This window comes from Rhinolophus sinicus, chromosome 3 (assembly GCF_057876585.1).
Source record: "Rhinolophus sinicus isolate RSI-liver-muscle chromosome 3, RSI-T2T, whole genome shotgun sequence".
NCBI lineage: Eukaryota > Metazoa > Chordata > Mammalia > Chiroptera > Rhinolophidae > Rhinolophus > Rhinolophus sinicus.
In genome coordinates, this window is record NC_142503.1 from 79394341 (window position 1) to 79682698 (window position 288358).

The window sequence follows — 288358 nt, forward strand, 5'->3', positions numbered from 1 at the left end:
TTCTTTTTCTTCCCAAACTACAAACATTTTCTGTTGTCTAATGAGCAGGTGCTACCAGCTAATGAAGCAAGAGTACTAATTTCTTATTTGATTTATAATAATCTTAAATAATTATAGCAGAATATTTCTGAATTTAGTTTTCAGTTTATATATGTTTTAGAGTATTAACATTCCTTTCTTTTCATTTTTAAATTCATATTCTTCACTGTTTTTCTTTTTAATAATTTGTACCTTGATTACAGGTCATTATGCCTGTTTAAAAAACAAGTCTATAATTGCACTTTAAGATGTATCTTTCAATTTATATTGATTCAAATTAATTTGATTCTTCATCCTTAGAAACATTTAGGATAAGGTATAAAAGAGCTAATTTAAACAGACTCACATGTAGTTTTTGGAATTGAAGTGTATGTAACCTTTATTTATCCCTGACCTGAAAATGTTAGGTTTGAAGTGAATTTTGGTGACACGAATGTTATTCTATACACAAAATCTTTATCTTATAAGCATTCTGTATAATGTTTATAAGCTAAACCTGTTTTTAACACAAGTAAATTTGTCCATACATCTAGAATTATTTCTTTGCTTATTTAATGTGAAGGGTATTTCATGAACTATTTTTTTTTCCTATTGTGGACATTTTGGCATTTTTGTCTTTCATTTCAACATTTGCGATAAGTTACGGGTCCAACTAATCTGCATAGACCAATGTAGAGCAACATCCTTCATGAGTAGTGAGATTTCTCACTCTGTAGATACTATCACCTCTGGCACTTGAAACCAAGGTTTCTAGTGACACGTGTTGAAGGTCAGGGTTTGATTTCAGGTTTCCCTTGGTCTGTTTCATCTCCATTTGCTGACCCTGGATTATGCAGATAATATACTGCTTTTAGTAATCTGGCCCCCTGTGCCAGTCCTTGGCTGTCATACAGCATTATAACCGATGGTTCAAATTCTTATTTTACATAAGGACTGTTTTCTTCCCACTGATCCCTCTAAGATATTCCTGGCTAACTAAAAATACTGCTGAATCCTGTTCTCAAGCAGAGTTTCAAGGTTAACATGAAAACTGTTATCACTTGTTTATGCTGCATAAAAATCCATTTTATCTTTGTAACAATCCTTGTATTTAAAAATGCATTGCAATTCCTGTGTTACACCAGTGTTTTCTGACTATGGCTTGCTGGCAAGAAAACAAGTTATAATTGTTTGTGTGCTAGTATGCATTTGTTTCCATCTAGAGTCATAAGCAATTAATTTATGATAATCAATTGTGAAACCAAAAAGAATTTCTACCCCACCAGCTTATATTTCTAACAACCAGAGAAACACAAGTAATTTTGATAATGCCTTGTGTGTCCAGTGAAGTAATTTCCTTATTACTGGCTTTTAGAAAGAATTTATAATTAAATCTGAGAGAAAAATCGCTGACAGCCAACATTGTGTCACATTTATTGTAAGTGTAATGTCAAAATTTTCATGGATGGTTATTTAGGAATTGAAAAAGCACCAAGATTAGCCTGCAGAAATGAGGCCATGGGGGTTTATGTGCCTTTTCCTGCTTTCCCAAAGTAAGGAGGGTAAATATAAGTAAGACTATTGGCTTAACAAGGCACATGAGTTTCTTTGTAAACCAACAATGGATAAGATGGAAACATATCCTCAAAATTTTCAAATAAAGTAATTCTCTTAGATATATTTTTTGAAAAGTTGCACATACACACACACGCACACTTTTTCAAAAAATAGACCTAAGAGAATTACTTTATATGTATTTTATATATAAGCATAGATATGCAAATATATTTATATATAATACATGTCACTCATTAAGGATTTGAAAAAATACAGAGGGTGCCAAAAAAATGTATACACATCTTAAGAAACAACAAAAACTCTTAAAATTGTAATATTCAATATATACTGGTAACAAAAGATGAATACAAGACATGTGTATTCAGTTTTTCGGCACCCCAGTATTTATCCCACTCCTTTTCCATGTCTACATATGTACTTTTTTAAAAAGGCTACCAACAGAAAGGAAAAACATTAATAGCGGAGCAAGATTAAAACTGTTTTATGGTAAACCGTGTAAAACTTTAGGAAACCATCTTTAAAGGCTGCAAAGGAATGCCTGCTTTTCGCTTACAGCAGTGGTGCTGTACCATCGCCTAGAAATGTGGAGACACTCTATAGAGCATGTGTACTAGTGTGCTTGCCTGTCCTCATTATAACGTGGCCTGGGGCTTGGAGCTAAACATTTTTCTAGACCATAATGAGCTGTGTACTGTAATGAAGGTGTTTGAAACGGATTTGACTGTTATTTAGTATTAAAAAGTCCCGTATCAAAGGCTCTGGAAAGCCCACAGACACATAGGCATCCACAGACAAAGGATGTTGTGTGATGGTCGAGAGGCAAGTGGAGAGGTGTGGTCGCTTAAGCCGAGCCAAGGAATCTCTCAAGCAGTTATCTGATCATTTTTATTTCTGGTCACCAGACACCGCTCACAAACTGCCCTATGGCACTAGAAGATTTTGAGGATTATTATGAAGAATATGACAAAACCCGATTTAATTTCCCTCTTGTTTCCTACTCTTTTGCATTGCTCCTTCGTCATACTCGTGGACACCCTCCCAAGCTAATTTGTAAAATAAATTATACTGAATGCCATTTAATCTTATTGCCATAGTTACAAACCAAGAAATCGAAGATTGCTAGGCTGAGCTGAAAATAGCTGACTTGATATAAGGAAGGGGACTAATTCTTATGCAAAGCTCTGTACTCACATACAATCTCTGATTCAAAGAACAATGGAAAGTTTGATCCTTGAAAACCTGACCTTCTGATGCCTTTTCACTCTCCAACACAGACAACCCTAGGTTTGAATGAAATGTGTGGAAAGTAATGATGACGTTCTGCTTTTCATCCCGCCGTTTTAGCTTCTATGTTATTGGCGCGGTGAATTCACAGCATATTTGCCTTGATATTTTCACAGACAGTACTGGAGATTTTATAACCACTTGCAAATTATAAAGCTGGTGCCCATGTAATATTTGAAATTTAACAAAAGCTAAAATGATCTCTGATCATTACCATTTCCAACTGACAAATCTATATGTCTGTCTATCTATCTATCTATCTATCTATCTATCTATCTATCTATCTATCTATCTTCTATCTATCTATCTATCTATCTATCTATCTATCTATCTATCTATCTATCTATCTATCATCTATCATCATCTATCTATCTGCCTCTCTCTCTCTCTTTCTTTCGTCTCTCATCATCATAAAGCAAACCGGTGACCGGGGTCAGCACGCATACTCTATGGGGGAGGCTTAGGATCAGTTATATGAAAAGAAGTTGAGGTGCTAAACACCAAAACCCTACCAAGCTTATACATTTCCCTAAACATATATAGAATATGAAGAGATAAAAGGTTATCAGTGTAATTAGAGCAAATATGTTTGAAGGGAAGTTGTTTGTTGATAAGCAGTTTTTAAGATTTTTCTCAACACCAAATGTTCTTTCATCTAATATTCAATATACTAAAAACCCATTTTATGTGCTAATGATTTATCCATGTTTAGTGTACATTATTCTTGGTCCTTAAAAACAATCAAGTGAATTTCTTTTGACATTTATTTCATTTCATTTCTTGAGCCTCCATTCTCTCACCTGTAAAATGAGGAGATTAGAGCTCTAGGAGCTTTATTAGGCAGAAAATTCTGATTTCATTTTTCTTTAATTTCCATGAATTCAACCTGTAATTTATCCAATTTAATTTAGGTTGCTAAGGCTTTGGGGTATTTGAATATAATTTTATGGTATTTGATCAACAATTCAAAAACAAACAGTTACTGAAAGATTCTGAGTAAATAGGAAACGCTGCATGTATTTAGGTAGTTGACACTCTGAGGCCCACATACTTGCCAGGGCAGGAAGCCAATAGGCCAGGGGATGTATAGTCACTGCTGCACACTGCTCACTGGCTGCTGTGGGCTTCTGTACACTCCCTTTTATATGCAAAATCTCCAAAGGACTTTGAGAATCCTGGGGAAATGCTCATAGTGTGGGAAGGAGAGAGGATACCAAGGTACTACTCTCTTTCTCCAACCACCCTACTGTGAAGAGGCTGTGTGCAGACTGACCACACACATCTAGGATAAGGAGATTCTAAGTGAGGGTTTTGCAGTGCACTTTCTAAGGGACCTTCTGGTATTTTTGAAAGTGTATTTTTGGAAATGCTGGGTACATCAAAGAAGCAGGTTTCCTTATTGCAGGACTTCTCTAGGCCTTTAAAATACCCGTCCACAAAAATGTCAGTCCCTAAAAGTGGAGTGGAGGATGCAACACTGTTTATTTTTCTTGATCATAAGATCTTTTCTTCTTTGACCCACTTGTATTTTGTGGAGTGATGTGTCATTAAATGTAATTTGGCAGAGTGGCAAATAAGTTTGATCCTGAGTGCCACATTTGATCAGTTCTAAGAGATGACCTGCAGTTATTTTTAGGACTTTGAGTGCTGGCTTCGGTTAGAAGGGAAGAGAAGGGTCGTGTTGATTGGTACTGCATGGATTTCCCCTCACTGCTTTTGTTCTCAGCCATTTCTGAGCCTTCCAAACATCACTCATAAATACTTCCATATCGAACCCATTTGGAAATCCTGGAGATTCCAATAAAGTTGCAATTTGACCGAGTCTAAGGTACTTTAGATTTCACATAAACTAGAAGTTAAAAAGCTGCCGCGGAAGCTCTCTAGTTGGCTACAGGCATAGTAGCTGGTCCCTGCTCAATGAAGGTGTTTCTTTAAGGTCAAGGACTACCTAGAATCAAAATACAAGAGCCTGAAAATGACCAGAGTACACACTTTCTAGGTTTAACACTTAATTCACACAAGTACAGTCAGTGAACCACTATGCACATGTAAGGGCGAGTTTGTGTATTTATTATGAGGGAGGAATTATGTTTTGGGCTACCTTTTTCTGAAAAATCTATTGAATAAAATCTTATAAGTTATTTTCTTGCAGCAAAAAAAATTATTATGTACTATGTGAACTATAGAACATGTATTAAACTTTGCTGAAAATGCAGTTACCACTACCTGCATTCTTGCGACTATACATCATCACATTATATTCAGACCAATTTGGCCACAAGAAAAAATAACCCAATGAGGCTCTGACCATGTTCAGATTACACATAGTGAGTTATTGTTTATACCATCTTCTATAATACAATTCAGCATTAAGAATGTGGTAGACATGGCTTGTTAAAGACAATATAGACAAATTTTAAATGTAAATGACCTGTGGTTAATGTCAAATCATAAAATGTTAGGGTTAAATTAATCACCAAAATGTCTATGAGAAAAACAGAACATGATAAGAGCAAACAGTTTGAACCAGACACAAAGAGCAAATGACTTTGAAATAGCTGACTTGTGTGGGACCCCAGGGTTGCAAACAACAGACCATGTTCCTCCTTCATCTAATAGGGGGAAAGATGCGAACACAGCAATGGCTGAGTACAGCTATGGAGAGAAACAAGATGCTAGTTCTTCCTTAGGAGTTCCCCCCACCCCTAGAACTATTTCCTGGGTTTACGGAAATCACCTATCAAAATATTGTTACTTCAATTTCAGTTTTTTGACCAATCCGCATTGTTGGAAGAGTTGGGTAGTGTAAAAATTGTAATAATCTGAGAAGACCAATGTATTAATAACTAATGGCATCTGTATTACTTATGTTTGGAATACACCCACAGTTCAACTTCGTGCATTAGGTAGTTGCTTCTTATAAACAAAAACAACAAATTATTTATTTCTGTCTTTATAATCATCTATCTATCATCTATCTATCTATCTATCTATCTATCTATCTATCTATCTATCTATCTATCTATCTATCTATCATCTATGTATCTATCCACCTACCTACCTATCATTGTCATCTATTTATCTGTTTTTCAAAATAGTGTAGCTGATCTACTTCCTGTGGGAAGATGAAAGAAAATACTATGCATGCTACACTCAAAGTAAAAATAAAATATTTTTGAAGGAGAAAAATGCATCTTATTAAACAAGGTTACCAATGTTTAAAAGAGTGAATATCGAAAGTCCATCAAAATCAAAGTGGTGAACGAATGTAGCTGAACCAAGCCCTCTCTTTCCGGCCATTCCTTTCTTTTCTTTTCTTTTCTTTTTGGTCTCCTTGACAGACATTAGGGCAGAGATCGGACTCACATACATGGTTTTGAGATTTAACATCCAACTGTTTTTGATAAGATTTACATGCATCCCCCCAGGCTTAGCCCATGGTAATTATTAAAGAGTTTTTGAGCAGTGAATGAATAAAAGATAGATGGGAGAGAGACATATCAAGGATCTTTACAGGCTTTTCTGAAGTGTTGACTTCGGGGGAATTTAAATCTCAGCTCTGAGCACTTATTAGGTATGTGATAGATCCCAGTGTATTTTAGAAAGGTGAACTTCATAATGAGGTAAAAGATGATTTTAATTAATTCAGTTATTTAATCTTTATCAAAGCCTTTATTATTGCATTTTTTTCTTTTTTTTTTTAGAGCTAATCTTGAAAAGGCACAATTTTACAAACAACTTATTATATGATGTTATGGTCTGGAATTTCCTAAAACATTTCCTGTTAAGGAATGTTGAAAGAATTATTTCTCATAAAAACAATATACATATATGGAACTTTTTTTTTAAAAAAAAAGATGACTAATGAGCAAAACCCAATCTTTACGTCTTAGTAAGTAATATAAAATGTTAAAAATACATAGTGTGTTAACCAAATGCTGGATCCAGACATGTCCTAAATTGACACTTTGGCATATTTTGACATAAGACAAAATGACTAGGGAAAAATTTTAAATGTCTCTAAATGGTTCAAGCTAATGAACAAGCAATTTAAAGCGAGGCCAGGATAAATCACGCCCCAGGAGGAAGATGAGAGTGGAAAAAAAGTGATCTCTGATTTTTGTCTCTTAAAATGAAGCCAGATGAGCGCTGCAAAACTCTTGGAGCCAGGCACAGGGAAAAGGCAACAAACTGTCCCTGTGAAACATTACCGAGCTTCCTTCTGAGCACGCCGTCATCTTATCACCCGACTTTCTTATGTCTATATATCCTTCATGGTCTGGATTCATTTAATCAGAGTCTTTCATTTAACAAACAGTTTTTGAATATTACCTACAGTAAAGCCCTTTTTACCTGAAGTGATGGAGACTGGCAGGGGGTCAGTTAATTAAGTCAAAGCAGCAAATCACACAAAAAATCTTTTTTAACTTAAATATTGTATTTTAATGTGACATATAACAACATACATTCATTTTTCTAATCCATGGTTTTGGCCCATGGACTGCTCATTGGAGTTTTCTGTAGTGTTTTTCATCTAAATTATACTATAATGCATTCTCATGGATTTCCATTATCAGAGTTTGTTTAAAATGGAACAAGAACTCAAATATCCATGCAAAGTTATTTGAATGCAGAAATCTGTATGTTTCCCTGATCATTTATGTTTCTCTGACCCACAACTAACTTAACAGCATTTTTTCCTTAGTGACTCACCTTTCTCAAGGTTTCACAAAGCATGCATTTGATTTTCACAAGAAAATAATTTGTATTGCTTGCCTTTTATTTATTTACTAATTACAATAAAATGTGCAATTGGGACAAACAAGGGAAAATTATACAGCATGCAGCATGCAGTCGAGCATGCAGTTTGCCCTGGCGTGAGTCACTCAGTTAAAAGAGCAACAACTATGAGTATGACAGGTCTTAGGAGTTAAGCATACAAAGGGGAATAAGATACTTTTATGGTATAGTGCAAAAGGCCAATTAAATATAAACTCTGTGTGTGTGTGTGTGTGTGTGTGTATTTTAAAGACATGAAAAGCAGTACAAGAGAAAAAAGTACTAATTTTGTCTTTTCCAAGAAGCTTTCCCAGTAAACTTTCTCTTCTCATATATTGTTATTTAAAATACAGAGGGTGCCAAAAAAATGTATACACATTTTAAGGAACGAAAAACTATATTAAAATTACACTGATAGTAACCACTTTGAGCACCTCTTGTAATTGCAGAAATCAAACATGACTTGTATTCATCTTTTGTTATCAGTATATATTGAATATTACAACTTTAATACAGTTTTCCTTTCTTAAAATGTGTGCGTTTTGGCACCCTCTGTATATACGAGTATATTCAATATATTTGAATATATATGAATATATGTATGAATATATATATATATATAAGTATATATGAATATATGTATGTTCCATATGAATGCTAAAGAAATGAGTACAAAGAAAAAGGAGAAATGCACTTCCATCAACTTAGGTTTATTAGAAAACTTTGTAAGTTAGAATTAATTGTCTGTTGCAAACAGTATGTATCATTGAAATGCGATTTTTTGGTGGTGCTGTGTCTGTGGGGACATGTCTGTGAGTCGGGTCTAAAGGGGTGGAGTGAGGGCAGAGGTGTCTTGTGCAGACTAAGATCGAACTGGGAATGTTTTTACAAAGCTTTGACAGAATGACTGCAACACTTTGATATTTCCAACTATACTAAATTTCGCTAGGCTAAACTTAGCTCCAGAATATCTACTCTGTCAATGGTCTGCATGGTCTGCTTGAGTTGATGATTTTGTTTTTGATGACATTTCTAGGCCATAATAATGACTAATCACACAGGCAATCAATGGAATGTGCGTAGTGCAGTTGATCCGGTAGGATGAGAGTAACTGCATAATGTGACAGGGTGTTTGTGACACTTAAAACATTTAATTAAACATGTGGCGGTTCCATCTACTGGCTACTTTTATGATTCAACACCTGTACTGACAAGGTAAAAATAGATTTGATTCACAAACACTAGCCATCACTTTTGAGAAGTAAATCGTGTTAATAGAAACGTTTTAAATCAATAAGGTAAAAAATTTAAGGTATTTTTTTGAGGTTGGATTTGTTCACTGGAGAACAAAAGAGGGTAAGAAAAATATGAATCTTCTTGGAATTTTTATAATAATTAAGACCTTATGTATAAAGTTTTTTGGTGACTGTTATCCTTATAGTAAAATTTTCTTTGGCTAAGGTTACTGTGCAAGTTAAATATCTGACAACAGGCCCTTCGATAATGAGAAATGAGACAGAATTCAAATACTGAAAATATTAACACTTAGGAAAATGAGATTAAATACAACTTTTAAATTATATCAGTGGCAGGAAAAATAATCACCACAATACATGGTTTTTTATTATTTAAAAAGATATGTGATAAAAACTTTAAGATCATTGTCTGTCCCTCTGGTCATCTGAAGGAACCTGTGTCTTTGGTAGGACACAGCAGGTGATAATAAGCAACAATAAATTTCTCAGGATATTTTTTACCTGTAAGCTTATGAATTGAAACTTGAACAAATCATTGTTGGGGTTTCAGGAGGGTTGTTGTACCTTGGAACAATATAACGCAGATCTGCTAGAAGCCAGAGAATTAACCTTTTCTATTTGTTTTGGAGGCAGACTCTTATTTTGTACTTAGAAATAATTCCTTCTACTTTTCATACAGATACCCTATTGTTGCCAGTTTTAAAATGTTTATTTCCTTGTTTTGATTGCTAGATGTTATGAGGAATATGCCCAGATGGGAAGAAGTTTCAGTAAGGCATTCGTCCATAAGACGGGGTCTTCTGGACCTGGGCTTGCCAGGCTGGGAGGTAACTAATTCTTAGGGAAGGTCCATTTTTTCCAGATATCTGTTAATAGCATTTCTGTTATGGATTATTTTATCTAAAGGTTTATTTGAATGTAAAAAAGGATTGGTTAAAAAATGACTGACCTTCTCTTTGGAAATAATAGTGGATAACATTTGTTGAGTGCTTAATGCATGCTAAGTTTTATAAACACTACTTCATTGTGGTTGCAACTCTTTGATATTTCCAACTATCCTAAATTTTCAACTTAGCCCTCTGAGATAGGTCATGTTCTTATTTCTGTAAAAATAGCTTTCAAAAAAGGTAAAAATCATGACTATCATACAGATATAAAAAAGAACATGTATTCAAAATTGTATTCTACTCCTTAGTCAGTGAGAGAACCAGGCAGATGTTACAACTGATGCAAAAGAGAATCCAAACAACAATCACATTTGTAGATCAGAACTATTGAAGTGAAGGGACAAATTGGAGGCAGAATTTTTTTCCACAGTGGGGTAAAAGAAATCAATTGAATTTACACTTAACTGGACAGAATTTGCATGTCTATAAACAAGAAATATTTTGCATTATTGTCAGTTATTTATGACTTACAGAGTTGTAAAATAGTTTACTGGTGGGATAGCTTCCAGATAACATATAGTTTATCACTTAAGCACAAATTTTTCTTTATGTCCCTGTTTTGTAGATGGTGAAATCAAGATTCAGAGAGGACAGGTTTTTGAATGGGTGATATTCATTAGTAGAGAAAGTTACTGTATTATGCGAAGGAGGAGATATCCGAGTTAGTTAGTGGAAGCAAAACATGTGAAATGAATGAAGTCACTGAAAGACGTCTGCACCTCCAGAACCGTGTGGAGAAACTAACAAAATAAGGAATGGAAGAGGACTGCGGAATGTTTATGTTTGGCCCTTGCGAGGTTTGGGCAAATGAGGCAAAGGATCCAAAAGAAGTGATTGTTCATGGCCTGTAATGGATTCCCAACAACGGAACCCCCTCTCCAAACATATGACATTTTAATGAAAGAAAAATTGCACAAACTATACAGATGATACTTATAGCCACATTCATTTTTTCCCTTAGTTTCACCTATTGTGAAAGCTAGGAAGAGAGTTTGGGAGGGTTTTGTGATGCAAATAAAGAATGAGGTATAGAAGGGTTATTTTGATCCTGCAGGCAATAGAGCTTCTGGCTGTGGCACAAGTCACCACTTGTTCCTCTGACTCTAATACAAGTGAAGATAGATAACAGACTGTGTAGTTGCATGCTGTTATGTCATCACTGCCTGGAAGAAACCTAGGTAAGACAGGGATATGACGGAGGCTTATTTTCCCGATGCTCTGGTAGGTTATCTCATGGCTGGAGCAGTTGCTTAGATGGCTCACATCCTGCCACTTGCCAGAATCTAGGAGGGTTGAGCCAACTCAGAGGAAGTAGTGAGAATAAATCAATGCTAACGGACCCAAAACTAATAAGTGACAACACCTACCATTCAAATACTAATTTGTCTAACTCCAGGTTGTGTTCCTAACTCCTCCACTACACTGTTTACCATGTTTCCTTTAAAAAACTGCATGGCAGAGGTTCACAGTGACTTCTGATTGCTTCCTGTAATGAGTTGCATATCAGTCTCCAGTGTGTTTTCATTGGATCAGCATTGACTGGTGGGAGCAGCATTGACTATTGCTTGGTGATAGTCTCTGCTCTGAGCTATGACTATGGGACAGGGAGATTTCATACACCTTTAATTGCAAAGTGACTTCATGTAGAGTATAAACTGAAAGTATATTTCCACTGTGTGTGGCCAGGAAACATCCAGGATGGCATCATCAAATACCATCCTCAGTGTCTTGGGTCTTACCACTTAATCACCTTTAGCGTCATGTAGGAAGTGCATGGGCTCAAACGAAAAGCAGTGAGCAATGAGTTGGAAGTCTTGGATATTGTCCCAGGCCTTGAGCATCATTAGCTTATCAGTGTCTCCATTTTTTTCCTCATTAATAAAACAAGTATAATAGCATTTGATATATATAGCTTCTGTGCAGCTATTTCCACGAGCGAATGGAAAATGGAAAAAATGTTTCAAGTATAAGAAGTGATGCTGTTGCCAACCACAGAAATGCAGGTCTGACAATGTCTATAATAAACAGAGTAAAGCTAAGGTAAACCTTGATGTCCAAGATGCTAGATAATTCAGAATGATCTCTCAAAAATATCTGTTGTCCAAGTGGGGTTCTTTCCATTGAAAGTGACCAAAAACCTAATTCAAATGGTCTCCAGCAAAAAAAGGACTCTTTGGTGGTGGTGGTGATGGTGGTGGTGGTGGTGGTGGGGGGGGGGAGTTGGGATATCTGAAAACTCCAAGGGTAGATGTGGCTTCAAGTGTGACTTGGCCTAATGGTTTAAATGCCACTATCAGAACCTGGTTCTCTTTTTTCCTGCTCCGCCTCTTTCCCTCTCCAGTTCTATACTTCGCTTTCCTTGGCACTGATTTCATGTTCAAGCAGGTTTTTCAGACCAACGAGCAAAATGGCCACTAGTCATTTTGGGCTTACACTGGAGAGAGAGTTCCTGTCTTATCGTACCTGTAAACATTCTCGGGTTGTAACAATTGTCTCTACTTGGCTCCTCAGGACAGTTTTTGGTTTTAAGCCTACCCTTAGGGCCGGGATTGGTGTAACCTCATAGGTGCCATGTGGATTGAGAAAAATGAGTAGATCCCCAAAGAAAATACTCCTAACAGAAACAACAACAAATGTTGGTAAGGCAGAAATGGAAATAGTTTGGAAGTATTTGTGATGTAAATTAGCTTGAATTATCTGAATTGACTAGCTATGGCAATCAACACTGCAAAATATGAAAATTACATCAATTGAAAACATCATTCTTATTTTCCTATGGAGATGTTAGAGAGATTGAGGTCTAGAGAAAAAATTACTTGAAATTAGAATCACAGTTCTATCAGAAATACTTCTTGAAGGGATTCTGGAATGAATATTTAGTTTGCTTTTAAACATTTATTTGTCTAATAGAATAATGGGGAGTTCTAGAGGTAATGATATAATCTTGCCATTTACCGGTCTATCCTTGATATTCTGAAATATGGAACTAAGGTTAAATACAATATGGATTCAATTTATCTTTTTTATTTTTTTGAGATAGATTTTCATGCTGTTGGTTGTTTTATTAATTCATTCAATAATTATTTATGGAGATCTACATACAAGGCACTATATATCCCAGAAAAAATAACTCAGTCCTGGTCTTTCTGTATTTTAGTAGGTGTTTTCCCGATTTAAAGAAAAAAATGATATTAGTGATATAAATAGTCAATTCACAAAAGATGAAATTTATCGGGCATGTAGAAAGTTGCTTAACCTTATTAGTAAATAGAGAAATAAAAATTTAAATAAAATTATTTTTTGGCTCATCAAATTGTCACAAAAAAAAAACCCAAAAAATCTTTGCTAATATTGGGGAGGCAGTAGTGAATAAGAATTGTACAGTCACCATAGAGGGAAATTTTGCAATCTGTTAAAATAAAGAGCTCATGAATAAGAATGCTCATTGTGATCTTGTTGATAATAGGAAAAAAAATTGTAAATAAACTAAGATTCTACCAAGGGAAGAATGGTCAAAATGGTCAGATAGGTTGCAATATACTCATACTTAGGAAAAGTTACACAGCCATGAAAAAGAATTATATGCACATCCTCAGAGAATGAAAGGAATAGATTTGGCTGATGGGGTAGGACTAGGCGGGCTTGATGTTTATCTGCATTGTTTGAAGAGTTTACAAGAATGTTCTCATTTACTACTTGTTTAATTAAAATATAATTAAAATTTAAATTAGACAGATTCATATAGCTACGAGCATAATACATACTGAGTTTCTACTGGAATCAATTTATTATTGACTAGCTATAAAAAGAACTTTATGTTTTCACACAATTTTATTCTTTTCATAAATGTATTGAATTAAATATATTATTTTATATCATTGTAAGACCTATGTCAAATACGTTTGAAAAAGCTGTGCTTTTCAATACAATAGCCACATGCAACTATTTAAATTTAAATTTACATTAATTAAAATGATACAGAATTAAACTTTTTTTTTTTTCTCAGTTGCACTGGCCACACTTTCGTGCTCAGCAGCCACATGTGATTAGGTGCTACCATATTGGACAACACAGATACAGAACATTTCCATCACCACAGAAAATTCTATTGGACAGTGCTGGTCTAAACTATTTGCCAGGTTGTCTCCCATTTTTGAAACCATGGGTTCCTTTTGAAAACATAAAATATATTAACTCGGACCAAGGAAAGGGAAAAACCCATATATTTACATCTGTCATCATCTAGCATTTCTAAAGTTAACTGGTGCCAAAGTAAATTTTTTCCTAAACCCTTGAAGAATTTAGTGTTTGGAGATGGTCAGACTTTTAATGTTTGAATCGAACCTTTTTTAAAAAGTTGCACCAGACTCCCATAAGAGAGAACTCTGAAGTCGCACCATGTGAGAGATGAGGTGTAGCATTAGAGTCCATTTTGTGCCAGGACAGAGTTAGTCAACTTTCCTGGAACTTTATAAATACGGAAAGCAACCAGCTCCCTGTGGGAGAGCTTTACTACATTTGCTTCTGTGGCCCATGATAGAAAACATGTGAATTTTCAATGAGTTGATTCACATGTACTCTCCCACTGAAATTTTGGGTTTTGTGAATTTCAATTGTGCATTTTCTAGGAGAGTTTGTCTTTGCTGGGTTGTAACTCTCATGGGTGCAGGGTGCAAATTCTTGGGTTAATATCTTTTGCTCCAAGAGAGTCTGCAGGATAATAGGGGTAACCATGACTAATACGGCCATGTCAAGAAAAGAGTGGCCACTTCAGATTCAGGGGGAAGAGATTTAATATAGAATAAGACTTTACACAACCATTGCAGAGGCAGGAATAGGGTAGGCTATAGTTTAGGAAAGTTCCTTTCAGAAAATCTCAGGAAAGCCATCACCAGAGATCTTAGATGTCTTCAGCTCCTGGAAGTTGCTGGTAAACCCCAGAATCACCTGTATACCCGTGTCCACACTCTTGCAGGAACTGCTGCTGGAGAAATGTGGCTTCTTTGTCTGTTTCTCATCCCTCCAAATTGTGCATAACTGCCTGACACCGATGAAGTCTAATTGGAGCCCGACTGGTTTGGAAGTCTGGGAACTGTAGTTCCCAAGCTTTCTGCTCCTGAGGAATAGGTGAGGGTTGTGGAAGCAGGAAAGACACAGAATGCCACAATCACCATCCCACCTGTATCCAAAAGCACTACCACTGTGTGTGTGGTAGTGGGAGCTGGGCAGTCCTTTCTTCCAACCTCTGCATTGGAACATGTTGGATCATTTCTATCACCTGTTCAGTAACTGCATATAATTAAGATGAGACTTTAGGGAATCAGAGGATTTCAAAGGCTTTCAAGGGACACATAGTTCAGTTGATCCCCAAACTTACAGCCTTCAGTGCCCCTAAATGTTCTAAAAATCCAGATCCTTGAGTCTTACGTCAGAACTACTGAAATGGGATTTTCTTGGTGGGGTTAGCAGTGAGGGTAGGAAGGGGGGTTCTGGGATCACTAGGAATGGGTGGTTCTGATTGGGCACCAGTTCTCAGACCAGCATTTGGGAGACTGATTAATCCTTTTTCCCCCCATTTCTGGAAGAACATGCAAATTTGTCTTAGTATATTGAGAATCTATCTTCTGCTACAAGTATAAATTCTGGTTTTAGAATGGAAAAGAGCAATCCAATGCTGGTATGTAGTCATATCCTTGGGGATCCCCATGGTTGCTAATCGTGAGGACAAGTCATTGATCTGAGCATGGTCCCTGATGACATGAAGACGCCCGAAGATGTGAAATGTTGATAAAACTTTAAGTGTTGGTAATGTTTCATTTTCCAGGGAGAAGAAAAGGGACATGGAGTATTCTGAAACTGCTTATATCAGTAATAAATGTTTTCTCCATTGTTAAAAGGCTATCTGTGGGGGCCGGCCCGGTGGCTCAGGCGGTTAGAGCTCCATGCTCCTAACTCCACAAGGTTGCCAGTTCAATTCCTTGAGTCCCGCAAGGGATGGTGGGCTGCGTCCCCTGCAACTAGCAATGGCAACTGGACCTGAAGCTGAGCTGCACCCTCCACAACTAAGATTGAAAGGACAACGACTTGACTTGGAAAAAAGGCTTGGAAGTACACACTGTTTCCCAATAAAGTCCTGTACCCCTTCCCCAATAAAATTAAAAAAAAAAAAAAAAAAGGCTGTCTGTGAATAAGTATTACCGCTGTCATTGCAAATAAGACACACAGAACACATACTGGGCTGATGACACTATTTTTTATTATAAATATAAATATAAAATATATAAATATAAATAGATGATAGATAGATAGATAGATACATAGATACATAGATAGATAGATACATAGATAGATAGATACATAGATAGATAGACTAAAGTCAATTCTAAGACACAACTGTTTCTGTAAAGGGTACTCAGGAAACCTAGGAGTGAGCAAGTGTTTGTTGCAATGATATGGCAGACACATTAAAAATCCTTTTGTGTGATTAATTAGATATTCTCTGGGAGTGTAAAATATGAACTGATTTCTAGCTTTTGTAAGAACTCTGGTTAATTTGTGAGGTGGCTAGAATATGTAATTTGCAGTATTTTATTATAACTAAAAGGAGTGTGTGTATGACTTGGTAAAGAAAGCAAGGGATAGGTCCCTGTCATATCCTGTTTCACAGCCTAAATAAATTTGCAGAATAAATGTGTGCTGGTTGGGGTATTTATCAATCTCATCTTTTTCTCCTAGCTTTTTTTTTCCTTTTTAAAACAGCTTTATTGAGATATAATTGATATACCAAGAACTACACATATTTAATGTATACAATTTCTTGCACCCTCATCTTGTGTGAAAGTTTTATAATTACAAATGAATTTTTTGCCAGAAGAATGAAACCATGTAAAAGTCATTCAGCCAGGTAAATTCTGAAATCAGACTTGCTGGAACAATAAACTTGATAAATGATGCTATTTACAATCGATGAAATTTCCTTTTATGAATCTGTATTAAGAATGGAAAATCTGTGAACTTTAAATATACATGGAAATTGGCTGGCTTTGTAGCATGGGCTTTGAGCCATTGGACTTTGAGGGTTTAAAACATATTCATTTCCTCCAGTGTGAAATAAAAGAAAATTCTAGACAGTGACGTAAACATGGGTACATGAAGGGAAGGAGTTTGAACTCTTTACACCAGGAAGAAATTGTAGCCATGAATGGACACTAGAACTACATGTATGAGGGAGCAAAGTGTTGGAAAATTAGTCAAAGTGGCAAAATTATCTGATTTCAGGTTCATATTTCCATATCTGATCTGCCAAATATCAAAGTTTGCTTTTTCAGATGTTGCTGGAGGAAGAGGAAATTTTTGGCTAACCGGTCAGAGAAAACAATTGGACTAACCAAGATATTCTTCATTACTATAGTTGCAAAAATGCAACATGACTTTTTAAACCCTTAGTGTGAACCTTAAAAAATGATTCTGCTGCTGCTGTTGTTGTTGTTGTTTAGCTTTTATTTCATAATCATACTTAACTCTGCAACCCAGCTGGACTTGGAGGGGGACAAGGAAAATATGGAACCCAATGAACTGCAGCAAGAGCACAGTTCTTTTTATAGGATGCTCCAAGCAGAAGGGGTGAGGGGTGTTCTCCTGAGCTCTAGAAGGAATGGTCTGGTGGTTAAGATAAAACAAATCAAATTTGTTAGAATTATGCACAGTCATCAATGGTGATCTTCTTTCTCATCTTGCCATTCCTGGACCCACAGCTCTCCATGGCCGCCACAATAATTCATGCCCTCTTTCACCTTGCAGCAGACCACATGCTTGCCATCCAACCACTCAGTCTTGGCAGTGCAGATGAAAAACTGGGAAATGTTTGTGTCAGGTCCAGCATTTGCCATGGACAAGATGCCAGGACCCTAAGCTTCAGGATGACATTTTCATCATGAAACCTCTCCATCGATGGAATTGCCGCCCATGCCATTATGGCGAGTGAAGTCACCAGCCTGGCACATAAATCGTGGAATAATTCTGTGAAAGCAGGAACCATTTCTCCCCAGTGCTCAGAGCACGAAAGTTTTCTGCTGTCTTTGGAACTTTCCAAACAGCCGATAGGAGACACAGCCCAAGGGCTCCCCCACAGTCAGCGACTCAAAGAACCTGGTGCAGTTGACTGTGGTGGGTGCGGGTGTCTCCAGGGCAGCAGCGACTGGAAGGCCTAAAAAATGGTTCTTAATTTGGGGGAGAGTCAATCTGATAAATCCTATGAACATTTTATTCATAAAAATAAACATACGTTATCTATAAAATTTCCCATGTGATTCAGGAAGTTCGCAGAAGTTCCCTGTTGTAAATGATTAGAAAAGAAACAATCTTATTTGTTAAAATGAAATTTAATGTTTGACATTGTTCAGTCCAAAAGTGGGACTTTCCCATCTTTGAACATGACAAAAAATGCTCTCAAAATTAGGTGGGAATAAAATATTTGTGTTATAAATTCATGCACTTCTTCTATTTTTAAAATCAGAGTCTTCATCCCTATTCAAGATAAAAACGTTATTAAAGGAATCAGAGTTTTGACTTTGGGCTTCGGAAAAGACTGACGTTGAATCTTGGCACCACTGCGTCCACTTATGTCAATCCTCAAGTGGTGGTTCTTAAGTGCTAGTGTGCCTGAGAACCAGCTGAGGAGATTATTTCAATGACACATTTCTGGGTCCAGGCCCTCAGAGTCTGACTCCGTGGGTTTTGGGTGATTTCTACAATCTGTGTTTTAACAAAGGCTCCAGGCAATTTTCACGCTTCTTGACCACATTCTGAGTAACACCAATTTGAAGCTCAGGAAGCTCTTGGTTCACTTTTCTCCCCCTACACTCTATCTTTTAATTTGCCTGTAGCACTCTATCTCTGTTTATCTGTTTTCTATTTTAATGTCTTTAAATATCTTTGAGAGTATAATTTTTCTCTTGTACTTTATTCTGTGTTTGTATTAAGCCTCTTCCATTGTGTTATTTTCTCTGACTCCCCCTTTTCCCCCTCTTTTCTCTGATTCTATCTTAACAGAACGATTCTATAGAATTCATTATAAGTTATACTTATTAAATATATGCCAGTTTAATGGTTTTTTCTTAATTTAAAACATGGGTAAAACATTTTACGTTTTTCTTTCTTTAAAAGTGACAAAGACTCAATTAGGTTGCTTTATAACTAATGCGTTCATGTATTTGTTGTCTTCCTAATCTCTTCTACTAATTTATTTATCCCTAATTAAGGGGTTCCCGAAGAAAAAAACCAGGTAAGTAAGATGCCTCTGCACCATGATGAAGGCTGGGTTATACAGTCCTTTATAATTTGTTCCAGAGGAAGCTGGGAACATCTGCTGACAATTGAGACTTTACTCCCTTTTCTTATCAGAGACAAAGAAAAAGAAAGTAGATTTGTTTCCTTTGAAACAAGTTTTTTCCCTAGGAAATCAGATCATTATCTTGTAAAAAAAATCAGTTGACTCTAGTCTGTCTACAAAGCATTAGAATATAAATTACTTAGTTTAATATTTGGTACATAACAGGCTGCAGTAAATATTGGATAAAAAACTTCTGGCAAAATGTTATTTCTAGTGTTTAGACAATTAAGTTCATGAACTCATCCTAGAAAAAGTGCTACAAACCTCATTGCTGAACATCACTATGGTCACCTTCGAAGTACTCCCCTTGGGAAGCTATGCACTGACACCAGCGCCTAGTCCACCCTTTAAAGCAATTTTGGGAACTCTTTTTCTGGAATTACCATCAGACATGATGTCCTGCATGTCATCAAAATGTCTTCCTTTCCACCTGAAACTAATAAAATAAAAAAAAATAAATGTCTTCCTTTCAATATTTATTTTATCTTTAGGTAAAGAAAGAAGTTATTGGGGGCCAGATCAGGTGAGTAGGAAGAGTGTTTCAATACAGTTATTTGCTTACTAGCTCAAAACTTCCTCCCAGACAGTGCCATGTGAGCTGGTACATTGTTGTGATGCAAGAGCCATGAGTTGTTGGTGAAAAGTTCAGGTCGTCTAACTTTTTCATGCAACCTTTTCAGCACTTCCAAATAGTAAACTTGGTTAACTGTTTGTCTAATTGGTACAAATGCATAATGAATAATCCCTTTGATATCGAAAAAGGTTAGCCAAGATTGTTGCAACAAGTTCGCAAACTGAATTGTGTGCCAAATATTAGATATAGATTTAATACATGCTCATATATGACATATTTGCATATATGACATATGAGGGAATCAGATATAAAAGAAAGTAAACTTTGAAATATATCTGTATTATTTCAGATATAGTGGTCTTTCACGTGTGCTTAGATTTCATCCTCATGCACTTATTAGCCCAAGGTTGGGAAGCTGCAAAGCTTAGTGCTCAAGAGCTATGGAGTCAACTGGACTTGAGTTCAACTGGACTTGAGTTCAGTCAGGTCTGTTACTGTGTAATATGAGACCTGAGCAAGTTAGTGGGCCTTTCTCTGCCTCACATTTCTCCACCTGGGTAATGGAGATAATAAAAGTAGCTACACTATTGGGCTTTTTTTGAAGATTCAATGAGATGTGCAAGTAAAGCATTTAGTATTCTGCCTGACATGTAGTAGTGTTAGGTAAGTGGAGCTATTATTATTTTTCCTGAACACAGAACATTTGTTAGTTCCCAGAAAGTCTATGCTAAGGAAAAGAAACTGTAAATTATGAGTCATCAGCTTTTACAATAATACTCATTAAAAATTAATTATCATTTAAAAAAATTAAACAAAATATTATTTTAAATGACTAAAATATCCAAACAAAACCATCAAATAACTATATTATTTTAAAATCTTTGCTTTATTAACCAAAATATATAGCAGATACAACCATACTGTGTAACTTCCACCAGGGATGCATATCTTTCAGGGGATAGTATATGGGCTCTAAAACTGCCACTTGCCATGTAGCCTTGGATAAGTCACTCAAACTCTCTGAGCATCATTTATTTTTTCAAAATCGGGATAAAATCCCGTGGCGTGAGGTTGTCACAAAGGTTTAGACGACAGGTGAAAAGGCCTACCATCTAGAAGTTGGAACAGCTACCTTTTAGTACCTTCTGCAAAAGTAGCTATAACTCACAAACCTTGGGGAAGGATGGGCCTCAACCTCCCAGTCACAACCATGGGACCCTTTCCCTCCCTAGGTGACTCAACCATAGGTGGGTAGCTGATCCAAGCTAAACCAATCAGACTCCCTTCTGAACATTTGGAATTGAGACAGAAATTTCAGTTAGTTGGTCTTGGGCTCTGGACATGAGAAATCAGTGGTCAGCCAGAGAAGTGCTAGCCATTTTTTACCATTGGGGCTACTTTTCACTAGTGCAAAGAAAACCCTTGGTAGAGAGAAGAAAACACAAGGAATATTCAGAAAGAAATAGCAACAAGAGTCTGTGTGAGCTGTAGAATCTGATGAGAGTCATACTGGCTCTGGAATGCCCACTTCTTGGACCTAGTGCCTTATCAGGCCCTATTCTAATACCTACCTTGGAATACTACTGATGCCTTCCAAAAAGTTTCTTTTTTGATAAGCTAGTTTAGGTATGTTTCTCTTTGTTGCAACCACATGATTAACTTAAAAAACTTTTTTTTAAATTAAAATATAGCTAACATACTATATTATACTGCTTTCAGGAGTACACCTTGGTTATTCAACATTTATATACCTAAAGAAGTGATCACCATAAGTCCAGCAACCATCTTACATCACACTATGCTGTCACAATATTATTGACTATATTCCCTATGCCGTACATTACATTCCCATGACTTATTTGTTTTATACCTTGAAATTTGAAACTCTTATTCCCTTTCAGCTTCTTTCCCCCTTTTTAATTTTTAAATTACATTTGGCATTCAATATTATTTTGTATTAATTTCAGGTATACAGCATAGTGATTAGACATTTATATAATTTAAGAAGTGATCCCCTGAACTAGTCTATAATGTACCTGACATCATACATAGTTATTATCGTATTATCAATTATTTCCCCTGTGCTTTACTTTACATCCCCGTGACTATTTTGTAACTACCAATGTATACTTCTTAATGCCTTCACCTTTTCCACCTTGCACCCTCCCTTCTATTACCCCAATAAATCTAGTACCCATCTGGCATCATACATAGCTGTTACAATATTATTGACTATATTCCTTGTGCTATGCCCTACATCACATGACTACTTTGTAACAACTAATTAATATTTCTTAATCCCTTCCCCTTTTTCACCCATTCCCAACCACCTCCTGTCTGTTTTTTTTCTGTTTTGTTTGTTTGTTTATTTGTTCTTTAGATTTCACATATAAGTGAAATCATACTGCATCTGATTTTTGCTGTCTGATGCACTTCACTCAGCACAGCACCCTCCAGGTCCATCCATGTCGACCCAGATGGCAAGAACCCACTTCATTCCCCAGCTGAGCAATATTCCACTGTATATATGTACCACCTACTCTTTATCCATTCATCCATCAACAGACACCCAGATGGCCTCCACATCTTGGCCTTTGTAAACAATGCTGTAATGAACATATAAACATGTCCCCTCAAAGTAGCATTTTGGATTTCTTCAGATAAATACCCAGAAATGTAATTACTGGGTCCTTCTTTGTCACTTGTTCTAGCCTTTGTTTTAAAGCCTATTATATCTGGTATCAGTATCAGTATCCCAGCTTTTGTATGTGTGTGTGTGTGTGTGTGTGTGTGTGTGTGTGTGTGTTTCCACTTTTATGAAATATCTTTTTCCATCCCTTTACTTTCAGTCTATGTCTTTTGATCTAAAATGAGTTCCTTGTAGGCAGCATATGTAAGGGTCATATTTTCCTATCCATTCAGTCACCCTATATCTTTTGATTGGAACATTTAATCCATTACATTTAAAATAATTGTGGATAGTTATGTAGTTATTGCATATATATATATATATATATATATATACACACATACACACATATATATATGCAATATTGCATATATATATATATATATATATATATATATATATATATACACATATATATGTATATATGTATATATATGTCTTAAAACAGTCCCTCTAAGATTCCTTGTAATCTTGTAATACTGGTTTGGTGGTGATAAACTCCTTTAGCTTTTTCTTGTCTGGGAAGCTCTTTATCTTTGATTCTAAATGATAGCTTTCCTCGGTAGAGTAATCTTGGTTGGAGGTCCTTACTTTTCATCACTTTGAATATTCTGTGCCTATCCCTTCTGGCCTGCGAAGTTTCTGTTGAGAAGTCAGCTGATAATCTTATGAGAGCTCCCTTGTAGGTAACTAATTGCTTTTCTCTTTCTGCTTTTCAGATTCTCTCTTTGTTTTTAACCTTTGGGATTTGACTTATGATGTGTTTTGGTGTGGGCCTCTTGGGTTCATCTTGTTTGGGACGTTCTCTGCTTCCTGGGCTTGTAGATCTATTTCCTTCACCAGGTTAGGAAAGTTTTCCATCATTATTTCTTCAAGTAGGTTTTCAATTCCTTGTTCTCTCTCTTTTCCTTCTGGTACCCCTCTGATGCAAATGTTGGTAAGCTTGATGTTGTCCCAGAGGCCCCTTAAACTCTCCTCATTTTTTATTATTTTTTTTTTTTTGATTCTTTTTCTTTTTGCTGTTCTGATTGGGTGTTTTCTGCTACCTTACCTTCTAAAGCACTGATTCGATCATATGCTTCATCTAATCTATTGTTGATTCTCTGTAATGTATTCTTCATTTCCGTTACTGTAGTCTTTACTTCTGAGTGGTTCTTTTTTTAAATGTTTTCTATCTCCATTTTTATTTTTCCAGCTCTTCGTTGAAATTCTCCCTGAGCTCATTGAGCCTCCTTATAACCAGTGTTTGGAATTCCGAATCTGGTAGATTGCTCATCTCCATTTTGTTTAGTTCTTTTTCTGGAGCTTTGTCCTGTTCTTTTATTTGGGAAATGTTTGTCTCACCATTTTGGCTGCCTCTCTGTGTTTATTTCTATGTAGAGCTGCTATGCCTCCGGTCTTAGTAGGGAGGACTTATGTAGTAGGTGTGCTGTGGGGCCCAGTGGTACAGTCGTTCCAGTTACCAGAGCCGGTGCTCCAAGTGTGTCTCTTGTATGGGTTGTGTGTACTCTCCTGTTGTAGTTGAGACTTGATTGCTATTTGCACGTCAGTGTAAGTGATTGACCCTCAGGCTGAGTTGTTGTGAGGACTGGCTGTGGCTTACTCGCTGGTGTAAGCAATGGTGTAAGGGCTGACCTTACAGAACAGGGTTTGCTTTAGCAGGGGTCTGGTGCCTTCCCAGTCTGCCCTTTGGGTGTGTCACCCTTGGAGGTAGCTTGGTGATGCTCTGGCCCAGTATGCAGCTGGCCATTGGGTCTGTCAACCCCGAGGCCTCCTGTGAGGGGAACTACTGCTGGCCAGGTTCAGCTGCTGCAGCCTGTGCCCTGACTTGGGCCATCTGGCATGGGTGACAAAGCAATCCAGAGGTGGCCGCCACCTGCACTGTGCTTGGAGGTGCCTTGAGAGTTCAAGGCATGAACCGAGGCTGGCTGTCGCTAGTGCCAGGCTTAGGGCTGCTCAGCAAGAGCTACAGGACACACTGAAGGCAGATGTTGATTATTTGGGTTTTGTGAACCTTTGAAAGATTTTAGGAAAATCCACTGCATGAGCCAAGGCGTTCTGTTTACAGGGTAAAGCCACTGGAAGTGGCTTGAGTTTGCCTGAAAATTGAGTGCGGCAGGGTCTCAGTGAATAACTTGGGGGTGGGGGGCAGATGAAAGGTGATAGACAGTTGGATGGAGACTCAGATATGGCAGCCACTTTCGTCTACACACAGGGAAGAAGAGGGCTCAACATAGAAACAATGGCTTCTGCCAGCTGCCCCCTGCAGCCTAAAGCTTTCCCTTCAGACCTTACTCTGAAGCTAGACAATTCAGTTCATCCTTGTATGTCCCTGGCATCTTTCAAGCTGCTGCCCCAGTGCTGGACTGGAGCTCAGAGTGAGTGAGTCTGTCAGCGAGTAAGCCTGTGCAAGGTCCCTTTAAGTGAAGCACCTGGGACCCTATCCATCCTCCATCTCACTCAGTCACAGTCTCTGTTGGTTTTCACAGCCAGAAGGTATGGGAACTTCTCTCCCCAGTACTGAAACCCTGGCCCGGGGAGGGGCTGGGACTCCCTCACTTCTCAGAGGGTGACCTCCGCAGCTGAGATATCCTTCCAGATTTTTAATGGTCACATGCAGGTGTGGGACCAGCCCATTCTGCATCTCTACTCCTTCTACGAGTCTTGAGGTGGCTTTTTCTGTAAATCTGTAGTTGTCGGGCTTTGGTTCAGCTGGACGTCAGGCGATTGTCAGTGGTGGTTATTTTGTAATTTAGTTGTAATTGATGTGGTCCTGAGAGGAGGTGAGCACAGCTTTTACCTACTACGCCATCTTGACCAGCTCTGTACCACATGAATTACTTTCGAAAGCAAGCACTCACCAAATGCTAGTTTCCTTCATTTACTTGAAGAGTTTCATGACATTATAGCAGGGCTTAAAAAGCATTAGTAATGTTATAGCACCCTTATTATCAGGATATGGAAACTGAGGCAAAGAAATTCATTTGAATGGCATGCTTACTATTATATGAGAGCTAGTAGATAGGTCGTCAATCTTAAATCCAAGTACCCCACCTACCAAACTGCATGACACAAATAATAAGTGTGCGTGTGTAAAGGTAAGGGGTGTGGGGACAGAGCCCCAGAGAGCAGTTTCCAGGCTCTCGGCTTCATATAGAAAGGTGCTGGCTCGGGTAGTAAATGGCCATCAACTGTAATTGGATGGCCATCAGCTGTAGCTAGTTGGCCGTCAGCTGTAACCAGTGAGCCATTGGCCACTAATATAACTGCCGTGGCTATGCTAGCAGAAAATGGGGGCTAGCAAGAAGATGGTGGCTGGCAAGCGTGGATTGCAGTTAGCACGGCAGAGTGCGGGTTGCAGATTGCAGAGAAGTGGACAGAAGGTTGCAGACAGTGTGGCTCCTGCTTCCTGTGTCTCCAACCCAGCCACCAGTGAGACTACAGTGGTATAACTCCCTATGGCTCCTTGGGTGTTCCTTTTTGGCCTCACCATATCCTGCTTTCTTATGTGGAGAGCGGGACCAGAGACCCCGCAGGGCACCCCACATGACATCCTGCATGACAGGGGAGAGAAGAACAATGTCTTAAGTATTTTAACCTATCTGAATTTTTTTATAAATATATAACCTGCCAAGGTGCATTTCAGCGTTTTGTACTAGAGATGGAATTCTTCATTTGGGATCAGTTGCCTCAGTTATTCTTGGTGAGTTTGGCCAATGGTTAGTTGAGTTTATTATCTGACATGAAAATACTTTATGGAGATATATTCAGGTTCTTTTGAATGTAAATGGAATTAATTATGAGCTTTAGCATTTCTGGTGAATCAATAAAGATGGCCCCTTACATTCAGTAATTTCAATAATGAGAATCAGAATCACTGAGAAGTCTCTTTTCTATTTCACGGTTTCCAACCATCGGAGAAAAATTCTGTAAGAGATAGTCCTGTTTACCAGGAAACCCAAGAACATAAAAGGTTGAGAAGTGTGCATTCTTCAGATTTAAACATGATCAGCTTTCTTGCATTTAGAGAACTAGACCTGAAAAGATTCCTGGCTATATAGAATTTTTTCTTCCTTCATTTGTTTTATTTCTTTACTCTCTATAATAAGATTGAGAGACAACAGTGATATCTTGATGATATGGCGTGGTGGGTCTGCTTGGGGAAGTCTGGGAACTAATGCTATGCACAGAAAGGATAGGTGGTGTATGGGAAATGAGTTCTGAGTGTCCTGAGTCCCCTCAGGTAATGTCCGGCCCACTTTGGAAGTGATTCCTCCGGTGATGTCACAACCTTCTTTGACATTTCAAATTTAATTTTTTTTGTTGAATTAAAAAATTTATTGAAAATCTATTCTATTGAAAAGGATAGTGTTGATAAGGACTGGGGGTTGGGTAATGTTCTGTAGCAATGAACAATACACATTCTCTACCTTTAAGGAATGTATAACCTAGAAGTTTACTTAATGATGTTTTTTATCCAGATTTTTTTATGAACAATGCTCCTCAATCTTGAATGCACATGAGCCACCTGCGGAACTTTAAAAACCCCCAATGCCCCAAGCTGTGCCCCAGACAAATTAAATCATCATCTCTGGGGGGTGATATCCAAGCATCAGTAGTGTTTAATGCTCTCCATATGATTTCAATGGGTAGCCAATCAGTATTTCTTGAATGATTACAGGTGTGTTCAAATGCTGATCTTGTTAACTTTTGGAGCAGTTGGGCAATATCTGGAGTATACGGAGCCCCAGCCTGTCACCTCTGGCCACAGTAAGCTGTTTATATAACATTTTCTATGTACTGCGAGATGAAGAAGGTTGGGGAACGCAGAAATATCTTATTTAAACCTTATAATCCTATAAGGTAACCATTTGTTTTTCCACTTTTATAAATGAAGCATTTAAAGCTTTGAAAACTGAAAATTGGCTTTACTAAAATCACAGAGCTAATATTTTTACATTGTAGCTTCTTAAATGTATTGAAGTGTAGACTGTGAAAAGTACTATGGAGTGATGCAAATAGTATGGGAACCCAGAGAACTAGACACTGATTCTGGTCTAGTGTGATCAGGGAAAGCTTCCTGTAGAATTTGTGTTTTGAGCTGAACCTTCAAGAATCTGTAGCTTTCAAAACAGAAAAAAAAAAGAATATGTGGCTTTCTGGGGATAAAAATGTGATGTTACCTTAGGTTTATATAATAAATAGTGACCTTATTTGGCTATAAAATAAAACTTTAGGATCTTATCCTGGATCCATAGTAGAATCATTTGGGAAGCTTTCAAAATGTATTGATGCCAGATGACCACTGTAAATCAGAGTACTGGGATAGGACCCACTGGGATAGTGTAGAAAGAAGCAGCAGGAAATAAAACTGGTTTGGGGTTAGATTTCAGAGAATATACAATGTGAAACTTATTTGATTTATTACTTAGATAATAGCAGGCCAGGGAAGGCTTTTTAGTGGGATGATGATAAAGCAATCAACTTATAAACTCTGTCCAGCGCCCTGCTATCTTCTGTTGTTATCTACTTAGAAAATATCAAAAATTCCCAGTGGAAAGGATTTTAAATTCAGGAGTATCTCAGAATTCCCTGGGAAGGATTTTCAATTACACCATCTTTCTCTGGTTCTGGGACTATGCCAGTGTCTTGAGGCAGACTGGGTATTTTCACAAATGATACTCAAAGACACTTTCTCTGGCCTCCCCCAATTTTAATATATCCGATTAGGGGACACAGAATGTGAAGTTAAGGAATAGTGTACAAGGCCACCCTTACTTCGGACACCAGTTTCAAGTGTAGAGATTCCTAAAGACCACACTTCATTCTGATAATTCACAAGAAGGATTCACAGAACTCAACTGAAGTCTGTCCTACTCACAGTTCTGTTTCATTGCAGTAAAAGATCAACCTCAGTTGAAGGGGGAGATACGTGAGGCCTAATTGAGAAGAGCTCCAAAGGAACTCTGAGGGAGGAGAACCTCCCTCTTTTGGCCTCAGAAGGGTGGGACAAATACCTATTGATCTTAACTTCTCTTTTTATCGGGACATTGCCTTGCTCATTCATTTACATCTTGTTTATGGCTGTAGTTGTCATAGAGATTGTGTGGCCAATGAAACCTTAAATATTTACTCTCTGACCTTTATTGAAAAAAAAATTGCCAACAATTGTTTTAGGATATTCCTTAGATAGCTTGCTTATTTTAGTTTTAGTTAATTAGAACCCTAAGTAGATTAAGATTTGTTGAAGCTTTGTTTCCATGAATAACTTTGGATTGTTTTTCTTGAAAACTATTTTTTCTTATATAAACAAGTTTACCTTTTAAAAAAAAATCAATACTATTTCAGATATTGTCCTTTTGTTTCCCCTTCAAGATTTCAGATCTGATATTTGATCAAGGAAAGAAAGTTAAAAGTGACACCCTCAGTGACGCCAAAATATAGGGACTCCTTTATCATTTTTATTATCTATGGGTTGCTTATGGAGTCTCTATTTCAGGGGTTAATTGTAGCAGCTCATTTCTGGGTGATGATAGGTTGTGAAACCAGAAGTTATCAGAGATAAACACTGAAGAGTCTGATTTACTTGTTCATGAGCATACCATAAAATCCTCAGTTAAATCACATTTTATGACTATGGTCTCCAAGTTTTTTAATATAGCCTTTGATTACTTCATAGTTGTGAAGGCTGACTTTTTTTCCTATGTGGCAGTGAGTAATTTATAACGTCTTTTAGGTGAACAATATTTACCAAGTGCTATCAAACAAGATGAAGATATATTTCACTGTCTTTATAGCAGTGTAGATTGGTAGAGAAAATATATTCACTATTTGTAATTTCACTATGTGACATTAGAGTCCTGTGAAGTGCAAATCTGAAACAATTTTTCTCCTGTCCTACCTCAATTTGTCCTTCTCTTTCTGTGTTTTCTAAGGCCATGTTGGATGTCTTCTTTGAAAGGAAAAAAAAAATTGCCTCAAAATGTGGTTTTCTTTTGATGCAGCTTAAACTGTATCCCACATGTTGAGGAATTTATCTGCCAATCGCACGTGATAAATTGAATCTTGCCATAACTTGTGTTCCCAATATAAAAGACTATATAATATAATAACTTGAATAGTAACTTGTATATTCATGGTGATTTCATAATTAAATGAAATAATGGATGCTGCACGTATTACAACAATGTAAATTATAATTTATTGTCTCCCAAACATGTTGGTATACATTATCTCGGTAGATTATAGTAGCGCAGTATGAAATATACAAGGCAGGTATAATCATCTTTATCCTACAAAGGAGGAAAACAAGGCTCCCAGAGGCTGAGCAACTTCCCAATGACACAGTTTGTGAGTGGTGGATTGAGCATTAGAACAAAGATCTACTAATTCCCAGTCCGGAGATTGTTCTGCCACACTGTGCTTGTTACCTTATTCCTTATTAAGAAAAAGACTCCTTTGTCTTATAAATGGTACTTTTTTTTCTAAGCCAAGGAAAGACTTCTATATATTAAAAGTCAGAAGTGCGATTATTTTGTGTAAGTGTTGCTGTTCCCTTCACCCCTATCTGCCTAGATCTCTAGATCTCAGCTAAATAATAGGGTTGATTTATATATAATTTCCTGTCTGAATGTGGTAGAGAAAATATTAAATGAAAGTGATCTGTGGGGAGTGGAAACATGTAACCTCCATTGTGGAATTAGAATAAATTGCTTTGAGGGTTTATGTTCATGAGTTGTGGTTATGACTCTTTCTATACTGATCCTTTTCAGCAGCAATGAACCTCACACAGTACGAATACCACTAAAGTTTTGCTTAACACCTGAGGCAGGATAGGTTTTTATAACTGACTCTATTTTTAAAATTATTTTAATTTTTTAAATTAAATTTATTGGGGTGATATTGGTTAATAAAATTATATAGGTTTCAAATGTACACTTCTCTAATATATCATCTATATATTGCATTGTGTGTTTACCATCCAAAGTCAAATCTCCTTCCATCACCATATATTTGACCCCCTTTACCATTTTCTACCTCTTGTCTGCCCCCTTTCCCCTGGTAACCACTAAACTGTTGTGTTTCTATGAGGTTTTGCCGTGTTCCTTTGTTGCTTTCAGTTTTATATCCCACATATCAGTGAAGTCATACGGTTCTTGACTTTTTCTGTGTGACTTATTTCGCTTAATATAATAATCTCAAGATCCGTCTATATTGTTGCAAATGGCAGTATTTCATCTTTTCTTAGGGCTGAGTAGTATTCCATTGTATATATAGATAAATATTCCATTGTGTGTGTGTGTATACATCTATACATCTATACATCTATACATCTATACATCTATACATCTATACATCTATACATCTATACATCTATACATCTATACATCTATACATCTATACATCTATACATCTATACATCTATACATCTATACATCTATACATCTATACATCTATACATCTATACATCTATACATCTATACATCTATACATCTATACATCTATACATCTATACATCTATACATCTATACATCTATACATCTATACATCTATACATCTATACATCTTTATCCAATCATCTACGGAAGGACACTTCAGTTGTTTCCATGTTTTGGCCACTGTGAATAGTGCTGCAATAACTCATGTAATTAAACATATAGAATGTATTGGTGGCAAATAATAATTTCTCAGCCAACAATCTGCAAATAATTCATGAATGGGGCAGCATCTATTACTTTGGATCTATATTATATTCACAGTTGATTTTAAAACACACCAATTGAGCAGTTGGTGCATAAAACCAACCACTCTCTCCCTCTACTATTTCTTTGAGGTCAAATTTCTTATCCTGGGTATATTAGTCAGTACCTACGGCTATGGATCACTCTGGTTAAGGTATGTGTGTTGGCGAGAATTCTTATTCTCAAATTTCCTCAAAATGGTGCTTTTCCAATTCTCTTTCTGTTGACTTCTGTATTTATGCTTTTTCTCGTTCTTCTGTGATCTACCTTTCTTTGCTTTATGGGACCCTGACGCTTCAGTGTACATACCCCTTTTTAATCTAACCGATTATATGCTATTTGCACTACTGGTACACATAGGCCCTACTGGTTTCACAAAAGGAAAGAGAACTGACTGTTGAAATTCACCCTCTCTTTGTCTCCCATTCTCAATATGTCTAATTTCAACTGTGAACTTCCCCACACTATTCTCGTTTTTTAAATTAAAAAAATGTATATATTTAAGATGTACAACATGATTTAATATACATATACATATACATATACATATACATATACATATACATAATGAAAGGATTATAGTCAAGCTAATTAACATATCTCGTGACATAGTTACCATTTTTTTTGATGATGAATGCACCTGAAATCTACTCTCTTAGCATATTTCCACTGTTCAATACAGTATTATTAATTATAGTCATCATGTGTGTACATTAAATCTCTAGATGTATTCATCCTACATAACTACAACTTTGTGGTTTCTGACCAACATTTTCCCATTTCCCTACATCCACAGCCCCTGGTAACCACTGTTCTGTTCTCTGCTTCTCTGAGTTCAACATTTTTGTTGTTGTTGTTAAGATTCCACATATGAGTGGGATCATACAGCATTTGCCTTTCTCTGTCTGACTTATTTCACTTTAGTAATGTTCTCCAGGTTCATTCATGTTATTGCAAATGGCAGGATTTTCTTCTTTCTCATGGCTGAATAATATTCCATTGTACAGTTAGTAAACAGCATCTTCTTTATCCATTGGTGAGCACTTAGTTCGTTTCTATATCTTGCTATTATGAATAATGCTACAATGAACATGGGAGTGCAGATAGCTCTTTGAGATATTGATTTCATTTCTTTTAGATAAATACCCAGAAGTTAGCTGGATCATATGATAATTCTAGTCTTAATTTTTGGAGGATTCTTCATACTATTTTCCATAATGGTTGACCATTTTATATTTCTACCAGTAGTGTACAAGGGTTCTCTTTTCTCCACATCTTCACCAACAGTTATCTTTTGTTTTTTTGACAATAGCCATTCTAACAAGTGTGAAGATATCTCATTGTGGTTTTGTTTTGAATTTCCCTGATGAGTAGCCATGTTGAGCATCTTTTCATGTTTTTCGGCCATTTATATGTTTTCTTTTGAGAAATGTCTATTCAGATCTTTTGCCCATTTTATTTATTTATTTATATGAGTATCAGGTGTACAAAACCACAGTGATTAGACATTTATATATCTCACAAAATGATAAACCCAATACGTCTATTACCCATTTGACACTGTACAGTTATTACAATATCATTCCCTATTTTCCCTATGCTGTACTTTTATATCCCCATGACTATTTCTTAACTACCAATTTGTACTTGTTAATCCTTTCACCTTTCTAACCCAGTTCCCCAATACCCCTCCATCTAGTAACCATCAGTTTGTTCTCTGTATCTATGAATCTGTTCCTGTTTTGTTTGTTCATTTATTTTGTTCTTTAGATTCCACATATAAGTGAGATTATATGGTATTTGTCTTTCTCAATCTTAGACCCTCCTGGTCCATCTGTGTTGTTGCAAGTTGTAAGATTTTGTTCTTTTTTATTTTTTGCCCATTTTTAAATTGGGTTACTTGTTTTCTTTCTATTGAGGCTTAAACATTTTGGATTATTAACCCCTTGTCAGATGTATGGTTTGCCAGTATTTTCTCTCATTCTTGTCTCCACACTCTGTTGATTGTTTTCTTTGCAGAAGCTTTTTAGTTTGATAAAATCTTTTGTCTATTTTGCTTTTTTCCCCTGTGCTTCTGGGTCATATCTAAAAAATTATTGCCCAGACCACTGTTTTCTTCTAATAGTTTTACAGTTTTGGGTCTTACATTTAAGTCTTTAATTTATTTTGAGTTGATTTTTGTATACGGAGTGAGATAATGGTCCAATTGCATTCTTCTGCACGTGGAGAAACAATTTTCTCAATAGCATTTATTGAAGAGACTATCCTGTCTCTGTTGTATGTTTTGGTACCTTTGTCAAGGATCAATTGACCATAAATGTGTGGGTTTATTTCTGGGCTCTCTCTTTGGTTCCATTTGTTGACATGTATGTTTTTATGCCATTATTATGCTGTTTTGGTTACTATAGGTTTGTGGTATATTTAGAAATTTCTTCTATATCTAAGTCTGGTTCTGATGCTATCGCTGACTCTTCAGACTATGTTTTTTGCCTTTTAGCATGGCTTGTAATTTTTTGTTGAAAGGCAGACATAATTTGATTAGGAGTTAGGCTGTGTTTATTGTTTGCTATAGCTGTGGTGTCAGAGGCTAAAATTTCCCTTAATGTCCTTGGTTTCGTCTTCTCTGTTTTGTTTGGGTATCCTTAGAGATACGTTAAATAGAATCTGGGCCTTAGAGTTCTTTTAGGTGTAATTCCATGTTATGATAAAGAAGCCCTATTGATGTGGTAGAAAGATGTGGGTGAGGGAAAGCATCCATAGTCCCATGATTCTCAGGCTTTTAGTGAGCCTGAATTGGGTATTTCCCTTCCCCCAGGTCAGTTAGGTTGTGGTACAGTAGTTTCCCTTGAAGGCAGGCCTTGTTAACAAAGATGAGGGAGGAGAAAGAAAATAACTGAAAGGGACAGCCATATCAGAGGAGAACTTGTGTACAGGTTGAGGAGAATGCCACATGTTCCCTGATCACCTGAGTTTGTAGAATGAAATTGCTTATCTCACTTAAAGATAACTCCACTTTTCAAGTTGCTTTAGCAAAAACAAACAAACAAACAAACAAACAAACAGAGTTTCATGACTCCTTTCTATCTCTCACATCCCACATTCCATCCACTAGGAAATCCAGATTGTTCTATCTTTGAAATGTTTCTAGAATTCAACTGCCTCTTACCAGCTCTGCCCCTGCTGTGACAGAGCAAGTCTCCATCCTCATTTACCTCCATTATTGCTAGGGCCTGCTGACTGCAGGCCCTCTCATAATAGCCTACAAAGTCATACACAATATGGCCCTACCCCATCTTTCTTTCTCATTTACCTCCTTCCGTAATCTTCCTCCCTCTGTCTTCTCTAGCCAGCCCCACTAGCTTTCTTCCTATTTCCTAACCTATGCCACATATGCTTCTAGCTCAGAGCCTTTTCACTTACCTCTCCTTTTTTTCTGAAATGTTTTTCATCTATATATATTCATGACCATTTTTCTCCCTTTATTCACTTCTCTGCTCAAATATGACCTTATTGAAGAGGACTTCCTAACCACACTTAAAAAAAAAAAATCAATCTCTCAGCTCTGTTTCTCTTCCTACTTTGCGTTATTTTTCTTCTTACTACTTAACACTACTTGGCATAATGTATATGTGTTTATTTATTGTTGATCTTCTCTTATGAGAATATATGTTTGACAAAAGCACTCTCTTTACTGTATTGTCAGTGACAAAAAATATACTTTGTTTATGGATGAAATCTTCTTAGCCATAGCAAGCTCAGTAATACAGATGCTTTTAGGTTGATAAACTAAAGATAAGCACTCAAACAATATGGAAGGAAGATGCTATCTCTGCACAAAAAACCCCCACAAAGATCCATAATAATGGATATTTGAGGTTTCAATGTCCAGATTTTTGCTTTTCACTTTTGGTTTAGAAGTAAAACTAATCATAATCAAACCTTTTCTATGTCTTATCTTTTACTTAGATTAAAAAGAGAAAGTAACTTTACTAAAAACGAACCAGAAAAGGAATGCTGAATATAGCCTGAACCAATTCTAGAAGATCTGAACTTGAAATTAACTTAAAATTCCACGACAGTATTAATATTTAGTATCTATGTAGCACTACCTTGCCCAGAGCTTCATAATCATCTGAGTTATGCCCTTTCGTCACTTTCAAAATTCCATTTATTCATTGTCAAGGCCCAAGAATCTTGTTTAGTAACTGATGTTTCATTTTACCGACAGTATTCTGATACTGCAGAGAAAAAAATCTCAGCCTCTTGAACTATTTCTCAATAGAAGCATGGTCTCTACTCCTCCAGGTTAAGAAGCTATATTTTTATGTCCATGCCACAGCTGTGCTAAGGCTTAAAATAAGAATTTGGCAACATGCTTACTCACCAAATAGATTTCACAGTAGACTCTGACTTGTAAGAACTATGCACTCTGGTAAAATTAAATACTAAACGGATGCTTAGCATTCTCAGTGCTCCTGCCATAGGGCCTTGCACTTCGTTCTGTATTAAGGGCAGAGAGGGTTGGAAATTATTTGAGGCCCTGAGCAGTTCTGTGAAGATGAAATACATCATCACTAACATTATTCATGAAAAACTAGGAAAGGTCATCTATCTCTTTTAAGGCTCATTTGGTGCACTTTTAATGAGTGATGGATGAACTGCAAAGGGTTTGCTGCAGAGGGGCTGTGTCCTGGGAAAGTTTGGATGACTGCCGCATCTCTGAAACGTATCCAAACATTTTCCAGTCTTTCCCCATCATGGATTTTCCCTCTGATGGTCTTCAGACCCTCTCATTTCCTCTTTTTCTTGACATTTAGGAAATTTTTATTTATCTCAAGCTTCTCTTTGCGATGTCTTTTATTTTTACACTTTTTTGTTTTTGTTTGTTTGAGGTAAATGATGGCTTCCCAGGATTAAATAAATCCAGTGACTATTCCTTAGGTCAAAATTTGTTCATGTCCCCTTTTATGTAACCTACTTTGGTCTCTAACCTTTTAACTGGTTTAGCTGATGACTCTCTCCTATATTTCAGTCTTTCTTTCTTTCATTCCTGTCTTCTCCTCTCTAACACCTGTACTCTGTTCTACTTAAGGTTACCTCATTTGACCCTACTTCATTTCCTTTACATTTCCAATATTTTAAAACAATAAGTTTTAAAACTTATTTTTTTCAGAACGTTTCCAAATAATCTTGATTTGCCTTCCTTCTCCAATTTATTCTGTTTACTTGCAGAGGAACAGATATGGGCATGATAAAATTTTATCTGTCTTGTAGTAGTCAAGAATTCTGTAACGTCAAGGCATTATAGAGAGAGGAGAATCTAAAGACAGAGAAACTTACTTGGAATGGCACAGTGCTTTTGGCTGATGGACCAAAAGTGTAAGTTGGAACAGCATATGTGGGTGAGAGTGGGCAAAAACAAAGTTAGTGAAAGGCATCAAATTGTTGCGAATGAAAGAAGTTGGGAATGGGATGCTCATTCAAAGTAAATGCCATTTAAGAAAGAAGCTGGTTCATACTAAGCTGCAATTGAGATTAGGCTTGAGAGCCAAGTAGTCTCATGGATACAATGTCGGCATAGAGATCTGGCTTTCAGTCACTTGGGGTTCTCCAGAGGGCTACTTAATCCAGGCATACCGCTAGTTGCTGGATGAGAATGGCTCACCTGCTCGTGGGCAGCATATACCAGCTCTAATTAGGTGTCTGTAAAGCAGATGGGGCCAGGTCTCAGAGACTCTGGTTTCCCTACCTTGGCTCAAACTCTTCCCAGGGTGGGGGGATGCCAATACAATTAGACCAAAGTAAATAGAGCTCAGATGTTAGTATTTGGCAGTTTTTACCATCTAGAAACCAAATCCAGAGGCTGTATAACAAGCTGAAGGAAATCAAACTTACCAAGAGAAAGAAAACATGGAAATAATTGAGATTAGATGTTTCTGGAAGTGATTTCGAGCTCGACTTTTTATTATTATTATTATTTTATTATTATTATTATTATTATTATTATTATTATTATTATTGACTGTGTGTATTCTGTTATTGTTTATAAGAAAAAGAGCTAACTGATTGCACACATAGCTACCCTTGTTCAATGCATTACTGTAAATATATACACGCATATGTGTGCATTCCGGTAAGTGCACTCATTTTTGTGTGGGCAGGCTCAGGCATCATATGTGCCGGGCTGTGCATTTCACAGTAGCAGAACAGCTGCTTTTTAAGGCTTCTTTTTTTTGTTCAGTCACAATGGTGACAGATTTCTGTGACCCTCCTTAGGGAGACATTTTACCTTGCCTCCCTGCCCTGCCAGAGTGCCTCCACTGTGATAGCTTTTCTTGTTGCCAGTCCAGGCTTGCCTTGGAGCACCTTAGTGTTTAGGTCCTCATCTTCTGGTGTCAAAGTCAAAGCGAGTGCATGGCAGAGCAGGGCGCAACTAGGGCAGGACTACCCTAAACAGAACAAAACCACAGCATGGGACACGCTTGCCTTTTGTGGTGCTGTCCTACATCTGCACTCCTTACTTTGTCTTCAGTCTTCCTGCTCCTCACCAGTATTCCCTCCCCTCCCCTCCCCTCCCCTCCCTCCCTCCCTCCCTCTTTCTCCCTCTCTCTGTTTCCGTCTCTGTCTCTCTGTCTCTCTGTCTCTCTGTCTCTCTGTCTCTCTGTCTCTCTGTCTCTCTGTCTCTCTGTCTCTCTGTCTCTCTCTGTCTCTGTCTGTCTCTGTCTGTCTCTGTCTGTCTCTGTCTGTCTCTGTCTGTCTCTGTCTGTCTCTGTCTGTCTGTCTGTCTCTCTCTCTCTCTCTCTCTCACTCTCTCTCTCTCTCTCACACACACACACACACACACACCCCTCCCAGTTTAGTGCTCTCAGGGGTTTGATGTCTGTTAGTAGTCCTAGGTCACTCTGTAGGTTAGGTATTCACCACCTCGTCAAAGTGTGGATAGATACAAACAGATTGATAGGTCCTCACAGATTAAACATTTCCCTTTCCAGGTAACATATTTACATAACTTCAGACACAATGCCTTAACCAAAGACTGGTTCAAAGATGGACATGTTAAAAAAATCTGGCGCTGCAGTGTATTGGGGTTTAAGAGAGCAGATGTTTGAGGCAGACAGACTTTCCAGGGCTTCTGATACCTCACCACAAGACTCAGCTGTCCATGATTGAAGTTAGCCCAGCAGAGACATGCCTGATCAAAAAGAAGATTACACTGCTTTTGAACTATACAGGACCGATTGCCCTGGCTGGGTGAATCAGCACTGATGCTTAGAAACCTGTCAGGATATCTCTTTGCAGTATAAATCGATAAAGGAAGATCACGGAATTAAACCATGTACAGCAAAGAGTTCAACTTTCTTTTATGGGAGAGCTGTTCTAGGTTGTGATCATAATGGGGTATTAACTTGCTTTATGGTGTATGCCAGGATATTTTTCATTCGCCTTGCCAGAGCAGGCAGCTGTCTTTACCAATAAATCTTGCAAAGTTTGCCACTTTTGAGGAGTCATCTGGTTCAAAGCAGAACTCTTCTTATAACCTAAGGAAAAAAAAAATCAAAATCTCTGTTCTCTTGAACATCCTCAGAGCAAGATATGTTAAAAATAGTGTTTATTATTCCATGCCTCACATTCTTGCAGTAAAAAAGTCCCTCCTAAGAGCTAACTCAAATCTTTTGGCCACAAGGTAAGCCAATTTTTTGAGTACGGATAAAGTGAGAGTTCAGAACCTAAAATCTTTTCTACAGCTTGAGGAGACTTTATAGGATCGTGTCTTTGAACCTTTCTGGTTCTGCCACCTACCCATTTGGATCGCTTTTCCTTGTCATCCTTTGGTATTCTGGGTTTCCCCATCAATGACTTCTGAAGAAGGGACATGCAGAGAGTAACGATGCTCAGTATCCCTTTTGACTTTTCTGGCCACTGTAGAATTGGGGACATATTTTATAAGAGAGGACAACAAAGATATTTCTCAGATAATCCTGGTGGGACAGCTGTGACAGGACAGGACTGGGAGTAATTCTCCACTGCAGAAGAAAAGAGCTGTGTTAAATGACTGACAGATGAGGTTCACTCAGCTCTGCCACTGTCTGTGGGTCCCCAGCCTTGTCCTGACCTCAGCTTTAAGCTCAGGGCTGCTTTTTCTGCTAATGCTTCCTCTCCCAGGTTCCCAGTCAGCACTGTATCTGGGCAGCTCAATGCAGGAGTTGTGCGGAGGAGGGAGCCTGCCTCTGGGAGCTGTGGCAGCGACCCCAGAAGAGCTGATTAGCTTTTAAGAGCAGACCTCCACCAGACAGGCAGGAGTCTAAAGAGTAAATAGAGGCGCTGGCCCTGGAATTTTTTTTAAAGGCCCCGGAGGGGTTTGTTCACCGGTGTTTGAATTTCTATAGAAAGAGCTCTATGGAACTCTAAATTAAACCAAGCTGACCCCTTTCACAGCATGAGTTATTTACAGTTCACAGGTCTTTGGAGAGTTCTAGTTTGCATGCAGTTGAAAATAGGTCCCTGGTTGGCAAAGGTAGCCTACTGTGCAGCTATTTGCATCACACTACCTTGCTTTCCTTTGGTATGGGAGAAAGCTCAGAAATGGAAGCCAAAATATGTGGTCTCCTTGTAAACAGGCCTTTGTTTTTCAGCAAAGGAAAGGCACCAGTAGGAATAACCAAAAAAGAGCCAGCTACTACTAGAAAGCAAATAACCGAGTTCTCTCTATAATGAAATGCATTCCTCAGAATAACAACTAAGTTAGCAGGAAGGAAACCAAGTAACACCGCTCCCCCCACCATAACTGATTTCTTTTGCAGCTTTAACAATCAGATCAGTCAGGAAGACTGGCACTGATTACAGCGCTCAGTTTCCCATTTTGCTTCATACGGGAAGAGTAATTAAGTTAAATAGCTTTTAGTGCCTGAGACCTGGTTTGTATCAGACGGAAATAAACTGCTAGTTCAGGTTTGTTGATTAGCACCTTGAACTTACCCCTGGCCCGCACGAGCACATGCATAAAACCATGGCAAGGATTGTGCCTTGGCAAGTTATTGGAAGGGGTGATCCTGAAACCCCACACAGACCTCATTTCCTGTCATTGAGAATGTGTCTCTCTTTTCCAAGACTGGAAAACTTGTCTTGGCCGATATTTCGGAGAAACTTTTTGTGATTTATCAAATAAAGGAGAATAGCTGCCAAGAGATAAGCCTGAACCTAATCACAATTACTGAAAACTGGATTTCGTGGTAAAAGTACAACAAAAGCTGTACTGTAGAAACAGGGAAAGTGAGAGTAGAAGGACTTGGTATTTCCTATTTAGACAAAAGAGGAGGCGATCTTATCGTTCACTCCTTTTTCTCCTTTATCTGCAACTCAGTGTAAAACACATCATGCTCCCTGGTCTGTGTAGGCAGGACAGTATACTTACTGGGTGTGGCTATTAGTGGTGACGGTGCTGGGGGTGTGTGCAAGGAGTGATTGGAGTAGGAAGGACGGTCAGCAAGTAAGATGACTGCAGAAGAGACAGGAGCTTTCAATCAGGTCTTTAAGTTATTTACACCTTACTTGGAACATATCACAAACAGGTGAAAACATACATGCAGAAGAATGTGTCATCAGTACTGGACAACACGGTTGGTACAGCATTCGAGAAGTGAAAGAAAGAGTAGGCAGAAGAAAAGATGGATGAATGGCTAGGAAGCCAAGTACTTCAGGCGAAGAGATTGTCATCACTGAAGCATTCTGCTGGAAATGGAATTAATTGTCCATCTCCTGCTGGGATGAAAACCACGAGCCATATTTCTTAGTAGAATGGCTACATTTGAACAAATTTAAATGTAATGTGAATAGATAGTGGATGATGACTAAGCCTCTTTATTCCTTTGCATTAAAATTATACTTATTTAAGCTCCAGGCAAAAATAATTTGTTGAATGTGATACAGAAATTAAATTAGAAAATGTGGAAATCTTGGAGTGCCAGTTTTATGTAGTCTAAATTCAGGCATACACAAGGAGAACAAGGTGACTTGGCAACAAAGAAAGTAGTAACCAAGAGTTTGGGAACCAAGCCCTAAAGATGGGAGGAAAAAAACATAAGTCTATGTTATACGTCCAACATTTAGACTGGGGATATCCATATGGGAATCAACAGATTTCTAGGCCTGTGTGGCAGCCCCGTCCAACCTCTGAAGATGCAAGTCAGATGTTCTCTCTGGGAAGCCTTCCTGACTGTGTAGCTGTTCCTTTCTCTGCAATTCCCCAGAGCTTCATACTGCATTGCAATTATTCGCCTCCGTTTGCAGCAAGAATCTAGCACATGTTAAACAGTCGAAAGTGTTTGTTCATTGTGAGGCCAGGAACGGTGCTAGTTTCCTTCAAATAAATCATCTTATGTAATACTTGCAACAACCCTTTAATTCTCATCATACCCATGAGGACCTCGGGCTAAGAGGGAGCGTGATATGTGTGGTAAGACGTAAAGACAGGCTTCAAACCAGAGCGTTCCAGACCATAGATTCTCTGCTGCTTGCTCCATGCAACTTCATTCTTTGGAGCAATGTTTTACAATGCTATCGTAATGTGCTCCATATGTGAAATTTGAAAATGTTTAAGTAGCTGCATTAAAAAAGAAACAGGTGAAATTAAATTTTTGTAATAACGTTTTAATTTTAGAATAGCTTGAGGTTTTATAGAAAAGTTGTGAATATAGTACAGAGATTCCTGTATAACCTGTACCCAATTTCCCCTACCACTAACATCTTACATTAGTATGATATATTTGTCACAAATAATAAATTTATCCTGATATTTTATTGTTAACTACCATCCATGTATTATTCAGCTTTCCTTCGTTTTTACCTGCTGCCCCTTTTCTGTTCCAGAATCCCATCCAGGAAGCTAGCTAGCTATCATATCTTCTTAGCTACCTTTTTGACTGTGGCAGTTTCTCAGACTTTCTTTGCTTTGATGATTTTGACAGTTTTAGAGATACTGGTCAGGTATTTTGTAGAAGGTCCCTGAATGGGAGTTTGTCTGATGTTTTTCTCATGATTATACAGGGGTTGTAAAATTGTGATTTAGAGTAAGAAATTGTATTTGGTCCTCGTCCCTGTTTCTGCCACAAGACTCCTAAAACCCTTGTAATTTCCTAAGTGATGAAGGTAATAAAGGGGTCTTGATATTCATAACAGACCCCTTTCAACCACATCTGAGGTTATGATAATGAGATGAGTTTTGGAAAGCACCTAAGGATTGGGGGCTGGTTGCCAATGGAACCAACCATGTGACTGGCGGTTGGGACTTTCAGTCTTATTTCAACATTTGAGGAGGGGAAAAGGGCTGGAGGTTGAATTGTCTGCCAGTGGATGACGATTTATTCACTCATGCTTATGAAATGTGCCTCCAAAAAATACCCACAAGGAGGCAGGTCAGTGAGCTTCCAGACCCAGAAGGCCTCTACGTGCAGGCCCCCAAACTCCAAGGAGAAAGACTCATCTGACTGTTGATTCCTAGCCTTTAAGTTTATACTTTGTAATAAACTGGTAATCTAGTAAGTAAAATGTTTCTCTGAGTTCTATGAATAGCTCTAGCAAACTAGTCAAACCCAGAAAGGCAGTTATTATAACCTCTGATCAATAGCTGGTGGCTCAGAAACACAAGTGACAATCAGGACTTGTGACTGGTGTCTCAAGTGGGGAAGACTGATGTGTCTTGTAGGACGGGACCCTTAACCTGTGTGATCTGATGCTATCTCCAGGTAGATAGTATTAGAATTGAATTAATTGCTTGGTGGTAGTGTTAAAATACATATATCATAGGGATTATGGGAGTTTGGGAGAAAGACCACCGAAGTACACTGCCATTCTCATCACATCATATCAAAGGTACCTGCTATCACTATAACTTACCACAGAGGATGTTAACTTTGATAGCAGCTGGCTAGGGTAGCGTTTGTGAGTTTTCTTCCTTGTAAGTTACTGCCCCAGCCCTTTCCATACTGTACTGTTTGGAAGAAAGACTTAAGGGCTGGGAATTATGCTCTGCTTCCTTCAGGGGGAAGTATCTAATAATCATTTGGGATTCTGTGTGGGAGATTTAGCTATTCTCCTTCATTGATTTAGTGAAAATAAATAAAAGCATCATTTATTTATATCAGTATAGATTCATGACTATTTAACCCCATAGATAAAAATATCATTCCAATTCACAATCAACATAAAACATTTATGAGATATTTTTCACTTTGTTTTCATAAAAAGTCTTCAAAATCTGGCGTGTAATTTACACTTATCCCACTTTGGATATTAATTTTCATCAGAAATAATTGGTCTATACCTGGATTTTATAAAATTTGCAGTTGGAAAAGTAGATTCAGGGACTCAAGTAACTCTAAACATACCCCCAACTTTTCCAATAATTGAAACAGTTAGCAAAAAGTCATTTTCCTTTAATGTTTGCATCCATTTGACAAAAATCTGTTTATCTTTTCCAGAATTGATTTGACATAGTTTCAAAACTATGTCCAAGTTAAGTAAATTCACTAACTCTTGTGTCAACTCAGTATTATTACCATCAAATTCAAAGTGGTATTGCCTAAATTGAAAATCATCTTTATATTTAGCACAATTAACCAAGCATTATTCAAGTTTTTCTTTTAGTTTGGCAGTAATTCACATAATACTGTTGGTTATAATTAAAAATATTTGAAATAGTGATTCATATTAGAAATAATTGCAAAATATTATTGAATTTTATTATGAAAAGTTTCTATTTCAACATAAATTCCTATACAATATTGTTAGGTCATAAATGAGTTTTTACTTTCCCTTTCAGGGCACCAAATTTAGTTCATTTATATGCACTGTCATATCGGTGAGAAAACATAAATCACACTGTTATTTTTTATGGCATGAATCACAGTGTCATTTTTTTTGTTTTTGATTAGTTTATATTTGGCAAGCATTTCTTTTGTTTCAAGAATATCTCAAATTAGAGTTAACATAGTAAATCTGTAAAACTCTTCTGCAACTCAACTGGCAAGCATTTGCAAAGAATACAAGATCACTAAATTGTCTTCTATTTCTTTTAAAGGTTTTACAAATGGATGAGTTTTCATAGCATTTGCTATTTACAGTGTGATTTTAAGAACTCTATCATGGAGTCTGCCCCAGAAAACTGATCACAGATATTTTTAATATGTTTTATACATTGATATAAAACAATAGAGGAAACAACAGTCTTCTGTTTTAAAATTCCAATAAATCCAAATTTTGTTGACTTAATATAGCTAGAGCAATGTTTCCATAATAGGAGCTAATATTTTTTATATCTCACTAAACTTCTTTGATATTTTAAAAATATTCAAAAATACCAATGCTGTGAACTTGATTTTTTTTTTTAGACAGAATTGACAACGTTTTTTTGTAATTTTGGAAGTCCTTTGAGACAAAATATAACCAAAGCATTAATCAGGAGGTGACTTATACCATACAACTCAAATAAGACTAATGAAAAACACTTGTAATTTTTCAAATTTTGAATCAACCTGTAATATTGTTAGTAAGATCTTGAATTCTATGTGCAATCATTTGGTGGCTTAACTAAAGATGCTTTCTGTAAAACATCTTTTAAAATTTTTCCTCATCATTTTCTAAAAAAAATTCAATAATTGAAATAATAATTAGTTTTACCGTGTGTCCATCTAAAAATGGTGTTCTGTTTCAGGTAAGGATCCAAACCGGATTTACAAACTTAGATCCCATTGAAAAATCATTTATTGTTTTATTGGTCATTAAATCTAATTTTCATAAACTAATTTTGCTGAATACTTTTTGACTGATCAAATGTCTTATCAAATTCACAATGTATTTGCTGAAAAAATGTATCTTAACTTTGCCTACTTCATTTTGTATATATATATGTTTTACATAACAAGGTAGCAGCTTTTTCATTTTGCTCTGCTGCAGGAAATTGCAATTATCATTCTTTTTGAAAACACTGACAACTTCTTCCAGTCTCTCTTTTTTAATTCATTACTGTTGTGGTCATAATACTAGCTTCTAATTTCCGCCTGAATCTGCATGAGTAGCATGCCTTCATTTTAAATTTAAAATTTTGTCCATGCTTATTTTTTGTACCGGAAATAATTGAATTCTACTGTGTTTAAAACAAGTATTTCAATTTAATTATCAACTATGACTTTCATAGGTATCGCTATATCTTGTTGTCTATATAAAATATACAAATAAACATATTATAGTGTTATATCTGTGCATAGAAAAAACATCATTCAAAATGAATCAAGCCACTGACACTTATTAGATTGGTCATGCATTTATGTGTATATTGGAAATGACACATGGGCCAGAAACACAAATTATAATGCAACAAATATATCTTCTATAATGCACTGGTTAAAGTGAAATGCAATCCACTAAAACAACAAAGTAGTGTTTAATGGAACATAGTTTATGCTGCTTTAATTTTTACATTTAAATTAATTGAAGTTATATTTAAAAATTGAGTTCTTCAATTACACTGACTATTGTAAATTTTTAATGGCCAAGTGTGGCTACTGACTACCATATTAATAGACATATTACTACCATATTAAAAGACAAAGACTAAATGGTCTGACTTTAATTCTAAGGTTAAGGCTTAAAGAGAAGAAAGCCCTTCTTCTAACTAGGGGCTGAAAAATGACCAGATATAATTTATAAGAGCTTTCCATCTCAATGTGTTTTGTACAGTTTTGTTACATGGGAAAAGTAAGAGGGAAAAAGGAAAAAGAAAAAAAGACACGTAGAAGTAAAGTAATGGTAGTCAATAGCTAATTCAGCTTGTTAGAAGTAAATGTTCCTGTCTTTTATGGCAGAACTCATCCTAAGGAGGAGGTATATGATAGCAGACATGCATCACTGGGTTTTAGGTTGTAAAAGAGAAATTTGACTTCTCCTATGAATGGATGACAGCACAGGGGAGAAAGATGTTGACCATTTCAGAAGGACCATATAAAGATCAGAGCCAGCTAATGATAGGATCTACTTACTGCCTTAATTGGGCTCAGTGTTCCTATCACTGGTAACGTGCAGCTAGAGATTGCATATAGAATTTAGGGCATTCCAGCATCAGCTAGGGCATTAGACCTGAATGACCCATAAAACCCTCTGTAACCTTTAGATTTTGTGAGTCAAAATAGGAAAGGCATAACTGGCTTTCTTTTTTTTTAGATTAGGAGGTTACCAGGTATTATAACATTTTTTGGTCTATGAAGTAGGTGATGTTTTTGTACTTCATCCCAAAAATCTAAGCAGCAGAACTGTTCTGGCCACATAGATAAGCATAATCCTTTGACAATTCTCCTATTGACTAATACATGACTCACTTTGACTCTATTTATGGATTTATAGCCTTCTCACTCCCAGAGAAGATTTGAAGCAGCTCATAGTAGAAACAATATACTTAGGCACTTTAGAAAAGCAGGGCCAAACAAAGGATTGTATTAGTGTAGAATAGTTGTTATTTCCAAAGAGAGAAGAATTCAACTCCCCTGTGTCTTTTTTAGAAGATGGATTGGTGACTTCAGCCCAAGGTGTTTAAGCTTAAATCAATAGTATGTTAATGGCACAAATGAGATTATTTTACTTTCAAAACATAGTTGCAGATTAAATTATCTGAACACTGCAAGAACTCACCATCCTTGAAGCACTATTTCTAAAAGTAAATGAATAGCGAAAGTCAAAACAGAGGAAAGCAACATGACAAACTTCAAATTAATGTTTCCCAAATGCACAGCGTTTTCACATATTTGATGGATTTAATGCATAGCCGCTCTAAGCAAAAATCTGCTTTACTAGAAAACCACATCAAATCTGACCTAATATAATTAAAATTGTTTACTGCTACCATGTGAGTAATGTAAGATGCGTTTAATTCATTGATTTACTCTAAGGGTCTCAAGCTATTATTTAAAAAATAACATTTCAAAATGGTATTTTACATGTAGAATTTACTCCTTCCATAATCAATAAAATGAGAGTCTTGGGCTAGATAGCCTCTGATGCAGTGCTCTTCATAATTTATACTTTCCAGTTACTTCTATCCATGTCTCGTTCACAGAGGAATCTGCCTTGCTTTCTGCCCTGCTGTGGTTCCCCACCCCAGTATCAGGCAGCTACATGAGGCACTGCCAGTCTCCTGCCTTCACCTGTAATTCATTGCTGACCATTCTTTGTAGTGACCACCACACACGTAGCTTACCCAGAGAGACACATGCATCTCTACAGAACGAGGCAGAGATAGTGAGAAACTGTAGACATACACACAGAGAAAGGACAATGTGTAGCTACAGAATGATTGAGTCCCCAGAGGAAGATGAGATGCAGAATCGATGAATAGGTAATACTGACAAAGTAATGAAAACGTAGACTCTTGCCCATTGTTTCCTGCAATTGTTCCAGCGAGCACTCAGTGTCTGTCCAGGAATTCTCTTTCATTTTAGCACTTGAGCCCATGTGATTCTTCCTAACACCCAGATCCTTCTTTTGCTCTTCACCTCTCCTCAGGCAGGCCCTAACTACCCAACCAAGACTTCTTTCCATTCAAGAATTTCTGCCTTTGCTCACATTTCTTACAACCTTTAATGTCCTGTCCCATCCTAATGTTCTAGTTCAACTTTTATTCTTAAACCAAAAGAGGCATGTGGCCTCCTCCCGTGTTTCCCCGAAAATAAGACTAGGTCTTATATTAAGGTTTGCTCCAAAAGACACATGAGGGCTTATGTTCAGAGGATGTCATCCTGAAAAATCGTGCTAAGGCTTATTTTCCGGTTAGGTCTTATTTTCGGGGAAACACGGTAGTCTCACTCACCTATTCAGATTTCTCACTCTCCCTATTTTTACTTGCTTCTATGGCACACGACCCTTCGCAACTTGTAACATTTTAGTGGTTTCTTCTTAGGGTTCCTGTGTGAATTTATCGGATTTATAGGCCATCTTGAAAGTTGATAAATTTGAGGGCCAGGTCCCAAGAATTTAGTGAAATACATTTTCTTAGTGTGGGCTGAGAGGTTCAAACTGATCAGATCAGAGTGATTTAATTGGATAGAGAAAGAAACAATGCAATATTGAGGTGAGATATAGTCAATAGAGAAAACAAATCTTAAATTAGGTTGGGGTACCCTGGAGTAAATTGGTAGGACAGTGTCTACATATTTGTGGAGTGTTAGGCATTGAGCTGAGGCAGAGAAGGGAGATTTAGGTGACCTCTCTAAGAATCCACTAATTTTCATTTGGGTCAGTACTGCACTGGATAAAACCACAGTGCATATGACAGACACAGCCTAGTGCTATGAAGCTTTCTGCTTGGTATGGAAGACAGACATGAAAAAAAAAAAAAAAAAAAAAAAAAAAAAAAAAATATATATATATATATATATATATATATATATATACACACACATATATATATTTATATATATTATATACATTTTACATATATATATATTTTATATATTTATATATAATATATACGTACATATATATTATATATATAAATTTACATATTTACATTTAAAATTATTTTGTTAACAATTTTATTTCTTGGAAAATATAGTAGTAGTTTGGGGAAAATTGGAATCAGGTGGCCCTGTTATATATAAATCTTAACTGAACCTAGCTGTGTTGCCTTAAGCATGTTGTTTAATCTTTTTGAATCTGCTCACCAAATTGATAATGGAAACAACCTACCTCACAATATTGTTGTAAATACTCAATGAAATCACTTATGAATAGTGTCCAGTAGAAAAGTGGCATATACTATAATGAATGAATTTTTGACAAAACAATCACCATGCTTAGATGCATAACCAAATTTTTCATTTAGCAAAAACACTGACAAGTATACCTGTCTAAAATTTTGGGCCTCAAATTGATTGACAGGGAAGAGAAAAATGTCAAATGGTGAGACTTTAAGAAAACTGATATTTGCTGGTTGTACTGATATTTGCACCAAAGAATTCTTAATAAAGCCAAGTCAACAGAATTTTAAGTGGTTACTATCGATGTGTTGAAGATGGATAACAAGTTGTTTCAGACCCAAGAAGCTTAAAATTTATTGGGGGTGGTGTAACATGCTCAAAATAACAATTTTTGATATCTCCTTTAGGTGACCTGCAATTTCTCTCCCTTCAGCTTCTTTCCTCCAATGACCTCAGAGAACGGGGCGGTGACATATGTGTAGTATGTCAGTTAGCTATTACTGCCTAACAAACTACCCCCAAACTCAGTGATGTAACATTTATAACAATTATTTCTTTCCACTCATGTGTCTGCTGCCCAAATGTGGGTCTGCTGATGTAGATTGAGCCCAGCTAGGAAGCTCTGCTTCAAGCTGAGGGTTCAGCTGGATTTGACTTTTTAATATGGGTTGTGTTTAGTTTTGTTGCATGTATATTTATATTCATTTAAGGCATCAGCTAATCAGTGAGAGATCCTTTTCATGTGATTGCAGAGGCATGAGAGTGTGGGCCGAGATACATGATGCTCTTAAAACCTCAGCCTGGCGAGGCACATTGTCACTTCTACTCACAGCCCATTGGCCAAAACAAATCACATAACCAGATCCAGAGCCAGGAGTCAAGGAAATATACTCTGCATTTAGAAAGTAAGACACTGCATTCTCACCCGACAAAGGTTAGGGATTCTGTCCTAAAGTAGGATGGCTGTTATGTGCAAGACAAGAACACTCAGGTCTAATTTGTAAGATTTTTCACTACATAGGTCAATAGGAAAAAAAGAAGAAAATGGTAAGAGAGTATTATGGAGTCATGAATTTCTCCATGAGGCATTTATTCTAATATACCTTTCAGAGTTTTGAAAGATTTCCTTGCTTAGCTGTTAAGCACCACTGGATAGTATTTTAAACATTTCAAAATAAACTGTTTTGGTGAAGCTGAAATGTACTAATTTTGAATACTTAGCCATCTGGAGCATTAGATGTTTAATTACAGCTAAAAACTCATGAATGAACAGTATGAGGCAGTTTTTCTTTCCAGTGGATCCCAATTGTCTTTGTCTTTATTCTCAGGAGATAGAAAAATGAATATGCCAGTGGTCATATTGTGCTATTTCTTGGGCTTTGTGCTTTTCTTTTTATATAAGCTCATCTTAAAAACATTTTCAAACCATGCCAAGATCCCTGTCTCTTTTTAATAAAACATCAATTATAAATGCAAATCTGTTATGTAAAATAACAACAGTCATAGAAAAGTACTTTCTTTTATTATGTCATCTGCATTTAAGGTCAGTTTCCTCAAAGCCTACAATTTTTATACTTCTTTTGGCACATATTCCTTCCTGTTTAATCTATTTAACACTCTAAATATCCACAATCATAAAAAAATAAAAGAAATGATGGATATATTTTCAGTATGAGACACAAAATTAATTTATAATAATTAAGCGAAAAATTTAAGGTTTCTAAAACATTCATCAGATGTGATACTATATTTAAAATTTTATAACATTCATAAAATCGCAGGTTTTCAGAACCGCATTTCCCCATTCTCTCATGAACCCATGAAAGGTCAGTAAAAGCCAACTAAGTAGACACTTTAATGAACCTAAGGTATCTTCAGTCCTGGCCAAGTAGGTCTGGTTTAAGACCCTTCACTGTCATCGAAGATCTTGTGGTCTGGTTGAGAAGCTGAGACACCGGTATGAAATAGTCAGCTGCAAACCTAGCAGTGTACTTATGATATGCTACATCTCGCTGTACTCCAGGGAGCCTCCCTTTCTCCACCCTATTTTAATGAGGTCTATCCTCACTGTCTGTTATTATCTTTCACCACACCTTGCTTGTATCCTTCAGAGCACCTATCACAGCTCTGATTCTATTTCTGTACATACGCTTGTTTACTGCCTGCTATCCCTATCAGATTGTAGGCTCTAATGGCAGGTGCCTTGTCCGATTTATCCACTGATGTATACTTGGTGCTTAGCATGGGGGGTCAGCATCAATACATACTTTGGAATGGATGACTGACTGAATGAATGAATGGATAAATATCACTGCTTGAGTAAAATTAGAAGATTTTAGTTTGACTTGTCATGTTACATGGAAGGCACGTAACGTAGGGGTTGTTGTGGTTGTGTAGACGTAGTATGTTAGATGGAAGAACAAAGGGCAGTCAGGAAAGCAGATGTGAAAAAAATGTGTGGAATCACCTCCTTCTCTACTACCCAGAGCGTCTAGGTTCTGGGTCAGCTCCAGAGGTACAAGTTCACACTTCAAGGAGCAGAGAGTGAGACTGTGTCCACCCTGGTCTCTGGCTTCTTGTTCTCAAAGGTAGCTCATGAGGAGTTGAATGTGTAATAATAAGAGCACCTGATTACTGAGAATGCAATCTTAATAGCAGGTGCTATCTACACAGCATCTGTGGTGAAGTGCTTCTGCAGTATAATCTCTTATTTCTGAACAACAGCCCTGAGAACTAGGTATTATTACTAAACCTATTTTACGTTGAAAAGACTAAGGATCAGGAGAGGCTAAATAGCACTGAAGTGTCTCTGCTGAGATTTGAACCCAGTGCTGTCTGTAGAAGTGCATGCCTCTCTCAAGGAAAGAGAAAGAAAAGAAAACCAGGGCCTAGTTCTCTTTCTGGTAGATTAATTTTATTCCCCTTTTCACGTGTGCATGAAACAACTTTGGGACAGGCATTCATTCATTTAATAAATCAATAGTAGTTGAACTTCAAGGCCCTTTGGGATACAAAAATCCACTCACTCACCTAGTCAACAAATACTTCCTGAACACCCATTATGTGCCAGGCACAGTTCTAGGGTCTTATCATTTATCAGTAACAGTCAAAGATCCCCATACTCTCATGAAATTTACATTCTAGATAGGGAGATAAGCCATAAATAACTACCATGTTTCCTTGAAAATAAGACCTACCCTGACAATCAGCTCTAATGTGTCTTTTGGAGCAAAAATTAATATAAAACCTAGTATTATATTATATTATATTATTATATTATAGACCTGTTTTATAGTAAAATGAGACCAAATCTTATATTAATTTTTACTCCAAAAGACGCATTAGAGCTGATTGTCCGGCTAGGTTTTACTTTTGGGGAAACACGGTAATCAATAAATTATGTTGTTTAGAAGGTATTAACTGAACAGGAAAAACAAAAGATTAAGGAATCTGGCTCAGGGGCTCAAGGGAGGAGGAAGGTCAGGTTGCACATTTAAATAAGGAGTTCAGATAAGGCCTCAGCAAGAAGCTGACATTTGAGCAAAGATGTGAAGGAAGTACCATATTTTCCCGGTCTAAAATAAGACAGTCTTTTATTAAGTTTTGCTCCAAAAGACGCATTAGAGCTTATGTTCAGGGGATGTCAACCTGAAACATCATGCTAGGGCTTATTTTCCAGTTAGGTCTTATTTTCAGGGAAACATGGTAGAGAGGAAGCCATGTCTGTCTCTGGGGGAAGAGTACTCCAGGTCAAAGGAATGGTTGGTGCAAAGGCCTTAAGATAGAGTAAGGACACTGAAATAAGATGAAGCCACTGTTTTCCAGGAGTTTACATACCTGGCATGAAAAAGCTAAGCAAACAAACAAAATAATTATAAATAATTGTAGTTGAGGGTAGCAAGTAGTGAGGAGAAGGTCTGTACCTAGTGTGATGAGAGCATAGAAGCAAAGGAACTGAGGACCCAGAGGCATTTGGAAGTGCCTTACTGAGAAGGTGATATTTTCATTTCTTTTGTTAAACAGAGGCAGTTTTTCTGATTGACTGGGGAGGACTGACAGAAAGCAGGGAAGCTCCGAGGAGCATTTCATATTCAGGCAGCCAGTGAGAAGTGCTTTGCCTGGTGCCTCAGGGGACAGGGGGGGTGACGGGTTGGAAAGGTGGATTGGGGTCAAATTGGAAAGAGTCTTGCTCACTAGAACATTTCACTTCTTGAAGATGATGTGGAAGCTCTGAAGGATTAAAACAAGGCGAAGGGGTATTTTTATAGATAAGAAAAGGGAACCCTTAGGAGGTTAAACTATTTCCAAGGCCACAGAGCAGTGGTGCAGACAAGATATAAGCCCAAACCTGTCAGACCACTGAACCCAGGATGACACCAGTATTCCCCCTACATATGTAAGAGTGTGATTTTTGTTAGTTACTGCAGAACTGTTTGCTTTTGTGAAATGGGGTGATGCTTTGGGGTAGGTGAGACTGGTCAGTGGTCAGTGGTAGGGGAGACCCATCTCTGGGAGTTGTACAATCCACTCTGCCTAGAACTCTACTTTTTCAAGAAACCCAGAATTCATGCCACCAGTTATTTTACTAATGTTTATATCACAGATGTAAGTGGCTACGGATATTTCTCCCTTTTAATAACAGCTAAGCACATGGTGTGATAAATATACTAAGTGACTTTACTGAATTAACCCAGAAAATAATTTCTCAGACTTGAATGAGAGAACATGGCTAAACAATCTCAAATAAAAATACAACATGAATATATTCAGTGTCATGCGGGGCAGCCTGCGGGGTCTCTAGTCCCGCTCCCCACATAAGAACGCAAGATATGGTGAGGTCAAAAAGGGACACCCACAGAGCCATAGATAGAGTCATACCACTATAGTCTCAATGGAGACACTATAGTCTCACTGGAGGCTGGAGTCACACAACCTGCAACCTGCCGTCTTCTTTTCTGCCTGCCAACCAACTGACTGACCAACCAGCGCAGCCATGGCGGTTATATCAGTGGCTAATTGGCTAACTGGTTAGAGCTGACGGCCAACTAGCCACAGCTGACGGCCATCTACTACCTGAGTCAGCACCTTTCCAAGTGAGGCCTAGAGCCTGGAAAATGCTTTCTGGGACTCTGTCCCCGTATCCAGTCAGCAGGAATATGTTAGGTCCTATTTTCAGGAGTTAGAACTCGATGCAAAAACAATTATGCTGAACAAACTTAAGTCTGGTGATTTAAATTGAAGGTGCACTAAAATTAGATAAATAAATATTACATCAATTGTGCAGGATAATCATAGCTGGTTTGCATTTTCTGAAAAGGTAAACGTAGAAGCTACTGACATAACACTGTTCTTTGCGAGGGTGTTTTTTACATCATGATTGTTAAAAAAAAGTAACCTATTAATCTGAATTTGGTGTCTTGTTTTGTTAGTGTAAGTGTGAATATACATAAATAAGTTTAAAGTTAGGCCTGCAATATTTATGTGTTCCCTACTGTCTTTCTATTTCTTTTTCTTTGCTTGTGTGTGTGTGAGTGTGTGTGTGTGTGTGTTCTAGGAAAAGATAATGAAAGTATCAAAATTTAAGAATATACTTTTTAAATTTAAGACCATGACCATGTTTGTTATTAGTTGTGGAGAAAATACACGACAGCTAAGGTTGTGAACTTGTTGCAATGCTGTTGCTAACCTTTTTTGATATCAGAGGGATTATTCATTATGAATTTGTACCAATTGGAGAAACAGTTTGTGGGGGCAGAGCCCCAGAAAGTAGTTTCCAGGCTCTCGGCCTCACGTGGAGGAGTGCTGGCTCGGGTAGTAGATGGCCGTCAGCTGTGGCTGATTGGCCGTCAGCTGTAGCCAGTTAGCCAATTAGCCGCCAATATAACTGCTGTGGCTACAGAGGAGAGAGAGAAAGAATGGGGGCTAGCAAGAAGATGGCGGCTGGGCTGGCAAGCGTGGATGGCAGTTTGCGGACAGTGTGGATCCAGCCTCCAGTGAGAGTATAGTGCCGCCAGAGAGAATATAGTGGTATGACTCCCCTACCTATGGCTCCGTGGGTGTTCCTTTTCAGCCTCACCATATCCTGCGTTCTTGTATGGGGAGAGGGAGCAGAGACCCCGCAGGCTTCCTCGCACGACAGAGTTTTTAGCCAGTAAACAAATCACTGTATTGGAACACCCTCCCTACTCACCTGATCTGGCCCCCAATGACTTCTTTCTATACTCGAAGATCAAGGAAATATTGAAAGGAAGACATTTGCTGACTGTGGGGACAGAGCCCCAGAGAGCAGTTTCCAGGCTCTCGGCCTCACGTGGAGGGGTGCTGGCTCGGGTAGTAGATGGCCGTCAGCTGTGGCTAGTTGGCCGTCAGCTGTAACCATTGAACCATTGGCCACTAATATAACTGCCCGGCTACGTTGGGGAGTCGAGGAGAGTCGAGGGAAGTCAGAGAGTCGGTCGGTTGGCAGAAAAGCGGACAGCAGGTCGCACATCGTGTGAATCCAGCCTCCAGTGAGACTATAGTGGTGTGACTCCCTTACCTATGGCTCCTTGGGTGTTCCTTTTTGGCCTAGCCACATCCTGTGTTCTTGTGTGGGGAGTGGGAGCTGAGACCCCACATGACACCCCACGTGACACTGACATTCAGGACATCAAGGGTAATACGACAGCTCTGATGGCCATTCCGGAAAAAGATTTCCAAAATTGCTTTGAAGCATGGACTAGAAGCTGGCGTCAGTACATAGCTTCCCAAGGGGAGTACTTCAAAGGTGACTGTAGTGATATTTAGTAATGAGGTATGTAGCACTTTTTATAGGAGGAGTTCGTGAACTTAATTGTCGGACCTCGTACATCAAGGACCTGAGCACTCTAGTATATTATTTAAGGCACACTGAGGTTAAAAGATAGATCTCTATAATTCAGACACTTGAAGAACAAAAAGTTGATCTCTGTCTCATACAAGGTTCAGGCTGGGAAGTCAGGTCTAGGGAAGTTCTCCTCTGCTTTGATTCAGAAATCAAGATTGCTGGCTGCTTTGACATCTGTAATGTGTGTCATCCTGAGTGTAGCCATCACAGTCAACCTGAACGGGGAAAGAACGCGGGGGAGCACATTTGGCTACTGTTCATGGGCCAGATCTGGGAGTGGTACATATCATTCTGGTAATATGCCTGGGAGCGAGCTTGGTCATACATCCCAGCTAACTGCAAGAGAGTCTGGGAAATGCAGTTGTGTGCTCGAATGCGGGGAGAATGCATTTTGATGGACAGCTCTAGATCTCTGCCTTAACTGGTGATACCTTTTTATTGTTTTCTTATATGCTGATGGAAGATGATTCCAGAAGCAAAAACTCATCCTTCTGTGTACTAATAATCATACTCATGAAACCTCAAGTCTCACAACTCAGTACCAGCTCGCTTGACACATTTGTCACTTTATTAGCTTTTCCTTGATTTACATCAATTGACTATTTTTCATTGACATTCTGGGTGATACCAATTTGTAATTATTAACGAGTGACTCAAACTTTAGCAGGTTAAAATCAGAACTTTGAAACTTTGATTCAGAATCACACCTGGAGGACTTCTTGTTAATACATCAATTTCTAGCCCTCACTCCGTGAGTTTCTGATTTAGTAGGTCTGGAGTGGGACCTGATAATTTGCATTCCGAACAAGTTTCAGGTGATATCGAATCTGCGCTCTGAGTCCACACACTTTAGAAACCACTGCCCTAGATGCCTGGTTTTTTTTCTGCTTGCTCTCTTTTCCACATTCTTACATCAAAAGCAGTCTTTCATGAACTCAAAAGGACTTGAAGATTTCTGCTCACCTTCTTGGAGCTGGTAAGTGTTTTTGGTAAAATGTTTTAGTCTAGAATTGTGCTCTCTGACAACATTTAAGTGGAGGGGTAACTGTGATTTGATTTATTGCTGATCTGAGGGTAACTGTACCTTTCCACTCCACGACCCCGGATTTTTTTTTTTCCTTTGGTTTTGTTGTCACCCTGTCCAAATTCAGGTGTTGCTTGAACTCTGGCTGACATATGATATTTAAACAGTCTTACTCAAAGGCTGCGGTGTGTTCCTTTCACCTCTCTTAGAAAGGTGAAATACAAGTGCTCATTACTCGGGAAGTTGTGCTTGTATCAAATGCCTAGCTGGTCTGGGACTTTTAAGAAATGCTTTAAAGTTAGCAACCTAATAATCTTTGGGACAAGTAAAAGAATGATATGCGTACAACTGTTTTTTATGGCTTGACATCTTGGCTTTCATTCGTTATTTGAAATAATATGCTTACTGCTGGTTACTGCAGGTTGCCTATATAACCCAACATAAATCACACATTGAAAATGTGGTTCTTTTGTTGCTACTCAAATAGTTATCTCAGGGAACTAGGAGTCAACATGAACCACAATCATATCCTTTGACTCAATTTGTCTGCCGACTTCTTCTGGTGGTTCACTGTAAAACTCAACAGGTACTAAATCTGCCGGGGGCAGGAAAGGGCAAAACAGACTTGAGACAACAGTTTTAAGACTTACAGGTAATTAACGCCTCATGATTTAGCTGGATTTGCACCAAGTGTTTGCCCATGCTGAGAAAAATACTTTGTCCCTTTCATCAGTGGATCTCAAAATGCTCCACAAACACTAATTAATACGTATCACACATCCTATCATCCCCGTTTCCAGATGAGGAAACTGAGCAATAAGAGCCAGCAGTCATCGTCCTGCTGCCCTGAGGCTGGGTGTAGTGAAGTTTGGAGCAAAATACTCATTTTGGTCTCTTGACTTTGGGGTCATGCTTCTTCCTGTTGATGGAACAGTTGGCATCACATCTTAAACTTTGGCAATCTGGTCTCGCCCTTGAGCCAACACAACAAAAGTGGAGATTTAGGAAAAATATGTGGTTCTGTTTTATATAGATAAACCTGAAAGGAGTGTGTGTAAGCACATGTATGTTTGCTTCTGAACATGTATCTCACTTTGAGATAGTTATTTCTTACCCTAGATAGGGTTCTATAAGAGTTAATCTACTGGACTTTGCCCTGAGAGCAGAGTGATCAACTGACTGAGGAATGATCTAGGGTAGGAATGAATGGTCACCTCACTCCATGTGTCAGGTCATGAGTTAGCTGGGAACAGCAGCTCGCCCCATCCCTCAGGGAGGGGCGACAACTCAACTCAGCTTTTCACAGGACAAGTGCTTTTCCTCCCCTCATGGAAGGGGCTGCAGCTAAATGCAGCTTTACACCAAGTATTCACCAAGGGCTCGCAGCCACCGTTCTCAAATGCCTCCCTGCAGAGCATGTTCCTGGCCTGGGCTGCTTGCCCACCACCTGCAAGTCTGCTATCACACGTGTCTTATAGAAAGAGAGAGTAACGGGTGGGTAGATTTTCCTGGAGCATGCCCCAAGCGTGGCCCACTGAGGGCCCAGCTGTCCTGAGCCAGTCACACCTCTCTGCAGGGAGACACGTGCACCTGCTGACCCGTCTCTTTTGGGTTCCAGCCTGCTCCCTGTGATATCGCTGGTGTTTGCCTGAGCCCTTTGCACAACGTGCCCATCGTAGGCAGTGGAGTCTTCATTCTGAGTTAGGTCCTCAGTACTAACGATCGTGGGAACATTTTTGTTTGCTTTAGTTGAGAACTTTTGCAAGATGACAAAGGAATTATTAAGCAGGACGAAACTCTGAATTGTGCGTTTTACAGGGCACCCGCATTAGCATAGCGTACATTCAGTTAACATTTCAGTCAGACACATGCACACACACATATTCACTGGTGGGTATTGACCACCTTTAGGTCCTTCTTACAAAAGGTGCTTCCTGTAACCTATACCACTTTCCTTGTGGCCTCCGATCCGGGTTTCCTCTTCTGTGGCTCAGATCTCTGTTGCTCCATGCTGTGTAGGATTTTTATTACTGCCTCCCTATTAGTTTGGTAGAAATCACGGGATAGTGTTTATTGGCATTACCTAGAGTCTTGGTTAAAAAAATTCCAGCTTCCTGGCCTCACCCTCAGAGTTGCAGACTTAAAAGATCTGGGATGGGGACCAAAATATTGCTTTTAACAAAGATGCCTAGATCATTTAGTGCCAGTAGCCCATGAAACACACTTTGAGAAACATTAGTTGCTTTAGTTTTTGCATTTGAAAACATGCTTAAGTTTATTTTGAGTTCTGTCTGCCAAAGCTTTACTTCATAAACTGCTGATTGTTTATGTTGTTAGATAAACCCCAGGAATAGCTTTTGCTTCTTACCTGGTCTCAAAGCTTCCTCTTTTATCAGCGTGTCCTGTCCTGCCTATGATCTCTTTATCTTCTTGTGTTCTCTCCTGTACACTGGGGTAAAGGAAAGAACATGTATTCTGCAGGAAACATAACTTTCAGGTAGCAGTCCTAATTAAAAAGAAATCTCCCTACTACACATGGTTATGCATAATACCATTAGGCACCCCTCAGGTAGCAATTACTGATTTTTATTATTTAAATGACTAGAATGGTATGCTTGTGGGTGTCTCAGTTCTTAGGAAACGTAATTATCTACCAATCGAAAAGATGCCTTCTCTCTATATATGTGTATAATATATACGTTACATTATATATGTGTAATATAATGTATATATGTAATAGAAAATAAAGGACAACCTAAGTTTAGCAAGTTGGATTCCTGATGGGATTGTCGTCTTCTGAATCATCCAATCCTCATCAAGGCTTGTACTTTGTTGACACCTGCCAGCAATTTAATTCTAAGGATCTATCAGGTAGTTCACTAGCATTTTACATGGTAAAAAACAAACAAACAGTAAACAAGACTGACACTGATAAGCAGAATTGTGGCAGCTGCATTGGTCAGCTCAGGCTGCCATAACGAATACCGTAGACTGGCTGGCTTCAAAACAGGAATTTATTTCCCACAGTTCTGAGGCTGGGAAGTCTAATGTGAAGGCACCAGCAGATTCCTGGCTGTATCCTCACACAGCAGAGAGAGAAAAAAGCTCTTGTCTCTTCTTTTAAGGGCACAAATCCCGTCATAAGCACGTTGATGACCTAATTATTTTCCATGGGGCCGAACATCATCGCATTGGGTGTTAGGGCTTCAACGTATGACTCGGGGTGCAGGGTGGAAGGATACAATTCAGTCTACAGCAGCAGCTAATACCATGCATTGCTTTGGCAAACTATGACCTTTAGGCCAAGTAATGCCCACCACCTATGTCTGTAATTCAAGTTTTATCAAAACACAGCCACACTCATTTATTTATATATTATCTATGACTACTTTTATGTTACAAAGGCAGAGTAGTTGTAACAAAGACTGTATGGGCCACAAAGCCTGAAATACATATCATCTGGTCCTTTATATAGAAGAATTTGCCTGTATACTACAGGATGGGCCATTCCTGTGGACACTATCCACATGGAAAAAACAGCAAGCACGTCAATAAAATTGTCCCTGTGGGGCACTGCATCTCCTGTGATCTTTTCTGGAGTTGAGGCATCACTCACTGAGTATTTTAGTCTCTTCCCTCAGGGTGTAAGTATGGGGGAGCTACACTTAAAGTACATTTGCAATATGTTAGAAGAAGTTACCCTTGTGAATGCCTTGAAAGATGTTTTATACCAGGGTTTCTTAAACTATATTCTGAGAAATGCTAGTAACCTTTGGATATAACGTTTTTTATTTTAAAAAATATTTGGTTAATAAAAAAGTTATCTGTTTTATTCTGTAGAATCTCTCAAAGCTTTAATGTGCTCCATCTGTAACAAGCAAATATAGCATGGACTATTTTGCAAACGTATTTAACCAAAGAATAGTTTTTGAGAATCAGTGATTTTTTTTTGATTTTTTTTTTGGCGCTGGGAGTACGGATTGGGAAATGCTGGCTTAAGTCAAGCCCCTGCTTTTTTCCTGCAACATGATACTACATAAGCTTGATTTTTTTCTTTTTTTTTTTTGCACATTTGGGTTAGAAAATCCTATCCGATTAGTTGTAGCTCTGCTCACCTAGTTGAAACACTATTAATTTGTGGCTTCAAAGTCTATTTCACACCATTCCAATGACTAGAACTGTTCATTCTAATTGTTTTTAAAAACTGTTGCTATTAAAAACAGCCTTCAAAGACTGCCTCCAGAGGTTGCTCAATTATTTAAGATGTTGACGCAGAAAAGCAATATATCCTGAGGAAGACATGCCATTAATTAACATGTCTTCTGGTTTATCATCGTCCTTCTTCACATTTTATCCTGTTGCCAAGTTTGTTTAGTTTGTTAATGAAGAAGGAAATGTTTTGCTGCATTTAGAACCTGCAGTGTTCGTGGTCTTTTTAAGAAAAAGAGAGAGATGTTCATTATCTCATTCTATACAAGAAGCTTAATTTTTGTTTCCACCTTCCCTTGGGTATTGGGGTGGAGGTGGTGGTAAGATGCACATGTGAAGAGCTTTATATTCTGTGCAGTGTTTTGGCTTTATTAGGAGCTTTATCATGCAATTCACCAGAATTCATGATAAACATGCCTGAGTAAGATTCTTATACTGTGTGGTTTTGTTGTTTGTCTGTTTTGCTGGCTATGGGGACTTTATTATTATTATTCAAACTTTTCTTATTTTATTGGGGAATATTGGGGAACAGTGTGTTTCTCTAGGGCCCACCAGCTCCAAGTTGTTGTCCTTCAATCTAGTTGTGGAGCACACAGCTCAGCTCCAAGTCCAGTCACTGTTTTCAATCTTTAGTTGCAGGGGGCACAGCCCACCATCCCATGCGGGAATTGAACCGACAACCTTGTTGTTGAGATCTTGTGCTCTAACCAACAGAGCCATCCAGCCGCCCCTCTGGAAGCTCAGCGGCAGCTCGTTGTCTTCAATCTAGTTGTGGAGGGCGCAGCTCACAGGCCCATGTGGGAATCTAACTGGCAACCCTATTGTTCAGAGCTTGTGCTCCAACCAACTGAGCCACTCGGCTGCCCGGAACTTTTATTGTTGATCTGGTACCTTTTCCCCTAATCACAACCACTTATACACTTAAAGCTGCTATTGTACGGCCCAGACTGATCATCCCAAACCACTGATTGAATCGGTGGCTCTGGGATAAACTCGTTACCCTTCTGCTCTGAGCCAACATTTCCCCATTCAGGTTTGATAGATTCCAGAGACATTTATGAGATTTAAAATGAATACCTTCTCTGATAATTCAATCTATGCAGAAAATGTTACATGGGCATTTAATAATTTAATATATTTGGAAAATGTTGCATGGGCATTTCAACAGCTTTCTCCAAGCTCCTTCAGATGACAATTTGGAAGCCTCACCACCTGGAGCAGCGAACAAGCAGGTGTGGAATAGGCAGCCTGAATTCTCTGGCCTCTGGATAGACAGTCTAAAATTAACTTGTGAACCACAAGAGAGAAATTCAGTTGTGTCCTGAGATCTGAGCTGCCTCCACAGTGTTCCCATAAGTGAGTTTCTGCTTCTGAAAGCAGAGCTCTTAATTTGTATTGACTTTCTGTGACTTTCTGTGATGAATCTGGGGTGTCGGCCAGCAGGTGCTGATGTGGATCAGGATGGCAGTGACCCATAACAGTGGCTGTTCTTTCTTCCCCATGTCCTCTTTGTGAGGAAATCCTAGCATCTTAATCAGGAGTAGCATGTGCCTCTAGGAGTCTGATATTTTTCTCATTATAATTCACACCTGTGCAGACAGCCCAGCACCTCTGCCCCATGAAATAAACTCATGAAACACTACTCACCAGTGCCTTTCCCTCTCAACTCCCTGCCTTTGAATTTTTCCAATAGTGTGTTGGAGCTGGTTTGTACCGGCTCACAGGAGCCAACATGGTGCATATCTCTTCTCAACTCCATGTTCTGTGATGTCGGGTGGCTTGAAAAGAGCCCTGGTGGAGTGTTTACAAATCAGGGCTTTACCCCAAAGAGGACTGGTGGTTAAACATTGATTAGCACACCACTGGATCCTCACTCTGTGATCTGGTCTCCCAGGACTTACCCCTGACATGTAAATCTTCAGTGTCTGCATAACTTAATCTAAATTACTCTACTTCTTTGCATCTGATATCTTTGGCTCATTCATCAATTTATTCATATTTGAACACATACTATATGCTAGGCAGTGTGCTAGGTTCCAGAGATAAATTTTAATAATATGTGTGATGCTTTTAAAAGTGTATTGAGATAAAATTAATACAATTTGCCATTGTAGCCCTTATAAATATATAGTTCAGTGGCTTTTAAATTACAGTCATAATGTTGTGCAAACATCACTACTGTCTAACTTCAGAATATTTATGTCATCCCCAAAATAAATCCCAGCTCTCCCACTTCCCCAATCTCCTGTCAACCCCTAACCTATTCTATCTTTATGGATTTGCCTATTCTACTTACTGGACATTTCATATAAATGGAATCATACAATATATGGTCTTTTGTGTCTGTCTTCTTTTACTTGGCATAATGTTCTAAGCATTCGTCCATGTTGTAGCATGTGTCAGTATTTTATTCCTTTTTATGGCTGCACAACATTCTACTGAATGTATATACCACATGTTATTAAGCCATTCATCAATGATGAACATTTGTGTTATTTCTGAGGTTTGGCTGCTATAAATAATGCTACTGTGAACATTCATGTACACTTTTTGTATGAACATATATTTTTAAATTGTTCTGGAGATATATATATATATATATATATATATATATATATATATATATATACACAATTGCTGGGTGTTATGGTAACTTATTATGCTGGTTATTTATACTGATTTATTTTGTTTTTGAAGAAATGCCAAACTGTTTTTCACAGTGTCTGTACCAGTACACATTTCCACTTGCAATGTATTAAGTTTCATCCTTACTAGATCCTTGCCAACACATTTTATTTTCCAATTAAAAAAAAAATTACAGCCATCCTAGTGGATATGAAGTGGCATTTCATTGAGGTTTTGATTTTTATCTCCCTGATGCCTAATGATATTGAGCATTTTTCATGTGTCTATTGGCTATTTGTATATCATCTTTGGAGACATATTTGTTAAAATCCTTTGACCATTTTTCAGTTGTATTTCTTGTCTTTTTGTTAGAGGTTTTGTTTAAAAATATATTCTGGATTCTAGAATCTTATCGCGTATATAATTTGCACATATTTTTTCCCATTCAGTAGATTTCCCCCCCACACTTTCTTAACAATGTTCTTTGATGTAGAAAAGTTTAAATTCTGATGTCCAATATATCCTTTGTTTTTCTTTCTTTTGTTGCTTTTGCTGTTGGTGTCATATTTAAGAAACTGTAGCCTCATCCAAGTTTGTGAAGATTTACACTGATTTTTCCTTCTAGGTGTCTTATAGTTTTAGTTCTTACATTTAGGTCTTTCATTCTATTGAGTTATTTTAGTAGATAGCATGAGTTAGGGGTCCAACTTTATTCTTTTGCATATGGTTAGCCATTGTCCAAACATTATTTGTTGAGAAAAAGATTAGTCTTTCATCATGGACTGATCTTGGTATGCTTGTTGAAGATTAATTGACCATAAATGTGAAAGTACACTTTTGAATTCCCAATTCTGTTCCATCGGTTCTCATGTCTATCTTTATGCCAGTATCACATTGTCTTGACTATTGTAGTTTTATAGTAATTTTGAAATGGGGACGTGTGCTTCCTCCAACTTGTTACTGCTGTTTAGAGTCCCTTGAATTTCCATATGAATTTTAGGATCAAGTTGTCCATTTTTTGCAAAGAAGGGAATTGGTGTGTTGGATCTAGATCAGTTCGGGGAGTCTCAAGGTCTTAAAAATATTAAGTTCTTCAATCTATGAACACAAGATGTCTTTACATTTGTTTAGGTCTTTAATTTCATTTAGCAGTGTTTCATAGTTTTCAGTGCACCAAGTCTTGTGCTTTTTTTATTTGTTAAATATATTCCTAAATATTTTATCCTTTTGTCATGTTAGTCTAAGTGGAATTATTTCCTTAATTTCAATTTTAGGTTGTTCACTGCCCATGTATAAAAATACAACTGATTGTTGTATATTGATCTTATATCTGCACATTGCTGAACTTGTTTATTGGGTGAAGGGTACTGTGTGTGTGTGTTCTTAAGGGTTTTCTAAATATAATATATGCAAAACAGAGATAATTTTATGTCTTCCTTTCTAGTGTGGATACCTTTTATTTCTTTTTCTTGCCTAATTGCCCCAAAGCAGTTCAATGTTGAACAGAAGTGGAAAGAGAAAATTTCTTTGTCTTGCTCCTGATTTTAGGGTGAAAACTTTCAGTTTTTCATCATTAATATAATCTTATCTGTGAATTTTTTATAGGTGTCCTTTATCAAGTGAAGGAAATCCCTTTCTATTCCTCGTTTGAGTGCTTTTATCATGAAATGGTATTGGATTTTTTTCAAATTATTTTTCTGCATTCACTGAGATGATCATATGGATTTTCCCTTTATTAATATGGTTTATTATATTGATTTTTGTATGTTGAACTGAACGATCGATAGTGATGTCCCACTTTCATTCACGATTTTAATAATTTGAGCCTTCTCTCTTTTCTTGGTTAGTCTAAAATTTTGTCAATTTTAATCTTTTCTTAAACGAACTTTTGATTTTGTTAATTGTCTTTGTTTGTTATTTTCTCTTTCATTTATCTCTGCTCTCATTTTTATTTCCTTCCTTCTTGCTAGAATTTATTTTTTTAGTTTCTTAAGGTGGATGGTTAAGTTATTGATTTGATGGTTAAGTTACTGATTTGAAATTGATTTGAAACTGTTTAAAATGTATAAAGGGTCAGAGATTTTCCTTTACTCGCAAGCTAACGAGTTAGTCTGCCAGTTTCATGAATGCTAGTTAAAGACACTCCTGGATCAGAGGCAAAAGACAATTTATTATTCATAGCAGTAGCATTAGCCAGAATATAAGTATTTTTGCTCTAGTTCCCCACACTCATATTCCTACAGGGCAACATGAAAAAAGGTGACACCTACTATTCACACCATGGGCTGTTATAGGAGCAGAACCCTGAGTTTATGGAACCAGAGTCTTTTATAATAGGAAGTAAGGATGCCTGCACTTTGCTCCCGAGAGAGAGACAGTGAGAGACCATCTTTATTTTATAAGGCTTTTTGCTGTGCAGCTATCTTTAAACAGTTTGAAACAAAGTACAGTTAGTTCCTCACAATGTAAGATATGCAGAAATATGAGAATCCCATGCAGAATGTCTACCCCAAAGTCCGAAGGGTACACAGAAACCATGGCCTTAACAGAAGTGGCAAGAACTTTGGATTTTACTTTGTATAAAGGGATGTTATAAAGGTTTTGAGAAGTGGCACATGGTCATTTATGGTTTGAAAAAAATCATTCTGGTTTCTATGTGGACATTAGACTGTAGGGAGGAGAGGAAATAAAAACAGTTAGGAGGTTATTGCAATCTCCAGGACAGGGATAGTAATGATTCATTTAGTGGTGAAGGCAGGGGTAAGTGATTACAATGAATTTTTATGGCAGAATCCACTGGCGTTTCTGGTGGGTTGGATAAAGTTTGGGAGAGAAAGGGGAGTTAAACATGATTTTTACACTTTGCCCAGAACAGTTGAATGAATAGTGGTTCTATTTACTGGGATGGACAACACTGGAGGAAAAACAGTTTTGGGAAATATAATCAAGAGTACTGTTTGGAATTTGTTGAGTTTTAGATGTCCATTTGACATCCAAGGGAGATGCAAAAGACATAACTGGATAAAGGAGTCTGTGGCTTGAGAGAGATCAGAACTAGAGATACAAAATTTGAATGTCAATAGTATGTTTGTCATTTGAGGTCTTGAGACTTCATAAGATTACATTGGGACAGAATATAATAGTCAATGAAGTCAGGACACTGAACTCTAGCATCCCTCTGACATTTGGAGGTCAGAAAAAGAGGATTCAGCAAATGATACAGAAACCAGGAGATAACTGACCTTAGAGCTAGATAAATAAAAATGATGATAATAATAAGAATGGCTGTAACACTAGGAGGGGAGCTGTTTATAAAATACTCTTATTATTTTGGAATCTCTAAGGTGAATCCCTTAGTGTATAAATTAGGAACAATATAACTGCTAATCTGTTATTCATGAAAATTAAGCATGAATTTGGAAGGATGAGGAGAATTTTAGTGAGGGGGAGTGGCAGTAAGGGGAGAGTAGATGACTGAACAACATGGTAAGGTAGTTGGAGAAGTTTTAGATTTTAAGTTATTTTAGTAGCCCAGAAATAAATCTGTTTTCCCCAGCTTTCAGTAATATGTGCTACACAAAATGCTTTTAGTGGTGTGTGTTCATGTGAATGAGAATTAAGACAATTGTCTATATCTGATTCAGAACAGAAGCAAGCAGAAGTCTTGAGAGAGGAGTGTGATGTAGATTTATGTAGAAACAAGCTTGAAACTGGAGGGACATGAGGAGGGAAGTGACTAGGAATGCATAGAAATCTTGGGGTTAGAAGATGAAGCTCGCATATTGGTTACACTTTTGTGACCTAATAGCTGCCTGATTCTTCCATCATATTAGCTGCTGTGGACCAGGACCTCTTGCTACATAACTTTCAGTATTCATGCTGATTATCTTAATTGCTTAGACTCTCAGCCCTGGCTGCTGCTAGAAACGCCATACGGTGTCAACCTTGCTCTGGACTTGCCCTTTCCTTCTGAAACAGGCCAATTGAGATTAATGTGTATTTCATGCTTCTAACTAACTACAAATCATTAAATAGAATAAGGATGTGGCCTTCCTGGAAACAAGGAAGAATGCATCTTGATATGTTTTTAGATTCCAAGCTTTCAAAACACACCCTGTTGTATTTTTCCTCACTCTCGGGTTCTCCTTGTTTTCGTAGATGGTGGTAATTAAGTTCTTGTGTCATCACTTGAACAAATCAACTCCATATTAAAAAAAAAAAAAGTCTCTTTTGTTCTCCCTAAAAGGAAGCTTAGTTTTCCCAAACCTCTTCTACCTTTTAGACAATGGTTAATTTATTATATTTTTGATAGAATCTGAATACTGGTTTCACTATTTAAGACTAGACAGAGACCATAGAAATAAAAGTCTAATTGTACTCAAGTAACAGGAAAATACTAGATTTATAAATTTCCAAACTCCCCAAGAGATCTCCATAAATTGTTGGATTAGACACTGCTACTCCTGTGGTCTCCACCTAAACTTGTCCTTCTTCTCTACCCCTCTCTCATCTCTCCCTCCTTTCTTTTATTCTTAAATATACTCTATAAGCCCCAAAGCTAAAAATTTAGAACTACTGAACCACTGTGGAATGGAAAAAAGTTAAAAGTCCAGATCTCATCTAAGTTCAAATCTTAGCTTCAGTACTTTCTATCCTTGTGAATATCACAAGTTGTTTAGCCTGTCTGCCTTAGTTTCCTGACCTTTTAAAATGAGGATAATAATAAGACCTTATCACATAGGGCTTTTGGGAAAATTAAAATAGGTAATGCATATAAAGAGCTTAGAACAATGCCAAGCATAATAAACACTCAATAAATGGCAACCTTTCATCATTCTTCAGATAGACTGAGATTTAAACGAGAAACAAACTAGGGAAAAGAATGTTTTACAGTGATGTCCTTTTGTAGAGAAGAGCTGGAGTTGAGAGAAAGATTAATCGAATTTGAAAGAGAGACAAAGAAGGAGATCAAGATAAAGGCCTATCTTCTCTGAGTCACTCAGAAAAGGCTGGACCAGTTGGTTTGCTTTTTCTGTGGCTCCTCTTCTACGTGGCTCTGCCATTGAAAAAGAAAATGCTTTGATATCTGCAGGACTGCTATTGGCCTTGCCACTGATAAAAACAGTGACTTGGAGCAATTCATTTAACCTTTGGAGTCCTTATTTTTTTATATCTAAAATAGGAATAATAATGTAGAAAGAAGCAAAGGTACTATGGAAATGTACCATGAAAATATTACCAAGCCTGACTCTCGGTTGGAAGTGTTTTAAGGTTCTACTCTTGGTAAATGAGGGCTGGGTGTGATTTTACAAAGTTCATCTGGCCCTTGCAGAGTGACTTACCAACACACGTTCTATGCTGTTTCTCGGGAAATTACTTCAATGAATCCTTGAATTGCAGCCTTCTCCATTGGCACAGCAGCTAGCAACTGATCAGTACCCCAGAACAGGAGACAGAAGTCTTGGTTTGTGAAAAAGAGGACAAATGTTTTTGTTCAACTATAATCACAGGGGAGTTGAGCGGGTGGGTAGAAATTTTTCCAGAGGAGAATAATTTCCTCTCTTTTATTCAAAACAGAAAACACAAGCAGATTAACAGCTCCTACCCATGCAGTGACAATTCAGTCAGGGTCCCTGTCTAATGGCTGCTCATCCTTGGGGCCCAGGCACTCAGTGTCTGAATCACTAAGAGACTAGAATATAATGACCTTTTTGGAACAGTTATGGTCTGTGTTGTTGAGAGGCCTTTTGAAGACACGTTAATCCTTATATTAATAACACAATAGCCTGGAAATGGTTCTTTGGAAGTCATCGAAACCCCATGATTTAGCAGTCTCAACTCAGCTGATTAAAAACTCTTCTGATTTTGATAAAAATTATTTTAAGGTACAGACAGTAGTATAACACCTTGAAACTCTCTCTCTTTTTTTTTCCCTCACTGGAACTTGCAGAGTGCTATAAGTTTACATTAGAGACCTGTCTCCTGCAGGATTTTATTGGAAAAATCATGACTATTATAAATATTCTCTTCTAGCAGCTAAAATAATGAACCAGTTTTTGGACCTTCTAGTGCCTCTCAGAAATGGTCAACCTACTTTACATTAAATTCTTATAAAAACAATTTGCCCTTGGAAAGGTTCTTGGTTTTCTTTGTGATGTGTTTGTATAATTTTTCCATTAACAGATTCAAGCATTTGGGCAATTTCAGCGTTGAAGGGAGATTAATGGAAGTTTAATTCAATAAATTGCGTAGGATTAAACCCAGTACCCAAAGTGAGGTGATGTGAGATATTTTAGCTGAGGTCTTAGCTTTTCCTCTTTTCTCCCAAGCCCCAAATTGGCTTGTACTTCGACAAAATTATTTGTATATCTCTCAGAGTTATTTTCTTGATCATGCAGGATTTGTATCCAAGGTGGCCTATTGGATCCATCTGTGTTTCTGTTGAGCTTTGTGCCTGGCTGAATGACTTTCTGAAAAGCATTAAGAAATGTTCTTTGACTAACCACAGGAAACAATAGTGAGGAAGGCATTCCCTGTTCCAGCTGAAAGAACTGATTCTGTTTTGTAATTACAGAAAATTTTGGAAAAGAATTAGTGGAGTATGAGTGGAACTGAGTCACATGGTAGGCTCTAGGAAGTTAAAGAGAGACGACTTTCTGGAAAGGAAGTTAAATGTAGAAGAAAGAATTAATCATGTAGTTCAAAGAAATTGAACAAGAATAGCAAATTAAGCTTAGGAAAGCAGAAGGAAGGAATCAAGTATAAAAATGCAAGTTAATGAATTAGAAGAGGAAATAGCAGAATTATTAAATACATATACTATTTTTATAATAACAAACAATGATAACAAATAAGAATATTCAATTAAGTCATGAGCTCATATAACCAAGACAGAGAAAATACCCAAATACATGATTAGGAATGAGAAATATGGAAAACCTACAGTTAGAGAGGATATAAAAAATGTATATGAGGCTAATTCATGAGAAAATTTGGATGCAAAACTCCTTTTCTAAGAAAATATGAATTACCAAAATTCAAGAGAAGTTAAACCTGACTAGCCCAATAATAAAGAAAAAGATGAGAATATTAAGAAAATACCCATATGAAAGATTTGAACCCACATGATTTCATAGAGGAATTCTTTCAAACCTTTAAGCAACAAACAATTCCTATGTTATTTCTACTGTTCTTGTTTTGTTTTGTCTGATTCCTTCCCAATTTTTCCCCCTCTCCTCTCCTCCCCTCTCTGCCATATCCCACTAAGCCAGACTACCTTGATAAAATCAACACTCACCCACCCACTCACACATGAATATTGATTACCCTTACACATGATCATTGATAAAACAACTTTAAACTGGAAAATTTTAAATATAATTTAAGAAAAAAAATGTTAACCTTAATCAGGTAGGGTGTATTACAACTTTTGTGATTTCATGTACAAAACTCAACTGAGATCCTTCAAGATGCCATATTTGTTTATGGATTTAGCAGGTCCTGGCTTGAATGTGGCTTGAGACATAAAAGCATCCACAGTTTCAAACAATGTCATTATCTTTCACTTATCAGTAATGCTTCTCTTTATGTGTCGTGTTAAAATAACCAAACAAGGAGGGCATTTGACTGGGTTTAGCTCTAATGCCTTGGTAACCTATATAAACCAACCTAAGCCAGAATCAGTGTACTTGAACCTGAGAAAATGAAACTCAAGAAAAACCAATCACAAACAGCCAACTCGGCTTTCCCAAATAAGGCAATTGCTTAAGCTACAGCCAATCAGATAATGTCCTCGCTTTGTTTCTACATCTTCTCTGTAAGAAACCCTCCCTTAGCTCCTCTCAGTGAAGACCTCCTAACTACTTTCAGTTTGGTGCTTCCCAATTTGAATCGGTGTGTGCTTAAAGAAACTGAGGCACATTAAATTGTTCAAGAGTTTATATGTTAATAGTTGATTACACCTTCCTCTACGTGGAAAGGCAGATAACTGAAAGCAACTTGACGTTCATAGTCTCCAAGCTCAGCACTGTTAGTTGCAAAAGACCTTCTTTCTTCTGGCACTCTTATACATAGTTATCCCAGGAAAAATCCGACTTTTATTGTGTTGCATGCTTACCTCTGTCTGGTTCAACCCACTTTATTGTTTTCTAGGCTTTTTCTCTGTGCACTTCTATATTGCCAATGATTGAGCGTGCCACTAAAATAATGTGAAATGGAGGAAGCACTCCATTTTGGAACCAGCACTCCAAAGAAAGACATGCTGTCAAGTCAGTACAATATGTCCATTACCTAGGGTTCATTCTAGGAATGCAAGTTTTGTTCAATATTATGAGGTGTTTATTATGAGTTTACTATACTTACAGTACAGATGAGAACAAACATCACATCTGTTCTTTAGATGCCAAAAATGCCATTTTTAAATTTGAAAGTATGACTGACAAACTATGGTTATTTAGAACTGGGTATTTGGCAGGAATTTTATAAACAAGAAATGAAATAACCCTATCACTTCAAAGAAAATGACTGACAGTATTTGTTGCCAATGATAAACATTAAATTTTCAGGTAAAAATTCAAATTTTTGTAAGCTTGAATCTATCACTATGGGCTTGACAGTTTCCAAATACTTAAAGCCTTTACTATGAGATTTGTGGTAATACTCACAAGTGTGACTTTATTGATAAACGCATAATACAATGTGCCAACATCGGGAAGATCTGAATCTGAACTCAGGCATCCAGTATTTTCCAAATGGCCAATGCATTAGTTCCAGAATCTTTCAAGCATGTGTAAAAAGATCTATTCAAATTACAAGACGGACCAATGGATTTTCCTGTCATAGAGCATGAGAAATTCATTTCTGTGGTTTCAAATTTCCAAATTGCAACTTATCTTTAAAAAACTACCACTTGCCAGCTTTTAGGAGGTATCAAAAAGTAATATATTATACACAATAATTTGGAAAGGCTATTAGCATATCCTTTTTTCAACTGTAATTTTTGTAATAAGGTTGTATTTCCTCCATATACTTAAACCAAAACAACATATTGCAACAGTCTAAATTCAGAAGCAAATATGACAATATAGTAGAAGATAGTTATCTTGTATTCAGGCAGACATTGAAGAAATTTACCAAAAAAATGGGAACAGTAAAACAACGCCACACATTTCACTGTTTCTTTTTTTTGGAATACATAGTTATTTTTCATGAAAATATCTTATTTGTGATAGATAACACGCAAGGTTTATTATTACTTAGAATATATGAATAAAAACTTCAAAAATTAGTTTTAATTTCAAATATGGTAAATGCTGAGAGATATATGGTAAATATTTAGAGATGTAACCTACATAAAAATGCTCTTGGATGAGCCTCAATGGTTTTAAAAAGTATAAAGACATCCTGAGTCCAGGGAGTTTGAGAACTACTAGCATATGCTCATCCCTCAGTTTGAAATCCTCCCTCCCTGCTATGTCTCTGCCAGCTCTGACTTCATGATTCAATCTGAAATAAGGCCCCCGACCTCCCAGACAGGGTTACGCTGCCTGGCAGGGAGCTCCCACGAGCCCTAGAGTTTCTCCTCCATGTCACAGTGAAGTGGCACCTTTCAAGCTGCGTTCCTTCCTGCTGCCTTCTCACTAAGTCAAGGAGGTCCTTTCTTGGTCTTCCTACGTATTTAAAAGGACATTTGGATCTAGTTTTAAATATATGGAACAGAGGGCCATGTTTTGCCTGCTGTTAAATTTTGGATCCTTTCAGAATAGATGGCTTCAGTCTTGAAGTTTAATTCAAATACTAACTTGTGATGATTATAATTGGCATGATTTAGTTCGGTACATCTATTTCAGCCTCACCTTATTATCATTGATCACAAAGCCTTTCTCCCTTTCTCCGCCCTCAGCAGTATTCAGCCAGGTATTATAGAATATTATAATGCAAGAAAACAGAGAGGGTGAGACTCACTGTCAGTAAGTCACACCAATCTGTGTAAATCTCAGGGACTAGAGCAACCTGGTCTAGGTACTGGTAGTCTATGGAGAGAAGTGTAGAATTGGATAATTTAGTTCTCATTGCAAGATTATTGTGGGTTAGTGAGGATCTTACAAGGATTCTAGATCATCGATTTTCTTCCTAAGCTTCTTGCATTGTGGCGCAGAGGGCTCGCTCACTCTTAAGGTGCCCTGATAAATTCACTTGGGTAGATCACCGCTGTTGGTGGATGTACATATTCCCTCCAGGAATAAAAGTCTCACTTAAAAGATTGAAATGAAAACTAACCAAGAACAAAGGAATCGTTAATTTCAAGTGGAAAAAAGTAATTCACAAAGCTGAGTTCAGTCCCTTCTCATGGGTAAAGTATTTCCTTTTATATTCTTTGGTCACCTTGGCATACAATGGTATACAGGAACCAACAAGAATAATTTTATTTATACACTTAGATTTTCAACATCATTAGTCCCATGAGCTCAAAATGCTGCAAACTTCAAAGGGTATCCATAGGTATATTATTATTCCTCCAAACGACCCTTCCCCAGTAGCCCACAAACTTCCTACCCCCTGAGTAGGTGAGTAATAGTTACAGAAACCATATATAAGTTCTCACCCTCTTGGCTAGGTACTCCCTCCTAGGATTGAAGGAAGACGTATAAAACTATAAACGTATGAAAACAGTCCTGAAAATACATCAAACACTCAACAGTGTTTTTTCATGATCGGTGAGGAAATGAATCAGAACATATAGATTCAGTTTCCCCCAAAATTCAAATGACTTCAGTGAAATGAAAAAAATAGTATATGGCACAGATATAAGCTCCATGTAATTGCTCTTTCAAATAGCTTTTATGAAAGCTCACTATTGTCTATTTTACTCTGTCCCTAAGTATAAACTTAGAATATTTTAATTTTTAAAGTCAACCCGTAAAATTGTCTTTTTTTTGCCTACAAAGTCAGATCCATTAGTGTTTTAAGAAGATTCACTTAAACTCAGAGCCTTTTCTTTGTTCTCTTCTTATTCTTAACTGGCTTTTTCAAAGGGGAAGATTTAATTCATTGTTGAAAGTTTATTGAAAATTGATGTTAAAATCCATTCCATACAGAATATATATCAGTATATGTGAATATATGTGTGTAGATGTATATGTAAGATATAAATATGCACACACATATACATATATAGTATACATATGCATATATATTTTTTTCTCTCCCATGTTAATTTCAAGACTTGGTAAAACGTCCAATGCCAATTCTAAGCATGAGCTTCCACAAAATGGAATGCCATCATAACTCAGATTATATACTCCTGAGATTTACTGTAAAGTTGTCCTTCTAAGTATTTAAAAATAAAGCATTTCTTCAACCGTGTGTTCTATTTCCTGTATGATCCTTGCAAAGGCTGTGATTAAATGGAATGTAACACATAGGGAATCTGAATTCTTATTGCTTATTAATTTAAAGGCTTCAAGAGCTTGTTCTTTCATACAAGTCAAAATACCCAGCATGAAGGGTGATGATTGACAGGTTTTGGTCTTGTTGTAACTTAACTTACAAATAATCATCAGATTTTGAGATTGCATTGCAGAAATCAGGATTAATAACCCCTATTAATTATTGTTAATGTATAAGCAACACATTGGAGAAAGACTGAATGAATGTTTGAAATCCAGACTTCTCGTCATCACATTATGTACAGTGGGGGAAACTGAGGCTCTGAGGTTGACTTTTTTCCAGGATAGAAATAGAGTTCACACATCTCGATCCCCGTCATCTCTGTTTGAATTTCGATGGAGTTATATCTTTATAAACTGACTGAAAAGGAGAACAAAATACATGTGTTTTTCAGTTAAATATGTATTTTCGTTGCATCTACCTGATTCAAATTGTGAATACATTGCTTGATGTTTTAATCTCCTTAGATGTTGAGATGATGTCTGCCTCTCAGTAAGTATCAGAACATCCTTTTTACTTGGGACATTTATGTATTAAAAGGAACGCATCTAAGCTCAAAAATAGAAGTCACATGAGAGTTTTTCTGTGGCTACTGTGAGTAGCAGAGTTGAGTAAAGGGAGATCTTGGGACTGGAGAGTACAGTAGGAAAAAATGCAGTAGGAAAAATATAAATCAACTCAAGAAATGGGGAGTCGTGAGAGCAGTGGTTCTAGGTTATATTATAATAAACAGGGTTTGTTGGGTAGTAAATACAGTTAACAGTGATGAAGAGTTTGGCTTTCGGACTGTGTAAGTATTAATACCAAAATTTGTTTTAAAGGCATTAATTTAGCATTCTTAAAAAAATGAAGCAACAGCTCCCCTTTGGCTACGATGCTGTTCTTCAAAGACTATCGGCTACGTATTTCTTTAATGCTGTTTGGAGCTTGACTTATTTATGGCTAAAGACACTCTTAAAAGAACATTTATTTGTTTGAAATCTCTTATCCACCCCTTTTTTCTTCCTTGCATAGTTGACTCTCAGTTCAGGAAAAGGTATTCCCAACTGTGGCTGACAGCTCTCTGAGGCCTTAATGATGCTTTAGTGTCTCACTCAGGGCTTTGAGCCGTGAACTATGTGCAGGAAGGAAAATGCAGAAGATATATTAATGTGGGAGAAAAAAAGGATTATTTCAAAATCAGCATACCACTACTTTATTATAGCTACTTAAAGAGCCAGTTTTCTTCAGTGCCTAAAATACTCCCTTGAGTGAGTTAAGAAGCAGCATTAGTCTCTCAGCACTCAGCCACAATTTGGCATATAGGTCCAGTTTTGCATGTGTGGTTTCTTAGCCTGAAAAAGTTAAAGCTATTGAGGAAAAGAGGGTGCGTGGAAACCTGTGTTGTAATTTTTCCAAATGACTATGTAAATTAATAAAATAATGTCACACAGCAGCATGCCTGTCTGTCCCCTCGTACCTACCCCTAAAAAGAAAGAAGAGTCTGTGAGACTATTTCTTTCAGGGACATTGCTTCACCTTTATGCCATCTCCTTGTTTGGCCCCAAAGGATGGCTGGCTAGCCAAGGACGGGTAAGATTCCTCAAGAAAGGAGCAACCTAAGACAGACACAGTCATGTGGGGACCACCAGGAGAATTCACGGGGTTGATAGAGGTGGGCATAAACCCCCATCTTCCCCTGTCTAAGGAGAGCTTCTGCCTCTGTGGCTGTATTCCTTCCACAGTCTGCTTGGGAAGTGATAACATCAGTTCTCCATCTCCGTTTGTAAAGGTTTTGTCCCCTGGGGAGGTACAAACAATAATTATTTATACATCATGGGACTTTAGGTACCAGCCGCTTGCAGGCAAGGGTGATTGGTTTGAGCCAGTTTTCTGGTACGGTGTATGAGACTCACAGACCCTAACATAAACAATGCTGCTTCCTTGTATGTGCATCAATAAAAGCCACAAGGTGGCCCGATTCAGTCCTTTGAGGCTGTGAGACCCTCGGCCCCTGTTTCAAAACTTTCTTGATTTCTGTTTCTTTCTTTCTTAAAACTTAACCCAAAGCCGCGCCTTCTCGTTCCCTCACTGCCCTTGTTGCACAGGACGTGACAAAATAAAGTCTTCTTTCTACTTGACAACACAGACCTAGTCTGCTTTAACCCTCTCATGGTTTTAAAAGGTTCACAACTTATCTGATATCATGTATTATGAAACTGTAAACATTGTATTTCAAACCAAATACTTCATTGAACTGATATTTTGACTGTTAGTATATTCTCTGTGTGCTAAGCATATATGTATGTGGATTTCAACAACCTTCCTAACTTTATCCTGTTTTAGGTCATTTCTATCTTTTCAGATTTGATGCCTCTACCATGCTAATGACTGTTAAAAGCCAAGGAAGATTGTATTCTCTTGTGTTTCAGTATTTTATGTTAACTAAAGATTGAAGTATGGGCTAAGTAAGCCAGAGAAACTTGAAGCATTTATTGACAGTGTTTCTCAGAATGTCGGTTTCCCTCTGATTTTTGTCTATGTAAGTAGATCGTTCAGGATCCAGTGAACTGAGAATTGCTGTTCATTGCGCAGGGGTGTCTCAGACCAACCTCGTTGGCATAGAATGGAATGTCCCAAGATGGCAGCTGTGCTTGTCGCCTCTCTTGGTCTAAACAGTTTCTGCACATTTATCTGCTGATTTATTGCAAGCCCAGCTGCTTTGCTTATTTTTTTCAGTGCTTGAAATTAAAAAAGATTCATTTGTAATTGAAGCTCAGAGAGAAATAATATTAAATATGACTTTCCATCAGACAAGGGGCAGAGGTACAAGTTTGTCTCATGATTTAAAGCCGTCTGCAGACAGATGCATGGTTATTTAGAGCAGACCTCTGGATATTGGGTGGAATGCATTTTTAGCTGTAGGAGGTGCTTTCTCTTGGGACTGAAGCTTAAAAACAACTGTGTTTTTCTGATTAACATAACCAGCCCTGGTAATCCAGAAATAAAATGAGACTTTAAAACATATGTGCAGACATTCACTCCTACACACATTCATTGATGCTTTTACACACACACACACACACACACACACACAAACACAATATTGCTTGGATTCAGAACCAGAGTTAAAAAGAACCAAGTGGAAATATAGCTAATAGAGCTCAGTAAAAGAAACAGTTGAAGTTGAAAGAAAGGAGTCTAGTAAAGGCAGGAGAAAGCTCCGGAAGTTTCTGTTAGCAATGGCCTTGCAGCACTTTTTACAATTACTGTGTCTTTCAAAGTAGAGAATTAATGTCAGATTGAAAACTCTGTTCAGGCATTTAAAAAAAAGCAAACAAAAATAAAACTGTGTTCAGTTAATTCATTCATCTACAATCTACACTTATTTATATATTTATTCATTTATTCATTCATTCTGTCATTTTAACAGGTATTTAATGAGAGATTTGGGTGTCCCTTCCGCTTTGCAGGCTCTGTGGTAGTACCTGGGTGACTCAGAATTACTGAGGCCTAGTCCCTGCCTTGGGTGAATGTACAAGAGACAGACTTATAATACATATTTTTCTAGTGACCACATATAAATAGGAGAATAGACAAAAAACTACGGGGCCACAATAGAAAGAGTGGCCAGCAGCTTTACTAAAGAGAGCAGTTGGTGTGGTTCTTATTGATCCCTTTCATGCAGTCCTAGATTCTCTTTTCAGGGAATCCTAAATCCCAGGTGAGTCTCTTTTCTGTTTTCCTATGCCTACTCATTTTCCTTCTTCTGTTCCTTTACTAAAGAGAGCAGTTGGTGTGGTTCTTATTGATCCCTTTCATGCAGTCCTAGATTCTCTTTTCAGGGAATCCTAAATCCCAGGTGAGTCTCTTTTCTGTTTTCCTATGCCTACTCATTTTCCTTCTTCTGTTCCATTCTCTAGGTTTTCTTTTATTGTCTCATTCATTGGAGACTTAATTAACCATCCCCTTTTTATTGTTAAATTTGTGGAGGCCCTGATTATTAGTTTCCAATGTGGCTAACTTCTGACTCTAGCTCTACTTTAAAAAAATCCTTTCAAATATCTCGTCAGTTTTCAGGAGGGACAAACAGTAAATATTCCTTGCAGTATCAAGCAGCCCCATGTATGCATGATGCATCCCCAAAGGGGATGCAAAACATACCACCCTCCTAAGATCCAAAGCTACTTCCAAAGATAAGCAAAAGCTAGGAAGACTTAGACAATTCCCCCAAGAGCTGGCAACAGTCAGTAGGACCGTAGCCATAAATGAAATGCAACCCACATTTCTGTCTGGCCATATTTTGGGGGCCTCCAATTTGACGTGCCAACCCAACTTCTTAGGACACAGATTAAGACAAACAAGAAGGCAATGCATTTGTCCCTGTGAGAGAATGGATAGACAAATATGGGGTACCCAAAAGCAAATTCACAATTCGAAGATGTAATTCGTATAATTTTTCCCCCCTACAAATCTGAATTTGGAAAGAAAGGGACAAAATGAAATTTTACCTTTCACACTCCACCTAGCTCCACAGACAGAGAGATCTGAGAAAGCTGACTTTGATAAGAACTCACCTTTTGTTGGCTTTGCCAGTTTTCTGAGGATCCTGTATGTAGGCTTTTGTGTGAGTAAGGTGTCCCAGCGGGTGTTATTCTCGTCTCCAGAAATTGTGGAGAAGGAAAAATAATTTTCCCTTTGACCTTTATGATGAGTGCTTGGCTGAGACCCCTTTTTCTCTAGGGCACCTCCTAAGTGGATAAACTTATCTAGGTTAAAAGTTCTCCACTGAGGCCGCTGTAATCCAAGATTATTATTGGTAAGGTTAACCTATTGTTTAGCCTTGAAACAAAATTTTATTAACCCGAAGCTTCACAATGGAGTGAATTCAGCTTACATCAGGCTGGTCCTGGACCTGGGCAGGAAAAAGAAAAGCACAACGCCTGAAAGCTCATAATACAAAGCTGTGGCACTAGGGTCCAAGAGGGACTTACCCACCACCTCCAGAGGCAGTGAGAAAGCAGTCAACTCAAGGGGCTCAGCAGGTACCTTTGCCTGGTTTCTTGTTGCTCCTGGCGTCCATCTGCGGTCTCCTTCAGTTCCCTCTTCTGACACTGGAACTGTTAAAAGATAAACTGAAGCATACTAAAAATCTTCAGAGTTTATTTGAGCAAAAATTGATTTGAATCGGGCAGTATTCAATTGAGCAGATAGAAAGGAGTTTCTCAGGAGCTGTACAAAATGAAAGACTTTTATAGGCAGTACGGAGTGAGACCAAGGGAGTTATGCTAGGCAAAAATGTGCGATGGTTATCACAAGATTGCCACGGGGGTATGAAAGACAGTTTGGGGAGTATAATTAATAATGTTGCAAGGATTTTGTAAGGTATCCGATGGACACTGGTCTTATTAGGGAGACCACCTCAGGGATGATGTAGATGCCTGATCACTGCACTGTACACCTGAAACTGAAGCTGAATAATACTGAATGTCAAGTATAATTTAACATATATATAGTCACAGGATGTGAAGTACAGCATAGGGAATAGAGTCAGTGGAATTATAACAGCTATATATGATGTCAGAGGGGTAGTAGGTTGAGGGAGGGGGGTTATCACTTTGTGAGGGGTGTAAATGTCTATTACATTATTTTGTACACCTGAAACTAAAAAAAAAAAAAAAGTGACTTGGTTATTACAAGATTTCTTTAGGGGATGGCAGAGGACTATCAGGCAGATACCCTAACCAGTGATGATCAGGAGATTCCTCATTGACTGATTTAAGATTGTATTTCTGGGAGAAGTTAAGTCTCAGTTTGATGATGTGTAGCTTAGCACAAGTGACTCCATTTTGGGCCTGTTGTCTTGTTTTGAACAGTAAGTATTTTGGATATTAGCCTTTTATCAGATAGATGACTTATAAATGTTTAATCTGATTTCGTAAATTTCTTGTTCTTTTTTTTTTTTTTTTTTTTTGATTGTTTCTTTTGCTGTACAGGAACTTTCAGTTTGATGTTGTCCCACTTGTTTATGTTTGCTTTTGTTGCTTGTGCTTTTGGTGTCACATCCTGCAAATTACTGCCAGGACCAACGTCAAGGAGCTTTTCCCTTGTGTTTTCTTCTAGGAGTTTTATGATTTCAGGTCTTAAATGTAAGTCTAATTCATTTTGAGCTCGTGTTTTTGTGAGTCGTTTAAGATAGGCTTTCAATTTCATTTTTTCCTACATGTGGTTATATAGTTTTCCTAACACTATTTATTGAAGAGACTATCCTTTTCCCCATTGCATATTCTTGGCTTCCTTGTCAAATATTTGTTGACCTAAAAAAAAAAAAAAAGTTCTAGAAAGCCACCATCAAGACTGTGGTATAAGAAAACAAAGGAGCCAGTGTCTGTAATAAAAATAAGGAAAGAGCTAGCGATCAGAGGCTACTTTAAGGTCCATAGGGGACATCTATATTCCTACCTGCATACCACTTATTAGCTGGCTGCCTCCTGAAAATGAGAAATGTGTTTCTTGGACCTCAGTTTCCAAATTTCTTTATTTGGAATCTTGAGTAGATCAGACTTTTTAAACTTTTCTGTAGCAAATCCCAGGACATTGACTATGCCTAAAACTCTTTCTCTCCTATAAAAGAAATGTTAGCAGAAAGCAAGTTAAAGAGCCATTATTCTAGGATGGACTTGAATTCTCATTAATTTCTATAAGTGAATTTTGGTATTTTAACGATTACCGTGTTTCCCCGAAAATAAGACCTAGCTGGACAATCAGCTCTAATGTGTCTATTGGAACAAAAATTAATATCATACCAGGTCTTACATAATATATTATAAGACCGTGTATAGTATAATATAATATAATATAATATAATATAATATAATATAATATAATATAATGATATAATATTAATGTAATATTTTAAGTATAATATTAATATAACGTAATATAACATAATAATAATTATATTGATTTTTGCTCCAAAAGATGCATTAGAGCTAATTGTCCAGCTAGGTCTTATTTTCGGGAAACACGGTAGGACTAAGGTCTATGATTTCCTCACATTGTTATAGACAACTGCTGAAAAGGAGAACTCCTTGAAACTGAAAGCAACATTCTAAATTTTACTTTTAGTTCTGTGTGTGCTGAAAGAGCTTAACATAGCCAGGCCTGAGACTGTTATTCTTAGAAAGGTCTGTTTGTAAGGTTGGTCCTTGGCTGGCATCTGGGGACTTCACTGGTAAACAGTTCTCTACATTGGTATGAAGATTTTCCTAAATGAGGATGGCTCAGTGTATCTACACTGCGCGAACAATGTGGTTTATGCTGAACCTCTTTCTTTTTGGGAGTCTGAAATTCTGATGTGCCAGGTAGAGGGTGCCGTGTGGCCAGCCTCCCAACACAACCTCGGATGCAGAGACTCTATTGACTCTATTGCACTTACTTGGTAGATAACACTTGGCAGGTGGTATCATAATTTATTGCTGGAAGAATTAAACATGTCTCATGTGACTCTACTGGGAGAGAGCTCTTGGAAGCTTGCACCTGGTTTCCTCTAGACTTGACCCCATGTGCCTTTTCCCTTTGCCTATTTCACTTTGTATCTTTTCACTGATGTCTAGGTGCTGAGCTTTGTGAGTCCCTTTAGCAAATCACGGAATCCTGAGGCTGGTTTTGGGGAGCCCTGAAATTGTGCCACTCACTGATTTTGAAAAATCATTTGCTGAACAAATACTGCCTATGAAATACCTTTTGGGGTGAGCAGACAGAGTAATGGGGGAAGAACAAAGATGAATAACACATGGTCTTGCCCCAGTGTAGTGGATGGGATTGATTTATTCGAAGGCACAAATGCAGTGGGGAGTGATGAGTAGGTGGGGTGCTGAATGTGGGCTGAGTATCTTGGAAGCTAACCTGAGATTTAAAATGGACATATGAAGGCTGCAATATGTGCTTGTTTTAAATTCCACTGCAATGCACAGGTGCTTTATCATGCCTGATCTGAGTTTGGGGGCAGGAAATGTTAGAAAAGAGTAAGGCTATATTTGAGAAGGGCTGGTCAGAGACATGAAAGCAAAGGCTTATATGGTTAGCCTTCTCCTAACTAAGGGAAAAGGTATTATTAGCATTGAGTGAGTGACACTCTTGAAAGAGTCTTCAGGTTGAGGCCCCAGGAATTCCAAGTCTGCTGAATAGAATCTATATGCTTGAGTAGCAGTAAACATTGGTTTGACGATTGTGAAAATAATAACAACTTAACTTACTGAATGCTTGCCATGTGACAGACACTGTCCTAAGTTATATATGCATTGAAACTTTTAATCATCTCAACAACCTATGAAATAAGTACTTTTCTCATGATCCCTATTTTACAGATATAGAGTGGAGGACCAAAAAGTTACTTTCCCCCAGGTCTCAGAGCTGGTAGACCCATACTTTTAGCTTCTGTGCTCTACTGCTATGGAATTTTGTAGAGTTCATTTGTTGAAGGCATAACTTTTTTCCCATTAGCATATGCCTTTTCTAGGAATACTCTAAAGCCCATCCAAGAGCAAAGGAGCACTGGGGAAAAAGGACGAAGCCTCTCTGCCCACCTAACACCATGGTGACGGGACTGGGGGAAGCAGCCAGTTCAGTGGTTAAGTGCTTCACTTTGGAGCCAGAGGAACCTGCACTGGACCTACCCTGCTGCTTCTTGTCTGACTGAGTTGGAACAGGTTCTTAGATTTCTCTGTGCCTCAACTCCTTCATTTATAAATTGGGGGAAAGTGGTAATTAGCTATGTGGTTGGCTGTGAGGACTAAATGCCATAAGATGATGAGTCTGAATTCTTGGCCCTCTGCCCGGTATGCAGGAAGCACTCGAGAATAGTAGCTATTACGAATCAGGGGTCAGGTTATTCTCACACCAATTTCCATTTCGTGGTCACTTTTAATTTACTGCTAATTACATTTTGATGCCATTTGCATATAGTATTTGACTGAAAAATCCCATGAATTCTTCATAATGGAGTATACAAATTGTTAAGATATTATAAAGGAAGGCACACTTTTTTCCTTCTATAAACACCTATATCTTCTGAGGACGGCTGTATCTCAATGGTAACTCTGTTTTATCCAGATGGGGCCATTAGGCTCCCTGTGAGCAGGGGATGCAGGCGTTTTATAGCTTTACCCCTTTTTTGTTAGTGTTAGGGAGAGTGCTGTCCTCCCATTCCATCCTCTGTCCACCACCGCCATTACCATGCCAAGTGGCTACCTTCCCTGGGGTAAGTTTCTGACTCATGTCTATGCTCAATTGCCAGGATTGCTCTTAGGAGGAGAGTCTTAGCACTCGTGGTAGTTCTCAGCTCCCACACTCTGAACATTAATCAGTTGCTGGTTTTACACACATGGGGACATGGTGACAATGGCTGGGTCTTCTCCGGGATTGGTTTTCCACCATCTTCCCACAGTCTCTACCAATGTCCTGAATGGTGTCTTCAGCCATATGACACTGGCTCTCTTCTTTCTGCCTCCCGGCCTCCCATCTTGAAAATGGTGAGAAAAATTGATTGCAGGGCCACTCATGGATTTCTAGTTCTCCTTTCTCATCAATGGTCCTTGGTGGTCTAACATCCCTGTTCCCAACTTTGAATCCTTGCCATGGGCATCAGCATTTCCTTTTACACAGGGCAAAGGAGTCTGAAGTGAGCTGTGCACACATCCACATACAGGACAGTTAAACACCCACTCTTCCTCCACTCTTGCTGCTATTTTAGTTCACTGTGACCCTTCATGTCTTGTCCACTTATACTTCTTCATGGACTTTATGTTCTCCTCTTCTATTTGCATCATGGCTGTTTGTCCTTAGGTATTACTTTACACTTGTTCATACTGAAATTCATCGATTGTCATGACATTTGAAATATTTTCTGTCGTTCTAGAGTTCTAACTATATCAATGAATCAAATAGTATGGGAAACTTTTATGAGAAAATTCTCGATCTCTTTTGTGGAAAGCGTTGTTGTCTTTATTTTAGTCATTCATAGGCAACATCTTCAAAACTTTTTGCTAGATACACATGCCTTCTGTACTGTTCCTTACTTAATATATTTAAAGTCAGATGTCCCCTCGCAGGTGGCATTGCTGATATGGTTCACACACCTGGGAGCAACCCAGGCAGAGCTCTTTGCCTTGGTATTTACTCTTTTAGGTCAGTTAGTCATATCAACAAAATTGTAGTTGGGCTACCCTTGCCTATTTTGTGATAGAAAGGATCCTATGAGATATAAAATCAGGTTACACTTATTGTTTATGGAGGCCGTCATGCTGTCATAGAAGGAAACTAAACAGGTTTGCTAAGATTTATCCTTCTCTTGGTTGCTATGTAGTATCTAAATCAGGGTCTGTGATGTTCTTAGGACGGCTAAAGAAGATCTACGCTATCCCTCTCTTGAAGATTTATCATTAACAGCATGGGTGGCCAAGATGGCTGGAGGGGGGGTGCTGCTGACTGCCTGATAAGTCATTGGGGTTGGGGGTCGACAGCTCACAAATCAGATGCCACCACTGTCCTTACCTTGTCCCTGTGTTCCCCAGCTGTGCCTTTGACAAGGCTTATGCAAGAAGCATAATGCTGTTTCCCTTTCTCTGCTTATATACTTGTATAAGTCTAAGTAATTCTGAGTATTATAAGAAAAGAACATACTGCCCCATACAATTAAAAAATATATGTGTGTGTGTGTGTGTGTGTGTGTGTATATATATATATATATATATATATATATATATATATATATATATATATGTATATATGTATATATATATTATTATTATTTTTTTTTCCCCCTCAAGTCACAGTTGAAAGTAGGTTGGCAGGTCTTCTGAGGCATCTATTCTCATGTTTATCCTGGGATCTCAGTGCTTCTGCTTTGACTGAGTGGTTGGTTATAGCACTTTGGACCAGGAGATCATGAAAGATTTGCTTGGGATATTTTTAGGGTCAGGCCTGGAAGTGGCAAACTTCACTTTTCTTCATGTCTGTTGTTTAAAATTGGCTATCTAGATACAATGTAGATAGAAAACATAGTTTTCCTCTGTGTTCAGGAGGAATAAAAAGTTTTGAACACATAGCGCTGACACTACCCCACTACCAAAACCACTTGACCTCCATGTGAAGATCTGGTCTTGCCTCTGTATTTGGTTCTGATTCCTTTAAAAGCCAGGGGAGAATGGAGAAATGGTAGTCTGTGTTCATTGTGTTCAGCCTGAATTTCACCTCTGATCTGTTTCTCAGTTCTAGTTATTAGGCTTTTGCCATATAGCTGAGTCCAACTCCTCACCTTGTAGCAATCATAATGTCTTAGTATTTTATTGCTACTGTAACAAATTACCACAAATGTAGTGGCTTAAAACAACACAGATTCATTACGTTACAGTTCTGTAGATTAGAGGTCTAACATGATTTTCACTGGAATACTAAAACAGTGGGTCGGCAGGGCTGCATTCTTTTTTGGGGGTTCTAGAGCAGAAGCAGTTTCCTTGCCTTTTCCAGCTTCTAGAGACTACCCACATTCCTTGGCTTGTGGCTTCTTCAATCTTCAAATTCATCAGTGTTGCATCCCTCTGACCCCTCTTCCATTGTCACATCTCCCTTCCACCTTGACCTCAACTAGGAAAGTTCCTCTTTAAAACACATATAATTAGATAATCTAGGGTGATCGTCCCCTCTCAGGGGACTTAACCTTAATAACATCAATGTCCCCCTTTCCATGTAAGATCACATATTCACAGGTTCCAGAGATTAGGATGTAGATGTCTTTTTTTTTTTTGGTGGAGGCGGGGCTTTATTCTGCCTAGCACACACTGATACAGTGCTTACCACCTAGCAGGTTCTCTTTAATGCCTCTTCCATACATTTACTCACTTAATCCTCATAATCCTGTGAGATAGATCCCAGTATTATGTCCATGTTCAGATGAATTTTTAGATGAGGAAGCTATGATTTAGAGAGGTTAACTCATCCAAGTTCATGGAGCCGGGATGTGGCGGTGATGGGATTTAATCCTAGGCATCAGCCTCCAGTATCTAGGTTAAGTGTGACCTTCCACTATCTGTGTAGCATAGTGATGGATAGTGGACAACACATAGTAACACGTAGTGAATTTTCCTAGAGATCTGGAATGTATTCTAGTTTATCACTGGAGCCCTTTCTGTTTCCTATTTTGCTACTTGCTTTCCATTTTCTTGCAAACCAGGTCCCTCCCCTGTCCTTGACCCCTCCTTTTCCTCAGGCTTGGTGTCCTATTATTGACTTTAGGTGCATGAATCTTGTTACATCCTGACACACTTATTAATGCTAAATCTGGATTTTCCCAGGTCCTGATTAGGGATGACTACTGATGTCCATGGATGGGCATAGTCACTTTCAACTGTCTTTGAGTATTTCCATATACATCCAGTAGAAAGTCTGTGCCTAGTGCTTATGTCTTTCACACTCTCTAACACTTGCTAATCTGTTTTTCAAAAAGAGCAGACCTCAGGCTAAAGGCCTTCTGTGGAAAAACAGTACTGGTTAGCATTAAATAGTATTGTTTCAATGATTATTATTTCGGTTACCTTCCATTGATGGCAGGGGATCCTGTTTTTCCATTTACAAACACACTGATAAATTTGTTTTTAAAGAAAACTTTATTTAAATAATATTTACTCGAAATAGATTTCTTTTAAGTAGTTATGGTGGGAGAGTGGGTACATGGTTATGACCAGAATGGTGAAGGAGGCTTATGAGCCTGGGTCCTGGGCTGCTGTGTGTCGTGATGCCCATTGCCTAACGGGAATCTCTTCCACCATTTGGATCATTCCTTCTGGGTTCCCACCTGGACTCCCTGTAATGGCCTCCAGGGCTTCCCTGGTATCTCCCCCACTTCCACACTAAATCCTAGCCGCTCCCGGTTTCCATCACTCACTACCCCGTCCCCTTCCTGGTCCTCTGTGTGACGAGATACGGCAGCTGTTTGGAGTCAAACTGCTCCACTGGGATTATACACTGTGATCCCAGCTAATGAACTGTGACTTCCCGAAGTTATAAACCGAGGCATTACAATGAGAAGGAATGTTGGAAATTGCTTTCTCGTGTTAGATGAGATTTTGTGAGAGAATGAACTTTAAAAATGATAAGGTGTGAGAGAAATGTGAGGTTTTATTTTTAATAGTATACCTATTAGAGATGGAATGGGGACTAAAGTAAATAGTCTTTCTCTATCCGTCTCACTACAGCCTGGTTCCCCCAAAGATGAAAAGGTAAGAATAGTTTGTTTTCAATATGAGGTTTTCTAGCCAGATGTTTGCATATACTTAGTGTAAAAACACTAAAACAAATCCACAAGTGTTTGTGTGAAGATAACGCAAAAGAAATTATTGAATGAAAAACTTGCATTTCACTGAAAACTTAACATTTTTCACTGTCTTCTGTTAAGATTATTTTTTCTCCATTGAAAAGGGCAATATAATTTTTCTAGATCTCTTATATTCAGCAGACCAAGAAATATTGTCGGTTATATTTTATATCTTGGTTAGTTTGAGGAAAATTTGAATGCTGAGCACAATTGTGAAAGAGGCAAAATCTATTTTCTAGCCACCCCATTTTCCTGCTTGGAACTCTACTTTTAGATTCATGTTTTCCTCAGATGCAAATATTTTTTTAGCTCTCTTTGTGGGATGGGGATGCTGTAGATCAAAGTTAATGGGTTTTGTTCTTCGTCCTCCTTCAGTTGTTTGCACAGGGACTTTAAAGAGCAGGCTGCCAGCAATAAAGATGGTCGTGTTGAAGCGTGCTTATCTCTTGCCTATTGATTTTGCTTTCACTTCTATCTGAGGAAAAAAATTAATCCAATGAAAGTAATATACACTGAGTTATTAGGAGACAAATATATTGCTTCCTTTAGAAAAGTGGTTTTATGTCTTTTTAAAAACAACAGTGATTTTGTTTCTGATGTCAAACTATTTAGAAGAAAACGCAATTGCAACTGACAACTTTAATTTCATATATGTGAATTTTTGTGTATATATACACACACACACACACACACATGCATATGGAAATAAGATGGCTTAGAACACACCAGCCTATGGAAGTTAATAACAGAGCGGCAACCATCATAATACTAAAACTCTTTTTGTGGGGGGAGTCCCTTGGCTTGGTCAGTTTTGTTCTCTATGATTTGGGGTCTCCTCAAGTGAGTCTTTTCTGTCCATGAGTCCTCATGGCCATCAGGCCTGCTGCTCTTCAGGCTGTTGATGCCGTTCCTGGAACCAGTGAGGCTCTCTGAGGCCCAGTAGCCTTATCGTCTGTTGTTGGAGGTTTTCATATGTTACAACCTGAAGTCCCAAGCAACAACTCCTCTCCTTCCTCACTTTGGGAGTATCCATCCTGAGCCTTGGAATCGCGCTCATCAGGGAAACAGATGGTACGGTGAGTTGAATGGTGGCCCTTCCAAAAGACATGCCCCCTCCTGGAGCCTGTGAATGTGACCTGATTTTGGAAAAGAGTTGTGTTGATGAAAAGTTAAGGATCTTGAAGTGAGACTATTCTGAATTATCCAAATGGGCTTTATATCCAATGACAAGGGTTCTTAGAAAGGAGAAGACACCAACTAAGGAGAGGAAGGCATGCGAAGATAGAGGCAGTGGCTGGAATGTTTTGGGCACAAGTCAAGGGATATCTGGAGCTGTCAGAAATTAGGAGAGTCAGGGAAGGATTCTGCCTTAGAGCCTTTGGAGGGAGTGCCTCTCTGCTGACACCTTGATTTTAGCCTTCTGGCCTCCAGAACTGAGAGAATCAGTTTATATTGTTTTAAGCCACCGAGTTTATGGTAATTTGCTATGGCAGCCCTAGGAAAGAGATACAGACCGCTTTCCACACTTGCCTTATTTCCATCTCTTTGTTCTAAGATTCCATATCAGTTCCTGGGGATTGGGTTCAGGACCTTCTGTGTGACAGACACACAATCAGTCTTGGATCCGATGCTGACCCCTTGACCTGGAATCACACTATGTGCCTCATTATTCTCTTCCTTTAGGTTCAAGTGTTTTGTTGTTTGTTTTCCCCACAGGGATTTCCCTAGAACCTGTGATGGACTCTAGGTTTCTGTACAGGTAGTGGGTCCCTGGCAGCCATGTTCATTTACCCCTGCCATAGTAGGTAAGTAAATCACACTTAGCCATCAGTCTGAGGTGGTCGTATTTGGAGCTCAGAGCAGTGGGCAGATAGAGTGGTCAACATGCTAATTCAGAAGTGGGTCATGGCCACATTTCCCGGAGTGTACTGAGGAGCAAAGGAGTGTGTCTGCAGAGAGAGAGAAAAATAAAGTGGACCTGCACATGGGAGAATGAAAGCATGCCCCCAGGCTGTCCCCTTTCTGGTTCTGCCTGAGATCTGCATTTTGACTCTTTGTTCTGAATCTTGAATGTAACAACTTCCCATTTTTTTGCTTATGTGAGATTGAGTTGGTTGATGTTATTTGTCATGAAAGAGTCCTACGTGATAGCAGACCCAACACACAGGATCCCCAGTCAGGCCTACCGGGTCTCTGCTGTCTAACACTTTATAACCTGCAAACGCATTTTCACCGTATTATCTCATTCCAACCTGCATGAGAGAGTGACCTTTGGGACAGTCTGGCAAGAGCTCTGACACAAACTTGACATACGAAGACGCTGAACCTTAGAGAGAATGGCAGAAGCTCTGGATTCCCTGTGCACTCTGCCTAGCCCTATTCTGTTGTGTAAAACACCTAAAGCAAAACTAAATGACCCCCAGCAGGGTGTGAGTTATGGATGCTGCTTCAGTATAGAAGATTCTGAGCAGAAGGAATAGTGGGACAAGTGCATTATATGTGACTAAGTTCAGGCCAGACAGTGAGAAGGAGGGGGTTGGAGGAGGACAGAGAATGGCCCAGCCTGAGAGCTATTAAGAGTCCTCAGCCCTGGAAAGGATGACAGGGAGCACTTAAGAGGTAATTGGGACCCTGATGTGAGGAGTAGTAACAAATACCCTGACAAATCCATACATAAGCCTGAGGATCCAGCAAGGATTAAGCACCATTAGCTAACCTGTTGGCTTAGAAGTATTTGGCTTTTAGCAGATACTTTTACTCTAATGCATTGACCTCTACCGGTTAACTGTAAGTGGAAAGCGGGCTTTGCGGTTACATGTTTTAGGTTTCAACACTTATTTTAAAAATAAGAAGCACTGATGATGAATATCAGAGAAGGTTCCTGCAGTTTCTGTCATCTTCCTCATCTTCAAACCTAGCTCAAATTTGTTGAGATTTTACAGTATAACGACCAGTCACTGCCCTCTCTGCTACAGCCTCTTATTCCTCTTTAAGCTTTTGATTTCCAGCTGTTTTCTCCCCGAAGGAACATTTTTATAACCTGTGAGGCTAAATACAACTGAAAATCCTCCCAGTGGTTTGTTTATTCATTCAACCAATATTTTATTGAGCACCAACTATGTGCCAAGTGTTGTTCCAGGAGCTCAGGACACATCAGTGGAACTTATATTACAAAGCATGTTAAAAGGGCAAGTGCTATAAAGCAGGATAAGGGATGGGTCGCAGCTTTCAGTATGGTGGGCTATTAAAATTGTTCTACGCCTACTCTGCTGATCTTATGTAAGATTTCCTTTGATCTGCCCCTCTACAATCCTAACTAAATGTTTTAGAATGGTACCATCCTTCTAATTTTAGGATTCCTACCTTAGTCTATTAGAATTGAGGAAGTAACTTGCTAAGGGCTCAGGATTTTGGACATTTAACATATAAGTACTCAGCTATGATTTAATATTGTATCCATGGTAACCTACCAGCATCATTCTACCTACTCCAAAGCCTTGCCAAATGAAAGGACAGCCTTCTTTCTTCTTTATCATATCAGAATTTACATCGATACTGTTGTCTACTTGCCCTCCATTCACCTTACAAGGAAAATCATTTAAAGTGGAGGAAGAAAAGTCCATCTTACATAACCGAGCTGGCTGTTTCTGATGTTTTTAGCAGAAACAAAATAGCTCATTTAAAAAAAAATTTCAGAAGTGAAAAGAGAATTTTCCATTTATTCTCTGTCACGTTTGTCTTCACCTTTTGAAGAGCTAATACTAGCAGGGAAGTGCCTTTGAAGTCCAACAAATGAATCTTTTATTAAGACTTTAGGATCTGAAGTTTCTTAAACTGCATTATTGAGAAAGCCTTTCTATCTTCGTTGAGTTCTCATCTTGACCCGTAATACCAGTTATATAACATCCAGGGCCCAGTGCAAAATGAAGCTTTGGAGTCCGTGTTCAAAACTAGGAATTTAAAGATGGCCACAGCAGAGCATTAAACCAAATATAGGCCCCTGCTGGGCAGGCCATGAAGCTGGCCCTGTCTCTGCCTAGTATTTGAATCAGGTGCTCACTTGATTTAAAATTCACAGGAAAAATCCAGTACAATAAAAATACATGGTAGCACTTTTCAGCCTTGGTTTTATAAGAGAAACTTTGTAATTATACTTAAACTGAGAAAAAGAGCTAAGAAAGGATTTGCAGGGTGTATGAAACTGAGGAAACACAAGTTGTTTTTATATAACGTAAATATGTAATTAAAAGAAAAACATCCTTTAAAAAAATAGTTCATCTTAGAATCAATTGGTAAAGTATTACTTCAACAGTTTCTTATTAAATACAGTTATAGCTAAATTATAATCTGCTTGAACAAGCTTCCAAGGTCTGCATGTGATATTCAAATACCAGGAAGCATAATGAAATAGGAAAATAGAGATAGAATAAATCAGATTTTCAGATCTAGTTTTCAGGGGAAAAGGGCGATGAGGATAATACTTCTAATTTTGGAAAGCTGATATGGCAGTCATCTATTTAAGGAACATTTTCTGGTCTTCTGCCATGGTCTTCACCATCATCATTATTATCCATTTGTATTTAGGGCTCTGTCACTATTACATGATGTGTTATACGTCCATTGAAGTAAATACGTATTTTTGGTACCATCTAAGCCGAATCCTCAGGGAAATTAAATTCATGTTAGTAATTCTGGTTCTGGGAAAAGTGCAGAGATACATGATATAGGTCATTGTGTGTGTGAGCACATGTACACACACACACACACACATACACCCACATCCCAGTTACTGAAAATATAATATTTTAAAGTAAAAGTTGGCAAACGATGATCATTGGGTCAAGACTGGTTTACAGCCTTTTTCTTCTTTTTTTTTTTTTTAAATAAAATTTTATTCGAACATCATCGAACATCATTTTGTTTGCTTGTGACAGTGGTGACTGTCACTACAAAGGCAGAATTGAGTAGTTCCTGCAGATTCCTCACAACCAGCAAATCCTAGAATATTTACTATCTGGCTCTTTGCAGAAAAAGTTTGCTTATCACTGGCTTGGAATAACTTAACGGATGAAATATTTCTCTAGCAGATGATTAAGCCTACAAAATACATAACAAAAGAGACACTGTTTATTCATGTACACTGATTTTTATTTAGAAGTATGTATGACACAACGTTTTTTCCCAATTTTATTGGCATAAAAACAATATTGAAATAAGTCCTTTCCCTTTAACTAATTATAACTGAATGATTTTGCTTTGTATTCTTGACAGGATTAATTCCTGGCTTGTCATCTTTAACATACCAGGAGGCTAAGAGGTTAATTAAACAGTTGTATGTTTTCCATTTAAAATTTCCATAACTATTTTTTTTGGTGTATAAAAACTAAAAATTGTAGTAGCCTGTCTAGAGACCTTTGGGGAACAATTTTGCTTTGAGTATTCCAATTAGCCAGTCATAGTAAATCAGTTTTTGAATATATTTCCTTATTACAAATTTTAAAAAATGTTTCATAATTTGTGTGATTTCCTTGCCATTAACAGTGAATGAACTTAAAATTGTAGTTTTAAAAAACTAAATAAACTTGACAAGTATGCAACAGAATTTTTTCAACAGGTGTTTTTTACCTACCAAGATAAAAATCAATTTATTTGCACAGGCGAAATGTAAAGCATACGCACAGCAAGAAAGATGAGCATATTTTCTCAACCAAAACAAGATAAAGGAGGGTAGCAATATATGTATTTAAAATGTGAGTAGATTAATAAGGTCTCTGAGAGAGAATATTTGAGTTGGGGACTTTCAGAAAATCTTAGATGTGGAATCTCCATTAGGTATTTTTATATTTGTCCAAGTAAACTGATATCAGCTCTCCTTACTTTTTAAAAAGATTGTTTTCATAAGGCAGTGAAGAGTTACAAAGAATGTTTATTACAAAAATTAAGTATAAAGAATAATGATATCCACCATTCCATTGAAAACAAAGAACATTGTTATTATCTTTACATTTCCTGTGTTCCCCTCCCCGTCATAACCTGCCCTCCTTTCCCTGTCAGAAGCAATGGATATCCTAAATTTTGTCTTTCTCATTCCTTTTCTGCCCTTTCTCTATTGAGATATAATTGAGACACATTATATTAGGTGTATGATATAATTTGATATATGTACATATTGTGAAATTATCAACACATTAATTCTAGTTATCACCATACACAGTTACAATTTTTTTCTTGTGATGAGAACTTGTAAGATTTACTCTCTTAGCAAATTTCAAATGTATAATACAGTATTATTAACTATAGTCACCATTCTGTGCATTAGATTTCTGGAACTTATTCATACTATAACTGAAAGTTTGCATTCTATGACTTACATCTCCCCATTTTGTTCACCTTTCAAGGCTGGTAACCAATTTTCTACTCTCTCTTTTTATGAGTTCGGTGTTTTTAGATTCTACATGTAAGTGAGATCATATGGTATTTATTTTTCTCTGTATGACTTCTTTCACATAGCATAATGCCCTCAAAGTCCATCCATATGGTCACAAATGAAAGGATTTCCTTCTTTATCATGGATGAATAATATTCCATTGTACATATATACCACATTTTCTTTATCAGTTTATCCATCGATACATACTTAGGTTGTTTGTGTCTTGGCTACTGTAAATAATGCTGCAATGAACATGTGTGTGCATGTATCTTTTCAAGTTAGTATTTTTCTTTTCTTTGGATAAATACCCAGAAGTGGAATTGTTGGATCATAGATAGTTCTATTTTTAATTTTTTGAGGACCCTCCATACTATTTTTCATTGTGGCTGCTCCAATTTGCAATCCTTCCTTTTGTGACAATGCACGAGGGTTCCCCTTTCTCCACATCCTTGCCAACACTTGTTTGTTGATTTATTATTGATGATAGCCATTCTGGCAGGTGAGAGGTGATATCTCATTATGATTTTAATTTGCATTTCTGTGATGATTAGTGACATGGAGCATCTTTTCATATGTGTATTGGCCATCTGTATGTTCTCTTTGGAGAAATGTCTATTCAGTCCTCTGCCCATGTTTTAATTGTGTTGTTTGTTTTTTTTTTGTTGAGTTACATGAGTTCTTTATAAATTTTGGATATTAACTTCTTATCAGATCTATCATTGGTGAATATCTTCTCCCATTCAGTGGGTTGTCTTTTCATTTTATTGATAGTTTCCTTTTCTGTGAAAAAACATTTTAGTTTGCGGTAGTCCGATTTGTTTATTTTTATTCCTATATCCGAGGAGATAGAACAGAAAAAATATCACTAAGAACAATGTCCAAGAGCTCTCTGCTTATGTTTTCTTCTAGGAATTTTATGGTTTCTGGTCTTACATTTAAGTCTTTAATCCATTGTGCATTTATTTTTGTATATGGCAGAAGAAGGTGGTCCAGTTTAATTTTTTTTTTTGTATGAATCTGTCTAGTTTTCCCAGCACCATTTATTGAATAGACTGTCTTTACCCCGTTGTATATTCTTGCCTCTTTTTTCATAGATTAACTGACCATATAGGCATGGGTTTATTTCTGGCTCTCTAGTCTGTTCCGTTGATCTATATGTCTGTTTTTAGGCCAATACCATGCTGTTTTGATTACTACAGCCTTGTAATATAGTTTGATATCAGGTAGTGTGATATTTCCAACTTTGTTCTTCTTTCTCAAGATTGTTGTGGCTCTTTGGGTCTTTTATGGTTCCATATAAATTTTAGGATTATTTGTTCAAGTTTTGGGAAAAATACCATTGGTATTTTGATAGGGATTGCATTGAATATATAGATTACTTAGAGTAGTATGGACATTTTAATGATTTAATTCTTCCTAACCATGAGTACGGTATATGCTTCCATCTATTTACATCTTCTTTAATTTCCTGAGTACAGGTCTTTAAACTCCTTGGTTGAATTTGTTCCTGAGTATCTTTTTTTGATGCATTTGTAAATGGGACTGTGTTCTTAATTTCTCTTTCTGATTATTATTGGTGTATAAAAATGCAACTGATTTCCGAATATTAATTTTTGTATCCTGCTACTTTACATTTATCAGTTCTAACAATTTTTTGGTGGAGTTTTTTGGATTCCAACAATTGAGGATTCAACAATTGAGGAATTGAACATTATTGTTTAACCTTGCATAGCTCTTGGTTGTCTCTCAAACCTTTGTGATTGCACAAGCAGCCTTCTCTGTTCTTAGTTGCTCCCAGTAGTTGAGAGTTTGCCCAGTCCTGTCTGTGTTCCACAGGGGAGGATCTCAGTCATCACCTAGATTCAGGCTGATTGGATGCTGGACGCTCACTTGGCAATTTTTAAAGTATGCAAATATACCTCTTTCACGGGAAGACTGGGAGGTGGGTGTTTCTGGTTGCACCCTCTGCACTGAGCCCTAGGGTGATAGCCAGTTAAGAACTATTTCTTTGTTAGTTACCATCCCATCGAACCTGTGAACATAAGCCCTGCTGGTCACCAGAGCCAGACTCTCAAGGAAAGTGTTCTCTGGGTGACAGCCATAAAAGCCTGGGAGCCAGATGTGGTACAAATTCCTTTCTCAGAGATACCCATGATGTGGGGTGGGGCAGAGGAAGAGTGCAAAGATGGCACTTGCCAGTCTGTGTGGTTTTTTGAGAGTACTTCAGTAGGCCCCTAGATATATGTTAAATTAGACACCTGCCACTCAGGAGGAAGCTTTAAGATAAACAAATAGGCCTTTTTCAGAGAAAGAATGGATGCAGTTCAGTTGGCTGCCTTTGTGCTGGGCCTTGGAGGATAGTCAAGTGAGTCCTTGCAAGCCTGTTTCTCAGTACATGGTAGCCTTGTGGATCTCGTGAACGCAAGACCCATTGACTTTCAAAGCTAGGTTTTTTGGGGTAGCTAGTCTCTAAGCTGCAAGTCTTAAAATTGGGGTGCCAGATGTGGAGTTCAAATCCTTCTCTCCTCAGGGAGGAGCCCAGAGTTTTGAATTCCCTCCTGATTCAGTAGCTATGCTGAGGGTGGGAGTGGGGTTTATGGTAAGATTGTGTCTCAGCCCCTCCTTGCCTTTTCAATTTGTTTTTTCCTTGTTTACCTGATGTGTAGGAGTCACTCAGCTATTTTTGGGGTTTATTTCAGAAGAAATTGTTCCATATGTAGCTGTAGATTCAGTGTGTCCATAGGAGAAGGCGAATTTAGTATCCTCTTAGGTTGTCATCTTCTGACCTATTTATATATTGATTTGTTCTATGACATTTTTTTAACACATGTATACATTCATGTAATAATCACCACAATCCGAATACAGTGTTCTTCCACTGTGACCAATAAATTCCCTCATGTTTTCCTTAATAGCTGCACTAGGCCCACCTCGAACCTTGGGTAACCACTGATTTGAGTTTCATCACTATAATCCTGTCACTGTGAGAATGTTATATAAATGGGCTTATATGGTATGTATCCCTTGAGATTGGCTTTTTTTTTCTTTTTTTTTTCATTCAGCATAATGCTTTGGGGTCCACGCAAGTTGTTAAGTGTGTTGATAATTCCTTTTTATTGCTGAGTAGTTTTCCATTGTATGAATGTACTTTAGTTTGTTTATCAACTCACCCTTGAAGGACTTTTTTTCACTCACTTTTTTGTCTATTATAAATAAATCTGCTGTAAAAATTTACATGCACCCTTTTTGACGTGAACCTAAGTTTTCATTTCTCTAAGATAAATACCCGGGAGAGCAATTGCTATGTCACATATTAAGTGTATGTATAATTTCATAAGAAATTATTTTCCAGAGTAACTGTACCATTTTACATTTTCACCAGCAATGCACTAGAGGTCTGGTTGTTCTAAATCCTTGACAGCACTTGGTATTATCAGTATTCTTTAGCCATTCTAATAGGTGTGTAGTGGTATCTCATCTTAGGTTTAATTTCCATGTTCCTGATGGCTAATGATGTTGAAATTCTTTTCATGTGCTTATTTGCTATTCATATATTCTCCTTTGGAGAAATGTCCATTAAAATATTTGGAACATTTTCTAGTTGAATTTTATTTGTTGCTTTTAAATTTATACAGTACTTTATTCTGACACAAGTATTTTGTAAGATATGTGACATGCAAATTTTTCTCTGAGTCTATGGCTTGTCTTTCCATCCTTTTGACAGGGTCTTTCAAGGAGCAAAAGGTTTTAATTTTGATGAAGTCCAATTTATTTGTTCTTTCATAGAATGTGCTTTTGATGTCACATTGATATCACTTTTATTTAACTTTATTAAAAATATTTAAAACTAATTTATACTTATTTAACAACTTGTTCCTTTTAGTAAACTAAGTGTTTAATATGTTACTTAAAATTAATCAAGTTTAAAATTATTATTAACTACTAGGTCTGTTAAATGTGCATAGAGATCTGCTAAAGACATCTATAACAATTGTTTTTTCTTTCTATATCTCTCCTTTCTCTAACTTTGTTTTTTATTTTGAGCCTAAAATATTCAGAATATGAATTTTCATGGCTATTGTATGTTTTTTTAAATAAATTTTCATAAATGTATACACCTGTGTAACTACCACCTCAAACAAGATACAGGACATTTTAATCATCCTAGAGAGTTCCTTTATTCTCCCTTCCAGTTGAGCCTCATTTTCACAGTCAGCTATTTCTCCTATTTCTATCTCCATAAATTAGTTTTGAATTGTTTTAACTTCATATAAGTAGAATCATGCAGTAAGTATTTTTTTGTTATAGCTTCTTTTGCTGAGCATAATGTTTTAACTAATCATCCATATTGTGGTATATATAAGTAACTTACTTCTTTTTATTGCTGAGTGGTATTCTTTTATATAAATGTGCCACAAAGTGCTTATCCAATCTCCTATTGATAGACCTTTGGGTTATTTCCAGTTTTTTGCTATTACAAAAAAACAGCTGCTGTAAACATTCTTATACAAGTCTTTCTGTGGACATGAGTTTTCATTTCTCTTGGGTCAATACCTAGGAGTGGAATTATGAGTCACAGAAAAATGTTAAGTTTGTAAGAAACTGCTGAAGATTGTTTTGAAGTTGTTGCAGCAATTTAAAATCCCCTCCAGCAATGTATGAAGGTTACTCTACATGCTTGTAGATAAAAGACTAATAACCTTTGATTTTAGTTGCCCTCAGAAATATTTTTCTGAGTGTTCTTTGTATCAGATGGGGTTCTTTTGGTGCACTCAACAGAAATAGATTTTTTGCTAAATTAAGAAAGAGGGAACACATTCAATGCTGTAAGTGCAAAAGAGATTAAAAGGACCCACAATAACAAGCTGATGGAAGGAGCCATCATTGATGGCAGGGATAGAAGCCCCAACCCTCCTTGAAAGTGGAAATACCAGGCAAGAATATCTAATTTATCTTAATTGAGTCAGATAATTGTCTCTTGGCTATGGAACTACAGGGCTCCTAGATCTCTACTTAGAAAGGTACTAATTTCTCAAATATAAAGGGGAGCTGTTAGGAAAAGGAATAGATCTTTGAGTGTGGAACCCATCAAATATCCATTAGTGTCTGAGTTTTCAGGGTGATACTTCTCTCATTGTACTGATGTGTGTGTGTGTGTGTATATATATATATATATATATATATATATATATTTTTTTTTTTTTTTTTAAATGTATCATATTATTTTTGTGATGGTGGCAGCAGAACAGCAATCATGTGATACTATTTTTTTTTTTTTTTAACATTTTTATTGGGGAAGGGGAACAGGACTTTATTGGGGAACAGTGTGCACTTCCAGGACTTTTTCTCCAAGTCAAGTTGTTGTCCTTTCAATCTTAGTTGTGGAGGGCGCAGCTCAGCTCCAGGTCCAGTTGCCGTTGCTAGTTGCAGGGGGCACAGCCCACCATCCCTTGCGGGACTTGAGGAATTGAACTGGCAACCTTGTGGTTGAGAGCCCACTGGCCCATGTGGGAATCGAACTGGCAGCCTTTGGAGTTAGGAGTACAGAGCTCTAACCGCCTGAGCCACTGGGCCGGCCCCTGATGTATATTTTTATACATATCTTTTTGTTTTTGTTGTTTTCTTGCTTATTCATCCTGGAATGAGGGACAATCTCTGTAGACCCAGTATTTGACATCAGACATGGTAAAAAAACTTTCTTTCCTGTGTCAATCCCAGTCTGATCCAGCAGAGTGTGTGAAAATATATAATCTCTAGAATGTACTGCTTTGATTTTTTTAAAACCCCCTCCCTTTTCAATTATTTGACTAACGTACAGGAATTAAACCTACTCAGATAAAAGAGGACATGACGCCTTCCTCCCTTTGTTTCCTATTTTATTATGTTGTTGTTGAAACTGTCTGTTGACTATAAGAGGGATTTCTATTAGGATGTATTTCTCTGGTGACCTACTAGCAGTGGGACTGTGGCTAACCTTCTGACTGGTACAGAGATGGGTTATTGAGTTAGATTACAGGTGAAAGAATAGCCCAACCAAGGGTATCCCTAGCTTCTTTGAAGCTGTTGGGTCAGCTTGCTTTCTGCTAGCAAAGTGTGTGTCAGTTGCCAATAATTAATCCAAATCCACTCCATAGGTTTTGTAGCTCTTCTAATTTTTAAGTTTTTTCTTTGGTGTTACGAGTTTTACCTCTTTCATTGACTTAATAGGTGTTATAACAGAATATTGGAAGGGATTCAGTAACTGACAACCATTTTGAAGAGAATATGCATTTATCACAGATTCTTTTATATTAAAGTAACAAACATTAGTTATGTGGAAAAGTCTCTTGTTTATTTTCTGCATGAATTAGGTGCCTTCAGGATTGAAAGAAAGGGTGGAAACTAAAGGGTTTCTATATAAAACTCTTTTGAAGTTTACCTATTTCTTCCCTGAAGAGTACGTTCAATGGGTCATTCACCAGACACTTAGGCCTGTGACACTTAGGCCTCTTGGAGGCACGAATACCAACCATCTATAATAGGAGATTAAACTCCAATTTGGAAGAGGTAGTTATTTTTCAAGAATAAAGACTTATTTTTGGTACACTGATACAATTACCTCAATGAAATGGTGGGTTTGTGCCATTGTCTTCCTTGTAATGGTATTTAAATCTATTCTATTTGATAATAGAAGTGTGATGTGCTTTTTCTTACAAATCTAAGTTTTCATAGAGGTTTATCACAGGAAGTAGGGCTTCTTATGAAATTGCTATAAAAAGGGCAAAAACCAGACTGACACATACATACAGCAAATGAACAAAGTGAAAAGGCAGGTTTTTGTATTTTCCCGGAGTATTCATAAGTATCTAATATAATTTGTTCCTGTGCTGAGGACATCAGAATCTATATCTCTACACTCTTTGATTGAAGTATGCTTCAAGCAAAGAAAAAGAGACTGAGAAGAAATAAAAAATCTATCAAAATTAAGACACATGAGTAAGTAAACCTAGGCATAAAAAAAAGGAGAGAGAGAGAGAAAATACATTTCATGTTTATCTTTTTCTCCAAGTTTGAAACCAAATGCACAGGAAGAAACTCAGTGCATTTCATTTTTGATGTTTTTGAAGTCTTTTCTTGAAACTGAGAATTATTGCTTTACATCTTAACATCAAGCTCTGGAAGTGATTATTGTTTGTTTTGAAAGTTTGTTTTTTCTCTCTCTCATCAAAGAGGAATAAATCCTGGTCAGCAGATGACAAGAACAACTGCTCCTTCCTATAGAGAAATGTACCAAAATGCTCCTGAGTGAAAAAGTGACCTCCAAAAGGAACTTATTAAAAACATTCCATTGTGGCAGCCAACATACCACGTTGGAGGCCTAGTCTGGTAGGAACCATATTGGATATCTGGTATTTTTTTCTGCACAATAATAAATAATAAAAAGCATCTGATGTATTTCCACTGGAAGAAGAGATAAAACTGAAGGTTTTTCTGAGAGTTTAGTGACATCTGCCAGTAACTCCCTAATCCTTTCTCTCTAAATAACTACTTGTGAATTCAAGGTTTTGACCCTGCATTTGTCTGCTTTGTATGAGCTTCTCAATAGAAAGATGCTCTCTGGTAAGTGTGTGATATGGGAATTAGGTCACGAAGACAAGATTGCACAGGAATTGTGTAGCCATGTGTTCCATCAAAACTACAATGCCCGGGAATAGTGATTAGGTTGACAGTGTTTCTAAGAAAAAAAAAAAGCTGTCATTTATTATCTGATCAAAACTCTTGGAAATCTGAGCACTAAGGTCAAGTTAAGTGAAAGAAACACTTTTTACTTTGGTTCATTATTTATTCAGTTATTTCAAATGGCTTTTGAAAACCCTCTGCTTCATTGGAAAGTGTTCTTTTGACCATGGTGCATGTCAAAAGAATGAGTGGGCATTCCTATGCTAAAAGGGATTACATTGAAAGTACTTAATTCATAACATTTTAAACTAGAAGCAACCTTTGAGATCGTCAATCCAGTCTTTTCCTGAAGATAATCATCTGGCCTCACCTGAGCATTTCTAGTAATTAGAAACTCATTATGTTTTAGAGAGCCTTTCTCTTTGGGGAAATTACTAGAAGTTTCTTATCTTAGTAATTCTGCATACCTGTAATTTTTGTATCTCAGCAATACAAAGAAGGTGATTAATCATTTGACATAAAACAGAAGTTATCTTAGGTCTCTTCTAATATTTGAAGAAAGTTTGTTCCCTCACATGTCTCCCCACACCCCCTACTCCCATCCCAGTCCCCAGTTAAAAGGTGAAACATATTTATGTTCTCCAACCACTTCTTATAGGACAATGTTTTCAGCATTGCACCGGACTAACCTTCTCTAGACAAAATCACAGCTTCTCTCTATAAGATCTGACTTAGTTTCAGCTACGTAGGATCACTTTAAACCATGTGGTTCTTGCTCCTACTGATGCATCTAAAACACCTAGGGAACTTTGAAGGATTTCACTTTATTTGGAGACATTCAGTTTCAGTTAATATGGGATGTGGCCTGAGCATTAATACTGTTCTAAGACTCAGTGAAGAAGAGGTAGGACCGTGCTATTCAAGTCAGCTGGGGCCTAGGCAGGAATTTAGGATTGAGAACACAGCTAACCAACAAATGTATAGGTAGGCCTAACTGAATCTTGAGAAAGCCTATCTAGGCGTTTTAGGAGAAGGTACCGTGTTTCCCCGAAAATAAAACCTAGCTGGACAATCAGCTCTAATGGCTTTTTTGGGGCAAAAATTAATATAAGATCAAGTCTTATTTTACTATAATATAAGACCGGGTCTTTAATATAATATATAATATAATATAATATAATATAATATAATATAATATAATATAATATAATATAATATAATATATATAATACCGGGTCTTATATTAATTTTTGCTCCAAAAGACATATTAGAGTTGATTGTCCGGCTAGGTCTTATTTTCGGGGAAACAGGATAATACTTACCATTTATCAAATGCTTATATACCTGGCATCAGGCTAAGAATGAACTCAGTTATTTATAAAACTTATAAATAAGAACCTGAAGCTCAGAGTAACTAACTGATATGAACAAGGTGCTCTCGCTAGGAACGAGGAGGGCAGGGAATTCCACACCAGGTTTTTTGGCCCTAAGCTAACCTCCCTCTGGATCAGCTGGCTGTGCTAGCATACCTAGCCCTCATAGAGCAAGGGTCAGAAGAGGGAAGTGGTGGCTGTTAGGCTATAAGAGTGAGTTGTTTAGCTGCTTACAGGCCAAGTGTGGGTGAAAGCTGGGGTGAAGCCCTTTGCTATTCAGATTACCACGGGCCTAGGGCAGGGCAGGCCCAGGTAGGATGGGTCTTTTCCATTGTTGCCTTTGTTCCTTATCCTTTCCCACAGAGCATTCTGAAAATAGGAGGTAAAGCTGGGGGTGGAGGACAATTCTTTTAAGAGGCAAGTGGCCTGGATGTAGGGACATTTAGTATAATAAAAGCCAGTAGGCGTAAAAGTCCCCATCCTGACCCTCATGCTCACTTTCTCCTAAACTTGAAACCAGAGCATCAGGTATTTCTCCAGGAAATATGTGAGAGAAAAATGGGGCTTTTACATTGAGCAGATTTAACTAATGTCTTCTCACGTGCTGACTACCCCTTCCTGAATGTTCATTCCCACTGTCCTTTCAGATGTAAAGAACTTGTTGACTATTTGATACACACAAACCAACCATGTTAAACACTATCACAGTCTGACCTTCCTTAGAGACATCCTGGTCATCTCATACAAACCATTTCCTTAGGACACATTGCTCTGTGTGCTTCCTCATGGAGCCATCTTAGTAGAGGCAGTAATGAGAAAGCTTGGAGCTCCTAGGGGACCATTTTCTATCACTTTTGTTTGGAATATTATTAAAAACAAAACAAAAGACAGCTTTGGTTTTCTAGGTTCATCTATGTTTTATTTTTTTCCAGTCTACAAATCTGTATGTATTCAGTGACTGGGTAAAAATCCTGCTGTTACTTATGAATATTAAAATTAGCAGGTGACAAAGAAATAGTGACCTGTTTATGTAATACTTTTTTTTTTTTTTTTTTTTTTAAGATTTTTATTGGGGAAGGGGAACAGGACTGGGGAACAGTTGCACTTCCAGGACTTTTTTCTCTAAGAACAATCTTAGTTGTGGAGGGTTCTGTTCAGCTTCAAGTTGTTCTTTCAGTCTTAGTTTTCGAGGACGCAGCTCAGCTCCAGGTCCAGTTGCCGTTTTCTAGTTGCAGGGGGCACAGCCCACCATCCCTTGCGGGAGTCGAACCGGCAACCTTGTGGTTGAGAGGACACGCTCCAACCAACTGAGCTATCTGGGAGCTCAGTGGCAGCTCAACTCAAGGTGCTGTGTTCAATTTTAGTTGCAGGGGGCGCTGCCCACCATCCCTTGCGGGAGTCAAGGAATTGAACTGGCAACCTTGTGGTTGAGAGCCCTCTGGCCCATGTGGGAATTGAACCGGCAGCCTTTGGAGTTAGGAGTACAGAGCTCTAACTGCCTGAGCCACTGGGCTGGCCCCATATGTAATACTTTTTTTGTTTCAACATCTGTTACGGGGACAGGCTTGGGTCAGATTGGCTTACACCTTACTGGAACTTTAGTCACAAACAATATGTGGTACTTTCCCAAGAATTTGTTCATTGGCTGTCTTAGTTTGGGATCCCTCAGAAGCAGGCAGACCTGAGTCAGTGATTTGAATGCAAGGAATTATTGGGAGGTCAAGGAACACTGACATGGGAAAGGGGAATTGATAGAGGAGAGGAAAGACAGAAAATAGGAGTCAATTATTAAGTTGCCTCCCATAGTGGGTAGCTAATTATATAGAGAAACTCTGGAAAGTAGTGCAAAACACAAGTCTTAGAATTATTTTGCCACAAGCAAAGGAGCTCAGGTTTTCATATCCCCACATCTTTCAGTCATTGGGTAAGGACTTCCTTTGGCAGTCCTCAGGTATGGCCCTCCTTTAGAGATGCAGAAGCTGCCTGTTGGGAGTTGGTTGGGTAAACATAAAAATGGTATCATATATGGATCAGAGGAAATTTGGAGGAAACACATTGGACACATTAAATGTGGTATCTGAGAAGGAAAATTGAAAATATTGTATTTTCCATGAGAGGTACAAGTAAGTACATTTTATAAGTATTTTATTTATAATAAGTCTATTATAAGCCTTTCATCAATACTTAAACTATTGTTATCAGAAAAGCACACAATTTTCTAGAATTATAAATTAAAATGGGTTTTGGTCTACACTAATCTCTGAAGATTTTTGATCCTGAATCTCCCCAAATATTTATTGTTTCTCCCAAGTTTATGTGAGCTTGATTCACTTTACATGTAGTTGGTATCTAATTTACATCTAGCAGAGAGCTAGCCACTTACAGTATAACATAAAGGAGCTTATAGTGAAAGAGTCTATTCTGCCACAACTTAACACATTTATAAAATAGGTATATGTGGATTGTTAAAGGAGCACAAATGATTATTGTGGCAGAGAAAAGACAGCCACAAATTCTTTGACACTCCTCCCATTGAGAGCCGGGGTCTATGTTCCCTGCGCTTGGTTCTAGTTGGGCTTTGTGACTACTTTGATTAGGAGAGTATGGAAGATGTGATGTTATGCTAGTTTTTAGGTCCTGGCCTTAAGGTACTGGAAGCTTCCACTTCTGTCTCTGGGAATGCTTGTACTTGTGATATTCCCTCTGGGCAACCTATCTGTCATATGTGTTGTGAGAATCTCACCTGGTTGAGGCCCTGTATGGGAGCCCCTTCAACAGCCACAGCTGAACTCCCATCAAACAGCCAGAATCAGCTGTCAGCCATGAGAATGAGCCATTTTGGGTGTTCAGCCCATTTGAGCCTTTCCATTACTGTTTCCTCAGCTGACATCTGACTGCAACCTTTAGGTATGCCCAACATAAGAACAACCTGAGTCCAGTCAACTCACAGAACTATGAGAAATAATAAAAACAATCTTGTTTTAAATCAGTAAAATTTTCAGGGAGTTTATTATGATGAAATAAATAACTAGACCACCCATTTGGGTTTTAGGGGAGGCTCTTAGAGTTATAAAAAGTTCACTTATATGAGACATTCTTATATATGAAGGTTATTTTGAGGTAGAGGATGAGTTTGAGTTATTTATAAAAGTCAAAGGAAACAGTAAGATCAAAAGTGCAGAAGTGTAAACAGCCTAGTATATTTAGAAAAATATAAGCAATTTAGTTTTACTAAGATTAAATGATAAAAAAAGGCTAGAAAGTAGAAAGTTGATTGAATGTGGACGTTCCTACGTACCTCTCGAGCATCTGTGTCTTCTGAGTGGTCTAAATTGTCCTCAAGAAGCTAACAGTCTAGGTCATGAACCCAGTGCCTCATCCAGATTGTCTACAAATACATTAATTAACAATGAATAAGGCTCATTCTTTTAGTCATCCAAAAATTTATTGAGCCCTTATTAGACACTAGATGTTAAAGGGATTAGCAAATCAAAAAATCATGTTTCCTTTCCTTCAAAAGCTTGGAGTATGTTTGACATCTAAATGTTGAAGAAGTAAAAGCATACCGAGCAGCAAATGATGGATGGAAAAACACACCTTCCAAATGCTCTAGGAGTTGAGAGAAGAAATGATTGTGGCCTCCAACCAAAGAGGGAACTGTGGTTATTGATATTTTGCAAAGGAACTACCAATATCAACCCAACCCAACACCACAGCAATCCTTATCTTCAAAAAAGGCTGACTCGGTTATTTTATGAAATATAACGATGAAGCCGATATGTAAATAACATTAATTATATGAGAATCACCGTTTTAAGTGTTTTGAATATATTAACTCATTTAAAGATAGTAATTTCCTTAATCTCAAAACAATTCTATGTAGTAGTAGTAGTAGTAGTAGTAGTAGTATCCCCATTTTAGAAAGAAGTCACAGAGATCATTAACTTGCCTAAGGACAGATGGCAGTAGGTGGCAGAGCTGGTATTTGAACCGAGGTCGCCACTACTAACCAGTATACACTGCCTCTCGTTAGTCTCTGGGCTTTATCTGAATGTGTTTTATAAAAGGATTACTTTTTAATGACAAGTTGGTGATCCACTTATGCTTTTTTTGTATATTATGTATATATGCTCTTGAAAAAACAGTAACAGGAATATTATTTGGTCAGAGCATCCACCAATTAGGCTATTGTTCGATTGTTTTACATCATTACTATCTCATATTTTAATGCAGGACTAAATTGATTTGTGTCTTTATGAATTCTTTGATAAAAAAAAGTAGAATCAGGACTTTGTTTCATCATGGGCGGGGGGGGGACAGTAACCCCACATCTGACCCAGCACATGTATTTTTTGATGCATTTTTTCATCAAACGCTTTTGTAAAAACCAAAAAAAATATTTGAGGAAGCTCGGAAGGCTCAAACACATGGCTGCTGCTGGTTGAAAGCATGTCTGTGCCATGGTTTTAACCTTTCCTTGCTGTTCTTATTTGAACATATCCATTAGTTTGGCCAATTTGGCCACAGAAAGCAGCTTGCAGTGAGAAGAATGGGGGCTAAGGGAGAGCGTATGCTTATGACAAGAGTGAGCCCAGCTCAAGATGGCTTTTGCTTGTGTAGTAATGCACATTAGAGGCCGTCCCAGAGACCCACACATGTGACTGGCTTTCTGAGTGGCTTGTAATTATTTTGTTTTGATTTTTTTTCCCCCAGCAAGACTATATTAAATTTAATGCTCTTTTCTTGAGAAAATCACTGCCTCACTAGCTTCCAACGACAACTGGGAACAGGTAGACCATCAGTATTTCACTGCCTCATCTTTACTGAGATGAGATCCAGAGATGAATTGTTTGGAACATACTGATAAAAAAAAATAAATAAAACAACAATAATAATAAGCAAGTTTCATTTATTGTGGCTATACTATATATCAGGCTCTGTTTTAAGCGTTATCTCATTTACTCTTCAAAGTAAGCTTATAAGGCAGGAACTATTACAGCCCTATTCAGAAATGAAACAACAGGTTCACAGATTGTTGGTAACTTGCAAGGACCACATAATTGGTAATTGGTGGAGCCAGGACTTGAACTGGTGGAGTGCTGAGAAGAAGAATCTGTGACTCTGTGAGGACGAAGTACCCATCAGAGTTGGGTCAGTGTGACTGTTTTCTTCTTTGATGTTTGAAAAATTCCCCTTTCCCTGGATTTGGCAATGCCATACTCTTATTTCACCTAAGATGGATTTTTACATCCCCCTTTGGAGGCTCTTGTTGAGAATTGGAAACTCTTTTCCAAGTCACTGTTTGGTGAAGTTTGAATAAATCTTGCAGGGGCTCGAGAAACATCAATAGTAGGCTGCTTAAAATCTGGGTGGATGGTATGGCTGTGCCAAGGTCTGAGTCAGGCAAGCACTAAAGGCTGTGTCACTGTGGGTCCTCTCTAGGAGGAGTACTTGAAGGTGACCAAAAGAAAAGGAAAACATGAGAACACAACATCAAGTGTAAAAAACTATAAAAAGACAACATCGAGTGTAAAAAGAACACAACATCAAGGTTCATTGAAACCAGTGTAAAATTTAGAGAATTACACTATTATAAATACAATCACAAAATTCAATGACAAATCCTAAAACTATTGTTAAAAAACAAACATGTAGATTCAAGTGATAAAAAAAATTATAAAAGAAGCTGGATCTATAATGCTGAATTAAATAAAAAACTTGTAATTGGAAATAAAAAGTGTTAGGCTGCTTAATGAGTGGTACCCAGAGCAGGTCAGGAGAACCCATAGGCCAAACTGGCAACACTGGGCCTCAATGTGATGGAGGTGGAACCAGAGCTCCTAACAGAATGCAAAGTCAGAGGATAAATGCCTATTTTTCAGGATACTAATTTAAATAAAAAACAAACAAACATTTTGTATATATATATTTATTTATTTATTAGATAGATAGGTAGATGGATAGATATAGATATATATGCCAAAAAAATGTATACACATTTTAAGAAAGGAAAACTATTAAAATTGTAATACTCAATATATACTGATAACAAAGGATGAATACAAGTCATGTTCGACTTCCATAATTACAAGAGGTGCTCAAAGTGGTTGCCATCACCGTCCAGACACTTCTGATCATGGCGAACTACTGCTTGAGCAGCGTTGACCAAAAAGTCCACTTGTATACATTTTTTTGGCAACCCCCCATATATATATGTTTGTTTATGTTTATGTTTGTAGAATTGCCAACAATCTGAGCTGAGATTTTCTTGGTCACAGTTAAAGCATCACTTGACATTTATGGATTAAAAAAAAAATTGTTTTGAAGGTGCTCAGGTTTTAGAGCATATACTCTTCTCTGTTCTCCATCCTTCTCTCATTCTTCCTGTTGGCATTTCAGAAGCCAGTGTGTGACCTCTTGACCGCAGGCCCTGAGCATGTGTTTTGGTGGCAGCTGCCAAGGGAATAAACAGGAGATGGCAGATGTGGCAACAGCTGGAATGGACTCAGTTGACTTTAAATTTGCCTTTCAAGTGAGGCTCAGCCAAAGAGCTCACAGGCCTCATCATTTGCTTTTTCTCTGGTTAGTTAAAAGCACAAGACATTTGTACTTAAATTAAGAAGTCTTAGAACATGTTTTAAAATGGGATCATTTGACCTGATGACCTGAATTCAAAAGTGATGGCTTCCTAGCATGCCTAGTACCCAGGGCGTATGGAATTGTCTTCGTAGTCATTGACACTGGTAAAGCTTTCCCTAGAAAAGTTTTCCTAGTTGGAAAGTCAACTCAACTTTTAGATCCTCAGCCTCCATATCACTTGAATTGGGGCTCTGAGGACTAAACCTGGGCTCTGTTCAAATAGGAGAGGCAAGAAAGAGTCCCATGTAATTGGTCTGGGGTTTAGTCTTGACATCGGGACTTTAAAAGGCTCCCCAGTGGGTTCTAAAGTACAAGCAGGTTTGAGAACCACTGATTTAGAAAGAATTCTTGGAGGCGATCCTGATGCCATGTTGGTGAGGGAAATTTGTCATCTCGATGGTTGGGTTTTTCGACATCAGCATGAGTCGGTGGCTAAGCAAATGGCCTACAGAGAAGGAGAGACTTGGGAATCCACAGCTGTCTCCATCACCTCCTATCTGTGTGACTTTGGGAAAAGTATTTTACATCTGTTCTTTGGTGACCTACTTTTAAAACGACAATAGGACATCCCTATTGTAGGGTAGCTGATATGCTCAATGGACAGTGTTGAGCACAAAATGTGTGTGTGTGTGTGTGTGTGTGTGTGTGTGTGTGTGTGTGTGTGTGTACATATATATACTATTCATCTATTCATGTTAATTCCCTCCTAGGGCATGGGTTATGCTCTAGGCAAAATTAAAACTCAAATATTTGTTCATCTGAAGTGGATAAGAAAGTCAATCTCCACTGTGAAGTGGAAAATGTGGCTGCAGGGACCTTAACAGAGGGAAGAGGAATACTGCCTGGTGTGCCCCTCACTGTTTCTCCTTACTGGTTAGGAAAAGAATTCTACAATAACCTTCAAAATCAACAATGCAGTACTTTTCAGCATCACACGACCTCTCATTTTGGCCCTAAGATGCATGTTATGGGCCTTGTATTTTTCTTATACACTCAGGTTTCAAGTAAGGTTTTAATTGACAAAAAGCCTTCTTCTGTTATAGAATTTTGATGACCATTTCTAGTCCATCTTCCTCTATAGATGAGGAAACAGAAGCCCCACAAAATTAAATGATTTGCCAAGTTCTTCCTGTAAATAAGTGACTGAACTGGGTGGTGAACTCTGTGCTCCCGTTGCCCTCTTACCCACCCCCTCCCCGGTCTTTCCTTGATGGTTATAGTGGTGCTTAAACTTTAAGGCATGTAGAAATCCCCTGGTGGTTTTGTAAAAATGCAGGTTCTGATTCAGTAGGTCTGGGGCAGGACGGTAAGGTCCCCATTTCTAGCTGGTTCTCAGGTAGCAGAAAGCTACAGCCCTTTCTTTAACTGTGACAGTGACTTCCAGGTGACACTTAGGCACTATGTAGACTTAAAGATTCACCCCCACCCCACTTGTATTTAGCCTCTAACTTTTCGAACACGGAGGCTAACTGTTGTACGGAATGTGTCTCCTCTTCTATCCATGGATCAGAATCCCACTATTCCTAAGGGCTCCCTCCCCACCCCAGTCTCATTCATCTTTTCTATTCTCAGCTCTCGCAAATTAACATTTAATAGTTGTGTGGATGTTCCCACAGGTTTTCATGTATATTGGTTTCTTTATAACTAGATCATAAACCTCTTTAGATGGGAATGATATCCTCACTTTTTACAATTCTGGATGTGTGTAAAATGGCTGATAAATACGTGTAGGTTAAGAAAATCGGCTCATGTTCGCTTGCTTCGCTCATGGCGGTGGGGGAATTGAAGACTTTCTTATTCTTGTGTGTATCCGCTAATAAACACCACGGTCATTATTATTTTCATCAGCATTGCTTTATTATTTTTCCCCCAAGTGGTTGGCACAATGATCCTTTTCTGTAGAATTTCAGAATCACCATTTGCTGCACTCAGTCAGGGTCAGTTCTAGCCAGTTGTTGCTTAGCAATAATAATGACATGTTGAGAATTGTCTAATGGGTTTTGAACACCCTGAGCAGAGCAGAGCCATGGGCAGCTGGATGGTTAATTGTGGCCTCCAGTCATCACCAGGACACCAGTGCCGACGAGGATGAAAAGTGCTAAAACCACTGCAAGATGCACGTTCAATCACATTTTTGGTACAAACACACATTTAAAAAAAACAAATAGCAATAAAATCTTAAACGTGCAGACGATTTTCATTTATTTTAAACAATAGACATAGACATTTGGCCTAAAATAACGTATTCTCCCCTAGAGCCCAGGAGGTTATTCTTGCTTCCAGAATTCTCTGTGGGTCCTGGGTGGCGATGGCCATGGCACCGGTGGCAGAATGGTCCCCTGAGGAATGATCACTTACAAAATGTCACTTTGAAACAGAGCAGTTTGAGAATGATTGGAGTGTAAGTTGCACCTTTTTATTTTTTTTAATATAACTCAGAATGAGCTGATTATGTTCCTACACCTGGGGCCTTTCATGTCAAGTTTAAGCTGAAAGTGGATCACAAGGGCCAAGTTATAAAATCCTGCAAACAAGGGTTTCTATTGGGAGCCTTGGAACTGTATGCTAGCAATTAGAGACTGACTAATTCTCTGGATGACCTCATCTTGTGTTTTCTCTTTCAAGCCCCAGCGCTTTGTGGTCCAGTTGCAATGACTGATGTAGTGATAGAATGGGTATAGAATGTTGTCATTACTGCTGACTGCTTCTATTGTCCTCATGACAGTGTTGTTTCTACTGCTTAGAAGATTGAGACCCTCAAGTGTCCTTGGCATAGGACAGAACAGGCAGAACAAGTCTAGGAATTTGAAAGACAATCCAGATGGGCAAGGGAAAGATGGGCATCATCCCAAAGGGAGAGAAAGAAGTCCGGGGCTGCATGGGTACTCCAAAAGGTGATCATCGTCAAATGTAATATGCACTGCAGAGATGAGTGCATGGTTCTTTCCGATGAAAAAATTCCCCGGATGCTCCAGTGGGAATGAGCATGACCAGGGACATTTCATTTTGTGAGGTCTAGTATTTGGTTCTTTGAAGAATTATCCTAATTAGATGTAGTTAAATGCATACTTGGATTAGCTTCACTGCAGAGAATTTGTCTTGTGGTTCTGTCTTCCCTTATTCTTTGCACAAGGGATAGAATATTTTAAATTAACTTCTGAGTATTTGCTCATTAGCAAGTAAGGTCCTTAAACTTTGAAAATGAGATGTAAAGAATGACAGATTCTATCAACTTCCAGCAAAACCCCTCAAATTTGAAGTGTGTGTTCAAACATGGCTCTACTTGGTTACATAATATTTATTGTTACTACCATCAGTCCTGCTGCCATTATTACTGTATTCCTTTCTTTAATATCGAGGTCATGGAATGGTAGAATGTCTGTGTATATCCATACCTCTCTATGAGGGCACCAAGGGAAAGACAGAAAAACCCCAAAGAAGAGAAAAAAAATTTTGATTGAAAAATATATCGTTAAGAAAACATGCCTGTCTTTTTTTAGTCACTGTGATCAGGTCCATCTCTTTAAAACATAACACGTATGAAGTGACTCCCTTTTTCAAAAATAACTACCGTGTCCTCCATGTCTATAGGATAAAGTCTGAGGGTTGCTTTAGGCTTCCAAATCAAAAATGCATCTCACCCCATTTTCACTACATGTAAGTTTCGTTATTTCTGCTATGTATGTCTTTCCCAATTATCTTGTAAACACCTTATCATCAGGGATCTGTTTGATCCACCTTTATATCATTTACAGAATCAATCTTTGCCTTCTTATGCCTCTTCCAGGAGAAATCACTTATGCCTCCCTCCCTCTGATGACCAAAGAGTTACCATCCTCTCCCGTTGCTAATATTAAGCAAGGCAGCAGCTGCAGGCTTACCTGAGTCAGCACTGCAAATTAAACTGTCCAGCATCAGGCCAGTGGTGTTTGACCTTGTAAAAATCAAGACATTTCTAAACCCATCCAAGCTGGATTCCATGCCCTTGAGTTGCTCTGCTTCCTCTGAAGCTGCATTCTGATCCAACAATAAGTGTCTCTGCAAGCTGCTTAATTCTTTCAAGGGTCCAGAGTTTTGTTTTGCAAGGATATTCATGTACTTTGCACCTGTGTAGTGTTTAGCAGAAGGCAAGACTGTTGTTTCCCTAAGAAAGGTTTAAATTCAGTTTGGCTTGGAGACAGGCTGCCTGGAAAGTGCCCTGTGTATCTACAAGTTAGTGGCTGAGTCCAAAATGATCAAAATCCCGGAGGTGTGAAGTCATTAGCACACTTTATAAGATTCAAAGGTCTTTGATAATAAGGCAACTGTGTATGAACTGGGAAAATCTGCTATAACATAATGTGCAATTATTAGTGTTAGAAATTTATTAGGTTGCTGCAAAAGTAATTACGGTTTTTGCAATCATTTTTAACCTTTTAAACCGCAATTATTTTTGCACCACCATAATAAAAGGAAAACCAATTACTGGTCACCCTTAGGATGCTAATGGTGAGAGCCAATGTAGAGACTCTAAATATTCTGAAATTCAGAAAATTCCCACACAACTTGTTATTTGCTTAAATGATACACATGCCCAGATAAATGCATTATTTCTTCTTCATGTTTTCATTAGAAGGACTGTATCATGCACCTGAAATTATTTGTTTATTTGCATTTGTTTTTATAATTATTATAAAACATACCTTAGGTAATGAGAAGAGCTAGGTTGAGACTGGGACAGAAAGTGACTGGAAAGCTGTGTTGGAAAGATGGTCATGAAAGACACATTTGAAGAGGTAACATTTATGCTGAGAGCTGAATGACAAGCAGCCAGCCCTGCAGCAATCCTGGAGAAGAGTGTCCAGGTAGAGAGAAGAGCTAGTGCAAAAGTGCTAAGGTCAGCATTCATAGCAGCACTATTTACAGTAGCCAGAAGGAAGACACAGCCCAATTGTCCATCATCTAGTTCATGGATGAACACAAGGTGGTATATCTACAAAATGGAATATTATTCAGCCATAAAAAGCAATGAAACTGAACCTTGAAAACATTAAGCTAAGTGAAAGAAGCCAGACACAAAAGGCTTCCATTGTGATTCCATTGATATAAAATGTCCAGAATAGGTAAATCCATAGAGACAGAGAGCGGATGAGTAGTTAACAGGGATGAGGGGGTGATGAAAATGTTTGGAACTAGACAAGGGTGATTGCTGCAGCACATTGTAAATGTACTAAATGCAACTGAATTGTATACATCAAAATGGCTAACTTCATATTATTTGAATGTAACTTTCAATAAAAAAAAATATTGAAAAGAATGCCCTGCTAAGATGAGTACCAGCTTGCTGTGTTTGAGTAACAGAAAGGCCAGGGTGGGCACCTGTAGGAGTGGTAAGGAGTTCAGTTTTCTGGGCGCCCTTCCCCTCCAAGGCAGAGGGTTTTTGCTTCTATCCCTTGTCTGGTAGCAATAGATCTTTGCCTACATCCTGTGGGACAGAGGGCTTCCTACTTTTTCCCAGTTTCACTTCTCCCCCTCTTGGAAAGCAGTGGATGAATGCCTGGGCCCTGGGCAGGGGGTGGAGGGGTGGGAGGGTTGTACCCTCTGCTGGGATTTGCTTCATAGAAGAGAGGAGTCTGGGAAAGTGGGCAGTGTTTTGTGCCTCTCTCCCAACAGCTGTCGATCCTCTGCAGACTGGTCTCACCTTGGTGGAAGGTGATGGTGATGGTGGGAGTTCTTCTGTCTCCCCCACCCTGCCTCCAGGTTTTCTGTGGGAAAGGATCTAGTCAGGGCGTGCATACTTCCCAGGGCTCTGGAGTTCCCAGCTCTTCCATATTGACATTGTAGCACATACTTGGTCTTTAAGAAACTTTTAAAATTTCGGTTGATTTCTTTTTATCTCCTCCCATGCTGTCAAAGGTGAAACAGTTGATATGTCTTGTCCTTCCTTGGAAGAGCTTTTCAGTCTTCAAAATTTGGTTCACTTGGTTGTCTATCATGTTCAGCTCCAGAAAACTTATTATTTTCTATATTATCTTTTTCTAATTGTTAGGTTGGGAGTGATGATCTCTTATAGCTTTCTATATTCTTAGTGGAAATGGAACTCTGTATATCTTTAGCTTGTGCATGATCAAATCTATGCATTTTATTTTTTATGGTTTCTGCTTACGGTCACATTTTTAGGGGAAAAAAACTTCCTCACCGAATATTATATAAATATTCATCTGTATGTTTTTTTAACGTATTTCATAGTCATTCTTTTCATATTTAGGTCTTTAATCTACCTGGAATTTACTCTAGGGTAGAACTTAAGGTATATAATCTTACTTTTTCCCCCAAATGATTATGCACTCCCGTGTATAATAAGCACCCATGTTTTTGGCTCAAACTTTCGGAGAAAAAAAATCTTTCATTTTAATATTTTCATTCAAATATGAGTTTGTTTACATTTAGGTACTTGCTTTTTGTATTACAAAGCAATTTTAGCACTTACTTTTAAACATATTATGGTACAAGAAATTTTATGTACCGGTAACAAATTTACGATATTTACTCATCATAGAAGGCCAAGAACTCTCAGTCGTGCAAGTTCAACAAAACCAATTATCATATTCCAGGTATTATTTTGCATGTGAATATCATTATTGGTTTATAGAGTTACACTTTTAACTCATAAATAAAATAATGAAAAACATTTATATAGATATGGAATCAGTACTTGCCATGTGTAATGCATATCCTTATTTTTCCCTCACAAATCTGGGCAAAAATGTGCACATTATACACTGCAAAATACAGTAGACAGTTTTCTAACATAAGTTATTAAACAATGCATCTTTTTAAAGTTTGAAGTAATATCTTTATCATATATTTACTTTTGCTCTATGGATTTTTCATTCTGATCCATGGATCTATTTTTTCTTTCTTTTTTTTACTCGTACCAGTAGGTTTTAATTACTGTAGCATTATATTTTAACCAATGGGATAATTTCTCACTTATTACTCATCTTCAAAGAAATGAAGATTTGGTTTATTATTCTTACATTTTGTTTTAGTTGGTCATCAAGATCGTCTTTGAAGCTCTTCAGAAGTTCCCATTGGGATTTTGGTTGTGATTGTGTTAAACTTTATAGTAGTTTAGGAAAGAAATAACATTTAAAATGATGTCTTTCCATTCAGGAATGTGGTGCATTTATTCAACTTTCCTTTATGCCTTCCAGCAAAATTTTAGTATTTCTCTCTCTATAGTTTTTGTTGCTCATAAACAAGATTCCCCCATATTTTCCAACTAATTATTGTTGGTATGTAAGAAATTATTAATATTAATAAGAGCTAACATATTTAACTCTACTCGTATGCCAAGTATTATGGCAAATAATTTTGCATAATTACATCATTTAATTCTGGCATCATTCTTGAGTTAGGTACAAATTTAAGTCTATTGTACATATAAAGAAACTAAGGTTTAAAAGATGAAATTGTCTGATGTTAGAGACAAGTATATGACAGACTTTGGATTTGAAAAGGATGTCTGACTTTAGTGTTGTACAATAGTCCCCACTTATCCACAGTTTCACTTTCCATGGTTTCACTTGCATGCATTCAAATGTGGTATGAAAATATTAAATAAAAAATTCCAGAAATAAACAGCTTTTAAGTTTTAAATTGGGCGCCATTTTTAGTAAGGTGATGAAATCTTTTGCCTTCCTGCTCCATTCTTCCTGGGACATGAATCATCCCTTTTCCAGTGTATCCATGCTATATATGCTACCTGACCATAGTCACTTAGTAGCCATCTTGGTTATCAGATCAACTGTTACGGTATTGCAGTGCCTATGTGAAGTAATCCTTATGTTAGTTAATAATGGCCCCAAAGACATTCACATAACTTTTATTATAGTACATTGTTATAATTATTCTTTTTTGTTATTAGTCATTGTTAATCTCTTATTAAACCTAATTTATAAATTAAACTTTATCATAGGTATGTATGTATAGGAAAAAGCATAGCATATATAAGGTTTGGTTCTCTCTGTGGTTTCAGGCATCCACTGGGGGTCTTAGAACGTATTCCCTGCAGATAACCGGAGAACACTATACTTTTAATCATTCACTTGTTCTAATATTTTACTATGATGATGATGGCTAATTTTCTGAGATTCTCAAGAATATATATCTGAAAATACCACTAATTTTATATCATTATTATCAATGTTACAATTCTCTTTTCTTCAGTCTCTAATTTTATTGGCTAGTACTTCTAGCATTAAGTGAAATAATAGTCATTCCTCTTTGTTTCTTCTTTATTTTGAATGCCCTTAATAATTCACTATTAGATATGATATTAGCTATTGATTTTAATCATTGTAATTAATTAATTAATTAATTATTAATTCATTATTTTTAATAAACCATGAATGGGTCTTTAAATGCTGATCCTGTGTTCATTTCAATAATCATATTTTAAAGTTATTTTTATGATGTTTCACTAAATTTCCTATACTGACAAATTATTGCATTCCTAGAATAACTCCATTTAGTTATCAGCTTAAAAAAATTTACTGCTATATTTGATACTTCTTTTTAGTTTCATTTTCCACTCAATTTCATAAGTGAATTTTAAGTTTTTTTGTACTTTTGCTTGCTAATATAACAGGTTTAATATCAGAATTATTTTTCATTTTTAAATATGATGAGAAGTTGTACACTATGTTCTTGAACCAGTTAATGATCATAGAAATTATCTGTCAAAAACACTAAAGACCAGGCGTCCACTGGAGGAATAGCTCTTTGTCAGCATTCTCAACTTCTTGCAAGGTTATTGGTATATTCAGATATTCTAATTTGTTTTAGGTTAAATATAATAAGTTATACTTCCTAGAACAGCATATGCTCTATATCATCTATACATCCTAGAATATATGCTTTATATAATATCATATTAATCTTGTCAAATATATTGCTATATAATTTTCTGGTTATAATTTATTTCTCATTTCTTTTTTTTTAAATTTCTACCTTGACACATCTTGCCAGAATTTGTCTTTTTTAAAGACGTATTTTTCAAAGACCCAGTTCTGACCTTTATCAGTTCTACTGTTGTAACTCTCTGAAATGTCAGCTTTCTCAGCTGTAAGTTGAAGGTAATGGTATTGACTTCGCAGTATCATCATGAGGTTTTGATGAGACAGTAAATATATACAGCTTTGTAGTGTTGGTTCCATGGTGAGCACACACACACAGATCCCAATGTTTATTATGGGATTCTGTTTTAAATGTAGTAAATGCTCTTCCATTTTTCTTTAGGTTAATCACCCTCAAAATATTCCCCCTCACTTCAAACACACTTATCTCATCATTCTTGCCCCTTTCTGAAGCAGTTCTGGAAGTCCTCTTTTGTGTCTTTACTTCATCCTCCATTATGATAACGTTCTGTGTCATACATTGTTTCTGGTATATGGCAATTTCTGCCAAATGAAAACATTATGATGTGTCCTCATCCACCTTATTCACTGGACCTGACATCATGAGTCTTCTGGTTCTTCCCCAAAGTTAAAATGATTCAGGACATCGAGGCAGCTACCACAGAGCAACTAAAGACACTCATGAAAGAGGACTTCCAGAACTGCTTCAGAAAGTGGCAAGAGAGATGGGATAAGTGTGTTTGAAGCAAGTGGGGAGTATTCTGAGGAGGATTAATGGCAATGTGTCTTTTACTGTAATTTTTTTAACTTAAACATTCCCCATATATTCTGATCATACCTCGTATAGAGTCTGCTCCCTCTCACTCCAAAATTAAGTGGATACAGTAGAAATTCTTTTCACCAGTATCAACACAACTCACACCTTCAATTTCCTCTCTACAACATACACACTTTTGCACATACTGCTCTGAGTGTTCATGAATAATAGACTACTCCCTAACTCGTCTGTATAATTCTGCTCCCACCTGCTGATTATACTTACTAATAATCAGTTGTGCTTGTTCCTAAACCTGTTTATTTCATTTGTTTGTGATTAAGTCATGTAATCTAATTGAATATTATATAAACCAATAAGTATGTTTGGAAAGAAATTATTTCCTATGAGATCTATGTTTGGAAAGGTATATTGCTAATAAATAATGCTGCCAAAATAGATACTAGCAAGAACATTGTAAAAGACTGGAACATGTAAAAATCTTTAGATTTGATTCTTACATTGTTTTGGAAAGATAATGAGTTTTTAAATGCTCCTTAAAGAATTAATACTTGAAATTATAGGTAATATAATTATTCCAAGAAAGACGATACAGAACTCTCATCAGTGGGTTCATTATCAAAGGAAAGGCCTTGGTCCCATATCAATAGTTGTGAATTATTATTTTTATTTTTTATTTTTTGTTTAAGTTAAAATGACTATATGTTTCACTTTTTTGGTTTTCTGCTTTAACCAAGGAATAAACCGGATTTTATCAAAGGCATGAGCTTCAACACATAATAGCTGTTTCCTATCATTAGCTTCTGCTGAGGATCTTTTTGTTTTTTTCCGTTTGTGTAGCACTTTACTCGTGTGGGATACCCTTAAGACTGCAAAGCACTGCCACTAATATGCCACTCTGTTCTCTGCCGTTTGTTTTCTGGGAGTTGTTAGATCTTAATAAATGTCATGTGACATGTAAAGAAAAAAGGTGAGGTTCAAATGATAAATACACATGTGTATGTGCACACACATGTATAAACAGGGAGACTTCTTGTAAGCATTATTTTTACCAGCTCTGTTTTTGTAAGGAAAATTAAAAGGTATGATTGAGATTTTCTTGGAGAGAAGTTTTGGAAGCAGACTTTACGTGATGTGAAGAAAAAAAATGAACTCAAACCAACTGCATTGCAGTGGGAGTTCTGTTTTCATGCTGTAAACTCATTTGTCAAAATAATAGATGTCATGTAGATCTGGATGACCTATACGGCCTCTCATTAACCTGGTTTGATTAGGCAGCTAAACCATTCAGTAGAGTCTGAGGAAGACAGTAAATAAAATTGGAAGCTAGGTGTTGTATGCCTGTGGGGAGACCAAAACGGAGTGGGTAAGAATCTAAATTCATTATTCAAATAGTTTCAGATCTATGGAGTCACAGAAGAAATCAGAATTATCTCTGGGTATCTTTATACTATGATAACAAACAATTTTCTGTGTACATGATTAAATTGCTAGAATGTTGGAGGGTATAATATATTTAATAATACTGTGTTAGAAGTTGTTCATAACAGCTGATTATATCTGTTAATTTTCTTGGTTATTTTAGGAACCAACTTAAATGTTCAACTGTTGTAAAGCAATAGGAATAATATATATCATATATGTATGCTTTCAAATATTTGTTCTCATTATTGGGGCCAACTTGAATTGCATCTTCTTGGCAAATGGCACTTGGATTCCTTGTAGAGATACTTGCATCTCTTACTCCGTTAAAAATGATGACAATGGGCCTGGTTTCAGTTTGTCTCTGTTGGTTGCCATAGTTTCCTAGGATACAATGACTCCCAGTTTCCATGGGCACACCACTGGCTAGGGCTGAAATGCGCTCTCTCATGATGCAAGGGCAAATCTGGGAGTATAGTCTGCCTAAAACCACATTATTGAAAGTTTCAAAATGGAAGCATTAGAAAAAATATAAAAGCACAGACTCTTGTTGCCCCCCACCCCAAAGGTATAACGTTAAAGAAACGGCAGCTAATGGTAGGTTGTAGAAATAGCACCAAAATTCATAGAGAAAACAAAGAGAGAAGGAAATGGACAAAGATGAAAGAGGGGACACAGAGTAGAAGATTTAGTAGCTAAGGAGAGAAGAAATCACAGACATTCTTAAATTGGATTATGTGTTGTAAACAATTTTTAAAAAACAGTTTTATTAGTGATGCTGTAATAGTAACAACACTGGTTTTATCCTTTGTTTTTATATTGACTCTACTTTTTGGCACACTTTTTACCTCTGCTTTTTCAGTGTACATCAATTAAAAATTAACTGTCTATTACCTGAAGAGTACATGATTCTGAAGGCTGTTTCCTTCTGTTTTAAATCATTTCCTTGTCTTTTTTACAAATTCCCATGCTAACATTTTTTGTTTCATATGTGATTTCCTTTGCCTTTTCATTCCCTCTGTTTTCCAATTTTGTATGCCTTTCCTTTGGGTTATTTTCCAGTGCCAGTATTTTTCACCACAGTTTGGGAAAACAGTAGCCAATGTTATTACATAAAAGAAAGAAATAGGGTATGAAAATATTTGAAATGAGGAGAAAAGAAAGGATTATTTGCAAAGATAGTATTATTTATATAGAACATTCCAAATAATTGAGTGGGAAACTATTTAAAAGATTAAGAGAATTCAGTAAAGTAGCAGATTCTAAAAATCAGTCTGTAAAACTCAATAGTTTTTCTCTATACAAATGATAATTAGTTAAAAATATAACTGCAAAGAAAGATCTAGTTTCTAAAAACAACCAAAAATGTAAAATAGTTCAGATGGGAATTTAACAAACTGTGAAGAGCCTACGTGGAAAACGGCTTTAAATTCTATTAAAAGTGTCAACTTTGTCTAAATTAATCTATATATTCATCCAATCTCTATGAAAATATCTACAGTTTATATTTTCCAGGACCTGAAGCAAAGCTAAAATTCATCTTGAAAAGTATAATATGCAAGACCAGCTAGAAAAATTCTGAGGAAAAAAAATAGAGAATAACCCTAAAAGATATTTAAAAAAAATAATGACAACTATATTTGATATGGAAGAAATAAACAGATCAAAGAAATAAATGCAGATGTTATTAATTGGAACAGGTTAGGTAACAACGTATTAACTCTGAAGCCCTAGGGACTTAACACAATGCGGTTTTCTTTCTTGCTCACCATTTCAAGTTCGTTGTGGGTATATGGAGTAGTAGGCAGCTAACTCTAGGTAGTCTCTCAGGGACCCAGTCTCCCGCTGGCTCCCATAGGTTCTAGCAGCATCAACTACAATGTGGAGCTTTTCTTCAGTCTTCCCAGCAGGGGAAGAGAGCCTAGAGAATGACACAGTTATTCCACCATTTCAGCCTGAGATTGCAGTGCTTAGGTTAGACCTGGCACCCAGGAGATAATAGGACTGAGGACTGTCTGTGGTGAAGGTGAGGTCAGAAATAGTTTCGAATACACAGGGAACTACAGTTTAAACATAGATTCCATTTCAGGTGTACAGGAGAAAAAGGATATTCCTTAATGGTTTGGTTGGAAAGCATTAGTGCTGGTGTGAGAGGAAGAGAATAAAGCAGCATTCCTTCCTCCTGTGCCAAAATAAATTCCAAATAGAGAAACAAGTTTGAAAAGAACTTAATTTCTATAGAGAAGGGACAAATCTTAATCTTGGGAGGACAAAACTTTCTAAGCAGGACACCAAATACATAAAATATGAATGATCCAGAGAAAATGGTGAGGGGGAAAAAAGCCAATCCTAAGCTCATTCATGATTAATTGCAAGTCAACACAAGAGTAAAATGTCATTTAGTTTTCTTTCCAAAAATGCATAATTTTATGATACTGAGCACTACTGAGTATTTGGAGAAGTGTGCACGTAACTATTTCGTTGTCAGGAGTATAAATCGGTAACACCATTTTTGTTTTAAAAATAAAAATGCATATATTGATACAGCTGTTAGGAATTTACCCTACAGACATATTTGCAAAAATTATCCCAGTGAACAATGCTTATTGAAGGATTGTTTAAGTATCAACAAGACTGGTTACAATTAAAGTGTCCCTCAGAGGGTACTGGGTGAATGAATTATGCCTTACTATTCATGTTAAGGTGTACCAGATACTTCTTTTAAAAATGAAGTAGATCTTATGTGCTGGTATGTAAACATCTTTAAACCACATTATTGTGTTAAAGGGCAAGGTACAGAAGGTTATGAATAATGTATATATATATATATATATATATATATATATATATATATATAATATATACATATACACATATACAGACATACATAGATTATGTATGTATGTATACTCTCCCCTTGTACTTAAAAGGAATTATAAGAAACTAACAGTGCTTAGTTTTTGGAGAAGGTCTTATGGGTGAGGGTATGTCTGTGGGAGAGGAAGGTTTTACTTTAAAAAAAAAATTGATTTCACTAACAATATACACATACTAAACTTTTTTGTCCCAGTAAAGTTTATATGGCAGGTTTTTTTTTTTTTAATATTTCTTAATATTTAACAAACACAATTAGACATTTTATCTATGTATATGAACCAACCAATAAAAACTTTTTATCCAACACCATCATTTTTCAAATATTAAATGGAAACAGGAAGTAGTAAAAAGTAAAAGTAGAAAATGATAGCATTTAGATAAACTGTTAAAATCCTGAATCTCATTTCTCCCCAAGCATTTTCTTTTTATCCCAGCTTTATTGAGGTAAAATTGACAAAGCTGTGTATATTTTAAGTTCCTACATGATGACGACGTACATGTACGTTGTGAAATGATCACCACAGACAGGTTAATTAACACACTTATCACCTCACATGGTTACCATTTTTCTGGTGTGTGGTGAGAATGCTTAAGAGCCACTCTCCTAGCAAATTTCAAGTGTACAATACTCTACTGTGTTTCCCCGAAAATAAGACCTAGCCGGACAATCAGATCTAATGAGTTTTTTGGAGTAAAAATTAATATAAGACCCAGTCTTGTTTTACTATAAGATTAGGTATAATATAATATAATATAATATAATATAATATAATATAATATAATATGATTAATATAATATAATACTGGGTCTTACATTTATTTTTGTTCCAAAAGACACATTAGAGCTGATTGTCCTGCTAGGTCTTACTTTCAGGGAAACATGGTATTGTTAAATATAGTCACCATTAGATCCCCATCTTGTATTCATTTTTTCAATTGAATGCTTGTATTCTTAGACCATCATCTCCCCATTTCCCCTACCCACCTGTCCCTGACAACCACCATTCTATGAGTTTGAATTTATTTTTCTTTTACACTATATTTTATAGCTATTTCAAGAAGTCTGAATAAATAAATAATATATTTTAAGGTCAATTTTTTATTTATTTACACCTTTATGAACACCGATTTTTTAAATAAATAAATATAATTCATTAGGGTAATTCTGAGGTATCTGCATACTTACACAAATATGTCTATATATAAATATTTATCGATGTGTTATTTGTAATACCATAATTACAGGAATACCACAAATATCCCTTTTATTGGGCACAGGTTAAATAAAGCATGGCATATGAGTAGATATAAAATGGAAACCTCGCAGAGCTTAAGAGAATGAAGCTGGTATATGTACTTATATGAAAAATATCTAGGCTATATTACTTTGTGGAAAAAGAAGGTGAAGGAAACAGTGTGTAGTGTGCTATCTTTTGTTTAAAATAAAATCATGCACTCCATGCTCCATGTATGCAGTCTCTCTCTCTCCCTCCCTCTCTCTCCCTCTCTCTCTCCCCCTCTCTCTCCTCCTCCGGCCCTCCCTCTCTCTCTCCCTCCCTCCCTCCCTCCCTCCCTCCCTCCCTCCCTCCCTCCCTCCTTCCCTCCTGCGCTCACGTGTGCGCGCTCATTTTGCAGGAATACACAAGTAAATGATACAGGTGTTCCTTGCTCTGATGAGAGTGGAAAGCAGGATAGAAAACTTATTTTTCTTTGTTTTGCTTTTTTATTTTGTTTGATTTATTTTGCCATGTGAAATATTTCTTTTTTAAAAACGTGAACCAGCTTACAACTAGCCGATCAAAGAAATAAATACATTATGTTCTGCACTTACTACCTTAGGCTTATGAGCAAACACAATCAATGTAAATACGCCTTAGGTTTTGAAATCTTTCATATTCTGTAAATGGTGACATCTATATATGTTTTTATTGTGTGGGAAGTTATATTATCATCATCATGACAAAGAATCATATCCAGTCAAATCTCTTTTTCTTTAAATGCAATTGTTTGATAAAATAGATACTGTCAACAAACAAAAACTCCGAAATGGTGAAAGTGGCTGTTCATATAAAAACAGGGAGTCCACTTGCATCCCAGGCCTACCTCTTATTGGCTCTGTTACCTTAGACAAATCATGTAGATTCAGTTTCAAGCTTCCTTGCCTCTTGAGTGGGCATGGAACGCTCACGCTGCTTTGCGGGATCCCTGTGTGCTATTTGTCAAATGTGATAGAAAATACAAGAAGGGTCATAACAAATTGTGATGTTCAACTATTTTTTTTAAAGATTTTATTGGGGAAGGTGAACAGGACTTTATTGGGAAACAGTGTGTACTTCCAGGACTTTTTTCCAAGTCAAGTTGTTGTCCTTTCAAGCTTAGTTGTGGAGGGTGCAGCTCAGCTCGAGGTCCAGTCACCCTTGCTTGTTGCAGTGGGCACAGCCCACCATCCCTTGGTCGAACCAGCAACCTTGTGGTTGAGAGCCCTTTGGCCCATGTGGGAATTGAACCGGCAGCCTTCGGAGTTAGGAGCATGGAGCTCCAACCGCCTGAGCCACCCTGCTGACCAGTGTTGTTCAATTTTAACATGAGATGGTACTGATACTAGTTTTTAATGGTGGGAGGATGGATGCTCTGGAGATGTACATAAAAGAAGTATGTGTAAAATTAGGCTTTAAGTTGTGCCTCAGGGAATGTCAGTCCTGTACTCTGTTAGTTATTCAGTAGGAAGAGAGGTCAAATAACTAACAAGAAACCAGGGAGTGTAGTGCCCTTGGAGAAGTTAGAAATCTGGCTGATAGAGGCTCAGGTAGAAGGTTCCCTGGGAATAAGGTGTTCATTTACATATCAACTCCATACCGATGGAAGATCCAGGCATAGATCCAGAGAGGAATCAAACTCCATTAGAATTCAGTTACTGTTTATTTTGTGTAACTTCTTAACCCTCTGCAATTTAATTCCAGTTTTAATTCAAGTAGAAACAGCAAAAAGCAAAATTACCATTTTAAAAATTATATGTACACACACATTTTTTTATTACCAAAGAGTTAGCAAGAAAGAGATAATGGCACTAATTACTTTTTTGCTGTACTTGTCACATCGTGTTTAGCTTTCCCTTTGGCTGCGACCTTTTGTTCAGTAGCTCTGAAAAATAAGGTGATTCCGTGTACTTTAAGATCCCTGACATCTTTTGAGTGAATGGTAAGTGATATTTTGGGTGACTGCTGGGGTAATTACAAATATAGTGGTAATATATGCAAATCTCATGTGAGAGAAATTATAGGTCACTGCTGTTTGTATCATGCCATTTCTGTGGTGATACAAGAAATTGCTGTTAATTACCAGATTATTACCATCCTTAATTTTGATAATTTTAGGCTATCAAACAGTGTTTTGAAACACAAATTATATTATTTAATTTTTCTAGCAAGATGACAGCACTGGGTTCCTCAATCAAGATCTCTGCAAGTAACCGTGTGTATGTGTGTGTGTGTGTGTGTGTGTGTGTGTGTGTGTGTGTGAGAGAGAGAGAGAGAGAGAGAGAGAGAGAGAGAGAGAGAGAGAGAAAGAGAGAAAGAGCACATTTGACAAATTCATAGCTATTATGGGATACACAAGGATTATTCATGAGTCTTGAGAAGACAAACAATTTCCTTTTCACTGGCCGCCATACATATTTCACTCTTGGGGAGTTTCACTCCTTAATTCTTCTGCATAAATATTGCTCTTCTTATGAGCTTCCCTGTCTTCTGGGAAGAAGTGAAATCAGGAACCAATGAGAATAAGTTGTGACATATTAAAAAACAACAAATTCTCAAAGTTAAAACCTGAATGTGCAATGCATTTGAACACTGGTTTTACCACAATCGCTTTCTCACTGAATTTGGACAATGACATTGAAACTAGCCCAGTAAGTGGGTCACACTGCATTCAGTCACTGGATAGCTTTAAAACATTCATCCATGGAAGACTTCATTACTCTCTAGGGCCCTGGAATGAAATGGATGTTATCCATGATATTGCCATTTGTTGATAAAAACAAAATTCTGTGTTCACCCTTTTAAGTGATGAGATAAAAGAAATTACAGACAAGTATTGGCAGCTTTTTTTTATTATTATTTTTTTCAGGACTTTATTGGGGAACAGTGTGTACTTCCAGGACTTTGTTTTTCCCAAGTCAAGTTGTTGTCCTTTCAGTCTTAGTTGTGGAGGGCGCACCTCAGCTCCAGGTCCAGTTACTGTTGCTAGTTGCAGGGGGCGCAGCCCTTCGACTCCTTGCGGGAGTCGAACCGGCAACCTTTGTGGTTGAGAGGATGTGCTCCAACCAACTGAGCCATCCGGGAGGCAGCTCAGCTCAAGGTGCCATGTTCAATTTTAGTTGCAGGGGGCGCTGCCCACCATCCCTTGTGGGAGTCGAGGAATCGAACCGACAACCTTGTGGTTGAGAGCCCACTGGCCCATGTGGGAATTGAACCGGCAGCCTTCGGAGTTAGGAGCACGGAGCTCCAACCCCCTGAGCCACCTGGCCAGCCTGATTGGCAGCTTTATTTGATTGAATGTGGTTAATAAGATAATTACTTTATATTTTCAGAATTTAAGTTCATATCTTTTCTTAATACAGAGGGTGCCAAATAAATGTATACACATTTTAAGAACGGGAAAAGCTGTATTAAAATTATGCTGATGGTAACCACTTTGAGCACCTCTTGTATTTGTAGCAGTCCAACGTGACGTGTATGCATCTTTTGTTACCGGTATGTATTGAGTGTTACAATTTTAATACAGTTTGTTTCCTTTCTTAAAATGTGTATACTTTTTTTTTGGCACACTCTGTATTATTATTGAAATAACAGTAGTGTTCATGGGAGACATTCTCACTTATTCAAGACCCAGTAACAGAGGTTCAATTGCTCTGTTCCTAACTAAGCCAAAAAGTAAAAATCTGCAAAACTCCTTTGTGGAATAATACATGTGTGAATCAAGCCACCTTATATAAATATAACCAACTGCATTTTCAAGGTTACTCATCAAAAGGACAGTTTTTTAGTGTTTACAGAAGCTACATTTCAGTTTATTATTAATTTCTCAAACTTGAAAACTTTCTCTAACTCAAAAAGACAACCCGGCTGGGCTGTAATCTCAATTTATTTTCAGAACTCTGTAGTTATTTACTTTTTATGGCAAAGAGACTGAGGTTGTTCAGGGGAAGGTTTAACTTCTGTATTGTTTATCAGAAATGTGACGAATTCCTGTGTGCCTTTATATTCCAAGAGCAGAGAGAGAATTTTCATTTGCCACAAGTGCCATCTTAGTCACTGACCTGTGTTTTTTCACCTATACTTATTGTTATATTCATTTTTGAATTTTACCTATTTCTTATTTTACAGGAATCAACCACACCCCTACTAACACTTTAGATCAGAACATTTTCAAAGATACAAATCTTGGGATTCAAATACTCTTGAATGAAAATCCTTATGGGTTCACTGATGATTTACATCTTTGAAAATTTTCTCATCTAACATGTTAGTAGGGTTGGTACTTCTAAAACTGTTTTCCACTGAGGAGAAATTTTCAAGAATCCCCCCTCTCTTCCCAAACAGACCTTGAAGTTGACTGATTCATACTGAATTTTTTTTTTTTTAATACTGAATTTTTTAAAGATTCCAAGTTTGTGTGTCAATGCAATTTAGAGCGTAAATACAAAACAGCTTAAACTATTGCAGGATGTATAGGGCATAGAATATTCTCTCACAGCCATCATACCTTTCCCTTAATTAGATACCCCATTTATTTAAAGAGAAATTTAACCTGCAAGTTATGTTTCTAAGGCGTTCACACCTGTCTTACTATAAGCCCTGGAAGGAACGGCATGATATTTACAAAACTACTGTTTTTTTTTTTCCAAACCTGGGTTCTCAAAAGATATGTGTCCTGATCCAAATGGATCTTCTTTGTAAAGACTTTTCCTAGCTACACATTATCAGGTTGTCTGAGAAATCACGTGATTGAAGGAAATAAATTTGTACATCACTTTTCGACTTCAACTAGATAAGTCAGTATAAATCACAAAGCAAAGGCTAAGGAAAAACGAAGTCTTCTTTGAAGAATATTTATAGATAAATGTCTCACTAGAAAGTAGAATTTTCTGCTAGATTGTCATTCAAGTTCATTAAATCATACAGAGGGTTGTGGAAAATTTGAGCATAAATGCCATGATTTAATACATTTAGATGTAGTTCTGCTTATTTTGAATATTCTTGAAATCAGTATTAAGGGCGTACAAATCAAGATTTCTCTCTCTCTAGAAGGCAAAGACTGTATTTACCATTAAGGATTGACAGATGAGATTTGAGTGTAATCAGTAAAAAAGGTAAAATCTCAAGACATTGTTTCTCAAGCTTTAGTGACATAGCAATCTCTGTAGAGGCACTTCTCTAAAAAGCAGATTCCTGGGTTCTGGACTCAGAGGCGCTTACTCAGTGATTGGGACTAGGACACAGGAACTTGGAATTTCTAACTAGTGCCCCAGGTGATTCTGATGAGGCGACTCTTAGACTACTAGTTGGAAACACCGTTCTGTGATAATGATAATTTGTACTGGAATTTTCCTGACTAAATGCAGTAGAAACACATATCAGGCATTAGGCTCTCTCTTTCTCCATATATATATATGTATATATATATATATATGTATATATATATATATATATATATATATATATATATATATATATACATATATATATATACATATATATGCAGAAATATCTTTATATATAGATATGTATGTGTGTATTCATTCAGAAATATATATATATATATATACACATATATATATATGTGTGTGTGTGTGTCTGTGTGTGTGTGTGTGTGTGTCTGTGTGTCTGTGTGTCTCTGTGTGTGTATATATATAAAACAATGAATAGATTAAAGAGAGAAGTCTAGCCCCTTTTATAGCCTTTATAATGTTCCTCTGGTCTCCATCTCTAGAACAAAACACATGAAGTGAAGTTGCCTCCTTCCATCCCTAAGATGCCAAGGCATAGTTATCTTTGGGAATAGATAAGCCCTGGTAAATGGTGGATATGTTATATTTCTTTACAAGCTTTACTTCTCACCAAAGCCTAATTTGGTTCTGTGAAATAATGATTCTAATTAGTGTCTTCTGGTTTTAAAAAATAAGGCCATGATTACGGGAGCCGTGGGTAATTCAAGGTCAGAGGATTCTGATGTATCTTTCAGCTAAATGTGGCATGAACATGGAAAGTCCTAAGCACACCTACATAGATTCCAGGGAACTGCTAAACTGTTTCTTAGTGATCCCAGTAGGCAATTATCTGCGATTTTTTTATAGTGTTTGTAAGGCAAAGCATTTCTTTACTGAGTAGGCAATTTCTGTTTTGATGATCTCAGAAATGTTTTTGTCAGAGAGCTCACAGTGGGTTAAATACAGTGAAATACTTTACAGACCAATCCTTCCCCTGCCTTGCTCCTTTCTCTGGCAGAATAAAAAGTGAACAGATGAAAAGTTAATCCAGGAATGTCTTGTATGTTCTTCTAAAGACATTCCCACATTGTATGAGCAGCTTTTAAGGGACCTTGCACCCTCAGGAGTTTGTGTCAAATGAGGGAAGCTGAAAAAAGGAAAAGGAAGAAATTGCAACTGATTTTACGGAAGGGAGACATGTGTCTTCCATTCCAAAGATGCTGTGGCTTGATTCTCCAGTAGACATGTGCTGCTGTTTCTGCGTCAGCCAAGGCTGTGACCCTGGCATGTGGCCTCCAGCTTGTTCATCAGCCTGGCCAAGAGGAGGATGACAAGGTAAAAAGAGACAATAAGGAAACTTTGCACACGTGATTCTTACAAATTTGACAGAAAGAGCAAATGCTAAGGACATGCTATATCTTGTTCAAAGTCACCAGTCAATTCTGTCTCAGATCTTACAGTCGAAATTTGAAGAACTTTTGCTTCCCAGACTAGGACTTTAGCTGTCAAAAATTCACATGACACCATGAACTCAATGAAAGAATTTAATAGACACTCTTGTTTTCCTTCAGAAGGCCATTTAACAAAGACATAGACTAGAGACTTTAATAGTTGAAAACTGTTGTGTCTTGGATTGAAACATTGATTCACAGTAGATTTAAATGCTCCCAGCAAAAGCTTTTTGGCATTTTATATCCTCCTGTTTGTCACTCTTCTATACTGACACAGCTGTAAATCTCGATTATAGCTCCATTTCCAGTTAATATAGACTTTATACATGTAATGTTCATCTCTTTTTTCTTCTGAAAAATGAGAACATTTTAAAACTAATCTTAAAGTTTTTGTAAAGCAAAATATCAAAAGTAATCATAATGACATATCCTGTGTGGTGAAGGACAAAATAGTATTAAAAAACACACACAAAGAAACAGATTTGTGGAAGGCACTCTGAATATAAAAGAATGTGTGGCTCCATCCATAACTGATCATTACATTTCTAGTTGGCATGGCCTCATTATCTATCTATTTATCTATCTATCTATCTATCTATCTATCTATCTATCTATCTATCTATCTATCTATCTTCTATCTATTTTACTATGTAAGAAAGTACAGTTTTTTCCCATTTAAGTTTTTTATTTGGAGGTAATCGTAGATTCACATGCAATTCCAAGAAATAACATAGATCCTAAGTATCCTTTTCCCAGGTCCCCACAATGTAACATTGTGTAAACCTATAATACAATATCATGGGCAGATACTGACATTGATATATTCAAGATGTAACATCAAAAAGATGTTTGATAGTTGATCCCCACGAGGATCTCTCACGTTGCCTTTTTATAGACACATTAATTCCTCTCTTGCCTTTACCCCTCCCCTTTATTTTATTTTATTTTAGTTTATTGGGGAATATTGGGGAGCAGTTTCTCCGGGGACCATCAGCTCCAAGTCATTGTCCTTCAATCTGGTTGTGGAGGGCACAGCTCAGCTCCAAGTCCAGTCACCATTTTCAATCTTTAGTTGCAGGGGGCGCAACCTACCATCCCATGCAGGAATTGAACTGGAAACCTGTTGTTGAGAGCTCGTGCTCTAACCAACTGAGCCATCCGGCCACCCCTACCTCCCCACCCCCCTTTAACCACTGGAAATCGCTAATCTCGTCTCCATTTCTATAACTTGGTCATTTCAAGAATGTTATGTAAATGGAATCGTGCAGTTTGTAACCTTTTGGAATAGGTTGTCTTTTTGGTTTTTTTCCTAAGCATAATGCATTGGAAATTCACTTAGATTGTTGTGTGTGTCAATAGTTCATTCTCTTTTATTACTGAGTAGTATTCCATGGTATGAATATAAACCAGAATATTTAATTCACCCACTGAAGGGCATCTGGATTTTTTCCAGGATTTTTTTTTTTTTTTTTTTTTTTTTTAGCTATTATAAGAAGGCTGTTAAAACATTCATATATAGGTTTCTGCATGAGCATAAGTTTTTATTTCTATGGGCTAATTGACCAAGAGTACAATTGCTTCATATGGCAGTTGTGTGTTTAATTTTTTAAAGAAATGGCCAAATTGTTTTTCATAGTGGCTATATTATTTTATGTTCTCACAACCAATATATGAGGTCAGACAATTAAGTTTGCGAACTTGTTTCAAGGATGTTGCTAACCTTTTTTGATATCAGAGGGATTATTCTTTATGAATTTGTACCAACTGGACAAACAGTTAAAAGTATATTATTTGGAAGTGCTGAGAAGGCTGCGTGAAAAAGTTAGATGACCTGCACTTTTGCCAACAATTCATGGCTCCTGCATCACGACAATGCACCAGCTCACACGGCACTGTCTGAGGGAGTATTTAACCAGTAAACAAATAACTGTATTGAACACAGGTCTTTACTTCTGGGTGGGGTTAGGAATGGAGGCTTCCCACCAGTCCATTGATACCTCCCTTGCTAGAACCGTGTTTCCCCGAAAATAAGACCTAGCCGGACAATCAGTTCTAATACATCTTTTGGAGCAAAACTTAATATTAATAAGTCTTATTTTACTTTAAGACCCGGTCTTATATAATATAATGCAATATAAGACCCGGTCTTATATTAATTTTTGTTCCAAAAGACGCATTAGAACTGATTGCCCGGCTGGGTCTTATTTTGGGGGGAACATGTTAGGAATGGGAGTGCCTTGTAACTTCTTCATATGGTCTCCACCGACCACAGGAGACATGGCAGAGGATGGGATGAGGTGGCCTCATTATCACTAGGCAGTGATGAAATTCCATACTCCTCATTAGGCCTCCTCTGATACCACCCAAGCAGTGAGAGGGATGGACACGTCATTACTACTGGGCGGGGGTGGAGGTTGAGGCTCTCTATTCAACCTTCTTTAATACTACCCTGGTGGGATGCTTCCTTATAGCCTGGTGAGAGTAGAAGCTCATCACCCTTCTTGGGCTTTTCTAGCATGGGTATGGATTGAGACAAGGTTTTCTATGGTGTTTGACTAGAATAGAACAGTCATTGTCTAAAAGTTTTCCATATTCCTAAGCTGTCCCTTATGGTCCTTTGGCTCAAAAGAGTAAGCTATTCTTGTGAGTTTTTTTTTTTGTTTTCATTTTTTTTTGTCTGTGTCTGTTGGCATTACCACGTATCAGCTCCAAGTCTGGGATGTATGAGGCAAAAAACAAACCAAAACAAAAAATCCAGGAAATCACCCCCATGACTTTCCCTGGGTCCCTGAGGTCTCTAGGCAGTCTGTCTTCTCTCAGCTTTTCAGAGTTTCCCTATGTTTGTTCCTTTCAGAAGGTCTTTCACCTGTACTTGGTGGGAGGCATCGGGAAAAATATGTCTACTCCATTTTCTTGGAAGTGGAAGTCATCATACATCTTTAACACAAATGTTAGTTCAATCTCCTGTGAGGTCCTCTGGTAATTAACTTCATTCCTTCATTCACCCAATTAACAAAGCATTTATTGAGTTCCAAGTCTGTACCAGATACTAGGCGAGGTGAGAATATAAGAGTAAATAGATGCAGTCCAGACCTCAAGGAGCTTACAGTCTAGTAGGAGAACAAGATCTACTTAAACAAAAAACAGAGCAAAACCTGCTTACAACAGTGTAACAACCATAGTAATAGTAATATGCATGAGGCATTATTTTTGGGTGAGATGTTTCTTCAAAACCTCAAAACTCTCACCCTGGTACACCCCAGCAATCCTGGGAATCTGATACATGGAGAAGGCAACGTCTGTGCAATTTTCTTTTTAGACCTCTTACCAGAAGATTAAATGGAAAAAAACATAAAAATAACACATGCAATTTTAAGTCAGATTATGGCATATAGATGCTGAAAAATGCCCCTGTTGGCAGCTTTCCAATCTTTAAAACAAGCTTCAAGTCACTAAGGGTAGCTAAGCAGTGTTTCTGTTCTGACTTCCTTCTACTTTCTTTTCTGTGTTTTCTGATGTAGTTTTCCTGGCTTTCTGGTCTCTTCCCTGATGGCAGATGTGGGCCGTCGGTAATTCTCAAGTACACACTTAGCCTGTGAATTGTGTGTTTTAGAGTATTCTAAAATTGATTACTGACATATTCTTACAAAATGTGAGACAGAAATACTGTAGTTTTAAAATATCTGAATTGTTATTTTTGGTTTTCTCTGAAGATAACTTAATCCCTGTATAACTTCCTCCAACCCCACCCTTTCCTTCAAGACTTTCCGTTCTCCTTCAACATCCATCTCTTTTTGGCTATATTTAGTTATCAGAAACCAGGAGCCTCTGCTGGTGACAATGGCCCTTATTTTAATTAGCTTGCTCTTTCATACCTACTCGCATGTGTTTCCTATTACTTCTCTTACCTGGCACATTCTGCTTTGGTGTCTCTGCAAATCAGTACCTACCCCAGAACAGTGTTGTTGTTCTTGTATTTTTCAATACATGTTTTCTTCTTAATTCCAGGGTCTCTATTTCCTTTCTTCAAATTCAGAAAAATTGATTTCTTTAAAATTGAACACCATTTTTCTTTAAAGCACTTCTGCTTCTCAGGGTTTATGGCTGAGCCAGGAGCCTAGAATTGGGAGTGTCGTAATGGGCTTCCTACCCAAGCCCCAGTTCACTAACTCAATAGACAACAGCCGTGACAAATGGAATAGAATATTAAAATGCTTTCTGCCTGCCATTCCCGTGTTTTGGCAGACGATAGTTTTAGTGTCTCTGTTCCCTTTCTCTGGAGAATGTGCAGGACTGACTATTGTTCTGAATCTTAGTATTTAATATTTGCACCCAATTAAGTGCTTAGCAAGCAAACAGAAGGGAAAATCAAAGGAAGACGTGCTAGCTACAAGGCGAGACATGAGAAGGAAAGGGTAAAAAAGGAATTTCTACCTAGTAAATCGCTATGGCACGTCACTTAGCTAAAGTGTCATTACTTGAGCCTAAACTTTGACTCCTCAGAAAGGTTTTCTTAGAATTTTCTCTTCACAAGATGATCACTTCACATAAATGTAGATTTCTTCAGATGAATAATTTTGCCTCTGAATGGGTACTTGCTGAAAACCGATTTGTTTTGCATGTCTGTTTCTATTTGGTTAACATAAAATAATACTAAGGTGTTTTGGAAAGCTGTTTGGAAAGAAAATCACTATATTTAACTAGGAGAACATGCTATATTTTGTACAGTTTCCTGGGTCAAAGTCAAAAGCACTTGGATGGATCTTGAGATTATCATGCTAAGCGAAATAAGTCAGACAGAAAAAGTCGAGAACCATGTGATTTCACTGATATATGGGATATAAAGCTGGAAACAACAAAGGAACAAGACAAACAAATAAAGAAACAATAACTCATAGACACAGACAATAGTTTAGTGGTTACCAGAGGGTTAGGAGGGAGGGGGGTAGTAAATGAGGGTAAAGGGATCAAATATATAGTGATGGAAGGAAAACTGACTCTAGGTGGTGAACACACAATGTGATATATAGATGATGTATTTCAGAATTGTGTACCTGAAAATTATGTAACTTTACTAACAATTGCCACCCCAATAAACTTGAACAAAAAAAAGCACTTCAGCTCTGCAATGAAACACTGTAAGTGAGCTAAGCCTGAAGAAACCAGGTCCTCAACATTGTTCATAATAGAACAATGACTCCATTTTTCTGAACTCACAGTTTGTTATTGATGCTTGAGTAAACCATTGAATTGTAATTTTTATTATTGGATAGTATTTTATAATGGCTTGCATTTTGACCCAAGTTTTTAGGTCTGTCCCAATTACTCATCCCTACTCTTAAATTATGTCTTAGCTCTTTAAAAAGACATCTGGTAGACAAAACTATCATTAATCCCCAAATGTATAATCAGTCACACATGATAGAAGTTTAATTCTTGCTCTTGTCCAAGGTGTTGGTGGTTAGTAGGTGGCTTTCTCCACACAGTGATTTAGGAATCTGAGCTCATTTCAACTCGAGTCATTGCTATCTGCTGGAGCCTGGTTAAAATTTGCAACTCGCTGAAAAGTACATACTCTCTTAAAAGCACCTGCTCAGATGTGGTGCACACCATATGCACTTGAATTCCTTTGGAGAAAACTAAGTCATTTGACCCATCTAACGGCAAGAGACTGGGAAATGTAGTCCAACCACGTGTCCCAGACATAATCCTTCTAAAATGGAAGGAGGAAGCAGTGGTCTCTGCCACATCTCTATTAATTTTTACTTTTTAAGAAATAATCAGCTATACCTCTGGGAATTAGTCCTTTACCAGCATACATTTAGAAGAAAGTCAGTGGGATTTTCCTGTGTTCAAACTTTGGCACTCTTCAGAGGTTTCTCTTGGGAAATTGTCTTATTCCTTTTGTAATTGTGGTCTAATTTTACATCTCGATAAAAATTACCACAAAGATGTTGAATCCAAGATGTCTACACTTGCAGTGTAAAATTCATCACATTTTTTGATGGTCCTCTAAACAAATTAAAAAAATATTTGAAATTTTTGCACGTAGAAGCAATTTGGTCAACCATTAGTTATTAATTAATTGTTTTCATTGAACTATTAGGTGCCTAACACTGTGAGGTGCTAATGAAAACATAAAGGCTCATCCCAGGCTCTGAAAATCCTCAAGAATGGCCAGAATATGAGAAAATAGTGGGAAAGAAAACCAGAAACATACAGAAAGTGATTCCGTGGGCAGGCCTAGCATAAAACCTAGCATAAAAGTTTCATTATTGAGGCTTTATTAATTCCATGTAGCATGACTTAAAAAAAAGATTTATGCTACGCAGCATAATCCAGTTTTATTTTTGAAAGTACATATGCACATAGAAAAAAAGAATGAGGGAGGGAGAGGAAGAGGGAGAGACAGAGATAGAAAAGTACTTGGATAGATACATTTCAAAATTATTTTCTGAATGCAATCAGCACATGTGAATTTTATATATTCAATACAATTATAATTTATTTTCTAACGACCAAAAAATAAGCTAAACTTCAAACAATGACGTTTTAAGTGATTTTTATAAAAGTCAACAGGTTTTATTTATATAATTTTGCTTTTGCTGTCCTGTTTATTATTATTGGAAATAGTAAATAGTGATACATTTTTGGAATTGGGGAGGTTAAATTATTAACAAGCAAATTAACAGTACATAATGCAAGCAGAGTAAACATTTGAAGGACATTTTATCTGAATATAGGTTTAAAATTTTCAGCTAAAGTCAAAATGTGCTTTTAAAGTTTTCTAATGTTCTCTTCAATCTTATCCCTGACAATCTTGAAAATATAGATAATGGTATAGACTATTTATTAGTGTTTCAAGAGTTGATAAGGAACTTTGTTTGAATTTGAGTAGGGAATATCTGAGGAACAGACTATTTTAATTTGAAGGAATAAGTAATGATACTACAGTTAACATTTATTATTTAAATGTGTGCCAGAGACGAATTCTAAGAAGTGGCCCCAAACTAAAGACTACTCCAGACCCTCTCAAAACAATAAAAGGAAACCTAGAAAAGATCCAACTTATTTCAAATAATAAGTGCAGGTCAAACAAATTTCAAAGTATTACAATAAAATAAAAAATATAAAATAGAAACTACACATCATTCAATTAAGCATTTGGTTTTCTTAGTGCTTATTTTGCTTTGGGTTTATTGAGCTGCTTGTGTCTCTGCATTGATATTTTAAAAATCATATTTGAGAATATTTTTACTATTTCTTCAATTTTTTTTCCTGCTTCTTATTTTCTCTGTCCTTCTGGATTCCAATTGCATGTATGTTAGACTAATTGACATTGTTCTTTATGTCACTGAAGCTGTAGTCATTTTTTTCCCGTAATATTTTTCTTTCTGAGTTAAGTTTAGATAGTTTCCATTTATCTGCCTTTAAGTTTATTGATCTTTTCTTCTGGTGTCTTTCATCAGTACTTAAAATATCTGAAGGGAAAAATTCACTTATTTTTCAGTTTTTAGATTTCCATTTTTTTTTTAAATTTATTTTTTAAATTTATTTGGGTGACAATTGTTAGTAAAATTATATAGATTTCAGGTGTACAATTCTGTATTACATCATCTATAAATCCCATTGTGTGTTCACCACCCAGAGTCAGTTCTCCTTCCATCACCATATATTTGATCCCCCTTACCCTCATCTCCCACCCTTTAAAAAATAATTTCTGGTTCTCGTTTGAGATTCCTCAACTCTTCTCTTAGCATGTCCACATTTTCCTTTAAATCCTTCAACATACTCATAACAGTTTTTTTAAAAATGCCTTTATCTCTTAATTTCAACATCTGTGTCATCTCTAGAATTGTTTTTATTGACTGATATTTCCCCCCTAGTTTTAGGTTACATTTTCTGCCCCTTGGTTTGTCTAATAATTTCATTTATTATTGCCATATGCTGTTTGCTGTGGATGCTACATTGAGAACCTTGATTATGTTATCTTCTTTTAATAATGGCTGGGTTTTATTCTGGGTGGCAGTAAATATAGTGGAAGCTCAACTTGAACTTGTCAAGGGTTCATTTTGGCTTTCTTTAGGGTAGCATTTACTCTAGGATGAGAGTAGATCTATTCTTAAGATATATTCTTATTGGAATCTCAGTTAAATATTCAAGGTTTTTACTCTGTGGTTGATCAGAACTCCAACATCTTACACCATGATGAAACCTCCAGACTCTTTTCAGATCCTCAACCCCAGTAGCTGATTTGTGCAGTGCTGTAATGGAGTATTGCCTGCGTGTATAGGCATAGCTTAGTTGATAGTTGCAGACTCAAGGGGACTCTCATGCAGATTTCTGTGCACTTTCTTTCTCTTCAATGTCCTATGTCAAATTCCAGCCTTCTCAGTAGCCCTGAACTTTGAACTCGGTGTCTTCTGCTTAACCAGACCACTCTGGGGTGTTGGCCCTTTCCCTCTCTGTGTTCTGATTTGGAGAGTGCCCCGGACAAAAAGCCAGGATAGATATGAAACTCAGCTCCCTTGTCTTCTGCTCTCAAGGATCATAGCCAGGAGCCATCCCCTGGACAGGTGTTTTACATAATTTTCACCCAGTTTTATAGTTATTTACCATGGGAATGTTAACCCATTGGACCATTACAGTCAAAATCAGAAGGTGCTTATGTACTTTTTTCAAACACACGAACTTTTTATCACACCCCTTTCACTAAGTATTTACTATTTCTAGAATGTTCTTGCCTCCGTATCTTTCCTTGGCTAGCTCCTTATCAGCATTCAGATCTCCATTCCGGTGTCTGTCACCTTCGGAGATCTCTGGATCTAATATACCATGAACCCCTTTAGTAAGTTTCTTGTCCAGTACACTGTTTTATTTTCTTCAAAGCCTTCATTATGACTCGCAATTATCTTGTTTATTGTAAGCTTCGTCATCATCTTCCTTTCCTCACTAGAATGTAAACTCCTTGAGAGCATGGCCTCCCCAATCGCCAGTACCTACCTCTTCACTTACAGAGCTGCGCAGTGACTGGCACTGAGAGAGACTTAACGTACATTGGTTAAATGAATGAGAGAAGAAAGCTGCTCAGGCGCTTTGCTTACACCATGGATTAATCAGGTGCCTAGAAATTATCCTGGATGACATACTGTGCAACACCTCATCTGAAGTAGGTTTAGGTTTTAAGTCTCTGAACAGGTTATTTCAACCCGAATCTCCCTGAGGGTGTGGTGTACCCTTGTATCTGGCAGTGGGAAAATGTGCTTATCTTATTTTGAAGAAATTAAATGTAGACTACGAAACCCCCAGTTTGCTTAGTTCTATTTCATTTAGTAACTCACATTTTAATAATGTTGCTATGAAAACATTAAATATATCAGAAAAACACATTCTACTACCGGACATGTTAGGAGAAATTTTATGAAGAATTCCACATGATTTGATGATGATTTCTGCATTCTGAATGAATATTGGGCAATTATGTAATTAATATCAGACAGAATTGCTCTCGAAACTTTTTAAAGTTTGAACAATAAGGACAAGAAGTATAGAAATACTTCAAAAGAAACCTGAAAGTGTAGATAAAAATGTAAAGTAATTTTAATTGCCATTATACATTTTAATTACCCATTGAACTAAAAATCTGTTTTACTCCTTTCAAAATCTCTACTTTACTTTTCTGTAAAGTCATAGATTTCATTTCCTTACATGTCTGATCCTTTGAATATTCTTTCCAAATTAAGTTTTTGTTTTTTTTTAAATAACTTGTACACCTATAAAGTCACTTGTAGGCATTTCTTTCACATTTACAACAATTTCAGTCTTCTAGGACTAAGTACTTGCAATGAATAAAAATCAAATAAAGATACATAATCTTAGCACATGCTGTATATATGTATATTTGTCTTAATTGTGAATAAAGAAGATACTAGAAACAACTTTTCGTCACAAAATAGATCTCAAAAAGGTAGAAATATGCAACAATATTAGAATATGTAAAGAACTATTCCACTGGAATTTGTAACATAATTTTTCTTGTAGTAGATTTTACAATTGAGAAGCATACTTTTCAGGGCAGTAAAAATGGAAGAGCCTGTAAATAGCTATGTAAACTAGCGATTTAAAAATGAATGACTGCAGGCACAATTTTGGCTTTCTTCTATGTATTAAATGCCTTGGAGATCAATGAGTGCTTTTGTAGCATCTGTTGAAAATTGGTGCACTGTACTTGAGACATACTGAAGAAATTGGAGCAGTGTTTTCAGCACTCTTCTGGGCCTTGATGAGAAACAAGAGCAGCAATATAATATGCATGATAGGATGACATGATGGTTTTAAAGGATTTGAAAATATTGACAGGAGCTGTCCTTGGATGCATTCAGTGAAGCAAGATCTTAAAAGTTTTAATGTTGAGGCATTGAAATAGTGTATAGATTCTCCTCACAGCGTGCTGAGACGGGACCAGATGTGCTTATGGAACAAGTTTCCTTAATGCACGTTGCATGGAAAACAATTTTCAGAATGTAGATCTTTATTTCATGAAACATCCATTTCAATAAGATATAAACAGAGTCAGATTTGGCAGTGATTCAGCAAATTAGAGCTAACTTTGCTTTCAATGAGGACTGAGCACAAGAACACTGGAGTTGAGGTTTTATTAAGAATTTTGCATTCTTTTTGTCTATCTTTCTTTTTGTTATTGTTTTTAAATACTATAGTTGCTTTGTCTGAAATTTCATCTGGAGAGAGACCTAGTTTATTTCAGTCTAATAGACACAAGTCTCATTGGAGAGGCTGAAAATGTATGCATGAGGCATATGCGAGACAAATGGAAAATTTTGTATTTAGATCTCCTTCAGTCACACTGAGAAATACCTCCAACCTCATTTGTCATGAGATGACAGGTCTGTATTTGAGAAAACTGAATCACGCCTGTCAGTATATTACAGACATAAACCCACCACCTAATAAATATTCTATAGTACCTGGTAACTGACAAAACACATCTACATGGGCTTCGTGGTGGAAAGATGGGAAATTGTGCTGTGTCAGTTTTCACATGTACCTCCTTCCTCCAGCATCAGCTTGTTAGGAAATTGTGCGGCAATGCCAAGTTTCACTGCTTCCGAAGCGTAAGTTGAGCTGTTAATCAGCCTTTTGGTCTTTCTTCGCTCATGTGTATTGACTGGTTATTTATAGATAGAATATTCAGTAGGGCCCCACTGAGAAGTGATGTATGAGTAAGAATCTTAAGAGAACTGTGGGCTGTGGTCACATGGGTATGGACAGAACAGAATTTCACATTGAGGAAGTGGCATGTGCAAAGGCCCTGAATGTAGCAAATGTGATTGACTTTAGACGGCGCATTGTTGGTTCTTTCATTCATTCATTCATTCATTCATTCATTCATTCATTCATTCACATATCCACTTATCACTTAGTATCTCTTAAGCACTTACTATTTATAAAGCTTTGAATTAAGTGCTAGAAGAGACTAAGGTCAACCGTTCATACTAATTTTACTAAGTTATATGAACTTACAGTCTTGAAAATAAGCAAAACAGGAATACAACTATTTGAAATACTAGTAGGTCTTTTGTTTGCTCTGCTACAGCCACAACAGGCTCTTTGCTATCCGTAGAACGCAATCCTACTTCAGGCCTTTGCTTTGTTCCCTCTGTTTGATGTGCTGTTTCCCCAGAGAGCCACGTGTTTAATACCTAACTGCTTTCAGGACATTCTTTGAAAAGCACCTCTTCAGGGAGGGCTTTACTACTCATCCCATCTAAAATGTTACCTCATAATATTTATTTTCCCTTTTCAGCTTTATTGTCACTATTATTTTATACTTTATCATCTAACATACTATATATTGTATTTATTTTGTTCCTTGTCTGTCTCCATTGTAAGAATGTTTAGCTCCATGGGGATGGAAATTTTTTTTTGTTTATTTCTGTTTCTCCAGTGCCTAGAACAGTTCCTGGTATATAGTAGGTGCTTTATAAGTATCTGTGGTTAAACATGTTATATAAAAAAATGCAAAGTGCAGAACAGTGTGTATAGTACACCATTATTTGTTGGAAAGATGGAGAAAATGATGTGTTTGTATGTGTTTGTATATAATAAGACATCCCTGAAAGGGACTACAAGTAAACAAATCATTGGTTGATGGAGGGGTGAGTAACAGCATGTCTGGAGAGAGAGAGAGTTCACTGTATGTTTTTAAATACATTTGAACTTCGAACTGTGTGGGCTATCTATTTGAAATATGAGTTAAAACTTAAAATAGTAATTTCAAAACATACTAGATAGAAAGGGACAAATGCAAAGCAAAAGTGGATGAAGAGCTATATGATTCCGGCAGAGGAAAACATGTCAATATGTTGGGTTTGAAGAATGGGTGGTGCGTTTGGATGTGGGGGTAATACTGGAGGAAATGCATTTCATGAAGAGAATAGCATGAGCTATCCAGATGCTGAAAAAACAGGCTACAGTTCCAGGAACAGATGTAGTTTTGGAATCAAGCATATAAAAAACTGGAAAAAAAATGTGTTGATAATTTAGAACAAAATTGTGGATGCTTCATTCTCCAGATTAAGGAGTTTGGGTATGAATTTGTCAAATAATTTGATTCCTAATAACAACATGATATACAACTTGGAATTCTATGGTATTGTTAAGCTAAAGATGAACAAAAGAGTATATAAATTACTTTAAAGATAGGGCAAGATAAGGCCATAGTGAGAGGAAGGTAGGAGAGACAAAATTAGGCACTTAATAAATACCTGTTTTTCCCCAGAATTGTATTTGTCTTATAAAAGTTATGATACATATTCATTGTAAAAGTATTCAATCAATATGACATAATACAATAAAATTAAGTCTTCATCTTCAATTTTGTAGAGGAAACCATGTCCTTGTTGGTACATGTTTAAATTGTTTTTCTCTGGACTTATATATTCCTTTTAAAAATGAAATCCATATTGTACATACTGTTTTGCAATTTAATTTATTACATTGGCATCATTCCATATCAATTTATATAGGGTTAAAACATTCCTTTTATATTGCAAAATGTTCCATTGGGGGGACGTACCATAATTATATTAACCAGTTCAGCATAAATGAATATTGATTTTTTTCTGTTTTTGTTATTTAATGACAATAAATATTTTCAATTAAAAAGGTCTTCAGATATTACTCTACTTTTGTTGCTCTTGCTTTTGCATTCTTGTTTTGTTTTCACGAAGTTGATAGATAACTTGGTACTTAAAAGTTAGCCTGCATTGTTATTTATCAATTTAGAAATTCTAACAATGTTAGAGAAAATTGAAAATCTAATTATGTGTTTCAAGTGTCTATTGTGGTGCAACACACCACTCCCAAGTTCAGGGCCTTGAAGCCAAATTATTATTCTTTCTCTGGTTCTGTGGGTTGACTGGGCACTGGTGGTTAGTTTTTACTTGGGATCCTTTATGCTGTGTAAACACGTGGTGCCTGGAGCTGCTGTCATCTGAAGGTTCAAGTGGGCTGGTGTCTAAGACGACTTCTTCATTAACATGTCAGGTGCTTCAGTGCTCCTTGCCCTCACACTATTCATTTCCTCTTCATGTAGATTGGACTCCTTAAAGAATGGTGGCCTAGTGGTTGTACTTCAGACATGGTAGTACTTCAGACATGCTTCTAAGAAGCAGGAACCAGAAATTGCTAGGCCAGTTAAGGGCTAGACTGAGAACTGGCAGAGCATTACATCTGCCCCTTTCTTTCAGGCAGAGGAGTGACAGGGCACACCCAGGTTGAAAGAAATGGAGACTAATTCCTGACAGAAAAGTGGCAGGGTCACAATGTAGAACACCATGTGGGGTGGGAGATATTGTAGTGACTTTGGAAAATAATATCTGTCATAGTATGGTACATGTGTTATTTTTTAGGAGTGAAATTTCTACGCCACTCTCTGATAAAATACCATCTGTGTTACCCAATGGTATTATGGATACAAAATGAACTTGGCACCAATTGTTTACTCTGTCATTGTATTGTCTGTGCTCAAATTTTCCCATAGTTTCTCCCTCTATAACATGTGTACAAGTTGTATAAATGAAATACATTTTTCACTAAATATTTATTAGGCACATACTATGGATTCAGTTCTTGGGTCTGCAGAGATGAATATTATACCTTTCACATTCTCAGAATGTCTACAATCTAACAAATGAAGTAGGAATAATAGATATCTGTTATCTAACACTAAATATAGTGTAGTATTAAAGACACAGAGAGATAAGTCATTTCAGGGTGTGTTTTACAAAAGGGAGGGGGGAGTGGTTACCAAAAGGTGTTAATAGTGGAGATGACAGAAGATGAGTCTTGGAAGTAAATGAAACTTATCCCGTGATGAAAGTGGCAGGATATTTGAGATTGAGGTAGGAGAGTCATGGTGACATGACATAGATGGATATAGGCGACATAAACAGCTTTTCATTTTAGAAAAACAAAATAACCATGGCAGTGTGATGGACAATGAATTAAAGGAGCATGAGATCAGAGAGGGCAGATCATATTAGAGTCTATTTCTTGGTGAGAGATGATGGCCTATATTAAAAATAAAATGCACACACAGGACTTGAGATGTGACATCAGGTGTGAAAAAAAGTTAGAAGGTAGAATTTATACGATTTCTTCACTGACTGCTTGAATGTTAGCCTGAGAAAGAGAAGGGAGTTTGAAATGACTCCCAAGTGTCTGGCTAGGGCACATGGTGAACGGAAGTGCTGTTCACAAAGAAAGAAATACAGTAGAAAGAGCACGATTAGAGGAATCGGTGTCCAGCAATTACCAGGTAGCAATTGAATGCCTGAGTTCAATTATCACGTACGGAGTGGGAGGGGATAATATCATAGAGTATAAGCAATAAAGACTTGAGACAAAAGGAAGAGAACCAGGAAAGAGTGAAACAGGGAAACCAGAGGTGAGGAGGGTGGTGGACAGAGTTGCAAGATGCGGGTGGCGTGCATAGAAAAGCTCCAGAGGGGTCAGTCGGCAAGTTGGATCAGCAAAGAGTCCATTCCATTTGGGCATTAATAGAGCCTGTATCGTGTAGTATGTCAGCTAAAGGTGATCAGTCTTGTGTTGAAAGGGTGAGGGAAAGGTGAAACAGGTGAAATAATTTTTAAATTATTTAGTTGTTTTCTATACTTACCTCTGTGTGTTAGTATGCACCCCCTTTGTTGGTATTCTTTTCACGTCTGAACATACAACATACTTTGTAATTTCAGGACATGCAGCTTTAATAATTTATCCAGCTGAATTATTTCCTGCTAGTCATTTTTCTCTAAACCTAAAATATGTGCATATGGCTTGATTTGTGATGTATTTTTGTTTTTCTATGTGCTGTCTGAACATTTAGGTGAACTTAAGCCCATCTCAACAAATTTGCCCTAACATGCTTGGAATGTCAACTTTAGGAAATCATTCTTATAGATTTAAATGTTTCCATTTAAGTGACCTTCCTTAAAACACAAACATTTCTCATTGATGTAAATCTTGTCATGAATAAAACTATATATTGAGGAGGGATATGGAAGATTGTACTGGAAAAGAGTGTGATATCTGGGCATGAGCGTGGGAAGGTGGGCTACAACGGGACATTCAGAACTAAGTTGTGTTTCCAGAGGCTGTGTACTCATATGTATATTGGTGATGGCATTTCCAGTAGGGAATGAGAAAGAGATAGTTTTTACTGAGCACCAACTATGTTCTTACATAAATATAATTTCATTTTATAGTCACAAATATTCTCTAGGGTAGGTACTATCGTCCCTACTTATAGGTGGGTACATTGGGTCCCCAAATGGTATTATTTGCTCAAGGTTACAATTGCTAATTAAAGTACTGGAATATGAATGAAAAATTTCCCCAAACTCTTGCACTTTTAAATCCCTGAGCTGATCTTATTCCAGGCAACATGTGAGCCTTACGTACATTCTTGGGTTTTATGGTTCAATGCCTCAGATTAGAGCTTGAAGTCTGTCATTTGGTTTCCCCTGTTTCGTGTATGTCATTGATTAGTCCAGAGTCTTTTGTTTGGTTGCTAGTAACAGAAACTCAATTCAAATTGGCTTATGCAGAAACAGCAGTTGATTAGTTCACACAATTGAAAGATCTGGGGGATATCTGAATTCAGGCATAGTTTGGTCCAGGGTCTTCAAGGAAAGTTGTCAGGAATCTGTCTCTTTCTGTATATGGTCATTACTTTCATGTGTATTAACCTCTTTCTCAGTTAGGCTATCCCCATGTAGTGGCAAAGGTTCCTGCTAGAAGCTCCAGGTTTGTGTTATACTAGCTTAGTAGAACCAGATGAAAGAGGGTGTCTTTCCCCAAGCTTTCCTAATACTTTGTTATTGTTCTCATTAGTTCTAGTCACATGTTCACACCTGGACTAATAGCTAAGATTGTGGAGTTGTGTTGTTTTCATTGGCCAGGCTTGAGTCACATAAAATTTTCTTTTTGCAACTTAACCCTACCTAAGCCATGTCATTTAGAAGTGGATGAAGGGTATTTGTCCATAGGAGAATCAGGGTGCTATTAGAAAAGAGGAGAAATGGAATCCTGAACAGTAACAAACAGCAGATGTCCACTATCATTTTCACATTATTATCCTACTTGGGCCTTCTGCTCTAGTCAGTAATGCAGATATTATTATGAAATAATTTTCTGATTTGCACATTCCTACCTCCTGCTGTTTCTTTTGCATTTGCTATTCCATTTTACCAACCCTTTCAGAGACTTTACCTCAGCTTTCCTTATCTTTAGTCTGCATTCTGGAAGTACTGAGAAATCTGCTCATTTCCCTGATGTAAATCTTGGGTTGTGTTATATGTGTGCTCTCTCTCTTTCTCTCTCTCTCTCCATATATATATATATATTCGCACCTTTCTATTTGTCTTTACCTCATCACTTTCTCCCTTTCTAGCATTTCTTTATTTCTTGAGTTAATTAGTATTGTAATTGAATTCTACTGGACCACGCTGTTTTTTTCCCATACATTATTAAATGTTTGTATTACATGTGCTTTTATATACTTCTCTAGATGCAGTGTAAAAGAGCTATCTCTTCCATTCTTTGAAAAAACACTCTACTCAGTGTATCCTGCTAGTAATACTTTCATAAACACTTTTAATACATGTGCTTTCATTTTATTTTTTCTGTTTTTATTGAGATATCATTAACATGCATCATTGTAAAAGTTTAAGGTGTATAGCATAATAGTTTCACTTACATATATTGTGAAATAATTACCACAATGAGTTTAGTTAGTATCCATCAACTTGTATAAATACAAAAAAAAAAAAGGAAAAAAATTCATTGTGATGAGCACTCTTAGGATCTACTGTCTTAACAACTTTTGTATATGTGATACAACAGTATTTAGTCAGCATGCTATATATTATATCCCCAGAACTTACCTTGTAACTGAAAGTTTGTACATTTTGACCACATTTCTCCAGTTCCTCCTCCCTCCATTCACCAACTCTGGTAACCACAACTTGATCTTATTTTCTATGAGTTTCTTGGTTTGTTTTTTAGACTTCACATATAAATGAGCTCATACAATATTTTTCTCTGTCTAACTTACTTCACTTAGCATACGGTCTTCAAGTTCCATCCATGTTGTTCAAAATGTATTTCCTCATTTTATTCTGGCTGAATAATGTTTCATTGTGTATATATATATCTCACAACTTCATTATTCATTTATCTGTAGATGGACACTAAGGTTGTTTCCATGTCTTGACTATTGTAAATTACACTGTTATGGACATGGGGGTACATATATCATTTTATGTATATGTAATGATATATGTGCCCCATATATCATTTTGAAATTAATGTTTTGTTTTCTTCAGGTAGATACCATAGAGTAGAATTGCTGGGCCAATATGGCAGTTCTATTGTTATTTTTTGAAGACTCTCCATACTGATTTCCCTAGTGGCTGTACCAGTTTATAATCCCAGCAACAGTCCACAAGGGTTTATTTTCTTGACATCCTTGCTAGCGTTTGTTATCTTTTCTTTTTGATGATGGCTATTCTAATAGGCGTGAGGTGATATCGTTGTGGTTTTGGCTTGCATTTCCATAATGACTAGTTGAGTATCTTGTCATGTACCTATTGGCTTTTCATATATCTTCTTTAGAAAAATGTCTATTTAGGTCTTTCCCCCATTTTTAAATTAGATGATTTGCTTTTTCACTACTGATTTGTATGAGTTATTTATCTATTTTGAATTTACACCCCTTATGAGATATATGATTTGCAAATATTTTTGTTTTCCCATTCCATAGGTTATGTTTTCACGTTGTTGTTTCTTTTGCTGTGCAGAAGCTTTTTCTTTGATGAGTCCCATTTGTTTATTTTTTATTTTGTTGCTTGTGCTTTAGATGTCATATCCAAAAATATCTTTGCCAAGACCATGTCAAAGGTCTTGTTTTCCTATGTTTTCTTCTAGGAGTTTCATGTTTCAGATCTTACATTTAAGTCTTTAATTCATTTTGAGTTAATTTTTGAGAATGGTGTAAGTTAGGGGTCTTTCATTCATTCATATTTCATTCATTTACATGTTAATATCCAACTTTCCCAGCATCATTTATTAAAGAGACTGTCGTTTCCATTGAGTATTGTTGGCTCCCTTGTCAAATATTAGTTGGATTTATTTGCTTGGGTTTATTTCTGGGCTCTCAATTCTGTTCCATTGATCTGTTTGTTTTTGTGCCAGTACCATACTGTTTTAATTATTGTAGCTTTATAGTATTACATAGCTTAAAATCAGGAAATGGTATGCCTCCTGCTTTGTTCTTTTTTCTCAGGATTGCTTGGGTATTCAGGGTCTTTTGTGTTCTGTGTAAATTTTAGGATGTTTTTTCTGCATCCTATGAAAAACAGGAAAAAAAACAGTTTCCAACAAAAATATTTCAGGGGGTCGTATTTTTTATATTGTGAAATAAAACCCTTCTTTATGAAATTTCAACTCCTGGCAAAAATTTCCCTCAAATAATTCCAAAAGGTCAAGTATTTTTGTGTTATTTGTTGGAAAATTAAGGACTATGAAATCTTCACTTGCTAATACTGAAATAAAATTGGGGTGAAAAATTAAACTTTCTGTATTATAGCAAATCAAGAATGGAGTGGCTTTCTTTGTAGCCCGTTTGAATGTCTGTTAATCTGGTAAAGAATATATCCCATCACTCTTTCTTGATCAGCACTGGGACTAATATTTTTTCTCATTTAATATCCGTGTCACAACTGATTGTTGTACAAGGAGAAATGAGAAAACTATTTCCTTTGTAAATAGCATCTTAGTTGCTAACAAAAGTCAATTGGCTCTTTATTGCTAAATTACTCCGTATGAATGTGCCTCTTTGCAAAGGTGTGGTAAAGATATGTTAAAAGAAAAGCAAACAAAATGAGTATATTTTACAAGGCAAGCTTCAGGACAAATTGCAAGTATAAATCATTTTTCCTAGTCTTTCTACAGTAAGGAAGGGGAAGTAGGAATTGAAACAACACTGCTGCGATGTGGTGCTGATACCTGTGGTAATGCTTCTGATGGTGAATTCAGAACAATTAATTTTTGTGTACAGGACATTTAACTTTTCCTGACATTATGGAATGCTTCGTTAAGAGATTTTCCTGTACCTAGTCTCTGATATTTAATCCCCTAATGTGCCTGAGAGCCAAGTCTATGTAGAGCATAATGAAAGAGATGAGGATGAAGAGATATAACACTTGCTCAACAAAGCTTACAATCTTATGGGAGTAACTATAAAGAGTTTTTATTTTTGATTTGTTTTTCTGTGCTAACTTGACAAAATTGTAGCTAGAACAGCTAAAAAGCAAAGCATAATATAACAAAATTCTATCCCATTTTGGTTACCTGGTTGAAAAAAAAATGAATATTTTAAAGCTTCTTGTCTTCTTGTTCTCTTATTATTGTTGTATTCTAATTAACACTCAGTTATTTGTAAAAATCTTCCTTTCCACAGTTAAGACTGCTGATGAACAAATACATACAATCCATGAAATGTGGTCTATCAGATGATAAATAATCATATTATGTCAAAACAATAGGAAGAAGCGTACTTCCTATAAACTGAAAATGTGATCTTGCAAAGACCAGCACTATCTGAGCTGAGACGGGGAGTAATTCATGTATGAATATTGACCAGAACACATACACAGTGTCAGATAAATAGATCACTGAAGAGAATACTTTCTTGTGTCAGGCATTTACCAATGGTGACTCAAAACCCCAGGGACAGTCTCAGCGGTTATGTAGCCATAGCTAAAAATGCCCAGGATGTCATATATTTCTGGACTTCCCACAGGACACAGGAGACCCACAACCTTAGAGACAAGATTGAAAAGTGCATAGAGAGTCTCAAAGTCAGCGCAGGACAGAAGTGCCTCTCACAAAGGATAAACCATTCTTGAGAAACCCTATTACAGGTTTCTGCTGAGTGTGGTATACAGTTTTACCTAGCTTTAGAGACTTTCTACATTTCTTTCCAGGAAGTTTTCAGCAATTTTTGTTATTGCACAACTGCTTTAAAAACTAACCAAAGATTTTTCCCCACGTTCCATTGGTGCCTTTATGTATTTAAAAACTTTTATTAAAATGTTAAATATATGCATGGAAAATGAATATAGTTAAACATCAACTCCAATAAAACAAACTTAGGTCTCCATTTAAAAACTCCTCTTGCACGTAAAGAAATCTATAATTCACAGTCCATAAAGTTATTTTACCACACCAGATTTGAGGTAAATCGTTAGTGCTGTTGCATCTGTTGTTCTGCTTTCATGCCCAAAACTTCCCCGAGTGGTCTGAAAAAAATGAAAACAGACCTTCCTAGAGAGCCTGTCAGATGATCAGGGAGTCACACACAAGCAGAATCTTTCTGAATCTCTAGTAATTAATTATCATCAGTTGTCTCATTGACAGCTGGGGGCCACATTTAGCCAACCAGCTGCCTTGGGTTGCACAATGCTATGTTTGTTCTAAGCCCCTTGGGTGATTCTTGCTGTATGTAAAATAGCAGCAGTTGGAGTACCATTTGCTTCCGCATAGATGCTTTATGACTTGTGTGTCAGGACTATGGCAACCCGTCAGAACCAGTGGATGCCTGGTAAATACCGTGAGATGACTCCTTGGATGTGAGCGGAGAGAACAGGAAATTATTAAACCACAAGTGGAAGTAAAATAGAACACCCAATAAAATGGCATTAAGGTGTGAAGTTTGTTCAAGACTGACTTAATTATTTTGTAAGGAATTTTATGTGGAGATTTTAGGTGCAGGATCAAACCCTCAACAAGGACCCCTGTGAATGTTTGTGCCCAGCTATAGAAACTAGTTTGGTACAAAAACATGTCTTATCAGGCTATGGCAAACTTAATTAACAGAGTCTAGTCTGTTACTAGATCATATTGATCTGTGAATTAACAGATGATATTCTGCATGCAATATCCGGTGCCCTTATCTGTTTCTTTAAATATCAGCAACATACGCTTTCATAATACACCAAAATAAATTTGAGCTTTGGAAGGAACACAGTGAAGTAAGAAAATCCTGAATTTGGTCTGTTACCCAAACAAAAGTTCTCAGACTTAAGAAGCCAAGGGCTAATGTGTTCCTCCTAATCTTGAAGTTCAGAAAACTGGATGCCACCTTCATCCTAAATTTCCTTTTGGTGTTTTTAACATGTCTATGAAATGAGTTTAAATATTTTGCATGTTTAGCAGAGACTATTTTCCTATTTAGAGGATGCTCTTTATATAACTCCTATCTTCTTGGGAGTTGTTCCTTATGAATTTAGTATTAATTCATATTAATGAGGGACTGGGGCTGGGAAGTAGTCAAAGGGGTCAGTTCTGAGTTCACACCAGCTCTATCTTGTCTACATTTTTTGGGTCTTAATTATTCGATCAGTTTTATCAGAGGCAAGATGCAGCCTCTGTTTGTTCTGGGAGTGTTAGTTGCTGATAGTTTCCTTTTGAAATGATTTCTAGCAGTCCATGGCAGCTTTGCAGTTAACATTTCAACTTTTTTTTTTTTGAAATACAAAAATAATGTATGCAGAAAGATCTGTAGTCGTGATATATTTGTGTGTGTTTACTAATTGTATAGCTATAAATTTGGTTTCAAGCCCGTATCTGTAAACTTGGATTCACATGGATAAAAACTTCTTTGAATTGTTAGTCACTTAGGATTTTAGTTGGAAAAAGACACGGTTATACTACGCAAATCCTGACAGACTTCGCGATTTTGTTCATCTTTTGGTGTTCTTTCTCCTGGTTTCAATTTGACATTCCTCTGCCTTGAATTTGAAAAGTATTTCTCAGCTTTGTAAAATTCACATCAACATCTGTTCACCACTATAAAAGTTCATAGTTACGTGGAAATTTGAAATGTAAATCAGATATCTTTTTCTGTTACAACTTTCAATTAAAAAGAAATAGCTAAATGTTTTAAGAGAATCAATGTTAGAAGAAGGATTCTCACATAAATAGCTTTTTACCTGGAATCTAAATCCATGCTGGCCAATGTTATTTTCTCTTTGGGTGTCATTTGCGTCTTTGTGGTGCAATGAGAAACATGGTCCTTTTCCAAAATACTTCTGCTAATTGGAAACATTCAAAACTTGATAATATTGGACAATCTACTGTCTTAAACTACATTTTATTAAGGGTTATATTGATATTTCTGAAGAAAGTTGTAAATAGGCTTTTTCACATTTAGAATTAACTTCAGATCTGTCCATTGTAAAGGAGAGGTTTCTCTGGCATAGGAAGAGCTAGATTTCAATAGTAGCAACAAAGTTAATGAAAAGGTTTTACGCACTGTTAAGTGCTTTACAGAGTTAGGTGGCATATGTCTAATAGACACTCAATAATGGTTTTGGAATAAGTGAAGGGACAGAAGGAAACATGCACAGTGAAATTAGTGGAAAACTAGATAGGTCCTGGTTATGAACAGGAAAGCTTTTTATCCAGGGGCACTGTATTTCCATCTCCTGATTGTTAGAAGTTATTTAATCTTTTGTTCTTCTTAACAAATGAAATGTATTGGGAAAATTAGTGTTCAGACAATATGGTAAACCCAAGGAAATCAGAACCTTGTGAATAATTCTTCAGTATCTGCTTGAGTGTTTGGAATTTAAAAAGAAATAGAGGAATGCTGAAATTGATGGCATCTAAAGTTGAATGTTTATAATAAAAAAATCATTAAGTCTTTCATTTTCAGTTTTCACAATTCATTTTATCACAGACGTCTTCTTTTTTCATTGTCAATGGTGAACGTTGATATCACCTTAAAGTGAAGTCAGTTAGTAGGCGGAAATGTTCATTTATCACATTTTGACTCTAATCGGTAAGATACACTGATGGGCTTTGGTGTCAGAGACACCTAGCTTTGCAATTACTGTCAAATCTTGAAATGTTTCCTTATGTGAAAATGGTCATAATGATACTTAGCTTTTAGGGTTGATAAGTATTAAGACATATATGTGAGAAGTGTTTCAGCCCAGTTTCTAAACACATAATAAATGGTGAGCTATTATCAAAACAACTTTCAGAGGTCCTTTCTGGTTAGGGTGAACATGTAATTTATCATCCAGGACAGGGAAGTTTTGAGAATGAAGACAGAAACTATTCATGAATACATTGGGACACATGAATACATTGGCCCCAGTCCAGGCATAAACCAGTACTGGGGCAAGCTAAGAACTGTAGTCACACAATTCCTGACACATCCATCCCAAAGTAAAGCAGGCTTGTTAGACATTAAAGAGAAATAATACATAGACCTTTCTTTTAAATGTTATAAAAATGGCAATTTGAGGGGTAAAAAAAAAAAAATCACTTTATAGTTTATTTGTGTCATTGCATGGATGAGAAGATAATGAAGAGGGGAGAACTGTATTGGTGTTTATCTCCCTGGAAGTCAATACAGAGAGAAGAAAGAGTCCAATAAGGAAACTTATGCAGGAGAAGAGGTCTGTTGTAGGACAGAGCTGCTCAAAGTGTGGCTTTTGGATAGGCAGTATTGGCATCACCTGAGAACGTGTGAGAAACGCAAACTTTCAGGTCTCATTTCACAACTACTGAATGGGAATATCTGGGTCTGGTGCCCAGGAATCCCATTTAACAAACTCTTCATGTACTCTTCTGCATACTAAAGGTTTAGAAGTACTACTTGAGCAGATCCAGAGATTTTGACGCTGAAAAAACAACATTAGATGTAGGATAAGCTCCTTATTTTATATATAAAGAAACTAAGTCTTGGGAGAGGTTAAATACGTCAAATTGTTTTAATTAAAATTTATTGGGGTGACAGTGGTTAGTAAAATTACATATGTTTCAAGTGTACAATTCTGTAATACATCAACTATATATCACATTGTGTGCTCACCACCCAGAGTCAGTTCTCCTTCCATCACCATATATTAGACCCCGTTTATCCTCACCCACCACCCACTCCCTCCTTACCCACTGGTAACTACTAAACTACTGTCTGTGTCTATGAGTTTTTGTTTCTTTATTTGTTTGTCTTGTTCCTTTGTTGTTTTCAGTTTTATATCCCACATATCAGTGAAATCATGTGGTTCTCAGCTTTTTCTGTGTGTCTTATTTCGCTTAGCATAATAATCTCAAGATCCACCCATGTTGTTGAAAATGGCAGTATTTCATCTTTTCTTATGGCAGAGTAGTGTTCCATTGTGTATATGTACCACATCTTCTTTATCTAATCATCTATCGAAGGACAATTCGATTTCCATGTCTTGACTAAGGAACATTCATACACAGTTGGTGGGAATGCAGGTAGGTGCAGCTGCTATGGAAGGCAGTGTGGAGGTTCTTTAAAAAAATTAAGCATAGAATTACCATATGACCCAGCAATCCCTCTCCTGGGTATATACCCCAAAAATCTGAAAACATTTATTTGCAAAGATGTATGTGCTCCAATGTTCATTGCAACTTTATTTATGGTGGCAAGACATAAATACATCAATTTAATCCACAAAGTTAATGTAAGGGAAATTTGAAGTATTATCTGAATTTTTACATTGTCTATTTCTTTCTAGCTCATTATAGAGAGTGTTTGTCTATTCACACCCAAATTCCCTTGTATTGGACCTTTGAATGCAATCTGTCCATATTGAGAACCGAAAAATCTATACTAATCAGTATTTTCTTCTAGTTCCCAAATTCAAAATAATTCAAAGTATGCCTGAGATATCTGAGAGTATATGGGCTGAGTCAACTGCCTCTTTTTGTAAATAAAGTTTATTGGTACACAGCCATGCTCATTCATTTACCCATCATCTGATATTGCCCTGCAATATGAGAGCTGAGTAGTTGCAGTAGACAGCCTATGGCCTGCAAATATTTACTGTCAGGGCCTGTATGGAAAAAAGTTTAACCCCTATTCTAGAATTTTGTATAAATGGAATTAAAGGATATGATATTTTTTTTTTTTTTTTAAAGATTTTATTGGGGAAGGGGAACAGGACTTTTTTTGGGAACAGTGTGCACTTTCAGGACTTTTCTCCAAGTCAAGTTGTTGTTCTTTCAGTCTTAGTTGTGTAGGGCGCAGCTCAGCTCCAGGTCCAGTTGCCATTGCTATTTGCAGGGGGCACAGCCCACCATCCCTTGCGGGAGTCCAACGGCAACCTTGTGGTTGAGAGGACATGCTCCAACCAACTCAAGGTGCCATGTTCAATTTTAGTTGCAGGGGGCGCTGCCTACCATCCCTTGCGGGAGTCGAAGAATTGAACTGGCAACCTTGTGGTTGAGAGCCCGCGCTCCAACCAACAACTGAGCCATCCGGGAGGCAGCTCAGCTCAAGGTGCTGTGTTCAATCTTAGTTGCAGGGGGAAGAGCCCACCATCCCTTGCAGGACTCCAGGAATTGAACTGGCAACCTTGTGGTTGAGAGCCCACTGGCCGATGTGGGAATCAAACCGGCAGCCTTTGGAGTTAGGAGCATGGAGCTCTAACCGCCTGAGACACCGGGCCGGCCCCCGGATATGATATCTTTTTGGTCTGGCTTCTTTCCTTCAGCATAATTATTATGAGATTCATCCGTGTTTTTCAAAGTATCATAATTTATTGTTTTTTATTACTGAGTAATGATCGTTTGTATGAATATACTGAGACTTGTTTATTTCTCCAGTTGTTGAGGTACGTTTGGGGTATTTCCAGTTTTTAGCTATTACAAGTAATGCCGCAATGAACTTTCACATGCAAGACTTTGTACCGTCATACTCCTTATTTTTAGATAAATATCTAGGAGTGGAATAATCGGATCATGTAGTAGCTATATATTTTACGTGGTAAGACACTGTTAAACTATTTAAGTGGCGGTACCATTTTTCTTTTCTCACCAGCAGTGAATGAAAGTTTCAGTTCCTCTACATGCTCACCAACACTTGGATGGTCAGTCTTGAAGATTTTCACAATTCTTTATATGACCATGTGTAGTGGTATTTCATTATAGTTTTAATTTGAATTTTGTTAATTACTAATGATGTTAAGCATGTTTTCGTTGCATTTGGGTTTTGTATTTGTGTGTGAAGCCTCCATTTAAATCTTTTTTACCTTAATCTATAGGTCAACTTGGGGAGAATAGACATCTTAACAGGATTTACTTTTTTAACATATGACTCCATTTAGTTAAGTCTTTTTTAATTTCTCTCAGCAATGTTTTATATTTTCAATACACAGGTCTTTCACATCGTTTTTTTTTAAAAAATGCCCTTCTGCACATACTGATTTTTCACTGTGTTGTTTGCTTTCTTATTATAGGGTTTTGAGAGTCCTTTATATGCTCCAGATACAAATCCTTTGCCAGATTTGTCGTCCAGTCTGGAGCGTGCCTTTTCATTCTCTTAATAGTGTCTTTTAAGAGTAGGAGGTTTCAAAATTGGTGAAGTCCAGTTTATTAATTTATTCTTTATGGAGTGTTTCTCTGATGTGATATTTAAGAAATCTTTACTTAGCCCTAGGTCATAAAGATCATCTCTTAGGCTTTCTTCTAGAAGATTTATAATTTTAAGTTATAGATTTAGATCTGCCGTTCATTTTGCATTAATTTTTGTGTATGATGTGAAGTACGGATAGTTCTTATTTTGTCTTTTTCCTTTCTCTCTCTCTTTTTTGGCATATGGATATCCAGTTGTTCCCATACCATTTGTTGAAAAGACTATCCCCTGAAATGCCTTTTTCACCTTTAAAAAAAATCAGTTTTGTATATGAATCGACCCTTTATTCTGTTCCATTGATCTATTTGTTTATTTTTACACAGATACCGTGCTCTTTTGATTACTTCAGACTTATAAATATTATACTTATAAATCCGGTAGCATTAGCCTTTCACTTTTGTTCTTTTTCAAAATTGTTTTGAGCTTTCTATGTCCTTTGCATTTTCATATGAGTTTTAAAATTAGCTTGTCAGTTTTTATTTTTTAAAAAAGCCTACTGAGTTTTGATTGGGATTTCATTGACTCCATAGGTCAACCTGGGGAGAATAGACATCTTAACAGTATTTACTTTTTTAACATATGACTCCATTTAGTTAAGTCTTTTTTAATTTCTCTCAGCAATGTTTTATATTTTCAATACACAGGTCTTTCACATCTTTTTAAAAAAAATCAGATTTGTTCTTAAGTATTTCATGTTTTCTAATTTTATACTTTATTTTATAATTTAAATTTCTATTTGTTGCTAATATATAGAAATATAATTGAGTTTTTGTATGTTTATCTTTTATTTTGCTAAACTCATTTTTTTTTTTTTTTAGTTCTAGTAGCTTTTTGTAGATTCCAATTGACTTTCTACAAAAATGACAATGTCATCTGTGAACAAAGACAGTTTTATTTCTATACCTCCAATCTGCATTTTTTAAATTTATTTTTCTTGTCTAGTCAGACTCTGGACAGAACCTGCAGTACAGTGTTAAATAGCAGACATCCTTGCCTTTTATCTGCTCTTGGGAGGAAATCATTCAGCTTTTCACCATTAAGTAAGATGTTAGCTATAGATTTTGTTTGTTTATTTTTTTTGTTTTGTTTTGTTTTGTTTTTGTAGATGACCTTTATCAAGTTGAGTGAGTAAGGTATTTGCTATTCCTAGTTTCTTCAGAGTTTTTATCACAAATTAGTTCTGGATTTTGTCAAATGCCCTTTTGCACATACTGAGATGATCATACAGGGTTCTTCTTTTTCTAATTTAATATGTTGAAGCATATTGTTTGATTTTTTAAAAATGTTAAACCAAACCTCACTTTCTGGGATAAAACTCACTTTATGATGATGTATTATGCTTTTGCAATAGTGTTGGATTTGATTTGCTAAAATTTTGTTCAAAATTTTACACAGTTTGCATCTGTATTTATGAGGTCTATTGGTCTATAGTTTTCCTTTCTTGGAATGTTTTTGTCTGATATCAGTATCAGGTTAATGTTGGCATTGTAGAGTGAGTTGTGGTGTCTACTCTCCTTGCCAATTTTCTGAGAGGATGTGTAGGATTGTTATTATTTCGTTCTTAAATATTTGGTAAAAGCCCCAGTGAATCCATATGGGTCTAGGTATTTTTTTTTTTTTTTTTTTTTTTTGTGTGTGTGTGAAAATGTTTTTTTGACTACAAATCCAATTTCTTTATTAGATAAGGTCTATCTAGGTTACCTATTTCTTCTTGAGTGAGCTTTGGCAGTTTGTGTCTTTCTAGAAGTTTGTTTATTTCATTTAAATTTTCAAATTTACTGGTGTAAAGTTGTTTATAATATTCATGTACTATCCTTGTATTATTTGTGTAGTGAAATCACTCTAATTACTGATATTGGTAATTGGTGTCCTCTTTTCTTCCTGGTCAGTTTGGCCAGAAGTTTGTTTTCTCAGTGAAATTGATTTCATTGATTGTCTCTATTGCTTTTGTTTTCCATTCCTTTGATTTCCCTTTAATTTTTATTATTTTCTTCTGTTTACTTTTGGATTTACTTTTCTCTTCTTGTTCTATTTACTTAAGGTAGAAACCAAGGTCATTACTATGAGACTTCTTTTCTAATGTAGGCTAGTGCTATACATGTAATGTCCCCCCTAAGTACTATTTTAGTGGCATCCCACAAATTGAGACATGTGCTTTCATTTTTTATTCAGTTCAAAATATTTTCTATATTGCCTTTTGTTTTTTTCTTTGACACATGGATTTTTTTGAGAGAGTTTCCTAATATTTAACGATTTTCCAGAGATATTTCTGCAATTAATTTCTGATGCAATTACATTGTGGTTAGATAACATATTTCATATGACTTGAATTCTTTTATATTTGTTAAGATTTGTGCTTTGGTCTAGAATATGGTTTATCTTAGTAATTGTTTTGTGTACACTTGAAAACAACATGTATTCTGTTTCTGTTGTGTGGAGTATTATGTGAATGACAGGTCAAATTAGTTGATAGGGCTCTCCTTATTGATTTTCTGTCTACTTTTTTTATCAGTTATTGAGAATGGGAATTCAAAATCTCTGACTATAACTGTTGAATTTATATGTTTATTTTTGCAGGTCTATCAGTTTTTGCTTTGTTAATTTTAAAGAACTGATATTAGGTACATAAAACTTTTAGGATTATATCTCTTTGATGACTTGACCCCTTTGTCATTATGAAGTGACTTTCTTTGTTTTTGATAATATTTTCTCTGAAATGTACATTGATATTAATATAGCCACCCCTGCTTTCTTTTTATTTGTATTAATATATATCCTATCCTTTCACTTTTACTCATTTATTTATTTATTTATTTATATTTAAAGTGCATTTCTTGCAAGCACCATAAGTGGTCTTACTTTTCTATTCAATCTGAGAATCTCTGACTCTTAATAGGGGTGTTTAGATCATTTACATTTAATATGATGGTTGATATGCTAAGATGTAATCTTGGTATTGGTTTTCTATTTGTCTCATTCATTTTTTTCACTTTTTTTTCTCTTTCCTATCTTATTTTGGATTTATCAAATATATTTTGTAATCCCATTCATATCCTTTTGAGGATGTTTAGCTATAAATATTTGGCCAATTTAATTTTTCCTTTGTGTATGATATGCAACTTTATCTTATCCCAGTTTGTTTTTAAGCAATATTATACAAATTCATTTATGTATAAGAATTTTAAAATGGCATAATTCCGTTATTCATCATGACCTTTACATTTAAACAGTCAGTTATCTTTTTTTCTCTTTAAATTTATTGGGGTGACAATTGTTAGTAAAATTACATAGATTTCAGGTGTACAATTCTGTATTACATCACAGTTATCTTTTAAGTAGATTAAAATAATAAGAAATAATCTTACTGTGTTTCCCCGAAAATAAGACCAGGTCTTATATTAATTTTTGCTCCAAAAGACACAATAGGGTTTATGAAAAATCATGCTAGGGCTTATTTTTTGGTTAGGTCTTATTTTGGGGGAAACACAGTACATGTTTACCCATGTAGTTACCATTTCTGGTGTTCTTTATTTCCTTCTATAGATTTGTCGTCCAGCTGGTATTATTTTCATTCTGCCTGAAGTATTACCATTTATATTATGTGAGACGAGAATGATGATTTCTTTCAACTTTTCTGTCTGAAAATGTCTTTAATTTGTCTTTGTTTATGAAAAAAAAAATTTTTTTTGTTGGATATAGAAGTCTGTGTTGACAGTTTTTTTCTTTCAGTACCGCAAGATACAGTTCTACTGTGTTTCGCTTGCATTATTTATGACAAGATGCCTTTCATCACGTTAATTTTTGTTCCTCTGTAGTAATAGGCATACCTCAGAGATATTGCGGATTTGGTTCCAAACCACTGAAATAAAGTGTCTATTTCAATAAAGCACATAGTAATCTCATTGCTAGTGGAGAGTTTTGTCTTCAATATGTAAAAAATTCAACATCTGTGAAGCACATAAAAAGAAGTGCTATAAAATGAGGTATGCCTGTAGATACATTGTTTTTCTCTGGCTGTTTTTAAAATTCTCTTTAAAACTGGTTTTGAGCAACTTGATTATGTTTTTTTTTTTTTGGTTTATTTTTCTTTATAATTTATGTGCTTGGAGTTAGTTGAAGTTTTTTTTGCATTTATGGGTTTATAGTTTTTGCCAAATTTTGAAAATATACTTCTCCAAATATTTTTCCATCTACTATCACTCTGCTCTCTTTCAGGGACTCCAATTACATGTATATTGGGTTACTTGAAATTTCTCTATATTTCACAGATGCTCTTTTCACTTTTAAAATTACTTTTATTCCCTTTGTATTTTGTTTTGAATAGTTTCAATTGCTATATTTTGCAGTTCTTTAGTAATGTTTAACACGCCACTAAACCCATCTAGTGTGTTTTTCTTCTCAGATATTGTAGTTTTTAACTCTAGTGGTTTGTTTTGAGTGCTTTTTATATCTTCTCTGTCTCTACTTAACTTTTAAAAAAATGTTTAATGCAATTATAATAATCATTTGAATGTCCTTACCAATGAGTTTTAATGTATGTGTCAGGATTACCTCTATTCTAATTGATTAATTATTGTCCTCATTTTAGTTTAGTTTGTTTTGTTTTTTCTTTCTCTTTGAATGCCTGGTAATCTTTGATATGATGCCAAACTTTTGGATGCTGAATATTTTTATATTTTTGTAAATATTGTTGTGCTTTTTTTTTTTCTGGGAAGCTTTTTGATCCTCTTGAGTCATGATTTTATGATTTGTTAAGTGGGTCAAGAACAATGCTCAGTCTAGGCTAGTTGTTCCCTATTACTACGTCAAGATCATCCTCATTATTCTTCCCAATGCCCTGTGAATTATTAGTTTTCTTTTATTCTTTCAGATTGTTTTTTCCCTGGCTTTGGGTAGTTTCCTCATGTGTGTTCCTGATCAGTACTTTGCTGCATACTTTTGTGGGATTGTCTGCCAATCTCTGGAGTTCTGTCTGTGAAGTCACTTTTCTCATGTATTCTGTCTATAAACTCCAGGTGACTTGATCTCCCTGAGCTCTCTCAGGTTCATTTCTTCAACTCAGGGATCAGGGAGTACTCTGGGTTTTTCCCTCTGCACACCTCTCTCTGAAATTCTTTCAACACTGTAGTCTCGGGCAATCATAGGGCTTACGTCATTATTTTCTGTCTATCAGAGATCACTATCTTTTGTTGCCTGATACCCAGTTTTCCGCAGTGTGCTATACAAATATTAGAATTTTCTATTTGTGCCATGATGCAAAAAAAAAAAAAAAAAGTTTGAAATTGCTGACTTAGATAATATGACTAAAGCAGTGAGCTGCTCTTCTGAAAAATGTCCACAGAAATTGCATTTTCTAATTCAGGAGCATTTTTGGACCTCCTGAAAACTATTCATGGATGCCTTAGTTAAGTCTCTGTTATAGTGAATGGGAAGGCTGCAGGCCATTCTGCACAAAGATTGTTTCTCTCAGCTTAGCATTTAGTAGGAGTCAACTAAAAATTAAGAGTAGAAATGCATTTTTAAGTAGGGCTAAGTCAGTGCCTACAGTTAGATTTACTTTTGAAAATCTCTTAAATCTCCTTTAAAGTGAAATATCCATGTTTGTGTATACAATCTTATTCTGTAGTTCTTAAACATGCTGAAATGGAGAACCCTTGAGTTTAAAAAAGGAACAAAAGGAATGTCTATATATAGATTTTTGGTTTTCCCAAACACCCCCATCTAAGCTTTCCAAGTCCTAGGTTAAACAGGGTAAAGGTAGAAATGCCTAATGTAGGCCTAGATGTGCAGGGTTTACTTTATCTCATCTTACGAGTAAACATCTTAAAATGTTTAATTTTAACCTAAATACATGTGAATAGATTACTTTGTTCTTGTGAGGATTAAATAAGGTAGTGCAGTCTTACCCTATGAGGACTAGTGGATACTGGAAGTGGTTTATGATCTAAAGTTAGAGGAAGTTAAAAGCTTCTATAATGAATATAATGAAGGTTTTTCTTTTTTCTTTTTTTCCCCCCATGGGAGAATGATCTCTAGTAAGCAAAGCAATGTGAGAGCTCCCAAGGTTAATCTAATGTGATTTCACAAATCTGTAATATTTGACTCACCTCTAATTATGAAATAAAGCATGATATCATACATTTCAAGAGTCGAAACCTAAACAAAATGCTTTCATATTTTCAAGTTAGACACACACATATCTATATATGCAAAGAGACAAACTATAAAATTTAATCAAATAATTAATATTGGTGAGAGTTACAAACTTCTCAGAGCAGAGAAGTCCGTAATGTACTCTGTAAGACACAAACCTCTCTTAACGTTTTGAAACCCATGATATAGAGAATAAAGAAAGGATTTTAGTGTAGAAGTTCGGGGAAATAAAAATCTCTCTAGGTATGTGAAGAATAAGAATTGAGTAACTATAGTTTATGGGAGTCTGCTTTTATGAGAATGTGTCTTCTAACTACAGGATGATTGAGAGTTATGTACGAATGATTTAAAAAGTTGCACAAAGCCCCAATAGAGAAAAATTAAATAATACCTTGTTTAGAATATATATGTATTGATACCATACACATAAAAACAGGCAAGGGGATGATAAACTAAAAGAAAAATATTTGAATACTAATGGTGGTTATGTCTGAGCTGAAAGGTTGATTCAGGGTAGATATTCACTGTGTTCTACTTTTGACTCAGGTGGTAGGTGTATAGTTATTTATTTTTATGACTATGCTTTACAACTAATATATTTGTTAAATCTATTCTGTCGAAATATTAAACATTAGATTTAAAGTTATAATAAAGATGTTCTTACAAACTTAAGAAATTAAAAGTATAGTATCATACTTTTAAAATAGAATTTTGTATACTTGCTCTATTAAGTAGTTATAACTATATAACAGGATATGGCATAAACTTGGCAGCCCTTGCAGTTCTAATGGAAAATATGTAACTAAGTAATTGTTCAGTTTTATAGATTTAAGAAATTTTACCAAGTGAATAAACAGTGTTGGGGGATACTAATAATATTAAATTCAACATATTTATAAAGCTGTTCATGAGTTATTTATATATTGGTGATTTGCATTTATTAGGTCAGAGAAAAGGACTTTAAGGGGGAAGTAAAAGTCACAAATTTAATAAATGCTATTTTGCATGTTTGGAGGTGTTTTCCTAAGTTTGTTAGTATAACAAAATATTACTCAGAGACCCTTTAGAGATAATGCTAAAATCTGCAAGATTAAAAATAGATTGTATGATTGGTAATCTAAATCTACAAGTTTAAGGAAGAATGAGGATTTTAATTTTTAACTTTAACAAATTTAACAATAATTGTTGACACAAAAACTAAACTTCCAATCAGTCTTTTTTGTGAATAAAAAAGCTCATATAATATATAACCAAAGTACGCTTCAGTTAGCCAGGTAAGTGCGGAATCATGGGCTTTCATATTGTCTTACCTAAGGCAGGGTTGACATTCTTTTATGAAAATTCAGTCCTCTTAGAAGGACAGGTACTCACTAGAAAGCACAGTTCTAAGAAGGGAGGCAATCAGTCCTAGCAGGGATCGTCAAAACTTCCTTAAAAAGAGACTTTGGGTGTACTGTGATGCACAGATAGAAACCCCCTCCTTTTCTAATTATACCTGTTGGTGCCTGAATAGACAGCAACAGTAGGTAACACATTGGTAACATGCAGGATTAACTTGTGAATATGTTATCACAATTCCTTGTGTTTAGACCAGATGTTATTGAAATCACTGCATTTTTTAAGTGTGAAGTAACCACCATTTTTACATAAAGAACATATTTTCTAAAAAAGTAGGTCATTCAAGAGACAGATATCTAGATATCTAGGCTAAAATTAATTAAAACAGAGATACATAACAAAATACGTTAAAATAACCAACGGGTAAAACTCCTCATGCATGATAAAACTCCTAGATATATATGTGAGTAAATTTTATCTTCTTGAAAAATTTTTCTGGGCTAACTAAGAGCTAAATTTCCAACAGTGATAGAGACTTTCAATTATCAGAAAGAGCTGAAGAATTACTGGACATACCTCTAGGATGGGAGTCCAATAAATCACTTCATATTCTATTAGATTTTTTTTTTTTTTTTACTATTTTACTTAGAAGCAAACAATCCTGAGATTCTGATCATTCTCTTTTTAGTGATGTCCAGTGTCCCTGCTTTTGTTAACTTATGGATATCAGTCATTATTTTATGGATATCAGTCATTATATTATTGTAAACAACACATATATCCCAATGCAGTGAATCACTGGGGATGACATAATTTATGATGAATATCAAGATCTACATCAAAATTTGCTTGGACAGTAAAGATTCATGACTGCAAAATATAAACTGGCTAATGCATTTTTAACTTGAGGACATTTTCGTATAGTGCTGCGGGAAAAGATATTTCAAACATTTAAAAAAATGAGCATATGCTGGTGTTCTGAAATAAGGGGATAAATTAGAAATCCTTTATTTATCCATAAAACAAAGAGCTTTTTATCTTGTATTCCCCATGAACTTAATCTTGCATAAACTGAACATAATCCCCCATCCTTGCGTCAGCCTTTTCTTCTGCCAAGGAGAAAAGCTGTTGCTAAATTACCTTGATTGTCCTGAATAATAGAAAAATAATAATGCTATTCTCTAAACTCAGGAAAACACCTTTCATTCACAAAGGTATGGTAAAACACTTCAAAAAGAATAACTCACGTATTCATCTAATCACCCAACCCCTTCTTGCTGGGGATGGAGATGGGGGTGGGGTGAAGTGTAGCCATTGCATTCTATGTTCAGAAAAATAAACTAAAACTTACAGAAGTAAAATATTCTTAGATAAGGAAGACATGAAAACCAAGGTTGACTCAACTAGATTGAAAGCTTATTGATCTTAGTGATGCCCAGCGATTGAAAGTGAATTTGGGGGAGACAGGTGTACACCAGTGCTAGGCTGAAGGTGAGGCAAAGGAGGTGCCTAGGACAGCTCATATTCATGGTCACACAGTCAGTGCCTCATTAAATTGTGCATTGGAGGTGCCTCCCTTGTTTCATCCAAGTTCCAGCCATTTTATTGCTAGAGCAGCAGTTATACTTGGGCAGCATTGTCACCTAGCCTGGGGGTGGTGGTGGTGTGTGCGTGTTGGGGCAGTGTGGATTTTGTTGGCTCCAGACTGGAAGGCAATATTTACATATGGTAGGCATTGGCCAAAGATCTTGAGATCTATGATTTGAGCTCAGTACCATGTGGTTCCAAAGGCAATGTTCTGCACTCCATGGTGGTATCTTCCATCTCATCCTGAGTTCAGCAAATTGAGTTCCACTGCACCTGGTCCATTCTGAGACAGAGCAGGCTTACACCTCTAACAATGGGGAGGGGAACTTAGTCTTTTAATTCCTTCTTCATGGTTCAGAAAACTATGGTTTAAATGTTGATTATGAACAGATCAGTCGCTGTGACCACTTCTGATAATCTAATAAATGACATAAAATTTTTCTTCCTTTTTATGGAATTGTAGAGAGCCTTCTTTGTTCCCAGTATGCATTCTGATATTCTTTCCCCTCTAGTAGAACTTCAATTTTATTTAGTATCGACTCGTTTACATTCAACCCATTTGCCCAGAGTGATGTTAAATCTAAATCTGACTCTAGGTATGGTTTCTGATAGGTTTAATCACGTCAATCCCACCTCTACTATCCATGATTGATTCAGGTTCCAGGCATGAGTTAGTCAGCTAATTCTTAGTCCAGGCATGGGTACTGCTGTAAATCTGCCCAATCAGTTTGAAGGGAAGAACTTTAATTGCGTAATTGTGGAAGTCTCTCCTTCTTTCCCACTGGATGTTGCTATGGTTGCTGCTGGCCACCAGCCTGCAATCAAAAATGAACCCAGCTGATGCTATTAAAGGCAGATCTGAGAGAAGAAGGCAACCTAGGCTTTTTATGACATCACTGAGTCACTAAATCATCAAAGTCAGGGTTATCCATTTTTTGTGAGATAAATATCTGTACTGTCTAAATCACTTTGAGTCTGAGTTTACTGAATGAAAAAGATTCTTTCAGTTTTTATTTTCTTTATATGGATGCCTGATGGCCAATATTATCTGGTTAATCATACCATTAGCTGGGATTTGGAATTTAATTATCTTAAAAGCATATGTATGTATGTTTTTATATAGACTATATGTGTATACACACACATAAACAAATATTTATGGATTTGTTATATATACATATATATATATACACACATATATATACAGTTTATGTATAACTACACGTATGGCAATTACGTTTACACATTCATTTTTGTATATGTAGAGCGTATATTATTAACCAATATTTTATATTTTTAGTTTTTTAGAATGTAGAAACTATATTTTCATTATATGTCCTATAAAATACCCACCATCTTTCCGCCGATAAATAATGCATTCTGAAATGGAGGATATCAACCAGGCATCCTGACAATTTGATCAGTTTTCAGAAGGCAATAATGTGGGTTCACAGAGACAGAATACATTATAAATTTTGAGATTAAGTCTAAGTGATGTGCAAGTAGAAGATATAAACCAAAAATAAAAGGAAGGACTGGAATGTGTTTAAGAATAAGAGATTTATTTTGTGACTTTCACTGGGCTACAGTTCCCTTGTCTGAATTATATGCTCCTGTGAGTTTGCTCTGGTTGTCCCACCTTCCTGTGAAATAATCCTCCTGCTCATCCCAAAGGAGCATCCAAAAGAGAATCAAGAGATTTCTAAGGAGAAAAACAAAAATGCTTTACAGTTTTCCTGTGGGGTTTGAAGCAGTGAACTCCTGAAAATTTATTCAGAAGATCTTCTTTGATAATTTAAAGCCCAGGTTTTGTAAATGAGAACACACTTTTTTTTTTTTTTTTTTTTTTTAAGTAGCTGATTTTTTATTTTAAACTAGAGCTGAAGGGAAGTAGCATAAGTAAAAAGCTATGAAGTAGCTACTTTGGCCATAAAGCTTTTCAATATTTGATAGACATTTTAATGTTTGTGGAGCCCCTGATGCCCCAAGCCTGGGAGTTCTAGTGTTTGATATTGTCTGTGCTAAGGCAGACTCACACTCAACCCTAACGAGTGTAGAAAGTAAGACCATGGAGTTACTTAGAAAGTCCTGAATGAAGAATTTGAAGAGTAGAATGTAACATGCACACAGCTGATGAGTTTGCTACAAGGTGGGTAAGGATGTAACACGTGAATACAGTTCAGGCGGATGTGCTACTAAGTCATGTGCTACTAAGTCATGTAAGTCATGGGATGCGTTTAGATTTTATGCCAACTGATGAACTCTAGGAAACAATTTTTTTTATTCCACTGTATTAAAAACACAGAAACTTAAATGACTTTATCAGCTTCCTCACTCCACCCTGTATGGTACAATGCATTATTTTCATTTCATTTTCATGCATAATGAGTGGATGACAGAACCAAAATTTGATGCAGCATTTGCCTGTAAGGCAGATCATCACGTGAAAATGTAACCAGAAGAGAGGACTAAGCACCCACTCATGCAAGTCCAGATTGTTTGCTGTTACGCTCTGGGAAACCATTACTTTACCACCTGATTAGCTGTTGTTTTAAGAAGGAAAGGAAGTCCAGTTTAGTGTTATAAAAGAACGTTGAATGGTTGCAATAAGTTTTCATTCCATAAAATTAATGACAAGCATGTGTATCTTGTTTTCTTGTAAATGTAGGTGTATTAAACTAAACTTACCCTATGTAACTGTAAATTTTAATTTCTTAGCCCAGCATGAAGATTTACTTTAGGTTATGATTAGAAGTACTTAGGTGTCCTTCAGATTATTCCAAGTCCTAGTTGGCATTTATTATGGTTCTTGTATCAAAATTTTGTGACATATACCCCATCATTTATTTGTGATTAGTGAGAAGTAAGTATATTTAATGTTACATCTTATGGTAATTTGTGCTATAATTTTATTATTTGAGGTGGAAACAACACAAATTTAGGGGTCAGAAAGCCTTGGACTATCAGGAGAATTTTCAAATCTATTATTTTTTTTTTATCTGTAGAGAAGAATTAAAGCTCCCTATCCTCATTAGAACCAGTTTGAGAGTAATGAAGTAATGTTTTTGAAAACAATTTGAAAAGTGCAATATGTTATACCATTGTGAGGTCTTATTAATTTAAATATTTGAGAACTAGCATGGTCTATCAATTCAAGTGTTTTCAGCTGCAAGTAAAAGAAATCCCAATTCCAAGTGGCTTAAAGGTACGGGGATTTATCTCCTTAATTAGTAGGTCCAGGAGCAGGGTAGCCACGGGATTAGCTACCTCAGAAGTGCAATGACATGATTATCATCCCAGTACTTGCCTTTTATAAAATCTCCCTGCATTTAGCTTGCCCATTAGCTTCTCTCTTGGTCATGTCTTTAGGAGTTTGAGGCTGTCTTAGTCGGTTCTGGCTGCTATAACAAAATACCACAGACTGGATGGCTTATTAACAGTGGTAATTGATTTCTCATAGTGCTGTAGGCTAGAAAGTCCAAAATCCAGGTGCTGGCAGATTCAGTATCTGGTGAGAACCCCCTTCTGGACTTCTCATAGTTTCCTCACATGGTAGAAGGGCGCAAGGGATCTCTCGCAGGTCTCTTTTATAGAGACACTAATCTCATTCATGAAGGCTCCACCCTCACGATCACTTCTCAAAGGTTCCATTTTCAAACACCATCACATTGGGTCTTAGGGTTTGAATTTGTTCGTGTGTGTGTGTGTGTGTGTGTGTGTGTGTGTGTGTGTGTTGGTGGGGTGGAGGGGACAAATAGTCAGTCCATAGCAGGTGCCTTATTAAGCAGTGTCCTTCTGTCTCTTTTTAAGATCTATCCATGAAGCCATTTCCTGATATCGTCATCTCCTCCTGGACAGAATTCTCTTCGTCTTTCACTTCTTTAACCAACCATTGCCAAGAAATATTCCATTGAAATGGTTGTTTTAGACTAATCAGTTTCTCCTTTTCCCCCTAATTGGAGACGGGGCAAGGGGTCAGCCTTTTCTGAGTCATGTGACTATGCATAGCAGTGCTAGATTCAGACTGAAGCAAAGAAGAAGTGGGTATTGATTTGTGTAGCAACAGCCAATAGCTGTTGCTAAAAATGGTCTCAAATATGATCAGTTCTGTATATGTTAGGACACTGTATATTTAAAGCAAAATAAAAACCTAACCTAAATTGGCTTAATAAGCAAAAAATTGTATAGGCTCAGTAACTGAAGAGTCCAGATTTATACTGGTATTAGACATAATTATATGTAGGGGCTCAGGATATTGTCATGGTTGCAGCCTTATTTTTCTATGGCTTCCTTTCCTCTGTTCTGTAGGTCAGTTTCATCTTGTCTTCAGTCTGGCTTCTCAGTAGGAACATTGACTGCTGCAGTTCCAATTTGATATTCTTATACCATGCCCTCTAGAGGAAGAGAGGGCTTTCATCTGGTCACTGTAGCAGAGAGAGGATATTTAGACCTCAGAAATTCTAACAAATGTCTCTTTATGGCTCACTGGCTCTAACTGGTGTTTGTACCCATTCTTAGTCCAAAACTGTGACTAGGTAATGGAAGGTGCCGATAGGCTTAAGTCATCAAGGGCTCACCCCTGGAGTTTAGGCTGTGTCTGTCACATCTAAATCTAGGACAGAGAATAGGGTTGGATGGTTTCTCAATGAAAAGAAGAGGGAGATAGATGACAAATGGTCAATAATGTGGTTAAATGACAGATAAGGAAATCGAAACGTATAGACATAAATGGCCTGTCCATTGATTACAGAGACGACCAGAGCACAGGACGTCTAACTTCCAGGGAGATGTTCCTTTCATCGTACCTCAATTTCTCCCTTTATTCTTCAGTATTATCTTTTCTTGTAATTTATTTATTACAGGTTTTATTAACTTTTCTATTGGAGGCTATTTCCCATATTTGAACATTACATGTATTTACCTAGAACTGAGTTTGGCTGACCATAAATTGAGTTTTCCAGATATAAACATTATTTCAAATTGGCCTTGTGCACAGTATGCTGTGTGACATTCACTCAATTTGTTGTATTTTAGGAAATGTAATAAATTTTAATCCTTAATAGGCTGGGAGGAAGTGATAGTTTCACTCTTCTTATTGTAATAAACCCTTCCAAGACTCCCAAGTATTACAGATTAGGGGACATATATCTTATTATCTTATATTCATAAATGCCTTTATGAATTAAGCTACAGTTAATACTTTCAAATTAGTCCCTGTATATTGGTTTATAAAAATGATTATCATAATTTACAGTCTGTTTGACATTTCTTCTACATTGTAGCTATAAGGTATATCCTGTCACTTGACAGCTTGATTTGCAGAGGAAGGCATTAAATGTGAAGAAAATCTCACTTGGTTTCCTGCTTTAGTATTAACTATTTACTTAGAAAACCGTGGGTAAATCGCTAACTAGAATTCATTTCAGACTGGCAGTTCTGTCATTTAAAATAAAGTTCTGTGGTAGGATTAGGAGAAATTGTAGCTTTTCAGTGTGTTGCTTTTCACAATAGCAAGGAAAATGGGACTTTATTATTTAATAACAGTGAGAAACAGCTGCTGCGTTTTGGACTTCAGATATTTGCAACAGACATGGTGAAAAGTCCATGCAACTTTGGCAGAGGAACTTGGATTTAGTCAGTGTTTGTACCAACAGATTCTGAAGCCATAGACAAGTAGCTCATATGTCAAATGAGATAGTGGCAAGGGACTACTGGTTGTCAAATAGTTTGCGTAGCATAACCTTTCTCACAAACAGAATCTTCCACGGAAGCCATTATATAAACAGGAAAAAGCAGAAGAGTTCCAGTTGAACCAGAAGAAGGCTCAAAACTCAGCCAGTACGCTGTCACTCGTGTTTTCCTCCTCTCCCACCTGCCGCTGAAGAACCTTGGCAGAACCCCACTACTTTACAGGAGGTATTTTGAAAACCACTGAACTTGATGATTTCTTTTAGACGTATCATTGAGTATCTATTAAGTGCCACTTACTGGGGACTCAGTAGTGGGAAAATAAAGCAAAAATAGTTACTGCTCTCTTGGAGCTTATATTCTGGCAGGGAGAGAGAAAGAGGCAAGTAAACAAAGAAAGAAGCAGGATAATCTGGAATACCGATGAACGATATGAAAAACATAAATAGGGTGTTGTGTTAGCACTTGGTGGACCTGTGGGTGTCACTGTTCAGGGAGGGTGGACAAGTAAGTGTCACCAAGGAGGTGACTTTTCAGTTGGGTCCTGAGAGACCTAGAGGGAGGAACACACTTGACTTGTTCCAGGAATAGAAGGAAGGCCAGCGTGGCTGGAGTGTGAGTGAAGGGGAAAGGGGTGGAGCTGAGGCTGGAGAGAAGATATGCAGAGCCCATCTCAGCTGCAGGCTTTATGCCATGTTTGAGTTTGGACTCTGTCATACAACAAGTGGGACGGCACTTGATCATTTCAAGGAGGGAATGGCAAGATCTGATATGCAGTCAAATGGTTTCTCTAGCTGCTAATGGAGGAAGGAAACAGGGAGACCAGTTAAGAGGAGTTTTCAAAGATATAGGGAGATGATGGATGTTAAAGACAGATATAAAGTAGAAAAAAAAAAAGATACGTTTCATGAATAAATTCACCAAGACTTGCTGATGGAGTAAATATGTGGTGAGGGAAAGGAAGGGGTTAAGAATGAATCCTAGTTTTATATTTGGGCCACTGGATAAATAGGGTAATGTTGCTGAAATGACCGGGGTTAGGGGAGAAAGAGGCTGGGATGGTGGAAATAAAGAGTTTTGTGCAAGATATATGAAATTTGAGTTGCCTTTTAGACATCTTAAGTGGAGATGTCAAGTGGGCAATTTGATATATAAATCAGGGGAAAGGGCAGGGTGATATAAATTTGGGAGTCATTGACATACAGATGATATTTAAAAGAACGGAATGTGATGAGATCACCTAAGAAAAGAGAGCAGAGGTGGAGAAGAGAGGGCAAAAGACTGAGACCAGGCACTCCAACATTTAGACCTTTCTAGGAAACTCTCTCAGGTCTCTTTCAGTTTTCAAAGGTCTAATTATATTGTAAGTAATGTATGATCCTTTTTACTGTAATTGTTAGGCTCTTTCCAACTTGCAACTTTCTGTTACAGCCTCAGACTTTGTTTCTCTGTCCCTTAGTTTGTTCTCTCTTCCTTCTTAATTGGGACTGTGTAAAAGGTGCTGCTGAGCATGACAGCATAGATCTATTTGTCATGAAGTGACACTTAGATGGAACCTCCTCCTTTTAGGGTTGTGTGGATTGATGGCAGTTACAAAATGACTTCAGCTGCTAGCTAGAAGAGTGTTCAAGAGTCTTGGATTTGAAGCCTCTGGAAAACTTGCCAGCATCCAATGCATTGCTTGAATACAAGCTGAGTTTGAAGGGCAGACCAAGTTCTCTACGTCATACAAGTTTGGGTTTTGAAGCAAGAAGGGACAGTTACTTCTGAAGGGTCAATTTTCAGAATTGTGCCTCTGTTTCCTGTGCCAATTGATAGTTATTTTATTCTCTATTGGAGGAGTAAGCAACTCATGGGGCAGAAATTAATTTTACCTCTGGATGCCAAGTCAGGTGGGCTAATCCATAACCTCTGGTAGGCTGGGTGTCTCTTTAGGAGACATTATGTTCTATGAAGATTCTTATTCCTAGCTCTATCTGGTTCAGGCAAAAACAGCATCCTCAGCATAAAACATTGTAAATAGAAATTGTGCTGAAAGCTGCCAAAATCTAGAGATTGTGGTTATGGTAAGGATTCACAAAATATTAAAATGGTAAAGGAGATTAGAGAATATCTAACCTGCCATTTTATAGAGAGCACATATGAAAATATCCAACACTATCTGCTCTGTCTCCATTTGGAAATCTAAAGGCATTATAAAATTAAAATTAACATGGCTAAAACTGGGTTTGTAATTATTAACCTTTTCCCTAATAACCTGTTCCTTCTTCAGAGTTCTCTCTTTTAATAAATGGCACTGCTAGTCACAAAATTGCAGAGGCCAAAAACAGTAGTTTTCATTGTCTCTTTTTATTTCACATAGCATATGCAGTCAACAAGTGAGCAAAATTTGAGGGTTCTACCTCTAAGATCTATCCCAAATCTGATAGTACCTCCTCTGTTCCATGGCTATCACTCACGTCTATCCAGTGCCATGTTTTCCTTGTACTAGGCATCTATCGATTACTGTATTGGTTAGCTATGATCACAGTAATGCTAAGCAGTAATACCATTCTCAAACCTCAGTGTCTTACAACAACAGATTTATTCATATGCCTACAAGTTGGCAGGTCAGCCTTTAGAACCTATCGTTTCTAGTAGAAAACTGAAAGTCACACCATCCATTTGTTTCATTTTTGCCAGTGGTATCCTGATCCCCTGAGTTTTTACAAGTCTCTACTTCTCAGACCTATACTTTTCTTGGTTTTTCAACATTTCTTGTCCCTTTGCTTATGGGGGTTATTTCAGGGATAGACATGTATGCTGTGTAATGAATCTGAAGGCTGGTGCGTGACCTACCAGAAGAGGTGTCCTCTCCTTCTCCAGATAGAGTAGGGTAATATGATATATGAGCTGGAAGATGGGTCCATTTGCTGATGAATGATGGGTGAGCCTGGAGCTGCTGGGAGACCCCTCAGGAGGTCTGAAGTTGAAGCTACAGACCAGAAGACAGAGGGGAGAGACAGAGAGAGAGAGCAGTTTCCTGATGACATCATTTGTTCAAAGCTTGCTTGAAACCAACATCACTTCTAGAATTTTGGTTTCAGGAGCTATACATTTGTTATTTAAGCCAGTTTGTACTGGATAGTCTCTTGTCGAAAGTAAAAAGCTTCTGACTGATGGAAGACTTTAGATCACGGCACAATTTGCACTAGAAGGAATGCCTTTGCTGCCCTGAAGGTAAAGACACTTAAGAGCAAAAGGGAAACAGATGTTCATTAAGTGCCTGATGCTGTGAGGATTTTTCCATATATCACCTCATATAATTCCCAGGCAGTGCTCGAGGGAGCCTAGATTTAAAGCAGTGGAAGTTGAGGTTCAGGGGCACTAGGATATTTCCTAAACTTGACTCTCCTTCTGCTTCAATACCGTGTGAGATGGGAGAGGAAGCCGCATGTAGGAACAGTGCTAGTTTATAATGCCTGCATCTCTAGTCTTTGACTAATCATGCCTCATGTTATCCTCATTTTTGTCCCCACCTTTCCCATTGATTTCTCACTTTAACACATCTAAGTTTAAATTTATTTGCTGCCGTATCATTGCTGGTCCTTGTAGTCATTCTGACAGGAACGCAGACATACTCCTTGATACTTAATGTTCTAAGCATAAAGCTATCTGTGTTCTGGGGAAGGTGGAGGTGGAAGCATGTATTGAACAGCTCTAATCAATAAGACATTTGCCCAAATGAGCAGATTGATTTTATTTACACCTGCAGCAATGGGCTCTTTGCACTTCTCCTTGGAGCACAGACTGTTCAGGGCGCGGACAGTGAGTGACAAGACTGCAAAGGATCAATGGGAACAGAAACCACATTTAGCGTGGTCAGCTGCATCTGGAGATTTCGCTATTTGTAATTAAATGCGTTAAAAACAAAACAGCTGGATTTTTGCAGCTGACTCAACTTTACTCTCCTGAAAGAGTATTTCTTACCAATAGAATGCTTTCCTGTAAACCATGACATTCTGGAAAGAGGTCTTTAAAGGATTGATTCTCTAGAGGGAGAGAAGGCTGAGATAGGAGCTGACTTTGTCTGTGTGGGTGACACCGAAGCTAACTCAGGTGTTTTATGGCTCTGGATCGGAAATTCTAGGCTTAACTCCTGACTATCTAGGTGACTTTGACAAGTCATTCCCCTCCATGGTAGCTAAGTGTGCATGCAGAATTTTGAGGGTGAAATCCATCTGTAGGTTCCTAATGAATTTTTGAAAAAATAATTGATTTTTACTGTATTCTGAAGCTCATAAATTATAGTCCCAAGCCCAACAATTGGTTTTTTCCTTCTCATATTGTTATTCTTTCAAAAAATCTATAATTTGTCTCAACAGCAACTGTTTTTTCTAAGAGCGTATGCAGTTTGATCGACATTTGGTATATGTAACCTGTTAAAAATCCTGGATTTCCATCTGACTGTCCCCAACTCTGTGCTTAGGCTCTCCCTGGTTCCATCATACCTGAGGGGTTTTCAGGCAAGAAATGCTTAACAGACTCCATATCATAGGCCAACTGTGAATAAATGGGAGTCGCTGCCTGGAGCCCTGGCCTGAGGGTTGTAAGACAGGCTGTGTCTGGGTTCAGTTGGAAAGAGTTATAATCCATTAGTAATGTCTGCCTTGGAGGCCACATAGAGGGAGTGGTGGTATGACCCTTTACAAGTGGCTGAAAAGGGGTATTAAAGACAACACACCCTGTTTCCCCAAAAATAAGTTCTAGCCAGACCATCAGCTCTAATGCGTCTTTTGGAGCAAAAATTAATAAAAGACCCGATCTTATAGTATATAAGACCGGGTCTTATAGTAAAATAAGACCCGGCATTATATGATATGATATATATGAAATTACATTATATTATATAAGACCTAGTCTTATTTTACTATAATACTGGGTCTTATATTAATTTTTGCTTCAAAAGACGCATTAGAGCTGATTGTCCAGCTAAGTCTTATTTTCGGGGAAACACAGCATTTGTATTTGTCAGTAACACGAGGATTCAGAATGGGACGTGACAGTACTTTTTTCCCTAATTCAGGCAGTTCTTTTCTTCCCAAGCTGCAGCTGTCACATTGGCAAGATGGCCGAGAAGGCATTCCGAAGGCCATTAATCTGGGAGTAGCATCCTGGATCCAGGATGGAAATGTATAAGCCTCAAGCTAAAAGAGCTTAAAAGGGCAGTCCAGGTGGGGGAGAGGGCAGGGACTTATGGGATGTGCACAGTGAAGACCATGCTGATACAAGAGCTTTAGACCCTGGAGTCAGTTTCGTTCACGCGAAGTTATCTGTCTGCTTATCTTCAGAGAGTTAAGTACAACTTTGGCTCTGCTAGAAATAGCCATTTTTGCATGGGCCTTACCATGAAAATGACTGTAATCTCTGGCTAAGCTTGTCAAAATTCATTTTAGTCTAGGTCATAAACTATTGACAACTCTGTAACCATGATTACTGTTTTTACTAGGGCTGTGTTTTTGAGTGACAACATATCTTCAATACTTGAACCATCAGTTTTCAGATGAGCTCTTGTTCAGCTTCCAATTAAAATGCTTAACACGTTGCGTATGGATCACGAGAATCTTCACGAGGGATTTAAACCCCGCCGTACGCAACGTGTTAATATAATATATCATAGTCAGAATAATTTGGCTGTGCCAAATTAGGACCCCTAACTTGGTCTGTTTATTCGATCATACTCATGTCCCACATATTTCATAAAATACTCTGTCATCTCTTGTCTATACCCATTACTCTTTCTCTGAATCTCAGTTAACATACACCAAATTGTTCAGTATGACATCATATTTACCCTCTATTTTTATTTTAGTGTTTTGTTTTAGGTTGTCCCCATTATGAGAGTGATGAAGCTTGGGCTTGATGTACTTCCTTATACTCCTGCAACAATCACCACAATGCCAGATACAGCAAGACATATAAAATATTAATATAAATGATATTAAATTATTATTTTTATGAAACAATGGCTTCCTTTGCTAGTCTAGCAAGAAGAAACTAAGTAATAGATCTGACAAAGCAGAATTCAGGATCAGATCTTTTTCACCTAGTTACATTTGAAGAAAACATATTTACTCAATGTGAGTTTATCAAATGCTGCATTGTTCAACTGAAACTTTAAGATTGATGTGGGCTTACGTTTTTTCATAGATGTTCAATTCAGTCAGAGGAAGAATTTGCAAGTCAGTGAAAAACTTGGTAAAGAGAATGAACCTATTAATTACAACTTCATGGAAGAATTTTATCTTTTCTTTTTAATGTATTTAAGTCGTTTTAGCCTAAGATCTAAAGAATACCTTAAAAACTATGTTTTTGGAATGTACAATACAACTCACCTTAGGAAAAGGTTCTTTAGATCCAAATGAAATATTGATGTAGGACTTACAAAAACTTTCTCCTTTCTCCAAAAAGTTCTACTAATCAAATTTATGGAAGTAACTTCTCATTTTAGAGGACATATTTTATGCTACATATACACTGTAGCCTTCTTATGAGTAAAATCTTAGATGTATGGAAGAACTTATTTTACAGAAATAAAAAAGCAAAAGCTTATCTTAAAGAGAAATACTCCAGAATGTTCATGTAACATTGAATGGATTACTGAGTGCAGTACCATAATCTTTTAAAAGCAAGAATTGTTATTACTGCTTCACACCCAACCTCCCTCTTCTAAATTTGATATCATATGGAAAAGATAATTTTCTCTATGGTTTGAATTATGCAAACAATTTGTAATGCATTGCATCTGGCCCTCAGTAAGAATGGACTAAAAAATATTTTAAATTCCATTGTCAATTAAACTAAAAATTCTGTTATTCCAGATGTGTATCATCTGACTGGGGGTTTTCTGGGAGGGAATATTAATTTCTGAAATGTCAATCTTTAGGTTCTTAATGTTGTTGTTAGTGTTATTTCCCTTACATACAGAATAAAAGTGTAGCGTCTCATAAGCATAATGTTATATTGCCATAAAGAAAAGACCAGAAATAACTGATCGAGGTTTCTGAACTTACACCGGGGATTCAATACTTATAAAAGCTTTTCATTCTTTTGGAGTCTTCTATGAAAACACAAATACTCAAGGAGAGTTAAAATAATTAGCACAAACTAATTGTGAAGTGTGGGAGGCTGATTACTCAACAAATCGTTAAGTTTAAACTTCTAAGGAGAACAGGCTATAGGAAGGAGATATAAACTACAGAAAGAGATTTGGACACAACCATAAATAGCCAGAAAAGAAGAGAGTGTCTTAAACTTGCCTGATTATTAGAACCACTTGGGGAGACTTCGTTGTAATAATTATCTTGTTTTTGTCATCAGTCAGAATAAAGAAACAAAATATTCTGTTTCTACTATTTTTTTTTTTAAACTGTGGAAAAATGTCAGGGCAATCTTAAAATCTACAAAGAAAACCCAGACCAAGAGGTATATTATTAATACTATGATAAGGAATGAACGGCCTTTTATTCTCATTCTTGGGTCTGTACATTTAAAATGTAAGTTACAAGTATCTTTCATTCTATAAACTGAAGAATATTATCCATGATATGTCAGAAATGAAATTAAATAATTACGTCTCTTTGTGGGCCTTGAAGATGTGCAATCATGGTTCTTAGGTAATTGTTGAATACATTTTAGAATGTAGGCATGTGTGGCTAGAAAGTATTGCTTTTGATCAAACAAGATGGTTGTATTACCTTAAGACAAGTGACTATCCCTCCCTAAAATCCACTTTTCGTTAGAAAATAAGACATTGTCTCAGATAATTTAAAAAAGCAATTGTTTTCTGTTTTGTGTCTCTGGTAAGCAAATATGTGGTAAATATGTTCATCTTGATGTCTTTTTAACGTTAGTAGGTAATAATTTTCCTAGTGAATTATATAACTCGTATATACAGATATATGAGTATATAGTCCATTTAAAGCTATTCATAATATACATACATATTCATTCAAAGTAACTTTTCCCAGATCATGAATTTGAGACTTTTATTTGGGCCAACAGCTTAAGCCTGGAAATGTTAGAATTATTATGTCTTTTATTTGACCAGTATTCATGGGTAACTGGATAAAAAAAAAAATCATAAAAGTGCTCACTTTAATAGTCACTTAAATGGGGAGCATTACCATAAATAAAAGAAGGGGGAATAAAAATTTTAGCCTGAGGCACTTGCGGCAAGAATACTTGGAGGCCACTTACCTATGGAATTCCACTTCTCATACACGTGGATTGGGGGAAGTGGAGTGGATCATTCTCCCACCATTACTTTGGGACATGATATAAGCAGTCAACATTTCTAAATATTCCATAGTTATAAAAACTTGAAGACAATCATTCTGATACCCAGGGTAATGTTTCAATTTATGCAGCATTTGATTGAGTCAAGGGCATCTGATAATTCAACCCAGCTATTTCATGACGTCTCTGGGTCAGAAGTTTGATTATGCTATTATTTTCCCTGAGACTGTAAGTTCTGTGAATTGCCTTTTATTCCCCCCCCACATTTGGAAGAGTCTCATTGTTAATATGTTAAATCTTTAATTGCCCACAGCTGGAAGTTTCCTTCGGTAATTATGAGACTCTTTTCTGCATTTATATTGTTGATCATCCTGTGTGAAATTCTGTAACAGTCCTCATTTAGCTCTTCCAGAGGGCTTGAAAAATCACCACTTTGGAGACAGGAACAAGACCATAATACTTTTTTTCCTTTTGGCTTTAGAGTAGGTTCCTATTGTTAAAAGCAGGTGTGATTAAAACATTTTAAAGTCATTCTCAATTGTTTTGGGATTATAATTCCTTCTGGATTCAAATTTGAAAGTTTCGATCTCAGTCTGAAATTTATTTTTCCCTTCTACTTTAATGAAAAGTTGCTTCATCCATTTTTAATTTTTAGCAGCAAAAAATGCTGTATGTGCACTGGAGAGTTTCTAATCTTTTCTCATTTGAAAAGCGATAAGGTAGCTAGTTTTATTTCAAGACAGATTTATGAAATTATTATTACTTTACCTATTGTTATTTCATCCATTTTGAAATAAATTCTTTAAAGCCATTTTCTGAATTTGCCTTTGGCTTAGTTTAATGTGAAGCTTTTAGCGTCAGTGAGAGCCATTGAATTGAAAATGACAGTTCTCTACAGCGATTTACTCACCACCACCACTTGGAATCAATATCCTTTTGGTTGAGAGGCATGATTGTAATTTACATTATCAAAGTATTCAACAAACATATATGAATTTTCTTTTCCAAAAAGAGAGGTGAGATTTCCGTCTAGAGTATGAGACCTCAGTTCAGGGGTTAATACATGCATTTTACATTTCAACTTTTCCACTTTAAACTTTACAATGGTTTCTTATCTCAATGATTGAAAGTAATTTCAGTAAGTGCTAAATCTAATTGTTTCCTATCCATACAGAATCTCTGGGGGTTTTCTTGCATATTCCACTGTGTCATGTGTTTCCCAAATTCCCTCCCTCTGTACAAAGAATGCTTCCCTCAGACCCATGTATCGCTGGCTGGTTCATTGTACCCACGTCAGGTTTATTACGTAGCCGCGTGAAATCAAGTGTTCATTATCCAGACAGCCTCTGCCCAGGAAGGACTTGCAGAGCGAAGCATAACTGCAGGGAATCAAAGAAGATTAATGTACGACTTTAACACAAGCACCAGAAGAGTGTCTTGGCGTCTCTTTGTGAGCGAGATCACCCATGTAGCGTATTGTGCAATAGTAATAATAGCTCATATTTATTGAGAAATGATCTCTCGGACTTCTTCGCATGGATTATCTGACTTCATCCTCACCACATGTTTATGCTGTAGGTACTATTATTTACAGTTGTGGAAACTGAGGACCAGAAACTTGTTAACACTTTGCCTAACGTCCTACAGTCAGCAAGTGGTAAAGGCAATATGTGAAACTGAGCCTTCTAACTTTAGAACTTCAGGGCATAACTTCCCTTGGACTTGATCTAGATCTAGTCGGATTCCATGGCCTTATGCTTTCAAGCGCTAGATGGTGGCAGTGTGGGTCAGATCTTAAAACTCGTGTTGCCTCCCATAACTACAGACTGTACTGTCAGATTTGATTTGATACTACATGTTTGTCTTTAAGTCTCTTGCATTAATTCCTTACGATGTATCCTTTTTTTCAAGGCTTTTTGAATAGATGCAGTCATATCACTTATTTAGACCACAGAATCACTCAGCACAGGGCCCCTATTTCTCTCATTCATTTATTCATCCATTCATTTGCCAAATACTGAGTTGACACCGAATCCCAGGCCTTAGTACATCCTTCATCTATTTTATAACATCTGGTTTCACAAAAACAACTGGAATTAAGGAACTTGACGGGAGAGGAGGAAAACACCAGGAAAAGTAACTCCTGTGAGAAGAAGGTGGGGAGAGGGGAGAACATCAGAGGCCCCCTGGAGGGGGCCAGATGGGAGCAGTGGGGTGATTACAGGAAGCAGGAACTGGCCATGAGGTGGTAGACACACACATCCCCATCTACTTAAGACACATTCCTACTCTTGGAACTAACAACAAAGTGATTACCTTTGCATCTCTCACTGCCTCTAGTCTAGTAACCTGCACATTATGGGCATTTAATTAACATTCACTTCAGGCATAAATGAATCACGGGGATGCACACTGAGAATATATACATGAGAATGTAGGTCAATCAAATAAACCAAAAATAAATTCTGGCTAATACATAAGGACTTTCTGGGTACAGTAAATGAATCTTCTTCAGGGTGTGGGTAGCTCTGATATGAGGCTGATGAATGAGTCCTTGGCATTAATTTGAGCCTTCTCTTCTTGGAAATAATACTGAGGAGAGGAGCTGTTTTAGCCTGAAAATCTGATTACGTACATTCTCTAACTTACCTTGATACCGGTTTAACATCCACCTCATTCAAGTTACTAGAGACACTGGTTATATCTGAGTTATAACCTTTTACATTTGAGAGTTCCTTGTAAACTGTTTTTGAGTATGTTTTGTTGTTTCCCTCCCTCAGTGTAGATCGCTGAAGAATAAAATGATTTACTCAATGGCTGTAAAAAAAATGTTTCACCCAATGGCCTAAAACATGTTTCTCTTTAAAAGAAATTTAAGGAAACAATTGTGTGGGGCAGATATAGGGAACGTCAATTTAACATGTTTTTAAAAGTAACTAATAGCTTTCAATTTATCCATGTGATGCAATGTTGTATATTTAGAAATTTTGAAGTATATGTATAAAGTCTCATGTTTATATTCTCCGTCTCCTGAGCTGTTCAGGCCATAGGGTGATTCTGAAAAGCAGCTGGAGGAAAGTTTACCAGTTGGCTCAGGAGCTTAGCATCACCGTCAGGTGTGACACACGGATTGCTTTGTCTCTGCCCAACTATGGCTTTCTAAGGCATTCTCTCCCTTTCTCAGTGTGTCCAGTGGGCCTGGACACCTGCCATGTGGACACCCAAGAGAGGAAACAAGCCTTGTACTATGGTTTCAGAGTTGTTTGTGAGCGATGGGAGAAGTATACAGTAAATACTTGAAACTGCTGCACAGAGGTCTTTCCAGGTATACAAAGCGCTAGCCATCAGGGAAAAGAATTGTGACAGATGCCCCCCATGTTACCTTGCTGAGCAGACCTTGCATTATATCCATGCATTGAGCTGACCCACAGCTCTGTACCTCTGCTCCACGGCTCTTCTCTGCATAGGCAAATGGCCAGGACCACAGAAGGCTGAGTGATGAGCTGGGTGCCTCTGGGGCCAAGAAATGCCCTGCTCCTGTCTCCACAGGCCCTGGCAGATGAGAGACCCCACCTCTGAGAGCCATTAGTGTGACCAGATGTGCCCTCGGAGAGCTTGGGCTTCTCAGAACAACACAGAAATAGCAACCAGCAATGAGGGCTGATTGCATCTCAAATATTTAAGTGTTTTCAAATGGAAACAACATAGAAAATGGCTGAACTGTGGCAGCCTCTGCTATAGCCTTTTGCCCATCGCTGGGTTTGCTCCGCCTGCTTGAGAGCTGCAGAGCAAGATGGCATTTTATGACTTCATTCACTCACCCTTTGCTGTTCAAAGTGACATGAGGGGCGTGTGGTTCATGTAGAGCCAAAATTTAAGTAATGGTTGATTAGTCGAAAAATGAGCCTTGACTGTTAAAGAATTCCTCCCATGTAAATGGATCCTTGTGTTTGTAACAAGAGGAAATTTCTTAGTGTGCAATGCTAGAGGCATTTGACAATGTTTTACTCATCCACATAACACACCTTTAGGGTTTGGAGGCAGTAAGCATCTTCCTTTTAAAAGCAGCAACATCTTGCTGTTATATATTTTAGGGAAATGACTTTTATAAAGATGCAGCCGAACACTTTTGCAAGATGATAGTGGCGCTTCCTGGTTATCTCACTCGGCATCTGCTTCTGCCACTCAAATGGGAATTGGTTGCTGTTGGAGGATTATTTGAGCCCGTTGGGACAGCACCAGGCCCTGTGCAGCATACAATAACGAGGCTTTGCCCTTTTGGAGCTTGCTTGTGAAAAGGCAGACCAAATTAAGAGAAGCATTAAAAAAACTGGGAGATAAAGCCAGTCTATTAGCGCCTCTCTCCCCAAGTCCTCTTTCTGAGTCACTCCTGTTACCAGGTGAAAGGAGGCATATAGGACATTTATTCTTTCCCTATCCAAAGGGACATGATCTTTCAGGGGTAGGCTCTTTTTTTTCCCTTCTTTGTACACTGTCCTACGTTTTTCTAAAGGGAAAAACATGGAATGATAGTGCAACTAGAGTACAAATTTCACAAGCATGTTTTCGGTTCTAAGAGTCATGGAAAAAAGCAGCCAAGCTTTTCACCTGTCCATTTTTTAAATTTTTTTTGGACTATCCCACTAAGTAACTTTGAGCAAGTCAGGTGATTCCCAGGGCTTCAGTTTTATAACTTGTTAATTGAAGGGAATTATATTTAAAGACTAATAACGCTAACATCCCATTCAGCTCTAAAACTCTTATTCTCAGAGGCTTTCTCTTCCTAGCCTGCATCGATCTTTCTCTTCTCTGATTTTTTTTACTTTCTTACTTAAAAATAAATTTTTTCAATTGTACTTGACATAAAATATTATGCTGGTTTCAGGTGTACAACATAGTGATTAGACATTTATATAACTTATGAAGTGATCCTCCATTTAAATCTAGTACCCATCTGACACCATAAATGGGCATGTAAAGGACAGCATAGGGAATATGGTCAGTATTATTATCGTAACTTTCTAACTTTTAATGCTTTATCGTTTAGAAAAGCAACATCGGCCTCGCCTGGAAATTTGTCAGAAATCTAAATTCTTGGACCCCTCCCCAGACCTAGTAAATCAGTAACTTTGGGATGGGCCCAGCATCTCTGCTGATTCTGATACACACTAAAGTTTGAGAACTACTGATATAAGCCTTTGATTATTGTATGTTTTTTAAGCATATTTTGGGCAGTAGTGAGGTCTAAACACTTTATATGTCCTATGGTTCGGACAAATTAGTGCTGAAAACATTCTTATTTCTTAACTGCATATGCACGATACTGAATAAACTAGTGTCCTATGAAACACATCTAAATTCCAATAGTGATTTTTACCAAGAGCCACATACCTTGTGAGAGGAATAGAATAGTTCCCATCTTGTTCATAAACTGGTTTTCCTCTCATTACTTCTCTCTTAATTGACCTCTTCCTTTTGTACAAAATGTTCTCTCATCTTGCGTTTTGCTCTCTATGACTTACTTTTTTAATGGGCAATGCTGTCTTTCACAGAGCTGGGAGACAAAGAGATTAAAGCTTTCTTTAATCATATATCATGATGCAAAGCTACCCTACAGCAGGGAAAACAAAGCAAGCAATATTTATTTTAGTATCTGAGGCCGTGATTTAAAGCCTGTTTACATGGCTAATTATTAAAGCATGATAAACACACTTTTTCAAAGACATGAGAAAAAGTGCATTTTTTAGTCTACCTTCTGTTTCTACTGAAATACATTTCCAACAGATGGCAAGAGCATCTGGGAAGCAAGCCAGTTAGGCACACTGATGGGCCCTGTACTTACATAGCAACCGCTCCTGGTCATTTCCCTGAGTCAAGAGTGGGAATGAGACAGGCATTAGTGCTGAGCTTAAACATTAAACCTGAACTGTCTACCGGAGTGAGACCAGATATAAAATGATCATAGATTTGATAGCACCGAATTGTTAACTTCCTGGCATTTTAGAAATGATTTGTGTTGGAAAGAATTAATGTGTTTGTGTGTTTTTAATTATTCAGAGGTTATCTCTTTAGTTTAAAGGACCACAGCCAGCAGTAATTAAGCATGTCATTCCCTGCTGGCAGCTACTTGGTTTACGTGCTGTTTTTATCCCATCTAGCTTTTTCTCGGAAGTAAAATACTCTAGAATCAACAAGGACATATATGTGACAGGGAAAACATAAACTTCTCACAATTAGTATCTCATAAAACTATGAATGGCAATATCTGAGACTGCAGTTAGTTTTATAGAGCATGCAAAATTTATTCATGATGAGATCTGCAAGGAGACTTGGGTAAATACTGCAAAACAGTCACAAGACACTGAATAACTTTGCAATTCTGATGACATTTCTTGGAGCCAGTGTACAACAAAGTGAAGAAATGTTCACATTTTGTGAAATGAGTTGGAGGCAGCAGGAATAAAAGAGGAAACACATTTTCCTTTAAAAAGTAAAACACATTGACTTAAAAAAAAAAAGCAGTGGGAGAGTTGGCAATTCCACAGAATACTAAAGAAGGTATTATTTTCAGCTTCAAAGACTCCCACAAGAATTTCCTTAATACACCATGGAAGTTGTAAGTAAAAGAGGATAACCTAATTGTAAGGAATATCAAAGACCATTTCAGTTAAAATTAAGGTACAGCAAAAAGCAAACACTTTCATGGGCTATTTTTTTCCTTGCCTTTTCACTACCAGTCAGAACTGCTCTCCACCTATTACAGGAGCCGAACCATTCTCCAGTCTAGCTCTGGCCTTGGGCTGCTGAGCTACTCCACTAGGCGTTGAGCGACTGGAAACATTTTATCTTTTCATTTTTGTGTCTCCATTTCCCGTCTATAAGGGCTTAATACATGTTGAATGTTCCATGACTGAATGAGTCCATAGGGAGCCTCTGGTTCAACAGACTGCTGGCTTGTTATCAAACCCAACTCTTTCTTTATGGTCTGTTAGTGCCCCCTGCTTATCTGAGGCCCCTTGCCTAGATTCTGACCTCCCATTAACTTGGCTCCCTGTAACTTGGCTCTCTGATCTCTTGTAGTCCACAAGAGAAGTAGAGGGAGGAAGAAAGAAACTCCTGTGGGAAGGTTCTATTAACAAAAAGGAAAATTGCATGGCAATGGACTAATCACTTCATTCCCTTTTCCTTCCTCATGTGAAGATTCCTTAGGGCGAAGTGAAAATGTCCATCCCCCTAATATAACGCTTCTGCAGTGGTTCTTTTGTAGAAACAGTCAGGTCTTTGTTATTCAGAAAAGGCAAATAAAGTGAGTCGTGATGACTGTGAAGGCAAGACAGGCCAATGACGCCTTGGTGTTATTTTGGGGAAATGTGGCGGCTGGACCCTTTCTCATCCTGATGCCTTCTTTCCACTACTTATCACACCTACAAATACACAGTTGGAATTTCTTTTTCCATTAAACGGGAAAGTATGCAAATATTCTCAGGAGGAAGAATTCATTGCCCATTGTGCAATACATTAGAATCAGAGGGATTCAGCATTAGAAAATCGGATCCTAAATTTACGTCAATATGAATGAATTTTCTTTTGACAATATTGTTTTATATTAGTTTCAGGTGTACAGCATAGTTGTTAGACAGTTATATAATTTAGGAAGTGATCCCCCTGACTAGTACCCACTTGGCACTATATATACTTATTACCATATTCTTTTTATTTATTTATTTGTGTGGTTATTTTTAAAGATTTTTATTGGGGAAGGGGAACAGGACTTTATTGGGGAACAGTGTGTACTTCCAGGCCTTTTTTCCAAGTCAAGTTGTTGTCCTTTCAGTCTTAGTTGTGGAGGGCGCAGCTCAGCTCCAGGTTCAGTTGCTATTGTTAGTTGCAGGGGGCACAGCCCACCATCCCTCACGGGAGTCGAACCAGCAACCTTGTGGTTGAGAGGATGCATTCCAATCAACTGAGCCATCTGGGAGCTCAGCAGCAGCTCAGCTCAAGGTGCCGTGTTCAATCTTAGTTGCAGGGGGCGCTGTCCACCATCCCTTGCGGGACTCGAGGAATTGAACTAGCAACCTTGTGGTTGAGAGCCCACTGACCCATGTGGGAATCGAACCAGCAGCCTTCGGAGTTGGGAGCATGGAGCTCTAACCGCCTGAGCCACCGGGCCGGCCCTATTACCATATTCTTGATTATATTCCTTATGCTTTATATCTCCGTGGACTATTTTGTAACTACCAATTTATGTTTTTTAGTTCCTTCACCTTTTTTTATCCTGCCCCCCATCCCCCTCCCATCTATAACCTCAATAGATCTAGTACCCATCAGACACTTTACATAGTTATCATAATAACCATAACAGTTATTATAATATTGACTATATTCCTTATGCTATACCTTACATCCCCATGACTACTGTGTAACAACCAGTTTGTACTTCTTAATCCCTTCCCATTTCACCAACCCCCCAACCACCTCCCATCTGGCAACCATCAGAATATTCTCTGTATCTAAGAGTTGTTTCTGTTTTGTCTGTTTTCTTTATTTTGTTCTTTAGATTCTACTTGTAAGTGAAATCATGATATTTGTCTTTTGCTGTCTTACTACACTCAGTACAATACCCTGTAGGTCCATCCATGTTGTCACAGGTGGCAAGATTTTGTTCTCTTTTATAGCTGAGTAATATTCCACTGTATATATGTACCACCTCTTCTTTATCCAGTCATCCATTCAGGGACACCCAGGTTGCCTTCATATCTTGGCCATTGTAAATAGTACTGCAATGAACATATGGAGGAGTATGTGCCCTCGAAGTAGTGTTTTGAGTTTCTTCAGATAAATACCCAGAAGTGGGACTGCTGGGTCCTTCTTTGCCTTTTGTTATATAAAATCTGTTTTGTCTGGTAGAAGGATTGCTATTCCAGCGTTTTTGTTTGTTTATATGAATGAATTTACCTGATCTTGATCAAAGAGATAAGAAAGGAGGGTCTTCTATAAGGGGAGACAGATTCTCACAGACAAAAAGGCAAGTGTGCTTAATAATCATTGCTATGTATCCAAAAGAATTCTTGCACTGCATAATCATGTCTCGCTAGCTCAGCCAAGAGTCTCCCAATGGCAAAGGAACTGGTGATGTGTGTAAGTCCTCTTTAATATGCTGGGGTTTGTCTTCACTCTTTGGAAAGCTGTTCACTAAATGTTACCAACAAGAACATTACTATTTAATTCTGGATGAGTGAGTCTAGTGCATACCTTACATTTCTTAGGTACTCTGGGAAAGGGCCATGCTGCTGAAACAGGTGAAAACAATTCTCAATCAATCTATTTTAAGTCAAGTGCTTTCATTATAAGATTTGATGGGCCATCTCTGAAGTTAAAGGACAAAACCCTTGCATATGTGCCACTTTTGAGGAGTGAAATCCATACTTATTCTTCATATTATTTTTATTTCTTTTCCCTCGAAGATTCATGGCTTAGGATATTTTATTTCTGAGCATTTCTCATCCTAGATTTATTTCCATCACAATTAGCCTCCTTTCCATGTATGGTTCAGTTGCTTTCTGTGGCTGAGGCCCTCATGCTTTTCCAAAGAAACTGCTGAGCTGTTGGTTCACCTCAGTTACCACCATGTGAGAAGTGATTCGCCAGCTTACTGCAATGAATAGAACCAATGACACTGGTAAGGCATGGAAATTAGATTGGGAACTGCTTATGTGTTCTGTGAACCCTATCTCCGGGCCTGGTAAATTGGAAATTTCCATATTGTCCCCTGTTGCCTTCTTTCAGCTTCGTTTACATGACTCTTATTAGCCAATCCAGTTGGAGATTAGAATATGTTTTTTGAGGAATCTCTTGAGAATGTGCTGCAATGCTTACTACAAGATATATTCCAACACAATGAAGCCATCAGAACAAATTTCCCAGGATGGAAAAACCATTTTCGAGCCCAAAGCTGGTAATATAGGAAAATAAAAAAAAGCACTAAACTTGACAAAATGTCAATGAAACAAAGGAATTGGAAGGCCCTGTGTTTGTCTGTAATAGTACAATTTAACTTCTAATAATATCCTTGAAAGGGGAAATTACCTCCTCTGTGGGGCAGTTGTGGTTAGAAAACACATTATTTTGTTTATTAGAATCACAGTATTTTAAATTAGGAAGGTAATTTAGTATTATTTGATCCAGTCTTTTTTGTAGGACAGTATCTTTCTTGGCTTTCGGTCCCCTAGTTAGAGCACCATTTTCTCTTTATTGGCTCTCCCTCCCCCCCCCCTCCCCCCCAGACATTCTTTGCTGATCCTCTGTTATTTCAACAGTGTCTCATATCAATTAGCTTTCTTGCTCGTGGCTCCCGTCCTGGTTCAGAACTGCGTTACCTCTTACCTGGACAATCTCCTATCTACTTTCCTCTTAACTGAATCCATCCCACATACCATGCTCAGGTTAATCTTACACTCATCCTCTACTTAAATATCTGAGGTTGCCCTATGTCTGTTCTATTATGGGGAAGTTCAAATTCTTTACCCTGGATGTACCAGTTAAAATGCTTTAACATGCAAAAATATACTAAATCCCATTCTAAATTCATCAAGGAATACAAGGATTTATTATACTTCACATATTAAGAAATTTGTTGCTCCAGTCTTTGCTTCTTAGCAATTCTTTTGGGTTCATATTCTTCCTCTTGTTGGATTCTACTTTAGGTTGATGACAAGATGGCTGTCTAAAAGTTTCAATTATTACCATGCAGACCCAGCATTGGAAGAAAAGGGACCATTTCTTTTGTTTCTTTTCTTTTTTTTAGTTATTCATTTTTTTTATACTAAATTTATTGAGGTGACAATTGTTAGTAAAATTACATAGATTTCAGGTGTACAATTCTGTATTACATCATCTATAAATCCCATTGTGTGTTCATCACCCAGAGTCAGTTCTCCTTCCATCACCATATATTCGATCCCCCTTACCCTCATCTCCCACCCCCCACCCCCCACCCCCCTTACCCTCTGGCAACCACCAAACCATTGTCTGTGTCTATGAGTTCTGTTTCTCATTTGTTTGTCTTGTTCTTTTGTTGCTTTTGGTTTATATACCACATATCAGTGAAATCACATGGTTCTCTGCTTTTTCTGTCTGACTTATTTCGCTCAGCATTACACTCTCAAGATCCATCCATGTTGTCACAAATGTTCCTATATCATCTTTTCTTACCGCCGAATAGTATTCCATTGTGTATATATACCACAACTTCTTCATCCATTCATCTATCGAAGGACATTTTGGTTGTTTCCATGTCTTGGCCACCGTAAACAAAGCTGCAATGAACATTGGAGCACACGTGTCTTTATGTATAAATGTTTTCAGATTTTTTGGGTAGATACCCAGGAGAGGGATTGCTGGGTCATATGGCAATTCTATTCGTAATTTTTTGAGGAACCTCCACACCGCCTTCCATAACGGCTGCACCAGTCTGCATTCCCACCAACAGTGTATGAGGGTTCCTTTTTCTCCACAGCCTCTCCAACATTTGTTACTATTTGTCTTGTTGATGATAGCCATTCTGACTGGGGTGAGGTGATATCTCATTGTGGTTTTGATTTGCATTTCTCTGATGATTAGTGATGTTGAGCATTTTTTCATGTGTCTATTTGCCATTTGTATGTCCTCTTTGGAGAAATGTCTCTTCAAGTCCTCTGCCCATTTTTCAATTGGGTTGTTTGTTTTTTTGTTGTTGAGTTGCATGAGTTCCTTGTATATTCTGGATACAAGCCCCTTATCGGAGGCACTGTTTGCAAAAATCTTCTCCCATTCAGTTGGTGGCCTCTTTATTTTGTCAATGGTTTCTTTTGCTGTGCAGAAGCTTTTAAGTTTCATATAGTCCCATTCGTTTATTTTAGCTTTTACTTCCATTGCCTTTGGAGTCAAATTCATAAAATGCTCTTTGAACCCAAGATCCATAAGTTTAGTACCTATGTTTTCTTCTATGCAGTTTATTGTGTCAGGTCTTATGCTTAAGTCTTTGATCCATTTTGAATTAACTTTGGTACATGGTGACAAATAGCAGTCCAGTTTCATTCTTTTGCACGTGGCTATCCAGTTCTCCCAGCACCATTTATTGAAGAGGCTGTCTTTGCTCCATTGTATGTTTTTAGCTTCTTTGTCAAAAATTATCTGTCCATATTTATGTGGTTTTATTTCTGGGTTCTCAATTCTATTCCATTGGTCTTTGTGTCTGTTTTTCTGCCAATACCATGCTGTTTTGATTATTGTGGCCCTGTAGTACAAGCCAAAGTCAGGAAGTGTGATACCTCCATTATAGTTCTTTTTTCTTAAGATTGCTTTGGCTATTCGGGGTCTTTTGTGGTTCCAAACAAATCTGATGATTTTTTGTTCTATTTCTTTAAAATATGCCATGGATTGGAAGAATCAACATAGTTAAAATGGCCATATTACCCAAAGCAATATACAGATTCAATGCAATCCCCATCAAAATTCATCTTTTTCAGTTGACATTCAATATTATTTTGTATTAGTTTCAGATGTATGGCATAATAGTTAGACATTTATATAATTTATACAGTGATTCCCCTTGATTAGTACCCACCTGGTACTACACATAGTTGTTGCAACATTATTGACTATATTCTCTATGCTGTACTTTACATCCCTGTGACTGTTTTGTAACTACCAATTTGTGTTTCTTAATCCCTTCACCTTTTCTCTTTCTTATGTTTAAGAGCAAAGTGACATTTGCCAGAAGACCCACATCAGACAACCTTCTCATTTAGCTTGCCATGTGCTTCTCCTAAACCAACTCCTAATTATAGGGGGATAGGGTTACCAGAACTAGCATAGGACAGAACTGAGTCCTATGAACTAGCATAGGACAGAACTTCCGGAGAATTTAGCCTAGGATCTGAGGCTAGGGTTGATATCACTAAGTCATGCAGGAAAGGTCAGCCAAACAACAGCATCTGCTCATGCACTCAAGACCTACCATGCTACAGCTTTAGCCAACTTTCAGCTTGATTTCCCACTATTTCCTTTCACGCATACGATAGCACATCCAACTACTTGCTATAGTCCAATATTTATTGCCTTTTTACCCTATGAAACACCCTTTCCTCATTGCTGACTGTTAAAAACAGACCCATCTTTCTAGACCTGTCTTCGGTGTAACCTTTTTAAATGAATCTGTCCCTCATCACTGAATGAGAAGTGATTTTCCCCTTATCTAACAACGCTCTTTTGAACTTATGTTTATCCATAATGTCAGATTGTCAGCTACTTGAAAGCAGAGCCTATCATGTATTCATTTTGGCCAACACCGGGCCTTGTACTTACTGCTTAATATTTATTTCCCGAGAAGGTAAATTAAAAGTCTAGAAATTAGTAAAATGAACCCTAGGGTTTTCAATTTGGGCAGTTTCTTGGTAGTAGGAAAATTCTGCTTTCCCCAGCTTCCTTATCCTATAATTCCACCACTCAATTGAGTCAAACTTCCTGAGCAGAATAGTCTAGAGGAACTAGGTTTTTTTTTTTTTTTTTACAGCAGCAGCAACAACAACAACAACAACAACAAAAGAGGTCACATTCATACATTCATTCTCTAAGTAAATATAATCCAGAAAAAAAATTTACTAATCTATGGTGGTATGTGGTAGGTCTTTTCTGGATTTAGATTTTATATACTTAATCTGCTTTTCTCTATAGGATAAAAGTAATTAGCACTTGGAGGACAAAAGCATGTTGACTCAATCTTTAAAGAGTACATTTGAGATTATAGGGATTAGTTAGAAAGAGGATAAATATTATCATGAGAGTGAGTTCTGGAGTAGGGGCCTTTTGGCTAGTCAAGTATAAAAAATTGGCCTAGTTTTCCAGCAAGGAAAGCCATTAATTTAAACTGCAAAAACCATGGGATCATTCCTATATCTTATTAGCTATGCATTATGGTTGTTGAGAGGATTAAAATGGTTACCATTGTGGGGGTCAAAAAATAACTTTTCTTTCACCTTGCTAAATTCTTCTGACTCAGCTAATTATCAGCTAAAGCAAAGGATCTGATATGTTCTATGAAGACCGAGTATAGTAATACCACTTTACCATTAACTCCTTCACAGCCATTATGAGCACAAAACATCTGTTTCCAGCTATAAATCTGTCATGCTACCAGAAAATCCAAAGAAAACCTTCTCACTTTATAACTCACAAAACTGTAAGTATATCGATACTAAGACTACATATCTTATAAAATGTGCACAATGTTGCCTACAGTTAATGCCACAATATAACAGAGTAATAAAGCATACTCACGTCTTTTATGTATTAGGGCAATATTCCACTGCAAATTTGCATTTTTTCAAGGCAGACATTTATTTTGGAGTTGAAACAACATAAAGCAGTATTAGAAGGTGGTCTTTCACCGTGTCTGAGAAACTCTAACTACGGTGTTTCATTGTGGTAAAATTCCTATATTCAGGTAAACTTAATAAGTTCAAGTATTTGTTCTTTTTATTTCTGGAAAATGACAGGTAGATTAATTATACCACTATGTTTAATATACATTGGGCAAGTTACTTCACCTCTCTGCCTCATTTTCCTCATCTATAAATTAAAGATAATAATAACTATGCTTACTGGTTGTTGAGAGGGTTAAAATGGTTACTGATGTGGGGGTCAAAAAATTACTTCCCTCCCAACTTTTAAAATTCTTTTGACTGGGTTAATAATCAAATTAACGTGAGACAGAGTAACAGGAGAAACTGTTCAAAATTTATTATGAATACAAATGCGCGGATGCTAAAGAATCTGAGACTTGTGACCCATTGGGCTTATATGTCATTATGAACTAAGGAGAAGGTGGGGTAGGGATGTGGGATTTCAAAAGAAAGTAGGCAATTCATAGGTAGACAAGAAAAAGCAAGCATGAAGTAAAGAAATTCTTGCTGGGCACCCTAAAACCAATGGAACACTGAGGGAAGTCTAACAAACAGCATTTGCTACATTTCTCCCTGTCTGCCATATTTAGTTTGTATTATGAAGCTAAGGTGATACTCCCTTTAAGCAGATTTTCCTATCTGAATTCCTTTAGGCAGGTAAAAAGGGAGGGTCAAGGTTCTTTCTGAGCCTTTTGTTTTGTAATAACCAGCTTGAAAATCAATATCCCAAAAAGCATATTTTGGGGTGGCAAAATGTCCCCTTCACTATAGAATTTTCTGTGACGATGGAATTGCTCTATAATATAGTCATTAGCTACATGTAGCTATTGAACATTTAAAATTGGCTAATCTAACTGAGGAACTAGATTCATAATTTCATTTATTTAACTTAAACAAAATTATATTTAAATAGCCACATATAACTAGTGGTAACCTTACTGGACTTTATAGGTTTAGAATAATCCTTGGCATGTGATAAATGTTCAATAAGTAGTACTAAGTGTTTTTAGCCTCTTCTCAGGACAAATGTGCCTGACTAACTAACAAAACTGTTTCTTAGTACTCAAAATATATATGCTTCTATTCTTTTTAAAGAGTTGAACAGAAAATATCTAGGAAAGCAGTTCATATTCATATTCTTTTTCTGTTTTGTTTGTTTGCATATGTGTCTGTTTAGTGAATTTATTACCTTATTCACAAGAGAAAAAAAATCTCCTAGAATACTTTCCAAATTTTGGGTCAACACTTTACTTGCAAATAAAAAAGCAAGGCAATATAAAATATAATGAAAACTTTGATATAGCTAATAAATTGGGCAAAAGGAACAAACTCAGTGTTGGTAGAAGTGAAGAAATAGACAACCAGTGCAATCTTGATGCATTGAAATTTTCTGTTCCATCTGCTTGGAATGCTGTTCCCACAAATATCAGCATTCTTGTTTCATCACTCCCTTCAGATCTCTCCTTTGACGTCACTTTTTTCTTTTAAAAGAGACCTTCCTTGACCATCCGTATCCTGACTACCCCGCATAAAATTACACTTTCCTGTCACTCTCTATACCCCTGCACATCATTTTGTCCACAAAAAACATCCAGCCTAAAAGAAAACTTATAAGCATTTATTTGAGCCAAACTGGCAATTGTTCGGAAGCAAAATCTCAACAGAGTAAGAAAATGCTCTGGAAAATGGTGGTTTTGCAGCTGATTTTATATATTAGAATCAAAGGACGATGGTTACATGAAGTCCATTGGTGATAGTTTAAGGGGGTGGGAGAAAGCAAAGAGGGGATATCTCTGGGATTGGATAAAAAGTAAATTGGAGAGACATTTTACATTGGTGGGGACAGGATAGTTATTAGTTAGCCTTTTATAGCACCTAGAGATGGTAATCAAGAAATGAGAACAACAATGAGAGTTCTGTAGTTTCCTGCTCTGGTACAAGAAGGTTGTGCCCAGGGCAGTCTGGAAAATGACTATTGCTCTGACATTCCAAGGGTATGTTATCTTAGATGCAAAAAGACACTAGACAGGCTCGCTTAAGGTAAAGATTGGTCTTTGTCAAGGAAGCTACAGGCCAAGGATGTGACTACCAGCCATGACCCACTTTTAGTTAGCAATTTTTTATCATCCTATGAGGTTAATTCTTGTCTCCAAGTTTGTAGGATCTGTCATGAAGGCCTCTCCTTGTTTTATGTTTCTTCATAATATGTGTCATTTTTTGATACCTCATTTATTTGATTGCCTATTTGTTTGCTCCCATCTACCAGTATGAGAATTACTTGAAAGTAGGGATTTTGTTCAAAATATTTATTCAGTGAAAAAATGGAAATCATCCAAATGTCCTTCAGACTCTAATATATTAACACAATGTAGTATGGTAGAACCCAATGAAGGTGTTCAAGGTCATTAATGGTTTAAAGATTTACATGATTCAGGATCCTTCCCCATCACATACTTACCTGTTTATGCTTCTTACCTTTTACTATATAGTTTTTTATTGACCTTGAGAAAAATTACAAAAATATGCTTTTATTATGAAAAGTCAAGCAATACATAAATAATACGCAAAATTGATCCTGTCATCCCCTTGTTCATGAGCCTCAAATAGTTTTCTATCAACATAGAACAAAATCTAGTCTATGGGGGCCTTTGAAACCTTGAGTATTATCACTCTACCCACCCTCTGATTTCACCTTCTTCTGCACTGCCCATCACTCAGGATATTTGAATCACAATGACCTCCTGGATTTTTTTTGGCCACACAAATGTGTCTGCCAGGGGCTTTGTACTTGTTGGTACAACCCTCCTCTCCCCAAAATACCTGCATGGCTTGTTCCCTCATTTCTTTTAGGTCTTTGCTCAAATGTTACCTCCTCTACTGCCCTGTTTATTGACTTACACTGATTTAGTGTTCTTCATAACTTTTTTTGTCATTATGTTGTATTTGTTTGGTTGATTACATCCTCCCCCATGATGTAATTCTTTATCTGCCTTGTTTACTTTTATATGCCCTCAATTAATATTTGTTGAATAAATTTAGAAGTCTGTTGAACACAATAAAGGATTTATGTGGATACATATAGATGCATAGTTGTAGTAAGAGTGTTAAGAGAGAGAGAATATAGAAAGGTTTCTGTTCAGTAGCATTCATTCAGCAAGTATTTCCTGAATAACTACCATGTGGTGGTCACTCTTCTAGGTCACAGGGCTATTACAGGGTACAAAACTAAGACCATGTCTCATAGAATTTACATTCTAGAAAAATAAACAGTAGTCAGGATAAAAAATCATAACATATGCTAAAAAGTGAGAAAAAAAAGCTATAAAAAAATGAAAAATCAGAGTAGGGTAATGAGTGTGGGGGTATTGAGCAATGTAAAATAAGGTGGCTAGGGCAGGCTGCATTGAGAAGTAAGACTAAAACAAAAGTTGAAGGGGGTGAAAGAGCTGGCCAAGGTGGTGTTTTTTAAAGTTGAGATATAATTAATTGACATACACCATATATGAGTTTTAGGTATGCAACATAATATTTGATATATGTACATTTTGCCCACCCTCCCCACTTGGCCTGTACCCACTGACCTGTTCTTTTGTATCTACCCTGTTTCCCTGAAAATAAGACCTAGCCAGATCATCAGCTGTAATGCATCTTTTGGAGCCAAAATTAATATAAGACCCTGTCTTATATTAATTTTGGCTCCAAAAGATGCATTAGACCCAATGGTCTGGCTAGGTCTTATTTTTCAGGGAAACATGGTATGAGTTCATTTTTTTTTTTTTTTTAGATTCCACATATAAGTGGAATCATAACAGTATTTGTCTTTCTCTGACTTATTTTGCTTAGCTTAATGCCCTCAGGATCCAGCCATGTTGTTGCAAATACCAGGATTTCTTTCTTTTTTTAAATGTCTGAATAGTATCTCATCGCATGTATACAAGTTCTGACAATTAAGTTTGCCAACTTGTTGCAACGATGTTGCTAATCTTTTTTGATCTCAGAGGGATTATTAATTATGAATTTGTACCAACTGTCTAAACAGTTAACCAAGTTACTATTTGGAAGTGCTGAAAAGGCTGTGTGAAAAAATTACATGAAAACGACCTGAAATTTTCCCCAACAATTCATGGCTCTTGTATCACGACAATGCACCAGCTCACATGGCACTGTCTGTGAGGGAGTTTTTAGCCAGTAAACAAATAACTGTATTGGAACACCCTCCCATCTCACCTGATCTGGCCCCCAATGACTTCGTTCTCTACTTGAAGATAAAGGAAATACTGAAAGGAAGACATTTTGATGACATTCAGAACATCAAGGGTAATACAATGACAGCTCTGATGGCCATTTCAGAAAGAGAGTTCCAAAATTGCTTTGAAGAGTAGACTAGGCACTGGCATCAGTGCATACCGTATTTCCCTGAAAATAAGACTGGGTCTTATATTAATTTTTACTCCAAAAGACTCATTAGAATTTACGTTCAGGGGATGTCATCCTGAAAAATCATGCCAGGGCTTATTTTCTGGTTAGGTCTTATTTTCAGGGAAACACTGTAGCTTCCCAAGGGGAGTACTTCGAAGGTGACCATAGTGATAATTCAGCGATCAGGTATGTAGCACTTTTTCTAGGATGAGTTCATGAACTTAATTGTCTGACCTCGTATATGGCGCATTTTCTTTGCCCATTTATCTGTCAATGGATACTAGGGCGTTTCCATGTCTTGGCTATTGTAAATATGCTGAAATGAACATGGAGTGTACAGACATCTTTTTGATACAGTGTTTTTGTTTTCTTTGTATAAATATACTGAAGTGGTATTGTTGGATCATATGGTAGTTTTAATTTTGGAGGGGGGACTTCCAAATTGTTTTCCATAGTTTGTGTGCTAATTTACGTTCCCAACAACAGTGCACAACAATTTCCTTTTCTCGACATTCTCATCAACACTTATTATTTCTTGTCTTTTTGACAATAGCCATTCTAACAGGTGTGAGGTGATATCTCATTGTGGTTTTGATTTGCCTTTTCCTGATAACTAGTAAGTATCGTTTCAGGTACCTGTTGGTCACTTGCATGTCTTCTTTGGTAAAGTGTCTGTTTAGATCCTCTGCCCATTTTTTAATCGGATTATTTGTTATTTTTTCTGTTGAGTTCTATAAGTTTATTTTTAGTATATTTTGGCTATTCACCCCTTATCAGATATATGATTTACAAATATTTTCTCCCATTCAGTAGATTGCTGTTTCATTTTGTTGATGGTTTTCTTTGTACAGAAGCTTTTTAGTTTGATACAGGCCCACTTGTTTAATTTGCATTGGTGACCTTTGCTTTTGATGTCAAATCCAAAAATATCATCACCAATATAGATGTCAGGGAACTTACCCCCCTATGTTTTCCTATATAAATTTTGTGGTTTCAAGTCTTAATGTTCAAATCTTTACTCCATTTTGTGTATGGTATAAGATAGTGATCCAGTTTTATTCTTTTACATTTGCTGAAGAGACTGTCCTTCCCCCATTGTATATTCTTGGCTTCTTTGTCATAAATTAATTCACCATATATATGTGGGTTTATTTCTGGGCTCTGTATACTGTTTCATTGATTTATGTGTCTGCTTTTTTGCCAATACCATATTATCTTGGTTACTATAGTTTTACAATATAGTTTGAAATCAGGAAGTGTGATGCCTCCAGCTTTGTTCTTCTTTCTCAATATTTCTTTGTCTATTTGGTGTCTTTTGTAGCCCCATACAAATTTTAGGATTGTTCTTTCTATTTCTGTGAAAAAAAAAATGACACTGGAAATTTAATAACGATTGCACTGATTCTGTAAAATGTTTTGGGTAGTATGGACATTTTAACACTATTCATTCTTCTAATCCATGAACACACAGTGTTTTTCCATTTATTTGTGTTTTCTTCAGTATCTTTAATTAATGTCTTACAGTTTTCCATATATGGATCTTTTATTTCCTTGGTTAAATTTATTCCTAGGCAGTTTATTCTTTTTGATGCAATTGTAAATGAGAATTTTTAAAAAATTTTCTCTTTCTGGTAGTTTGTTATTAGTGTACAGATATGCAGCTAATTTTCGTATGTTGGTTTTTGTATCCTGCAACGTTACTGAATTTGAGATTAAATCTAACAGTTCTCTGGAGTCTTTAGAGTTTTCTGTATGTGATATCATTTCATCTATAAACAGAGACAGTTTTACTTCTAATTTCTGATTTGGATGCCTTTTGTTTGTTTTTCTTGCCTAATTTGCTCTGACTAAGATTTCTAGTACTATTTTGAATAAATGTTGTGGGAGTGGGCATCCCTGTCTTAATGTGATCTTAGAGGAGATGCTTCCGGCTTCTCCCCATTGAGTATGATGTTAGCTGTGGGCTTTTCAGACACGGCCTTGTGTATGAAACGGGAATGTGTTGAGGTACAGTCCCTCTATCCCCATTTTGTTGAGAGTTTTATCATGAATGAATGTTGAATTTTGTCAAATGCTTTTTTTGTCTCTATTGAAAACATCATATGATTTTACCCTTCATTTTGCTAATGTGGTGTATCACATTGAGGGATTTGCAGATGTTGAACTATCCTTGCATCCCTGGAATAAAATCCCGCTTGATCATAGTGTAGGATCCTTTTAATGTATTGTTGATTTGTTTTGTTAATGTCTTGTTGAGGATTTTTTTGCATCAATATTCATTATGATTATTGGCCTGTAATTTTCTTTTAGTGCTCTTGTTTGGTTTTGGTCAAGGTGGTGTTTATGGGCATAGACTCCCCAAAGGAAGGACATTTAGAATAAAGTGTCTAGGCTGGGAGCATACTTGGTATGTTCAAGGGACAATGATATCACCAGTGTGTCTAGAGAGAGTGAGCCAGGGCTGTAGTGAAAGAGGAGGTGGAAAAGCTAACAGGGGACCAGTTTACACTGGGCTTTATAAGCCATAGGAAGGACTTGGACTTTGATTTCAAATTAAAAGGGGAGCCATTGCAGTCAATTGAATTAAGTAGGACTTTTCAACTCAGTGTGAAAAGCAGTGGAAATGATAACTCTTGAACAAGATAATTTTCTTAGGTTAAACTATTTAGGAAATGTATATATAATCCATGAAGAACACAGGTACATCTATAGCTAAGAAAATCCATGATACCAAATGCCTGAATCACATCAATCCAAAACTTAATCCTAATTCCTCTAGTACATAACTGATTTAAAGACACTTAATTATCTCTTTTTATAAAATATCAATTAAATAAAACTGAAATATAAAGGCTTCTAATACTTTTGTATACATGGTTACAATTGTCAGGACATTTTGATAATTTAATCTGGGATATAACTAAGGTAACAGTGGCCAACTCTTATGAAGATTAAACATATTTGTATTTATATATTTCTATTAGCTATTTCAAATTGTGCCCATATTAAGAAATGTATATTATATGTACACATATAAAATCCATCACTAAAATTCAATGTGTATAACGGAGACATTAGTTTCAGAGAACAATTTATGTCTGTGTATTCTATTTTTAATTCAATGTAATTCTACTCTACACCTGTTGTGCCCTCCAGCCTTAATTTTTTTCTTTTTTGCTGTATGGAGTGGTAGCCTGCTGAGTCACTCAGGACCTGATGACCTCTACCTCTCTGTGATCTTGCCATTAAGTTCAGTTCTAAGAACATGTAGGAATAACTTTATAATCAAATGCAAGTGACTGACATCAAATCAAGTGTTACCTTTCCTGGACCACTCTCCAGGAAAAGAGTGGAGGTTTGCCTGGAAAAGATCAGACAGAGATTCCAGGCAAAGGCAAACTCGTAAGTGTTATGCTGGCCAGATAGCCTTTGCAGGAAGGGTCATAGGTCATACTCTAGGCAGTAGCTACAGGTGCCACAGGCTTGCTGAATTGGAGCTTCTGCCTGCAAAGACTCAGCCACTGTTACAGTACAGCTCCTCAGGTAATTCAAGGTCAACTAACCTTATTTCTGAGGCGATACCTAGAATGTGCAGAGATCCTGGAAAACAGGAAAAGAAGGACTCTTAGGACAAGAAGAGCCAGTACCCCCTACCCAAGTAGATTCTTTGTGCTCACACACACAGTTAGCTGCATGGGCTTTGGTGTCCCTGTTTCCAATTTTCCAGGCAGTTCCCAGGGTTTAGGGCAAATTCCAGAGTCAGAATAGTTATTTTTATTCTTTAAACCTTGTATTCAATAGCACATTCTCCTATGACCAATTAAATTTCCCCATGAGTCAACCATTGTCAAGTAAAGTAAACTGCCCAAAAGAATACAGAACATTTTTATTTGTTCAAAGAAAATTCGTAATAAAAATGTGCAAAAGAGCTGCCTAAACATAGTAATGCATATATACCAGGAAAGAAAAAAAAGAAAGCTGAAAAAAAGCAATTGATGGTTTGTAATTATGAGCACATGGAAACGCTTCCTTAAAGTCCTAACAGGTCCACTTCTCATCTGAGCTATGCGACTTCCTGTAAGTTATTCCACCTCTCTGAATCTTCTCATCTGGGGAGAAAAAAAAAAAGAACAAAATGAAACACGCATTTGGATATAGATTTGCAAGTTGCTTTTCCACTTCCTTTTTCTGAGGTTCTGCTACTGAACTTGATTTTACATAATGGTAGTTTTTCTGAGGTTCTTTTTTCCCCTGTCTGATTAATTCAACTGGGTAAAATCCAGACAGTAAAAAGCCTCTGAGAATGAAGAAACCCACCCAACTTACTCTATGACAGACTAATTATTGTATGTCTGATGTATTCCACAAGTCTTGCCATTTATTAGATCAAGCTGCTTTTCTGTAGAGGCTGTCTAACCATGAGATAAGTTTGCTGGATTTATCTGTACAATAGTATGGCACTGGGAACACAGTGAAATACTTTTTGAATAACTGAGAAAGTTATATGGGGAGCAAGATGGCTCGTTTTTTTCCTAGCAGTTGGCATGTAGGGTCAAATTTATTACTTGAATAAATTTAATGCTTGATAAATTATTTAAGTACAAAGTAAATTTTAAAAAGTTATTATTTGGGGGGATTTGGAGGCTGCAAGGACAAGCAAATTGAGTAATTATAAATTTTTATTCTCTAGATATGGAATTGTTCATAGTTTCACCTTTTCCAATTTATTATATGTTTGGTCATTATTATTAACATTCTCTATTTTGAACAAGATTAAGAAAGGAGTAGAAGAATATTTTTAATTAAAAAAAAAACATTTTGAGGATTTTATTATCTAATTTTCTCCTCACAGGAATAACAACTTGAAAACTATTTGTGGCTGTATGTTTTATGATGTTTTCTTCAACTATACAAATAACCTAACAAATATTTTATATTCTAAACCCATCTTATTTTTCAATATGCTGATTGTTGCCATTTGTGACAGACTGTTCATTATCCTCCGAAGTTTATTTGACCATTCTTTCACAGTAACAGTTTTGCTGGGCTCATGTCGGCCCAGCTGAAGCTTTCTCCCATCCTCCTTTGCAGTTAGATGAAGCTATGAACCTAAGTTATGGCCAGTGAGGCAAGAGTGGTAGAACTTTTTGTTCTTGTTCTTGAAAGGGTTGGATATGCATTTCCTTATCTTTGTACCTCTTCCTGTTGGCTGGGAAATGGTCAAACTGGAAACGATGTACCAGTTATTGCATGTACTTTTTGTAATTTATATTATAAAACACTTCACTCCTATAAAATAACAAATATATATTTTATTTTTTCAGATGGAAATATTTTATCTATTATTATATATAAATAATAAAAATGATATAAGAAATACTCATGTATTAATCCCTTAGCTTAAGAACTAGAACATTACTATTTTGTGTAGTCTCAGGTAACTCCTACTTACTAAATTTCTCCAGCCCACCCTCAAAGAAAACCCCAAAGAAACAACTATCCTCCTGAATATTTGTCATTTATTTACTTGTATTTACAATTTTGTGACACATGTGTTTATTCTAAGCAATCCATATTTAGCATAACATGTTTTTGAACTTTAGAGAAGTTGTATCATACTGAATATATTATTTGTAACTTCCTTTTATTTCCTCGACATTATATTTGTGAGATTCGCCCATGTTGAATAAAGCTTTAAAATATTTTTACTGCTGTATAGAATTCCAATTTATAGTATTAGCTTATATTTACATAGCACTATGTCCCACGGACTGTCCTAAGTATCTTACACATACCAATTCACTTAATTTTCTTACCAACATCATGAGAGTCAATATAAATAATCCCATTTTGCATATGAGAAAATTAAGGCACTACTTACTTGAGGAATTAGGCCACACAGCTAGTAAAAGTGGACCTGGGATTCATATTTAGGTGTTGTAGCTATGGAGTCTGTGTTCTTAAGTACTGACTACAGCTACCATGTTTCCCCCAAAATAAGACCTACCCCGAAAATAAGCCCCAGTTAAGATCGTCAGCCAGATGGATGTATTTGGTACATTATGACGAAGTTCCAGAAGATGAAATGACTGTATTTGAATAAATGTAGATTTTTGTACATGAAAAAATAAGACGTTCCCTGGAAATACACCCTAATGAGTCTTTTGGAGCAAAAATTAATATAAAACTTGGTCTTATTTTTGGGGAAATACAGTATAATACCCAGTCTTACTTTCAGGGACACACGGTGTCTTCCTCTCTCCCTGTCTCAAAGTCATTCTCCTATTGATGTATATTTTCTTTGCAGGTTTTGCTTTTATAGACAATGCTGCTAGAAATATTTTTGTAGACTGATGCATTCATTAATTAACTTACTAATGAGAGGAAAATTGCTGGATTATAATGCAGTGTATTAGTTTCCTAATGCTGCTATAACAAATTACCACAAGGTTAGTGGCTTAAAACAGCACACATTTATTATTTTATAGTTCTGGAGGTTAGAAGTCCAAAAGGGGTCTCAGTGGGCAAAATCAAAGTGTCTGCAGTGCTGGGTTTCTTCTGCAGTTCCTAGGGGAGAATCTTGTTTCTTGCTAGCTCTTGGCCCCCTTCCATCTTCAAAGCCAGCAATGGTGGGTTGATTCTCACAAGGAATCATTCCACCTCACTTCTGTTATGAAATCTCAACGTTTTTCTTTTTCTTAAGTATTTTCTTGTCCAGTTGAATATTGGAACTAACATTTTAAATTCCCAAACATTTCCTGATTGTACTTTTGTATTGTAATCAAATGATTTTATATATCAATTTTGGAAGAATTGGAATATTTACAACTTTGAGATTTCTCATTCCATAAGATTATATATTTTTCCATATGAAAATGTTTTAAAAAATTTATTTAAGGAAAGCTAAATAATTATTATATAGCTTTTTGGATATTACTTGTTATTGCTAAACAGTAATTTATTGTATGGATTTATTACAGTTTGTGTATTGATACACCTGTTGACTGACAGTTGAGCTGATTGACATTCTAGTTTTTGTTTATTTCAAATAAAGTTCTCAGAGCCTTAGTACGAGAGTTAGGAGATGAGTGGAATGAATCAGAGCAGCTATAGGAGGGTTAGAATAATATGTATTCTACTTATTTCCTAAGTCTCCTATAACTGCTCTGAGAACTTGCCTCCTTGGTCCTCAGCCTTCTTGCTTTTGATTTCTGCTGATGGAGTCTTAGATTTAGGAACATCTTTAAGTTGCTAACTTTGTCTTTTGCTCTCAGCTTTGCCTCTTTTTAATTACAATATCCCTGCAATTTTGAGGGGCCCGATTCCGACATTGATCATTTCCTTTGTGTGACTGTCTACCAAATACCGTAGCTTCTGGACTTAATCCCTTTCTCCCAATCCACAAAATAAATCACTAGGAGATAAAATGGGTTAGATCCTTGGGTAGTGTTCTAAAATGGATTTGATTAAAGAGAAAGGCTAGAAGCTAGGAGAATTTCCCACAGCTAGTTCAGGTGGTGATTAGATAGTGAACTAGGACATAGGACCGCACGTAATTTATTTTTACATAGTTGTGACAAACATTACTAAAAAGATGGTATTTCTCAGTTATGCTTGTGATAACTTAGCATTTAATTAAGAGTAGAAGCTGAATATAATGAAATTGCTTATGCAGTTAGTAGTAACTTTTGGGGAAATCTAGATAACACACACAAATGGACGGTTACATTCAAATTATCCTCAACGTGTCTTTAGTTGGGTCTGGAATATTCTGTCATGCTACCACTCATGTGTTCACCACAATCATACCAAGGATACAAGGCTTTGGAGAATTTTTTTCAATATTTATTTTATTTTTCTTTAAGATCTGATTTTCTCTTGTCTTCAGGGTGGAAATTCACAGGTACATGGTCACAGCAGGCACACATGCACAGGACTTAGAAAGAAAACCGTATTTATCTTCTATAATAAATGTTAGATTGATAGACTGTGTCTCAGCTACCAGACATCAGTTCAAATGGGACTTACTTAATAAGAAATTCATTGTAGAGATAATTTATTGTAGAGCAATATATTGTAGAATTTGAGGTAGAGATACTAGGAATCTCTTCTGAGTCACCGAGGGCTCAGGGGACTTTCAGCATGCTGCTTGCTGACACAAAAGCCAGCTCATACAAATGCAGGTAGTGACAAGATAAGACATGGCTTATCTTTGTGTTAAAATAATTACTATTTGAGAGGATAACGTCTCTTTGTCTACACAAAGCTGAAATGCTTTTATGATTGACTGAACTTTTGCTTCATAGTCTAGTGTCTTGATACCCCATAACCCATTCACTAACTTCACAAGGAGAGTGCTGCCCAGGTAACAGCATAACTCTTCGTCATAGAACCACATATGTCAGATCCCCACTCTAAATTTTGAAGGGAAATAGGAGATTGTTGGAGCTCTACCACTAATCAAATTATTCAGATATCGTTCAATAACTTATTTTATTTTGTGTGGATATAGCCTAGTATATTTGCACAGATAATTTATTTTTAAACCACTAATTCCACAGGAAGAGGAAAAAACTTGCATTTGACTACAGATGCCATCTAGAGAAATGTCTGGAAGGCACACATTAACTCAATTTTAATTTGTTTCAACCCTTTATTACCACTTCTTCCTTTCTTTTGTCCATGTATATCCACAAAGTTGGACATATGCCAGTTTTTCTAGACAATTTTACGCCAGTCCTAATCGAAAATGTCTGTTTTCCTGAGAAAACTCTGTAGCAACAATCTCATACATTTTCATTTAATTTATTCTTTGAATGTCAGGAAGAAAACTGACTGAGCAATCATGGCAGTGATATTTCAGTGGCTAAACTTGTTGTTTTGGAAGCAGGATTATGATTTAAACAGAACTGAACACATTGACCTCTAAATCCTTGCCCTGGAGTTCTAACTTAATGATCTTCTCATGAAAGTCTTCAGAGTGTCCTCTGTGTCCCCTGAGTGGCAGGAGAATGGTGTCTCCTGACCAGACAACTACTTCCCAGGGCCTCCTCACACACTGCTAATTTTTATTAATCAAATTAACGTATAGTCCATCACCCCAATGGAAAACATTTTTCATTTAGAAGTTATTATCAGCCAATGCTAAAAATGGGTGTCATAAATACTATATTACTATAGTATTAAATACTATAATAAAATATCCCACAAAGGCAGAGATATCTTTGGAGGGCCAAAAATCACATGCAATATTAGGGATTCTTTAACTTAGAGAAGTAATAGGAGGAGGGGGAAGACAAATTGGGGACTATCAGCCAAAGAGGATGTGACTGGTGTCCCTTCCTCAACATTATCAGCACTGCCAGAGAGACCACCTCCAGTTTTGATTTTCATTAGTATCTTGCCATGTTAGTCTGACAACTGACCTGGACTACATTGGGGTGTATATGAATCCACATAGTGATAAAGAGAAAAAAGTGAAAAAAACTATTATATCCATCTCTATATATTAATTTATGTCTGTATATTTTATATATTGAGCTTCCATTATGTGTCAGAGAAATCACTGAGTGATTTTTATCTATGTTATCTAATTAAGTTTTATCTGTAGCTCCATTATCAGATAAAGACCCAGGAATATGTATTTGGAGACTATAAAATACATTGTGAATGATTTTTTCTTAAGGCAGTAGCAGGCATGGTTATTGCAAGTCTTAGATCTCATGGTGATCGTTTAGGAAGAGAAAAACAGACACGTGAATTAGTTACTGCCTCCCAGATTAAGTGTCTCTAGGATGGTGGAAGAACATGACAGACTTTCTGTAGTCTGGAAAATTCAGCATTTGGTTTTATGAATTAGTTTTTTGTGACCCTACTGTCCCACAGGTGCTCAATTGTCCATGTAACTGATGCACTGTTCATTGTTCTTAAAAAAAAATGTACTCAGCAAGAAGACCCATTCAAACCTTCAAAAACAAAACCCAGACTCTGAGCATTACGTATTAAAACAACAACTTAAAATATCTTCACATATTTCTTGCTCAGTTGATTCTTTTTAATCCTCTCTCCAACCTCTTCATCCCTTTTGAACTGACCTTTGCTTATTTCTGATAAAAGGCTGTTTGTTACATGCAAAGAGATGCAGAAATCGGCCATGTTCTTTCTTACTGCCTTCATTTGTAACAAGAACGACCTATAGTGTTTTGTTCTTATTCCTATAAAATGTTTGTTTTAAGCTATCTTTTAAAAGGAGGTGGTGTTGCGTGCTATTTAGATCTCAAATAAATGGTTGACTAGTTAACAGATAGACTGTCTTTAACTAACTTTCTCTTCTATTTCTCAGTTCTCTTCTCTGGCAACACACAGGACAAAATATCACAGCCTGCCCCTTCATTCTTTGTCTTCTTAAACCACTTTATAGCCTTTGCATTAATGGTAAATGTAGACCTCAGATTATACCTGTGATTCATTATTAAAATGATGTATTACTTAAAGATTTTTTTTCATGTGTTGTACATGAGTGTAAGAAGACAATATCCCTAATGATACCTCAAGACATGATTCTGGGCAAAAATATAGTACTGCCATATCCACAGGGTTGGAATTTTGAAATGCTGGATTTGTTTGTACAGAATGTTCCATGTTGTGTCTTTGAATCAAATACAATCTCAAAAAAATTATTAAGAGCTTTATCTGTCCTTAATGCTGGGGACAGTTTGGAGCTGAAAGGATTTTCAGCTCTAATGTCTTTGCAAAATTTCTAAAAGCAATTTAATAGTGCTTGAGACCCCTTTATGAATGTGAAGTTCCCCACTGCTTTTGAAGAGCAGCCTATTGCCCCCGAATCTTTGTATAATCACCGCAGAAGACATTGCACAAGGGGGGTGGAAAAGGTGCGTATTAACTGCAGCTATTGTACACAATCCAAGATGAATGGTTCTTTCTCATCTCCCCTCATCTCTTGTGATTAGAAATAGATTTGTTAGGTATGTCTAGGAAACTAATTACATCACCATGAGACGTGTCCCAGTGGGGAAATCTTTTCTTTTCAGATCAAAAGGATGGCCAGAGGCTACTGTGTTCAATCCAGTAATCTGCAGGAGATAGTGCCAGGGATGGGAAAGCAGCTCAGTTCCTTGGGAACATCTGCTCCCAGAAAATGATGGGAAATTAACCATGTATTGGGGAAGCAGCTGCAAAGCATGAGTAAACAGGAATCAGGGAAAAAAATCTCACCAGGTCATAGGAGATGAAATGGAAAAAGAGCTTATGAAGCCTGGACGTCCAGTACAATAAGAAGCATCTTGGTTTATTAGAAAGTGTCACTTAGAGGAAGGGGTCCTGATCCTTCCAGGCTACTTTTGCTCTCAGAGTCTCCTTTTCCTCACCTGTAAGAGGAGACTGGATTGCTATGAAGATCCAGTTACACTGGGTGGTTATGAAGATTAAGTATATTCAGTGGAAAGCACCAGATAGATCTTCATTTTCATAGAGTCGTACCCAGTCTCATTATTGATGATTCAGCTAGCAGCCATTCATTTTTCTTAGAATTACAATATGGTATGAAATTGATGGCATAGTGTTCTTCGAATAGAGCTGTCTACATGGAAATGCCCTAAATGCAGTACTCGCACCCTGGCTTTAGAGGCCATGAACAACCAATACTCAATGAGTCAATTGCAGTGGCAATGAAAAGAGACATTAATAATAGTACACATTTAAATCCAAAAATATACTTAGAGAAATTAAAATTAACTCCTAAAATTAAAATGTACATGACCTGAAAACTTTGAGTTAAAAAACTCCCTGTGACCTAGGACAGACTAGAGGTCATCTAATTCCTTATCCACAAATTACAGAAGTAATACAGGCCAGACAAGCCTAGAGACTTCATAATATTATGTGGTAGAAAAGGGTGGTTGTAAACCAAAGATATCTGCTCTCCTTCCACAAGGTGTAGTAATTACCAGGAAGTGGCTACATAGAAAGAGATATTTCCCTGCTCTCTTAGCAAGGTGGGGCCCTTCAGCCAAGTCTCACCAATGAAATGTGAGTGGAATGATGTCAGTCAGTTGAGAGACAAACAGGTGAAGAAGCAGGTGTGCCTGTATTCCTTCCCTTGTCTGTTGACTGGGTGTTAATGCTATGGATAGATTTGGAAGCCAACCATTAAAGATGGTAAAGCCATCTTTGGGTCCCTGCATGCCTGTGTGAAGCAAGCCTTTCACTCTCTCTACCCTGCCCTTTTCCAATATTTGATCTTCCTGAGCAAGGCATATATTTCTTTTTTGTTAACCCAGGATTTTATTGTTATAGCAATTATGTTTACTTTAATGTAGAATCAGGTCTCAATTTACCTCTATAATAGGCTGCTATTTTTTCCCTCCTTGTCCCCAAATAAAAAACATGCCATTGGCCCATGCGAGTCACACCTTACTTTTTGACACAGTTTTGGAGATAAGCACTGCAAGAAAAGATAAACACTTCAGGAAATAAATTAAATGGGATGGATTACATCTGGATAAACCATAATTGCATTCCATTCCTGAATAGTTAGGTTAATAATTGAATCTCACTGTATGCTTTTTCTTCTGTAAGAATCAAAGTTTAGGGGAAATTTTCACAAATATTATTTATTTGGATTTCTTTAGTATGGTGGTTATTACCATCTATATATATGTTTACCTTAACGGTATGAGAAGCAAGACAGAGCCAAAGGAAAGTTTTAGTATAGCCTAACTGCTAAGTGCATAAACTAATGGGCCCTGGAGCCAGGTTGTCTGGGGCTGAATCCTGATGATAGAACGTTACTGGCTCTGTGACCATGGGGATATCATATACCTGTCCTATGGCCTCAGTTTCCTTGTCTGTAAAATCGAACTGTGATGGTTCATATTTTATAGGGTTGTTAGGATGACACGAAATATTATCTGTAAATTGCCTGACATAGAACCATAATCAATACATGCTCTCTTGGGGTGCAACATGAAGAGAGAACACACTCTTTGATTAGTGAAGTTTGTAAAGCCATCCAATATAAAATACCAAGACTTGTTAAAGCAAGTATATGAGGCTTCTGGAAGCTTTTCTATATGTTATTTTTGTTCTTTGAACATTAGAGAAATCAAGTGCTTTCCTTAACCTGTAATGCAAGTAATAGGATAATAGTTTATCATTAGCATGTTGGAAGGTGCAAATGACAGAAAATATTTTACTACTTCTACTTATCTCCATAATTTCCCATAGTGACTAAATGAGGTAAGCTATGGGGGAAGTTCTTCATAAACTATGTTGCTCTATTACAAATTCACCCATTTGTTTTCCCATTTAATATATATTTATTAAGTGTTGATTAGGTATCATGTATTCAGTTAAGGACTGGAAGAGTTATTTAATGATCTGGTCATACAACACCAAGTGTAATGACAGATGGCAGATAAGCACACAAAGTTTTATAATCAAATGTGCTACACTATGGGAATATCTTGCTGAAATGCCTTTCCTTCCTTTATAAAATAATTGATCCTAAATCTAAGCTTCCCTTCAATTAAATTTCAAGGTTAGGATTAAGACATTATTATCACTTCCTAAAGTTATTAATAGTGCTAACAGCAGAACACAAAATCTGGATTTTCTGAATACCAAGATTTATCACCTAAGATAAAAATATTGGTTTAGGCTTCACTTTGGTCAATATTTACCCTGTATGGCTTTGTTGCTTGGCTCTCCTTACAAAAATGTCTGTTTTTAACCTCATGTTACCCAACAGCTGTTAAAGAAGCTTGAAGTCTCTCTTTTGAGTTTGTCTGTGTGGGTAATAGGTAGACTCAATTGGTTGCAGCACAACGTTAGTTCATATAGGAATCTTTGTGCACTCAGGTTTCCTGTGATTGAAAGGAAGCTGTTTGAATTACTTCAGAGGAATTGTGACTGGGTAGTCTACCTTCTGCTGACCTATTCTCACTGAGGCACACTCTCACCGCCAGGCAGAGGATAAGGTCATCAGAATGAACCCAGAGGGGTACAGCCAGGACAGGTGGGAGACAGAGCAGGAAGGATTTTCTAAGGATGCATTTTTTTTCCCTGTTGACTAGTCTACTTAATGCTTAGAGTGTATCACTCATGGCACTGGGATCATGGATATGTTTGAAGAATGATTCACTAGCAAGACAGTTTTATGTTTTATTTTAATAACTTTTTACTTATACAGGTAACACATACTCATTATAGAAAACAAACTATAGATGAACAAAAACAAGAACAAAAACTACTGACTTCCTACCACCAGTGGCTTCTAGGCTTTTCCTATGCATATAAACACATAAATATCATTCATGCTGTTTCGTATCCCTCATATTATGAAAATTGAGGAAAGATTTAGAACTAGCAACTTCCTGAAAATTGTCACAATGTCCTGAGTATATCCGGTATTCTAAGATACTTCCAATATATATTATGTCAAATATGACACTGAATAAACTCATGGATGAGATTTATACATATATTCTCTCTTCACCGAATAACGTGAAACATTGCGGTAGAGTGAAAAGGACGAAAGTTTTGGAAGCAGACAGAAATGGTTCAAATTTTGGTTTGTTCACTTAGTAGCTATGTGACCTTAGCAAATCATAAAGATGAAAACACATGCAACTGCCAACCTCTGACACTTTTGACTTACAGAAATGGCAACTTCATATGTCTTAGTCTAATTCCTAAACTCCTTAAATACAGCTTTCTCAACTGTGAAATGTGGGATAATACTATTTAACAGAGTTGATGTGGGAATTAAATTAGGTAACATTTGAAAAGTACCTGGCATATCGTAGATGTTCAAGAAATGTTAATTCCTTACTCTAAAATCTTCACCAAGAATGCAGAGTATCTTGGGGGATGAGTGAGTATGGGTCTTCCAAGAAGCAGATGCCAAGATGGACAAATTTTAAGAGGAATGCTTCTCAGAGAAAATGGGGATTGAATTGGGAGAGGCTAGTGGAATTGTCAGATCTTGAAGGGATCTGACCTGAAGTGAAGCAGAGAGAGAAGGAAGGAACGTTGGGTGGGGTTGTCTTAAACCACTATGTAGTTTGGAGGAAAGTTTGCCAGGAGTCCTGGAGCCAAGATTGCCCATCAGTTGTTGGTTGGGAGTAACTGTGGGAAGTGTAGTCTAGAGGCAGGTCGGATTTTCAGAGAGTGGATCCTAGCGCTTCCCAGTCACAAATTAAAGAGGCACATTTTTATGGCCATCACTTGTAAATATTATTAATCAGTGTCATGTGTTTCTCTTTATTTTAGGAAAGATTGAAATGAGAATTTTTGGAATAATTAAGATTTAGAAAATCTGTAACTTGACTTTTCTTAGTACTATTTATGCCATCTTCCCCAGATCTCCCTGACGTTTCCCTCCCAGTTAAATCTTGACTGACTTTTCTTAGTCATGCCCTGGATCTATTCTCTTTTGGCCTCTCTTCCCCCTTACATGCTGTGAATTCTGTAAATCCCTGAGATTGACGTTGGGTTTGTGATAATCACTGAAAAATGATCTCTTTTTGTTTGTTTGTTTTTGTTTTTGGTTATCTGTATGGAGATTACAAGAGTCCTGATATAAAATAATTGTCCTTTTGTCCCTGAGTAAGGGAGTCCCAGAGAAAGAAAATAGGACAGCTAATTGGAATAATACCCAGGGACCAGAATTATCATGACTCTCCAATTATTGCCAAGAACATCACTGCCTGTAGTTATGATAATGATGTTGTAATTTTCTGAGTATTAATAAACTGATGTGATGTGATAGAATGATGTCTCAAGATATAGCTGCTGAGCTTTATTTATTTATTTTTGTCATAGCATGAACACAAAGGAGGAACCTATGAAGAGTGATATAATGTTTTAGTTTGGACTGTTATGAAATACCATATTGTCAGTTTTCTAGTTAACAAAAATCACATGCTAATGTCACATAATCAGAGCAAGAGCTGATTGACAAACCTGTCACGTGCACACATTTTTCTTGCTTCTCTAGAGATTTCATACATTTCAGCAGTCATTGTAATTGTGTTAGAATTTATTCTTTGCAAAACCATCAAAGTCAGCGAGCTAATATCAAAGTTTATATTAACAACTCAAAATAGTTCCAACCTTTAAATTGTTGACATGGAAACACATCTTTCTTCACCTTATCAGAACCCAGCACATGTGCCTTTGTGGACTGGGCTCTGGATTAATCAGAAATACACTATTTGATTGTGCCTTCAAGTCAGCAAGACTTATGAAGGGAAATAATATTATTCATATATTCTTTACATCTACAGAAAACAAGCAGTCTAATGATACTACCACGTTGGCTGATTTTCTGTCCTGTTTTATTAAACTGGTACAATCCTCACATGATCTGAATTTTTCCAGCTCTAGCACCAGAGCAATTAACAGATGTTTACTTTGGAGAAGAGGTACAAAGCCTGTTTTTGTGTCAATGTTATATTTAAAAGTTGGAAATATTTTTTGAAGTTAGTAGAGAGCATTAAAAAGAAAAAAAATGATAAGGGCAAAACTATATTCCAAACATTGGATTCTTAAACCATGTTAGAAAAAGGCATTGAAGGAGTTTAAGTTAACCATGTAGCATCTGGAACACAAGTGTCCTGAACCTTTGTGGTTCATTGCTCTTTATTTGAACTGGGAGGGCAATCATTGGGAGTGGGTGAATTTGTTCACTTGTGTAGGAGCTTGGCTCTGATGGCCTTTGTATCAATGTATTCCTCACATGGATTGTTTTCCCAGGATTCTGATTTTGTGAAAACCCATTTTAGTGAAATGATCTTGTGCAACTGTCTATTTAGAGTTTGGCAATTTTCCAGACACCAATAAAGAAATGTAGGATACCTTCTTCAAAAGGAGGTGGGTAGATCAGGGATGAGTAACCTAGTTACATACCTCAAAATTCATTTTTGAAATTTTCTCTTCAGTACTGTACCAAGGTGTCAGGAAATTCAAAATAGCATGGAAGAAGCTTCTGGCATACTACACTGGGAAATAACTTAATTTATATTGCCCCCTTTGTAGATTTTTAGAAATTTTGAGTATTAGACTCACTGTGACTCTAAGAATTGTATCTTTGCAAGAACTTAAAAAAACAAATTTCTTTCTTTGAATTCATAAGACTATCAGGAGATGAGGGTGATGATACTAACAATCCAAGTCAGTGAATAAAAGGAAAGAGGATGGATGAATTTATACCTGGCCCTGAGTGGGGGTGTGGTCCAGGACAATCAATTTGAGTCTTAAAGAGTCAGAGGGCCTGCCATTTGCAAATCTTTAGATTCAAATCTTTACTAATAAATAAAAAGTTCCTACATCTGCATTTTGTTAGCTTGTAGTTTAATAATCATCCATCCATCCATCCATCCATCCATCCATCCATCCATCCATCCAACCAACCAACATATCATTATTAAACATTTACCATGTGTCAGGCAGTGTGTATGCTTTGGGTGTGCAACATTTTTTGCTCTCATGGATTATGACGGTACTGATAAGGGCTACGAAGCCAAGAGGTATTGAATCTCTTTGTCTCCTCTATATTACTAGATCTTAGAAAACAGGGTTCATGTGTCTTCGGGGGCTAGCATAGGGCTAGGCGTATCAAAACTCTGTGCTAACCAGGACATACTTGGAGCATTGGAAGCTATAGGTATTTTCCCTTTCATTTAGAGTGTGTAAAGTCTATTTATTTAGATTCTTGCTAGCAGTAATAAGACAATCAATGTTATAGTAGTTGGCACAGATCACACTTCCCCCGTCACATCCTATCAACTCCTGCATACATCTACAGAGATGGTGGCTAATCCAGAATTCATTCCTCATAAGCCTTTCTGTGTGGGCCTGAAGAGTCAAATAAAGCCATGTGTTCCCATCAGCATTTTAGCCACTGGAACAAATCCGAGTTGTTGCTGTCAACTCTGATAATAGCTGATAGACTTTAATTAATTAAATCAAGAGTAAATCCCTGTACAATTATCTTGACTCCAATGACATTTGTTAAATTTTAGGGAAAGTGTGTAAATACCCCATCTTAGGCAACGTTTCCCCCCCCCCCCTCCTCCCCCACTGGATCTGTATAGTTAACTTCAGTAGTCACTTCTCTCTTTGTGGTAAGTTTTATTTTTGTTATAAAACTTGTTGTTTGCCCACTAAGAGATGGCTATCTGATTTAATTTTGTGGGTAGAACTAATGAAGTAAAAGCGTGAGTAATCAAATAAGAAGCTATTTTACATTTGATGCTAGGTTTAAACCCTTCTGATGACTCCTGATAAATAATACTGGTGGACATGGTTACATGTGTACTATCCAAGGTGTGACGCTATAGAGGGAGCACTTTCTTTAGCAGGCAGCACGGACTCACTTAGCTAAGACATACCTTCCTCAAGTTTCTTTCTAAGTCACTTTAGTTTTGAGCCAGGGGGAGCAATCAGGATCAGAAAACAGTCTGCCTGGGCAAAACGGGCTCAAGGAAAGGAATACATGTGCAAGAAAGAATAATTTTAGTGTTTCAGATATTCCTGAAGATATACACACCAATCCAGGCACTAGAAGAATCTTACTTTAGCCCCTGTGAGATGAGTTAAGGTCAAAGCACAGCTCAGGGGCCCTTTGTCCTTGAGCAGTGGTTCCTTGATGCTCAGGGGCTCAGTTTCCTGTCCTCCCATCCTGGAGCACACGGATTTCAATGAGCCAGAAACGGCCCACTCAGAGGTGGACAGCCTGACCTTGCCTTAGATGCTCCTCATCACTTAGGAACAATTTTAGCAAAATGGGAAGTCAAAGAAGGGTCAGGGCTCATTTAGTTAAATGGCTATAGGGCAAATATATGCATGGAGCCTGAGAATAGGTATTATGGTACCCAAGGCACAGATACCCATGTTCAGTTATCGTGGAGTTTTGTTCTTTAGCTACTGGATTTAAGTTTCCTACAGCTGCTTTTTCAGGATGTGAGAAATTCAGATTTTTATGGAAACTGCTCAGTTTCTAGATATTGGCCATAATTTTTTAAAGATACTGTTGAGGCACAAATAAAAGACGTATATAAAATGCCAGTTTGCAAACTTGGTTTAAGAATTCAGATATATTCATAACATTTGTGGTCTTGGCACTCCATCTCCTGAGAACATGTACTTGATGGAACCAAGTACCTGGATTTCAAGGACGGTATGAAGGACAACAGACTGCTTTGCCTTTGGCCAATGGAAATCAGGCACTCCTGCCAAAAATTCGCATCCTACTCCACTTGCCTTGAACTTCAGGCAAAGAGCCAGGCTTCCTAAGAGCTTAAGCTACGTTAGATTCCTAAAATAGAATTTAACATGAAGTCTTTTTAATCTTTGAGAAATTTGGGACCAAAGAACTCTGCAATGAAACCAACAACTATTAGAACCGGAACCTGACAGATTATAGGTGATCGTCGATATGCCAATTAATCCCCATCCTTGCCCCTCCCAATATGCCCCTCCCAGGCCTGAATAGTTCACAGAAGTCTTCCATGTACACCATTTCATTAGTTTCTCATCTAGAAGGGTAAACATTGTTCTCTCTCTGTTACTAATAAGGAAACTGAGGCTCACAAAAATAGATTGATTAAGTTTACATGGCTGGTAAGTAATGACTTGGAAAACCAAGGGTTTTTCTGTCAAATCATCCAACATCTTCCATCAGGGCCACATGTAAGTGGTCCATTTCTCTTTTGATAAATTCCCACTAGGCCATGCCAAGGGAAGCCATTCAGTGACGTAATTCCAGAGACACTGACTTATTAAAGATTTGTATTTTCTCTAGCCAAATTACTATTTTTGACAACTGTTACCATATGTGCCCACTGGCAGAGTACAAAATTAAAAATTAGATTATTAATAAAATATAAAGCCAACTAATGACAGAGTCTAAATTTACTAATATTTCACAGAATATATAATATTTATATTAATGTAAACATTGATATTAATAAAATTGATGAGGGGACCATTTTAAAGTTAACAATTTAATGTATCATTTTGGCAAAAAAGCAATTAAATAATAGCATCCTCTACTAAAGAGGTTTCTTATTTTGTGCGTTTTAAGTTTCTCCTGGGTCACAAAGGCATATAAGTGTTGCTATTCTAGTGTTTTTCAAACCTTAATGTGTATGTGTATTACTAGGGGATCTTGTTGAAATACAGTCTGGTGAATAGGTCTGGGGTAGCCTAAAATTCTTCACTTCTTTTTTTTTTTTTTTTTTAAGATTTTATTGGGGAAGGGGAACAGGACTTTATTGGGGAACAGTGTGTACTTCCAGGCCTTTTTTCCAAGTCAAGTTGTTGTCCTTTCAATCTTAGTTGTGGAGGGCGCAGCTCTGCTCCAGGTCCAGTTGCCGTTTTCTAGTTGCAGGGGGCACAGCCCACCATTCCTTGCGGGACTCGAGGAGTCGAACTGGAAACCTTGTGGTTGAGAGCCCACTGGCCCATGTGGGAATCGAACCAGCAGCCTTCGGAGTTAGGAGCATGGAGCTCTAACCGCCTGAGCCACCGGGCTGGCCCTAAAATTCTTCACTTCTAACAAGCCTCTGGGTACTGCCAATGCTGCTCCTCCTTGAAGGACCATGCTGGGAGGGACAAAGTGTCATAGCTTTCTGGGGTAGACTGACTGCTAACTTTTGAGCCAGTTTCTCCTATGTTACATGTGGAAACTTACTGTCAGTTTTAAGTAAATTGTTGAAATGAAGTCCTATCTAGAGTTTGTTTGTTTGTTTGTTTTGCATGTTTTCTTGTAATAACATATAACTTCTATCACAATGTGTTTGTATCACATACACTAGGCTTGTTATATGACAAGTCAGCTGACAGCTCATCTTACCGTTTCTATGAGCCTGTGCCTCCCATTCTCTAATTTCACCCTTCAAAAACATTTTTGTTGTTGTCTAAACTGCTCATTCCAGAACTTCACTCAATTTTGCCTTGCCTTAGCCTTTTGTCCCATGGTAAGCAAGTCCCTTTTTCATGTGTATTGTTACTGGAAGATATTTATGGACTAGAATCACATTCCCTGCTGAGTCTCCTCTTTTCTAGGTCATAAAGATTTAGTCACAGCCTCTCTCGTGCTTTATACCCCTAGCCCTTGTTACATGTTTTTAGTCCTGTTTGAATTTTTATACCAGTTCCCTGTTTCCTCCCTAAATTGGAGTGGGAGAAGTGAAGAGAAAAAAGGTTGTGTATAATTCAGAGTCTATGCTGGTTTAGTCTTTAGAAGGACTGTTTCCCAGGGAACTGAGACAGGCAGGAAATGGGGGGTAGATAGAGTTCTGTCTTCTTCTGGCAGCCCGGTCCCTGAGTGCTACTCACATTGATTGTCCATAGTTGCAGAAAGCACGTAGTAGATTCCTTGTAAATAAGGACAACTATTTTTGGAGTGCTTCTCTACTAAGATTCTTCAGGTTCTTAAATTTTCTCTCAACCTATTTTGAATAAGGAAGTAAACAAACACAAGTTTCAGTGTTTGTAGATACTTTGCTCGTGCATGTATTTTTAAAAATCCAGTACAAAATGTCACATATGTTAATCAGAAGTGAACCATAAAAACAAAACCTATTGGAGATACCTATAAGGAAATTTATTGCAAGGAATTGGCTTATATGATTATGGCAGCTGGCTTGGCAAGTCTGAAATCCATAGGGCGGGCCATCGGGAAGGGCAGGCTAGGAACTCTCAGCCATGAACTGAAGCTACAGGTTATAGGTGGAATTTCTTCTACTACAGGGAATCTCAGTTCTACTCTTAAAGCCTTTAAATGATTGAATCAGGCCCACCCAGATGATTTAGAGTAATCTTCCTTGATTGTGACCTTAACCACATTTACAGAATACCTTCAAAGAAACACCTAGATTAGTGTTTGGTTGAATAACTGGATTGTGTGCTCACGAAGCTGACACAGAAAACTGACCATCATGTGACACATGTAACTTTTTTCTCGGTCTCTATAAGGTGTCAAGCCACTTACCTATCTATGGAGAGACACTCAAGACATGCTAATGTAGAGTAAGGAACGCTTCCCTTATGCTAAATGGTAGTTGCGGTTCTCCTTCTGTAGTTGAACCCATTCATAGGTGAGTACCCCTGCCTATTTGCGCAGAGAATTGTGGTTCTAGGTAGCTTTGTTGTAAACATTTTTACCACAAGCATATTCCCTGCATGATTAATTGGCCGTAAGGCAATTTCACCATAAAAGGTAAAAGAAACAAAAATAAAAGAGGGGCATTAAAAAGGAAACATCAAAAAACTAGTAAGACTTTATTGAAAACAGAGAAAAATACATTATCTTTGAGGTCTTTTGTTTACAGTATTATACTTTTTTTTTTGCTTGTTGATTTTTCTCCTCCTTCAGAATCACACTTTTTTATTTTCTTTTTCACTAAAATTTCTTTCTTCATTAAGACAGGTATCAGTTTCCAGCTAAAGAATTGATAACGCTCTTGAAGGCTGTTGTGAATTAGTAGCCACTTCTTTTATATTTGCCATAGCTTGGTAAACTTCGGTTTTGAAGGACAGGAAGGGTGACTGCTCACTGAAGGATTTGCAAAGTGACATGATGTTATTTTCTAGTATGGTACGCAATCTGGTTTTACATACAGCTTTGCAATCTGACTTTATACATAGTTGTTACATCCACTATTTTAAGACCATCACATCTACTCTGTATGGACTGTTATGAGGGCTAAGATTTATATAATATAAAAATGGAAATACTACGACTTAGCCAATGGAGAAATGAAATCAAAGGGACGAAATACATTCATTGTCTACCAAATGTAAATCAAACTCAACCAGTTATTTTATTTTTACAGCACATTGCCTTATGGCTAATTAGTTACACAGCAAAAATGTTTGTGGCAAACATGCCTGTGGCAGTAATGTTTACTGGGAAACTACGGGACACAGAGAATCTTAACCTATGTATAGTGGTGGCGTTCCTCGCTTCTCAGTCTATGCCATGGCAACAGGTAAAACCATCAACTAGGGGGATTTCTTCTGACTTCATTCATTTTCATATAACCTTCATGATTTTTTTTGGTTTTGTCACTATTACATATTTCCAAATATATTATCCATCTTTCCAGTTTGGGTGACGTGGCGGATTGATATAATGTTAAACACCATCTCACTAAAAAGCACAAAGCTCTATATAAAAACTAGCCAACTTTGAAAGAAAAAAGGGCTTTATGGTCACAGCATCAAGCAAGTGCTTTGATCCCGGGAAAGTTCAGAGTATATTAGCTCTAAATATGAGTTCTAGGAGCAAGAGACAGAATTTGTTACCCTTACAGGGACAGTGTATATGGCCTTGGATTTGTAGGAGGCAGGGAGTTTGACTGAGACACTCTTCTAAAGATGGGGTCATTCAGTATACAAATAAAGTCTCTAGATGGCTAAGGGAAGGAATGAAAAACCTACAGAGAAAAAAAAAAAAAAAGATGAAGAAAAAAATCTCCCATGAGAAATCAAAACTTGAGCTTATTGTTACATATAGATACTGAATTCAAATGTATATTACGTACATGATATGATAAACTGAAACATCATGAGTGTAAAATCTGGTCCCACATTGATGAACAAATACAGAACCCTTATGGAAGGAGACTTTCCCAGCATGTAGGAACTTCCTGAGGGAGTGTGGGTCCAGGAGTGTGGTAATGAGGATAAGCTCACAACAGAAACCAAAGGAACACACAAACCATGTGAGGAAATGCACACCACAAAGGAGATTCAGAAGACAAAACATCCCCAGAGCTTGAGTTAAGCAATCTGCCACCATAAAATAAATAAATTTAAAGTGATCAAAGGGATAAAAGTAGGAATAGAAAATAGAATGAAAGAACTGGAGACTCTTGGGCTAAAAACAGATTTGTGAAAGATCCAAAGAGAACTTCCAAAACAAAAAAGGGACATTGAAATTTTAAAAATTAGTATGATTAAAAAAGTGTTTGCTAAAGTTTTTAATGTTGCAGTGGTGTGGAGTGGGGTATTCACTCCCACTTTGTTGTTGTTTGTTTGATATTCAAAATATCAAGCTTTTTAAATACACCAAGCACAGAAACCTCTAAATACTTAAAATCTGCTAAAGATTAAAATGTAGACATTTGAAAAATTCTTAGACAAGCAAACATTAGTTTCAGTCAAATTTTCCAAACCTTTAAAAAATTTCCCAGGTCAAATATGTCACATTGTCTTCAGACATTTTATAAACAATACATAGTGAATATGAAGTCCTGTCATTACAAAATATAGTGAATGTGAGGGGACTTCACTCCTGTGATTGCTATATGGCAAAAATGAAGGGCTTTTGCAGATGTAATTAAGATCCCGAATCTGTTACTTTTGAGTTAATAAAAAAAAAAAAAGGAGTTTATCCTGGATGGGCCAGGCTTAATTAGGTGAAAGCCCATCAAAGAAAAACTGGGCCCCTGAAGAGAAACATTTTCTCCTACTGGCCTTGCTGAAGCAAATGGCCATATTGTGAACCCCTCCTCTTTATGAGGGCACTATGAGCAGCCTCAGGACCTGAGGGTGGACTCTAGCTGACAGCTGGCAAGTAAATGAGGACTCAGCTGTACAGCTGCATGGAGGGGAATTCTGCCAACCAACTGAGGAAGCTTGGGAATGGATGTTCTAGTCAAGTTTTGATGAAACCTCAGCCCAGTCACACCTGTATTGCAGCCTGTGGAGACCCTGAGGTACAGAATCTAGCAAAGTGATGCCTGGATTCCTAAACTGTGGAAACTGTGAGATAATAAAATCCATTGATATTGACTGTATTTATGCCCATGATATGGCCACACTGGGACAGCCCCTCTAAAATGAAGGACAAGTGGTTACATTTTCTCCCTATTGGACCTCTTTGGGTATTGGAGTTAGCATATACTTCATATTACTGTCTTTACCCATTGAGTGACTCTCAAAGCTACCAGATTAGAGTAGGGTTTAACATAAGAGGTCTGATGATGAAGGCTGATGCCCTGTTGCTCATTCTGTATTACCCAGCAGATCTAATGGATGTTAATGGTATCCATTATGGATAAGGATGTTATGCGGCCTCTCTGACAAATGCCTGTAGGAAAATTCAGGCAAGGTCATGCTTTCTGCAGGAAACAAGTACTCTGTGTGTAAAACACAGTTCATAGCATACTTGACACTCATAGGGACTGAAAACCTGATTAAGGGATACCCATTGTCTATGCAACCAGAGCCACCCAGCAAGGACTGTGTATTATCAGATGCACCAAGTCATGAGATCAGGCAAAGCAATAGCAATCCATCATATAATGAAAATGGCACACTTGGAATCAGGCCTGGGTAGAATCAGCAGACACTAACAATTCACATAAATAGGTGGCCAGACTTGTAGGTCTCCTACTTCTATTATACCAACCCTTCTTTACTGGTTCGTGATATAGCTTCATAAGGGTTTCTCTATAACCAACTCCGAAAGGGGAAAAACTCAGACTAGTTCACAAATTGGTCAGGGCAGTAGACTGGTGCCAACCTGAAATGAACCACTATTGATTGCATTATAGTTCCACTCAGTAAGGAAAGTGTAAAGGAAAAATCTGTATTAGGGAGAGATGTGAACAGTACCCTTGGTTATTTACTTTGTTTAGAGAGAGAATTGGCTGGAGATATGAACATATACTGAAATCCTGGGCAGTGGCATAAAGTTTGTCCAGCTGGTCGGGATTCTGGAAAAGCAGCATAAGAGTGGGCTAATTGGATTAGCACAAAGTATATGAATCTTTGTGTTTCATCTTAGAGAATGCTCTCAGAAACCAAGTGTGCAGGATGACTCATTCTATGGCTGTCATCCAGCTCCTCTCTTCAGTCACTCCTGTATCACAATGAGCTCATAGTTAGTGGTCATGATGGGAAAAATGAAGGCTATTCATTTACCCAACAATATGGGCTTCTCCTCACCCAGGTTGACATGAATGTGCACTGACCAACAGCTGAGAGAGATACTGAGTCCTTGATCTGGAAATATTCTTTGGGTAGACTGGACAGCAACCTGAAGTAGGGTTGCTAGATGTAGCAAATAAAAATATGGATGCCAAGTTAAATTTGAATTTTAGATAAACAAATGAGTTATTTGAGACATACTTATCCCAAAAAATTATTCATTCTTTTATCTGAAATTCAAATTTAAGTTGGGGTCATATTTTCTCTGGCAACCCTAACCAAGAGGCCAATCAATTATACCAGATTTCTTCCATTTAGGAGGGGGAGAGAGGCAGAAATTGTCTTTTGTACAATAAATATCTATTTAGGATGTAAGTTGGAGTTTCCTGCTCACAGTGTTTATAGACTGTGATTTATCAACAGGTATCCCACACAATATTTTCTTGGATTGATAAACTCATTTTATAGCAAAGGAAGTATAAAAATAACTGTGAAATACCCCAGTCTTATTTGTACTCTATCTCCAGTGAGCAGTCAGACTATTAAAATGGCTTATTAATGTCTTAGCTAAGGTACGGACTGCGTAATAATCTGGGAAGTTGAGGCCCTGTCTTGTCAGAACTTGAATATTTGTTTAACCTGCCATTTTAAATGCAGGAAGAATTATTTGATAAAATTTAATTTTTATTTGTTTTGTTTTTAAAGTCTTGACTAACTGAAAACAGAATAGAACTTCTTTAGCCTGATACAGGATATCTACCAACAATGTCTATTTAACATCATCTGAATGGTGAAAAAATAGAAAGCATTCTCTTTTCAATTTGGAACACGCTAAGAATGCCTGCTATTTCAGCTCGTACTCAACATTGTCTTCAAGGCCCTCTCCAGCACAAGAAGAAAGGTCAAATAAAATCACGACTGAATGTCAGGGATCCCTGTGAAGCAGTGGTTTCAGCAGAGTGTGGGGGAAGGATGTGAAATTTCAGTGGGCTGAGGAGTAAATGGGTGTGGAGTATGAAAGTAGAGAGTCAAGAGTTTAGACAACTCTTTCAGGAAATCTGGCTTTGAGAAGGGGAAAGAGATAAGGTGATGCCTTGAGATGGGAATAAAGTTTAGACACTGAGATAGGAAACACTAAAATATGTCCAAATATGGATAAGAAGGAACCAATAGAGGAGGAGAGGTAAAGACAAATATATAGCAATGTCATATACTCAGGTCCCTGAGAAGGAGAGAAGATTAAGGGGCCCAAAAGGAGGGACACATTGTTGTTTTCTCATCTCAGAGTCAAAAACAGTATCTTCTATTTCAATACACAATAGGATTTCACTTATTTGGATTCGCCACTTTATAATTCAGACTACATCAGAATTTGGGATTATTCAAACAGGGGCAGAGTTTAAGTTTATCTTTGTGACTCATTTTATTATTATGTTTTAATTGGCTTTATCTCTGAAATCAATAGTAGACAGAGAATTTGAGAGGGATGTTTATCCCACTGAAGAAATCTTTAAAAACAAACAGCTAAAGCATTCGATTTGCATATCAGCAATGGTGTTCTAATTACAAATTGTCCTTTTGGACTACAGGCATTAAATGGGCTCTTTGGTTAATAACAATTATTAGCCTGGGGCTATAAAGTAATGCAGTGGCAACATTCCAAAAATATTGTATAATTCCTTATTTTAACTTGGACAGCCTAACACTTTCATTCTCCCAATTATTCCAAATTAATGAGGTTTTTGCTGTAATGCAGAGAATGGATCCAGAGAACATCGGCCAATTTGCTGACCAGTACTTGAAACTTTAAGCCATTGTTTCCCTTTCCCTTTCTTTCTTTTAACCCAAAGCACTTTTGCAGAGTCTAATTCAAGCTGAGTTCCTTTTTCTCACACCTGGTCTAAGTGTTGGGTCCCACTCTGCATGGTTAAGTGGAGGTTGCGTGATAGTGCCATGTCCACCCAGACTCAGGGCCTCTGGATGCAGAAAGCCAATTTGCTTCTTGCTGCTTTGTCTTGGGCACCTCACAATGTGCTCTAATGACAGCTCAGCAGTTTTAATAGCCCTTTTTAATGGCTAAAAACAGACCCAGTCTGTCCAAACATAGCCTATTCACCAGCTCTCGTCAAAACAATTCAGTTTTGCTATATGATGATGCAGCAGACCATGGAAACCAGCCACACAGACTCCATTCAAGTCCGAAGTTGGACCCTGGGGCTAAAACAAGTCAACCCAAGCAATGGTCACATTAAATACTTTTTTTTTTTTTTTAACTGTCTGTTTTTGAAACAGGGCTTCTGTTTCCATGGGACAAAGCTCTATTTGCAAAAACAACTCAGCCCAATTAAAAAAATAAAAAAAAATTAGAGAAACTTCTTTCTTGGAGGGGTGAAGGGTTTTTATTTTGACTGTAGTGTATTATTTGTACTTAAACACCATCGCTTCACACCAGAGAAAAGAAAATCTGAGGCGAGCTCGTAGGTAATTTGTTTTAATTCTCAAGTCAAAGGACCATTTACCATTCTATTTCCTTTTGAAGCCAACACACAAGTTAAATATCTGTGTCTTTATTATAACTTTTTGACTTTTGTATCTTTGTCATCAGGTGGTTTTCATCTCAAGTTTTTATAGCGTCCTGACTTACAAAGACACAGCAATAAAGGGAATACCAAATGACACTTAAAATAAAAAATAACTAGTTTCTCCAGGCTCCCTTAGGGATACAATTTTTTAATGTGAATGCACTAATGATCCTTCAATGAAAAAGTTTCTTTCCCTGCAGTCTTCAATTTTTTTAAAAGGTGATTTTCTAGGTAGTATTTAACAAATGCACATTTAATGATGCTGCCACAAACTGATTCATTCAACTGTTCCTTTCATATGCACAAAAATGATAAAATTGTTTGCCTAATGATTAGTTGTATATCTTGGTCAACGTACAAGACTAGAGTTTTATTTCACAATGAACTGTACATGTGATGAAAAAAGTATACATTGGAACTCAGTGGCACTAATAGAGACTTTCAGGCCCAGATGACAGACATGTGTGTGAACTCAGGACAATTCCCCTCCATGACCTTCCTTCAGGAACAATGGTTGAGAGTCTTAGGAAAGGTTGTAGAACAGACAACTCTTAATTTTAAAAGTACAGTCTTAGCTGAATGACAGCTATTTCTTTGTCTCTGCAAAATGGGAATTGTTGGGGTCAGGAAAAAAGAAACGATCCCTTCTGCAGTATTAGTTAAATGAAATCTGGAGGAATCATTAAGCTCTGACATCTGAAAGGTGTGGAAAGTGGAATGGTTGAGATTAAGTCAGTGCTGGTGATGGGGCCCAACTCAGTGTGGCTACTGAAGGGGAATGTGTCCAAGGAACCAGTGAACGGTGGACCTGGACCTCACGTGCCATGCTGAAGTGACTATGCACTTCTGCAGAGTCCCCTTGTTGGACCAGGATGCCTGAGACTTGTAGGGATAAGCAGTAAGAGGCACAGAACAACTTTGACAGCCAAGAGAGGAGCGCAGACCACAGCCTCCCTAGTGAAGCAGAGCCGATGAGTGCAGGACACTTTTACCTAGGAACAGAATGGGTTCCCTGCAGCTCCTAATGCGTGGACTAACACGTCCCATGAAAAGGATGGAGCTAGTTCAGAGACAAAGGTGTGAGAAAGTGCAGCAGGTGGACAGAGCAGTTAAAGCTGAAATCCTTCTGCAGCCTACGCACACATAGAGTTCTATCCCATGGCGCAATCAATGTACGCTCACAACTACACAGTGAGTCCACCTAATGTGGCCTGAACTCCAAGCATTAATATGAAGGTTCTGACCAGTGTCTAGAAAGTCAGCTTGGACATATGCAGGTGACTCCAAACTACAAATTCAACATATTCTGAGTTTTGGCGGGTCTGTCTGGTCAGGTCTGCCCTTGCTGAAGTCTGACGAGATCTAATTTGGATATTTGAACCCTCAATTTCATACTCAAGCTTGAAAGGCCCGGCGCTGGCTTCAAGGCCTAATGATGCAAATATTTTTGGTATACCTTGTTGCAATTCTGCATGTGTTTAGTTTAGAAACATCTAGAGGGCAGTGCATTAATACATTAGGATTTTTTCTGTGGGGGAGGGGGTAGTGGAGTGGAGGCAGGTCATCCTGTTTTGTCATGCCTTGAGTCTGCTGTCCTATGCTCTAAAAAGGGGACAGCTCCCAGTTTCCCTAGCATTGTAATGCCTCAGGCAATATATCAAGTTCACCTGCAGTTGGTGGTAAAGCAAATCATTTATAATATCTCTACCTTTTTGTCCTTGGTGGTGATTTTTGCTTCAAGTTCTAAAATTCAAACAAGAATGTCCCAAATAGTGCCAAATAGGGAGGGAGCATGGGGGAAAGGTCTGGAGCACATCTTTAATGAGGCAGTGAGAGCCTGTCACTCATGCGATTGACTGGCTGCCTTCAGTATGCTTTCCAAGCCATTTAAGCAGCACAGTGTTTTCTTTTCTCTGTTGCTTATAATAGTGACACTAAATATTTAATCACTCACTGGGACTACAGTTGCTGCTCCTCAGAAGTGGTGAATAATGAGCCCTTGTACATTTCTGAACTCCCTGTTGTTGGCTGATTAGGTTGATTCTGCATGGAGAGATGGAACACTGATGGCTTATTGCTTACAGTGAAAAAGGAAAATGTAATGATGAGAACACAGACAAAACGTAAAATGTAATGGCTTCTTTGTCATCGCCATGTGATTACAACAGTGGCTTGAATAATTAGGTCCACCTAATTTTTTTTTTCAGATGTATCAAAACTTCTTTAAAATCTGTTCTGAAATTTACCCTTTTTTATTCCGGTGGTATATTCCTGTCCCCATAGGTGAGATTTCTTATTTTTACAGGTGGGGAAACTATATCACAGAGAAATTAAGTTACTAACCCTTGATTGTATATCAGCAATCATATAAGAGTTAGACTCAGATCTTTTGATTTCTTTTAAGAGGCTCATGTCACAAATCTGAGTTGCAGTCTCACTGCTTTGCTTTTATAGAAGCAGTGGGAACATAGCAAGTCACCAATCTCCCTTAAGTTCCACTTTTCTCATCCGTAAGATGGGGACAATAACACCTCTCTGAAATAAATATAAATTTGTTACCATCACTATAAATAATGCATATGAGTTGCCTAGCCTAGTTGCTGCCCACAATAGGAATTTTATATGTGATAATATTGTTGTTGTTAATATTATTATTTAATTGTGTATATTTAGCTGGTGCTTCCAATATAGTGGTGATGTCAGTGTCTGACTGCGTTAGTTTGCTAGAGCTGCCTTAACAAAGGATCACAGACTGAGTGGCTTTAAACAATAGATACTGATTTTTCCACTGTTCTGGAGGCTGGCAATGTGAGGTCAGGTATTGGTAGCATTGTTCCTTCTGAGGTCTTGGCCCAGGCCTTCTCCTCGGCTTGTAGAAGACCGTCTTATCCCTGTATCTTCACATGGCCTTCCCTCTGCACATGTCTGTATCCACAGTTTTCTTATAAGGACACAATCACATTATATTAGAGCCCACCGTAATGACTTCCTTTTAATTATCTCTTTAAAAAGGCTGTCTCCAAATATGGTCTGAGGTACTGGTACTTAAGACTTCAATGTATGATTTTTGTTTTGTTTTTTGGAGTGGGGGGATGTAATTCAGTCATACTAACTTTCAGTAATAAGTTACTTGAATCCAGTTTACCTTATTGTCTTCTGGGGACATACTATAAGGAAGGAAGCACAAATCATATACTTTTGTGGATTATGAAAAAGCAGTGGTACTTTCTCTTTATGTGTAAAACCATGTCTGATTCCAAAATAAATGACTTCATCTTATGGGGCAACTAGACCTAAATGGTCTTTATTTATGGGAGAGTGGGGGGATGGGGGAGGCGATCCCAGAAAGCATCGGTAAGGACGTGGAGAGGAGGGGTAGCCAATTCGGGAGGCATTGATGAACAGGTTGTGCTATGGGCAGCTGGCGCTTGTTCCCACTGGGCCCCTGGGGACATGGCTTAGAGCATGCCTCAGGCTTCTCTCACATCAGGGATGAGGAAGCCGGGCATTTAGAGAAAACTCCTGTCTCATTTGTTGAGGGTTTCTCCTAGGGTCAGGGACACTCCTGGAAGTTCATTTGAACTGCCCTTGACATGGCTGAGAATAGTGTGTGTCACAAGGAGCACCGGGTGATTGCAGATGATATGGGCCGGACCCATATTATATCTGTTTTTCCAGGATTGACTCTGTTATTCCTTGGCTTTGTGGCAGTGCTCTATTTTTCTTTTCTTTTTTTTTTTTTTCTGTCTTAGTTCAATGTAACTGTCATATATCCACTCTTGGTGGCTGATTGAAATACAGTTTTAACAGGTAGAGTGCGATAGTAAAACCTCTTCAATGTAAAACATTACTATCTATATTGTCACAAATATCAACACAGTACAAGCTACCTTGTGCAGAGGGTAAAATGATGTAAACTGGTTAAGTGCAGTAAACCATAGGAGCTGAGAATACTGTCTTTGAAACCAAACTGATCGGGATTCAGATTTTAGGTTTGATGCTAATTAGCACTGGGAACTTGAACAAGACACTGCCTGAGTTTTCTCTTAAGTGAAAGAATACTAAGAGTTGACTCATTGGATTGCATGAGGGCATCTGAAGGTCTTGTTACAGTAACTTTCAGGTCATTGGGCTGAATAGATTTGCTGTTATAACTATTAAGGTGATGATAGCAATAAACAAGGGGGCTTAGGATTTATCTCAGTACCTTTCAGTACCTTTCATAGTTCTGTTCCTGATTTAATGTCAGAAAAGCTACTATCTACTCCTCAGTAACCCAATCATGAGTCAAGCCATGTACTTTCTTCCTTTGTTAAAAACAAGCAGCATGAAAACTTGTGGATATTTGCCCTGTTTACCCAAATGATTTTGTAAGGCTCAGTCCTGATAAAGAAACTTTTATACTATAAAAGTCTGTATGAATACAAGTGTTTTTGTAATTCATAGCAGTGGTATGGCAGCCTTTTTCTCTAATTTGTCAAATCAGAATTTAGATATGACATTGAAGTCTTTCGTTTCTAAGACTGTGTTCCTTTTTGGCCACAGATTCTGCAAACATCATATTCCTAAGAATCCATTTAAGACGCAAAAACCATTGTATTTAATGTATGAGAACGGGGTGTTCAAATATGTCCAGGTAGATAATATATAAATTCAGAGAATATGCACTGAATCTCATTTGATAAATCTTAGCACGTCAGTCTGGTTCCCTACATTCATCATCTGTGTTATTGTCTGTCTCTGTGGAATCTTACCCTTTTCTCTCTGTGTTCCAGGTGTAACCTTGTGATATCAAATGAAAATTTCACTCTTTTGCAGACATCAGATTCTAAGCAAGTGTTTGCTGTTTTTGTTGTTTTATTTTCCTTTTTAAGCTCTTTATTAAAATATAGCTAACATATAATATATATTAGTTTCCGGGGTACAAAATAGTTATTCAACATTTATAGACCTAAACAAGTGATCACTATAAGTCCCGCAACCATCTGACACTGTACCACGCTGTCACAATATTTTTTACTATATTCTCCGTGCTGTACATTACATCCCAAAGATTTGTTTTATACCTGGAAACTTGAGCATCTTATTCCCTTTCACCTTGTTCCCTCTTTTTAAAATTTTCAATTACAATTTACATTCAGTATTAGTTTATATTAATTTCAGGTGTACAGCACAGTGGTTAGACATTTGTACAATTTATGAAGTGATTGCTCTGATGAGTCTATAACCCCCCTGGCACTATACATGGTTATTATCATATTATTGACTCTATTCTCTGTGCTGTACTTTATATCCCTATGATTGTTTTGTAACTACAAATTTGTACTTCTTAAGGCCTTCACCTTTTCACCTTGTCTCCCAAACCTCCTCCCATCTATTACCCCAATAAATCTAGTACCCATCTGACATCATGCATAGTTATCACAGTATTATTGACTATATTTCTAATGCTGCACCCTACATCCCTATGACTACTTTGTAACAACTGTTTTGTACTTCTTAATCCCTTCCCCTTTTTCACTCTTTCCCGACTCCCCTCCTGTCTGGCAACCATCAAAATGTTCTCTGTATCTACGAGTTTGTTTCTGCTTTGTTTGTTTGTTTATTTTATTCTGTAGATTCCACATATAAGGGAAACTACATTGTATCTGTCTTTTGCTGTCTGACATCACTCAGTATAATACCCTTCAGGTCCATTGAAGCCACCACAGATGGCAAGAACCCATTCCCTTCCATGGCCGAGCAATATTGCTTTGTATATATGTACTACCTCTTCTTTATCCATTCACCCATCAATGGACCCCCAGGCTGCCTCCACATTTTGGCCATTGTAAACAATTCTGTAATGAACATGTCCCCTTGAAGTAGCATTTTGCATTTCTTCAGATAAATACCCTAAAGTGGGATTACTGGGTCCTTCTTTGTTTCTTGTTACAGCCTTTGTTTTAAGGTCTATTATGTCTGGTATAAGTACTGTGTTTCCCCCAAAATAAGACCGGGTCTCATATTAAGGTTTGTTCCAAAAGATGCATTAGGGCTTATGTTCAGCGGATGTCATCCTTAAAAATTATCTAGGGCTTATTTTCCAGTTAGGTCTTATTTTCGAGGAAACACGGTATTGTTACCACAGCTTTTTTTTTCTTTTCTCATTTTCATGAAATAACTTTTTCCCATCCCTTTACTTTCAGTCTGTGTGTGTCTTTTGATCTGAAGTGAGTTTCTTGTAGACAGCATATGTAAGGGTCTTTTATTTTTATCCATTCACCCACTCTATCTTTTGATTAGAACATAGAATTCATTTACATTTAAAGTAATTGCTGCTAGATATGTAGTTATTGCTGTTTTATTATTCATATTTTTGATCTTTTGTGTGTGTGTGAGTGTGTGTGTATTAAAGTAGTCCCTCTAAAATTCCTTGTAATACTGGTTTGGTGGTGAGGAACTCCTTTAGCTTTTTCTTGCCTGGGAAGCTCTTTATCTTCAATCCTACAGGATAGTTTTTCTGGGTAGACTAGTCTTGGTTATAGGTCCTTAGTTTTCATCATTTGGAATATTTCTTGCCAATCCCTTCTAGCCTGCAGAGTTTCTATTGTGAAATCAGCTGATAGTGTTATGGGGTGGGGGTCCCTTGTAGGTAATTAATGGCTTTTTTTTCTTGCTGCTTTTAAGATTCTCTCCTTGTCTTTAACCTTTGTCATTTTAATTATGATGTGTTTTGGTGTGGGCCTCTTTGGGTTTATCTATTTTGGAACTCTCCATGCTTCCTGGGCTTATGTGTCTAATTCCTTTGCTAGGTTAGGGAAGTTTTCTATCATTACTTCTTCAAATTAGGTTTTCAATTCCTTGTTCTCTCTCTTCTCTTGATACACCGATGATGTGAATATTGGTTTGCTTGATGTTTTCCTAGAGGCTCCTTAAACTATCCTCATCTTTTTTGGATTCTTTTTTCTTTTTGCTCTTCTGTTTGGATGTGTTCTGCTACTTTATCTTCTAACTTGCTAATTCATCCCTCTGCTTCATCTAATCTACTGTTGATTCCCTCTAACGTATTATTCATTTCAGTTATTGTAGTCTTAATTTCTCACTGGTTCTTTATTATGTTTCCTGACTCTTTGTTGAAGTTCTCTCTGAAATCACCCTGAGCATCATTATAAACAGTGTTTGGAACTCTGTGTCTGGTAGATTGCTTACCTCCATTTTGTTTAGCTCTTCTTCTTGAGCATTGTTCCGGTCTCTTATTTGGGAAATATTTCTTTGTCTTCCCATTTTGACTGCCTCCCTGTGTTTATTTCTATGTATTAAGTACGGCTGCTATGCCTCCTGGTCTTAGTAGAGTGGCCCTATGAAGTAGGTGTCCTAAGGGACCCCATGATGCAGTCTCCCTGGTCACCAGAGCCAGGTACCCCAGGTGTGTCCCTTGTGTGGGTTGGGTTGTGTGTGCCCTCCCATTGTAGTTGAGACTCGATTGCTGTTTGCACATCAGTGGGAGGGATTGACCCTCAGGCTGATTGGTTGTGAAGACAACCTGTGTCTACAGTAGAGGAGCTGTTGTACAGGGGCTGACCCTACAGAACAGTGTTCACTCTAGCAGGGCTCTGGTGCCTGCCCAGTCTGCCTTTTGAGTGTGTCATCCTTAAAGGTTGCCAGGTGATGCTCTGGCCCAGTCAAAAGTGGCCACTGGGACTGCCAGCCCCAGGGCCTCTTGGGAGGGGACCTGCAGGCCAAGTTCAGTTGCAGTCTGTGCCCTGCCCAGGGCCACCTGGCATGAACCACAAAGCAATCCAGAGATGACCACCACCTGTGCTGGGCTTGGAAATGACTTGAGAGGCCAAGTTTCAAACCAAGGCCGGCTCTCAAATAGTGCTGGGTTTAGGGCTGCTCAGCCAGAGGTGTGGGACACACCAAAGCCAGATGCTGCCTGTTTGGGTTTTTTGAAACTTTGAAAGATTTTAGGATAGTCCACAGCATGAGCCAAGGTAGGCTCTTACTGTAAGTGGTCTCAGGGAGTCACTAGGGTGAGCAGATGGAAGATGATGGCCATTTGGATGGAGACTCAGATACGGTGGCCACTTGCATCTGCACACAGGGACGGGGAGGACTCAACAAAGAAACAGTGGTTTCCTCTAGCTCCTCTGGTCAGGAGAAAGTTGTCCCTCCAACCCACACCCCAAGGCTACGCAATTCAGTTCCTCCCCATATTTTCCTGGCAACTTTCAAGCTGCTGCCCCAGTGCTGGAGCTCAGAGCAAGTAATTCCATCAGTGAGTAAGTAAGTCTCTACTTGGTCCTTTTAGGAGGAGTACCTGGGATTCTAGCTACCCTCCATCTCACTCAGCAAAGAAAATCATTCTGTTGGATTTCACAGCCAGAAGTTATGGGGGCTTCTCTCCGTGGCACCCTGGGCTGGGTGGGGTGGGGAGGGGATGTGACCCCTCACTCCTCAGGGGATTTTTCACAGCTGAGATATCCCTCCGGAATTTAATGGTCACACGCTATGTGGGACCAACCTGTTCCGTGTCTCTGCCCCTCCTACTGGTCTCAAGATGGTTTCTTCTGTATGTTCATAGTTGAAGGTCTTCAGTTCAGCCAGACTTCAGACGATTCTAATAATGGTTGTTCTGTGGGTTAGTTTTAATTGATGCGGTCCTGAGAGAAGGTGAGGACAGCATTTACCCACTGCCCCATCTTCACTGGAAAATCTGTCATTTTTTAAACTGCTCCTAGCATTGCTTTAAAAGAACTCCCTACTCCAGGCTGCTGCTTTCTCTCTCTCTCTCTCTCTCTCTCTCTCTCTCTCTCTCTTCCCACTGGACACAGTTCCTTCTTGCTTGGATAACATCATTGTTCTTTTGGATCGACTTTTACAGCACCTTTTTTTTTACTGTAACTGCCCTCTCTGACCCACTTCTTCCCACAAAATGCAATTTGCCTGTCAGTCAAACCCAAAATTAACCTTTCTAAAACAAACCTTTGTATTTGCTAAATGTAAGCTTTCGGGAAGTTGGGTTGTTTTTGTATGACATAAACTGGTGAAGGGGAATTTCTTCATAATGATGAGGTTTATTATTTAACAAAAATGCTACAGAGCTAGAGGTCATACATGCCATCATGCTTAATTAACTGAATACAGCCCTCTTTTGTCCTTTCCTGAGACATAAATTCCATTCTATTCCAGTCATTCTCATTCAGTTACATTTGCTCCCATCCCATCCCATCCCATCCCATCCCATCCCATCCCATCCCATCCCATCCCATCCCATCCCATCCCATCCCACCCCACCCCACCCTACCATATGCCATTTCATGTAATTCCTTTCTAATATGTGTTTAGGCACCAACCTTGAACAAAGCATTTTTCTAGGTAGTAAAACCATTATAACTAATCTGTTAGTTTCAAGCTGTTGTAGACCCTGGACAGGTTATATAACATAATATATATAATATAAAAGCATTATAATAGCAGTATTTAAAGTTCTAGTTTATTTTTCATGCCAACGGTGTCATTCAAAGATGGCTACTTTATGTGTGGACTAGGAAGAAATGAAAAACAACAAAAAACCAAACATCTCCTTCTTTAAAATACTTTCCAAGATTAATTCAAAGGGTAGTACCTAGTGTCTGTTCTTCACAGGGTAAAGAGGAGGTGCTGGTAGACTTATATAGCCTTTCAATGAGATTTAAATTTGGTTATAAAAATATGAACAAAGAACCACAGCAATGAATAGAGAATATTAATACATAAATATGATTGGGGATTATGCTATTCCAGTCAGCGACTAGGGCCCAGGAAGCCAAGATGTCCTGAAAGTATGCTTAGGCCATGGGCTCTGTCTGGCTTACTGGCTTTTTCTCTGCTATGATGTTATTAGTCCTGGGAGCCTAAAGTGCTAACAAGTTAGTCTATTTCATTCACAAGTGGAGAGAGGGTCACAATTATTTTTTGTTTGATTTCGAAGAAGTGAATAAGAGACAAGTGACATCAAATATTTCTAATTCAATAAATAAAATATTTTAATAAATGTAAACATAATATTGTGGGAAAAAGAAAAAAACATCAGGTTGATTATCAAAAGTATTTTAATGCAAGAGATTAATACTAGGATACTATTTTGAAAGACTTTACAGGTTTTAAGATTTAAAGAGCCACTAGGCTAAAGAAAAAGTAATTTAAAGTTCCATTATGTATTTGTTAAACAAAGGTTCACATTCCATAAAAGGAAATGGTGTGTTAGCTAAACTTGGCTGCTTTATATGTGATTTTCTGAATAGCAATTCGATCATGACAGTTCATTTCACATATGATATATGTTACAAATGGAAAAATTAGCCTCATGTCAGTAAGCTTATTTTGAATGATGGTAAAATTTTTCAAGATATGCATAGTTAGGTGTGGAGAGTTTATATCTTTAAACTCTAATTAAAGTTGATTTGTTTGTTTGACTTTGGTTGTCTTTTTATTTTCAAATAATTTCAAATTAAATTTGCAAAAAATAGTACAGAAACTCTCATGTATCTTTTATTTAGATTCATTAGTTGTTAATACTTTGCCCCATTTGATTTCTTATATTCTTTCTCTCTATGTATAAATATTATTTTTGTTTTAATCCATTTGAAACTAAGTTGTAGCTATCACACCTCTCTTTCCCTAAATACTTCAGTCTTTATTTGTTAAAAATAGATAATCTCTTATGTGAGCCCAATACGATGATCAAACTCGGAAAATTTAACAAAATGTAATGCAGTACTGTTATTCATTCTATAGCATACGAGGTGTGGCAATTCACAAACTTGTTATAACGATGTTGCTAGCCTTTTTTGATATCAGAGGGATTATTCATTATGAATCTGTACCAACTGGACCGTTAACCAAGTTTACTATGTGGAGGTGCTGACAAGGCTGCCTGAAAAAGTTAGGTGACCTGAACTTTTCACCAACAATTCATGGCTCTTGCATCACGACAATGCACCAGCTCACATGGCACTGTCTGTGAAGGAGTTTTTAGCCAGTAAACAAATAACTGTATTGGAACACCCTCTCAACTCACCTGATCTGGCCCCTAATGACTTCTTTCTTTATGGGAAGATAAAGGAAATATTGAAATGAAGACATTTTGATATTATTCAGGACATCAAGGGTATATGACAACAGCTCTAATGGCCATTCCAGAAAAAGAGTTCCAAATTGCTCTGAAGAGTGGACTACGCACGGGCATCAGTGCATAGCTTCCCAAGGGGAGTACTTCGCAGGTGATCATTGTGATATTCAGCAATGAGATATGTGGCCCTTGTTCTACGATGAGTTCGCGAACTTAATTGTCAGTACTCATATATTCAAATTTCCCCAATTTTACAATTAAGGTCTTTCAGATATTTTTTTTTTTTTAACCAGCTCAGGATGTAATTCAAGATTATGCTTTACATTTTGTTGTCACTTCAGTCTCCTTTAATTTAAAGCAATTCCTCTGCCTTATTTTGTTCTTCATGAAATTGACATTTTTGAAGAGTACAAGTAAATTATTTCATAGATTATCCCTCAATGTACATTTGTTTGAAGTTTCCTTATAATTAGGTTCAAGTTATTCATTTACTTCATAAATGATATGTCTGTCATTTTCAGTGTGTTATGTCACAAGGCCCATGTTGTCACTTTTCCTGTTAACTTTGATCACTTGGTTAAAGGTAGTTTATACCAGATTTCTCTACACTAAAATTAATGTTTCCCTCTTATAATTTAAAAATAATTGAAGAAGTGATACTTTTTTTTTTTTTTTTTTAAGGAGGGTGCAGCTCATGGTGGCCTATGTGGGGATCAAACCAGCAACCTTCGTGTTATTAGCACCACACTCTAACCAACTGAGCTAACCACCCACCCCCAAGAGATAGTTTTTGACTAAGTAAATATCCTGTACCTAATCAAACTTTTACTCTCTAGTCTTAGTGTCCATTGATAATTCTTGCCTGAATCAATTATTACAATGATGGCTGTAAAATAGTGATTTTCTAATTTCATCATTCCATATTTATTAGTTGGCCTTCTACTGGCTTTTTTCATTTTTCCTAATTTATTAATATCAGTATATACAAATTTATTTCATTTTATTTAATAGATTATAATCTATTACTAGCATTATTTATTTTGATGCTTAAAGTGTCCAGGTATTATGAAATATTAAGAGATCATGGTTAATCCGAAACTTAATTTATACTTTACTACACAATATTATGTAATTTAGAATAAGGAGTTTTATATATTCTATTTGCTTCTCCAGATCTATTTCTATTCTTTTCCACTTGCTCTCTGCCCCAAGAGCCCAATCTATGTGTACTGCAGCCATAGGTTCTTTTGTTCTGTGGTTTCCAGGTGGGTTTGGCCCATGAGAAATGCTACTAGGAGGTGGGAGGGAGAAAGAAGACTGAGATTATGTATTTATTTATTAAATGTCATCACTAAAAGGAATTTAATTTTTTGAAGTATTTTTTATTTTAGATTACAGGGTATAGAATTCAGGGTTTATAGTTTTTTTCCTCTTAGTTCTTGGAAAATATTATAGTGTCTTCTGTTTTCAACTGCTGCAGGTGAGAATTGTGCTATTAGTGTAAGTTTTGGCCTTTGTAGGTAAAGCTAAACTCTTATTTTCATTTCATTCAAGATATTTCCATTGTCCTGCTGTTTTACTCTAGTATAGTTTGCAACTGATAGTTTTTTTGTTTTTGTTTTTGTTTTTCCTTTTAACCTTCTTTAGATTCATTCTGCCTCTTAAATTCAGTACTCAAATCTAATTATTTCAAAAATAACATTAATAATATAGGTATTTTCTCTTTTGATATCGTATCTCCCCATTCTCTTAAACATCTCTTATTGGAAATCCTTTTAGAATAATTTGTACCTTCTCATTTTATTTTTCATGTATCTTAACAGCATTTCTATATTTTGGCCTGATTTCTCTCTGCTTCATTCTAGATAAATTTCTCATATCTACCTCAAGTTCACTGACTTTCACTTTAGGTTGGCTTAATTTGCTGTATAATCCATCCATTGAAATTTAAAATTTTAGTGATTTTTTTTGGTTTAGAATTTCTATTTGGTTTCTTTTAAAATCTCTCAACTTGACTCATGTAAACATTTTAAATATACTTTTTTTAATAGTTGCTGTCACATCTCTTTATTTTTTGAAGGGTGTCTATGTTACTATTGTTCAGCTGTTGATTCTTGCTCATGGAGATTATGTTGCATTTTGTAATTGTAGGATGTGAGCTTATCCTCAGTTAGGATTTTCACATGGGGTATTGTGTGAGGCCTCTATGGTGATTTTCTGTTTGCTTCTGTCAGGAACCCAGTATTCTCATCAGCCTAAGATATGTTTTTACGTAATTTCTCAGTTTGGAGATTAATGAACCAGGTGAATAATATAAATTGGAATTCCAAACTGACAAGAAGTATAAATCATTTTTATGAGTACCTCAGTCCTAGATAAGATTTGTTGATGATTTTCTGTCCTGTTAGGTGGGTAGTTCTAGTCTATACCTTCACCGAGAATGCCACTACAGGGCCTCACATTCAAAATCTGCTTTTCTTATCTCCAAGGTCTTTTCTTTTTGGTGTTTAACCACCAGTGTTTAGATGAGAGCGATAATCCTGCCAGGAAAATTGCACCCTCACATGTCCACTGCTCTAATTTCTAATTCATTACTCTATATTTTTCTTTTCTTTTTTCCTTATCCTTCCTTCCTTCCTTCCTTCCTTCCTTCCTTCCTTCCTTCCTTCCTTCCTTCCTTCTTTCTTTCTTTCTTTCCTTCTTTCTTTCATCTTTCTTTCTGCCTGTTTGGCATTCCTTGCTTCTCTCCGAGGGCTCATTTAAACATAAATAAATAAATAAATAAATAAATAAATAAATAAATAAATAACAACATTTTAGATATACTTCACCTACCACAAATTCACCCGTTTAGAACTAACATTTTAATAGGTTTTACTATATTGAGTTTTGCAACTTTCACCACAATCAATTTTAGAATATTATCACCTCAAAAACATTGCCTAATTCAAGGACACAGATTTATGATTTTTCGCCTCTAAGAGTTTTATAGGTTTAGCTTTTAAATTTGTATTAGATGCAGTTTGAGTTAATTTTTGTATTATGATATGAGCTAAGGGTCCAAATTAATTCTTTCATTTAGACATTCGATCTTTCAAGCACCATTTGTAGAAAAGACTATTCTTTCCCATTGAAATGTTCTTAGTACCCTGGATAAAAATCAAGTGACCATAATTGTGAAGGTATAGTTTTGGACCCTTAATTCAATTCTATCCATCCACATATCTATTCTTGGGCCAGAACCACATTGTTTTGCTGTGTACTTACTGAGACTTCATAGTAATTTTTAAAACGGAGAAGTGTAAGTCTTTCAACTTTGTTCCTTTTCAAGATTGTTTTGATTTGGGTCCCTTGTATTTTTATATGATTTTAAAGATCAGTTTGTCAATTCCTGGTGGGAGGAAGGCAGGCGAGATTTTTTTATATGCACTGTATTGAATCTGTAGATTGATTTGGAGAATTTTGCCATCTTAACAATATTAAGTCTTTCAGTCAATGAACATGGGATGTTCTTTGAATTTATTTAGAACTTTCAACAATGTTTTGTAGTTTTCAGAGTAAAAGTTTTATACTTTTTTAATTCACCACTTTTTGATACTATTTTAAAGATGATTGTTTTCTTGACATCATTTTTGATTATTTACTATGAATATGGAAACAATTGATTTTTATATATTAATTTTAATTAATAAAACAATTTTATTAAGATTTTAGTTAATTATAAATTTTAAAAAATTGTATTCTCAAACTTGATGAACTAATTTTTTAGTTACAATCGTTTTTTAGTGGATTCCTTAAGGTTTTCTACATACAAGGTCATATCATTTGCAGACAAAGAAAGGCTTATATATTTCTTCCCAATCTGGATGTTTTGTATATTTTCTTCTTACCTAATTGCACTGGACCTTGATTTCAGTCCAATAATACTGAATCTGTGTGAAAATAACATTGACAAAGAAGAAGGTGGATCTGAGGGAGAGAGCTTCTAGATAACACCATTTGATATGATATGGCATTGTCTAATAGCAGCAAAACTATGGCTTTATTATTTACACGGGGTAATACATTTCTCCCTATTTCCAATCTGCTCTTCTCCACATACCCCTTCATCGCTTCCAACTGGGCCAGTTTGGGTTGAACTTCTATCATTTGCAACTGAAAAGTTCCTGGGAAATATGTGCATTAATATTAATTTTCAAAAAATGTATAAATTGTGGCTCGTCCAACTGAGGCATTAGGCAATAAAATTACTCATTGGTTGCAAGTGAAATCAGATTCCTTTGACCTCTTAAAATATTCCAGTTACTAGTTTTCCTGAGAGCTTTAGAGATTGTTGGATTAGGAATTTGAGAAGAGTAGGATGGAATGCTAGCCTCACCACTATTTAGAGGTCAATGGGTTTTTGTTGTTGTTGTTGTTGCTAGTATCTATTTCTCCCAGGCAGAACCTCTTCAGATTCATAGTAGTGCAAGGAAAGCATGCACTTCATAAAACCTTATAGGTACTTAGGTAATTCCCAATTACAAAGACCCCTTGTCAGCCAATCTGTTGCTTTCTAACAGCAAAGCCAAGAATAACCTATGACTTCTCTTGAGACTTCATTACCACCAAGAACTCCAAACACATACAACTAAGGGAACAGAGAGAAAAGAACTGAGTCAGAGCTCCCACAGTGCAGGGAGCACAGTTTTGAACAAGCTTGAGTTTTCCCCTATAGGGATCATTAGGAAAACGAGACAGACTGCAGGCTTAGAGTCTACAATGGAATTATTTTAAGGCATCTTGATTTTGTATATTGTACTTGCTTGAGCTTTTGAAGATTTTGGAGCAGAGTTCAGAGGGTGGGCTGTTTGGATTTGCAGGGACTGGCACACACCAGTGCAAGCCTGACAGTTGCAAGCTCTTAATAGGGGACTACTAGGGAGCTGGGCCATAGGAAAATAAGGTTAGGCCCAGCTGGAATGACTTACTCTGTTCCCAAAGGAAGTTTACAGAGTGGGAAGACTCAGGGGAGTCTGGGTGGCTAAAAGAGGCGGTTGTGGGCAATGGCTCATTGTGGGGTGAGGAGGAAAGAATTTTGCAGAATGAGGAAACAGGATGAAGGAATGGACAAAACAACACTTTTGTAACTTTGATTTTCTTTCTTTCTTTCTTTCTTTCTTTCTTTCTTTCTTTCTTTCTTTCTTTCTTTCTTTCTTTCTTTCTTTCTTTCTTTCTTCTTCTTCTTCTTCTTCTTCTTCTTCTTCTTCTTCTTCTTCTTCTTCTTCTTCTTCTTCTTCTTTTTCTACACTAGGATAATTCTTTTCTAGTTTGGTATATAACTTTGGAGAGGGGCAATTTGTCTTTACTAGGTTTCTTTTTTTCCTTCTTTCTCACTTTCATTTCTGAAAAACCTTCCTGGGATCTCAGTCATTACTTGTGTATGAGAAATATTTGCTCCTGTTTGTTTAGAAAGTACAAGTCACCTACTTCCCATACAGATCCCTAAACCCTTGGCCACTGTGCCCCCCACCCGTCCCCACCCAAATTTCCATGTATATTTGCACGTTAAGATATCTATGTTTAACTTGTGGCAAATAGACTCCTTGGAGGCAGATGAGCAAGGGGAAAAGAAAAAAAAATTAAATTGGTTCACAAAGGTTTTATTGCTTCATGATTTTGAATTCTCTAGGGACTGACAATAGGGACAAAGAGAAGTTGAGATTTTTAAACAATGATATTTAAACTTCAATATAAGTATCTTAAAAATAAAAAAAGCTTGGGTTTTAGAAAGTCAGCTGTAAAGTTGAGTCTTACTTGCTGTAGCATTACTTTTCCTTTTGTGGGTGTACTAGGCCCGCAAAAGCTTTTTTTATTTTAAACACTAAAAAATATTTTTTTATTTTTCAATTACAGTTCACATACAATATTATATTAGTTTCTGGTATACAACATAGTGACTAGATATTTACATACTTACAAAATGGTCAACCGATAAGTCTAGTACCCACCTGACACCATACATAATTGTTACAATATTATTGACTGTATTCCTTGTGCTATATCCTACATCCCCATGGGTATTTTGTAACTACCAATTTCTATTTCTTAATCCCTTCCCCTTTTTTACCCATCCCCCAAACCTCCCTCCAAGCTGGCAACCATCAAAATGTTGCCTGAATCTATGTTTGTTTCTGTTTTGTTTGTTCATTTATTTATTTATTTATAGATTCCACATATAAGTGAAATCATGTAATTTGTCTTCTCCATCTGACTTATTTCAGTTAGCATAACACCTTCTAAGTCCATCCATGTTGTGGCAGATGGCAAGATTCCATTCTTTTTCATGGCTGAGTAATTTTCCATTGTATATATGTATCACCTCTTTTTTATCCATTCATCCATTGATGGGCACCGATTTTGCCTTTACATCTTAGCTATTGTGAATCATGCTGCAATGGAAATAGGGATGTACATGTCCCTTTAAAGTCATGTTTTGGATTTCTTTAGATAAATACCCAGAAGTTGGATTACTGGGTCCTTCTTTGTCTCTTGTTATAGTCTTTGTTTTAAAGTATATTTTATCTGGTATAAGTATTACTACTCCAGTTGTGTGGTGTGTGTGTGTGTGAGTGTGTGTGTGTGTACATTTTCCATACCCTTACTTTCAGTCTGTGTCTTTTTATCTAAAGTGAATATCTTGTAGGGAGCATACATAAGAATCTTGTTTTCTTATCTATTCAGCTATCCTATGTCTTTTATTGGACATTTGATCCAATTACATTTAAAGTAATTGTGGATAGCTATGTAGTTATTGCTATTTTATTATTCATATTTTTGAACTGTTTTCTTCTTAAAGAAGTCCCTTTAACACTTTTTGTAATACTGGTCTGGTATGAGCATCTTTATAACCAGTGTTTTGAACTCTGCATCTGGTAGATTGCTTGTGTCCATTTTGTTTGTTTTTCTGGACCTGTGTTCTGATCTTTCATTTAGGACATGTTTCTTTGTCTTCCCATTTTGGCTGCCTGCTGTGTTTGTTTCTATGTATCAGGTAAAGCTGCTATGTCTCCCAGGCTTGGTAGAGTGTCCTAATGTAGTAGGTGTCCTATGGGGCTCCGTGGTGCATTCCTGCATGTCATCTGAGCCTCTTGTGTGGTTTTTGTGTGCCCTTCTGTTGTAATTGAGCCTTCATTGCTGTTGGCACATCAGTGAGATTGATCCTCAGCCTGACTGATTGTGAACACTGACCATAACTCTAGAGGAAGAGCTATTGTGGAGGGGCTGATCCTATAGACCAGGATTTACTTTTGTGGGGCTCTAGTGCCAGCTGAGTCTGCCCTTTGTGTGTGGACGTGATTGGGTGGTTGGATCTAGCAACTGGCCACTGGATGTGTTGTTTCTGAGGACTCTTGAGAGGGACCATAGTGGAGGCCAAGGTCAGCTGTTGCCTGTACGCTGCCTGAAGCCACCTGGAATGAGCCACAAAACAAACCACAGATGGCTGCCACCCGTGCTAGTCTTAGAGGTGCCTCCTGGGAGAAGTTAAGCTGCAAACCAAGGCCAGCTGCCACTAGTGCCAGGCTTGGAGCTTCTTAGCAAGAAGTACAGGGCATGATGATGCAAGATGCTCCTTGTTGGGGGTTTATGAACCTTTGGGAGGTTTTAGGGAAGTGAAATATGAGCCAAGACAGGCTGTTTGAAAGGAAAAGCCACAGGAAGTGCCTTGAGTGGACCCACAAGTTGGGTGGGGTGGGGTCTCAGGGAATCACTGGGATGGGGCCAAGGATGTTAGCTAGACTGATGGAGTCTTAGATATGGTGACCTCTGTAGACTGGATTAGGGAGAGCTCAACAAAGGAATAATGGCTTCTGCCAGCACTCTGTCTGGGAGAAAGGTGCCCCTTCAGTCCTTTTCCTTGAAGCCAGACATTTCAATTTCTTCCCATATGTTCCTTGTGCCTTTAAGCTGCTGCCCCAGTGCTGGAGCTCAGAGTGAGTAAGTCCATGCATGGGCCTTTCAAGAGGAACACTTGGGACTCCAGCAGCCCTCCATCTCACTCAGCCACAATTTTTGCTGTTTTTCACAACCAGAAGTTCTGGGGACTTCTCTCCTTAACACTGGAGTCCTACCCTGGGGAGTCTGATGAGGGGCTGGGACCATTTGCTCATTAGGGGGATCTCTACAGCTGAGATATTTCTTCCAGTTTTTAACTGCCACACGTGGGTGTGGGACCAAGCCACTTCGTGTCTCTGTCCTTCCTACCAGTCTTGACATGGCCTCTTCCGTATATCCTTAGCAATAGGAGTTCTGTTCAGCTAGAATTCAGGCCATCCTCAAAGATGGTTGTTTTATAATTTAGTTGTAATTTTGATGTGGTTGTGGGAGGAGGCAAGCAGTGTTTACCTATTCTGCCATCTTGACTAGAAGCTTTCATAAAAAGCTTTCTAAATGGTGCCTTTAGTTTATATTATTAATATGTTTAACAAAATATTTCTTTGAAATAATATAAAGATAAACTCAAACTAATCTATGGTAAGTGATTGTCAATTTCATTAGCTGAGCTGGAATTAATGAGCTTTCATGATAGTGGAGTACATTTTCAATCCCCTTTTCCTCTAATCTTTTCAAACTGCATTATTTTAGGACCTGTTGTTACTTATAGTTATTTCTGAACTCTCTAAATTCTTGGTCACTTGCCTCTTTTGATCCTTCTTTGGTTCTTTATATCCATCTTTACTCTGTTACCTAGATCTTGAAATGTAATCTAGAAGGGATCAGACCAACACTAAACAGAGAAAAATAATGGTTTTAGCGTTTCTTCTTATTGAACTAATTCTCTAAGAATTTGAATCATTATGCTACCTACAGTGTGGTTGCTCTAACCTTAAGTTCTTCCTTTGGTTTAGCCCACACAATTTTTTATTTTGTATTTGGATTATTTGCTTTCTAAATGTTAGTTACCTGTATTTTCCTATTAGGACTTTTCTGACAATATTTTTAATGTTGTATTACCCTTCAGTCCTAAATCTCAACTCTCCCTGTAAGGAAAGGATGACAACACCAGAGATAATGCAACCCAGAATACAGACAGAAATCTTGACAAGCACTCCCTTCAAACTCTCAGTCAGCTACTATCCTAAAGAAGATTAGATTCATTTGACAGGAAGAGTCTATATAAGCAGCATCCACCCTGCATTTTTCTACCAAATTGTAATTTAACAGTGCTATCATCACATCACTCTTTTGCTAAAAAACCTACATAGATTCCATTCTATATCAGTATGCAATTCCTGTCTGACTTTCAGGAACTTTCCTAAACCAGTGATATTCTATGAAGGCTCCAATGTGCCCTCCTGTTACTTGCAACACAGACCCAGTCCCTCCATGCCTTGCCTTTGTTCAAACCAATCCCTTAAGTGGCAAAGGATCCCTTCCTTTATCTGTCTTGCTTGACCCTATCATTCCCTCACCCTGCATTTTATTTACAATTCTATTTAAAATTATTTTATTTTGAAATACTTTTAGACTTTAAACAAGTTGCAAAAATAGTACTCTTTCATGAATACCCTTCCTCCAGCTTCCCCTAATGATAACATTTTATGTAACTATAATACTGTGATCCAGACCAGGAAATAAACTAATCTAAAGACAATATTTAAAATTTGTCAATAGTCCTTTTTAATATTTCTGTCTCTCTCTCTCTCTCTCTCTCTCTCTCTCTCTCTCTCTCTCTCTCTCTCTCATCCTGGCTCAGAATCCAGGATCCCACATTTTGTAACTTGTCATGTCTCCTTAGTCTCCTCTAATCTGAGACAATTTTTCATCTGTCTTTTTTGTCTTTTACAACTTGGCTATTTTTAAAGAATACTGGCCAATTATGTCATAGAATGTTTCTTAACTTGAAATTATTTGACATTTTCTTCTTCTTAATTTGATATTAAGTATGTTTGTCAAGAGTACTGCAAAAGTGAAACTGTGCCCTTCTCACTACATCATATCAGGAGGTACATGTTGTGGATATGTCTTTTTACTAGTGATGGTCACTTTGATCACGTGACATGGTGTCTGCCAGCTTTTTCTGCTTTGAAGTTTCTGTGTTAGTTTACTAGGGCAGCTAGAACAAAATATCACAAGCTGGGTGGCTTAAAACAACAGATACTTATTTTCTCACAGTTCTTCCAGAGGCTAGAAATCTGAAATCAAAGTTTTCTTAGTGTCTTGTTCCCAGTGAAGCATCTAAAACAGGATTTTTCCTTGCCATTTCTGGCAGCCCCAGGCATTTCCTAGCTTTGGGAAGCATCACTCCAATCTCTGCCTCCAAGGACTTGTGGTCTCTCTGTATCTGTCTCAACATCTTTCTCTTCTTATAAGGGCACCAGTCATACTGGGCTATGGGCCGACCTTATTCCTGTGTGACTTCATCTTAATTTCATTAATTGCATCTGCAGTGATCCTATTTCTAAATAAGGCCACATTTTGAGGCCAGGAAGAACATCAATTTGGGGGGCTACTATCCAATTCAGTAGAGTTACCATTTCTCTTTTTGTACCTTAGTAGTTTGTGGGGAATTACTTTGAGATTTTACAAATATCCTGTTTCTCCTTAGACTTTTCCCCACTAATTTTAGCGTCCAAAAATGATTCTTGCCTGCAACAGTTACTACTGTGGCATTTGCAAAATGATGAATTTCAAATTCTACCATTTTTTTCTACATTTATCAATTAGCATTTTGCCATAAAAAAGCTTTCCCTTCTCTCCCATGCATTTATTTTTTAAATTATTTATTTGAATTAGTATGGTCTCATTGATACCTGTTTTGTTCTTTGGGTTATAATCTATTACTGTGATGATGCTGATGATGCTGATGATGCTCAAATGGTTCCAGAGTTGGTCACCAGGAGCTCCTTCAAGTTGAAGCTTTGCTGTGTGCTAACTCATGGAGCAGTCCTTTATGACACTTCTCATTTTGCTGTGTGTTTTTTTCTGAATTCTTATTGTACTTTGAAGGTAATTTGTCATTCTAGCACTTAGTTTTGTATATTTTTACTTTTACTTAACTATTTTTTATTCTTTAGTCTCATCTCCCAGATGAGAATGGTTTGTTATATTTCTTCAATTTTTTTCTTTCAAGATTAAGAAGTGAATCTCATTTTTTAAGCACGTAGTAGGTACTCAATTATTCCAGCTTGGTTGATTAGTCTATTGATCTATAAAACTATTGTTCTATTCACTCAGAATCCGAGATTTTGTAGTTCTTTTGAGGAATTTGAAAACCGAATGTATGATGTTCCTTTCTGAATATAGCAAGTCTCTAATTTCTTCTGGCATACATTTGTAAACACCTGGGTTTCTTTGTCTTAAATACTAAGTTCTACTGACAATGCTTGCTTGGTGTTAAATTTCCTACTAACTTTAATTAAATGCACCAAGCAGCTTTTTACCCACATCCCCAAAACCTTAATTATAAGAGCATATCAGTACACAGAAACAATTACTAGTTCCTTCCTGTGACAGGGTGGAGTAAGTGCATCTGGATAAATGTTTGCTGGAGGATTAAACCAAAGGGAGCCAATTCTCATCTAAATGTTGTGAGTAAATGCATTTGTGAATAGCTTTTGCCAACTTCATTTTAGGTTCAATTTATGAATACATATATACCAGCAACAACTTGATTAAGGACAGGGGATTGTGCAAACCTATTGCATCCCTTACATGCAGCTGCTTAAGAAATGAATAGCATCAATCAGTATTGCATAAGAAAAATCAAGTTAAAACCTGGGTGTGTTTTTTATTGCATTTTTGGAAATGGAATCCATCTCAATTGAGGATGAAACATGCACACTGTAAAAGTGTAGAACATTTTGTTTCTCTAAAGTTGTTGCTCTCTGCAAAGAAGTAATAGCATATGGCATTAATAGAATTAAAGAGGATTACTTGTCACACATGGCCACCCGTTTATCTACATGGATGCATAGTTTCATAAACTATTGAATATGGAGCTAATATACCGTGACTTACCAGACGGGACGTGTTTGTGGGCCGGAGGCTTTATTCAGCTTTCTATATCTAACCTTATCCTTTTCTATACAGCTACCCCACAGTGTTTAATGTATGACAAACATTATACTAAAATTATCTGAAAATTCTACTTATAATGATAATTGTTTTCTGAGGAGGAAGGATGTTGTTGAATGGAAAGGCTTTTATATGTTCAGTACTTGATGGATTAGGCTACACAAGTTTAGGAGTCAGAGGGGCTGAATTGTTCTGCAGAATTTGGTGTTTCAAGTGCTATGGGACGTGAGACTGAAATCTGCATGGGGGAAACAAGGGTTGGTAGAGAACCAAAGGAAGTACAAACCAACCAACCAAGCAACAAGCCAAAACTCAAAGAAACAGATTTAGAGAACAGGAATGTAGGGTATGGATTTTGAATTTGCTTGCTTTGGGGTGTGCCGTGTAGCCCCCATCTGATAACCAGCAGCTCTTAGTAATTTCTAAAATACAAACACTGTACCGTTTGAGTTTTTCTTATTTGTTTTGTGCAATGGTGACAACTCATATTTAGGAACAATTATTTAAGAGGTAGAAGAGACCAGGAGAAGGAAAGTTTTATTTTTACTGTCATTTTGGAAGTGGTTTTGAACTCTAATTGTGTGGAAATAGGCAAGTGAGCTAATGCTAGTTCCTGAGGGATAAAGAGAACGCGAGCTAGCTGGTATTTCAATGAACACAAAACAATACAGGGTTAGGCATTATTGTCCCTATTTGATATAGAAAAGAACTGAAACTTAGCAAAATTATGTACAGTAAGTGGCCAAGGCAGGATTTGAATCCAGGCTGTCTGACTCCAAGCCCACGCTAACATCCTCATTTCTAGGATTTAGAACACCATACATTTTCAGTGAGAGTGAACAGCATTATTTGAGAAAAATTTTGAAGGCCTCTTTTAAACGGAACATTTTACTCCTGGTAATAGGGGCATGGTGGAAGTAGGAACAGTCATGATAATTGGCCTTTTGCACACATTAACTCCTTTGTGCCTCCCAAAGGTCCTATGTGATGGTTGATACAGAGAGATGGAGTAACAATCTGAGGTTACAGGACTTTAAGTGCTGAAGCAGGGATCTGCATGCCGGCCACCTGGCTCTGGAGTCTGTGCTCTTAACCATGTCCTGTACAGTCTGTCTTTGAGATACATAGTTCCATTCGACTGAGAGGCATTAAATCAACAGATGAGTTGCTGTAATAATCCCAATATATGCCTGAGTTCGTAGTCAACTGGAACTACTAATAGAAGAATGTCTATTTGTGTCCACTTGGAGTGGCACATAAAGAAGTTCCCTGAAGCTCAAGTAGGCTCAGGTGAGGTCTTCCTACTTTTGTCTGTCTGCTCGTAAAGTTCACCTCTCCCCAGCCCTACTGGCTTTGTTTTTATGACGATTATGAATTGGGGTCAGCTAGAATTGCTCTCCATCTGACTCTATTTTACAGAAGGATCTGTGTTTAACAGAACTAGACAACAGCTCCCCTCAAAGCCTAATTTTCTGTCTTCTCTAAATTTGGGAAATGAGAAAAACAAACACTAAGTACTCCACCCTAGTTATTGAGGAGGATAAATCCAGGCTGCCGGGGAGTAAATTTCTTTTTTACTCTAACCTTTCCATGGATGTGTAGTCCAACTGGTCATTTTTCCATCCACAGTCTCATTTCCTTGTGAGTGCAACAACCGACACAAAGATTTTCTTTCGAATGGGCTGGCTGGGCCCTGAGTTCACTGCTGGCTCTTTTCAATGACAACTTTCACGACTGGGATTTTGGCGAGGACATCTACTGCTCCTCCTTAATTCTAGCAGAGACAGACTTTGCAAGGACTTGTTTGTAGAGGATAATAGACAATCAGCTCTGTAGAAAAAGATGGGTAGCTTTTAAGGAGTTAACACCAAACGATATTGCTTGAAACAATGGTGGGAAGGGTGTTGGTAATGGTAAAAACATAAGCCGCTGATTCTTGCTGTGTCTTATTTTACTTGGCTGCTGTCATAAGCAATAAAATTTTTCTTTTGTGTGACTGCTTGGCTTTGTCATAGGTAAGAACTAGAAAGCTTGTATCCTCTTCCTGGCTCTGCCACTGATTTACCACATAAGCAAAACACTTAACCACAGTGTGTCTCTTTTCCTTCCCTATTCTAAGAGAGCACAAGTGTCATCCTTGCTTGGACACTGCTATTGTATATTTCCTGAAGTGACCTTAACTCCCTTGCAAATATGGTTCTCTAAATTGTGACATTAAACTGGAAACTAGTGTGAGACTGACACTGTTGAGGGAGTTCTCTAAATAACTGTATGAATTTAGTGTTTAACTGGATTGTTAGGATCGGACTTGGCCATTCCCACCAGATGGAAGCCTGAATCCTTTGAGAATAGGCAGGGCTCTGAAATCATCTTTTCCATTCACTGCACAAATGGTATCAGCACACCATTGTGTGGTCCATCTGGTCAACTCTTAGGCCCAACTCTTTCCCTCAGGAGAAGGAGTAATGTAAAAGAACAAGCAGTTTGGAATAGATCACTCATTCATATATCATTTAAATATGTATGTGAAACTGCCTACACAGATTCTGGTTGGACTAGATCGTGTTCATTGTGGAATCCTGTCACTTGAGAAAGGCTGCTATATCTGCTCCTTTCCAAATTAGAATGTTGTCCTTGGAATAGTTCACCTCAACCCCATTCTGTGCTGTATGGGAATGATTCTGAGTGTTGGTGGGGAAGGAAGCAGGAGTACGGTACACAAGGGGATTGCAGGACAGGCACACAGTGACTCCTCAGCTATCTCTCTGTCTTGTCTGCACGTGACCATTACAATAGAGCATTGAACGCATGGAATTAGGGGGGTTTAATGACTGGAGTGACTGGACCAGTGCCAATGTCAGACAAGACTGGCTCCTCAGGCTACAGAAAGCTTGTTCTGGAAGTCCCTTTTCTCTTTTCATAGAAAGGCAATAAGATTCTGATTCAGAATAATGCTGTAGATGGTGTTATTGCTACTAACATATATATTATATGTATGTATATATTTACACACACACTTTCAGTTAACTCTTATGTTTTACTATCTCATCATCTTTAGTAGCAATCACAACATCATCTGCAGCATTATTCTTAATCATAATCTTATATGTCATCAAACACATATCTGTGTATCTTAACTTTTAGTATGTATCATATAGTATACTGAATTGTATTAAGTCAAATACATATGTCATAATGGTGTTTCCTCATTATATATGGAATGCATTAGAAAATAAAAGAAAGCTTTAAAAATGGACATTGTTCTAGACTTAGCAGAAGGATCACTTCATAAGTTACATAAATGTCTACCGCTATGCTGTACACCAGAAAGTAATATAATGTTGAATGTCAACTATAATTGAAAAATTTTAAAAATGGACATTGTTCTTATCAAGTCATTGATTATGTTTCAAAACTGAAAAGGCTGATAGTGTTAACATCCTTGCTGTGTGATTTTCTTATATTTTCATAGTCTAAAAACTCTTTAAGAAAAGCTTTTATAGTATTAGTCAGCATTCCTTCAATTTGGAAAGTAATGCTTCTTCAAAATCTTTTTTTTAAATAAAACAGTGTTTTATATCTTACTGCCTGTAAGTTACAATTAAACATAAGGAAAAAAAATTTACAAGGCAAAATATACTCTACATCTATTATGCTGCTCAAACAAATACACAAGCTGCACAAAACAGATTTTCCTAGTAGGCAAATTACAAATGACTACCAAGATAGGTTCTGGATTTCTTTGTTTGTTTGTTTTTTAATGCCACTAGGGATCTATCAAGTATTGCTGGAGGAATTTTCCATGAACTCTAGCTACCTACCAAAAAAAGTAAATGTTCTGTCTAAAACATTTAATTTAAGCTGTGATAATATTTGGTATCACAAAAGATAGATTCTGATTAACAAGTAGATCTTTATCCAAATATAAATATATTTCCCGATTACATATTGCTTTAAAAATATGCCAATAACTTTGGGAAAAGAGTCTTTGAAAGAGAAGGAAACTTCTTAAAAATCAATGGAAATGGTTTTGTCATTTTTCCTCAATAACATTTAGAAAGTTGTATTCTTGTTTTGCATTTCCCTATATATTATAATAAAAGTAAATAAGTCTAATGAAGAATTCCACAAAATTTCATGCTATTTATCGTGGGGAGGGGAGTGGGAGATGAGGGTAAGGGGGATCGAATATATGGTGATGGAAGGAGAACTGACTCTGGGTGATGAACACACAATGGGATTTATAGATGATATAATACAGAATTGTACACCTGAAATCTATGTAATTTTACTAACAATTGTCACCCCAATAAATTTAATAAAATAAAATTAAAAAAATAAAATAAAACAGTGCTTCAGAGTTAGATTAGCTGCTGGCTATAGGTGTGGGATCTAGTTAAGGTAATGTCTCTTGCAGCCTATACCAGCATTTCGTGCAAAGTTCCTCTGCTATTGGCAGGAACCAGGACAGCTTGTTTAGTATGTAATCTGAATGACTGCTGATAGAACATGTTCAAATCTATAAAACTTTCCATCATTTTTTTTCTACCTCTGCTTTCCATATTCTATAAGAGGGGAGATGATCATTCTATCATCTTTTCTCATTTGGTCCACCTGGATGACTTTCTGGAATCGAATGGTTTTCTTTTTTTCCTGACCTTTCTCGAAGCTCAAGGATTCAAACCCGAGCCTTTTCACATGGTGAGATCAATAAGTATTACTAGTGCAATGAGGTGTACAGTCACTACACTACCTATTTAAACTCCCATTAGTTACAATTTTAGTTGTAAAGCATCATTAAATAACCATTCTCTGGCCTAAGCATCTAACACCTCAAAGTCATGCAAACGTTGGTTCATGAATTCTGATAAATATCTATGAACAATTCTGGGCACAGGACACCATGTTTTTCAATTAGTGTAAGTATCTCTCAAGGATAGCAGATAGAAGTCAGGCACAAATGTTTAAAACAACATTTTTTTTTTATTTTTTTATTTTTTGACAACTGAGTAAAGACAATATGCCAAGTGTAACTATTGGCAAGCCCGTATTGTAACTAGTGAGCAGAGCTTATCAAGGTGATAGTACATAAAAGGCTGTTATTAGTCCTTTGGATATATTGCTCCAAGATACACACGTTGACAAGTAATACAAAGGCTATATGTACTGAGTTTGGTAATTAATGTGGAGGAGATGAAGAGGTTCAAGATAGAACTTGTGCCCATGAGAAATGAATAGTCCTATAAATGAGTAATCCAAGGTGACAAACAATTTTCGAACCAGAAGATGAGCAGAAGTTGAAGAATTATGTATAGGGAATGAAGGTATGATCAGAAAGAAGACCATGATTTATACCAACTCAGGCAAAGGACCTTGTTAGGACAGGAGATACCCCTACGTTTATTTGCTCCAGGGCCTACAAAAAGATGACATGCTGCAATTCTAGCAATCGTGGTTGCCCCTATTTCATTCGTAGTAAAGATGGGTGGATTATCTTCCTGTCTCTTAACTAGTCCCTTAAAAACCAATCTACTAAGCTAAATTCTTTATTAGCCAGCAATCTTATATTTTATTTTGCAACATCTTACAAACAAACTTCTATGCTTATATTTTGACAACTAGGGGCTACCATGTTTCCCTTCTCAAAAACAGGTTTGGGTAAGGGGGGTGGGGGGTGGGGGGTGGGGGGTGGGGGGTGGGGGGTGGGAGATGAAGGTAAGGGGGATCAAATATATGGTGATGGAAGGAGAACTGACTCTGGGTGATGAGCACACAATGGGATTTATAGATGATGTAATACAGAATTGTACACCTGAAATCTATGTAATTTTACTAACAATTGTCACCCCAATAAATTTAATAAAATTAAATTAAAACAAACAAACAAACAAAAAAACAGGTTCAATGTTTGTTTGCAAGTAACATCATGGAGGTGTGAGCTGGAAGACAATTTAGAGATTCATTATAAATGACAGACTTTGTGTAATTATTTGCATGATGTAATATAGAAACATCTTACTATTAATAATCTGAATATTTTAGGTAAAAGTTATATTTTTGGCTTCTGTTATGCAAATAAATTTGCTTGAATTCTTTATTTCATTTTGAATGCAGAGAGTAGCTTACTTATTGTGCAGTCAGGTGGTAGAAATTTAATTCTTCTAATCTGATATCTTGAGTCAATAATTTCTGCCTTTTAATGATTTCTTTTGTTCCTTTTCATGTGGTGTTATCTTTTAGGATTGAGACACATTTTTGAAAGTTGTTTTATTAAAAGCATAAAAAGAAAAAAAAATAATTGAATAGATATCAAACATCAGATTATGCAGAACAATTATAAAGAAAATAAATATAGCCAACGTGCTGCTATCCTAGAAATCCCTTCATAAACCACAGTATTGCCTCACATAAATTTAATACGAATGAATCATTTTACTCTTGTTACTTTTTAATGTCCATGCACTGCAAAAGTATACACATGACTCTAAACTAAATGTAATTGTGTCTGGAAACCAATAAAAATAGGGCTCATTTAACATCTAATTCCAAGGAGGCTTATTACCCATGACCGTATATCATAAGTACAATGATCCTTTCCTGATATATAAATAAGATTATCTCAGATAATTGTATGCAGTTGATATAATACATTATAATTTAATTAATGTTTGCCATCTCTTGAAATTTGTGGACAAGATTTTTATTGGTACTATACTGTTAAACTTACAAAATTTCACCAATGGGCAAGTTTCAGTTTGAGATTACCTGATAAGAGATTGCAATCATTTAGTTAGTTAAAACCACCCCCTTAGATTGACAAACTAAAGAATTAGACATTTGGATTAAATATAAATTCTAAAAGGCACCTACTAAACTATTAAAGCTTACTCTCAAATGTGGTTCCTTAGGATGGTGATTTTAAAAATAGTGGTGAAAATGGGAGAGAAGTTTCAACAGCTTAAAAAGACATAGTCTTTTTCCTTTCTTTCATTTAGAGAGTTAATAAAAAGGCTGTATGTAAGGACATAGTGTATTAACCAGCTGAAAGTTGCGGAGGCATGATGCTCGCTGGAAAATTATTTTCGAGATGCTGAGAATAACAAACTCTTCAACTTGAGTGACTACTTATGTTTGTAAAAATCAAAAGATCTGGAGAGCTCATTTCTTTCTAACTCTTTCTCATCAGGGAAAAGTCTAGCTAAACCAGGAAAATAATCTATCCTTTCAAATTAAGGCTGAGAAGGAGATGTCACAGAACCCTTCAGAACCAACTGATGCATCTGACACGTTTTATTATTGAAGAGACAAAACTCTTTCTTTTACTTACTCTGGATATGGGATGAGAGAGGTTTTGAAAGAGTCATCTCAAATTAGATTTGCTAGAAATTCAACAGTGTCAAGTTAACCAGCTAGATGGAGAAAGTTAAGAAAAAAATGTTCCAGTAATAATTGCAAATATACAGAATGTACTGCGTTTAAAAATGTTGAATTAAAAACGTTCTTCTTAATTCCAGGTTCACAGGTTCTGAAACAGAACAGTATTTCTTTATGCACAAGTCCCCTTTCCTTCTTTCTCTATCAGGTAACTTTTTTGTGAAGCTCTTTGTATGTAGCATGGCTTGAATGACCCATTCTAAACATCATGCTATCCCTGTCCATTGTCAGCCTCGGCTACTTTTTAGGCTTCATTTCTATAGTTTTTTCCATGGTGTGAATCTATACATATTATATATTACTTTATAGCTGAAGAAATTGTGTGTGTGTGTGTGTGTGTGTGTGTGTGTGTGTGTGTGTGTCCAGATGCTAAAATGGACCTCTTTGTAATTAGACCAACCTATCAGCATCTCGTAGAGAACCAGTAAATGTAGAGGAAAAAATACTCTCCGGAATTTCTTTTAAAAATCAAGAAATTAACAGCTCTGTTTTGTGGAATTAAAACAACAAATAGATCCTTTTGCAGTTTTATAGAATACAGTTCTTTCATTCTTTAAATAATATTTCATTCAGTGGCAAATGGATAACATTAAGATTTAAAACTCAATTATTTCTTTTTTTTAAATTTATTGGGGTGACAATTGTTAGTAAAATTACATAGATTTCATGTGTACAATTCTGTATTACATCATCTATAAATCCCTTTGTGTGTTCACCACCCAGAGTCAGTTCTCCTTCCATCACCATATATTTGATCCCCCTTACCCTCATCTCCCACCCTCCACCCTCCTTACTTCTTAATTTACTATTTTTTAACTCAGTATAGGAATGTAAAAGATAATTTTGGTTTTAGGTACTAAATTGATCAATTTTTTTCGTATATATAGGTCATTCATAGATCCACTGGGGAGAAGAAGATATAAGTTTCTATTTCCTAATTTATGGATCCTTTAACACACATTTTTCTCTTTTTATCTGAGCTCCTCAGATTTTAATTTGTATAGGCTTCATAGCTCTTTATACAGTTGAGTTGGGTCTAAGTCTTTTCCATTGTGCGTAACTAATAAGCCATTGAAAGCTAGGCTGACCACCAGACCAAGTTGACTTCCATTATTCCTCATGTCATTGGGGCAGTGAATGGATGAGAGGCCAACTTTGGACTGAATGATGTGCTTATATAGATAAATCTAAAGAGAGGAAAGTCAGCACTTTTAAGGGGTTTTCCCCGGCTATCCACAAGAAGAATGTCTTAGTTTGGGCTGCCATCACAAAATACTATAGACTGGGTAGCTTATAAACAGCCAAAATTTATTTCTCTCAGTTCTGGAGACTGAAACCCAAGATCAGGGTGCCAGCATGGTTGGGTTCTGGTAAGAGTCCTCTTCCAGGTTGCAGATTCCTCTCCTCTCTTGATATTCTCACACTGCAGAGAGCTCTCAGGGCCCCTTTTTTAAGGGCACTAATCCTTCACGAGGGATCCACTCATGAACTAATTAGCTCCCAAAGACCCAACCTTCTGCTACCATCACACTGGGGGTTAAGACTTTAACATATGAATTTTGAGGGGACACAGACATTAGGTCTAGTTCATAGAGGTTGCATGTTAAGAGAGGGAATTGGAAGTTGAGTTGAGCCTTAAATGGTGATATGATAGAGTGGGTAAAAACCCATGTTTGGAGCCAGACAGACCTGAGCAGTAATCTTCATTTGATGCTTTCATTAGCTGTGAGACATTGGGTAAGTCACTTAATTTCCCTAAGACTCCATTACCTCGTCTCTGATATGGAAATAATAATGAGAGTAAGTTAATTTGAATATTATGGGTAATAAATGACGACAGTTATTTTATGCCTGTAAAATACTTATCACAATGCCTTGGACACCTACTTGGACACCTACTTAACGTTTATCACTAGACTGCTTTATCTGAATGCTGTGACTAAATCTATACTTTTAGCTTGCTTGTGCAGTTCTACTCTGTTTAGCAGTTCTACCTTGGCATTTCAATGTCTATGCTTAAGCTCTTGAGAACAGCCTGGAAAATGGTAAAATAAAGCTTTGATTCATTAGAAGGTGCATAACAGCAATTGCAAACTAAATTTGAATAGGTTAATCCAATAAATGCATATACCTAAGCAGACATCAGTCTTTCCTTACCTGTGGTTTTGGAAATGCTGTGGTGACCTTCCTCATGTGTAAGGCACAATTCCTCTACATTTGCTCTTGAATTGATCGCCTCAGTTTCCACTGGTTCTAAATGATCCTTGTTCCTCTGTATCTCCAGTGTGCTTTTTGTACGGAGACTCTTTCCCCTCACCTTGTGACCATTCTCCAACTCTCCATTCAAAAAGAGAGCAAAACAAAAGTGTATGGGGAGGGTTGGGATGGGAGTGGAATTCTTTGTTGGGATATTCTGACTGGAGAATATATATTTTATATATCATTTATAATTAAAATATGCTCCTATCATTTTCTCTACTTTTGTTGATCCATTACACTGCAATAAAAGTGCCCCCCACCCACCACTCCACCCCAAAGATTCACAGTGACCTCTAAGTTAGTAAAGGAAAAGGTTCCGGTTTTTATTTGACAGGAGATAGTCGCTCCAGTAACAATTTTGTCCCCTCTGCCCTTGAAACACTCACTATCCTTTGGCTTCTCTAATTCTCTGCCTTCTGGTGTCCCTCCTCACCTTTGAGACAGTCTCTTGTCTGCAACCATTTCTAGTTTCAGTTCTACCTAGTAACACCCCTCCTTCCATCTCCATCACAATTGTCATTTTAGCCACCTTACATAATTTATTCCTAATTTAGACTTGGCTTTATTCCATGGGATTTATGTTAAGAAATCTAGCTTCCTCCTGGGCTGGGTTTCTAATCTAAAGGTAGAATCACCTTCTTCGAGCCTGTATCATGCATTTATTTATTTATTTATTTATTTATTTATTTATAAAATAGTCTCCGTAATTGATAGGACTGCCATATCTCACAAACCACAAAGTTTCCTCTCTTTGCTGTAGAATCAGTCAGTATAATTATGTTGACATTTTTTTTGTCCTCTAAATTTACATTGACTGTGTCCTCCTCTGTTTGTCTCTACTTCCTCTACCTTATTTAGATCTCCATCATCCTTTCCTGTTCTTTACAATATCCTCCACACTGGCATCTGAAGGGGGCTAATTTGTAGTCACTCAGCCTAAGATGGGTGGAAGACAAAGATTTTCTCCCCTGCATATCTTTGCCTTTAATCTTGGTTCCCCTAACATTCGTGTTTGTCACTGCTATGATCTATCCAAAATGCATATTTATTTACGCTATGCTTTTCCTTCACCTACAGATGAAGGTTCCGATTCCTCAGCACGATGTCCTCGGCAACTTCACTACCACTACCAGCCCTTGCTCATGTCTTCAGGTCCATTGTCAGGCTGAAATGTATACTGAACCAAGCTTTCTGTACACATTATGCTATTTCAAAATTCAGTGTTTTGTGCCAGCTATTCTTTCTCAGGAATACTCTTTCCTCATTTTCTTTACCTTGATGAAATCTATTCATTCTTTAGTACTCAGTTCAGGAGTTATTGCAGGAGATAATTTCCTGACCTCCTACCACACATATCCCAGATTGGATTAAGTCCTGTTCTATGCTTCTCTATCACTCAGTGGAAACTGCGATTGGAATGACCTGTTGTCTGCTGATTCGTCACAAGGATACTGAGAATGGGAAAGTTGTCTTTTTCTGTGTGTATTCCCGTTGGTTAGTTCCAATATAAATAACAATTGAAGTTATGTGAAGCCTACTTAGATGAAGCATATTTGACTTGTCTTAAGGCAGTTTTCCCAGCGTAAAAAGTTGTGTGTCTTCATAAATTATGGCATACATAAATCACTGTGGATATTTTTTCCCAAGGATTTTTTCCCCCCTCTTTTATTCTTCTTTGTTCTTCCCACTAATTATTTTCCTATGTAGCAAGAAGAAAGTACTGATTGGGCAATTCTGACATTTTCTGTGGCACTTTAGGATACATAGACTAAATCAGCCCATTTCCGAAGATCATGAAACTTTCTCCAATAAAAAGTACTTCAATGACTGAAAAAGTTTTAATTCCCCAGCTGCATTCATGTGGCCAGAATGAACTGTCTGTGGCTGAATGAAGTATCTGTCCAATTGTTCAGTCTGAAATGCCAGTGTAGAACTTAAAACAGGGGATTTGTTATATAAGACGGATTTCTGTTCTATAAATGCAATACGGTACAAATGCAAGGGTTAAATATAAACTTCGGAAAGTTTGTAGCTAACAGAGATCTCCTGATATAAAAATGCTATGGGAAAACAATTTGGGAGCGAAAGAAAAAATAAGAAATCATAAATATGTGGTATGGAAGTAACAGAGATCTCCAGACAGAAATACTTGAGGAATTCTCTGGAGCATATTAAGTTTGTTTAAATATGTAATAATCCTGTATGTCCTTAAAAGTTTGGTAATTGTCATTAGAAACAGTGTAAATTGATACTGTTAGAAGTTTATTTTCCTCTTTGAGCTGAGTAAAGGGAATTTTTTATAAATCAAAGTAAGAAAATACCATGATTTATTATTTTTTAAAAAGTGTTGTTTGTTACAGTGGACTGGTAAAAGAGACTATGAACACAAAATGCCATACTTGTAATATGCAAAGTAATAGAAACATCATGATTTAATCCTATTTTAGGTTTTTAAAATACAGCAATGGGATAAGGATCATAAAACAACAACAACAAACAAACAAACAAACAAAACACTGGCAACTTGTTTCTCAAAGCTTTTGTTAAAAAATGATGAAGACAATTTAGATGATGCAAACAAACTTTGACACTTCATGAAGTGGACAGTCCCCTTTTCTGAGAACTGCAGAATGGGGTAGAAAGCAGGATGCTTTTATAGGATAAAGAACAAAGAACAAAGAAGAGACAGATAGAAATATCTGATTGGCTGGGGCCACAGACTCAGCCTTGTTTGGGATAAGAAGGCCCAGAGTTGGCGTTTGGGAAATGGCTGACTGGATATGCTGCGTTTCTGGTCAAATGGAGCATTTACAGGGACATAAAAGTTATCTAAGTTTTGGTTTACTGACATGAAATCCTGGCAGGATTGGTTCCATCTAGAAAGTTATTGGAACACTTTAATACCTGGGACTAAAAAGACAGTTTCACATACACATTTCTTTCTAAGATTTGAAGAAAATGAACTTGTGTATTTAAATTAAAAATGTGGTAATTTGGTTTAAGAAATCCATCTGACAAAGCCGGAAAATCACTTAAAATGCACATATCAAACTTTTCATAGACTTGTTGATTTGGGAATGGAATCTCCCCACTCATTTCTGAATCTTCTTTACAAAGGTAATAATGCTCACAGGCATCCTAAATTATGAATGTCAACAACTCTATGGGGAATCTCAGGCTTGTTCACTCCCAACTTTCACCCTCAAGCCACGTAGATGTTCAAGGTTAATTATTTTGCAGTCTAATTTAAAAAATTTTGGCCTGCGTTTATTCTTTCTCATCCATTCACTGTTTTGAAACCATATTCTATTGCTTAGGAAAAAAGACCTGAAAGCAGGTTAACAAAGGTAGGAGTGCAGGAAAAGCACAGATATTCAGAAAGGAGCTTGGAATGCTACAGTGGAAGTTGCCAGAATCATTAAGCCATCCTGAGCCCTTACATACAATCTGTTAAACAGCCCTGAACAGGTTTTAGGGCGCACCTCCCTCCACTGAAGCTCTGCTGCCTCTTACCTTATATTATACTTAGTCTCCACCTTCCTGGGTCCTCCTTTCTATACTCCCTGACCCCAACCATATGGCGTTCTGTTCATTCTTTTTTCTTCTCCCTCTTTTATCTTAAAAGTAATAATTAAAAAAAAAATTGACTCAAGAATAAAGAAATAACAGCACTAATACTCTTCTACTCCCACCCCCCAAATCATGACTTTGAGTTAATAAGGTGGCAAATCGGATAATTTTTTCTGACCTTTAAAGACACATGGTTTTACATTTTTCTTAATTCTGACTCTCTTCATTCAAATTCAAATATTTCATACCTATTGTTAATACTGTACGATGAGAATTTTATAATCATTCTTTCTTTACGGTATGAAGCTATGGTGACCTTGCTTGGAGAATAATTATGACATTGAACAAGTTATGCTTTGACATGCTTGTAACTCCTGTCAGCGTCCTTTCTTTTTGCTGGTTCGCTGTCCCCCAAGATTCTCATAAATCTCATAAGGAAACCTAAAGCAGCTGTACTCAGAGCTTTGACCTCCCCAAAAAACCAACCTGCCCTTTATCTCATTTTCATTAATTTTACAAGAAATTGAGGTAATGAAGAATTTCATGAGTTTGACAGTTCAGAGCACAGTATTCTGTGGGGGAATTATAATGTATACATAATATATTATATAATATATGTAACATATATATTATATAATATATATAATATATAATATATAATATAATATAATATAATATAATATAATATAATATAATATAAGTATAGTTTCCCCCTAATTATTTCATCATGACTACACTTTAGCCACAACCACCAGTTTAGTCCTCTGTCAATTCTAAATGACTTCAACAATTAGCTTTCCTCATTCTTTTTTTCGAGTTGCTATGCCGTGCTGGAAAAAAATGGCATAGTTCTGGAAGTTTGTATTACTGTAAATTCATAGATGTTAACTGGAACGTGGCCCTTACTATCACACAGCAGTTCTTTGCTTCTCTCTAGTCAATTCCTTTATAGATTTTGGGTTGTATCTTAATGCTGCAATTCACTAAGCTGTATGACCTTGAACAAATCATTTAACCTCTCTGAATCCCAGTTACTTAATCTTTAAAATGAAAATAGTATCTACATCAAAAGGTGGTTTTAGGGGTTAAAACAATATATGTAAAGCAGTTTGTACACTACCTGGCACATAATGTTCAATTATGCTGGCCCTTGTTTTAATGACAAATCCTAAACTTCGCTCTTCTCTTTATATCCTCTTATGCCACAGTATATTCTTAAAAGTGTATACACTTTGAGCCCAAAAGACTCTTAAATAATAGACTTTCAGGCAGTTTTCAGGGGATGGAGGTGCTGAGAGTGAGGGAGGCATAGCAAATTTGGTGTAGGGTTTCTTTTCCCACCTAATGTTCCACTTAGACTTTGGGATACATGTTTAGGTGACATGAAGTGCATGAAGACTTTAGTAATATCAGATAAACTGTGAGCCACAAAGTCGGTCATAAATCTTCACTAACCAGCTTCTGGAAACTTGTTGCATTTCTAAGTCTTATTTGCATTCAACCTACTTAAGTCTCTGTTACCCTCTAAAGTATTGATCTTTCATTGTTTTCTGTGTTTGTCCTTTGGCATTCCTCAATTTATCATTTTCACTTCCCTGTACATAGAGAATCTGGGAAATGACAAAATACCTTTGTAAACTACATAGCCATCCTGTTCTCCATGAAATAAAGGTTTTTTATTTGTTGTTGTTGTTGTTGTTTTTGTAAGGCAATGAAGGTCCCAGTCTGTATCTGCAACATTATAATACTAAATTCTTTTGGGAAAAGAAGTTGAATAATAATATCATTTTAGCAAGGAATAAATATGAGGAAACATAAAATTTCATACATTTTCTGTTTTACAGATAAAAAGTAAATTGTGACAGAGTTGTACTCAAAGTATATGTGTTAAGATAGTTTTGGCCTTTTCATAAAAATAGAAAAAGTGTTAAGGGACCTAGTGCTGAAGTATATTCCTTTCACATGTTTGACTGCACGTTTATTTGAGTTCTCCTCTTATTTCACAAAGCTCTAAATCCCAGTTTCTTTGTAACTGCATTGTCTCTAAGTCAAATATCTCTCTCTTCCCTACTCCCCTATGTAAGTGTTATTCACTATTTCCTTTATTTTCAATATTGCATGTTTCAGTTTGCTTAGGTCCTATTTCTTCTTTGTTAGAAACATGCGTTGGGCTTCAAATCCTCTGCAAACTGTAGGAAAATGAGATTTCTTTCTCTTCCAATACAGAATCATGCTGAAATTTATATTACGATCTTGTCTAGTAATTTACAGATTTCAAATCATCTTTACATCATTGTCTAAATTATCCAGCTCAGCTACATCTCGATGGTTAGGCAGAGGTTGTAATCCTCTCTGTACAGGTGGAGAATCTTGGGTCTCTGAGACATTATGACGTGGTTAAAATCACACATTTTGTCAGTGACGGTGTGAAGACAAGACCTGGGGGCTCCCAAATCCTGTGTGGTGCTCGGCTCAAGAGCCTAGGCTGAGAGTGGTGATAGAAATCGTTCTCATCTGTTTTGAAAATACAATTTGGACAAAGTGTTCACCATTACAATTGATAAATGCATACAGAATTTCTCTTACTTAGAGTAAATAAGAGGAGAAAGGAGGTAAATACCCTGGACAGGTTTACAAGTGACAAAGTGTTTATCAGTAGAGATTAAAAACTTGCCACAAAAATATATTACTCTCCTATTGGCAGTTGATGTTATCTATTTTTTTACATCTATACCAGTGAATTCTGCTGAGTTTATTTTTAAAAGACTTAAACTGGAAAATGACATTTTCAAGTCAAGAAGATTTGTGTAAGATGTGAACTTACCCTCTCAGTTAAGTTTGTGATTCTCTATTTGTAGTGAATTTCCTTCCATACAATAAGCCCGCTGAAGCCTGAGGACCTTTGTCCTTGCTGTTAGCCCTACTGAAACTCTTTTCCTCTAGGTTTTGTGAGCTCTGTGTTGTCATTAAGTATTCGGTATGGTTGTCAAGTGTCATCTCCTCAGAAAAGACTTTCTTGAACAACCATCTAAGTATTCCTTTTCCTCCACCCTTGGTCATACTCTGTCACATCACCATTTGTTTTTTTGTTTTGTTTTAAAACAGCATTTATCAATGGTATTCCTTATTTACTTTTTTATTTTTTCACCCTCTCTCGAGAACGGAACTTTATGAGAGAAGGGTTCTGTCTCTTGTTCAGCACTGTGATTTTATTTTATCATTATATTTTTTAACGATGTTCCTTGTCTTGTTCAACAATGAATTCTCAGCATTTAGAAAAGTGCCTGGCTCAGAGTAGTGCTCAATTCGTCTATACTAAATAAGTGAATAAATCCAGGACAGATACTACTTCTGCAGATTCCTAAAATCTAGCTAGCGTTTAAGATGGGATTTTTTAAAAAAGCCAGGAATGTTTCTGGGTAGTTTTAATTGTAATGTTTCTTTAAATATGGATGAAAATCGGCCTCCCACAGTTTTCATGCGTTCTCCCAGAAGAGGTCAGCTTTCTGTTACACACTGAATACATCTAATCTCTCTTCTACTTTCCATCCCTTAAAGTGGTGGATGACAGTGTCCTTGTCATTTCTGTGTCTCCTTTCAGAGTAAGCTTTTTCCACTTCCTTTTGACATAACTCATATTGCAGTTTTCACATCCTACTTTTCTCCACTTCCTCCTTTGGCCAGATTTCAGCTAGTCCATATTCCCCTTCAAAAGAGTTCTATCAAGTGTAAGAAGGATCTTAACCTCCCTCCTCCACGGGGCTGGAGAAGTGTGGTTAGTGGTAAAAGCTTTCAAACCATTCAGATACAGGCTTAAATCCTATTTTTATTTATGAGCTGACTTGGCGTAAGTAGGTAAGCTCTCTAAGCCTTAGTTTTCTCATCTGTAAAATGAGAATAATAAGAGGGAAAAGGTAATTGGGTATACAAACCATTTGTTTGGGTTTGATCATACCTCTCTCCCTCATGATTTTTGATTCAATTGAGATATTGATACAGGTATAAACCAGGAATAAAAAATTTTATTGCTAATAAAACTGAACCAGTCACACATGGTACTGACCCTATGATGGGCTTCCACATACGTCCTTCATTTGTGTAGAGGGCGAACTAATAGTAAACAAATTCCCCTAGTTATTTTTCACTCTAACTGCTTTTAAAACAAGTATCCCTAACTTTTTTCCTTCCTCCGTTAATGAGGCAGAGTTTTATAAGCCTAACACAAGATTTTGTGTATATCTAGGTTTACTTTTAAAAATATAGTTCCACTATTCTAGCTTGATTATCTTTTAAAATTAGTTTTCTATAATTGAATCAATTAGGTATCACACCTAGAGTTTTGTCATTTATCAATTCAATGAGCTCACTTTCTTAGGTTCCTTCTATGCCATTGAATATAAATGTTGATCAAGATATTGTCAGTAGCAGAATCACATGGCACATCACTAGAGTTTTTGCTATACATTGACTTCTTGAGTAAGATTGAAGATATGGCTAACCTTACTTTCATCTCAGCAATGTCTCCTCACCCTATAAACAAGATGTTACCAGATCCCTGTTTTGAGACATATTACATTGTGTATAGTAATCTTATTTTAAAAAATCCCATCCCTTATACGTAATATACTTGTACTATTCTTCAGTGCTTACTGCATCGTTTTCTAAATCCTCAAGAATAATCCTGGAACTTTGTAAGGATTCTATCTTGAGCCAATTTGTAGGTCTAAACTCTACCCTTTGAACTACGGAACATTTTGCCCATGGAAACTCTATCATTTGATTCCTCAAAGATAATCAAGAGTAGAATAGCCTATCACATCTTCCAAGTTTTCTCCCATAGGCTAAGAAGCAATTTGTATGGGCCTAGAGACTCAGCTTCATTAAAAGGTTGGGTGTTTACCTGCTATCCTTTTCCTTATCTTGATCTTCAATTTCCTTTTAACGAGTCTATTCTACACTCCAGTGCAAAGATTACTCTCTTTGATAGCCCACCTAGAAAAAAGTAATTCTACTTCCTGTTAGTTATCCATTTACCCCAAACAATGGGCCAAACCCCTTTTTCTTTTTATGTTCAGCCTCTTAACACGTAGATGGAAAATGTCTCTAGTAATCATCCCTAAATTTAGTTTCAGAAAAAAAGTAATTTTTTTTTACTGGCCTTTGGCATTCTTGACAATATTTGCGCTACTCTTGCATGTATTTGTCCTAGGTGTTCTGTCACTATCACCATCCATCACACCAAACCAAACCAAGACAGACAAAACAAAACCACAGAAATCTTTTGGAGCAGTTGCTGTGGTGCCAAATTTCTCTTTTGGTAGATAATTGTGATTATATTGACATTATTTTATTTTATTTTATGCAACTTTCTGTCCCTACTAAGTCATACTGCCTTTCAGGGTCTCCAGAAATGAGATTATTTTAATAATTCCTTTATTTTAATATTGACTTTTATAAAATATTAACAAAATTCGGATTGTACCTAAAATTGTCCCAGCACTGTTTTAATTTCTAAGATAGTATAGTAATTTTTTTTTATTTCTCTGCATTATCTTTTTTCTTTTACCTACCTAGTACAACAGTACAAGTTGCTCTAGTGTTTTTGCCCACCTTATAAAGAGCAAACTGTTAGAAAAGAAATGTAATAATTTACAAAATCTCAAAAAGGAGAGATACGTTAAATATTGAGCACATATACATGATATAATGTTATAAAACATTAAAATATTTATGAAAATGTTAAAAAAACATAATAAACTGTAATGAATGAAAATTATAGAAAATGATGTGATTGAAAGAGGGGAAGGTACCAAAGGTTACTACATAAACCAAAGTGTGTTTATATAGGATGAGGGATCAGGTGTGATTTATATGTGTTTTTGTCTGTATTAAGATAAGATAGTAATATTTCATTTTTTAAATTGTTACAGAAGCAACAATGTAAATTTGTTTTCACTGTAAATGTTGTAGTCAAAATTATACATATTAAACTATAAAAATCACCTCTTTACAATTACTTCTTTCTCTTAGTCCAATCAAATGCCAGCATCGGTAACTACAATTAACATTTTGAAAGGTGGAATTTTAAATGAAATTTTCAGTTTTGTCTATGTTTGTTGCTTTATTCAAGTTTTCTACCATCTCTCAAGTCAGTTTGGTCATTTATATTTTTCTGAACACATCATTTTTGATATTGTATATTTTTGTGTATGTGCTGTCTCTCTCTGAATATCTTTCTGTCTCTCTTCTGGCTCCCTCTCTCTTTGTCTCTCTCTCCCACTGTCTCTATCTCCCTCTTTGACTCTTCTTCCATTCATCCATCTCTCTCTCTCTTTCTCAGTGATATAAACTGATAGATATATAGATGATACACAATACCAGTGCTCTGTTTTTTCTATTAGGTGTTCACTGTGTTTCCCTGAAAATAAGTCCTAACAGGAAAATAAGCCCTAGCATGATTTTTCAGGATGACATCCCCTGAACATAAGCCCTAAAGAGTCTTTTGGAGCAAAAATTAATATTAAAACCCGGTCTTATTTTTGGGGAAACATGGTATTATCTGTACAAAGTGTTAAATTCCATGGCCATATTCTAATTATATGCCCCAGGACACTCAAAACATATCTGAGTGATATATATGGCATGTGATTACTACTATGTTAAAATTTTACATTTCCTGAACTTATTATTCACACTCTCTGATAATCATTAATGTAAGCACGTGATGCGGTCACAGTTGTTTGAGTCTCTATCTTGCATTTTCTCCCTCCCCCCCCTTCGTCCTCCTCTTCCTTTCCCTCCCCAGCACTCTCCTTCTCCCTCTTCCCTCTTCCCTTTCCCTTCTCCCCCTTCCCTCCCCCTTTCTGTTTACTTTTACAACAGGTTTTCATGTCCACATTCACAAACTTGAGTTAAGGGAAGATTAAACAAAAAAAAAAGCCAGCCCCAACTCCTTCCCTCCTTCCAACCAGGATTCCATAGACAGTAGAAATATATTGCAGCCTTTTAATGGTGTAGTTGCTTGTTTTCTTATGAATTAGTTGATACTTTAAGACTTGAAATACTCCACTGAGTGTCAAAACCTGTTCTATAAGAAATCCTCTTCCTAATTAGCTGAATGTCATGTTTACAGAGAGCAACTTCCATTGGATTCAGCATAATTGAAGCTTTTTTTTTATTTTAGTGTTTCTTCTATTTCAATTTCAGGAACTATATTAATTGTAGATTATCTGTTTATTGTGTTGTTGAATTTAGGTATCTTTAAAAATGATTTGATAGTGAAAAACAAAAAATAAAATTGTATCCATCGCATGATTATAACTATAAAACAAGAGGAAAAATGCACAGAAAAAAACCCCAGAAGAATATGTTAATATATTACTAATAGTTATCATTTACTAATGGTACTATTGAACTTTTGTCTTATTTCTCTTACCTTTCTGTATCCCTATCTATTCTTTCCTGAACACACATTATCATTAAATGAAGAAATAAACTTCATTGTTTTAAAGGTCATCTAAATTTCAGAACTAAAATTAGGGAGAACAAAAATTCCTGTTTTTCTTGTTAATCCTGAAAGGGGGATGTAACTGGATAGCCTACATTTACAATTTTGAAAATTGCTGACTTTCAAGATAATAAAAAATAAATGTTAACCTGTATACAAAATTTAAAAAATAGTATATCATTATTTTTGATTATTTGGAAATTAGTAGAAATAGGAAAAAAATTATTCCAGCTACCTACAAGGATAATGAGTACCAATATATACTTTTCCAATTCACTTTTATGCATATATTCTTTATATATGATTTTATATCTGGTTTTAAAATTTTAATGTTGTAGCAAATATTTTTTCATGTTATCATAAGCTTTTTATAGAGACACTTTTACTGACTTCCTAGTATTTTGAGTGCCTATGCCATAGATTATATAGCTATCATCCTATGAATATTTAGGTTTTTTATATTGCAAATAATGAAACAGACACACACAGACACACACAGACACACAGATACACACACACACACACACACACACACACACACACTCCCTTTCCATTTTTCCTTCCTTCCTTCCTTCCTTCCTTCCTTCCTTCCTTCCTTCCTTCCTCCCTTCCTTCCTCCCTCCCTCCCCCCCCTCTTTCTTTCTTTTCCTCTTTCTTCCTCTCGCCCCCTTTTTCCCTCCCTCCCTTCCTTTCTTTTTTATAAATTGTTTTTATAGGCTACTTTCTCAGAAGTGGCATTATTGGGATCAAAGGAAATGAACATTTTTTAAAGACTCCTAACATACTGTCAACTGTTTTCCTAACAGAAGTTTAAAAATTTACACTCCTACCAGCAACATGTGAGTGATCTGCAAAGTAAAAAAATTTGATATTGGAGAATCTTGCCATGTACATTTTTTTTTTTTTTATTAGTTTCAGGTGCACAAGACAAAGCAAAACTTAGACGTTTATCATTTATATCCCTCACACTGTGTGAACCCCCTTCCCCCATCCACTATCCCTCTGTACGTTCCCCAAATTAATTTTCAAACCCCCATGACCATCTTGTGGTTACCGACTATTTTTCAAAACCTCTCACCTTCCCCTTATCCCCCCCCCGCACCTCTAGCAACCCTCTGTTTTTCCTCCATGTTTCCAAAACTGTCTCTGATTAGTTCATTCACTTATTCTTTTCTTTAGATTCCGCATATAAGTGAGATCATATGGTATTTGTCTTTCTCTTTCTGACTTATTTCACTTAACATAATGTTCTCTAGGTCCATCCATGTTGTTGCAAACGGTAAGATTTCTTTCTTCTTTATGGCTGCGTAATACTCCATTGTATAAATGTACCACAGTTTCTTAATCCAGTCATCTACTGACGGGCATTTCGGTTGTTTCCAGGTCTTGGCTATTGTGTATAGTGCTGCAATAAACATAGGAGTGCATAAAGATTTTTGAATTGGAGTTTTGGATTTCTCTGGATAGATACCTAGGAGTGGGATTGCTGGATCATAAGGTAGTTCCATTTTCAGATTTTTGAGATACCTCCAAACTGTTTTCCATAGTGGTTGCACCAATCTGCATTCCCACCAACAGTGCACCAGCGTTCCCTTTTCTCCACATCCGTGCCAGCACTTGTTGTTTGTTGATATATTGATGATAGCCATCTTGACTGGGGTGAGGTGGTATCTCATTGTGGTTTTTATTTGCATTTCTCTGATGGTTAGTGAGGTTGAACATTTCTTCATATGTCTGTTTGCCATCTGTATGTCCTTTTTAGAAAAATGTCTCTTCATGTCCTCTGCCCAGTTTTTAATTGGGTTGTTTGTTTTTTTGGAGTTGAGTTGAGTGAGTTTTTATAAATTTGTGATATTAACCCCTTATCAGATATATCATTGGCAAATATCTTTTCCCATTCAGTAGGATCCCTTTTTGTTTTATTGATGATTTCCTTTGCTGTGAAAAAGCTTTTTAGTTTGATGTAATCCCACATGTTTATTTTTTCTCTTACTTCCCTCGCGCGAGGGGATATATCAGTAAAAATCTTACTCCGGGTAATGTCTGTGAAATGTCTTCCTATATTTGCTTCTAGGAATTTTATGGTTTCAGATCTTACATTTAAATCTTTAAGCGATTTTGAATTTATTTTTGTATGTGGTGTAAGGAGTGATCCAGCTTCATCTTTTTGCATGTGTCTGTCCAAGTTTCCCAGCACCATTTATTGAATAGACTGTCTTTACCCCACCGTACATTCTTGCTTCCATTGTCATAGATTAAATGGCCATATAGGCATGGATTTATTTCTGGACTTTCTATTCTGTTCCATGGATCTATGGGTCTGTTTTTTGCCAGTACCATGCTGTTTTGATAACTGTAGCCTTGTAGTATAATTTGAAGTCAGGTATTGTTATACCTCCCACTTTGTTCTTATTTCTCAAGATTGTTGAGGATATCCGGGGTCTTTTGTTATCCCATATAAATTTTAGGATTATATATTCTATTTCTGTGAAAAATGTCGTTGGTAGTTTGATAGGAATTGCGTTGAATATGTATATTGCCTTAGGCAGTATGGAAATTTTAACTATATTAATTCTTCCTATCCATGAACATGGTATGTGTTTCTATCTATTTGTATCTTCTTTCATTTCTTTCTTCGGTGTCTTATAATTTTCTGAGTACAGATCTTTTACTTCTTTAGTTAAATTTATTCCCAGGTATTTTATAGTCTTTGGAGCAATTGTAAATGGAATTGCTTTTTTAATTTCTCCTTCAGATGTTTTATTATTGGTATATACAAATGCAACTGATTTCTGCATATTAATTTTGTATCCTGCTACTTTACTAAATTCATCTATCAGCTCTAATAGTTTCTTGGTGGAGTCTTTAGGGTTCTCTAAATATAGTATCATATCATCTGCATATAATGACAGTTTTACTTCCTCCTGACCAATTTGGATGCCTTTTATTTCTTTTTCTTGTCTGATTGCTGTGGCTAGAACTTCCAGCACTATGTTGAATAGAAGTGGAGAAAGTGGGCAACCTTGCCTTGTTCCTGATTTTAAGGGGAATGGTTTTAGCTTTTCCCCATTGAGTATGATGTTAGCTGTGGGTCTATCATATATGGCCTTTATTATGTTGAGATATGATCCCTCTATTCCCACTTTCTTAAGGGTTTTTATCATGAATGGCTGCTGAATTTTATCAAATGCTTTTTCTGCGTCAATTGATATGATCATATGATTTTTATTTTTCATTTTGTTAATGTGGTGTATCACATTAATTGATTTGCCGATGTTGAACCACCCTTGCATACCAGGGATGAATCCCACTTGATCATGGTGTATGATCTTTTTAATGTATTGCTGAATTCTGTTCGCTAGTATTTTGTTGAGTATTTTTGCATCTATGTTCATTAGCGATATCGGCCTGTAGTTTTCTTTTTTTGTGGTGTCTTTGTCTGATTTTGGGATCAGGGTGATAGTGGCTTCGTAAAAAGTGTTGGGGAGTCTTCCCTCCCTCTGGATTTTTTGGAAGAGTTTGAGGAGAATAGGTGACAATTCTTTTTTGAACGTTCTGTAAAATTCGCCTGTAAAGCCATCTGGTCCAGGGCTTTTGTTTGTTGGGAGATTGTTGATTACTGATTCAATTTCCTTGGTGGTAATCAGTCTATTCAGGTTTTCTGTCTCTTCTTGAGTTAGCCTTGGAAGATTGTATGCATCTAGGAAATTGTCCATTTCTTCCAGGTTGTCAAATTTGTTGGCATACAGTTGCTCATAGTAATTTCTTAAAATTTTTTGTATCTCTGTGGTGTCTGTTGTCACTTCTCCTCTTTCATTACTGATTTTATTAATTTGGGTCCTCTCTTTTTTTTAATGAGTCTGGCTAAAGGTTTGTCAATTTTGTTTATCTTCTCTAAGAACCAACTCTTGGATTCATTGATCTTTTGTATTGTTTTTCTGGTTTCTATTTCATTTATTTCCGCTCTGCTCTTTATTATCTCCTTCCTTGTACTCCCTTTGGGCTTATTTTGTTGTTCTTTTTCCAGATCCCTTAAGTGTGAAGATAAACTGTTGATTAGTGATGTTTCTTGTTTCTTTAGGTAGGCCTGTAGTGCTATGAACTTCCCTCTTAGGACTGCTTTCGCGGCATCCCATAGATTTTGGGTCGTTGTATTTTCATTTTCGTTGCCATGTACTTTTTGATATAATCATATTGACTGGTACCTTTTCACTGAAAAACTATAGCAGGAAGATATATATATATATATATATGCCATTAAAATATGTATACCATTACTTGTATACATTAATTGTAATACTCAATATATACTCATAACAAAATATGAGTACAAGTCACATTTGACTTCTGCAATTACAAGAGGTGCTCAAAGTGGTTACTGTCAGTATAATTTTAATACAGTTTTTTTTTCCTTTCTTAAAATGTGCATACATTTTTTTTGCACCCTCTGTATATATTTTATACAAAATCTGAAAAGTTGTTTTTTTTTAGGAACATTTACTAGTAGATGGCATAACTTAACAGCTCTGATAAATAATGACAGTCTCTCTCTTTTGAGACACTTTGATAACACATTCAGCCAACCAGATTTTAAAGTTTTATTTAATGTCAGATTCGGGTATGTATGTAGTATGTTGCATACTGAGGATATGTTTTAAGGTCAAAGTGGTAGCCCGAGCGAAATTTTATATAGCTATAATCATACCAAAATTTCAAAATAAAATATACTACCTCCTTTGCATGGTGCCAACAGACAAATTTGACTGAGAGGATCTGTGGGGATACAGGCAACATTTTGCCAAACCCAATGAAAATGGCTTAATTTTTATTCTCAGTGACGAATGAAAAGAGTATTAATTTTCACGTTTTGTATTTTAAGTCTAAGTAATCCAAAATTTCTTAAATCTCCGAAATGTTTAGGCTGGTTTCTTCCCACTGTGAAAATTTCTTGTGTGCTACTTTCTCTGGTCTCAGACATCATTCTGCACCATGACAATAGCTCACATTCCTGGAGATAATGTAATACATCCAGCTCCATCCATCTTCTTTCCTATAAAATATGAAATAAGCAGTTAAGCTTGTTCTGTCATGTACTTTATGTATGGTAGTGGTGGTTTTAACACTTGAGTTTGGCTTTGGATGCCTTTGGATCCATTCCTCTGGATGGATCAGGCAGTTGAGGTGATATAATACCACAACCTACCCACCCTCATCAACTTATAAAAGAGGAAACTAAAGCTGAGAGACATCAAGTGACGTTTCATGTCATAAAAATGAGTAAATGGCAGTGTCCCAACAAGGTAGGCTTTCTGACTGTAAATACAGCATCTTTTCCTTTTGTCACAGATGGAAACAAGCCAGTGTTAATTCTTGAGAAAGATCATTCTCATCTAATAACACATGTTTTTTAAAAAATCATTCCAAATTAAGGAAGAGAGGAGTTTGTATAATATTTAAGAAGGTGAACTTTGTAGTCAGCCAGACCTAAATTCGAATTTTATTACCAAGTATCATGATAATCTTAGGCAGATTCCTTATCCTCTGAAAATGTATTCCGTCTGTAAAATGGAGCATGAAATGAGATTATGCATATAAAGTTATATAATGGTATTTGACGCATATATTCAATAAATGATTGTTCTTAATTTTTATTCAGTTCATTATTTTTATTTTATATTTTATTCATTATTAAAAGAATAATCAAAACTAGTTTTCATAAGTATTACTATAGCCAGGTATTGATATTAATGTATACTATTTTACATGATATTTCTTAAGACTATCACAGCATTCTAAAAATTTCTACGTAGTCCTAGATTTTATTTTCTACTAAAATTTGAGTGTTTTTCATAAGATTATTTTTATTGTAAAAATAAAGAAAAATCTTTTCACCTGAGACTGCCTTTCAGTGTTTAGGTCATTGTGAGACGCAGCAGAAAATGTCCATGAGGATATTAAGATGAAGGGCCTTAGTCAATCTTTGCTCTCCTGAGGGATCACAGCAAAGTGGAGATGAGAATGAATGTTTTGTTAATTAATGTTTTGAAGAGGGTGATACTAGTGCAATGTAGGAAAAAATACCTGGGACAAAGAGGCTCAGATTAGCTAACATTAAAACGTTTCAGCTCTGTACTGGGATTCAGGGCTAATCAATACAATGAGTAGCAAATTATTTTCCATTTCTTCATGAATATGATGTTTAAAGGAAAGGAGTGGATAGAGGTCAAGTACATTTAAAATCCTAGAGATTATAAACTTCAGACCTGAAAAGTTTTATACTCCCAGTCCATTAATTATAGGTGATGAACTTTAAAAAGAATTCAGCCAATTAGCTCTTATGGTGCCAATCTAAAAAGCTGTAGAGTAGCTGATAGCTCTGGAAGAATTAAGAAAACACTTCAATCAATGCTTAGATTATCCAAGATTTTATTTTTTTATTTCCTTATGCCACATGAGACACCTGACTGAAAATACTCCCTGTTTCTTCAAGTCCTTCATCTTCTGTGGCTGCATATTGCACCACCACCAAAACAATTTTCTGTTTATAGAATTCAACTAGTTTCTATGGCAAAGGTCATAAAGTCATAAATTGAGAATTTAATTCCTATTGGACTAAGCTAAGGAAATGAATTTCTATCTGCATCACCATAAATCTACAGAGATGCTGGCCATAGCGGCTAAAACAAATGACCACTTTCCAAGTCACATGTCAAACATGGATTGTTCACAGGTGGTTGTAGTGAACATTTGGCTCTTGGTTCCATTAATAAGCAATCACGATTGCAGTTTTTTCCCTCAAGTCTACTTGTTCCCGTGGGATACTATTTTGCTTCTATATATTAATAGATTTCTTGAAGGTGATCAAATGACAGTTTGATACACAATTTTTTAAAAATCTTTTAGTGGAAGTTTATAAGTCTATTGCAGTAGTTGTCATGGCACAATATTTCTTTTTTGTCATGTATCACTCAAAATGCAAAAAGGAAATCCCACATGATTTATTCTCGAAGGACTTCTCCTTATTGTAATGGTTCTTAAGCATGCCTGAATTTAGAATCACCTGGGATCTTTACTACAAAGTCAATTTCCCTTCATTCCAGATTCATAATCATTAATTCTTGAATGGGACCAAGAATCTGGACTTTAACCAGCAATTCAGGGGTTCCTTTAATTGGAGCCATGTCATCAATGGACAGGCCATGAAGTCTGGAAAGAGGATAATTGTTGAATGTCGGTCACTTACTTTTTCAATCACAGGTCACAGCAAAAGCCCCTGAAATCAGGCCTGCTCACACTAATCTTGGTGATGACCACAGAGTGAAGCCGTTATCCAACTACAAAGCTGAAGGGAAGTGACACGAACATGTTAGAGTCTCATTCTTTGCTTTTGTCTAAGAAACCAACAATCTCTGAAGCAATGACTTTCAAAAATATAGGGAGTTTTTATGGCATTAGGAAATGTATACTTTTGCTTTTCAAATATATCTGTGTGTACAACAAGTTTGGATTTCCATTGTGCTTGTCTGTAAGAAACTAACGTGATATAGATGAAAATTGTGAAATTCCCCAACCAGTAGAACTGCAGATTGAGAATATGAAGTAGTCATGGAAGCAGGTAAAACTAGGAGAAGTGGTTTTAGACATTTCTTTTCATTAAGTATTTGAGATTAGATTAAATTAGAATAACATTGCAATTGATGAAAGATGGCATTTCTTCTTAACTTGCTTTATTTTAAGAAAAAGTTTTTAATTTCTCATGTTTCTTTAGTTTTTCTTCTATTCGTATCGTATCATACTCCATCTTTTATCCTTATTTCTCCCCTATTTCTTTTTTTTTTTCCTCTGCTATTTCTTGTACATCCACTCTTTCTGCATACTTTAGTTCCTTTGTTTTAGGCTCTCTCTTCATCTATTCTGTCATCCACTTTTGTCTTCTTGTTCAGTTTACATGAGCATGTGGCACTCTCCAGCTAACGAGCCAGATTCCACCATTCATTCTGAAGATCATTCTATGTTCATAGGGACATGGTTATAAAAACTCTTCAGGAAATCTGACCTTGAGGATGCTTTCTGTTAACCATGTTCTCTAGAGTTGTAGTTATCGAATGGATTGAATGTAGTGATCACAGCTCTCCTTTAATCTCCTCTAAGTTCAAGTCTGGGTCATCTTGACAGACTTCTCTTCTTAGCTCCTAGTCATCCATGGGCTTTGTGTCCTCCTCAGAGGCTGCTTTATTCTTGGTGGGTGGAGTGGGTGGTGGGTGGTCCAGAGGTATTTTGGCACTTAAACTCCCATCTCCATACTTTACAGAGTCCAGGCAGTAACTCTGTCATCACTTACCTCCCTCTTTCCTCAGCATCTTATTTCCAGGTACACGTTTAAGTTTCCTTTTATGGAAGAATCAGCTAATCCTTTGTAAACTAAATGCTAAGCCATCTTCTACCATTGATGGGTCTACATTAGCGTGTTTATGCCACTATCAAATCTTCCTCCCTCTGCCCCCGAAACTGGGGCTTTTCAATGTTGAAATTCTAAAATATATAGATAAGTGTTGGGCTGTTAGCTGACTTGATTTAATTTCTTCATTATAGGCTATAGAGTATCCCCCCTTATTGTGCTGAATCCATGCCAAATGGCCTGTCCTACAGAGGAAAGAAAATATTTGTGAGGAAAGCAGATGGTTCTAAAATAGAGCAGGAACAAGCACATAAATTTTCAGAAATCATCCATCAGGAAATTTAATATGACCCCAGTCAGAATTATTTTCACAGGGGAAGAATAAAAAAGAGAAATTTTTAATGGAGTTTACTTCACTGGTGAAAAGAAGGCTAGAAAACAAAGAATTGTAAGCAACTAGCCAGTATTTAGAGAATGAAAATATGCGTATTCAACAGGTGGTAACAACTTAAGATTTCATTTGGAGGTTAAAATACTACATGGATCTTAACTGAACCTTTAAAGTCTGAGAGCCAAATACTGGACACCCTTAGAGTTTTCATTTAGTTGCTTATAGCTAAAATCTAAGCGCCTGGATGAGCCTTAACTGTTTACACAGATCATAAAGTAATTTTTTGGATGAATGGTTTGATCTGCAGTGAGACTAGGTTATGTTCACTTCTATATATTTTGCCTATTTATTGTTTTTTATAAGTCTTCAGACACTAAGTCTTGGTGTTAAAAGATATGAGTTACAGAGCGCTGTAAATTTCCCCAGCTGTTCTCAGAAATGTTTTATGTTTAGTGTTTTTGGTTCTTTAATCATGTAGGAAAAGTCGTCATTCCAGGTCAACCAGCTTGACTTTGTCTTTCTTATAACAGACTATTGAACTCTTGAAGGTTATCAGATGCATGAGTATATATTTTTATTATTTGATGAGCAGCACTAGAGTTTAGTGTCTAAAAATATATAGTCATATACATTTAATATATCTTTTTGTAACATTTTACTCCCTATTCTTCATCCTGCGAGCTGCTTCACATTTTCCGTCTGAATTCCAATATACAAAATTTTAGTCCAATTTCTCGACCTTAATCATATGTAGTATGTGGTAGCCTCCGCTATCACACTTTGTAGAACAAAGATCCCACAATGCCCTTATTTTCTGTACTCACAAAGTGTAGGCTACCTCTCTTTTTCTTTTACTTAATACTTTCTCTTCCCCTAAGTCTTTCCTTTATCTTCCTCTATAAATAAGCGCTGTTCCCTGAGTTTTGTTTTCCTGAATATTTTTTTTAATCTGAAATTCAACAAAAGCTATCTATTAAAGGGAAGAGAAAATACATGCTGTTTTATCCCCCAAATCTAAATGATATTGGATAATTTTAAATGTAGCAAATTTCTATAGCTAGAGTTTATATTTCCTATCTTCAAACACAGAGGTTATGTAAAAAGTAGAATACTTAAATTAGAAATTCTTTAGAGGAAGAAAAAAAAAAAACACCTAAATAGTGTCATCAATGAAACCACAAAACTGCAGGGAGCAAAAACTATATAAAGGTCAAGGGAAATAGAGCAAGGGTCATGGAGAGAAAATTCCCCAAAGAATCATATTTCAGACAACTGCTGTGTGACTAGAATTACTTTGGAGCACATGTTTTCAAGTTAACCTCTAGTTAGTTACTGTCTTATATAAGATTTGATACTAGGGAGCCCCTGCCGTATGATAATACTACCATTATATCCATGATATGAAACTCGTAATTTTCAGAACCTTCTCTATCTACTAATCCTGTGATGTCAAGTCTTTCAAGAATGCTCAGGCAAACACTGAGCAGATCCTTCCCCATTCCTCAGAAGGGGATGCTTCTCTTTGTTTTCTCATTTTGCAAATAGGGAAACTGAGATACAGTTGCATCAATGGAGCTGAAAGGAGAAGCCAGTGAAATGAGCGCTCTGCTTCCTGGCACTGTTTACATACTCATGGACCTCAAGGCCTGTTGCCTCTCTGAGGTATGCTTTGCAGGTTAGATTCATTCTAATTAAAATAATTTTGCCAGACGTTCTGGTCTGCCTGTTGGCAGAATTACATGGGAATGTGTAATAAGACAATTGCCCTAATGGTTATTACTACATTGCTTTTCTGACCTCAGAGGGATATTATACACAGAGGGATCTTTACCAAAAACACTGAGCAAGGGAGAACGAATCTGAGAGGCACTGGAAAGGAATGTGGCGTTAAAACAAAAGGACTTTCAGTGCCTCTCATGGCTTTCGGACTTGTAATGGCTTTTCAGTGGCTTCCAGACAGCTGCAAGAGGCCCCAGGAGCTTTCGTGTGTGGCTGTGAAGTGTGTGAATGGATTCCATGTAACTCTGTGTATGAAATGTGTGCTCACTCTGTGCCCACTGAAGGCTACACTTCTATTGTGAGATAGTGGTGATTTTATAAGTTTAGTTTTCGTGTTTTGTCACTTCAGAAAAAGCTGCTGATAGAAATTACACCTTTTTGGACTCTCATCGAACTCTATCTAGACAGTAAGGTTATGTACTGGACATTCTTTATTACTAACTGAAACAACCATATGTAACCAGAATCTGGCATCATGGCAATGTTTAAAAATGGCATTATGTTTTAAGAGGTGGAATGGAAGTTGTAAACTCTCAATTGAAAATCACTCAGCTGCCCTTTTATGTGTTCCTTATTGGGTTAAGTTACTTGTTTTATAAACATCTAAGTTTTAAATCTTTTAGGGCTACTTTCAGTAAATTTAGAATAAGCTAAATAAATACAATACTTCTACAACATGTGCAGCATGTGAAGTAAAATAGCAGAACAATTTCCCCCCAAAAAACTTTGTGTGTGTATGTGTGTGTGTGTGTGTGTGTGTGTGTGTGTGTGTGTGCTGTAATTATAAAGTCATTCGATATCATTTGAGGGAATTTGTAAAACATATAATGTAAAGAAGCAGAAAAAGTCAGCCATAACTCCTATTTCTTATTCTCATTGTCAAACATTTTGACATACGGTGTAGTTTCTTCAATACATTTTGTTTGTGCACTCTTTTTAATGGCTGATATTATGATATACCTCTTTTTTACATCATATATCCTTTCTAATTAAAAAAAATATTTGTAAATATCTTCTCTGGTGGTTACATAACAGTGCATCATTGAAATCAATTAATGTTAACACAGTGTAAAATGGAAAAGATTTGGGGGTGTGTGTTGTTAATTTGTGTCAAAGCAATATAACATCATGGTTTGCAGTGGAGTCTGTACTTAAAAAACCCCAAGTTTGTATCCAGGTTTTGCCATGTACTAATTGTTTATTGTCAAGTTCTATGTCTCTGAATGTCAACTATCCAGCCCGAAAAGTGGCAGCGACATTTACCCACATCACTGTTTTTTTTTCTGAGGATTCAATAATAATAATAATACCTTTGTCCTATATAGAAGCAGAAGTTTTATGGGTTCATATGGAAGGTTTAATTTTTTTTCCATTCTTTATTCCCAACTATGCTAGGCTGGATCTTTCTTTCCGTCTCCTTACCATTTGAAGTAGTTTTCACCACTCTGTGTTTCGTCTCAGCTATTTAAATATCAGTATAGTTCAGGTTAAAACTTCCATCTTAGCTTTTTCCCCTAAGTTCAGCCTTGCTAATGATGAGAAATTGTCTACATTTCTATTCCAGTTTGGAAGTAGGGACAAAGGATGATGACGAAGAACACAAGTCATTTTACTGATCTTGGATTTTGAAACAGTCTTTTCATGTCCTCTTCCTCTGGCTAAGAGGAGTGACCACTACCAGTGTTCTCATTGTGATAGTAATTAAACAATTGCTTTCTCCGTGGGTACTCATGCTGTTCTCACTGTGTTGACAGGATTCTCTGACCCCAGTTCAACTTCTTTCATCTCCGGTTAGCTCCCAACAGTGGCTGACTCTTGATAGTTCCTTGCTACTGGAATTCCCCTGCCTGGTGGCCAAGACTCTTAGTGGGGATGGAGGGAGACATTAAAGAGACACTAGCAAGTTAACTTCTGTGGTGCTCCTTGATCAATGGTACCCCTATATTGTAGTCCTGGCTGCTGCTCTGGTGGATAACAATGTCACACAAACTTGTAAAGGTACGGCCTGTGTCCTTGTGCAAATGAAAGAGGATTCTTCACTGCTCTACTTACAAATGGAAACATTCCAGGGAAGATAGACTGAAAAATATTTGGGTCTTGGAATCTATCAGATCTAATCTTCAGTCCTGGTCCTCCCACTTCCCATTTTCTAGGTATGTGACCTTCTGCCTAAACCCTCTGGCCTTCAATTTCCTGAACTCTTATCAGTAAGATGTGAATGAGAAAGGTCAAAGGGTTGATATAAGGATTCAATGATATATGGTATTTCAATAAATGTCTACAGCTTTTTTCCATCTTGTTCGTTCTACAGAAAGGCATGCAGCCTGTGGTTTTCCTTTTCCTTTTCTTTTTGCTCCCCTCTATCCTTTTCGTCCTACAATAGTCAATCATCTGTACCTGAGGGACCCCAGACACAAAACCTTCCCTGGCTTGACTGGAATCAGGATCTTTGTGGGTTTCTTCTTTTAATGATTGGAGCGGTGTACAGAAAGTGGAGGTTTGCCCCCTACAATTGGTAAGAATGTATTTTTAAGATCAAAGGATAGGATGGCACAGACTAAAACATTATTTCAAGTGAGAGAAATACATGAATAAATTCATAAGTCATCATATATAGTTTTCAAATAACTGAAAAAAAGTTTGCAATTTCCTTGGGTTTTCACAGTTCAGAATTCTATGTTCCTTCACTTTAATATTTATAGTAAATATGCATAGAGAAGTTTGAAAATAAAGAGTGAGAATTAAATTCCCAGTATTCCTAGAAAAACTTTAAGATGTATATAAATTGCCTTCAAAATCCATTTTTGATAGAAAAATCCAAGCCGAAAGTTTTTTCTAAGGGCCAAAATAACTATACAGGCAATAAAAGGTAACACTGTTTTCCTCTAAGGGAAAATGATGGTGAGTGGGTTTGATATAATTTTGTATTGAGAAATAGGGAAGGAGGGAGGTGGGTGGGAGAACACAAAGAGGGAAGGGATGATAAAGAGAAGAGAGAATTAACACATAGCAGAAGCATTGAAGCTGTAACTTAAATACAAATGATTTTCAGACTGTTCTAGAAAACAAGGGTGATAGTCATAATTGCCCAGCTGTTGTGTGGCGAGTTCGGCAGCTGCACATAAGTGACTACATAGATAGGGAGTTTTTGTCTTTTCTTCAAATCTTATGTGACTCTGGGTAGTGCAGGATATTACTTTACCCCTGAATGCTGGGAGGAAAAGCAATGTTTTTCTGAGATTTAGATGAATAAAACAAGTGAGAGAATTCAAGTCTATCTTGACATCCTTTTGTTGCAATATTGATTCAAAGTACAATTAATTATACCTATCTCAATACCATTCACAGTAATTTATGTGTTGATGGTTTAATTGCCTTAAGCAGATTTTGAAGAAAACATTCAGTTGTGAGTGCTTTTTTTCCCCTTCAGTGACCTGATGAAAAAAATGAAAATGTAGTTTTTGCCTTATTTATTTGTTTGTTTGTTTATTTATTTATTTATTTATTCCTGTAGTATGTTCAGTATCAATAATTAAGATGTAGTGGAGGGATGCTTTAATTCAAAAATAATTCAGTGGAAATGGTAAAATAAACCTTATATCTGAATTTCAGAGGTACATGGCAAGCGTATGTCATGGATTATGTATTACACGGAGATATAATAATTAACATAGAGGGTTGGTCAGTGGCTGAGATCCTAACATGTCTATTGTCCAAACATAAGAACCTCTAAGATGCCATCTGGTTACATTCTGAGGTCCTTTTTCACTTAACAGTTTTTGAACTTACTCCTTTATAATTTTCTTCTCTTTTCTTTTTTTTTTGAGTTGGAACTAAATCAATCTGAT

General features: G+C 36.9%; 1 pseudogene; it reads right to left on the reverse strand.

The window, feature by feature from the left end:
• Nucleotides 1-17558: 17558 nt before the first annotated feature.
• Nucleotides 17559-18123, reverse strand: LOC148758513 (peptidyl-prolyl cis-trans isomerase A pseudogene; annotated as a pseudogene).
• Nucleotides 18124-288358: the final 270235 nt, after the last annotated feature.